Here is a 229,778-nt window from a genome sequence, read left to right on the forward strand (position 1 = left end):
CTCGAGAGCCGTATTCCAGTCGGGTTTTCAGGATTTCCCCAATGAATATGCATGAGATCTATTTGCATGCACTACTTTCAATGCATATTCATTGGGGAAATCCTGAAAACCCGACTGGAATACGGCTCTCGAGGACCGAAGTTCCCTACCCCTGCAATAAAGTAATCACTCACTAAAAGCTCATAATAGCTTGATTTCAACTGTTAGTGAATTAAATGCTCAGAGAAATGGAGGTGATAACAGGGGAAAAACCCCAACACTATCACCTCACCGCCCAATCATCGCATGTTCAAAAACTTGTTGTCAGTTGTGCAACTATTTGAGATATTTTTCGTTTGTGCTTTAAGGCTATACTTTTCACTCTTAGAAGCTTTATATTATAAATCAGAACAGCAAACTTATCTTATAGCTTGCAGGTTCCGACGTGACACGTTTCGTTCCTGCCTCAGGGAACCAACGGAATGTGTATTTTTTTAACGTATGGGCGAAATAGTCTCTAAAATGTAAGAATTTAAAAGATTAATGCTTTATTTATTTCTGAAACATCATTACTTTAAAAACTTTCACATACTAACTAGAAAGGATTGAAGGCTAATAAAAACGGCACTCACCAAAAGTTTAAGCGCTTCTAGCGTGTACATCAGCTCATTTACCAACTTCCTCCCATCGTGTCAACGGCTGCGCTGATGCCATGAGAGTATTTAAAGGCCCCATACGTCAATACGTAATGACGCAAGGGGATACCTGACTAACGGGAAACAGATTACTTATAACGTGAAAATAGTGCTGGTAAACCATATCACTAAATTATTAATCAAAAGCTGTAAAAATTCTCTCAGCAGTTTAGAGAGTCTTTTTGTCCTATTTTTGTCTAATTGACCAATCTAGGCAAGGCATAGAGCTTTGAGAGCCAGTGGAGTCTGTTCTGTTTTAAAAAAAAAAAAAAAAACCTCTGAGGCAGTGCCGATCTGAAGGGAGTCTTCTTTGTTGTTGCTGTTTTGTTTTTTCGGCACTTTGTATTATAACTAGGTCGCATATTGCGCAATGAGCACTTTTACCAGGAGAAAGTTCTTATTGTGCTCCAGATGTGAGGCATTCACGGTCGGCCTGTTCAAGCACTGTGCAGGCCACTGCAAAAGATAAACCTCGTCGGCATCGGGTGCCGGCGTCCAGGCTTCTCCTTTGCGAGTGCCTCGCTCACTGGCAGCTGACAGCAGGGAAGCCCGGGCTTCCCACACTACCCACGCAGGAATTTTCCCAGCCACCAACAGTCAGGGTAAAAAGAATTCCCTTACCACCAATGTTGCTGGGGATTCGCGTATCGCTACTGCCGGCTTGCCTGCTTTTTAGCGGCTGGGACAGTTCAGGCTTCCCAGACGCTACATGCCTTGAGGGATTGTTTTCGGTGGGAACATCTCTATTTTTGGCAGGAAGCACCTCCATTTTGTCTGTAGCCTCAGATAACCTTTCCCCTGTATTGGAAAGACAAGGGCAGAGTTCTAGTGGGTCCACTGCTGTGGCAGTGAGTCCCATTGGGCCGCCAGGGGGTTTGCCCCGTGATTTTCTTTTTGCCTTGTGCAAGACTTACTTTCAAGCGGCCGGGGTCCTGCTTCCGCCTCAGGGGAAGGGTGGTTTAGCTCCACGTCCACTCCGGTTCGGTCCCCATCAGTGCCAGTCGCATATCTCCCTCGTCCAACCGACCCTCTGCGTCAGGGGATCTGCTCTGTATCCTGCTCTTTTCCCATGCATCAGGATATTCGGGATATTGTCCTGGCACAGTGGAAGATGCCAGAGGTGCGCCCCATGGCTCACCTGTATCTCATCCCAGAGGAGGATAGGGATGCCTTGAAGTCACCAGTAGTGGACGCGGTGGTCTCAGCTATCGCCATTCGGCATATGATGCCCGTAGAGGGCAGCTCAGCCTTACAGGTTTCTGAGGAGTGTAAGTTGGAAGCCCTTCTTAAGCAGTATTTTGATGTCTCTGCCTTAGGGGTCCAGGTGGCCATATGTGGTGGTCTTGTTGCTCAGGCCATGTTTCGGTGGGTCGAGCATGTCCTTAACCGTGAGTCTGATGACTGGTCCTTGGGCGGATCAGGAGGTGGCGAAAATTAAGATGGCTACCTCTTATCTCTCGGATGCCTTGTATGACTTGTTGCAGACGTCGGCCAAGTCCATGTCTGGGGGTGGCCACGAGTTGTACATTGTGGCTTTGTGCTTGGGCGGCTAATGTGGCATCTAAGACTAAATTGACAAAATTTCCCTTTCGGGAGTCTTTTTTGTTTGGATAGGATTTGGACAAGTTGGTTCAGACTAGAGAATGACACGGGGAAAAATTTGTCCCCATCTCCACCCCATCCTCGTGAGCTCGTCCCCCACCCCCGTGAGCTCGGTCCCCGCCCCATCCCCACAAACCATCTGATCCCATCCACAAAATCCTTGAATAGTTTTTTTCTGAACTTATTTTATTAAAGTATAAAAAGAAACAATATTCTGTATAATTGTCTTTTTATAAATCAAAGTTCTGGCTGCCGAACTAGAGAAAGAGATCTTCAGCTGGCAGGGCTTTATTTATAAATGTTTATCATCAACACAACTAATATATTACTTTATTCTAAAGCAAAAAAAAAAAAAGAAAATCAATAGAAATTTTTTTTCTCTACCTTTGTTGTCTGGTTTCTGCTTTGCTCATTCAGTCCCTTCCATCCACTGTATGTCTTCTCTCTGCCTCTTCCATATGCTCTGTTACTGTGCCTCTTTCTTTCATCTCTCCTTCCACCACCACCACCACCCCCATTGGTCTGTTACCCATCTTCCCTCCGCTCTCCCATAGTCTGGCATCTCTGTCTTCTTCCCTTCCATCTTTCCTTCCCTCCCCCAGATGGTTTTTAGCATCTCTCTCCTCCTTTTCTCCCCTCAGATCTGGTATCTGTCTCCACAATCCAGCATGTGCCTTTTTTTCTTTATCCCCTTCTTCCATCCAGTTCTCTTCAGTGGCTGTTCCACTTTCTCTTCCCCATTTCCCTTCAGTGTCTTCTCCCCACTCTCTCAGTTCCCCATTTCCCTTCAGTGTCTGTTCCTCTCCACCTCCCTCCCTTCTCTCTCCATCCCTTCAGCGCCCTTCGCGCTGTCTAGGCAGTGCCTAACAATTCCTACCTCTGCCCACCTCCACCCCTTCTTACACACACACACACACAGACTCCATTTCACCAATCTATTCTCCCTTCTTTCCCCTTACCTTCATACCGATTTTTTATTTTCTTTCAACAAGCAGCCGGAGCCTTGAAGTTGCGTGCAGCTGCCAGAAAGTTCTCCTCTGACACAACCGGAAACAGGAAGTAGCGTCAGAGGAGAACTTTCCTGCAGCCACATGTGACTTCAAGGCTCTGGCTGCTTGTTGAAAGAAAATTAAAAATCGACATGAAAGTAAGGGGGAGGGAGGGAGAAAGATGCCCGGACGGCGGCGGTGATCATTAGGAAGGAGGGGGGGGGCTTCACGCAATCGGTGACTGCGCACGTTCCCTCCCTTAACTGCAGAGACAAGGCCATTCACCACTCCATGGGGTGGTGAATAGGCTTGTCCCCGTACCCGCGGCAACCACTTTTTTCCCCACCATTTTGCCGGGTTACCCGCGGCTAGCCACCACCATGTCATTCACTAGTTCAGACCTTGATGAACTCTAAAGTACCCTGCCTGCCTGAAGACTGTGCCCATCCAACTGCTTGGGATAGCACTGCTCGGGGGCATTTGCGTGAGTTCCACAGATATCGCCCTGATCGAGGGGCTGCTTCCTTCCTGGCCTCTGGGTTGTTCCGGGGTCGCTTCTTTCAGCGCATGCAGTCTTTTCGGGAGACCTGTCGGTGGGGGGGGGGGGAGACGGACATAATTCCTCTGCCACCCGGCCCGCCCAATGACTCCTTGCCGGCGCCTCCCTTGGTTCCAGTTATTTCAACAAGCTTGGCTGCATGGGCCGAGATTACGTCAGATCAGTGGGTCCTGGAGGTGATTCGGGATGATTATGCGCTGGAGTTTTCCCACTCTTTGCCAGATCACTTTCTCGCTTCTCCTTGTCAAGCGGCATGGAAGAAGCTAGCTTTTCGCCAGACGCTTCACAGATTGGTAGATCTCAAAGTGGTTATGCCCTTGCTTCCGTCAGAGAGGGGCACCAGCCGGTACTCCATTTACTTTGTGGTGCCCAAGAAATAGGGGACCTTCCGGCCCATCTTGGATCTGAAGGGGGTCAACAGGTCTCTGCGAATTCCGTCTTTTCACATGGAGACCCTACGATTGGTCATTCTGGCAGTTCAGCTGGGGGAATTTCTGACCTCTCTTGATCTAACGGAGGCCTACTTGCATATTCTGATTTGGGCTTCCCATCAGCGGTTCCAGTGCTTTACGATCTTTGGTTGGCACTATCAGTTTTGTGCACTTTCCTTTGTTCTGGCCATGGCTCCTCGGACGTTCACCAAGATCATGGTGGTCGTGGCAGCAGCCATGCGCAAGGAAGGCATTCTGGTTTACCCCTATCTGGTGACTGGTTGATCCACGCAAAGTTGTTTCAGGAGAGCGCCCATGTTACAGCTCGGGTTGTGGAGTTCCTGCAGTTGCTGGGATGGGTTGTCAACCTGTCCAAGAGCCGGTTGGCGCCATCTCAGCGCTTTTAGTACCTTGGGGGGGGGGGGTTTCAACACCAGCTTGGGGAAGGTTTTCCTGCCGGGAGCCCTTGTGGCCAAATTGCAGTCACAGATTCGCCTTTGATAACTTCCCGTTGTCCTTGGGCTCAGGGTTTTCTCCAGATTCTGGGATCGATGGCGGCTTCCCTGGATATGGTTTGGTGGGCCTGAGCTCACATGCACCTTCTTCAACAGTGGTCGCCCCAGATGCACAATCTGGACTCTTCCATTCCTCTTTGGGGATTGGTCACAGTCTCCATTGGTGGCTACAGCCTTCCAATTTGGTGCAGGGAATGAGTCTGGATCAGCCCCAGTGAACAGTTCTTATCACGGACTCTAGTCTCTGTGGTTGGGGAGCTCAGTGTCTCGGTCGCTCAACTCAGGGCAGTTGGTCTCCGGAGGAGGCATCTTGGTCGATCAATGTTCTGAAGACCAGAGCCATCCAGCTGGCTTTGTTAGCGTTCTGGTTCTCTCGGACAATGCCACGACGGTGGCCTATTTCAATCGTCTGGATGGAACCAAGAGTCATCTGGTGGCGCAGGAGGCGGCTCTGCTCATGGCCTGGGCAGTGACTCATCTTCTGGACATCTCGGCTTCTCACATAGCAGGAGTGGAAAATGTCCAGGCGAACTTCCTCAGTCGGCATGTGCTAGATCCCGGAGAGTGGTGTCTCCCTTTGAGTTGGTTGTGCAGGCTTGGAGTCAGCTGGTCATGGACTCGATGGCCACGAGTGTCAATGCCAAAGTGCCCTGGGTCTTCAGGCGTTTCAGGGATGTTCAGGCTGAGGGGTTGGATGCTCTGGTACAGCCATGGCTGACAGCGGGTCTCCTATACATGTTTCCCCCATGGCCAATAATGGGCAGAGTTCTTCGCATTATTTGGCACCCCAGTTGTGTGATTCTTGTGGCCCCGGATTGGCCCCAGCGCCAATGGTACACAGATCTGGTTCATCATCTCAAGTCAGATCCTCTTCCACTGTCCCATTCAAATGTTCGATCCGGGTCTCTTTTGTCTTACGGCTTGGCTCTTGAGCAGGAACACCGAGGTAAGAAAATTATTCAGATAAAGTGATCTCAACTCTCTTGATATCCCGGAGACTTTCCACTTCCAGGTCTTATGTGCGTGTGTGGCGTCTCTTTGTGGAGTGGTGTTCTGTGTGTGGAGTGATTCCTTTTCGCGCGCCTCTTTGCCTAACTTCTTGGAGTTCTTGCAGGATGGCCTTGGACAGGGGCCTGGCCTGGTCTCTGTGGGATCAGTTTGTGGCCTTGTCCACTTTTTGCGGGTTGCTGAAGGGTCGGCGTTTGACATCTCTGCCTGATGTGGTTCGCTTTTTCAAATAGCTTTGGCCTCCAGTATGGCATTCGGTGCCGTCTTGGGATCTCAATCCGGTCCTGTCCATGCTTGTGCGCCCTCCCTTTGAGCCCTTAGATTCTTGCTTGTTGAAGGACCTTACTCTTAAAGCGGTCTTTTTGGTAGTTATTAACTTCTGCGAGACGCATTTCTGAGCTGCAGGCTTTCTCTTGTAGGTCTCCCTTCCTGGAGTTTTCTAGGGAGCGGGTTGTGTTGCGGCCTGTTCCTTCTTTTCTGCCAAAGGTGGTTTTGCCTTTTCTAGTCCTCCCAGTGTTGGGCAGTCGGGAGGGCTCTTCGGAGCTGAAGCAGTTGCACAAGTTGGATGTCTGTCGAGTCTTTCACTCTTATGTTCAGCGGACCCAGGAGTTCTAGAAATCGGATCATCTCTTTGTCCTCTTAGCCGGTTCTTGTAAGGGGGATGGCGCTTCCAAGGCTACCATTGCGCATTGGATTAAGGAGACTATTGCTTCCACGTACCTTTTTCAGAGGAAGTCTGTGCCTGATTTTCTCAAGGCTCATTCCACTCAGGGTCAGGCAGCTTCTTTGGCTGAGTTTTCTCTAGTGCCTCCAGTGGATATCTGTAAAGCTGCGGTTTGGTCGTCTCTGCATTCATTTGTTCGCCATTACCGTGTGGATGTTCAGGCACGTCGGGACGCGGTGCTTGGTGAGCGTGTTCTGGTGTTGGCCCTTGGGTCCCACCCGTGATGTGTACTGCTTTGGTACGTCCCATCAGTGAAACCTGTACCGGTCTGGAGAGGTTGACAAAGAAGGAGAAATTAGGTTCTTACCTACTAATTTTCTTTCTTTTAGACATTCTAGACCCGGTACAGGACCCCACCCTGTCTGTTGTTGTTTGTTCTTGTAGGTGTTTTGCATGAAGATTTTGCTTTTTCTGCAGGTTCTAGCATTTTTCTAGGGCTGAGGAGATCAAAAAACAGTAATTGGGGTGTAGCTGGCAAGCTGTGGGGACATTTTGCTGTAGGGGGCCTATCCTACGCATTTTCCAACAGCATTCCTGTATATTAGTTGCTACTTCTTGTTACTGTTTGTTTAGCTTTTCTTAGTTCTGCTTGGCTATTCGGCAGACTGTTAGAGAGAGGGACAGCTATTAAGTACTATAACCTGCTGGTCATGATGAGCTATTACCCATCAGTGAAGCCTGTACCGATCTAGAGAGTCTAAAAGAAAGAAAAGTAACAGGTAAGAACCTAATTTCTCCATAAGATTCTAACATGTGTAGGAAGTAAAATTATCACTATGGGATGTCCTGGTGGTTTAGCAGCAGTAATAATTTACAGATTTGGGGTTCCTTCAAGAGAACATTTGATAATCAGGTTGAATTTCAGCCTTTGATTAGGAGCGGCATATCCATGAAAAATTATTAGTCATGCAGGCTTGGGAAAGCCTTTGCTTGTCCTTTAGAATGAGCTATAAAAATATATATTTACTTTTGGGGATTTGCTGGGTACTTGTGACCCAAACTGACCATTGGTCACAATGGACCTTTGTCTTGCCCAACTTGGCTTTTCTTATGTTTTTATAACACTGGCCAGAAATAGGTTATACAGTACTCCCCCAAAATTTGTGGGGGTTCCGTTCGCCTGTCAAAAGGCAGGGGAGGCAGGAGAGGGCAGCTGGAGCGCCGGCAGGTGAAGAAAATCACTCGTGGTCTGCTCCGACCACCCCTTCCTGTAGTAAAGTCGGGCTACCTGTAGTAAATTTACGGGGGAACACTATATTGAAAGGGTTATCTGAAGACCATCATTAGAATGACTGGAGAAGGTATATGTAAAAAATAAAAACATACCCTGGGTTGATTGGAAATGAAGATTCAAGATGTATTAACTCACTAGAGACCAGTTTTGACTGAATTGGAATCTCACAGGAGGAAAAACTGCTAGGTCCCTAAAAAAGGTATATGCTGTATGCCTGTAGAGAGACTGTGTATATAAAATAATTCCCAGTCCTTGGGAATTATCAAAGAGAGACTCAGGAAGCAACTTCTGACTATAATATGCAAGATGCTTTTAAGACTACTGGATTCACCCACTGGATTGCTGTGTGTACTGCTTCTTTGCCTAGCTCTGCATCTGTGAATCGGTATGATAAGTAAAGCTGTGTATCATTTGTTCAGTTTAAGCAGCCTGTATCATTTTTGTTGTTGTGGAGTCTGTAGGCTGTTTCTTGTCCTGATTTTTTTTTTTTTTTTTGGGGGGGGGGGGCAATGATGTCTAAATTGCACCATCTTCAGCAGGGCAAAACTGGGATTGAGGCCTGCACATACAGTACTTGTAGATTGGAAACAAGCAGTTGAGGACAGAGCATTTGCCATTATAGGAGTAGTCTGTACAGATTTTCCAGGGGAAAACAGCAAAACACATTCTGGTACTGTATTTGGCCTCCATTGCCTGCTTCATCTATTTTAATTTTTACCATTTGGTCAGTGTATTCAGTTGTATACACTGAATCTACTAGCAAAAAAATTACAGGAAATTTTATTTTATAAGGTTTTGAGCTGGGCAGGGACTCTAGCTGTTAGCTGTGTGGATTTCAGAGGGAATTTTGTGCTACTGAAGACCCCATCATCTACTGAAAACCCATCATCCCAGTCAAGTTCCAAGCCTTACAGAAGAAAAGACACACTGAATCATAAACCCTAATTTTATGTAATTCAGGTTAACAGATTGAAGCTATTAAGATCCTTTTGATTCTTCTTTTTTTTTCTAAGAGATTAGTGCTCAGTTTGAAAGTTTCTCCACTTCTATCTCCACCATAATAAATGTCAGTAAATTAGGGTGGTATTTTTGCTGAAGAATGGGAGGAAGGTTGAGTATAACTGGAATTAAAATTAGACAAATTTCTGGAAAATAGTAGTGTGAACATCTCTTTAATTCTGGGTATGAGCAAAAATTTTCCATTAGGATCCACCAGATATTTTTCAGTGATCTGGATTGGCCACTATCATACTGGATGCTGATCCCTGTGGATCCCAGCATACCACTTGTTACATTCTTTTGCTCAGTGTTCTGATCCACACTACATCAGAACCCAATGTAGATAGGGACCTGAATGTGAGAGGTACTGGCAAATACTGTAAGAAGTAATAGTATGGTGGCCATGTTAGTCTACTCTTCAAGGTAAAAGGTTGAAATAAAACAAAAACAAAGGAAAAAAATACTTTTAAAAAAATTGAACTTAATGTAGTTTATGATAAGTTTTTGAAGGTCACCTCTTTGTCTCCAACTACCACTGAAATGTTTTCATGTTTCCAGCATTTGTTTATTTCTGATTGAGGAAGGAAGGGTTACCTTCAAAAACTTATCATAAACTACATTAAGTTCAAATTTTTAAAAGTATTTTTTTCCTTTGTTTTTGTTTTATTTCTACGTTACCTGTAACAAGAAAAAATGCAATAGGACAAAAAAGAGGTGCATGAGAATAAAATCCCTCAAATTGAGATCAGCATTTCTTTACAGGGAGCAGACTTAGCTTCAGAGCATGAGGAATAATGGTCCTAACACTGCCATTTTATTTGCCTCTGAGAATTCACATCTATGCTTCCAGAATCCAGACCCAGGGATTCTCAACTCAGTCCTTGGGACACACCAAGCTGGTCTAGTTTTCAAGATATCTTCAATGAATATACATGAGATAAATTTACATACACTATCTTCATTGTATGCAAATCTGAAAACCTGACTGACTGGGTATGTTCTGAGGACTGGGTTGAGAATCCCTGATCCAGACTAAGGGGTCTTTTTTTGCTAAATGTGGTAAGTTTTTGTACTTACTGTGCTTTAACAGCAAAAACAAACATATAGTAAATGCAAAGCTGTATGGTGTTTGGGATGTGACCAGCATATCACCTGCAGTGAATGCACAGATATGTTCCTTACCATGCTTCAAGTGCATCCATGCTAATTGGCAACCATGTAGTTTCCTTTTGAGAAAGAAGTAAGTGTCTCCTATAACTGCATAAATGACAGTATGCAGTAAGTGCTGTGGGCTAATTGTGATGCGAAGTCCATGTCCAGTCTCTATCTATTTCCTACCCCAACACAGCATACAGTAAATGTGTGAATTAGCATGCATTAACTGTCATGCCAGCACAGTAAAATATCACACTCTTGCACTAAGTGTGTGCTGATTCACACATTAATTGCTTAGCGCACTTTACTAAACATACCCCTAAATTTCACTGTGAATATAACAACTGTGATACCAAATTGTTTTAGTAAGCACACATATATTGTATTTCTTTTTTTTATATATATATTTTATACGCTTACCTTTTGATAGCCTAACTAAATGGAGAGCTCCTGTTTTGGGGGTTTTTTTAATTTACAATTTAATTCAAAACAGACTATTGGGTTGAAAGGAAAAAATGAGTTATGAAAAGCAGTAAGTAGGAGGTTGATCTGTAATCTTTTAAAATGCAATAATGGAATCTGAGACCAAATATCAACTAATGAAAACTGCCATAGATAGTTTCAAGACCTAAAAAACAAATTATGGCTTTGCCCTGAAATATGCTTCTCTTTAAACTACTCTCAAATAATGTCAAATATATATATATTTTTTCTTAATGATGTAATACAATATTTACATTTAATTTGCAGACAAAATACCTTTTTTGAAATGCTACTGTCTAGAGAAAATTTGTCCATTTCAAAGGAATATGTTTAAAGAACATAGGGTATTATATATTAACTTGAATGTCAGAGCTGCAGTCTTTCCTAGTGTCTCTGTTCTGACCAATCCAAAGAACTTGTTTGCTTTTTCTGTTCATGGAAGTTGATTGCCTGTCATGATACCAGCCTTAGGCCCCCTTTTATCAAGGCACGTTAGGGTTTTTTATCGCCAACCACTGTGGTAAAAGCTCTGACGCTCATAACAGCAGCTGGCAAAAAAAAAAAAAAAACCCTAATGCTTCTTGATAAAAGGGAGTCTTATTATGGGAAAAATCACAACAGCGGAAATGATTCAAAATGTTCTTTGGGGAGAAAATATTTTATAGCCATCTTTTCTCTGAATCTTTGTGTGTGTGAGGGGGGGGGGAGGTTCCTGGCTGGTATTTGACGGATAATGCTTTTCCTTCAGCTAGAAATTAATATTGTAAGCTGGACTGTTGTTAACATTGAAGGCCATGTTCCTCAGCTGCTTGATGTCTGCTGGTTAGAGCCAGTCATGAAAACTGGTCACTAGAAAGACTACCAGCTATCATTAAACTTCAAGGAAGTTTTGGGAGCCCATGATAACACTTTGTGTTGGGGTGACAGATGGATATGTCATTTGGCATCCAACTGATGGCACACTAGAGTTATTTAGCAATAAGCTGTTTTTATACAAGCCAGACACACACTTAAATCAGAAAATGCTAAACCCTTTTTTTAATAATGAAGATAAATGTTGACTTTCTCCTGTATGTGGCTGAAATTCTATTTATGCATAAGTCACAGATCATTCCTGACAGTCACAATTTATACGTGGTATGTAGTTTATACAGCTGATAAAGTTTCAAGAACTGTCATAAAATTTTAGAATTGGGACAAGAAATGTAAAATTGCTGGAGATGTGCTTTGAGTTTACTGAATCTTTTATCTAGACTTTACCATTTCAGTGCTTGTTTAAATAGTTATGCATGCCAAATGTCTCTCATTGATTTGTAAGATACATTTTATGACTTGAAACCTTTTTTGTACAACACAATCCAATAAATGGTTTGCATTTTATATGAGCTTTCTTGTGTCTATTCCTCTGGAGTCATGCTTAGACGTGAAGGTACTTCAGGGTCTTGTTAGTAAGGCACAGTGCCGATCCCCAGGGGCGCAATAAGACCCAACAAGTATAATAAAATAGGTCTCCTTTGCACTAGTAGCAGATAAATCTGGAGCAGGGATGCCCACACTTTCTTGGCTTGCGAGCTACTTTTAAAATGACCAAGTCAAAATGATCTACCAGCAATAAAATTTTAAGCACACTGTACGAAGAGAAAATGTTAATTATCATTTATATTCAGAGTTTTTTTCAAAGAGGTCAAGGTTGATGGCTTTAAAATATGCAATGTCATCTCAGTAACAACTATACAAAAATAGACAAATATACCCCCTTCCCTTTTACTAAACCGCGATAGCGCTTTTTAGCACAGGGAGCTGCACTGAATGCCCTGCGCTGCTCCTGATGCTCATAGGCTCCCTGCATTAAAAACTGCTATCGCGGTTTAGTAAAAGGGGGCCATAATGCAAAATATAGACAGCAGATATAAATTTTTCCTACCTTTGCTGTCTGGTTATTTCATGAGTCTCTGGTTGCACTTCCTTATTCTGATTATAAATCCAGTATTCCATTCTGCCTCTAGACTTCATTCCATCTCTCTCTGTCCCTCCATGAGTCCAACTTTTTCTTCCTCTCTCCCTGCCCCGTCTTTCTCTCTCTCTCCCTGCCCCCTCCCCTTTATTTCTTTTTTTAATTTTTATTTTAACAAATTTGATTGAATTTTCACAATGGCAAATACACCAGATAGCTAAATCCCTACCCCAAAATATAAACAGTCATACTGGTACTCTTCAATATAAGGCAATACTATCCAACCCAAAATTACCCCCCCCCCCTTTCTTTTTCTTTATTCCTGCTCCCCTTTTTCTTTCTCTCCCTGTCCCCCTTTCTTTCTGTTTGTCTTTCTCCCTGCCCCCCACAAGCCACCGCCGCTGATTTCTCCCTACATCTCCAAGGCCAGGCGCATACAAACGCCGGGCTCACAGCCTCCTCCTCCCCCCCCCCCCCCATGTCAATTCTGATGGAGAGGAAGTTCCGGGCCAGCCAGGCAGCGATTGGCTGGCTCGGAACTTCCTCTCTGGCATCAGAATTGACGTCGGGGGAGGGAAGGCTGTGGGCTTGGCGCTTGTACGCGTCTGGCCAGCATCGGGGAAGCAGGGAGAACAGATCCAAAAGCAATGTGAGTCTTATCGCAGAGCCAGGGATGGGTTCCGCGATTGACTTGCGTTGCCTTTGCGATCTACTGGTTGATCGCGATCGACCTTTTGGGCATCCCTGATCTAGTGGGTTCTGCCCATCTACCAGCAAGTGGAGATGGAGTTCTGAATTAAACTCTCCTATTGGATGGAAAGCCTCCTGGTCAATCAGTGCACTCTATCTCCAGCAGGCAGATGGATGTATTCCTACTAACTCCTGGTCTCTGAAGGCTAGATTCTCAAAAATTTGCATTAAAAACAGACGAGTCGCTGTCACAGCTGTTATAGTAGCAATTTTTTTAAAAGTGAGTCATTCTCCAAAAAAATATCATGCAAATGAGGTTGACGGAGAGTAGCAAAGATTCGCTAAATTTGTTTGTGCTCATTGCTGGTGATAGTGAAGGGCACATGCGCAAAATAAATGCAAAAAAACAAACCAACAACAAATTAAGCCGCCAAAGTCAAGCAATTTTCCACCTGACAGCGGGAGAAATGCCCACTCTCTCCTGCCAAGCAACACTCCTGGTAGCAGAAGAGATGCCCACTCTCTCTCACTGCCTAACAACACACACCCCAACAACCCCTCTGCAATGGGAGAGATACCAATTCTCTCCCACCACCACGCAACCCTGGTGCCTCCGACAACCCCCGCCCTCTCCTCCCTTACCTTACTCGGATGGCTGGCTGAAGAGATGCCTACTTCCTCTGGCCAGAATGCCCGCCTCTTCAAAATGGTGGGCCTCCGGGCTGAGTGGCCCAGGTTGTTTAAGGTCCCTCCTATGGGTGGGGCCTTAGACATCTGGGCCAATCAGATCCTTAGGCTCCTCCCTGGATGCACCAGGGAGGGGAAGACTCGCCTTTTTGAAGAGGCTGGCCATAGGGAGTAGATATCCATCCGGCCAGGTTAGGAGTAGAGGGCAGGGGTCATCGGAGGCATGGGGAGGGGGTTGCATGGCAGTGGGAGAGTGGGCATCTACGGGTGGGGGGGAAGGCGTTTCTTGGTAGCAGGAGAGAGTGGGCATCTCTCCTGCCAATTGTCAATTTGTTTTTTATTGTTATTTTAATTTGAATGTTGAGGGGGCGATCTGAGCTGTCAAACCTTAATTTCCTGTCAGTGCGTGAGCCAATCAGTGCTCAGGTACTGTTGAGAAAGTAAAGCAACAACAGCTCAGACCTGTCAGTAAATTTGGGCTGCAAATGCGGCACAACGAGTTTAGAAAATCACTCAGCAATTATAAAGAATTGCTCGGAGTGATCATTTTAATATTAATGACCTTGTACTACATTTGCACGGCAATATCAGAGACTACTAGAAACTTGGAAAAGGCTTTGGTAAGCTGTTTTGATAATCCACCACTAATACTTTGTGATGAGCAATACTAACTGACCAGGAGGCTATTCAATACAAGAGTTCAGTATTCATTACCTGTTGGTAGATGGACAGAACCCAGTAGTCTCTGGATTCATCTGTGTCTAAAGAAAAGAAAATTATCACGTGAGAATTTTTTTGCTTAATGCAAGGTGGCTCGCTTCTGCTACTAGGTGCAACCATTTTGTCAGAGCAGGCCCTGGTGTCAAAAAAAAGCCTTGTGTCCTATAATAAATTCATTCTGACCAACTTGGCATGGTAAAGGTGGAATAACATGTTTCAGGTAGCTTATAACACAGTTGGCACAAAAGCAAATTACAAAACTCCAAACTGAACTTTACATTCTAAAACAGCACAGCTTGCTTGATCTCTACTTAAGCAGAACATGCAAAATGCTCTTCTTATTCTAAAGTGTTTTTATTCATAAAAACATACAATGCTGATAAATCAGAACCTGTTTGTGCACCCAATCTGTCTCTGACTCTACTATTGTACAGTCACAAATTCTGCTGTCTTAGGTTTTGTTTCTGCCACTGGTATCCCTTTTCCAACTGAGACTTGCTGCCTCTACTGAAAAAAATGTTCTCATAAACCTTTTGGAATATTCTAGTGGTCTCCCTTGTGCTTGTCTATCCTTATTTAATAGGAAATGCTGTAGTTTGATACCCTGCCCTTTCTATATCATTCTTTCTTCTAAACTAGACTAACTGTTTAGATTTTATGTTCTTAGGTTTCCACAGTTGGGATCATGCTTGTTGTAGTTTTCAGGGTCTCGCCACATCTGCTCAGGTAGAACTGATGTTTCAGCCATCATGTTATGGCTTTCTTTAGGTAATGCAGTGAGGTTTGCAGTTTCTTAAAAGATACTGGGTCCTCAAACTCGCATGGTTGGGTTTGAGGTGAATGAGGCAGGAAAGTCCATTAGTCACCAGTTTGAGTTTTTGATGGTAAGAATCAGTTCTCTTTCTCATATCATAAAATAATTTCTGGTAAGTCCCAATCAGGTTTGAAGACTCACTTTAGATAAAGACAAACTGCAGCCCTTACAGCATACCCTGCCAGCAAGATGGCTGAAACATTGGTTCTGCCCAGCTGCAGTGTGACCCATTGTTTTGGCAAATCAGGGACTTCCATAGACTCCTCCCTAAGGAAGTCCCTGATTGGCAGAGGTGCCCCAGCCCCTCCAAAGAGAGGCGCCTCAGCCAATCAGTGCCTTAGGCCTCTCCCCGTGCATCAGATGATGAGCTGGGGCGGGGCCTAAGGCTGCTATTGGGCGGCAACAGAGTAGAAGCAGGAGGAGTTTCCTCATGCTCCTGAAGATTTTGGAGTGGCGTAGGAGCAGGAGGAGGGTCTGGGCACCCCTCCTGCTCCCAACTATTTTAAAGATACGTGGGTGGGCTGGGCCCGTCTCGTCCAGGGGTGGGCTGGGCCGGTCGGCGGGGGGGAGGGCGAGGGCCGTGCTGCATGCATGCTTTTTTTTTAAAAAAAATGCTGATGGCAGGAGGGAGTTGGTATCCCTCCTGCATTTTTTTCCCGGGGGCAGAGCAGGGCAAGCAGGCAGGAGAGATCGGGGCCTTGGGGGGGGGGGATGTTGGGCAGATCTCTCTTGCCTGATCCCGGATCTCCTGTTTTCTGCCATTCTCCGCAGTGCAGGCCCGCTTTAAAACCACGGGCTTGCACTGCAGGGAATGGTGGCGGAGAGCAGGAGAGTCCAGGAGCAGGCAAGAGATCTGGGCTGGGCTGAGCCCTGATGGCAGTGAGAGGAGGCTGCTTTTCCTGTCACTAATGTCAGGGTGTGCGCATGAGCGGGAATCGCTCTGGCCGTGGTTAGGGGGGCGTGTTAACGATCGTCTCCATTTGCATGCAGGCCTTTACTGAATTGGTCAGCCAGCATGCAAACGGAAACTGATCGCACACGGTTTGGAGGTTTAGTGAATCCTGGCCTTTGTTCTCCCTGGACAGGGATCTTACAGCCACACAAGAAGGTGACGGAGCCGACCCGGCAGTCAAAAAGCTGCAAAGCTAAAGAGCTTTGCGCATGTGCCAGCCCTCCCGCCCTAGAGTATCCCCCCCCCCCCCCGGCCCCTATATAAGCCCACCCCCAACCGGCAAACCCAGTTTTAAAAGTTTCCGCGAATCCGACTCGGTAGTCTGAACGGTGTCAGCCGTTTTTATTTCGCTTCAACTTTTAATTTCCTACAAACTTTTCTTCAACATTTTTTACTATCTGAAAAACTCCAGACCTGGATTCGGGCGCTGCTCCACGTGCGCCTTGAAGATGTCGGCGACGGACCCGCACGCCTCCTGGGTGTCCGTTGCCTGGGTCCCCTCCACCGGAGGTTTTCCTGCGCTCCCTGCGCGAAGTTACACAGGCGCTCGATCGAAATTCGAGCGCCTCAACCAAAGGAAGCAAAACTCCCTAACGCGGCCTCCACTCTCCCCTCCGCCTGTTTGCAAGGGGCATCGGAGCCGCAGGGACTGCCTCACACCCTACCGCGGCCTCCGCTCTCCCCTCCGCCTGCTTGCAAGGGGCATCGGAGCCGCAGGGACTGCCTCCCACGGTGCCGAAGCTGGGAGTCACACACCAGCTCAGGCACCGACGTCTCCTGCGTGTGTCACGTTGAGCCCGATGACATCACACGCAGGGACGCTGCCTATTGGCTCTCTTCCTCCCCCGCTGCCTATTGGCTCAGTGGCTGCTCCCACTGACCAATCCCAGCCGGATCGCTCCCTCTTGGTCCCGCCCTCGCCACCGAATGAAGCCAGCCGTCAGCACCGAGCTAAAGAGCCTGCAGCACAGCCTTCTGCCTCCCCAGACTGGCATAGGCTATCTGCTTCAGCCAGCCCACCCAAACTGCAGAGGAAATATAAGCAAGGAAGAGCTGTAGCTCCCTGTTTAAGCTGCTGCCTCTGCGCTTAGGGGTTATGAGATCAAATCCCAGCCTTATTTCCTCCTCCTCCTCGGACTCTCCTCCTGCCTTGTCTGCTGCTACGGCTCCAGCCCAGGATGTGCTTCCTCCCCAGCTTCTCAACTTTTCCAGCAGGTCCAGCTCTTGCAACAACTACCTCTTCTATTGCGGCGGAGCTGGAATCCTACTATGCTTCCTCCTTGCGCTCTCCCTCGCCTGATCCGCAGACGGACCCCCTGCTCTCTTCTCTGGCTCATGTGGACACTCCATCTGAGCGGGATAGGGCATCACCCCCGGAAGACACCTCCTACCCACAAGCTGGCGTCTTCTTTACAATTGACCACACGGCCCAGCCGGACCCCCGGGAACAGAGACTTCAGGTCCTTAAGTATCTTCATATCCCTAAAGAAGTGGTCTCTTTGCCCCTTCATGCTACTCTGGCTGATTCTCAGACAGCAATCTGGAACAATCCCTACTCGTCCCGGGTCACGACACGCAGTTTGGAACATAACTACATAATCCAGGATGTGACGGGGTTGGGCATCTCAACTCCCTCACCAATCCCTGGTGGTCCGCTCTGCCTTGCGGATATTCAAATCCTACAAATACTTTGCACCGACTCAACCGGTCCGCGAGCTGTGCATCACGGACTCCATGGGTTAACGAGCTTACCAAAACTCCATGCTGTCTGGGCGAATTACCATCCATCAGACCTTCTACACCCAATGCCTCTATTCTAACATGGAGGGTATGAGAAACCTGGTTGAGACCTTACCGGTGCCCACGCAGGAGGTTTTTAATGCCGTCCTCTCCAACTTCGAAGAATGCTCCAAGAACCTTATCCGAGCAGCCGACGATGCCTTTGATACCGCCATGCGGGGAACAGGCTACAGGTATTTCCACCCGCAGTCTGGCAGGATTGCAATGCTCTGAACTGGGGGTGGACATTCATGCGAAGGTGGCGGATGCTCCTTGTCTCGGAGACAGCTTGTTCGGAGACAAGGTTTAGGATCTGAATGAGGGGCTTAAAGAGGATTGCACACTGGATGCTCTGAAGGAAGTTACCGCAAAACAGACAGTTTGCTCCATATCCACAGAAGCTGTTTCGGCCCTTTCGGCACCGATCCTCCAACAGAGCCCCGCGAGACCGTCGCTCTCCTAAACCTGCTCAACTGCGGCCCAGAAGCCCCAACCCTCTTTTTGACAACCCTCTCCTTCCCGCTGTTCCGGTGGGGGGGTCGGTTGAGGTTTTTTTTCCAGACCTGGCGAGCTATAACCACAGACACCTGGGTCTTGCGCATCATTCAACATGGATACCGCCTTTGTTTCTTGGCTCCTCCACCTTGGTGCCCCCCTTCCCAACAGTCTCTTTGACCATCTCACCTGCTTCCTTTGCAACAGGAGCTGTCTCGGTTGCTGGATATTCGGGCCGTAAAGCCGGTTCCCGAACACCAGCGGGGCCAGGGATTCTGTTCCCGATACTTCCTCATTCCGAAGGAGACGGGAGGCGTCCGTCCGATTTGGACCTGCGGAACCTAAACACCTTCATGAAGGAGGGGTTCCTCATGCTCTCGATCTCCGCCATTGCTCCGCTGCTCCAGGTCGACGCTGGGCTCACGTCCATCAACCTTCAGGATGCCTATCTCCAATTCATCCCTCACAGACTGTATCTCCGGTTTGGGTTCCAGAACCTTCCCTACCAATACACAGTTCTCCCTGTTGGCCTGGTCAGTGCCAAGGGTCTTTTCCAAACGCGTCATCCCCATTGTGGCGCACCTGCGCAAACAAGGATCTTTTAGCTATGACGCCCTGCCTCACACGCCAGGCTTTGAGCCAAACCATCACCCTACTTCTACAGTTGGGTTTTCTTCTCAATTTTCCAAAGTCTCATCTCCTCCTATCTCAATCCCTTCAATTCATCGGGACGACTTTTCAGACTCAGCAGGCTATGGTTTTCCTCCCGCCACTGCGAGCACAAGTCATCCAACAACTGATGTCCCCCTGGTACCCAGGGCTCTGGGCCACAGCCAGGGACGTTCTCACCTTGCTAGGACACATGGCGGTCACAGTGCAAGTGCTGCAGTTTGCTCGCTTAAAGAGGAGACCTATCCATTGGGTTCTCAAAACCCATTGGAACCAGTTCCTTCACCCTCTTTCCACACAACTACTATTAACGCCCCAGGTGCTTCAGGACTTGCAACGGTGGTTTCACGTGGATCCCCTCTCTCACGGGCTTCCGCTTCATCCTCCTCAGCCCACTGTCACCATCATCACAGATGCCTCCAAGAAAGGCGGGGGCACTCATCTCCTCTCTTGGTCCACGCAGGGCACCTGGTCCCCCGCCTTAGCCGCTGCAGCGTCAACTTCCTGGAACGGCATACCACCCATCTTGCTCTGCAGGTGTTCCAACACCACTTGCACAGTCAGATCCTCTGTATCCGCACCGACAACCAGGTTGCCATGTTCTATGTGAACAAACAGGGGGGATGAGCTCCTCTCGCCTATCCCGCAACGTAGTCTCCATTTGGAACCTCGCTCTCCAGCTCCACTCCACCCTGCAGGCGGTCTACCTTCCGGACACGGACAACCAGCTCGCAGACAGCCTCTCAGTCCTCACGAATGGTCGCTTCAGAGCACAGTTACACAACAATTTTTCGCAAACTGGGGCACTCCTCACGTCGACTTCTTTGCCTTCCAGACGAACGCCAAATGTCCCAGAAATTGCTCCAGGTACGGAGAACCAACCTGTCTGGCAGACGATGCGTTCCTCCTCCACTGGTCTCAGCATCTCCTTTATGTGTTTCCTCCGATTCCGCTGATTGGGGAAGCCCTTCAAAAGGCCATCGCAGACACAGTATTGGCCGCGACAAGCCTGGTTCCCCGTCCTCCTCAACCGGGCGTCTCAGGCTCCTTGGATTCTCCAGCAGTTCCCGGATCTTCTAACTCTACACGACGGTCAATTGCTTCACCCCAATCTTCCGTCTCTCAAATTGACAGCCTGGCTCCTGCTCCCACGCTGACTGGGGACTCTTCCTTCCCTCCGGAGGTTCTACACATCCTTCTTACCTCCAGAGCTCCTGCGACTCAACGCTCCTACTCCGCCAAGCGGACCCGTTTCCAGCGCTGGTGCTCCACCCATCGTGTTCACCCCAGCACCTCGCCCTTGGCTCAGGTCCTCCGCTACCTTACCTCTCTGCAGGTCTGCGGATTATCCTACACCTCCATTCGCCTTTATCTGGTGGCCATCTCAGTGTACCACGACCCCGTGGACGCGGTCTCCTTGGCACGCCATCCTGTGGTCAAGCGCTTCTTCAAGGGACTTCTTCGTCTGCATCCTCCCCTCCGACCTCCGGTGCCGGTCTGGGATCTCAACCTCGTGCTGCAGGCTCTCATGGCTCCCCCATTTGAACCTCTCTCTATTGTACCACTCATATTACTTACCTGGAAGACTCTATTCCTGGTAGCTATTACCTCGGCTCGCCGACTTGGAGAACTCCATGCCTTGGTATCCTATAGTCCCTATACCCAATTTCTTCATGACAAAGTGCTGTTACGGACTCATCCTAAATTCCTGCCCAGGGTGGTCTCGGCTTTCCATTTGAACCAATCCATTGTGCTGCCTACTTTTCATCCACCCCCTCACCCTTCGCCGGAGGCCGAACGACTCCACACACTGGACTGTGCCAGAGCTCTCCGCATCTATTTGGACAGAACTGCGACTCCTCAGCGCCCGTCTCAGTTGTTCCTCTCCATCCGTCCGACTTCCTCTCCTAGACCGGTTTCGAAGTTGACATTATCCTCTTGGATTACCCAGCTCATTGCGTACTGCTACGCCTCCGCCCCTGGGCCTGCTCTTCATGAGATCCCTCCGCACGTCACGGCTCATGACCTCCGAGCTATGGCTACCACCTGGGCTAACCTCCGCCTCACGCCTCTCCAAGAGATCTGTCGAGCGGCTACCTGGTCCAGGATTCACACCCTTGCCAAGCACTACTGCCTTGACGTGGAATCCGGCTCAAATGCATCACTGGGTTCTACGGTCCTGCAAGCGGCTTTATGAGGCGTCAACTTCCCTCCTCCTCTCCATCTCAGGTAACAGATCTTTATTATTATTATAATAGCATGTGGTTATTCTGTTACCTTCAGCTCGGGAGGCACCTTCTTGTGTGGCTGTAAGATCCCTGTCCAGGGAGAAATAGAAGTTGCTTACCTGTAACAGTAGTTCTCCTTGGACAGATGGATCTTACAGCCACACAATCCCACCCAGCCTCCCCTATTGTTGCCGCCAGCTTTACACCTAACTGGGTTTGCCGGTTGGGGGTGGGCTTATATAGGGGCCAGGGGGGGGATACTCTAGGGCGGGAGGGCTGGCACATGCGCAAAGCTCTTTAGCTTTGCAGCTTTTTGACTGCCGGGTCGGCTCCGTCACGGGGACGTCACCTTCTTGTGTGGCTGTAAGATCCATCTGTCCAAGGAGAACTACCGTTACAGGTAAGCAACTTCTATTTCTCACATCTCTGGTACTTCCTTTCTACGTGCCCACTGGTCACTGTAGAGAGAGCTCACATTTTCAAACATCCTATCAACTGTCACTTTCTGTACTTACAATTTTCCTTGCCCCTGCTTATTTCTCCCACTACTCTTTCCCTCCTGTAAGTGCCCCCAGTCTTATTTACTTTCTCCCATATATAGTTTATCTACATGCACAATCCTTCCTTCAGGTGCATATCTTTCAGTTATATTCTTATGTCCTTCAATTAGTTATTCTGTACAGTAGTCGCTGAAACAGTGGAATGTACAATGTGTTCCCATAGAGTTGCCTGTGCTGTAAGAATGTCATCTCCCCTCCTTTCTATTTTTCAATCAGTTCATTAATTCTTTCTCCTCTCTCTCCCCCCTATTGTTTCTGTATGTATTTGCAACTTGCAATAATTAACACCAGAATATACAAAAATTGTTAGCAAAAATAATAGTATAAAAACTATATTATAAAAGTTCTCTTTCCACACTTCTCACAAAGTTCCCACCCTACACCCATACACAGTTACATCTCTCCATCTCCTGCCCCACGTGCTTATTAAAGGTCCATGGCTGAGGGGAGTGCCTTGAGGCCCTGGGTCTCCTTTAGGTTCAAAAATTTTCCAAAGTTGCAATGGTTAATGCTGGATGGGGGAGAGGCAGAGAAGAAATAGGAGTGGTGATGTCTATGTTAAAGAGCTGCGGCTCTAGGGCTTGGAGAGAGGTTGCATACAGTGAAAGATTAGAGAAGCTGGGCCTGTTCTCCCTTGAAGAGAGGAGACATGATCGAAACATTAAAGATAATGAAGGGAATAGACTTAGTGGATAAAGACAGGTCGTTCACCCTCTCCAAGGTAGAGAGAACGAGAGGGCACTCTCTGAAGTTAAAAGGGGATAGATTCCTTACGAACGTAAGGAAATTCTAATTCACCCAGAGAGTGGTGGAGAACTGGGATGCTCTCCCAGAGTCTGTTATAAGGGAAAACACGCTCCAGGGATTCAAGACAAGATTGGACAAGTTTTTGCTGAACTAGAACGAACGCAGGTAGGGCTGGTCTTGGTTAGGGCACAGATCTTTGACCTGGAGGTCGCCGCCACTGGTCTGACCCAGCAGCGGCAATTCTTATGGCCTGAAAATCCGGACTGACCCAGAATTATAGACTTGTACAGTTGTGCTTGTAATGTTTTGTATGTCCTAATGATTCCACAATGTTTTTTTGACCAAGTGCTGGGTAAGTCCGTCATGTCTCAATTTTTTTAAATTCTTTTGATCTCAAATTCCTGACTTGTACTCCGGTTAAATACGTTCCTATTGCTGAAAACTGGCATATTCCACCTCCTATCATGACCCCTCCTTTAGCAGGAACGGAGCTGGCCAAACTGCGCTTGCACAAACACGACACACGTGCTGGCTCCGAAGTTTTTCCATTGAACCACAGCATCCAAGATTCTTTGGTGCGGAAGTGCGTCAAGCGTTGGCATCTGCTTCCGCCATTAAAGCGTGAAAGTGTCGCAGTTGCGTGACTTTGGAAAACTGCACGTTATTGTAGTGGGGGAAGGAGAAGAGAGTGGCGTGCAGGAAAGAGTGTCATCTTTTGTCTTTCCTTAAGCCTGCTGCTGTGGATCTACAGTTATGGACGGTTTTGGCTCGGACTTCTCGGGGAAGGTGGATACGGGTAGCATTATGGAGCAGGTGAAGGTACAAATAGCGGTGGCTAATGCTCAGGAGCTGTTGCAGGTGAGTGGCAGATACTATCCCCATAATCTCTGGCCCACCTTATCGTTTTTTACTGCTCCTATGGAGATTATTGTACTCAAAATGCCTCATACATTTGTTGCCTGGCGAGAAATGGTTTATGTTTGCTGTGCATTTTTTTGAGAGTGTGGTTTATAGTATTATATTTTTCTCATTTGGCTTGTGTGGTTTTGGTGAGGAATTAATGATTGCCCTCTCTCTTTCTCTCTCATATTTTTGGCAACATAAGACAAAAGAGAGAGAAATAGAAATATGATAGCAAATAAATGCCAAATGACCCATCCACTATCTAAGAGGTCCCAAGTGCCTGTCCCGTGATTATTCCTCTTCATCTTTTGCTCTCATTCAGGAGCTTCCTCTCTTATGAAAGAGACTTGCCTCACATGCCGCAGTAGGCATTTAAACATCTTTATCATATCTCCCTTTTCCTCCAAAGTAGCCGTATTGAGATCTTTAAGTCTGTCCCATATGCTACAAAGACCATTGGCCATTTTAGTGACCTTCCCCTGAACTGACTCCATTCTGTGTATATCTTTCCCGATATTCGCTGGGGTTGAAAAAACACGAATACATTTTTTGGCAGGAGAGGGCAGCCGGAGTGCCGGCGAGGGAAGGAAATCGCACGCGGTATGCTCCGACCACCTCTTCCTATACTAAAGTCGGGCCTCGCCAATCGGGAGCTGCGTATCAAAGCAGCTCCTGATTGGTGAGGCCTGACTTTAGTACTAGAAGAGGTGGTTGGAGCATACCATGAGTGAGTTCCTTCACTCTCCGGCTCTCAGGCTGCCCTCTCCTGCCCGGTCATTCGTGGTCAGAAAATACCGCGAATGACCGCGGACTGTGAATTCGCGGGGGTGCACTGTACCACCTTTTTCCTAGTGGCCATACCTCTCCCTATGCACCCTAGCATCCTTCTAGCTTTCACCACCTTTTTAACCTGTTTGACCACCTTGAGATCATTGCATACAATCACAACCAAGTAGCACTCTTCTTTTGTGCACAAAGGTTTTTCACTCCCTAAACTGTACTGTTCCCTCAGGTTTTTGCAGCCCACCTTGCATTTCTTAGCATTAAATCTTAGCTGCCAAATTTTAGATCATTCTTAAAGTTTCGCTAGGTCCTTCCTTGTGTTGTTCACACTATCAGGGGTGTCTACTCTATTGCAGATTTTGGTATTATCCAAAAAAGAGACAACTCTTACCTGACAACCCTTTAGCAATACTGCATACAAATAATCATTTTTTAAAAACAGGCACAAGAACCGAACCTTGAGGCACACCACTGGTAACATCCGTTTCCTTAGAGCGATCTCCATTGACCACTACCGCCTTCCACTCAACCAGTTACTGACCCAGTCTGTCACTTTGGGATTCCATACTAACATAGAAACATAGAAGATGACGGCAGAAAAGGGCTACAGCCCATCAAGTCTGCCCACTCTGCTTACCCACCCCCTGTCTATGCCCTAATGACCCAATTTCCTTATCTTGACTCTCGTAGGGATCCCACATGGGTATCCCATTTATTCTTAAAGTCTGGCACGCTGTCTGCCTCGATCATTTGCACTGGAAGCTTGTTCCAATGATCAACCACTCTCTCTGTGAAGAAATACTTTCTGGTGTCGCCATGAAATTTTCCGCCCCTGAGTTTGAGCAGGTGCCCTCTTGTGGCCGAGGATCCCTTGAGAAAGAAAATATCATCTTCCACTTCGACACGTCCCGTGAGGTACTTAAATGTTTCGATCATGTCTCCCCTCTCCCTACGTTCCTCGAGAATGTAGAGCTGCAATTTGTTCAGTCTCTCTTCGTACGAGAGACCCTTGAGCCCCAAGATCATCCTGGTGGCCGTCCGTTGAACCGATTCAATTCTGCGCACATCTTTACTGTAATGTGGCCTCCAGAATTGCACACAGTACTCCAGATGAGGTCTCACCATGGCCCTGTACAACGGCATTATGACTTCAGGCTTTTGGCTGACGAAACTTCTATTGATACAACCCAATATCTGCCTTGCCTTAGATGAAGCCTTCTCCACTTGATTGGCAGTTTTCATGTCTGCACTGATGATTACTCCTAAATCTCGTTCTGCTGAAGTCCTAGTTAAAGTTTCTCCATTCAAGAAGTACGTTCTGCATGGATTTCCGCTTCCGAGTTGCATGACCTTACATTTCTTAGCATTGAAGCCTAGCTGCCAGGTTGAGGACCAACTTTCCAATGTAAGCAGGTCCTGCGCCATATAATTCTGTAAACTGCATTCACTTACTATATTACATAGTTTGGTGTCATCGGCGAATAGTGTTATTTTACCTTGAAGCCCTTGAGTCAGATCCCCTATGAATATGTTGAAAAGGAGTGGACCCAGGATCGAGCCCTGCGGCACTCCACTGGTCACCTCCGATGTTTTAGAGAGGGTACCATTAACCACCACCCTCTGAAGTCTGCCACTCAGCCAATCATTGACCCATGTAGTTAGTGTCTCTCCTAACCCCATCGATTCCATCTTGCTTAGCAGCCTGCGGTGTGGGACACTGTCAAAAGCTTTACTGAAGTCCAGGTACACGACGTCCAAAGACTCTCCCAAGTCCAACTTTCTTGTTATCCAGTCAAAGAAGCTGATGAGATTGGATTGGCAGGACCTACCCTTGGTGAATCCATGCTGACTGGGATCCCGAAGATTCCCTTCATTCAAGATCGTGTCCAATTTGCTTTTAATTAGTGTTTCCATGAGTTTGCACACTATTGATGTGAGACTCACCGGTCTATAATTCGCAGCCTCTGCCCTGCAACCCATTTTATGCAGAGGAACGACATTAGCTAATTTCCAGTCCAGGGGAACTTTCCCCTTACTTAGGGAGAGATTGAATAGCTCAGCCAACGGTTTCGCCAGGACATCGCTCAATTCTCTGAGCACTCTTGGGTGCAAATTGTCTGGTCCCATGGCTTTGATCACCTTGAGACTTGCCAGTTCACTGTAAACTTCACCTGGTGTGAACTCAAAATTCTGAAACGGGTCTTCTGTGCTTTGTGTTGCCTTCAACTGCGGACCGTGTCCCGGTGCCTCACAGGTGAAAACTGAGCAGAAGTATTCATTCAGTAGTTCGGCTTTATCGGAATCTGCTTCCACGTAACTTCCGTCTCGTCTTCTAAGGCGTACTATCCCGCCTGTGTTCCTTTTTCTGTCACTAATATACCTGAAGAAGGATTTGTCCCCCTTTTTAATGTTTTTTGCCAGAATTTCTTCCACTCGAAGTTTTGCCTCCCTAACTGCCATTTTGACCGCTGTAGACCTGGTCCTATATTCTACTTTTGCCTCTCTTTTCTCCGTGCGCTTGTAGGAGAGAAACACTTTTTTCTTCTCCTTAATGAGGTGCGAGATCTCCGCGGTGAACCATTGGGGTTTATTGTTTCTTTGTCGTTTATTTACTGATTTTATGAAGCGGCTAGTTGCTTCATGTATGGTTGATTTCAGTGTTAACCACTTAGCTTCTACATCATAGGTCTCCGCTTGGTCCTGCAGCGTCTGATGGACGAAATCTCCCATGCGTGCGAAGTCTGTGTCCCGGAAATTGAGTACTTTTGTTTTCGTGTTTGATCTAGGGAAGCCTTTCCTAAGGTTGAACCATACTATGTTGTGGTCGCTGGAGGCTAGCGTATCTCCTACTGAGACCTCTGAAACGCTTTCCCCGTTGGTGAGTACCAGGTCGAGGATCGCCTGGGCCCTAGTGGGCTCCGTTACCATTTGTTTGAGACATGCTCCCTTTATGGAGGTTAAGAGCCTCCTGCTACCGCTGGTTGTCGCTGAAAATGAGTTCCAGTCTGTATCAGACATATTGAAGTCCCCTAGCAGTACAGCTTCTCCTCGTAGAGTGATATTCTCTATGTCTTCAATTAATTCTGCGTCCATGTCTTCCAGTTGTCTTGGGGGTCTGTAAACCACACCTAGATACAGGCATTTTTCTCTGTCTCTTGCCAGGTTTACCCAGAGGGACTCTCCGGTGTACTTGACATCTGTGATCCTGGTGGTTTTGATGTCCTCTTTAATGTATAGAGCTACCCCCCTCCTAACCTGCCCTCTCTGTCCTGACGAAGTAGATTGTAGCCCGGTATAGCCATATCCCACCCATGTGAGTCCGTGAACCAAGTTTCAGATATTGCCACCACATCTAGGTCGGCATTCCTTATTTCAGCCTCCAATTCTAGAAGTTTGTTACCTAAACTGTGTGCATTTACATACATGGCCCTCCGTATCTTGTGTTTGCTAAGTCCCTGTGAGGCGTATCCTACCCGAGTCGGTGTGACTCCCAAAGAACTGTTTGCAATGTGGGTACTTACCTTGGACATGTAAGCGGAGTTTCGACTCACCTCATCAGGATAATTCCTTTCTGCACTAATATGTGAATGGGTACCCTCCTCCGACTTACCTAGTTTAAAGCCCTGTGAAGCAGACGGGCTAGTCGGTGTCTGAAGACGTTCTTACCCCTACTGGTCAGATGGAGTCCGTCTGGTCCCTGAAGTCCTTGTAGCACTTCCCCATGGTTTAGGAATCCGAAGTTCATATCCCGGCACCATCCCTGTAGCCACTCGTTCGTCCTCAGGATACGTTCATCTCTGGATCTTCCCTTGCCTCTAACTGGGAGGATCGATGAGAAAACCACCTGCACTCCTGTCTGCTTCAGCCTCTCACCCAGTGCTCCAAAGTCTCTGGTGATGGTCTCCGGTGTGTTCCTGGCAGTGTCGTTGGTTCCTATGTGGACAAGAAGCATAGGAAAGTGGTCTCGGGGCGTGAGTAGTCTATCCAGACTGGCGGTGACATCTCGTATCCTGGCTCCAGGCAGACAACAGACCTCCCTAGATTGCATATCCGGTCTGCAAATTGGTCCCTCGGTGCCCCTCAGCATGGAATCCCCGATGACTATTACTCTGCGCTTCTTTGGGGGGAGCCGGTCAGTTGTCCCTGGAGATGGAGCTGTATGTTGGGCCTGCTCCTGTTCCTGCTCCTGTTCCTCATCGGCAGTTCCTTCCTGAAGAATCTGGAATCTGTTCCGCAGGGCGAGTTGAGGGGTTGATGTATAGCTGCCCTGTTTGTAAGAAGAAGGAGAAGATGAAGAGATTGAAAAAGGGGGGGGGGGGAGGTCTCCTATGTTTGCCCGTGGAGGAGGTCACCAGCTGCCAGGAGTCAGTGCCGCTAGCCATTTCCTGTATCCCAATTGTTGGTTTCAAAGCTGATGATTTGGGTGTCTCGAGGATGGACTTGTCATGGGCCTGCTCGATGATTTGGGACAGCTCCTGGACGACTCCATCGATGTAGGCCTCGTCTTCTCGGATGCTTCTCAGGCGTATCACCTCCTCCCTGAGGCTCCTTAGTTCCTGCATGAGATCTCCATCCAGCTGCGCAGCCTCCTCTGTCTGTGTAGAGTCTGTAGTATAGCGCTGGTGGATGGTCTCGGTCTGCACAGAGACCTCTGTCCACCGTCTTGGGTCTTCCTCCTTCTGCACGCAGTCCGTGGTCGCTTCCTGGATCCCCATAGCGACTGGAATACTGGTCTTGATTGTAGACTTCGCGCTTCTTGTCCTCCCTGCCATTGCTGAGTTGTAATTGAGGTCTGCCTGTCAGTAAGGAAGAGAATTAGGAAAATTAGAAAAATCTGTCTGTGAGCAGGTGTGAGATTTTGAAAGTTAGGATGTCTGAGAGTTGGAAGATTGGGGTATCTAGTGCTTGAAAGATAAGGGTGTCTGAGAGACTGAGAGTTTGAGATGTCTGAGAGGGTTGCTGTCTGTGAGTTAGTATGAGAGCCTGTACGATTAGGGTGAAGGGATAGTGTGTTTGAGAGGTCCGCTTGTTGCCCTAAGATATCATTGTCTTATGTAGTTTGGCTCTTCTTAAGGCTCTTCGCAAAGGCGCTCTCGCTAAGGCGAACGCCTTTGCCGCGCGCCGAACGGCTGTGCGCCGTTGGCTCGTCCCCTTTTATGGGGGGAGTTTGGCTGGTGATGTCAGGGGTGGGCGGGGTTAGCTCTCGCCTCTTCCCCTGCTAGCACTGCCTTCTCTGCTCCTCTCTCTGCTTCTTCCTGCTAGCACACTCTCCGCTCACTGTTCTGCCATGTGCTCAGAACTCTGCTACCATGTGCTCAGGACTAGGCACAGCTCCTACAGTCTCCCTTCGGCTGGCCTTGCACTGTGAACTCTCTGCTGTTGGCTTGTCCCCTTTTATGGGGGGAGTTTGGCTGGTGATGTCAGGGGTGGGCGGAGTCATTCGTGGTATTTTCCGACCGCGAATGAGAGGGCAGCCAGAATGCCGGTGAGTGAAGGAAATCACTCGCGGTATGCTCCGACCTTCTCTTCCTGCACTAAAGTCGGGCCTCACCAATCAGGAACTGCATGTCAAAGCAGCTCCTGATTGGTGAGGCCCGACTTTAGTGCAGGAAGAGGCGATCGGAGCACACCGCGAGTGATTTCCTTCACTCGCCGGCATTCTGGCTGCCCTCTCCTGTCTCCCCCGCTAAAAATTGTAGTTTTTCAACATTCGTGGTGGTTGCTGGAACAACCCCCGTGAGTATCAGGGGAGTGCTGTATGTTCCATTTATTGGGGAGTGGTTTCTTAGCTTCTTTGAAGCCAGTGTTAGCATTTTGCTTTACTGTTGTTTGAATTATTATTATTTCTACAATTCTATGCAGATTACAAATTATTCAGGTACTCTAGCATTTTTCCCTAACTGTCCCGGTGGGCTCACACTCTGTCTAATGTACCTGGGACAATGGGGATTAAGTGACTTGCCCAGGGTCACAAGGAGAATTGCAGGATTTGAACCCATAACCTCAGGATACTGAGGCTATAGCTTTAACCACTGCACCACACACTCTTGAGCAGAACATTTGGTTTGAGCCTGTTGCTACAGGTGCCTCTATTTTAGGGATCTCAAAGTCCCTCCTCGAAGGCCGCAATCCAGTCGGGTTTTCAGGATTTCCCCAATGAATATGCATGAGATCTATTAGCATAAAGTGAAAACAGTACATGCAAATAGATCTCATGCATATTCATTGTAGACCCTAAACACTAAAAAGCTATTAGTTAATCTCTTCATAACATATATTATTTAATGTTCACAAACAATTTATTAATTTCTTTCAAAAATCATCATATAACATAACTTAAATCCTACATTCACAAATCTAGAGCCCACCCAGTTCCACTCTTTAAAAAAACCCATAAAAATCCATGAAATGTTCACCCATTGCTAGAAAATACTAGCAATGAATAATGCCAATGTCCAAACTGGCATTCAAAATATTCAATTCATCAGTAGTCTACTGTTGGTGGAGGAGAATGGGTGATCCTGGTTTGGACGTTCCAACCGTATAAACTGTTATATCATGATACTGTATGATACATCTTTGAGTATAGTACACTGATTTGGAGTTGTTCTCAATACGCTCCTGAAGATGCCTGGTGGCGAAACATGTGACTCATGTCGAGCTGAATGAAAAGATCTAGTGTGAACTGACGATTATAGAAGATATCTGGATAAGTGCAATTGAACATGAAACGTATTTAACAGTGACTACTATGGAATTGAACATTTTGGATGCCAATTTGGACATTGGCATTAATTATTAATTGTTAATATTTTCTGGCAATGGGTGAACATTTCATGGATTTGTATGGGGGTTTTTTAAATAGTGGAACTGGGTGGACTCTAGATTTGTGAATGTAGGATTTAAGTTATGTTATGATTTTTGAAAGAAATTAATAAATTTTTTGTGAACATTAAATAATGTATGTTATGAAGAGATGAACTAATAGCTTGTTAGTGTTTAGGGTCTATAGCACAGGTGTCAGTCGGTCCTCAAGGGCCACAATCCAGTCGGGTTTTCAGGATTTCCCCAATGAATATGTATTGAAAGCAGTGCATGCAAATAGATCTCAGGCATATTCATTGGGGAAATCCTGAAAACCCGACTGGATTCCGGCCCTCGAGGAGGGACTTTGACACCCCTGGTCTATAGTATTGTATTGAAGCTATTATTAGCATAATTATAAGCCTTGTTGAGATTTGAATTGGATGCATATTCATTGGGGAAATCCTGAAAACCCAACTGGATTGCGGCCCTCGAGGAGGGACTTTGACACCCCTGCTGTAGAGGGTGCTAAACTGATCAGTGAAGTACTATAAAGGCCCAGTGAAAAATCCAGAGTGCATTCCTTCTACAACCATGTGACTAAAGAGAAATAGCCCTACTGTCTAGAATATCTCACCTATCTACTGGAAAAGAACTTACCAGGGTAAGTACATAATCTCTTTTTTAAAAAGCAAATATTGGTGAAAGTCATCAAACCTGGCTTGAAGCTAGAGGGAAAAAGAGCAGAAAATGGGTCGTGTTCTGCTGTAAAAATGTTCCCGTTCAGCTACAGGAGTGCTGCTCTGCTGACAGCAGCAATGTCTTGTCCTCCACAGAATGAATTTCCTTCTGGGTTAGAACTAAAGGCAACAGCCCTCCCAGAGTGAGTGGTGTCACACAAGTCCATGACATCATGAAGACACACTTGACGTTGGCAGTGGAATAACAAGAGTTCATTTGTGTCTCACTAGAGAATGACGGACAAGTGTTTCCGGAAGTGCATTGGAAAGCCTGGAGGCTCACTGGATAACTCCGAGCAGGTAGCTTGACATTTTCCTTAATTCTGTGTATTTTAAGAAGATCTGTGTGTAATGTGGAGATTTTGGTGATGCCTGTCGTTAGTTTTTAAGGGCAGATGCAGAATTTTATCCATTTCCTTTGTTTTCCTGTGCCAAAGCTAGACCAAGCTGTAGCATCAGAAATTGTATTAAAACCTCACACCTTCCTTCTCCACCTATCCCTGTGCAAACAACTCAGCTGGGCTGATAGCAATGTGCTTTGGAATGTAATCAGAGGCCCATCATATCCAGCCACCTTCTGGTTTAGTAGTTTTCTTCACATTTATATTTAGTTATTTAGCCTTTCGCTCTTTGAATAACTAGTGTGGATAGTCAAAGCTGAAAATTGGAGGGGTCTAAAAAAGGTAGATCCAAGGGATTCTGGGGTTAGAATTGGGTTTTCCCACCTCCAAAACACCTTTTCAGATTTTTTTTGTTGTTTTTCAGGAACGCTGCCAGCAGCCGATTTTGGCGCAATTTTACTGATGGCAGCTATCTTGACTGACAGCTGCTATCTTGGATTTATAACGATCTTTTTTGTAAAAGCTTTTTTTGCTGCCTCAAAACCCCTCATTTTGCCCAGAGATCATCTGTAATGGATTCCCCAGACCAATCTGCCCCTGTTTCATGCCTTGTAAACCGTGCCGAGCTCCACATCTGTGGAGAAGATGCGGTATATAAACTTAAAGTTTAGTTTAGTTTTTTTGTGGAGCTTTGATAGTAGATGAACGGCCGTGTTCCACAGGGTGCAGGAGGAAGGTTTGGGAGCTTTGGGCTCATCCTCCTTAGAGTCCTTCATGGCCGGAGAACCCCAAAAAGCCTGGTCTTCAGGGGAAAAGATCCCATTTCAGAAGCTGCACACAACAAGGGTGCAAAACACAAGTGCATAGAGGTGGCATAGATCTTAACTAGCCCAGTTAGGGGCCCAGTTAGAGCCCTTGGGCCTCCTGTCCAGGGGTTTTCAAACTGTCTTTTGTGGAAAGCTTATTTCCAGTGCAATAGGTGAGACATTCTAGACAGTAGAGTTATTTCCCCATAGCCGTGTGCTGCTCCAGAAGGAATTCACCCTGGAATTTTCACTCTGCCTCTGTTGTACTTCACTGGGCTCTCTAGCTCCAGCTTCAGTTCTTTCCTTGTGCACGCGTGCCTGCAGGAATGTTTGTTCTGCTCTTCCCATTATTATTTTTAATTTGATGTAATTTTATTCCTTTTAAGGATAATTTTGGTGCGTGGAGCAAATTTGAAGCTCTGACTGCTTGAGAATTCACAGACTTCAGTTTGTAGCTGACAGGCCGATCCCACTGGTTACCTATTAGCCAGTCTATATAGTTTTCTTTGGAGCTCAGGGCAGTCCCTGGCGTGGTCTCACCTACTGTTAAGCAGGGGTCGAGCGCAGGCTATTAGGCGCCCTTAGGAGGCTCAGCAGTATCTCGCAGGGTACTGGCAGCATCTTCGTGCCTCTGCCCGTACCAGTGCATATCCAGTGGTCCGCAGGGGTGGAGATGTAGTCAAACATAGGAGTCTGACTGGCAGCCCAAAGATCAGCTTTACAGAACCATACCCAGCATTGTAGCAGTGAATTTTCTCATTCAGCTACTTTGAGAGAGCTGAAAGCAGGCTACAGTGAGTATACAGGCTCATTGACAGGAATTCAGGGGAGGTTGGAAAAGTGGGGTTTTGAGTGTTTTTGAATGTTCCCCCTCCTGAAAAATCCTAAAATCGTTGTTTTTAGAGTTTGAGAAGTGTGGAAAAATGTCACGATTTTGGCACAAAAATTTTTATGACGGCCACCTTGGATTTTTAGCAATCTTCTTTTTTTCTTTTTTCCTTAAGCTCCCTGCTTCTTCAAAATTGCAAATTTTGCCTAGAACCCTGCTGAGATGAAGTTCTTGGGCTCTCCTCATGTGGAAGTTTGCCAGGTTTGCACAAATTTAGAGTTCTTAGAGCGTTCTTGCACCACGTGGCGCAGCTGGGGGCAGGACCACAGTGTCCAGCTCAGCTTTTTCCTTGTTGAAACAGGTGACCAAATGCTCAGCTAGCCTGGTGGGGCGGCGCGTAATTATATCCGTCAGGCTGAGGACCCTTCACAACCTAACAAATGCAAATTTTAGTTACTTTAAGGTTACTCTAAGCCCCAGGAGTGAACATTTTTTTCTCAATTTAGGAAACTTTGGCGGTCTGAATCTCAGAACCAGTTTTCCCCCGGCACAGTCCCAATCTGCCTCCACGGCATCTCTCAGTAGCATAACTCCTTTGGACACATCCTCGATTCAGCCTGCCACTGTGCTTGCACTGCCTGACCCTGATTCGGGTGAGCCTGATGCAGATGACTTGCTGGCTGAGCCCTTATTTGCAGGTGCAGTGCAGGTGCAGTGATGGGAGGTCAAGGACTGTGTGCTGGATCTGTGGATTCCTCTAGGGGTTTTAGAGCCTGGGGATGCTATCACAATCCTGCGCTTGTTTAAGTCTGCAGCTTTGCGGGACCTTATTTCTGAATCATTCAATTTGGTCACTCAGCTGGTTCTGTCCACTTCTTCCTCTTGGCTTTGTGGTATATGCTTGCAATTTGCTCCCTTCCCCTGGCACCCTGATATAAGTGTTCTGGTCTCGAAGCAGTTTGACTCTCCGGAAGGCGCTCTGAAAATTGCTAGAGCTATGTCAAGCTAGTATCCTCTGGCAGCTTTTGGGTCAGTCCAGGGTGGATTCTCTGCTGGCGCTGGTGACTAAAAGCATCTCTCTCCTCAAGACCGCCATGTGGATGTGGTCCTCAGGAAACTTTGACGCAGCTGCTTCGGCGATGTTTTTTGTCACATGCACTTGTCTTTCTCAAATGCACACACTGGAGAGTGAGGCGGTGGTTCACCCTCAACTTTTTTTGGTGGGGACGGATAATATGTTGGATGCATTATATGACCTTATGCGAGTTTGGTAGAGGTGTCGGCATATTCCATTCAGACAATGGACTGGTAATTCCACTTCCAAGGCTACTTGGGCTAGACTGCCTTTTCAGTTATTGTTTGGCAAAGGTCTGGACAACCTCATGGATTCTGGGATGGACCATCGCCCTAAGATTCTGCCTGTTAGCAGACCCAGACTCTCCTGGGCTTCTGGTCGTTCTAATTTCATGGCTTACAGTGATCCCGTTCATATTCAAGTAACACGTTGCAGATATTTTCACATGGCCACCGATGACTATATAATGGCTACAGGCATTCCCAGCCTTCCACCTCCAGTTCTATGCCTCCTGCTGAAGAGGCACAGTAGCGCCAGGCCAAGGGATGCTCCTCTTCAGATAGGGGGTCAGCTCTGTCTTTCTTACCGCTTAGATGCGCATTATGTCCAACAAAATGGGTCTCTTAGGTCAGGCTACAAGCTGGAATTTGGCCACCCTCTGTCAAATTGGTTTGTGGACTCTCCTATAAATCGCCCGGTCAAAGTGCTTAAGGTTCAAGCCATCGTTAAGCACTGGCATTCAAGCTACAGAGCCGATGCCACCCAGCTAGTCGTATAACCTCATTAATTTTACAAGTTTGTAGGTATAGCAGTGTGGCAAGGAAGAACACTTTTTCTCAGTCCCCCCCCCCCCCCCCAAAAAAAAATATACAGAACATCATAGAGTAGTGGCTGTCCACTATTTTAAGAGGTATCATGAATAGTGTCACCTTTGGTAGTGGTGTACTGGTTACCTAAACTGGTGCATTGTTGTACTTTGAGCAGGGCTGTGGAGTCGGTAGATAAATGTTCCGACTCAAACTCCTCAGTTTTTTGTACTTCAGACTCCGACTCCAGGTACCCGAAATTTCCTCAGACTCCGACTCCTCGACTCTGACTCTACAGCACTAGTTAATTTTCAGATAGTTAAAATGGAATGTCAAGTTGAGAGAAATGAGCATTTTCGACACCACCTTCTTTTTGCTTTTAATCAAGATTCTAAGGCCGCAGAAGCTGCTCGCAACATTTGTGCTGTGTATATAGTGGGTGCTATAGCTGAAAGAATAGCTCGTGATTGGTATGCCAAGTTCAAAAATGGAGTCGGTAGATAAATGTTCCGACTCAGACTCCTCAGTTTTTTGTACTTCTGACTCCGACTCCAGGTACCCAAAATTTCCTCCGACTCCGACTCCACAGCCCTGACTTTGAGTGGCAAATTTAAACAGTGGCCTGATCAAAGTACAAAGGAGTTGGTACTGAAAAGGATAATTTATAGTTTTCTGTTGAATCAAATCATAATCTTCCTTTAAAATAATCTTTGTATTTGTTATAAGAGGGCTGTGCAAGATTCAAAAGCAACCTTAAACACAGACTGGTCCAATTTTAGTTCTTGACTGCAAGCAGACCAGGTTTTCAGGATGTCCCCAATGACTATGCATGAGGGAGAGCTGTATTCAAAGCTTCTCTTACATAGAAATTAGGGATATTCTGAAAACCTGGCCTTTATGCCAACCTCGAGGACTGATTTAAACAAAGCTTGCTTTAATGCAATATATATTTACAAGGCCCTTTCTTAGCAACAGCAGCAGATGAATCCAGAGACCAATGGGATAGCCCACATCTACCAGCAGGCGGAGATAGAGAAACTGATTAACAGGTGGTCATATTGGCTGGCACTCCTCCTATATTGTCAGTATGCTCTATCTCCCAGCAGGTGATGATGCTATTCATCTAGCTCCTGGATTCTGGCTGTGACTGGAAACTCGTTTTCTCCTGTTGAGATTTTCTCTTCAGTGAGACAGGGGTGTCCGGTTGAACGGTGCCAGCTTTAGGGGTTACAACTGGGCCCCTCCAGGTCCCTGCCTCACCCTCCCTCCTATGATAGAGGGTCTATCTGGGTCTCTATTTTTTCTTCTCTCCCTGAAAAAAAAAAACCCAAGAGACCGCATTTCCTTTCCATGATTGAGCACTCTCAGTGGTGCTCAACCAGTTCCTGCCGGCGTCTAACAGCCCTGTGAGCCGGGTTGTGAGTATACCTTTTTACATTGCAATTGTGAGTTATATTTTCTTGTTGTTGGTGTTATGTTTGGTGCTTCGGGGGTCACGGTGGCTGTGCGGTCGCGTGGTTCACCTGATATTTAATTTCTTTCTCAACTGCTATGTTGCAGTTTGTGGAGACTATTTTATTTTTGGATATGTTTAAGTGGAGAGCCCCTGAGTTATAGTTTGGGCCCGGTTGAATGAGCCGGTGCCTTCCCGCGCGCGGGAGACGCAAGCTTGTTTTCAGGTGGGGGGAGTCCTCGCATTTGCGGCCTGTTTCACTGAGGCTGCCCTTCGCACAGTCCATGACTGTCTTTTTCAATTGTAGCGTTACAGGGTCTTCGGCCGGGGTGTCCCATCATTTGCCTTCCCTGGGCCGCATTGAACTGCAAACACAGACAAAAAAAAAAAATTCTTCAATGAGAGGTTACCCTTTTAGGGCAGTTGTATTTGGAGCTCAGGCTGCCGCAGATTTCTCGTAATCGTGCTTACGTTGCAGGCCTAGTCTGTTGTTAGGAGAGTTTCTTTCTTCTATTCAGCACTTCCAACTCTCCTCCAGCTCGTTATGTGCGGAAAGGGAGATATGGCAGTATCAGGTTCTGGGCCTTTGAATTTTTTCTCCTGTTTCAGTTTCTTTCTGGGTGTCACTGTGTATTGCGTATCCCACAGTGACGCTGGTGTGAGATCCCTTTCCAGGGTGGCTGTAACTTGGGACAGTAGTTTCTGCTCTCCCGGAACTGGGGGTGGTTATTCCATTTGCATCATGGTACCCAAGAAGAGGGAATTGGTCAGCCTGGCGATGGATTTCATTTGGGTCACTTAGTTCTCAGAGTTTAGCATTTCATAGGAACCCGTGAGATTCTTTGTATGTATTCTCATGTGACCACCTCTCAGCAGTTTCTTCGCTTAGTTGTTCTCGAGCGACGCTTTCTGTTTAAGCAGACATCATTTGGCCTAGTTGCGGTGCCACTAACATTTTAGTGGATGTTGGTGGTAATGATAGCATTTGGTCGTATAGAGGGGCTTTATTCCTTGGACTGCTGGTTGATTCGGCCATCTTCCAGCTAGGTCATTTGACGAACGCACTTGGGTGATTTCTTTTCTTCGTTCTTTGGATATGCAGGTTCAAACTTCCACGGAGTTCTCTTGTTCTTTGCCACATATTGGACTATCGGGATGTTGTTAGTCACGTATGAGAGGAGTGTGTTTCTTCCCAGGGACTGGGGTAACAAGTTACACTCTCAGGTTCCCCTCCTTCTTCTTCAGTCACCAAGTGCATGTGTGTGGGCTTCTGTACAGGTCCTAGAATATATGGTGGTGCCTCCACTGGGAACTTCAGTTTGCTTTCACGTGATCACACTGCAGCAGTCACTTTTGTTCCGGTGGTTCATGATATCTCACAGGCTCATCAGGATGTCTTGTCGGCCCCTCAAGCCTCGCTCAATGTAATTTGTCACCTCAACAAGATTGATCTTTTCAAGGCATGCCTTGGTCTTTGCTGGACTGGCGCATAGTCGCCCACCATCCCAGGCTGTTGGGTTGAGGGGCTCGGTGCCTTCCATCCTCAGTGCAAGGAGTCTGGTGTTACCAGGTGACTCAGTCCTTGTTCATTCTTCTAGGCTGCTACATGGTCTGGCAGCCATTTCCTGAGTTTCAGGGGTTCAGGAGTTTCGGACCTTTCTTCCGGCATGGCGCTACATGTTTTTAGGGAAGTGTTCTTGCAGTGCTGTTTCCCCACGGACGGGACGGTATGTGATGTGCTCGGTTGGGCGAGTACAGTTCTAGTCTCCTTCCATGGGGAACTCTCGTCTTCCTCTTCTGTCTACGCGTCATTTTACAGGACAGGAAAAGGGTTTGGATAGCCTTTCTCACCACACTATATGAGCAGGGACCGTCTTTTGTACGTTAAACTGTACAGCGCAGAGCTCGTCTTTTGGCGCTTTGCAAGAACGTATAGTAGTAGGACTAAAATCTTCTCCATCCTGGAATTTGGGAGCTATTCACTCAAGTGTTCCTGTTCTTTGTTGAAGGGTGAGTTCTCCTTGAGCTAGACCTCATGGCCTCGTCTCGAAATTCCCAGTTTTCTAGTTCCTTCTGCGGATGCGGGAAGTGGCAGTCAGAGGGGGTAGCAGCTGGCTTCTTCCTCACCTCTGATTTCTCTTTTTTGGGTGTTTTCCCCTGGCAGTTGCTTGGTCGGGTTTGGTTTCTCAAGCTCACTTTCGGGGCACTGTAATCTGAGAATCTCCAGATGGGCTGCGCCCTCCTTGCTGTGCGGATCTGCTGTGTCTTTCAGCAGCCACTCTGTTGTGATTCCTGGTACTTCCAGATTTGCTCACCTGGGGTACGCTCAACATAGTTATTTGTACTACTTTGGTGTTCGGCCTGGGCTTTTGATATGTCATGGGTGACGTCTATGGGTTGTACGAAGCAGGTCCTTTCTTCTCTACTCCAGGCGTTGCAGACATCTTCTTTACCTGTGACTTATGCTACAGTTTGGAGGCTTTTCCTTTCTTGGGTGTTTCTCTGCCTTGGCACTCTGCCTGGCTTTTAGGTTTTCTGTTCTTTCCTTTTTGGCAGAGTTCTTTTTTGACACAAGTGTCTTGCCAAGGGCTTAGCGTTCAATTCCCTTCAGCTTCCAGTGCCATTTTTAGCTTGTTGCAAGGGCTAGGTGTCTTGCTCTTCACTTGCTTCTCAGCTTCATGTAGTTCTGTTCCTAACTGGAGTACGGTTTCTTCGTACACCTCTTAGACAGCTCTGTCCGGAGTACAGTCTTAACGGTACTTCTTCGCAGTTTCCCGAAGGCTTCCTTTCATCCTTTTCTTTTGAGACTCTAAAAGGCCGTTGAACATGGAGTTGCTTGTGGCCGTGGCTTCAGCTCGGCGGTTTTCTGAGTTGCAGGCCATGTTCGGCGGGGGTTCCTCTTTCTGATTTCCGATATCTGGGGGGTCAATTCGGACGGTACCACATTTTCTTTCTAAGGAGGTGTCATCCTTTCTTTTCTGCCACTCTCACTTTCCCTTCCTTCCTGTGAGGAGAAATGGGCTGAAGTGCCTTTATTCGCTGCTTTTTTTTTTTTGGCAGTGCGTTGCGTTCTCCGCGATCTAGGTTTCAAATGACTTTTTGTTGTTTAGATTCCTTTTTTTCTTCAAGGGGCGCCCCGAACGTATGGCAGCGTCCAGAGCCTCCATTGCTCGATGGGTCTGGGAGGACGTCCTTTACGCTTGCTTGATGGCAGGGTTGCGGTTGGCGGAAGCCCTTCCTGACCATTCCGCCAGAGCGATGGCTTCTTCTTGGACTCAGCCCAGAGCTTTTTTCTTTGGAGGAGTTTTGTCTCACGGCTACATGGTCTTCCAAGAGTGCTTTCTCTCCACTTTACTGGTTGGATGTGGGGGCGCATGCGGTGGATGCGTTTCGTGCTTCGGTTGTTGCGGAGGCAGCATTTGCTTCCCACCCAGATTGAGGATTGCTTTGCTACATCCCATTGGTCTCTGGATTCATCTGCTGCTGTTGCTAAGGAAGGAAAAATTATGTTCTTATCTGTTAATTTTCTTTCCTTTAGGCGCAGTAGATGAATCCACACTTTCTGGATGTTGTCTGTTTTTCCTTTTGCACCTTTCGAAGTTTGTTATTATTGATGGTTGTATTCTGTATTATTGCCTTTTGAGATTTGTTATGGGAAAGAAGTTTTTTACATGCTATTCCTTTTGATAGTTCCGGATGCTTGGGCAAGAAGCTATACTGACAATACAGGAGGAGTGCCAGCCAGTAGGACCACCTGTTAATCAGTTTCTCTATCTCCGCCTGCTGGTAGATGTGGGTTATCCCATTGGTCTCTGGATTTATCTGCTGCGTCTAAAGGAAAGAAAATTAACAGGTAAGAACATAATTTTTCCATGTCTATAGCATTATGGCATGCAAAGTCCACGCTAAAATATAATAAACTTGAAAAAATGTAGTAGTTGAATTCTTGTAACTAGTAAAACTGACGTACTTCACTGCCTTTTAGAGAATGACACGGGGACAAATTTTGTTCCCGCAGGAACTCAGTTTCGCTGTCCCTGCCCCTGCCCCTTTCCTGTAAACTCTGCCTTAACCGCACAAGCCTTGAACACTTATGATTTTAAAGCGTTTGAGGCTTGTGCAGATGAGGACAGAGTTTGCAGGAATGGGGCAGGGATGGGGAAATATTTGTTCCCGTGTCATTCTCTACTGCCTTTACAAAGTCTAGTGAACGAGCTGAGCTTTCTCTAGACATGCGATCATAACACTTTTTATAAATTAACATCTGAGTGATTTCTCTCAAAATAAAATTGATGTGGCTGAGGGTGACAATGAATTGAAAGAAGTATCTCAATCTTAGCACTCAATTTACCAGTTTTGATCATATTTGTACCTGTGCAGATGACTTTAACTTTCACTAACAGAATTAAGTAAGTAGTTATGAGTTGTTTGATCTTAAGGGGAAAAGCATGTTTTTGGGAAGGGACAGCTTTGACCATGCAACATAGTCAACTATCTCTGTAAGAAGACCCTGTACTATGTGGGCTACTCGGAACACCAAATGTGCTTGCTCCATGTGATAGAGGGGATGGGGGAGTAAGTTTCTTGTGACTGGGGTTATAGCCTTACATCTTGTTTTCTCTCCCCATGTTTCCTGCAGAAATGCATAGCTATGTGCATGGATAGGTACATGGATGCATGGAACACAGTCTCACGTGCTTACAACTCAAGACTTCAGAAGGAGAGAGCTAAAATGTGATGCTGGGTATTGGATCTTCATGAAAGGACACATACAAACCAGACCTTCGTGGCCTGAGTACGGGCAGATTATGTAAAGAGGACTCCTATGACTGGAACAAGATGATATCAAGTTTCTGTATTTCTAAGATCTTGTACCCCACAATAATAAAGATCTTGTTTTTATATTGCAGCCTGAACGCTTTTAATAATGTGACTGCAGTGAATAAGCTTTTCAAGCAGGAATGTAGCACAGGACTTCCTAAGTCTAAGCTGGTGACCCTACAGACAGTTTTTGGGATATGTGTATGGAAGGTGTTGCTCTCAAATTCATGTATTCAGATATATATCCTGAAAACCTGACCAATAAGAGATCACTAGAACTGGAATGGGAAGCCTTAGTTTAGTAAGAGATCCAGAACAAATATGGTTTCTAGATGGAGACACCTGCTCTTTAGATTGTTCCCCTAGGGGATTATCTGTATTTAACACAACTCTTACAGAAACACCTACTAGTCAACTAAAATAAATGCTGAACCATGCTCCAGAAAGAGCTGCTTCAGGGCCGAGAATAAAGAAAACAGCTGAGAGCGTCATAGAAGATAGGCACGGTCCCACAAAACTGCTGAGATGAAAAGGATCTAGGGATTATAAGACAGTACACTTCTCCCTCCATATTCACGGTTTCAGCATTCGCTGTTTCGATTATTCACGGTTTTTAGATTGCTAGCTCCTCCCCCCAAATTACATCAGATTGCATAGAGAAATCACTGATTCCATGCATTTACAGAGAAAATCACTTTCTTCACCGTGTTTTGCTTCTTCAGTAACAGGCCAGGTCTCCCACCATGTTGTTTGCGGTTTCACCATATTCACAATAGTTTTTAATAGAAAACAGCGAATAGCATATGAAAAAGTTATTTGTGGTTCTGTTAAACCCCCATCACAGCGAATATGGAGGGAGAAGTGGGAGAAGAGGGACCTTAGAAAATCGGAAAGAGTATGGCGAAAATCCGATTCCCAGGAACACAGAGATGCCTGGAGACTCAAACTAAAAATCTATAAAAACCTGACCAAAGAAAAACATAAAAAATTCTATTCACACAAAATTGGTGACTTTACAAATAACAGTAGCAATCTCTTTAAGCTAGTTAATGACCTATACTACATCGAGACACTCACCAACAACCACGAAGATTCTACATTAACCGCAAACACCTTAGCTGATTTCTTCATCTCCAAGACCCAAAAACTAAGATCTACTTTACCTGCCTCGAGTAATCCCCTTGAGCTTTTCCCCATTCTTACTGATACCAGCATATACAAACCAGACCAAGGGTCCAGAGCAGATCTATACTGGAACCAATTCAATATACTGGACTGGGAAACCTTCAATAAATTCTACAACAAATATTCTAACTCCCTCTGCAAACTAGATACCTGCCCTCCAAATGTCATGAAAACTGCACTCATCCATTTCAAAGCCAACATGCTATCCTGGGTGAACTTTCTACTTTCCTCAGGATACTTTCCACCTGAGCAAGGCCATATTATGTTAACCCCAATCATAAAAAACACAAAAGAACCCCCAAACGCCCCTTTTAATTACAGACCTATCGCTAGCATTCCTCTATTCACCAAAATAGCTGAAGGGATAGTAAATGCTGAACTCACCGCATATCTAGATAAATTCAACATACTATGTGACAATCAATCGGGCTTTCGAACAGACCACAGCACTGAAACCATTATTGCAGCCTTAATCGACTACTTGCACACCCTCTTTAGCCTGGGCTCCAGCGCCTTGATCCTTCAACTCGATCTGAGCAGTGCGTTCGACCTAGTAGACCATAACATTCTCCTAGAATGCCTGACCCACATTGGCATCTCCGACCAGGTCTTCAGCTGGTTTCATGGATTCCTACGAAACAGATCCTACAGAGTTCGCAAAAACGATTCCTCCTCACCTAGCTGGGTTAACTCCTGCGGGGTGCCGCAGGGCTCCCCCCTGTCCCCCACACTATTTAATATCTACCTCGCCTCCCTGGGTAACCTCTTTCAAAACCTCAAACTCAAATCCTTCATCTATGCAGATGACATCACAATAGTCATCCCACTCACCACCTTCTCCCCAGATCTACTAGCCTACATCACAAGCATACTTAATCAGATAGAACTCTGGATGCAATCCTACAGATTAAAACTTAACCCGGACAAAACAAAATTCTTCCTAGCCTCCCCCAATGAAAAAATCAAAGTCTCCACAATCCAAGTGAAAGGCTTGGTCTTCCCCCTCGAACAAACATTAAAAATACTGGGAGTCACTCTAGACAAACATCTATCCCTAGAAAATCACACCGATCTTACTGTCAAGAAATGCTTCTCGGTGCTCTGGAAACTGCGCACCATAAAAAAATACTTTGACGACTCCTCTTTCCGCCTTCTGGTACAGTCCTCTGTCCTGAGCGTACTAGACTATTGCAATGTCATTTATCTGAGCTCCACAAAGAAAACCCTTAGGAGACTAAAATTGATCCAGAATACTGCCGTCCGCCTCATATTCGGCCTGAACAAATGGGACCACATCACACCTTTCTACCACCAACTGCATTGGCTCCCTTTCGAATCCAGAGTCCTATTCAAATTTGCCTGCTTCTGTTACAAAACTGTTTTTGGCCTATTACCTAGATACCTCAATCACCATTTCACTCTGAACCTCACCAACAAGAAATCCCGCAGAATACAGCTGTTTGTCTTCCCATCCCTAAAATTATGTCATTTCAAAAGATTTCTCGACAAAACCTTTGCTTACCAGGCGGCCAAGCTGAACCCTTGGCTTGCCCAAATGATACTCGAGGCCCCCTCTTACCTTAGCTTCAGAAAACTTCTCAAAACGCACCTTTTCCGTGAACAGGCCTTTTAATCCCCCTTGCCCCCTATTTTCTCCCCTTTCCCTCTCTACCCCGCCCCTTCGGCTTTCCCTCTCTCCCCCCTCCCCCGATTTTATCTCTCTCTCGCTATATCATATCTTACAACCCTTCCTTCTGTATTACCGTTACCTCTACCTAATCTCTTCAAAGAGTTCCCCCGCCCCCCACTTCTTTGCCTGTATCTTTGTCAAAATTTTGTAAATCCGTGTATTATCACGGACCTTAATTAATGGATGTGAACCGCCTAGAACTTTACGGGTATGGCGGTATACAAGAATAAATTATTATTATTATTATTATTAATTGTGAATCAGTAAGAAATATAGCATTACAGAGGAAATAGACATCATAATAGAAACACTTTACATATTTTAGAATACATTAACAGGATTTTCACCTATCTGCTTACTATTAAGTGAGGCCTTTCTGGAGTATCGGCTGTGCCTTGGGTGCCACTCCTTCATAAGCAGGTGAAGAACTTGAAAATACTGAAAAATAAGAGTCTTTGATAGTGACATTTGTTGGAGAAATGGCTCCCTGCTGACAGATCAAGAGAAGGAGGAGAAGCACTTGGCGCATAACTAGAATAAGAGAGTAGGAAATGAAGCGAGACGTAGTTTTCCAGGGCAGAGGAGAGTTCTGCAGGCACCTAGCAAGGATGTAGGGAGAAGGTTCATAATAGAAACTAACTGCTCTTGGCAAAATGAGGCAAAGGAGGAGATGGTTTTCCATTAGTATTGAGCAATAGAGCTAACGGAGATAGATGATTATAGAAGTATGGAAAAGGTGGTAAGTTAATGATTGGCATTTAATAACTGCTTTCCACATGCCATGGGAACTTTAGCAAACTTTTTGTATTTTGATGTTGGTATAGTGAAGAATAATGTAAAATTGGCTAACACACTTGATCCTTGGGGAGAAAAGTCTAAGGAGATGGGGCAAATCTACAGATTAATAAATAATGGACATCAGTATGAGCCCTTCATAAGTGAATGAACGTAAACCTCTGGCTCAGGCAATATCTCAAGAGGTGACCAGCACCAGACCGCAGTCTAAATGAGAATAGCCTCATACATATAGTCCATGTGTATCTAAGAATGCATACTGCATTCCACGGCCTCCCAAAGCTAAATAGACTTTTTTACACCAAGGAAAAGGGGTTAAATGGGCAACACATACATACTTTCCCTAAAAACACACCTTGTATCTCTCTCATCTGCACTTTACACATAAACACTGTTATACAGTGGTGCCTCGCATAACGGCCGCCTCGCACAGCGAACGCTGCGCACAACGAACTTCTTGTCTTGATTCGTACAACGGACTTCGTTTCACACAACGAAATCGCCCGAGCTGCATCGCAAACCTCCCCCCGCCGCCACCGCATATTGTTAAACCTCCCCCCGCCGCCACCGCATATTGTTAAACCTCCCCCCGCCGCCACCGCATATTTTTAAACCTCCCCCCGCCGCCACCGCATATTGTTAAACCTCCCCCCGCCGCCACCGCATATTTTTAAACCTCCCCCCACCGCCTGGGCCTGCGCTGATCTCTGAATGGCTGCAGTCAGCTCTCGCGGGACTCACAAGAACTAACTGCAGCCATTCGGAGATCGGCATGGGCCCACACAGGCGTGCAGAGGAATTGCTCCTGATCTCTGCGCTTCTGGCCTTTACGCCACTGGCTGGGAAAGATGGGAGGAATTAAAAAAGGTACTGGGGAGTATGTGGGGGGTGATTATAATACACAGCAAGGATCAACAAAACCCCTGTCTCCCCTCCCCTTCACATATATCCCCTCTATATCATGCTAACAGCTCTAACGAGATAAATTTATCTTTTTTTATGTCATCTTAGCATATTTTATGCTACAGAACGAATTATTTTTTTTTACATGTATTGTTATGGGAAAACGCGTTTCACATAATGAACTTTTCGCATAACAAACTTGCTCCTGGAACGAATTAAGTTCGTTGTGTGAGGCACCACTGTATTATATTTTTTTATATGCATATTTATAATATTTATTACATTTATCATATTCATTGCTGCATGTATTAGAAAAAAAATTTTTCACAAGGTGTGTTTTTAGGGAAAGTATGTATGTGTTGCCCATTTAACCCCTTTTCCTTGGTGTAAAAAAGTCTATTTAGCTTTGGGAGGCTGTGGAATGCAGTATGCATTCTTAGATACACATGGACTATATGATGTATGAGGCTATTCTCATTTAGACTGCGGTCTGGTGCTGGTCACCTCTTGAGATATTGCCTGAGCCAGAGGTTTACATTCATTCACTTATGAAGGGCTCATACTGATGTCCATTATTTATTAATCTGTAGATTTGTCCCATCTCCTTAGACTTTTCTCCCCAAGGATCAGGTGTGTTAGCCAATTTTGCATTATTCTTATTACTTTTTGGATATTATTGGCTATTATCCATTTAGGGTTTTTTACTTGTGCTGTTTTGGTATAGTGAAGAGACATTTTATTACAAGCCCTAGACAGAACAGGACCAAGAGGTTGCTTTCTAAAGGAACTACTGTATTTCTCCAAAAATAAGATAATGTCTTATATTAATTTTAGGCTGCAAAAACGTACTAGGTCTTATTTTCAGGGTATGTACATGATCATCTCTCCTTCACCTCAATTCTTCCTCTTTCCTTTCTCTCTCCCATATGTCCAGCATTTACCATCCCTCGTGCGGCAGGACCCATTGCCCAGCTTCTATCCTTCCCTCACTCCCATCCCTTGTGCGGCAGGACCCTTAAGCGAGCACCCCCGCCCCCCCCCTGAGCACCCGCCACTACGCAGCTGAACCCCCTCCCATCCGAATCCCGCCAACCCTGAGCAAGCCCTACAAACCTCCCTAAGTAGCATCAGGCCGGCAGCACTCTAAACAGACTGCTTTGGCCTTGTCTGCCCGTGAATTCACTCTGTCCGTGAATTCACTGTAGATACTCGGGATGAAAGATGCCATACTTTAAAAACTTAAGCAGAGCAATTTAAACTTAATACGGTTGGAGACAGGCAACCCATGCAAATTGTATAAAACTGGGGTTATATGATCATTTCATTGTGGACCAGGCAATAGTCTAGCAGCTATATTTTGAATCGGCTGTCGATGATATAAATTGACCTTGCTCGATCCCAGAAACAAAATATTACAATAATCTAAACGACTATTAATAAATGCATGAATCAGTTTAGTAAGATTTTCCGTAGTCAAAACTGGCTTTAATTGCCACAATACAAAGATGGAAAAAAAAAAAAAATCACCATGCTTTTACAATGTGACTGATTTGAAATTTGTAGCTTAGATCTGAATCACAATTCACTCCCACTGTTGTGATTTTGGAAAGAAGTGGTAGCAACTTGCCATAAGTCTCTGCTGAGGACTACCACATTGCTGAGGACTTGTCAGTATTTAAAATAAGGTAAATCTCAGCAAGCCAGACACATAAGTGATTTAACGTTAAGATCGGAGATTGGTAATTCCTGATTTTTGCCAATAAACACAAGTAATTGAATTATCATCTGTAAAGATATGAAATGTAATACCCTAAGTTTTAAGCAGTTTTGCTAGGGATACTAAGTATTGATCCCTGAGGAATGCCTGTACTAACAGACCTTTTAACTGAAAGCTCACTCTTCCAAAATACAGAACATGATCGCTTGATAGAATAAGAAACAAACCATTCTTCAAGTCTCTGCAGCAGTTTTAAATGTGAGACAGTATCAAAGGCTACCATCAAATCAAGTTGTGTCCACAAAGCATCCAGACCTGACTTAGCTTTGCACAATATTTCGTCGTCAGATATTATAACAGTGATTTAGTGTTATGATGCTATCAGTGATGTGTTAGAAATGGGTCTAAAACTGGTATAGTCAGCATAATCAGACTTCTTGCAAATAGGAGTAATGATGGCTTCCTTCAAACAGTATGGAATGATTCCTAAACTTATGAAGGGAGCCACAACCTTATTTGAGGAAGGAATAAATATCAAGCTGAGCAGATGAGAAATTTAGTGCACTCATAATCTGCTTCACTTCAGTAGTTGAAACAAGCTTAAACTGATACCACAAATGATCAGTTTCAACAGTTCATTCCTGACGGTCAACATCATTTCCAGACATAAGACTCGTATCATTGGAGGTCTTAAAATGATCATAATGCAAGGAAGAAACTTTATCTTCAAAATATTCCAAAAAGCCTGATGCAGTCAGGGTATTACCCATGCCTACTGATTTCGTTGAATAATTAGACAAGTGAACAATTTTGAATAAGTGAAGATGATTATTTCCAACATCTAATAACTTTTTATTTATATATTCTTTCTTTTCAAAAGCTCTGCATAATAAAATTTACTTTGGGTACTACACCTAGAGCGCAGGTCCTCAGTTGGACTTTTTCTCCATCTGTGCTCCAGGTAGCGCAACTGCTTATGCAAGAAGGCAAACTCAAATGAAACCATTTGTTTGTGACTTGTCAGTGACAGTGATCCACTTTTGGTCCAGGATACTGTCACCTATATCTGACAAGACCCTGCCTGGACCATTCACAAACACTGACACTAAGATGGAATAGTAGACTCTATAATACTAGTAATATCTGTAATAGACAAGTTTTCCTTTAATCTAGTGACCTTGATTGAAACAGGCTTACCCATATTCTTGATTGGACAAGAACAAATAAAATAGTGATCAGGCCGGCTAACTGGAACCACGTCATCTACTTTCCAGCACTGAGATATAGAATTAGAAACAAAAATCAAATCAAAGACATTCCCATACACATGTGTTGGAACTGTCACCAACTGCCTAAATCCTAGATAAGGGATAGGGACTTGTATACTACCTTTTGTAGTTACACAACCACATTCAAAGCATTTTCCCTATCTGTCCCAGTGGGCTCACAATCTATCTAATGTACCTGGGGTAGTGGAGAATTAAGTGACTTGCCCAGGGTCATAAGCAGCATGGGGTTTTAACCCTCAATCTCGAGGTGCTGAGACTGTAAATCTAACTACTGCACCACACTCTCCTCCATAGTATCCAAAAATAAACACTAATTTCCTACAAAGTTAAAATCACCTAAAACTACTAAATCTGAAAAATTAGTGGCACCCAGTGTAAAATAATATCTGTTCTAGTGAATAGGCACATCATTTCTGAACCTTTGGATAGTCAATCTATTCCTGTGAGAATTTGTGTGGCGTCATTAGAACTTTTTGTCCATCTCTCTGGTCTATGTTCCAATTCCTCAGTTTGTCTCTCTATAAGCGAGAATATCTCTTCTGCTCATGTTTATTTTTCCTTTATTTTGGGGGTTTTCTCTCCGATTTTGAGGCTTTTTGGTGCTGAAGAGGCTCCCAGTTCTGGGACATCTTTGGCTGTGGAAGAATTCAGACTCTGAGGTCAGAAGTCTGTAGCCAAGGGACAGCCTGCTTGTTAGTGCGGGCCAGCCAAGTAGGTGCCCTAACAGTTTGGGAGCTTAGGGACCATTCCCTTGGGAGCAAGGCTTGCCACAATTTTTGTCTGCAAAGGGCTTGAGAGCAGACTCTGGCTTTGGTGGTTTTCTCCAGGATTGGGGCTGATTATATTTCTCCCCCTGACTCCGCACGTGAGGTCTGGGGGGCTGAGGTATCAGACCATTCATGGGGTCTGAGAGACAGTCCGAAGAAACAGGAAGTCCGGTTTACAGGCTTGTTTGAGGCAGAAGTTCTCCCACTAAGCTAACTGCAGCTTCACAAACAGCTCCCTGCACCTCCATGGCACAGCTGACAGAATTGAAATCAGGAGTGGTATGTAAAAGTGTTTTTTTTTGGAGGGGGGGTTCTGGGGCAAGAACCAGTTTCCCCTACCCTTAAAATAGCTAAAATTTGACCCCCTAGTGTAGCTCCCACAGGCAATTTTTGGTGCTGAAATTGCTGCCACGGTAGCCATCTTAGATTTCCTGATTTGGAAATGAAAGCCTCTATCTGCCTGAAAAGACCTCAACTTAGCTCAAAATCAGGTGGGGATGGACTCAGGCCAGGATGCTTCAGATTCATGCCAGATTTTCGCTAGATGGCAGCCCGAGGATCAGGCCAGGATGCTTCAGATTCATGCCAAATTTGCACTGGATGGCAGCCCGAGGATCATTTGTGTTCCATATGCCCCGCTGCGCATGAGGGGGGGGGGAGCAGCTGACTTAGCCCCCTCTAGTTCCCCTGGGGTGTTGGTTCCCAGATGACTCAAGTTTCTGGTCAAAAAGCCTGGTTAGAGCAGGGAAAATGCAGCAAAGTGCAGTCGTGCACCTGCTGCAAAACCCCATGAAGGGGCACTGGAGCAACCACAGGGGCTCTCTGGGCATCTTGGAAAGAGTTTTCCTCCAGAATTCATTAATATGATGTATAAAGCATATTTGATTAATAGTAGCTTCATGGAACCCCTGGGAAACGCAGTGATGCTGGTGCCGGGGGTCTCTCCCCCTAAGAGTGCGAGTCCATCCCAACAAAGCCATGCACAACAGAAGGGGGTCCAGTCATATGAGGACTAGGAAGATTCAGTAAATATGCCTTTATTCTTCCAGTATGTATCATGGCCTTGGGGACCAGATTCTGATCAGGTGGAGGCCCTGGATCTTGGAGAGGACCCGATGCTATGCGGGCTGTTTAAGCCCTCAGCGCTTTTGGAGATAATTATGGAGTCTCTCCAAGAATTAAAGACACACTCCACAAATCTTAGCTACCCAGTGCTCACTCATGAGTAGCACTAAGGTTCAGCCACATGCTTTCTCTTTCATCAGGACATTACTAAAATGTTAAAGTCTCGGAAGGCCACTTTGGGTAGCCAAGTCCCTGGTGAAAGTTTATCCAATGGATGCAGCCTTTAACCAGCTTTTTACTGCTCCAAAGGTGAATTCCCTGATGGTGCAGGTTACTAAGCATGCCTCTCTCCCCAGTGAAGGTGGAGTAATATTGAAAGATGTCCAAGACTACAGGCTGGATTTTATTCTGAAGACAATTAAAGCTATGGCCTTGGAGTTAAAGGCAATGGCATCCTAAATTGTACATCTATTTATTTATTCAATTTTCTATACCGCTCTCCCAGGGGAGCTCAGAACAGAAATGTGTCAGTTTTGCACTATTTGCCTATTTTTCTATAGTTGTTACTGAGGTAACATTGCATATTGTAAAATCATCTGCTTTGACCTCTTTGAAACCGTCCCCCCCCCCTCCCCCCAATATAAATGATAAGATTTTTTCTGTGTACAGTGTGCTTTATGTTTATTTTTAATTTTGTACTTACCATTATGTGTTAATTAGATTATATTGTGTGCATACGAAAAATGGATGGAAGAAATTGTATTACAATTAGTACTATTATTATGGGGGTGGGATCAGAAGTGGAGCTTGGGCGGGTCTGGGGCAGAGCTTAGGTGGGAGTACTTGGTTGATATTTGTTAGACTTAGGGGGTACTTGGCTTGAAGAAGTTGAGAAACACTGCTCTAATGCTTCAATAGGCACTACCAACCCTTATCAAGGGTATGACAAATAGGATGTAGATAAAGGCTTTAGCAAGTAGAATCAAGTCACATTTATTTATGGGAAACAGTCTAAAATGTCACAGTATTAGCAAAAAGGAAATCCAGAGCATGGTTCGCTCTTCCCTATGGGAAACTTTTCCCTGCTTGCGGCAAACTTGCTTCACCCTGTTCTTTCTACAGCATGAGCTGCATTGTCATTCTATAGAAGGTTCCAGCAACACCATTGCTCCTCTTCCTATCCACCATTGTTGCCTCCCTGAGGTGGAAGTGAAGCCTCATAGCCGTAGATTTTGTCCAATCCAGCTTCTGATTGCTGTGATCCTGGTATAGACTCCTGGGAAGTAAGGCCGGGCACAACCATATCCCCAGCTGGTGATCCCTGCTAGAAACCACCTCCCTGAGGGTTCCCTGCAGGCCAGTGGCCCACCAGCATCCCCCTGAGAGATAATCAGAAGAACAGAGTCAGCATGGATACATACTAAACACAAGGGCTTTCAAACAGTGAACTATCTAAACTGAGCCACTGGGGCATATAGTAAGTGAGGAGACAGGCTGAAATGTCATGAGTGTCTGCAATAAGTTTAAGGCTGAAATTAGTAATAAAGGGGCAAGACATCACAAGTATTAATAAGACAGAATGCAGTGAGGCATAACAATGTTCGTTCTAGTTGTCAAGTCCAGGTGCTAGTTCTCTGTGCTTGGCCTTTAAGAGTGGCTTTTTTATTTAAAAGGCAAACTTTAGTGTTACATACTTATAACAATCCTATGATAGATACATGAGCCCCTTATTCTACAATCCCTTTCCCAAGGCGGTAAAACTTGTGAATTTCTGGGTATGCGGTGTGTTGTATAATAGGATCTTTTTATAATTAGGCTTTTTTCCTTGCTGCCAAAAAAAATAAAAAAATACTTGTGTGCTGTCAAAGATGCTGTTGAACTGTTTGTATGTTTTAATTATAATTGTGGTAATTTTATTTGGATGTTTATTACTGATATTATTTTAACTGACTTTGAGCATCAGTTGGAGAGCTTTAAAATAGTCACATAAATAAAACTTAAGACAGCAATGCAAGACAGGGCCATGGTGACAGAATGGAGCATAGTAAGGAGAAATATAGGGTTTTCTAAACTGACCAATCAGCTGAGGGTGCTTCAATGATTGGCTGTAATGGTGTGTAAGTATGACTTACTGAGCAGCTGTCAGCTCCTCCTTGCAGAACTCCTGCACAGAGCATTCTGCTGCTGATCTGCACTGGGTACATCTTCTTGCAGGTCTGATTGCCAATGATACTGACTCCAGCTTTCTGCAGCTGTTTGGATGTGGATCCTGCAGGGAGATATGAGAGGCCCGAGGTGAGAGGGGATTTAGAAGGGATTTTTTAAATACCTGTTATAATGTACTTTATTATTTAGATATTTATGTGATGATATAGTTTTAGATGGGAAGAGGGGCTGGTCTTTTATCAGCCTCCTAATTCTTGTAGACTGTTCGCAGGTACTCCACCATGCAAATAAAATACAGATTGGGCATCAGCAAGGTTGAGGTAATAAGAATGTCTTTACAGTACAGCAAGGATCACCAAGGATAGAGTTAATTTGAACTGTGTCCCCCAGGTCTTGGAACAGGATACCTCCTATGTTCCTATTCCTTGCACTTATATCAATATTAGGTCGATTAGGAACAAGGCACATCTAGTCAGAGACTGGCTTGAGAAAAACCAACCTGGATGCGTAATTCTGGCAGAGATCAAGCTATTCTCAGAAGAAGATCCATTAATTAAAGAACTTTGTCCACCAGGCTATAAGTTGTCTATACTATAGGAAGACCAAATGAAGAGAAGGGGGAGGTGCAATTATTTTAAAAAATTTCTGTAAACTGGTTGTTTCAGATTTCATATATTTCTCTTGAGCTGAAAATTTTAGTATGTCAGCTTTGAGACTCTACATTGAGGGAATCTCTAAATTGCTTTGTGTTATATGTACCCTCTGGAAGTTGCTTACAGCCAAAGGCATTTTCTGATATTGTTTTCAAAATCTTTGTTTTAGCTCCATATAACTTATTACACAGGTCAACACATCATTTTCATCAGAGTTAATGTTGGGTGGGTTTTGTAGTATTTTTCATGCCGATTTCAAATCTGTGCTTAATTTTTCACTAGCACATCACATTTTTGTAATGTGGCTTATTATATATAATTATAAATGTTAATTGGGTGATATATCATGCGTTTACAGGAAAAACGTATGAGGGTTAACACTGTTCTTTGTTTTTTTATGCTACAAACTGTTTAATATCAGTCTTTATCATGCCAAGACATTGTACTAATCATCCAGATAGTTTCTATTATATCTGTGGTTCATTCACGATGAAAGCACAACGTTGCCCAATTACTGTAGATCTGAAGAAGGTATACAAATTGTACTTTGGCTGTCCACTGGGTGACCAGGATAAGTCTTGGGCTCCACATATCATCTGTACCAGTTGTTCCAATGGACTTCGTGACTGGCTCAATCGACAAAAGGCAGTGATGTCATTTGCAATCCCAATGATATGAAGGGAACCGCAAGACCATATTAAAGATTGCTATTTTTGCTTTGTGAACACAAGTGGATTCTCAGCTAAAACTAGGCACAAAATTATATATCCTACTCTGGATTCTGCTATTAGGCCTGTTCCTCATGATGACTCACTGCCTGTCCCTTTACCTCCACAAGATGGACTTGCTTCTGTGGAACATGATGAGGAATGTGATGATGATGCAACAGCTGGTCACAATCCATTATCTGATCCTGATTATGTGAATGATGAAGATTCAGAACTAGAGACCTTTACACAAGCTGAGCTCAATGATCTTATTCGTGATCTAAATCTTTCAAAAGAAAAAGCAGAACTTCTTGCTTCAAGGCTTGAGCAAAAGCACTTGCTTGCAAACAATGCTAATATAACTCATTACAGAAAAAGGAATCATAACTTAGCAACATTCTTCACTGTAAATGGCTCATTGTGCTTTTGTCATGACATCAACAGGCTCTTCAACAGTTTGTCACAAGTGCATTGTCCAGATGAATAATGTCTCTTCATTGATTCTTCACAGAGAAGCATGAAGGCAGTGTTACTGCACAATAGAAATTCCAAACCAAGTATACCAATTGCCCATTCTGCTCATCTAAAGGAGTCTTATGAGAATATGAAGAATTTACTAGAAGCAATCAGTTATAAAACACACCAGTGGAACATCTGTGGTAATCTGAAGGTCATTGGCATGCTAATGGGATTGCAAGGAGGATTCACTAAATACTGCTGTTTTCTGTGCTTGTGGGATAGCAGATCTACAGCTGAACATTATGTCAAGCGTGTATGGCAGTTGAGGGATGCCTGTAACCCAGGGACAAGCAGAGTGAAATTTAGGCCATTGGTGGATCCTCATAAAATATTTCTTTCATCTCTTCATATCATGCTGGGGTTGATGAAGAACCTGGTAAAGGCCATTGGTAAAGCAAACTCGCCAGGTTTTCATTATCTACTATAATAAAACGCTAAGCGCACATGCGCACTCTTACCTGCGTGATCCCTGATCCGTGATCAGTAGGTCCGTGGCCGGCAGGAGTGCACATGCGCGCATACAACGGTCCCTGCGGTCTTGCTGGTTCCCTTACCAATTCATGCCCAGCATTGCTCCCCCTCACTCACTGTAAGGAAGTTCTTCAGCGCACCCCGATGCACCCGAACCCCCATTGACCCTCCCACCGCGAGACAACCAAAAACCTCCCGACTCCAGCAGCGTCCGCAGCACTGTAAACACGCTGCTTCGCGGCCTTCTACTGCCTTGATTTCCTCTGTTGCGTCCCTGAAACGCAGCAGAGGAAATCACGGGCAATAGAAGGCCACAAAGCAGCATATTTAGAGTGCTGTGGACGCTGCTGGAGTCGGGAGGTTTATATGTCATCTCGTGGGAGGGTCAGATGAGAGGGCCAGTGGGGTCGGCTGCACGGCGGTGCTAGTGGAAGGGGGAACAACGGTTCTACTGCACAGGGGGATGGGAGGGAGGGAGAGTTAGAAAAATGCTGGGTTCTACTGTACAGGGGAGATAGGGGGGGTAGAAATGGAAAGATGCTGCTCAAGGGTTCTACTACAAAGGGGGATGGGAGGGAGGGAGGCAGGAAGGCTGTCTTTGGGGGGGTGGGGGTGGGACAAATTCTGGAAGGTAGTGAGGGGGACATAGGAAGAAGGCACTGGGGGCACTAAGGACATAGGAAGGGGAACTGAGGGCACTAAGGACATAGGAGTTAGTGAAGGCATTAAGGACACGGGAAGGAGGCACTGGGGGTACTAAGGCTGTAGGAAGGGGTAGGAAGGGGTACTAAGGACATGGGAAGGAGGCACTGGGGCACTAAGGACAAAGGAGGGGGCACTAAGGACATAGGAAAGGGCATCTAGCACCCGTTAATGTAATGAGCTAAAACACTAGTCTTGTTAAGAAATTTCAAAAAATCAGCACTGCAAAACTAAAGGAAGGGATATTTATAGGCCCACAGATCAAGTCCGTTATACAGGATGAAGATTTTAAGCAATCACTCTCGGCAGCTGAGCTTGAAGCTTGGGAGGCATTCAAGTGGTTAGTGGAAAACTTTCTGGGCAATCATAAGTCTCCTTTATACAAGGAAGGAGTTCAGAATCTCCTTGACTCATATCAGAAACTTGGCTGTCACATGTCAATAAAAATACACTTTTTGCACTCACATCTTGACTTTTTTCCGACAAATCTTGGTATGGTGAGTGACAAGCAAGGAGAATGTTTTCACCAGGACATTCAGTTAATGGAGCGTTGCTACAAAGGTTTCTGGAATGAGAGTATAATGGCCAACTACTGCCGGATGTTGTGCAGTGACAATCCAGACACAACTCACAAAAAGAAATCATACTCTAAGCATTTTTGAAGAAATATTGGTTGCTAAGTGATGCAGTCCAGTATAATTATGCTATGCTGTGTGCTTATTTGACTTTGGACCGAAGATACTGCAACATTTCTTTAAGTTGATGCTGCAATTCTTAAAATCCTATATGCTATAAACTAACATTAGTTATACTTTAAAAGTTTACATGACTAAAAAAACAAAACAAAACTAATAACCGATCTGAAATCAGCATGAAAAACTGATTTAGAAAAATATGCTGTGTTGTCATATGGATTCCGAAAAACATTTTTTATTGCCTTATGTTATGGAGGGATATTAGCTCTGCATATAGTACTTGCAAGATCTTATATTTCTCTATCAGCTTAGCCATCTTAATAGCCTATTCTTCCTTCCTTTCTAATCCCATCCTTGGTATCCTCCAGGCTTGTGCTGACCCTTTATGTCTAGTTGGCAAACATGATAGAAACCTTCAAGATGATGAAGGGCATAGAAAAAATAGACAGGGACAGATTTTTCAAATTAAGGGGATCAACAAGTACAAGGGGGCACTCAGAGAAATTGAAAGGGGAGAAGTTTAGAACAAACGCCAGGAAGTTCTTTTTCACATAGAGGGTGGTGGATACATGGAACGCGCTACCGGAGGATGTGATAAACAGGAGCATGCTACAGGGGTTCAAAGAAGCTTTGGATAGGTACTTGGAAGACAAAGGGATTGAGGGGTACAGATAAGAGTAGAGGTAGATTATAGGGATGGGATTAGAGGTAAGTTATAAAATTAATCAGGGATCACTGTTCAGGCACTAGGCCTGATGGGCCGCCGCGGGAGCGGACCGCTGAGCAAGATGGACCTCTGGTCTGACTCAGCGGGGGCAACTTCTTATGTTCTTATCCCTTCCCGCAATGCTGCCTCTTTACCTCCTTCCTTTGTGGACCCCCAGCCTGTAATGAAGCACTTGGTCCCTTCAAAGAAAATATGAGTTGGGTCTGGGAGACAGATGGGTTTGATGGCAGTGCTATAGGTGAGTGGTGCCAGCAGTTCCAGAAGAGCCACATCATTATCCAAGGTGTAACCATTGTAAAATGGGTGTCTGTGGATGCGATAGATCTTCTCCACTCGTCCCTCAATGCCATTCAGGAATGGGGTCCCCATGTACGCCGACCACATCTTTGGATCACTGTAACTGAAATATGGAATAAGAGCCATATTTACAATGCTAATTCACTGCCAAGTTTTTGACTGAGCCAGGAGCAGAGTGAAAAGAAATAAAAAACCACAACACTGTGTTCTTCTTTCCCACCCATAAACAACAATGTAACAAACTGAGGTGGAATGTTACTAGTCATGATCCTGGGCCTCCAAGTATGGATGCTTATCTTGTGTGTTCTTTCAGTACGTGCTGTGACAGTGGACATGTTATACAAACTAAGATGGCCCCAGGATTTTCTGAAGGAGATGTTTGATGGACTGAAGCCCATAGTAAGCCTCACTTTGGTATGACAAATGTAGTGGAATTACTTCAACATGTCACAGATACAGTGGAGGCTAGATTATAAGGTAGCCTTATGCAATGACAGTACCATGTTTGTGAGGCTAGCCGAAGTCTTGCAAGAAGTTTACATATTATCACAGGAGCAAGCTGTCATTGAAAAATTAAATAATAATAATTTATTTTCTTGTATGTCACCCCACCCCACCAGTTCTAGGAGGTTCACAACAAAAGAACTGATACTGGAGGGGTGGTAGTACTTAACACAGAATTCTGACAGCATACTTCAACTATCCTTGAAGAGCCCTCTGGTCAAGAGCATGCTGTGGATCGATACAACCACCATCATTAGTACCAGTCTGTCTGAACACTAGTGGGAAGGTGACACTAATTTTCTGTGTAGTGCTTCCTTATAGGCCAGGCAGGGGCATAATACCAAGCCAACTCAGTAGTAGCTTTCTACTCAAGGATACTGACATTCATCAAGAGAAATTTTATCTAGAGTGCAAAAGTTAGAGCCCCCTTAGAGAGGTTCTAAATCAGGGATAGACCACAACCCAGTCAGATTTTCAAGATTTCCATAATGACTATGAATTAGATTGATATGCATATAGTGCTTCTATTGTATGCAAATAGATCTCATGCATAGTCAGTATGGCAATCTCGAAAACCCTACTGGGTGTGATCCTCAAGGACTGCACTTGTCTCCCTGTGATCTAGATCAGTGTTTCTCAACTTGATCCTGAAGTACCCCTTGCCAGTCAGGTTTTCAGGATATCCACAATGAATATGTATAAACTTGGTTGCCTACATTGCCTCCTTTATATGTAAATTTCTTTCATGCATATTCATTGTGGATACTCCAGGATTGGTACTCCAGGATCGAGCTGAGAAACACTGATCTAGATTAGGGGTAGGCAATTCTGATCTTTTAGAGCCACAGGCAGGTCAGGTTTCCAGGATATCCACAATAAATATGCATGAGATAGATTTGCATCTCAAGTAGGCAGTGCATGCAAATCCATCTCATATATATTCATTTTGGATATCCTGAAAACCTGACCTGCCTATGGCTCTTGAGGACCAGAATTGCCTACCTCTGATCTAGATCAAACCTCTAAGTACAGCCAGGCCAATAAACTAGTGTTGATTGCCCCTCTTCCTTCCCTCAATTGTGATGATCACACAGCTGTGTGCTGGCAGGGGAGAATGTAAGCTGAGAAGCCTGGCTTCCTGAGAGAACATTAAAAGCTGTGCTGGGAAAGAAGAAATGCTACAACAATAGTAAAAAGATGCAAATTATTACCGTATATACTCTAATATAAGTTGATCTAAATATAAGTCGAGACCCCCTTCCCCCCCCCCAAAAGGAGGTAAAATGGTTGACTCGAACATAAGTCAGGTGGCTTAATATTCAAGTGTCCTGCCCTGTCAGTCTCTGCACCCAGCCCCCTTCCTTCCTCCCCTCTTCTGTCAGGCTCTGCACCCAGCACCCTTCCTTCCTCCCCTCCCCTGTCAGGCTCTGCACCCAGCACTCTTCCTTCCTTTCCCTGTCAGGCTCTTCACTCTACCTCCCAGGCTCTGCCATCTGTACCCCCCCCCCCCTCTCTCCCTGCCCTATCTTCATACCTCTGCCGATCCCTGGTGGAGGTGCAGCAGGCAGGAACAAGCTTTCCAAACTCCTGTCCCGCTGCTAACCGGCTGCACAATCCAATTTCTTCATCTGAACTGCACGAGCAGCAGCGCGATATGGCGCTGCTTCTCGGCGCTGAGCAGCTTTCTTACTGGCTCCCGCCAATTCTCGCAGGAGTTTGGAAAGCTTGCTCCTGCTCACTGCACCTCCACTAGGGATCAGCAGAGGACCTGCTGCACCTCCACCAGGGAGCGGCAGAGGCATGATAGGTCAGGGCGGAAGAGGGGGCAGAGCCTGGCAGCCTTAAAATATTCTGGGAAGGGGGATTGACCTGAATATAAACCGGGATCCCCAGTTTTGGGCCAATTTTATGGCCCAAAAATCCTGGTTTATATTTGAGTATATACGGTATTCATAATGTTAGAGATCATACCTACTGTGCTATTAACAAAAATACAGTAGACTGGAATTCATACAACCAAAACCCTCAAGAATACAGAAAAAAATAAAGAAATACTGTAATACTTTAAATAAATTTCCATAAGAAATTGATTTTATTTTCACTTATAAGTGTAAACTTGGCACACCACACCTGAGTACACCCATGCTTTACCTACCATATGTCCAAAAATTTGTCTGGAACAGTTTATGGTATGGCATAGTATGAAGTATAGTATTAATTAGGCCTATTTTTAATAGCAACTCTCAAGCAATCAGAAACTACATTTATCTGGCATCTACCAATCCCCATGGGTGCCAGTTAACTGACAGTCTACTGTGTTTGTGCATATTAATGAAACATTACATATCTAACTTACATATCAAAGCAATGAGCTGCTGAGAGCAGCCACTTATCCGCTATCAGGACTGCCCCACACTTGTGCTCTTTCCGTCGCAGCCACAGACTGACCTGCCATGGCCACTCTCCACGGGATGCTCCAGTTCCACCCACAATTTTGTTAAAGCCAAGGGTAGGGCCAGTGCCACAATCTGAAAGAGAGAGTAATTGCAGGGTAATCTGTGGTCAACCATACCACTATTTAATGGCACTTTCCTCTGGTACAGTGGTTCTTCTGAAGACACACCTACCTACCATAACAGCTTCCCAGCCAGGCCTCCCATAAAGTTTTCTTTTCTATATCTAATAATAACATAATAATAGCAGTTTATATACCGCAGGACCGTGAAGTTCTATGCGGTTTACAATGATTAAAAATGCTACAAATTGAGAAGAACTTACAAAGTTAGTGATTAGTGGCTATATAATAGCCACTAATACCTGTCAGGCTGCTAGTGTTAATGGACACCTTTCCATTGAATATATTGCAGATTTGAATTGAGTGAGGAAGAAGAAGAGTAATCAGGGCTGTAGATATCAAAATGAAATCTCCACTTATACTGCAACTACCCACCTCAGCCCTGCCTATTTTTCCTGCTGGGACATCTACTCATACGATATATAGTGTAGCTTGTTTTCCCCAAGTGGTGGCAGTGGGAGGGAGGGAGGATGTCTGGGGGATAAAACTGCCCTTATTAATGGGCATGCTTACTAAACTGCATTAAGCAGTTAACATGGGCTAAAACCTCACTGCGTGCTAAAAATCCCTAGTAAATAAAATTGGCCTATCTGGTAAAAATTTCCCACTAATTGCTTAGCACTGGTTAGGGCTGGAATGAGATGAGCTATGGTAGAGATGGGTCATGACAGAAACAAAAAAAGAACTGCAGGAAATGTACAAGGTACAGGAATTTTATTCAAAATAATAAAATAAAAATCAATAAAAAGTTTTATACCAAAAAATAAATCCTTGATATTAAATGGTGCAGACCTGACATGGTTCGGGTTTCAAAAAACACTACTTCCCCAGGGGTCCTGTCGGGAAATGTAATAGGTCATGATGTGAGATTTGGTGGGTGTAAAAGATGGTGCTACACCAATAGTGATAAGATGTTGTGACATCAATGGTGTGAAAGAACACTGTAGTGAGAAAACCCAAACTGGTGGAATAAATTTGTACTGGTAAAGAGTGTGTTTGACTATAATAGGGTGTTAGTGAAAATGAAAATTGAAAGAGTGTTATTGAAGATGAAAAATATTTATTAATTATAAGACTAAGAAAATTAACTGAGACATGAAGAACGGCAAAAAGAACATATTGAATCACTGTGCAACAAATTTAAACTTTTTTCTAGGGCAAGAAGAAAATGAGGTTTACTTTATAGAATTTGACCTCCTGTGTATGAAAATAGCCTCAGTTTTCTCCTATCACGTATAGTTTTTGAGGAAATCACAAATATTTATAGCATGAGAAGTCATAATGTAACGCTTTGCACCGATTTAAGAGTTCCTATAAATATTATTTTCTAGAATCGTTTTGCTGTTGAAGTGCGTTTATAAATGAGATTAGGAGCATCTCTATTTAATGTCCAACAATAGTCAGCCAGTATTGTTGAGTTCCATCTGCCCTGATATTGTTTCTCCATTGTAGCAATGTCCTGGTGAAACTTTTCCACGTGCTTATCACTAATACTACCAAGATTATCGGGGGGAAAATCCAGATGCGAGTGGAGAAAATGAATTTTTAGTGACATTGCATTTGAGATCACAGAATACTTTAAGCATCATCTCCACCATTTGGACATAGTCTGGTGCCTTCTTATTTCCCAGAAAATTCTCGATTACATTCTTCAATGCTATCCATGCACTTTTCTCACTTTAGCTTAAAAATCAAATTTGAGGCAAACTGTTTTAATATTTCAGAGATTGTTATAACATTTACTACAAGCATTAGAAAATATAGCGAAAATGTTATTATAATGCTCTTTTGCCAAAACTCAGAGAGTTATACCAAAAAATTAAGATCAGTTTTGAATTCAGTAACCCCAAATCACTATAAAACACCCTCAGTACAATTCATGCCCCCAAACCTCTGTTGCACAGTGTATTTAGTGATATTTAGTGCCGTGATGTGAGTTTATAATGTAATTGTGAGCCATGCATTTTAAAGAAATACTGAGAAAAAATTTGGAGAAATAGCGTGTACCAGTGGCGTACCTAGGGTATGTGGCACCCGGGGCCCATCATTTTTTGACACCCCCCCCCCTCATGTAAATTTTTTTTTTTTTTTTTTTTGCAATAACCATGAAATGGAATAAATGGTCAGAATAGAAACAGGCAGTGAAAATTTTCTTTTTTTTTTTTTTTTTTTCCCCAAAGTATTTTTATTGAGAATGGCAAAAGGTCCAGACAAGCAACCATGGTCTGTACAGAAACTTATACATTATCAAAAAGAACACAGAATGAGAGTAACAGCAACAACAAGCATGAACAAGCCTCTCCCAAGAGAAAATTGCCAATGAGAGGCATAGCAATACACAACAAAAGGCCAAAACTTGGGGCAAGCAAACAAATCCCACCCCAGAACCCACAAGAATAATAAGCCGGACTAGACCCTCAGCCATATTTTATAATGAAAAAAACCCCCACAAGCAACAACACCCAGACCGCTCACCAGACACACCAATCCGCACAACAAGCACCCAAGAAACACCCAGCCACCACCCAGACAAAACTACCAGACACACCTACCCCACCAAGCCCAGACCCAACCCCCCCTCCCCAGAGAGTGCAAGCGCAAAGTGGACCGTGAAAAGGGCAGCTGCAGAAGTGGAAAGCCCCAGATAAGTAGGTTAGCTAAAGAAAGCCCACAGATAGAAGAAATCAGGATAACAGAAGTTCCAACAAATGCTCCCACAGAAAATTTTCTTTTATTGAACCTCATTTATGTAACCATTATTCCAAACATAACATAACATAAATTATGTCTGAATTGTCATGACATCAGAAGTACATATGGAGTAGTTGCAGGTGATGCTTGGGACAGTTCTGATTATGTTAGTTTGGTTTTATGTGTTTTTTTAATAGAAGGGTTTTTATTTCTTTTTTTAAGGTTTTGTAGTTTGTGGTCGAGGTCAATAGGTTGTAGAGTTGGGGGTCAAGTGTTGCAGCTCGAATGGCTAGGAGGTTGTCGAACAGTTTTTTTCTTTTGACGTTTTTGGTTGGAGGGTGTGTGAATGGTGCGTGAGTTCTCCTATGTCTGTTTGAAGTGGATTGAATTATTTAGCTGAAGAAATTAGTTAACCCCCCCCCCCCCCCCCATTCCACACACATTAATTCTCTTCCATTTTTGTTCCCATTATAAAAAAACACTGATAAGTTCCCAGGAAAAAAATACATTAAAATAAGAAGTGAAAACAAAGGCCCCTACAGATGAGAACATAACATAAGAATAGCCTAACTGGGTCACACCAATGGTCCATCATGCCCAGTAGCCCATTCTCATGGTAGCCAATAGTGCTGCCCGATTCAGAGAAAAATATTTCATTCGATCCGATTCACCCTGTTGAATCGATTTTTCGATTAGATTCACTGTTAATGACACCGCTTTTTAAGTTTAAACAAAGTATAACAATAAATTTCACAACAACAATAAATTTCACAAAGTACTTAAAAAAAAAAAATCACATTTTTCCATTAAAGCAGTTCTGGAGACATTTGCTTGAACAGTCTTTTTTCCCAGTCCATAAGCAAGCAATATGAAAAAGATTTCCTTAATTATCTACTCAAACATTTTTGCTATTTACTTTCATTGTACCTATACTATTATTCAGTAGAAAAAATGGACTTAACTGTGCAGGAAATGAATCTCCTCATACACCCACCATATAGTGCAAAAATGTGCAAAGGTCTGTTTTTTTCTTTCGATCACTACATAGCCTAATGCCACACAAGCAGCGCTGTTACAAACATATTCTGAAGGTCAATGCTAAGGTTGACAAAGTTTCCTTCCTTGGACCAGAAGGAGATACTGACAAACCACTGGAAGAGATTCTAAAACAACTACCCAGAAATAACACCCAAAGACCCACTCAGTGTGTGAACCAGTTGAGTGGAGTGGACTAACTGGGGGTGGAAATGGGCCCAGAGTTTGCTCAGCAGAATTTCCCAGACTACCTCTTCCTCTCAACACACTGACATGCTACCACCACCACCAACACTAGGAACACCTCACCGAGTATGCCAGCAATGCTTATAAACTTTATAAAACACATTATTATATTTTCTTATAAAGCATATATTTTAACTGAACTCAGCCTTGCCATTCACAAAAATAGAAAAGTTCCCATTTCAAGCTGTCTCATGTACACTTTTCAAATCTAACATATTGTAATCACAAAACAGAAAATAAAATTATTTTTTCTACCTTTTGTTCTCTGATCAATATTCAAATCTTGTTGGTCCCAGGCTCTTGTTGTCTTGCTTGCCAGGGTCTCCTTTCTCCGTGCTAACCATCCGTCTGCCATCTCTGTTCTCCCCTTCCGTTTCCCTTCCCTCTCCCGGAGATCTGGCATCTTTCCTTTTTTTTGTCTCCATCCACAGATTCACCTTTTCTCAACTCCCCACCACCCCAGGATCCACCATCTCTCCCTTTCTGTTCCCAACTATCCTCCTATCCAGTATCTCTATCCCCCCTCCACACCATCCCCTGTTTCCAAGTTCTCTCCCTTTCTGTTCCTTCCCTCCCTAAATCCCATTATGCACCATCTCTCTCCCACTCCTCTGTTTTTAGACCCATTATTTCTAACCCCCAAAGTCTGGCATATGCATGTATCTTTGAACCCCCCCTTCCCTCTCTCCCTCTGTGTACTTTTACACCAGGACCCCCCTCCCCCGAAGGTCTGTCCCCCCTCCGAAGGGCTACACCCCACCCCTGAAGACCTGCACCCCCCGAAGGACTTTACCTCCCACCCGAAGGTCTGTCCCCCTCTGAAGGCCTAAACCCCACCCCTGAAGGACTGCACCCCCCCCCCCGAAGGCCTGCACTCCCTTGAAGGTCTGCACCCCCCGAAGGCCTGTCCCCCCCTTGAAGGCCTGTCCCCCCCCCTTGTAGGCCTGTCCCCCCTTTAAGGCCTGCCTGCCTGCCTTTCCCCCCCTTGAAGGCCTGCCCCCCCCTTGAAGGCCTGCACCCCCCTTGAAGGGCCTGCACCCCCCCTTGAAGGCCTGCACCCCCCCTTGAAGGCCTGTCCCCCCCCTTGTAGGCCTGTCCCCCCCCCTTGTAGGCCTGTCCCCCCCCCTTGTAGGCCTGTCCCCCCCTTGAAGGCCTGCCTGCCTTTCCCCCCTTGAAGGCCTGCACCCCCCTTGAAGGCCTGCACCCCCCCTTGAAGGCCTGCACCCCCCCTTGAAGGCCTGCCTGCCTTTCCCCCCTTGAAGGCCTGCACCCCCTTGAAGGTCTGCACCCCCCCAAAGGCCTACACCCCCCCCCCCGAAGGTCTGCACCCCCCTGAAGGCCTGCCTCCCCCCCTTGAAGGCCTGCACCCCTTGAATGTCTGCACCCCCCCCCCCGAAGGCCTGTCCCCCCTTGAAGGCCTGTCCCACCCCCTTGTAGGCCTGTCCCCCCTTTAAGGCCTGCCTGCCTGCCTTTCCCCCCCTTGAAGGCCTGTCTCCCCCTTGAAGGCCTGCACCCCCCTTGAAGGCCTGCCTGCCTTTCCCCCCTTGAAGGTCTGCACCCCCCCGAAGGCCTGTCCCCCCCTTGAAGGCCTGTCCCACCCCCTTGTAGGCCTGTCCCCCCTTTCAGGCCTGCCTGCCTGCCTCTCCCCCCCTTGAAGGCCTGTCTCCCCCTTGAAGGCCTGCACCCCCCCTTGAAGGCCTGCACCCCCCCCTTGAAGGCCTGCACCCCCCCTTGAAGGCCTGTCCCCCCCCTTGTAGGCCTGTCCCCCCCCCTTGTAGGCCTGTCCCCCCCCCCCTTGTAGGCCTGTCCCCCCCTTGAAGGCCTGCCTGCCTTTCCCCCCTTGAAGGCCTGCACCCCCTTGAAGGTCTGCACCCCCCCAAAGGCCTACACCCCCCCCCGAAGGTCTGCACCCCCCTGAAGGCCTGCCTGCCCCCCTTGAAGGTCCGCACCCCCCCAAAGGCCTACACCCCCCCCCGAAGGTCTGCACCCCCCTGAAGGCCTGCCTGCCCCCCTTGAAGGCCTGCACCCCTTGAATGTCTGCCCCCCCCCCCCGAAGGCCTGTCCCCCCTTGAAGGCCTGCCTGCCTGCCTGTCACCCCCTCCCCCTTGAAAGCCTGCTTGCCTGCCCGCCCGCCCCACCCTGAAGGCCTGATGCCCCGACCCACCCGAAGGACCGCTCGCCCCCCTGGCCTCCCCGCACCACCTATGAACAGCCGCAGCAGGATCGCGAAGTCAGCGTCGGGTACCAGCCCTAAGGGGGTGTTCCCGGCCTTGCCGTTCAGTCCCCCGCCACCCCCGAAGGACCGCTCGCCCCCCTGGCCTCCCCGCACCACCTATGAACAGCCGCAGCAGGATCGCGAAGTCAGCGTCAGCGATCCCTGCTGCTTCCTGCGCCACGGTCCCGCCCCTCCTCTGACGTCAGAGGAGGGGCGGGATCGCGTCGTAGGAAGCAGCGCAGGGATGCTGACGCTGACTTCGCGATCCTGCTGCGGCTGTTCATAGGTGGTGCGGGGAGGCCAGGGGGGCGAGCGGTCCTTCGGGGGTGGCGGGGGACTGAACGGCAAGGCCGGGAACACCCCCTTAGGGCTGGTACCCGGGGCGGCCCGCCCCCCCGCCCCCCCCCTAGGTACGCCACTGGCGTGTACATACTATGATGTTCAGTACATTTATATTCAAGAACCATATGGATAAAAGCAATTGAACAAAAAGTTCTAAAAGCAAGCATAATTAAAACAAAAAATAAACCCAAGATACATATTTATAAATGGAAATTGCTTAAAATATACTAAGTTTAACAACTGAGTATATAATAACTGAACCAACAGCAATAAGAGAAACAAGCATGTGCTGAAAGGGCCACTGGCAATAAGAGACTACGGGCACTTACTGATCCTGTAACAATGATCGCAAAATCAGTTTTACTGGTTTTGTGATTGTTCCCCAACCCGATTCATTAAACAGCTTCCCAATCAATCTCCGATCCGATCCACCCATGTTAATGAGGGGAAATGGCATGCAAAAGTAGGAAGCAATCGATTCACTATGCAGAAGAAAAAACACCGATTGGATTTGCCGATCTGAAAAGAAGAGACTGCTGAGGACCAGTTGCTTACTATCCTTGCCGACTCTCCTGCCCTTTTCCGCCCTGAAATATCAGTATCGAGGTTACAACCCCATATAAAACAACCATCAAAATCCTCTATAATAAACCCTAAGCGCGCATGCGCACTTAGGATGGCGTGTTCCCTGCGACCGTGGTCTCTGGGTCCGTGCCAAATTCTATTTTTGAACACGGAGGCAGGGAACACGCCAGCGACTCCCCCCTCCTGCCCTCATTCACCGCCAGATAAACCGCTGCCGCTGCTGATTCGGAATGGGGTGGGCACAGGCGCCCCTGCTGGCATCTCCTCTCTCTCGCCTGCTCACCCGCCTGCAGCGTTTAACTTCTTAGAAAAGTGCTGCCGCTGGCCTCGCCATCTTCTCTCCACTGTGGCCCACCCTCTGACAACTTCCTGTTTCTGCTAGGGTTGGCCGCAGTGGACAGAAGACGCCGAGGCCAGCAACAGTGCAGCGCAGCGCTTTTCTTTGGAAGTTAAACATGGTAGGGCTACTGCAAGACGGGGGAGCAGGCAAGGGGTGGGTGCAGGGAAGGCGGGGAATGCTACTGCTGCACAGGGAAGGGAGGAAATGCTGCTGCTGCACAGGGAAGGTGGGGAATGCTGCTGCTGCTGTACAGAGAAGTGGAGGGAATGCTGCTGCTGCACAGGGAAGGGGGGAATGCTGCTGATGCTACACAGGGAAGGGGGGGAGAGGGAAAGGGGGCCAGGGAGCAATCTTGGTTTGCTTTTGGGGGGAGACAGAAGGGGGCCATGGAGAGAGACAGAAAGCCAGGCAGGCAGCGCATGAGAATGAAAAGACACACAGAAAGACAGCAGGCAGGGAGCGAGACAGAAAGAAATAAAGACAGACAGACAAAGGGGGCCAGGGAGAGAGACAAACAGAAAGAAAGACAGACAGCGGGAGGGAGAGAGATAGAAAGAAAGAAAGAAAGATAAGACAGCGGGAGGGGGAGAGATAGAAAGAAAGGAAGAAAGAGACAGGGACAGGGAGAGACACAGAAAGAAAGAAAGACAGACAGACATATATTCTAGCACCCATTAATATAATGGGCTTAAACACTAGTTAAAAATAAAACTGTTAAATATCTTTACATATGCATAAGAATTATTTTTTTATATATTCAGTAAAAAGTGCATTGCAAGCCCGTGCTTTTAACCAGCGGTTTTAACCTGCAGGCTTAAAGCATGTTCTGTTCAATAATCTGGCTACACAAAATAATTCACTACGTCGTTCACAAATCATTTATTTTTAAAAATGTCAAACTCATAGGACCAGCAAAACTGCAGCCACCCCTCCCCCTTTCTTTTGAGCTCACTTGTACTTTGCCGCCAATGACGTGTGGGAATAAACCCCGCCCACTAACTACGTAGTAAGGGCGAAGAGCTAGTGCATGCGTAAATTGCATCAATAAACACCAAGGATACGCTGCACATGCATTTCGATCACTTGCAGCGATCAGTGGGATCGCTATAGGGCATGTGTCCGAACAGATCATTTGTATATAGAATCTGTAGTGAATCGGTCGCTCGGCAAAACTTGGCCAAGAATCGCCTAACAATGATCCAGATCGGTAAGTTTAGTGAATCTAGGCCAAAGACATGATTTTCAAATAATAATATATGTGATGTCTCTATGAAATTTTCAAGAGAGATGTGAAGTACCATTAATTAGAGAGCAATAGTATGGGAATAATTTTGAATGGTTGCGCTGCAAAGGTTAAAATACAAAAATAGACAAACCAAGTTAAAGAACTCGTGACAAGATTGCCCTGAAGACACAAGAAACGCAGAAAAAGATATCAAAATGCTAAAAAATGCATAACCAATATGCATGGAAAAATTGCCTTGAACACACAAGAAATGCAGACAAAGATATCGAAACGCAGAAAAAGATATCAAATTGCTAAAGAATACATAACCAATATGCATGGAAAAATAAAAGCACAGAAGCTTATCCGCATGATGGGGTAAAAATGATAAAACTAAAACATAAACATTAAACCGTCCATTGGGATGACATGAATAGCGATCATAAAAACTGATAAATGTAAAAAGGTAATGCAAAAGACGCTTACATGCCGGCGAAGTGAAAAAGAAAAGAAAAACTGAAACTTAGAAATGACAAGCGGGTAAACTTGAAACTAGAAAGCCACTGGACGGCCAAATGATGAAGGGGAAACTAAGGCATAAAACAATAAAATGTCCTGCAGATTGATGGGGGAAAAACATGACGGTCCAATCTATTGCATTAAGAGGTCAGACTGCTTGCTGCGAAAAATAAAAACGCTGGCGATCATGAATGTCCAAAAATAGCATGATATGGTCACACTAAGATGGGGCATGGACAGCACGTGCTAACTCAAGGCTGGTGATAGTGCCTTCTCAAGGGGTGTTATGTATAGCTGTAGCCTGTTGGGCCGCCCTGTAAGCGGACTGCTGGGCACAATGGACCTCAGGTCTGACCCAGCAGAGGCATTGCTTATGTTCTTATGTTCTAGAGTCAGCAGCAGTAACCACAGCTCCATAGGTAAACAGGAAATATACCTGATCCCCCTAGCATTATCCCTTCTCCCTCCCCCCCTCCCCCCCACAAAAAAAAGCAGAGATGCAGCCAACCCTCCCTCCACATACTGGGTGAGTCCCTAGTGTCTGAGAATCACTCCTGCCCTTTGCCCCTAATTGCTACTTCCCTGTTCTGCTGTGGGTTCAAAATGAAACCAACTGATCTCCTAATGGTAGTCTCATGGAAGTACTGCTAGGGAGTCAATCTGTGTCAAATAAAGAGTAAAGGCTCGGTTTCTTTTCCTTGATTCTCCTAAGAATATTTCATTTGCTTAATGATAGATCCACAAGACTACCTGCTAGGGGGTCAGTGGGCACTATTTTAAACCTGGTGCCTGAAGGGGTAGAAACAACTAGGAACAAATGACAGGAGCCATTCCCAATCACTGTCACCAAGGCTTGACCGGTTCAATATTCACTCTATAACCTCATAAGAAAGAATCAAACTAAATAGATATCAGAAGCTCATATAAGTTGTAAACCACTATGCCTTGCTGGATCTTCAGATTGCTGATAAGAGTATATAACTCTGAATTTCAGCTCAGCTCTTCATTGGTCCATATTGATTTGATCTATTGTTTAACTTATGTTTGTAATTTTCAACTTAGTTTAACTTTACTTATATTCATTGTTCATATTCAAGAAATTTTCTTTAAACCTTTATTTGACATTGTTGCTCAGAAGCAACATATGTTTTCTATGGCTCTTATGGAAGATCTGCATTAGAGAATGACATAGGGAAAAATTTGTCCCCGTCTCCGCCCTGTCCCCGCAAACTCGGTCCCTGTCCACGCCCCATCCCTGTGAGCTTGGTCCACATCTTTGCCCCGTCCTCGTGAGCTTGGTCCTCATCTCCGCAAACCATCTAATCCAATCTGCACAAGCCTCAAATACTTTTATACTGAACTTATTTTATTAAAGTATAAAAAGAAACAACATTCTGTACAATTGTCATTTTAGAAATCAGAGTTCTGGCTGCTGAACTAGAGGAAGAGATCTTCAGCTGGCAGGTCTTTGTTTATAAACGTTTATCAACACATCTACAATACTACTTTATCCTAAAGCAAAAAAGAAAAGAAATATACATTTTTTTTCCACATTTGTTGTCTGGTTTCTACTTTCCTCATTTTCTCGTCATTCTCTTCCTTCCATCCACTGTCTGCCTTCTCTCTGCCTCTTCCATATAGCATCTCTTCTATTTCTATGCCTCTACCAGAAACTGTCTGCCTTTCCCTGCCATCTCTCCCTCCCTTCCCCTCATTGGTCTGGCACCCATCTTCTTCCCTCCGCACCCTCCATGGTTTGTCAACTCTGTCTTCTTCCCTTCCTTCTCTCACTCCTTCCCCTAGGTGGTTTTTAGCTTCTCTCTCCTCCTTTCCTCCCTTCAGATCTGGTATCTGTCTCCTCCCCCTCCCCAAATGCTCTGGTATCTCTCTCTCTTCTCTCTATTTCCTTTTCTTTTCTGCTCTTCCTTCTCATTTTGTTTTCTACCTCTTGTCTACTTTCTTACCTTCCAGTCCTCAAATTCCCTTTATATTGTGTTTACCTATAGCTTGCCACCTCTTTCCCTCACCCCTTCCAGTATCTCATTAAATTTATCCTCTTTCCCCAATCCAGCATATACTCTTTTTCTTTATCCACACCTTCCATCCAGTATGTGCACTCTCTCTTCTCTCCACTTCCTTCCAGAGTCTGCTCCCCTCTCTATCCTCTCCCAGCCAATGTCTGTTCCCCTATCTCTCTCCTCCCATCCAGTGTCTACTCTCCTTTCTCACCTCCCCACTTCCTTCTAGCATTTGTTCCCTCTCTCTCCACTTTAAGCGCCTGTTCCCCTCTCTCACTCTCCCCTTCCAACCAGCATCTGCTCCCCTCTCTCCCCTCCCCACTTCCATCCATCGTCTGTTCCTCAGTCTCTCTCCATGTCCCTACAGCATCTGTTATACTTCCCCCATCTTCCTCCACTTCCCTTCAGCACCACTCAACCTCTTCCCCTCTCTTCCCCTCACCTTCGTGAGCACGTTTCAAAGTTTTCTCTTTCTGAGGTGTCCGGATGTGGCAACTTTTTCATAACTCCTGCGTGACTGCCCCAAAGCTTCTCCTCAGACGCAAGCCGCCCAGGTGTAAACAGGAAGTGCGTCAGAGGAGAAGCTTTGGGACAGTCGCACAGGACTTGTAAGAATGGTTCCCATGTCTGGACACCTCAGAAAGAGAAAATTCTGACGAGCACCCGCAAAGGTGAGGGGAAGAGAGGGAGGTGACTAGATGAGGGGAAGAAATGCCCAGATTTTTTTTTTGCTACCGGTGGGTGCAGTCGTGAGGAAGGCTGCTGACTAGGAGGGGTGGGAAGGGAAGCAATGCGGAAGCTACTTTACCACGGGGACAAGGCCATTCACTGCTCCATGGGGCAGTGACCATGGTGACCAGTTTCTTTTCCTCCCTGTTTCGGCATGTGGTGCCTGCCTACTTCAGCACAGGATTTCAGCTAGAATCAAAGGGAGAAGACATCTGCCTCACAGATTCATTGGACGAACCTGGTCATCTGGTTGCCAGTCGGACTGAATCTCAACCCCCGGAAAAGTGCACCATGAAAGGGGGGAAGACCATGCAGCTGACACACTGTTAGTCTTGACCAAACCAGGAAGGAACCTACACAGCCTGTGCTCAAGCTCCTGACTGAATCACAGATGTGAGCAGCTACACAAGGGACGGCCCCTGAGCACTGAAAAAATACATGCAGGCTGGCTAGCTAGGTATCCCTGAGGGGCTGATCCTGCTAGCAGCAGACTTCCGCTGTGCAAGTCTGCATCTTCTCCTAGGCAGAGGTTCCACCAAGTGGGAACCTCTGGCACTGAGCCTCCAAAGATCACTCAGCAAAAATACCCGCATGTGCAGACACCCTCTAGATGTGGCCCCAAGCTCAAGCAGAGCTGGTGCCTTTTCTGCCACCTCCAGCCATCCAGCGCCAAACAAGGCTTCAGCAGCTCTTAACAGGAGCTCTTGCTCCCAGACCATCACTATCCATAGAGGAACCGCAATTGATGTGGCTCCCACCCAGGGGTGACCCCCATTGCCCACCCAAAAGTAAAATAAAAATTTAGGTTGGACTCAGAAAGAGTCCAAAACCCAGACAAACGGCTGGGTTTTAGAAAACCATCCAGGCACTCAGACAGTCCTCTAAAAGAGGACATGTCTGGGTAAATAAGGACATATGGTAACCCTAAGCGTTCCAAGCCTCAGTCTGCTGTACCAGCTGCCTCACTGGGCATTCCAAGCCTCATTCTGGTGCTCTAAGCCTTATTCAAAGCCTCATTCTAGAGTCACCAGGGATTTTGACTACACTCCCACAGGAATCTCATGGGAACTTCTTCCATCCCTGCAGGATTTCCACAATCCACCTTCCTGTGCATTTTGACATGTTGTCTTTTTGTTTAAACCAGTCATGAGTTGTGCCAGACACACTACACAGTACACTTACCACACTTGCGCTCATCAGAGCCGGTGCTGCAGTCCTGGACTCCATCACACTCTGGGTTCAATTTACTAATGCACACTTTATTGGAACATTTATAAGTAAGGCTAGTACAAGGCACTGTGAAAGAAAGAAGACAAAGCTAGTGAGAGTATTACGCATTAACCCATTTATCACTACAGATACTGTAGCTACAACAGAGTGAGCAAGGTTCACCTTTATCTAAGAGCTGTAACACCCCCTCGGTGATAATGACTCCTTTTTATGGAGAGTAATTTTTCTGTTATGGAGAGTAATTTTTCTGTTATTTGAGTTGTTTTCCTCCATGCCTCAGTTTTTGAATTTTTGTTATATCTAATAGATGTACATAGGGCAAAATTTTAGCTCATGTTATTTTGCCCTTTTTCCCAAAAATGTGACTTTTTAAAACATCTGACTAAAATGGCCACTGCAGCCTCTCTGCGGCAACTGGATTTAGAGGTTCCGCAAACTGCCTCGACACAGTGCTCACTGCTGAGCAGCTCCAAGACCCTTTGCATCCTGAGATCACTATGATGCTGATTGAGCATTGGGAAATACCAGAGGGGCCCTTGCGAGGTGCTAGGGCAATGTCTAAGCTGTATCCTGTGGCTCCCGATTTCCAGCAACTGTTTATGGCACTTTTGGTGGATACCTTGGTGGCTCAGGTTCCAAACCATACTTCACATCCCAGCTGGAGTCGCAGCATACCGCTGATGATATCAGATAGCGAATCATTGACTTGATTACAGTAGGGGGTGAGGGAGGACATTATGAAAAGAGATTAAATTTCAGAGAACAACGCTGGATTTTTATCTTAAATACGGTTACACCAACGGGGTTAAACATGGAGATTGAGTGGATGTCACTGCTCTAGCTTCTGATTGGCTGTCATCAAGTTAGTTTCAGCTGGAGGGATATTTAAATAATCAATCAGATGCCACGGCCATCTTTTGACACAAAGAGACAAGTCAGGATGGTGCGTGGCAAGAATGAAGAGTAAGATTATGTTAAGTAAATAAATAAGGATTCTAACAATATTAGGTGGAGACTTCATCTATCTGTTTGTTTTGTTACTGCAGGGGGCCATTCTTGACAAAGCCAAGTGACGAAACATGTTGAATGAACCCTTCCCAACGCAGACAAGAAAGCTTAAAATCAGGTAAAGCTTTGGATTCTCAGGGTAAAGCTTTGGATTCTTGCCCAGAAATAGCTAAGAAGAAAAAATTAAAAAATTTAAATTGAATCAGGTTGGGCAGACTACTATGTTACTATCGAAAATAAAAAGCCGTCATTCTAGCGGCTATAAAGCTAAGTGATTTAAAACACTATTATTGATACTTATTTGGATGTGAAAGTTTTTACTAAACAATATTATGAGCAGTAAGCACTTTTCAAAAAGTAAAAAAGCAGATTAGATAATGATATATATGCCACATAAGTTTCTCATGCAGCCTTTTAAACAATTATTGGCTGGTAGGTAGCCTGTCTGATAAATCTGCAAAAATTGAGCTGAAGCACATATACTGCCGTATGTATATATTTGTGAGATTGTGGGGCAGTTATAAAAACAAGGGTGTTTGAGGCTACATTAGTTTATACTTGTTTTATAAACTATGCACACACATTGGAACTGTGGTCTTACTCCATTGAAAACTATGCCCTTGGGAATTAATTCATCCCATCTGTGTGTATTTGTTCAAAAACTTTAAAAGAATCATTTTCCAACATACAGATAGCCGTACTAGGTCAGATCAATGGTCCATCTAGGCCAGTTTCCTGCTTCAAACAGTAGCAATCCAGGTCACAGTACTTGGAAGAACCACATATGGAGAAATTAGGTTCTTACCTGCTAATTTACTTTCTTTTAGCTTCTCCAGATCGGTAGAGGTTAATCTTACAAGTGGGTATATATCTCATCATGACCAGCAGGTAGAGAATGAAACAAAATTGTGGAATAATACATAAGAGGTATCTTCTCCTATTCCTATCAGACTGCCAAATAGCCAAGCAGAACTAAGAACTGGAAACAGAAATAAACAATACTCCGAACAGGAGTAAGAACTAACATACCCAAATGCTGTTGGAAAATGCAGAGGAGTGATACCAGAAAGAAAAAGTCCCCACAGCTCACCAGCTAAGCCAACCGAGCCCAGCCACTGTTCTTCTCCCTGGCCCTAGAAAAATACTAGAACCTGCAGCAAAAAACAAAAACTGCCCACGCAACATCCATAACACGACAATAGACAGGGTAGGGACCTCTACTGGTCTGGAGAAGCTAAAAGAAAGTAAATTAGCAGGTAAGAATCTAATTTCTCCTTCTTTAGCACTCTCCAGACCGGTAGAGGTTAATATTACAAGTGGGATGTACCAAAGCAGTCCCCATAATGGGTTGGACCTCCGAAGGGCTGACACCAGACCATGCTTACCGAACACCGTGTCCCAACGCGCCTGAACGTCTACCCGGTAGGGTCTGACAAAGGAATGCAAGGAAGACCAAACCACAGCCTTACAAAAGTCCATTGGAGGCACTAGCAAAGACTCAGCCCAAGAAGCTGCCTGACCCCCTAGTGGAATGAGCCTTGACAAATTTTGGAACAGGCTTCTTATTCAGAAGATAAGCGGAAGCAATAGTCTCCTTGATCCAGCGCGCAATAGTAGCCTTAGAAGTGCCATCACCCTGATGAGGACTCACGAAAAGGACAAAGAGATTTCCTGTTCTCCTGGGTCCTCCGCATATAAGAGCAAAGAACCTGACTGACATCTAACTTGCTTCTGCTCAGAAGATCCCTCCCAACTACCCAACACCAGGAAGACCACTGCCTGATTGACATGAAAAGGAGAAACTACCTTAGGCAGAAAGGAAGGAGCAGGCCTCAAGACAACCCGCTCCCAAGAAAACTCCAAGAAGGTCCTTCAAAGAGCAGTCACCCAACGGTACAAAAGGAGGGTGCACTAGCACTGAAAGAACCAGATTCAGATCCCAAGATGGAACAGAGGGTTGTACGGGAGGCTTGAGCAATTTGGCCGCCCGCAAGAAGCAAATCACATCAGGAATGGCAGTCAAACATTGACCTTTCAACAAACCACGAAAGACTGACAAGGCCACAAGCTGAACCTGGAGAGAAGATTAAGCCAGTCCCCTATCCAGGCCATCCTGCAAGAACTCTAATATGTTAGACAGGGAAGCACGAAAAGAGACCACTCCACGTGCAGCACACCACTCCTCAAATAGATGCCAAACCTTCACATAAGCCCAAGAGGTAGAAAGCCTCTGGGACCCCAAGAGAGTAGAGATCACCTTATCTGAATATCCCTTCTTGCCTAGGCAACCTCTTTCAAGATCCAAGCCGTAAGACAGAAGGGACCTGGATCGAACATTAGAATGGAACCCAGCATCAGAAGGTCATCCAAGAGAAGCATAGGAAGAGGATATGCCACCAGATGCCTCACCAGATCCACGTACCATGGATGTCGAGGCCAATCTGGAGCCACTAGAACCATGAGACCCAGATGGCGAATGATGCGGAAAAGAACTCTGCCCACTAATGGCCATGGAGGGAACACATACAATAGCCCTTCCATTGGCCATGGTTGAACCAGAGTATCCAGACCCTCGGCCTGACAGTCTCTGCGATGACTGAAGAAGCGGGGCTGTTTGGCGTTGACACTCGTGGCCATCAGGTCCATCAGGGGCTGACCCCAAGACTGCACTATCAACTGAAAGGCCAGAGGACTTTGTGACATTTCCATCCCTAGAGATGAACATGTCAGGGTTAAATCCTGTACAAAATCCATTCCCCAAGGCAGGACCCACTGATCGGCCGTGATCTCGGCCTACTTGGGAAAAAATTTGCACAGCTGGGCACCCACCAGAACCGACAAAGAGTGATTGTGCAGGACGGGCAGCGGAGAGATTCCCAGCCCCCCAATGGGCCCCCCGAAAGGACTGCTTGTGCTGATAAAACCGACCCCGGGAAAACCCCGAAGTCTGGAAAGAAGCAGCCCCATGCCCAGGGCGATATTTGCAGAACTCCTACAGATGCCTTTGGGCAGTGCCACCCCGAGATGCTGGGCAGGCATGGTCCTCAAGCAGGCGGGGTACCTTAGAGTCTTTCAGAGTCTGAACCAACTTATCTAAATCCTCTCCAAACAAAAAAGACCCCCGAAAGGGAAATTTGGTAAGCTTAGTTATGGACGTGGCTTCCACTGACCAAGTGCAAAGCCACAAGGTCCATCGCGCAACCACTCCAAAAGCCATATACTTAGCCAACGTTCGCACCAAGTCATAGAGAGCATCTGAGAGGAATGAGGCAGCCATCTCAATCTTTGCCACCTCCTGATCCACTAAGGACCAGTCATCAGACTCATGATCCAGGACACGTTCGCCCCACTGAAATACGGCGGAAGCCACCAACCCCCCACAAATAGCCGCCTGGACCCCCATGGCAGAGACATCAAAATTCTGCTTAAGAATGGTCTCCAACTTACGCTCCTCAGAGTCCCTTAAGGCAGAACCGCCCTCAACAAGTATGGTATGCCACTTATAAATCACTGAGACCACTGCGTCCACCACTGGCGACTTTAAAGTAGCCCTATCCCCCTCCGTGATGGGATACAAATGAGCCATGGCGCGCGCTAACCGAAAAGGCACCTCCGGCGTATTCCACTGCGCCAGTACATTATCCCGAATATCCTGATGCATAGGAAAAGAGCGGGAAACCATACGGATCCCCCTAAGAAGAGGGTCCCCTACATGCAGGGTCTCCGGTGGTGCTTCTTCAAAATGCAGCACCAATGAGACCTGCTAAATCAGGTCTGGTAGCTCATCCCTCTGAAAAAGGCTCACCATGGACGCCTCTTAGCCAGAAGGCGGGAAACCCGATGCCCCGCTGCCAGCGGCCGTTCCTTCGAGAGGATCCTGGAATTTCTCAAAAGGGTCCAGATCCTCATCCAGGCCGACACGCTCCTCTGATCACCAATCCGCAACACAAGCCACCCACGGGTACTTGGACGAGGGAGGAAGAAAAGGGGATGCCAAAGGAGAAGAGGGAGGCAAAGCCACAGGGGGTGCGGAAGAAAACCCCCCGAACCCCCCCCAGGTGCACGTGGAACCCCCCAACCACCAGAAAATAGGCTCTGCACAAAGAAAAAATGAAATCAGTGGAAAACCCCCCAGGGGTCCCATGGGACTCCCTGCCACAGCAGGGGACCCAGCTGAAACCTTCCCCTGTTTTTCCAATACAGGGGGAAGGTCACCTGAGGTTGCAGACAAAATGAAGGGGCCTGTCTGTTAAAATGGCAAAGTTCCCATCAAAAAATAACCCCTCCAGGGCCTGTAGTGTGGCTGGGAAGCCTGAACTGACACAGCCACTAAAGCAGGCAAGCCGGCATCAGCTGTTAACAAAAATAGCTGAGAGGGAATCCCTCCGGGGGCGGTGGAGGAAGACCGGGCTTCCCCACTGCTCTCTGCTGACTCACGAGGCACTAAGGCTGGGGAGCCCTGGAAGCCTGCAGCCTCTGCCGATAGAGCTCCATGACTGTACCGGCTAGGACAGCTGTTTTCAGGCCGGCCATGAGTGCCTCACATCTGGCCCAAATTGTGCACCACTTCCCCTGAGAAGTGCTCAATTGATCCATATGCGACTTAGCTAGAAGAAAAGTGCCGGTTAATCAAAAAAATACAGTAATTTACAGCATAGTTGAAGGGAAAGTAACCCTTCAGACCGGCACTACCCCAGGATTTTTTTTTTTTTTTTTAACAGAACAGACTCCACAGGTTTTCAAAGCAATATGCCTTGCTTGAATTAGGGGCAAGGCTTACTGCTGAAGCTCCTCTAAAAAAATGTGAGGAGGTGGAGGAAAAGGGGGGAGGGACTCAGCATGGGTTTGACACCCCCGAGGTCGGACGGACCTCCAAACAGGGCTCACCCAAGCTCAATCCAGCCAAAAAATGAGGACTAGAAACCCTAAACAAATTCCAACAGCCCTACCAAGGGAGATGGGTACAGCTCACTCACACCTGCTGGAGACTGAAAGAAGACTGATAGGAATAGGGGAAGGTACCTCTTATATACTATTCCACATTTTTGTTTCAGTCTCCACCTGCTGATCATGATGAGATATATACCCGGTTGTAAGATTAACCTCTACTGGTCTGGAGAGTGCTAAAGAAAAAACATTTATTGCCACAGAAAATGTTTTATAAAATTACCCCCATACTGTGCACTTTCTGGAACTGATAATATAGGCTATGCTAGGGGGGAACATACACACATCCTGAGCTTTAATTTTGTGGGAAATGAGTGAAGCAACTAGTCCTCTGTTGGAAGGCATTGTTAATAAAACTGCAGCCCTAGAGGTGTCCTTTCTTAGTACATTACCTGTTGGCTGTGTGAACTTTACTGGATCAGTAGTATGAGAGAAGATTGTGGTTCTTGTAGTGGTTTTCGTAGGAGGTGTGGTTCTGGTTGTGCTTCTGGTGGTAGTAGACGTGGTTCGTGTTGTTCTAGTTGTGCTTCTCGTAATGGTAGATATGGTTTGGGTTGTTGGCATTGAAGATCTGCTAGTTGTAGGTTTGCTCATAGTTGTACCTGCTGCTGTGCTGGCTGTAGGTAAAGATTTAAGGATTGGCAGCAGGCTCTCTGTGCTCCTTGAGATAGGTGAGATAGTGTCTAGGATCCAGTCTTTGAGTTTAGTTACTCTAGAATACACACCGGGCTTCTTGGCCTGAGCACAGCCAATGCCCCAGCTTACAATGCCAGCCAGAAAAAAGACTCCAGGTGTCTCCTCACATGCCAAGGGTCCACCGGAATCACCCTGAAAGCACAGCAAAATGTCAGTCCTTTGCAAGGCAATCATTTCTCAAAGAAAACATAAATGAATATGTCTACAACTCATAAGTGGAAATGAGCAAGTGGGAAGTTTATCTAGAAGTGCATGATAAGTGAGAAAGACCAGGGGCTTACATGCCATCAGGAATTCATCTACATAGAAACATAGAAACATAGAAGATGACGGCAGAAAAGAGCTACAGCCCATCAAGTCTGCCCACTCTGCTTACCCACCCCCTGTCTATGCCCTAATGACCCAATTTCCTTATCTTGACCCTCGTAGGGATCCCACATGGGTATCCCATTTATTCTTAAAGTCTGGCACGCTGTCTGCCTCGATCACCTGCACTGGAAGCTTGTTCCAATGATCAACCACTCTCTCTGTGAAGAAATACTTTCTGGTGTCGCCATGAAATTTTCCGCCCCTGAGTTTGAGCGGGTGCCCTCTTGTGGCCGAGGGTCCCTTGAGAAAGAAAATATCATCTTCCACTTCGACACGTCCCGTGAGGTACTTAAATGTTTCGATCATGTCTCCCCTCTTCCTACGTTCCTCAAGAGTGTAGAGCTGCAATTTGTTCAGTCTCTCTTCGTACGAGAGACCCTTGAGCCCCGAGATCATCCTGGTGGCCGTCCGTTAAACCGATTCAATTCTGCGCACATCTTTACTGTAATGTGGCCTCCAGAATTGCACACAGTACTCCAGATGAGGTCTCACCATGGCCCTGTACAACGGCATTATGACTTCAGGCTTTCGGCTGACGAAACTTCTATTGATACAACCCAATATCTGCCTTGCCTTAGATGAAGCCTTCTCCACTTGATTGGCAGTTTTCATGTCTGCACTGATGATTACTCCTAAATCTCGTTCTGCTGAAGTCCTAGTTAAAGTTTCTCCGTTCAAGAAGTACGTCCTGCATGGATTTCCGCTTCCGAGGTGCATGACCTTACATTTCTTAGCATTGAAGCCTAGCTGCCAGGTTTGAGGACCAACTTTCCAATGTAAGCAGGTCCTGCGCCATATAATTCTGTAAACTGCATTCACTTACTATATTACATAGTTTTGGCGTCATCGGCGAATAGTGTTATTTTACCTTGAAGCCCTTGAGTCAGATCCCCTATGAATATGTTGAAAAGGAGTGGACCCAGGACCGAGCCCTGCGGCACTCCACTGGTCACCTCCGATGTTTTAGAGAGGGTACCATTAACCACCACCCTCTGAAGTCTGCCACTCAGCCAATCATTGACCCATGCAGTTAGTGTCTCTCCTAACCCCATCGATTCCATCTTGCTTAGCAGCCTGCGGTGTGGGACACTGTCAAAAGCTTTCCTGAAGTCCAGGTACACGACGTCCAAAAGACTCTCCCAAGTCCAACTTTCTTGTTATCCAGTCAAAGAAGCTGATGAGATTGGATTGGCAGGACCTACCCTTGGTGAATCCATGCTGACTGGGATCCCGAAGATTCCCTTCATTCAAGATCATGTCCAATTTGCTTTTAATTAGTGTTTCCATGAGTTTGCACACTATTGATGTGAGACTCACCGGTCTATAATTCGCAGCCTCTGCCCTGCAACCCTTTTTATGCAGAGGAACGACATTAGCTAATTTCCAGTCCAGGGGAACTTTCCCCTTACTTAGGGAGAGATTGAATAGCTCAGCCAACGGTTTTCGCCAGGACATCGCTCAATTCTCTGAGCATTCTTGGGTGCAAATTGTCTGGTCCCATGGCTTTGATCACCTTGAGTCTTGCCAGTTCACTGTAAACTTCACCTGGTGTGAACTCAAAATTCTGAAACGGGTCTTCTGTGCTTTGTGTTGCCTTCAACTGGGGACCGTGTCCCGGTGCCTCACAGGTGAAGACTGAGCAGAAGTATTCATTCAGTAGTTCGGCTTTATCGGAATCTGCTTCCACGTAACTTCCGTCCGGTCTTCTAAGGCGTACTATCCCGCCTGTGTTCCTTTTTCTGTCACTAATATACCTGAAGAAGGATTTGTCCCCCTTTTTAATGTTTTTTGCCAGAATTTCTTCCACTCGAAGTTTTGCCTCCGTAACTGCCATTTTGACCGCTGTAGACCTGGTCCTATATTCTACTTTTGCCTCTTTTTTCTCCGTGCGCTTGTAGGAGAGAAACGCTTTTTTCTTCTCCTTAATGAGGTGCGAGATTTCCGCGGTGAACCATTGGGGTTTATTGTTTCTTTGTCGTTTATTTACTGATTTTATGAAGCGGTTAGTTGCTTCATGTATGGTTGATTTCAGTGTTAACCACTTAGCTTCTACATCATCGGTCTCCGCTTGGTCCTGCAGCGTCTGATGGACGAAATCTCCCATGCGTGCGAAGTCTGTTTCCCGGAAATTGAGTACCTTTGTTTTCGTGTTTGATCTAGGGAAGCCTTTCCTAAGGTTGAACCATACTATATTGTGGTCGCTGGAGGCTAGCGTATCTCCTACTGAGACCTCTGAAACGCTTTCCCCGTTGGTGAGTACCAGGTCGAGGATCGCCTGGGCCCTAGTGGGCTCCGTTACCATTTGTTTGAGACGTGCTCCCTTTATGGAGGTTAAGAGCCTCCTGCTACCGCTGGTTGTCGCTGAAAATGAGTTCTAGTCTGCATCAGGCATATTGAAGTCCCCTAGCAGTACAGCTTCTCCTCGTAGAGTGATATTCTTTATGTCTTCAATTAATTCTGCGTCCATGTCTTCCAGTTGTCTTGGGGGTCTGTAAACCACACCTAGATACAGGCATTTTTCTCTGCCTCTTGCCAGGTTTACCCAGAGGGACTCCCCGGTGTACTTGACATCTGTGATCCTGGTGGTTTTGATGTCCTCTTTAATGTATAGAGCTACCCCCCCTCCTAACCTGCCCTCTCTGTCCTGACGAAGTAGATTGTAGCCCGGTATAGCCATATCCCACCCATGTGAGTCCGTGAACCAAGTTTCAGATATTGCCACCACATCTAGGTCGGCATTCGTTATTTCAGCCTCCAATTCTAGAATTTTGTTACCTAAACTGTGTGCATTGACTAGTGTTATGGTGTAAGGGTAGGAAGAGAGCAGGAGGTTACAGGTATATGAAAGTTTGAAAATGTATTTCATTCTGTGTTGAAGCAGTATTTTACTTTTGTTAAACCGCATAGATCAGAAAGGGTAATGCGGTATACAAATGTTATGTTATGCATAGATGTGTGAGAGATGAACAAAGTCCAGGAGGTTACTGGGACAGGTATTTCTCCATTCTTACATAATCTGGCTTACCTGACACGAATCTATCTTCCCATCTAAGAATCCGGCACATATCATGCGATCAGTAATGGAGAAGTTATAGAGGACACTGCACATTTTCTGATCAATGATTCCCACAGCAGCTTTCTGTAGGGTTTCAGGCTTGCTGGCTGCAGCAAAAGGAATTTCAACACTAGAAACATTATCCAAATAATACCTAATAGAATGAGTCCAAAGAATGAAACAGCGGGTATGTGAAACAGCATCGCATTTGCCAGTGCTGAAGGTCGTCTGCATGTGATCAGTACATTACCGGAAGTCAGTAAGTAGTGACTGGGTGGTAAGAACAGGAAGCTGAGAACTAGAGAAGCCAAGGTTCAAATTCCTTACATCCCACCGACTTTCCTTGTGACCATGGGCAGGTCATTTCACCTTCCATCACCTAAAGTACAAAACTGAGGTAGGGAACTGCCTACCATACCTGTGTATAACACATTTTGCACTCAAGCTTGGAAAGAACATAAGAATTGCCATGCTGGCACAGACCGAAGGTCCATTAAGTCCAGCATCCTGTTTCCAACAATGGCCAACCCAGGTTCCAAGTACCTAGCTACTGTAGATCCCAGGTAGTAAAACAGATTTTATGCTGCTTATCTTCGGAATAAGCAGTGGATTTTCCCCAAGCCATCTCAATAATTACCTATATTAGCCAAACCTTTTTTAAACCCTGCTAAGCTGATTTCACCACATTCTGCAGCAACGAATTCCAGAGTTTATCTACACATTGTGTGAAGAAATATTTTCTTCAGTTTGTTTTAAATCTAGTACTTAGTAGCTTCATCGCATGCCCCATAGTCCTACCTTGTTTACCCAAAAATAAGCCCTACCCCCAAAATAAGCCCTAGTTGAAACGCTTCTCCTTGCCCCCTTTCTATCTCTCCCTCCCATCCTGTCAGACTACTTAAGCCGCTCAGTGCAGGAAGTTCAGCAAGTCTCGCAAATAGCGCGTTTACTACCTTCCTGTTGCTGCCATTCTGCTCCCTGTTAGCTTGAGTGGCACAGTGTGAGAAGTTTGGGCAGGTCTTGCGGTTTAGAATTTCGTGACACCTGCCTGAACTTCTCGTACCGCGCTACTCAAGCTAACAGGGAGAGGAATGGCAGCAACAGGAAGGTAATAAACACGATATGAGCAAGGTCAAGAGAGTAAGTACCGCAGTAAAAACTTGAAGAGAAGATGAGAATGAGACAGGGTGGCTGGAGGGAGGGGGAGATATGTGTGTGAGAGACAGTGAAGACTGGAGAGCAATATAAGAGACTGATAGGCCGATTAAAGCGGAGATGTGTCAGTGAGAGAGACGCACGCAAAAAGACACACTGGAACGAGATTATAAGAAAGCGAAACAGGGTGACTGGAGGAGGATGTGAGAGAGAGATTGGGTGAAGACATGAGGTAATATATGAGAGAAATAGAGACACTGGGTTGAATGCTGGAAGGGGACATGGGTGTGAGAGGTAGTGGAGATCACAAATGGGTCCTGGTTCACCTAAAATTGCGGGTACCTTGCAATGGCTGCTGAAATACCGTGTTTCCCCAAAAATAAGACCTAGTGTGTTTTGTGGGCCCCAAAATTAATATAAGACAGCGTTTCATTTTCGGGGAAACACAGTAGTAGTTTTGGAAAGAGTAAATAAGCAATTCACATCTACCCTTTCCACTCCACTCAGTATTTTATAGACATCTATTATAGCACCTTTGAACCGTCTCTTCTCCAAGTTGAAGAGCTCTAGCTGCTTTAGCCTTTCCTCAATGTTCCATAGCTGGAATGACACTAGGTAGCACCAGATGTGCTCCACCTTCAGTTACCTACTGAACACTGAACAGGATTCAGCAGTAATTTATTTTAAAAATGTAAAACCTCTCTTACTGCATATTTTGAAGGGAATTTTCAAACTTGCCTGCTTTTCTGCAAAGCCCAAAGCTATCTTTTTATCTGTGCTCTTTGCACCAGTTTTCAAAGAGAAAGTAGACATGTACTCTGAACCTTACAGATATTACAAAGTACACATGGGCATCTGTCCCTAAACTTTCTGTGGGCACTTTTTACATTGAAAATGTCAATCCATGCATGTTACTTGCTCAATGAACACAGGTAAAATGTTTTCCTTCCTTAAATCAACTATGAAAATCACTTTTTAAATGACACTGAATGGAGTACTAAAATCTAGATAAACACAAATCCCTCTTGATGTATCTTGTCATTAGCATTTACTGCAAGTAATTCACCATTTAATTAAATCTTTTTTGGATTTCTAGCCTGGCTTTCCCCAAATGGTGCTTGATACAGCTTTAATCATTATTAGAATCCATGTACAATAAGTCACTGTCCCCATGAGCTTATGATCTGTCAGGGGTGAACAGATAAAGCAATTTGCTTGAGGTCAAAAGGAGTATCAGTGGGGGGGCTAATGGGATTTGAACTCTGCTTCTCAGTCCATTGGCAGCAACATAGTTAGAAAAATAATCCAAAATTCAGACCTGTAATTATAGTAGCCTTTCATTTAAAGCTGAGCTTCTATGGGTCCCTAACACAAGTGGGCACATACCTAACATCAGAATCTCTTTTGGGAAATATGAACTCCCCCCTCAAATCACAAGTCAGGAACCTTGGAATACAGCTAGATTCAACTCTTATGCTAATCCCCCAAATCCAAGCAATCTTAAGAGTGTGTGATTTGTAAGAAAATGAATATGTGTAAGTGAGGACTGGCTGAATGCATCACCAGAGGCTCCCCTCAACCCTGATAGTCACCTGTGCAATGTGTCACATGTGAGCATCATCTGTCAAGTGTGTCATAGTACAAAAAAGGATGAGAACTATTGATTTAAATATATAACACTTCCTTTCCAGAGGACAGGATTTGTCATGAAGAAGCAAAACGCATGTATACTGCAGTCAGACCAGACAAAATAGTTAAGAGAGGTTCTGGCTGTTCTACAGATGATTATTTTCAATAGATTTTATGAGACTTTGTATGCAGGATGGGCTGCTAAAATAAAAGTATTAATTTTATGAATAAAAGTGTGATTTTAAACTCATTTTATAATAAGGACTCATTAAGAAAGTAGGCGATTTGCTCATTTCAACCAGGCTGTTTAATTCTGGTGCTCAGATCATCAGCCTTTTGTCATAGAATCAATGCATAAAAGAGGGTTGAGCCCTCTCCCACGTCTCTCCCTGCCCCTCACCATTGCCCTCTTTGATATTGCCCCATCCTGAGATCATACACTTCCAGCCAGTGGGGAGCTTCTGCAGTGTGGAGGGCAGACAGACAGGCTGAATATATCTATTAAAGCTAAGAGGCCGCTGGAGCTCCAGGACAGCTGCATCAAAATCTAAGGTCATAGGGTTGTAGCTGGGGTGCCGCACCAGCCTTTTGATCCCGACCTTCACCACCCCAGCATCTGTTCCACTCAATGAAGCTGTGCCTGCATAGGCAATGATGTATTCTTCCTTAGTACTGGAAAGGAAGAATAGAAGTGTGTCACTGACAAAATGTATACATGTATATCCAGCAATTGTTCAAAATTCTATAAAGGGGCTCCCAGATTTAGGTGCCTATCATGGGAGCCAATTTTTCAAAATGAGTTGGGGTGCTAAACCCAATGGAAATTATACCTCCCTGGACAAATCAGAGTTTGTTCAATATTGTGGATGCACAAGCACCCACAGAGCTGGCTCCTATTGTGTCTATTCTATAGAGCAGGGTTGTCCAATGTCGGTCCTTGAGGGCCGCAATCCAGTCGGGTTTTTAGGATTTCCCCAATGAATATGCATGAGATCTATTAGCATATATAGAGATCTCATGCATATTTATTGGGGAAATCCTGAAAACCCGACTGGATTGCGGCCCTCGAGGACCGACATTGGAGACTCCTGCTATAGAGGAAAGTAAACACCTACTTTCTTTTGGAGTATTAGCACAACTGAGTGCATTTGTGCCTAAATGCCAGACTCTGCCCACCTGTAAGAAATGCCCTGTTGAAGATATGTGTATTTACAAATAGTTCACAGCTGGATTTTTGGCATATATGTGCTGGTTTTCTAGTCATTTAAGTGCATATTTGCCATATACATGTTAAAAGTAAGTGCATATAGTATATGTTTTTCTCCAAGATTAAGCAGGCAATATATTCTCACATATAGGGTGGCATCATCCACAAAACCTGGCACAGACATGTGCCAAAGTGTACTGTCACTTTAAAACAGCACTGTCCATACAGCGCATGTGCCTTCCCACCCACTTCGGCTTGCAGGACCTTCAGTTCTTTGTTTTCCACAAAGCAAAGAAGTTGTGATTGCAAACACTCCTGTGTGTGGTAATTCTTTTTACTTTAGGTGCCTACCCATACCATTTTTTCTTCATGTTTTTTCATTTTATTATATTTAATATAATTTTCTCTTCATTTTCATGTTTTTTTCTTTTTTTGGGCCTTTAGGCGACTTCCCACCTCCAACGCAGCTAAGATTGTTGACTCCTTTATGGGTACAGTTCTATTTGACCTCCCCTAAAATTGAGTACTTTGATTTAGCGTCGGTGGTCTTCCCATTGATGTCTCCAATGTCCAATGGATTCAAGAAGTGTTCTCGATGTAACAGGACCATTTCAGTTCCTCACAATTGGCGTGTGCAGTGTCTTGTTTCTGAGCATCGGGACGTTTCTTGAACTCTCTGTGGTCACATCCAAAAGAGAGCTCTAAATGCTCATCAAATTCAATTTTGGGTCTACCTCTACCATGTCTACAGACCCATTACCAGCCTAAGTGCCTCTCCATTGCCGTTGACCCAGTGTGCACCTCTCAACCACCAGTTCTTTCTAGAGGCAGTTCCTTTCTTTTGCGCGTCAAAGCTCAGAGGACCTCTGGAAAAAATCTAAGAAGCGTCAGCACTCACCTTCTAGATGAACTTCCATCTCCTCACCATCTTCAACTTCTCAGAAGCATCCATGCTCGAAGCACTCTCCATCAATGCAGATGCTTTCTCTGACTGGGCGTCCTCCTTCATCTACAGTAAGTCCCTGATGCTCCAGCATCAACCTAAGCCAACTTTATCTTTGACTACAGGACCAGGTTAAAGTCCTATTGCAGCAGGAATTGGCATCTTTGCTATACTCCCAGGCACTGCTTCCCTCGAAGCAACACACCTCAGCTTCAGCCTGACATAATAAGGCCAGATGCTACTTTGCAACCTTCACATTCTTGATGTCGATTTTCATCACAATGTCGTGATTCAACACCTCGATGTCAATCTACATCCAAACGTTGAGCTTTCATGTCTCAACGTCGAGCTTCTCCCCAATGCCAATCACCTCATGCCTATTCATCCAGGCATACTTTCTGAGCCTCCTCTCGACACCTCTATCGAGGCACTTCTCCTTCACAGTCTCAATGCTTTTCACAATGCTCCCCTCAACATCATATTAAGGACATTGACTCAGATCTCTCCTCCACTTCATATTAAGGACATTGACTCAGATTTTTCTTCCACTCATCTGAGATCAACATTTCTGCTGAGGAGTCTTGTGGAATCCCGTCAGATCCTTCACTTCCTTTTCCTAGGAGAAGATCTCTGCCTGACCTCTTTTACAGAATTCATCAGGCAGATAGGCCTAGCTCTTCCCATTCATATGGAATCTGAGCAGAAGCCTCAAGCGAGCCTGGAATATGATAAATTTCCCAAGGACTGTGTAAAGCCTCCTCTACACAACATAATGAAGGAAGCTCTTTTTAAAAACTGTGAAAATCCTCTCACAGTCCCAATAGCTCCTAGAAAATTAGACATACTATAATCTAATCTAATACAAGATTTATGAATCGCATTAATACCATTTAGTTCAAGGCAAGTTACAGCTAAGAAACCATATACATTCTATGGGAATATTATGATATCCTATTTTAACTCCCCTGATGGAGTTTACACTGTATCATTTTAAAAAGGTCTCAACATCGTATGAAACTTTAGATAATTCACTAAAGTTCTTAATTGTACTGGTAAATCATTCCAAATTGAAATTGCTGCATTTACAAAATAGGAATTAAATTGACGTTTATACCTTATTCTTTTTAATTGAGGAAAATGAAGCAAAAGAGAACCATTCAACCTATTGGAAGAATAATGTAGCTGAGAAAAAAATTAGCACTAGATCATCAGGAGCTTCTGCATGTAGAATAGGGTGAACAACACAACTAGTTTTAAACTCAATGTGTCTCTTGATAGGTAAATAATGAAGTCTTTTATATGCAGCAGAAACTCTGTCAAATCTCTTCAGTCCATAAATCAATCAATTGGCTGTATTTTGAATTAATTATAAATTTTTTTAACTACTACTATTACTATTTATCATTTCTATAGTGCTGAAATGCATACACAGCGTTGTACATTTACCCCATCTTTTACGAAACTGCGATAGCAGTTTCTAATGCAGAGAGCCGTGCTGAATGGCCCGCGTTGCTCCTGACCCTCATAGGAACTCAATGAGCATCGGGAGCAGAGCAGCTCCCCGTGCTAGAAACTACTTAATATTCAATAGACGGTCCCTGCTCAGAAAAGCTTACAATCTAATTTGGCAGGACATCTCAGGGTTGGGGAGTTTCTAGCAGAAGGAATGATATGATGGGTAAAGGTATCTGACAGTGAGTAGGAGTTAAGAGTTGAAAGCAGCTTCAAAAAAGTGGGCTTTTAGTTTGGATACGAATACTGCATTAGAAGCAGTGTAGTGTAATTCATTACTTGCATCTTCATCTTCATTTTTGTTATCATCATCATGCTGGCCAACTACAAAGAAGGCTTTCACAAAGTTGGAATCATTTTTCATTTGATGGTAAACTCTGAATATCTTTGAGAATAATGGAAGAGCATCAAATGTGTAGGAACCCTTCAGTCTTGGAGCCAGAAAAACAGGCTTCCTCTCTGAAACTATCAATTCAAAGAGACAGTCACCTCAATATAAAAATTTTCTTTGGGATGACTAGCAGTCTATTATGGTAGAGACATATATGTCCGTTCACCAAGATTACTAGCTTCAGCTTCAGCTCCACTTCAAAGTGACCTACCTCATCATTATTCTATTTGGCTGGTATCTTGACCTTTCACTCTCAACTCTAAGGATTGTCAAGCAGCTTCTGATTTTACTATTCTGAGGCTTATCCCAGAGGATCCCAGACAGATGAACTCATTGGATCTGTAGCCTATAATATTACTAGGCTGAACTCTGCAGTGGTTACAGCTACAGCCTTGGCATCCTGAGGTTGTGGGTTTAAATCCTGCACTGCTCCTTGTAACCCTTGGCAAGTCACTTAATCCCCATTATCCCAGGTACATTAGATAAAGTGGGAGCCCACTGGGACAGTTAGGGAAAAATGCTTGAGTACCTGAATAATTTGTAATCCACATAGAATTGTAGGATATGCAGAATATAAATTATTTTTTTTAAAAAATAATAATAAATAAATCTTAAACAAAGAAATAAATACAGTTCAGTAGATCTCAAGAAATTTCTTCTTTCACAGAATTCACACTCAACCAGCACCTCCTAAGATTAGGGCAAACTGGGAGTGTATTTTCACGTACTCTCTGTGAAATGGTAATACTGTACTTTAAAGCTTGGCAACACCAAGTTACTTAGAAGCAAGCAAATACAAGGCTCCGAGGTAAGTAGATTCAAAGGTAAAAACTGGAAGGGTAGCAGTACTTTTCCTATGGCCATGTGCAGCTCTAAAATGGAGACTGCTATTTCCACATGCACACAAGAGAATTAGCCAGGAGAAAGGGGGGCTCAGCCTCATATGTACTCCTAAACTCATATGTATTCCTAAAACTCTAGAAATTTTATCAGCTGGAAAGAAATATCATTCTGTATGGGAATAGCAGAGGGAACTACAGATCACAAAATCAAAGAAGGCTTCAATCTACTCCTGCCTTTGATAAACCACAGCTACACCAGTCCTTAGTGGTAGACATAGTCTTGAAATGTGCTCACAGCTCACATTCTTATGCCAGTACTCCTCCTGACAGATATGGCAGATAAGTATTTCAATCATCCATGCTTACTAACCGCATATGAAATTATAATTTTTATGACTTTTTACCTAAATTCTTTAATTCAGCGACTGCCAAACTTCCGACAAATACCTTCCTTCAGACCAACAGGAAACTTTCCAACACCTCATGAAAGACTTTTTAGAAACTAGAAAATACATGGTGAGATCTGTCTTTAATGCTTTTGACATCTTGTCTAGAACATCAGCAGTTTCTATTGCTATGCACAGGCAGGCATGGCTCCATGTTTCCAACCTAGAGACCAATGTCCAATACCATCTGTCAAACGTCCCGAGTACAGGAGATGACATTTTTGGGGATCGCATAAAAGAAGCTACTGAAAAGATAAAGAAGCATACTGATTACACAACACTGTCCAAAGTACAATCTGCTCCAACCACACAGCAGCCAAGGAAATATTCTGCTCCTTATAGAAGAGAACCTTATTACCCATTCAGGAGTCGTTTTTCTCAGCCTGCCTCCTCATCATGCCCCTCTACTCATCAACAGAAACAAAAAAAAACAGCAAACGTCTCTTCCATCAAAATCTCAGTAGACTTCTTGACTTTCTCACAGAGAGCACTGCCAAAGTCTCTTTTTCTCTTCCAAAAGAGTTGCCAGTGGGAGATTTGATCCACAATTTCTATAGATGCTGGACCCAGATAACATCAGACAACTCTGATTGTCAAGCAGCTTCTGATTTTACTGTTCTGAGGCTTATCCCTGAGGATCCCAGACATATGAACTCATTGAATCTGTAGCCTATAATATTATCAGGCTTAACTTTGTGATTCCATAATCAAGCTTTCTTTAATAAAACTTAAAACAAATAAATAAATACAGTTCAGTAAATCTTAAGAAATTTCTTCTTTCATAAAATTCACACTCAACAAGCATCTCCTAAGATTAGGGCAAGCCGTAAGTGTATTTTCACATTCGCTCTATGAAATGATAATACTGTACTTTAAAACTTAACAACACCAAGTTACTTAGAAACAAGCAGATACAAAGCTAGTCACTCCATGGCAAGCAGATTCAAAGGTAAAAATCAGAAGGGAACATGATAGGCCCTACACCTTTTCAAAACACCTCCAACCCATCCCCCCACAAAGAGTCTACTTTCAACTCACTCCAGAAATCTCTGTTTCACCAGTAACTCTCAGCACTTCTTCACCTCAGTGCAATACAACCAGTTCCACCACAGGAGAATGGCAAAGGGTTCTACTCCAAATATTTCTTATTTCCAAAAAAGACCATAGATCTGAGTCAAATATTAGACCTCCATGCTCAGTCCCAACAAATTTTTAGAGAAGGATAAGTTTTCCATGGTTTCTCTGGGAACTCTGTTACCCTTACTGGAAAAGAACAATTGGCTTTGCTCTCTAAGTTTAAAAGAAGTCTACACTCACATTTCAATGTATTCTCTCTTTAAAAGCCATTTTCCCTCCATCCTTATGGATTTCACCAGCCTCATGACAGTTATATTTAATCCTCTTCCTAGAGCAGGGGTGTCCAATGTCGGTCCTTGAGGGCCGCAATCCAGTCGGGTTTTCAGGATTTCCCCAATGAATATGCATTGAAAGCAGTGCATGCAAATAGATCTCATGCATATTCATTGGGGAAATCCTGAAAACCCGACTGGATTGTGGCCCTCGAGGACCGACATTGGACACCCCTGTCCTAGAGGTATGAGCCTGGCAGCTTAGAAGTTCCATATGTGAGAATATACTGCCTGCTTATCCTCGAAGAAAGCATAATTACTCACCTGTAGCAGGTGTTCTCCAAGGACATCAGGCAGATATTCTCACAACCTACACACCTCCCCTAGCTGGCTTTGTAGCTTTTGGAAGGAACTGAAGGTCCCACGAGCTGATGTCGGGTGGGAAGGTGCACGTGTGGTATGGACAGTGATAGTTTTAAAGTGACAGAACACTTTGGTACGTATCCATGCCAGGCTCCATGGACAACATTACCCCTTATGTGAGAATATCTACCTGCTGTCCTCGGAGAAACCTGCTACAGATGAGTAACTATGCTATTGCTTTGGTTATACACACAGAAAGGCAATATATCAAATCTATGACCTTTTACCCTTGATTTCTTTAACGCTTTCTTTATAGAATTATCCCCTTAAATCCAGATTTTCTGATGTTTCTCAATTATAAGAGATAATTGTCTGAATGTAAATTCAAGAACATATAAGGAGTGGCTCAGTGGTTAAAGCAATATGCAAAGAATAAGGGAAACTAGAGTTCAAAAATCTCAATTCCCGTTAGACTATAAATTATTTTCTCTAGCTATGCCAATAATGCTACAAACTGCCATTTTGAGAATCATTTGGTAAAGCAGGTAAAAAAAGGCAGCTGAGCATCCATTTATACCCCCCCAACCACACACCAAAAAAAGTATACAACAAGGTTGAACTTATAAGCAAGGAATACATTTAACAAGGTATAAATTTGCATGTCATCTTCACACCCAGGGTTATTTTATAAGGTGTTTTTAGTTCTAAGGCTCTACAGCAGGGGTATCAAAGTCCCTCCTTGAGGGCCGCAATCCAGTTGGGTTTTCAGGATTTCCCCAATGAATATGCATGAGATCTATTAGCATACCATGAAAGCAGTGCATGCAAATCTCATGCATATTCATTGGGGAAATCCTGAAAACCTGACTGAATTGCGGCCCTCGAGGAGGGACTTTGCCACCCTGCTCTACAGGAAGATAGTACTGTATATAATGGTTCTACATCCAAGGCAAGTGTCACTATCAAAGATCCAAGTTACTCAGTTCCAGACTGAATCTTTTCATATGGTCCTGGATTTCTGACCACCTCATTCTTAAGACCCCATTATGAGACTCGCAGAACTGATTCAATGAGCAGAAGCATTGTGTCACACAATGTTTACTGTTCCATGTCTTCAATTTTGCCAAGTCGTGTCATACTATGTTCCCCATGCTTTGAAATACTATGCTTACCATACTATTTCTCACTATGCCATGATTGTCATATTATGTTTTACCATGTTTGATTAACTATGTTTTGCCATCCCTGTCAGACATTGTTTGCCATGCTATCTACTACCTCGCTATGCCTGAGAGTGTGGCGCAGGGGTTGGAGCTGCAGCCTTGGCACCCTGAGGTTGGGGGTTCTTGTGACCTTGGACAGGTCATTTGGTCCTCTAATGCCCCGGGTATGCTGCTGGGACAGTCAGGGAAAATGCTTTAATACCTGAATAAATTCATGTAAACTATTCTGAGCTCCCATGGGAGAACAGTTTTAGGAAATTGAATAAATAAATACTACAAATCCCACACTGCTTTGGGATTTAAGTTCAAAAGTAAGAATGGCCAAAAGGTTAACTTGGCATTTCTGCACTACCGCTATATCCATGGGTACTTTTTAATCCTAGGTAGGGAGATTCTAACATTCATAGCTATAGATAATAGAGCATGAGTTGTGAAAGGGTAAAACAGCTGCAGTTTTCCAAGAGAATGTGGCCTTTGCTACTTTTCACCATGGGCATTTCACTCTGTTGGCACTAGCTTGCAGAGGAAGTCTACAGCCACTTGCATACTCCTCCAGCATTCTCCAGGCAAACTCCCTAATCCACCCATTCCAACCCTCTCCCCTCCCCACTCCAGGTGCCCCACTCTCACTTCTCCCCACCTCCATAGTTCCTGTACACCTCCATCTCCAGATATTGAACCTTCCCAAACTCTTTCCTCACTCCAAAACTATTAACCGTCCTCAACACCATGTCACTAGCACTTTGAATTCATCATCTCACCTTCCTTTTTGTCTTCTACCTTCTTCTCAGCCTAAAGCTTCAACATTTTCTTCCTCTCATTAAACCATACCCACTTTTTCTGTGTGCAACTTCTGTGGCTTCAGTGGCAGTGTAACCCCCCCCCCCCCCCCAATGCATCACCTACTCTCATCTGTATTATCCTGCTCCTTTTTTTGCTCTCTGCCAGGGATATCAGTTTCAATCCTGGTCCTCCTAATCATTCACCTTACTCATGCAGGTCACATTACAATGTCTCCAATCTCTTTTTTGTTCCTCTTCTCACTAATGTGCCCTATGGAATGCCCACTCTGTCTCCAAAAAGCTTGCCTACATCCATGACCTCTTATCTCTCGATCCCTCCACCTGCTTGCAATAACTGAGACTTGGCTCTGCTTCAGCCACCATCCTGTGTCATGGAGGTTACCTTTTCTCCCATACACCTCACCCAGTTGGTCACAGGGGAGGTGTTGGGCAGTTATTCTCACCCTGTTGTTGATTTCAACACCTTCTTTCTCCTCAGTCTCACTACTTTTCTTCTTTCCATGTAGCGATCATTTATCGTCCCCCTGATAAGTCCTCTTCCTTTCTCATTGACTTTGACTCCTGGCTTTCCTTCTTTCTTGAACCTTCATCTCCTTCCTTCATTTATGGTGACTTTAACATTCATGCTAATGACCCCTCCGACTCTTATGCTTCTAGGCTTCTAGCCTTAACATCCTAATTCAATCTTCAGCCATGCTCCACCCTCCCTAAGCACCAGAATGGCCACTGCCTTGATCTTGCTTTCTCCAACTCTACCATCACAAACTTCTCCACCACAGTTCTTCTCCTCTCTGACCATCATCTGATAACTTTCACAATTCATCACCCTTCCCCCAGACCCAGCCAATCACCGATACATTCTCTCTCCACCATTGTCTCGTACCTCCTCTCAACCACTATGCTATACAAGGCTGTCTCCTCCTATAATACCATTCTCTCCTCTATTCTAGATACCCTCTCTTCCCCCACTCCATGTTCTGTAAGGCAGGCCAAATCCCAGCCTCTAAAATCCACTATTTACGTTCTTATGCCAGGTATGCTGAACGTCTTTGGCTCAAATCCTGCACTCATGCTGACTTCATGCATTTCAAATTCCTTCTGACCACTTTCAAGTCTGCCCTTTCACTTGCCAAACAAAATTACTACACCCATTTGACTTACTCTTTCAGCTCCAACCCTTGCTATCTCTTTGCCACACTGAACTCCCTACTTAAAGTGTCCTCGCCTCCAACCCCTCCATCACTTTCCCCAGACTATGGCTGAGTACTTATAGTGAATCAAAAAGCAATGGGAACAAGTTGCTAATTCCTAAGACCAAACGTTATAAAGACTTGTTCAATGAATTGTTTCAAGTCTATAATTGAACTCTCAGATGCCTGCTCTGGTGAATCATCAAAGATTTCTATCCAGAAATGCAGGAGGAGGTATCGTTCATGCGAGTTCGTTATAAATAAACTAGTGCCATTTTGCCTCTTCAACAGAGTCTAGCTGCACCATTTGACCCCTGAGGAAGCCAGAAATGGTGAAACGGGTCCCCGTAGGGTTTTGATATCGACACTTGCAAGCAATTACTAACTACTAATAATGACAAGATAAGTGCGATTTTTCTATTTTTATTTATTGAAAGTTTTGTTCAGCAAATATTTTTGCACTAGTTTATTTATACGAACTCGATGAATCGATACCATCCTCCTGCATTCTCAGTACTGTCTCTCCTACTGTCCACTCTTTCCACATTCATCACAATCCTCAATCTATCTTTCCACTACAACTGTCCCTGATGTCTTCATATAAACTCTAATTACACCACTACTCAAAAAAAACTTTCACTGGATCCTACCTGCCCTTCCAACTATCACCCCATCTCCCTCCTCCTCTTCTTATCCAAGTTATTTGAATGTGTTGTTCACCGCCATTGCTTTGACTTTCTGTCATCCCTAGCTATTCTTGATCCACTCCAATCAGGCTTTTGCCCCCAGCACTCTATGGAAACTGCCCCATGCTAAAGTCTCCAATGTCCTCTTCCTGACCATATCCAAAGGCCTCTATTCTATCCTCATCCTTCTCGAACTATCAGCTACTTCTGACACTGTAGATCACCACCTTCTCTTTGATACCCTGTCCTCACTTGGATTTTTGGGCTCTTTTCTTTTTTGGTTCTCTTCTTATCTCTCACACTACACCTTTAGTGAATGCAGTGGTGGATCCTCCTCCACTGCTATCACACTATCAGTCAGCATATCCAGGGCTCTGTCCTGGGACCTCTTCTTTTCTCCAACTGTACTCATTATCTTGGTGCTCTGATCTCCTCCTATGGTTTTCAATATCACCTCTATGCTGACGACTCCTAGATCTACCTTTCTACACCAGAAATCTCTACAGGAGTCCAGGCCCAAGTCTCAGCCTACCTGTCCAACATTGCTGCCTGATGTCCCACCACCACTTAAAACTGAATATGACCAAGACTAAAGCTACTTATCCTGCAACCTAAACCTACCTCTCCTCCCCACCGCCCCCCCCCAATCTCTGTCTCAGTGGATAACACTCTTATCCTCTCTGTCTTGTCAGCTCGCAACCTCGAGGTCAACTTTGAATCCTCTCTCTATTTCTCTGCACAAATCCAACAAACCACCAAAACCTGTAATTTCTTTCTTTACAATATCATCAAAATCCAACCTTTCTTCTCTAAGCACACTATAAAAACTCTTATACACACCCTTATCACCTCTCACCTAGACTACTGCAACTTGCTTCTCACAAGTCTTCCAAGTAACCATCTCTCTCCCCTTCAATCCATTCAAAATTTTGCCACATGACCAGAGTTGCCATGACCACATCACCGTTCTCCTCAAGTCACTTCATTGGCATCCCCATCCATTTCTGCATACAGTTCAAACTCCTTTTATTGACTTACAAGTGCATTCACTCTACTAACTCCTCGATATCTCTCCTCACTTATCTCTTTCTATATTTCTTACCAAGGTAACTCCATTCATTGGGCAAATCTCTCTTATCTGAACCCTTCTCCTCTACTGCCAGCTCCAGACTATATTCCTTCTCTCCTTGCTGTACCTGCCTGAGCCAGTATGTCAAGCTCCATTCCTGGCAGTATTCAAATACAAGCTAAAAGCCCACCTTTTCAAGTTTGCTTTTTAACTCCTACCCCCACTCACATTGTATAGAAACTCCCTAACCCCCATATTTGTCCTGTTTGTTTGATTAGATTGTAAGATTTACTATCTCTTGAATGTTTTAATGCACAGTGCTGCATATGTCTAGCAGTGCTATAGAAATGATAAGTAGTAGTAGCTTTTAAGTACTTCTAATAGCAATTCAATTTTTACAGTGGTGACTCCCCAGAGCACTATCTACTGGCCTAGTCAAAGCAGAATTGGATACCCTCTGCCAGAAGCTGTGGCCTGCCCTTTTAGCTACAGGGAACACTGGCTACAAATATTAGCTGTGAACCTTTGTCGGCTCCCACTACAAATTCTACAGAAGGCGGGTGGGGGGGGAGGCGGGGAGAATAGTTCTTTTCAAGGGTGGAAAATAAATAGGAACCACAGATGTTTTAAAAAGAGAAAAATGAATTATCTAAAAACATATAAAGTAAGAAAGTGAAGAGCTCAGGTGCTTACAGATTGAAACAGTGAGCAGCAGACACCAGCCAGCGGTCCCCAATGATTGTGGCTCCACAGAAGTGCCGGGAACCATCCTTCAGACTGATCTGCCAGGGGACCTCCTCTCTGGAAGCATCCAAACCCCCTACAATCTTGTTGGGTTTGGCCAGCCCAGGTCTGTTACCACATTCTGAAAGACAAGATGAACCTTCTTTAGTCACATATTTCATATTACTCTGATAATGGTACTCTTGTTTTCAGTGACTTCCAGCTGCCAGTCCCTAGCAGCATTCAGATAAAGTGTCAGCTGTTCCTGAAAAACTTTGTACCCACATGGCCAATCCTTAAAGGGAGTACTGATTGTATGCAACTGTGGTGGCACTTTTCTATTTGAAGCAGTTCAGTTCACTGATCTTTTTCTGAGGAGGGTCTACTCACTTTCCTCTCTCAAACTGTAATAAGATGTAAGCCCCTAAACCACATAAAGTCCTGTTTAAGGTTATTCTTGTGAATGTTGAGACTCCTTTCAGACCTAATTGCTCCTTACTTACTTTAATTCTCCATCCTGAGCCAAGCCAGAGTTAAAATCCCACCAATGTACTTTTTTGACCTTGGGGAAATAAACTCGCCCTCATACTTAGACTACAAACCCTTTGAGAACAGCAAAATACTCATATCTTAGCACTACCAATGAAGAGATGCAAGCTAAATCTAGATAAATATATTAAAATAAACTGTCTTAAGAAGATTAGATATCCATTTAAATTAGGATGGTTGTTTTTGCAGTCCTACTTAAATCAAGTTATCCAGATAACTGGATATCTAGATTCTGAATACTGATTCAATTACCATTGCTCCCTAGAAAGCCTCCTGGTCCTCCCCCTAAATACATGCACCTTTGGCAGAATTTGGCATGAATTTCAAAAAATAATAATAAATTTGAAGTTAACCACATAAGTCTTAATATATAAATCCTTTTGAGTGTCAACTTTCTCATTTCTTACAATATTAATATAAAATAGTTATTGAATAAAGTTTTTTTTAGTCTTAGTTTATTTTAAGGCATTTTATAAAGTGAACAGAGAACAATAGCAAACAAATCTGAGAAGTGAATAAATCATAAGCAAACTATTACATCAGTTTTGAGAGAAAGACTTTAGGGTATGACCACTTCTTATTAAATTTAATAAAAGAGGTTCATTTTTTTTTAGTGATGTAGTATTAAAATCTATATAATAAACACAATTTTGTTCCACCATCTATCATAAGTAACATGTGAGAGATCCTTCCATGAGGCACATATAATCTTCAAAGCTGATATAAGTAGTGAGTCTAACAGATCAGTCTTATTATCAGATAATGCAGTGGCGTACCAAGGGGGGGGGCGGGAGGGGCGGTCCGCCCCGGGTACCAAGCCCTGAGGGGGTGCTCCGGTCCGGTTCCCCCCCCCTGCGCCGGGTGTCGCGTCTGGAAACAGCCTGCAGCAAGATCGCGATGCCAGAGATCTTTGCCTGCTTCGACTGTTCCCTCCGCCACGGTCCTGCCCCTCCTCTGATGTCAGAGGAGGGGCGGGACCGCGGCGGAGGAAACAACCGAAGCAGGCAAAGATCTCTGGCATCGCGCGATCTTGTTGCAGGCTGTTTCCCCCCAGGGCAGTAGCGTACCAAGGGGGGCGAGTGGGAGGTCCATCCCGGGTGCCGCCTTAGGGGGGGGGGTGCACAGCTGGCCCGGTCCCTATCGCGCTCCTACCCTCCCAGCGAAAGCAGCATCGGCGCCATTATCGAAAAAGGTAATGGGCGCCAGGCCTTGGAGCACCAAGGCAGACCGCTTCTCCCCCTCCCAGCCGAAACCCCGCTGACCATCCTATCTCTCCTCCCCCAAGTGAACCTTTCCGACCCTCCCAGCGAAAGCAGCAAACCTCCCTCCAGTAGCGTCGGCTTTATCCTCCCTCTGCCGCATCACTGATGACGTCATCAGTAACGCGGCAGAGGGAGGAGAAAGCCGCGAAGGAGGTTTGCTGCTCTCGCTAGGAAGGTCGGAAAGGTTCACGGGGGGGGGGGGGAGATAGGAGGGTCAGCGGGGGTTCGGCTGGGAGGGGGGAGAAGCGGACTGCCTCGGTGCTCCATTACCTTCTTCGGGCAGCAGCAGCGTTTACAATTCGCTGCTGTTGCCGGCTTCAGGCCTTGTTCTCTGCCTGGTCCTGCCTACTTCCAGTTTTCATGAAGACAGGACCCGACAGAGAGGAAGGCCTGAAGTGGGCAACAGCAGTGAATTGTGAATGCTGCTGCTGCCCGATGAAGTTCAGGACATCAGGACATCGGGGAAGGAGCAGGAAGAAATCGGCTGCTGGCTTGGGGGTGAGGGTAGGGAAAGAATCGTGGAAGTGGGAGAAATCGGCACGATGGCTTTGTGCGGGCTAGGGGAGAGAGAAAGAAAGGAAAAAAATAAAGAGGGGGGGCCTAGGGGAGAGAGAAAAGAAAGGCAGAAAGAAAGAGGGGACCAAGGGGAGAGAAAGAAAGGCAGAAATAAAGAGGGGATCAAGGGGGAGAGAAAGAAAGCAGAAAGAAAGAGGAGGGCCAGGGGAGAGAGAAAGAAAGGCAGAAAGAAAGAGGGGGACCAAGGGGAGAGAAAGAAAGGCAGAAATAAAGAGGGGGGCCAGGAGGAGAGAGAAAGAGAAGGCAGAAATAAAGAGGGGAGCCAGGGGGAGAGAGAAAGAAGAAGGACCAGAAGAAGGACCAGAGACTCATGAAATCACCAGACAAAAAAGTAGGAAAAATGATTTTATTTTCAACTTATGTGATCAAAATGTGTCCGTTTTGAAATTTATATCTGCTGTCTATATTTTGCACTATGGCCCCCTTTTACTAAACCGCAATAGAGTTTTTTTAGCGCAGGGAGCCTATGAGCGTCGAGAGCAGCGTGGGGCATTCAGCGCAGCTCCTACGCTAAAAACCGCTATCGCAGTTTAGTAAAAAGGGAGGGGGAATATTTGTCTATTTTTGTATAGTTGTTACTGAGGTGACATTGCATAAAGTCATCCTGCCTTGACCTCTTTGAAAACCCGCGGAATATAAATGATAATTAACATTTTCTCTGCGTACAGCGTGCTTTGTGTTTTTAAAATTTTCTTGTTGGTAGATCATTTTGACTTGGCCACAAAGGTAAGGGGGAGGGAGGGAGGGGAACTGCTGAAAGACATCTAGTAATCCTTGCAGGCTTGACTGCAGGAATTATTTTTGTAAAATCATGTTTTGTTATGTGACTGGCATTATCTAGACTTTAATTTCTATGAATGAATAGAATGAAAATGATATAAAATTACTTGCTTGTTTTTATGTGCGTGCGCTGAAGGAAAGTGGAGAGAGAGTGGGCTGAGGATGCTGAAGGGAAATGGGGAAGAGAGTGGGGAGAAGACGCTGATTTATAAATTGACAATTGTACAGAATATTGTTTCTTTTTATACTTTAATATAAACAATTCAAGGCTTGTGTGGATGGAATCAGGTGGTTTGCGGGGGATGGGGGACCGAGCTTACGGGGATTAGGTCCAATAAAATGGTATTTTTTTATTTCTCATTATTTGTTTTATTTTTATTTGTTAATTTATAATAGTGGTGATTGTTATGTATCAGGTTTTTCAAATTTACATCTACTGTCTTTATATTTTGCACTGTATTAGAGGACATGTGTTACTGTTTTTTGTGGTGTTTGCATTGTATCCAGGGTCTGGTTTTCTTGGGGGATCAGTTAACTTTTGTCTACATATTTCTATTTTTAGTTTGTGATTATTCATTTTGGGCGAGGGTGTATCTCTGTTCTGTGTGTTCTGAAAAAGAACATAGTTTTCAGTTGGCATTGACTACAGGACCAATTGACTGTGCGGGATCTGGCTTGTTTAGTTTTACAATGTATGTGTTGGTGTTCTAGTGCTCACTGCAATGTTTAAGATGCAGCCTTTCCTAGGTATCACTACTTGTGGTGCGATTATGTAGATTGGTACTAAAAATCATATTTTTCATATAGATGGGGGGGGGTGTCAAAAAATGATGGGCCCCGGGTGCCACATACCCTAGGTACGGCCACTGAGATAATGTTGACTCAATGCAGTTGCTTTTCAGAATAATCACTTTCTACGAAAAACACTCAGTAATATTAAAGATCTTACAAATCAAAGATCAAACTTATGACCAGAATTTAGAAATAACTGAACATTCGTAAATGTCTAATAGTACCAATGCTTTGTCCACAAGTCCAGCAATATTTGAATAATGAAGGATTATTAACATAAGATTTTAATGAAGTCCAGAAGGATATATGATGGAGAAAATACATAGATTTGGATTACAGAAGTGGATTTGGAAGATTTTTATATGGAGTAGCTGTATAGTATACCAATAAGAATCAGATAGAGAGAAATCCAAGTCTTCTTCCCATGATTTAAGGAGATTTATCATAATATCAGAGGGTAAAGATTTAAAAAAATTATAAAAGTGAGATGCAGCATGACCATTCATATGAATTTTGATACAAAATCTTCTCAAATCAGGGGTAATATGTAAATTATTAAATGAGATAGAACTTTTATGAAGGATTAGAGGGAGAGGCATTGGACAGAATTCACTCAATATCCTGTCTTAATATGAAAGCTTTATAATATAACAACAAGTCAGGGAAATTAACACCTCTATGACATTTCAGATGTTTCTGCTTGGACTTGGGAATCCTAGGTGATTTATCATTCCATAGAAAGTTGGATAATAATTTTTAAAAAATTGAGGAGGAAATATATTGAATAAAGTTTTGTTTTCCACTGTTGAAATGCTAGAGCAGTGGTTCCCAACCCTGTCCTGGAGGACCACTTGGCCAGTCGGGTTTTCAGGATAGCCCTAATGAATATGCATGGAGCAGATTTGCATGTCTGACACCTCCATTATATGCAGATCTCTGTCATGCATATTCATTAGGGCTATCCTGAAAACCTGACTGGCCTGATGGTCCTCCAGGACAGGGTTGAGAACCACTGTGCTAGAGGAACTCTGGATCTCTTGCCAATTTTCCAGTTTTGCTATTATATTAAACACAATATATAGCAGAGCTTTGGTCCTTGTAGTAATGCAAGATTTTCTGAACTTGTCTTTGGAACCCCATAGCCAAATGAGGTTTTCAGGAAGCCCAGTATATTCATATTTTTCTCAAGCATATTTATTGCAGACATCCTGAAATCCTATGTGACTATGGGATCCCCAGGACAGGTTTAGGAAGCCCTATAACAATTGAGCAGAGTTTCTTTTACTTGGCCCAGCAAGGCCTCTTGCAATCCTACAGCTTCCAGGTTCCCATAGGTACCAGACTTGCTGAGAATAAGTCTTGGTTGAATAAGCCTTAGTTTAATGAGGAGAGTGTGACATAGTGGTTAGAGCTACAGCCTCAGCACCCTGAAGTTGTGGGTTAAAATTACACACTGCTCCTTGTGACCCTGAGCAAGTCACTTAATCCTCCACTGCCCCAGGAACATTAGCTAGATTGCGAGCTCACAGGGACAGAAAGGGAAAATGCTTGAAGTACCTGTATATAAACAGCTTTGAGTGTGATTGTAAAACTACAAAAAAAAAGGTGGTATACTAATCTCTCTCTCCCCCTCCCCCCCACCCACCCTTATTGTGGATACTATGAAATGACAAGTTCACAAGTCCCTGTGGCTCATGCTGTATACTATAATGCAGGATACCTGAGTTTGTGTGCATATAGTTTTTCATGGGCACTATGAAGTATATAGAGTATCTGTCCAAGCCTGATTCCTCAGTTGGTACAAGCTCTACGGTATGAATATCTTAAGAGTCATTTCACCATTGCTCAGACTTTGGCTGCTTTCTCTGGCTGACTGGCTGGAGAGTCCACATACATGTCCAGCAGAGGACAAAAGAATCTGAGCTTCTATCCCCGTTGAATAATGTCCAGTACCCAAAAGTCTGAGCAAATCTGTGCCCAAGCCTCCCAATAATCAGACAGCCACTGTCCTATCTGTGGAGGTATGGCTACAGACCTAGCATCATTGGGACTTCTTGGAGGCTGCTGTGGCACGAGAACCAGAGGGTTGAGATTGCCTGAAGCTTCCAAACCTCTGTTGAGAACCCTGAGCTGATCTCTGGGCAGAGAACCATCCTGAGTACTGACGAAACCACCGAGAGCCACAAAATTACCACAACCTGACCCCCTCGGGGCATGTGGTCTACAGTCTGTAAGGATTAAGAGCGACAATCTATCACATTGGCCGTGTCTCTTACCAAAGAGCATTTGGCTTTTGAAGGGACGTCTGCTCAAGATGGCTTTAGAAGTCAAATCTCCTGTCCATTGCCTGTTCTACGGGTGGAGAGAGAATAAGCAGAAACTTTGCTCATACCCCTGAATGTGTCATAAAGAACATTTGCTACTCAATCCACCCCTGACATTAACTGGGGTGTTGTCATCCATCACAGGAATCCGACATAATCTAGAATGGCTGGTGAATACAACAAAGGAGGCTGCTGCTGCCACCTTTAGTTCCAAATTCATGGCCTCAAATTGCCTTTTGAGAGCTAAATCTATCCTGCAATCCTGCAAATCCTTTAAAATCACTCCACCTTTACTAGGCAGAGAAATATGTTTGGTAACTTAAGCAATCAACGAATCCACCTTAGGCAGTACAAAGCTGCTGAAACTCTGGAGCCATCAGGTATAGCTTTGTCATAGTCCAGGCAAACCACAAGGGGCCTCCCAGTGCTCCATAACCAGCATTATAATGTGTGGATGCAAAGGAATAAAATTTGGTCTGATCCTTAGAGCTGCTCATGACAGAATACTGTACAGCTGAGGTATGTGGGGGTTCTAGCTTTAATTCCCACAGTGAGTCTGTAATAAACTCCAGCAAAGCCACTGGCTTAAAAAAAGCAGTGTACCGCCAGGTCTTCCCTCTAGTCAAGGACTACCACCATCTTTTGACTACTGGCCTCCACCTGAAACCCTGAATCTTCCAAGATTGAAGATACACTCTGGGGCAGTAAGGCATTGACTCAAACCCCCAACGCGGTTCCAAGCATGAGAACAGGTTGACGGGGGGGGAGGCAGGGCTGGAGGTTGAAGCTGGGGCGGAACAGGGTAGGGCTTCAGCGGAACAGGGAAGGACTGGGTGGACTTGGGAGGGCCTGGGGGCGGGACCATGGGTCCGGATTCTACAATAGTAAAATTTGGGAACCCTAAATATAAACATTCAAAAAAATCAGGGAAGGGTTTTATTTTTGAGGTGGTGGACCCTAAACCAAGCCCCTGCAACCTCCAAAACAACAATTTTCAGCCACCTCCCTCCCTCCCCACCGCTTCTCCCATAGATTATAATAGCCTGTACTCAGCTGTTCCGTGCTGCTGCTTTGCCTGTTTCAGCTCACACTGCAGCTGGATAATGGAGAAGACTCCTGCCTCTGACAAGCATGTATAAGTGTCTAAAAGCTGTAATCTTTGGGCTGCCAGTGGGACTGAAGCCAGTCTGAGACCTCAGATCCCCACAGCTCCATATGCATTGAAAGGAGGAGGGAAACACAGCTGACACCCACTAAAACTTTCAGGACCACTATGGTGCTAAATAGCCCGCACTCAAACTCTGGAACAACCAGGACTAAGTCTCACTACTAGAGGAATGGTCCCCAAACACCACAGTTATTAAATGCAGGCTGTCTACACAGGTTCCCTGTAAAAGGGTTGCCCTGCTAGCTACTGTGTTGTCCTGTGTCTTCTCCTAGGCAGGGCTGCTGGGAACCTTTTGAATACCAAAAAGGCTCCAAATCCAGATAACCCCCCCCCAAAAAAAAAAATAAAGTACACTCAGAGCAGAGCAGAAAGACATCTTTCAACTCACATGTAAAAGAAAAAACTGGAGCTATAGCACAGCCCTGAGAGGAAGGAAGGAGGCGGAGCTGAAAAAGGTAGATAACATCTTCTATACAACTCGCAGTTAGAGGAGAATAACCCACTAGTCAGAACTCATGTGCCTTTTACACTAGAAGCTGAGCTATAAGTGTGGGTGGAGAAAAAGAGAGGAGAGGCTAGGCTACAGTAGCATAAGAAGGGAGATGGAGGGAAGACACTGGATATGTTGGAATCTTGTGTGAGAGAACATAGGGGTTGTCAAGGAGATAAATGAGAAGAGGGTGGTAGAAGTGTAATGGGGAGTAGGCAAAATAGAACGGACTAGAAGGCCAGAGAATGAGTGAAATAGAGCTAGAGGGTGAGAGGAGATGATATAAAGTTGATATGTGAAATATAGAGTAGGTGGAGGACTGAAGAGTGAGAGGGTAAAATTTGAATGGGTAGATAGAAAAAAGAGAGAGAAGAAATATATCAAAGATGGATGTAGTGAGGAAAAGGAAGAAGATAGGAGCAAAGTGGAGAAAGGACAAATAGCCAGCATCCACTGGAAAGAGAGCAGACAAGAAAGCAGAAGAGAGAAACTGAGAGCAACATGCTTGGGAAAATTAAATGACCAGGTCACAAAGGTGGAAAAAAAGTATTTTATTTTGAATTTATTAACAGGAATTTGTTAGCTTTGGGAAATGTGTAATACCTACAGTACTAAATCAAAATATTGGTGCTAGTGGGAAATCAATATTCAATACTCAAATTTACTCCACTATTTAAATTTAGAGAACCCACTCTCAACGGAAGAAAAAGCCTCAGGTTTTCTTTAGGTAAGGCATGAATGCTCAAACCTCCTCCACCAACATCGGCCAAAAAAACTTCCGGAGAGGCACATTCTCCCCAGAAGTTTTTTTGGTCGATGATGTTGGTGGAGGAGGTTTGAGCATTCATGCCTTACCTAAAGAAAACCTGAGGCTTTTTCTTCCGTTGAGAGTGGGTTCTCTAAATTTAAATAGTGGAATAATACCTACAGTATGTATTTGTATTTTGTTCAGTATGAGGAAATGTATTTCTCTTTTAATTTCTCCCATATTGTGGTACCTGCCTTGTTTGACTTTTTGGGTGTCAGTTCAATTATCATCTTCATATTTATGTTTCTAATTTGTGATCCCTTATTCTATATTTGGTGATAGTTTGCGTGTGTTTTGTGTGTGACTGAGATGTGGTATTCTACACAGAAACTACATGTAAACAGAACTTTGTAGCAGTCCCACTTGTTCTGTTTTACCAGTAGTAAATGTATTGACATTTTAGAGCCTTGTGTAAAATTTGTAGCACTGCCTATTCTTAAATAGGGTTCATGTTGTTAGTATCTCAGGATTTAGTACTATAATTTGTCCTAATTCAATTTGCTACATCTATGACAAGTTATTTTTCCAAGTTTTTTTGTATTATTTCACAGTGTGCCTGGTAGTAGGGAGATTTGTTGCTATTACTCAGATGAAATGAGAATCAGAAATTTTTTTCCTATGGTAACTTCTATAGAGAAAATATGCTAGTTATGATCTACACCTGTTGTTAGGGGGGAGATAAGGTATTTGTGGATACTGTACCAAACCAAAAGTCCATGAGGATCATGTATGAAGTGTGTCACATATGTGAGCATCATCCATCAGGTATGTCCCGACTGAAAAAAGGTTAAGAACCATTGAATTAATGGGACAGTGTGCTCTTTTTTTAAATGAATGCACACTCTTGACAACAGTTGGTTCGCAATAAAAAAAATAAGGAAAAATTCCTAGGTGTGAATACCAGAGAGAGAGGGCATTCAACTGCCATTACTGAAGCATAGCCAGACACCCAATTTTGGGTGGGCCTGGACCCCAGATGGGTGAACAGAAGAACATTGCCCCAGAGGTGATCCCATCTCTCCCTCTCTCACTTGAGGGATCCCATCTCTCAAGCCCCATCCCCACCACTGATGCTGCATACCTTTAGAAAAGCCGATCTTCACTGTCAGCGAGCAAAGTAACTGATACACACTTCTTGCATTGGCCCAACAGCCTTCCTTATGACTTCAGAAAACTTCTCAAAACACACCTCTTCCGCGAACAAGACCCTTAGTCCTTACTCCCCGCATACACTCCAACCCCCCCCCCACCCCCACCTCCCTCTCCCCCCCCCTCTTCTGGTTTCCCACTCCCTCCATTTTATCTTCTAACCCAACTATGATAAACCTGTGCCTCCTTCCGCGCTACCTGCAATTCTGATAAAATTTTTGTAAATCCGGGTCCAGACCGGATCCTAATGTAACGAATGTAAACCGCCTAGAACTTTGGGTATGGCGGGATATAAGAACCTAATAATAATAATAATAATAATAACTTTCTATTTCCGCTGTGGGGGCCGACACAAGCAATGTGTATCACACTACTCATTGCAGGTACATGGAAGGAAAGGTTGCAGGAGCTTTTAGCTAATGGGACTTAGGGATCCCCATAAGCTATATCGTAAATGTGCTGCAACTGATTTAAAATGGAAAAAAATATGAGTGATAAATAAAAATTTAATAAAATACATAGGGTCCGATATTCAGACTGCAGGAGTTAGCCAGGTTGACTCCAATAGTCGGTGCTGAGCCCAGCTATTCATTCCAGGCCATTTCCAGTGATCAGCACTGAATATCTGGCCTATTTTTAGTCGCTATAAACTTTGCTAGATAAATCAATATTAAGTGTTGGCCGGCTAAGTTTATAGCAGCCAAAAATAGACTAGCTATTTAAGCATCCAAATTTAGCTGCTGCACTTAGCTGGCCAGCCCTTTAAATTCTGCAGACAGACGAATAAGTTGCATGACATAACTAGCTAGCCACTAAGGCCCAGATTCACAAACAAGTCGCCTTACATTAGGCACTGGCAGGCGCCTAGATCGCACCTACAGGTGCTTAACATAGGTGATTTAATTAAAACCCAATTAAACCCTCATTAAATAATATAGCTGTTGCTATGCGACCAGCGCCTAGGTCCCTGGTGGTTAGCAGTGTATAGTAATGCCGAAGCCCAGAAGTGGACATGTTTAGGGACAGGGTTAGATTTCGGCATCACTATGTGCATACTGATCGCAATTCTGACAGGACCCTAGGTGCCAGAAATTTAGGCCTGTTAAGTCCTGGCCTAAATTTCTGGCACCTAGGGTCCATGCTCATTGCAATTCTGGAAGCGGTACTTGTCTGTGGTTGACATGTGGTAGGGGTCCATTTTGTAGGCGCCTGCCGTGGCAGGAACCACTTCCAGAATCAGCACCTAAGTGCTAATATGCAGCAGCCATCTCACACTGAATATTAGTACTTGGCTAGCTAAGTACTATTTAACTGGTCAGGAGCTGTTTCTGTCTGGTTAAATAGCACTGAATAATGGGTTAATAGTCATCATTTAGTTTTATTGAATATTTTGCCATATCTTCGTGCACAGTACTCAAAACTCACTACTTTCTGTGAAAACAGAGCAGCACTTTCTTGTATTCTGCCTCATCCCAGGGTCTTATCAGACTTCACCAGATTAAATAATTTCATGTTATCTTCACCCTCAATCTCCATCTGTCCTTTTTGTCCTAATCCCTATCACTGCATGCTGAGAGCAGGGTCACCATATAGCAATGTCATCAAAATCAGTGTGATTCAGACCTATTTGTCGATGGCCTCACAAGCTTTCATTTTGTTAAGTAAATCAAAGCTACAATATGCAGTGGGATAACCCCATTGTAATCTTTTGTGTTTTTGTATTGTCTAGACTATTTTGTGTCCTGGGTTCAGACCTCAGAGGCAGTGGGAAGAAAGATAATAAGAAAAGAGCCAGATGGTGCAGGAATAGGCTTTTGCAAATATAGAGTATAAATTACATTTAGAGTTGCTTCTGTGTGTGTATGTCTATGTCCTGCCTGAATGATAGCAGAGCAGAGAGAGCCTGTGCCCTGGCCTGAATGAATGGTGGGTGTATAGGTGTGAAAAGACAGAGAGGAAGGAGCAAGAAAAAATAAGCAAGTGAGAGATCAAGGTGCTGCAGCCTGTCTTTATAGACTTGAGTTTGTTCTAAAAATAGTATCTTCCAGTAGCTTCCTTTGTCACAATTTGGTATCTGTTTGAAACAATGGCTCTGGATTGACAAGAAGCACCTGTCCTTATCACATCTGTTGAAGTTCCAGGGCTTTGCAATGATATTCCCCAGTACTATTCAAACTGTTAATCTCAAGTACTGGACTTTTAGGAGTAATTTAGTGGCATTCTAAGGTCTTCTGTTAGACTGAATGGGCAGGAGCCATTCAGTCTATCTGCCCTAACATTCCCAGGGTCAGATTTGTTTAATATCCCAGAATCCTTTGCTTGCACTCTAGACCTGCCAACACACAACTAAATAATCAGTGTGATAGTACCTTGAGGCTTGGAGATGCTGACTGGTCTGCTGCTTGTTTTAATCAGTGAGGTACTAATGACAGGTTTGCTAGTGAAGATGCTGGGTGACTGTGTAGGTATGCTGGTAGAGCTTGGACTTTGAGTCCTTGTGGTTCCTTTGCTGGTTCTGGTAGTGTCCATTGCTGGATAGGTCACCACTGCAAGTGTGGCTGAAGATGAGATGACATCCAGAATCCAGTTTCTGACTTTTGTTACTCGGACATAGACCCCTGGCCTTCTTGCTTCAGCACATCCAATGCCCCAGCTGACAATGCCAGTGAGGAAGAACCTGCCTGAAGGCTCTTCACAGACCAATGGGCCCCCTGAGTCCCCCTGTCAAAACAAAGGAAGACTTATGAGGCTGATCTAAACAATGCTGGAAGACAGACCTCAGAAGTAGCAGGCGTTTCCATTTGTGAAAAAGAATTGGAGCTAATATGTTTTAAGAAGAATCAAATTACTGTGAGGTGTGAATGAAAGATTAGGTTCTTACCTGGATAATCTTCTTTCTGTTAAACCTCTCAGGGGTCCGTACATTTGGTGATCAATATGTGCCTGCAAACTAGACTTACAAAAGTGTGAATACTTACAATTCTGAGCACCTTCCACATACAGGCGAAGGCAATTTTCCCCTTCCAGTTATGTCCCAAAGCAATCAAGCTCCAATAGAACAGAATACAAAGAAGGAGGGAAATGGGGAATGTCCCAACATACATAACACAATTATGTTCTGCTCTGTAACTTAAAACAATAATTAGAACAACAATGAACAGGATTTTTTTTTTTTTTCAAAAACAACCTCAGGGAACCAAGCTGCTGTGTGCAACTAACACTAACAATAAGGGAGCCAGAGGCTGAAGAATATACATAAGAACATAAGAACATAAGAACATAAGAACTGCCATCTCCGGATCAGACCTTTGGTCCATGCCAGGTGTACCCTGGCGTAATTTATAGTCCATCATATCTTTATATGCCTCTCTTAAGGAGATATGCATCTAGTTTGCTCTTGAAGCCTAGGACGGTCGATTCCGCAATAATCTCCTCTGGGAGGGCATTCCAGGCGTCAACCACTCTCTGAGTGAAGCAGAACTTCCTGACATTAGTCCTGAACCTGTCCCCCCTTAGCTTCATTTCATGTCCTCTAGTCCGTGTCAAATTGGACAATGTAAATAATCTTCTCTGCTCTATTTTGTCGATTCCTTTCAGTATTTTGAAGGTCTCGATCATATCCCCACGCAGTCTCCTTTTCTCTAGGGAGAACAATCCTAGTGTTATAAGTCTATCCTCGTATTCCAGTTTCTCCATACCCTTCACCAGTTTTGTTGCTCGTCTCTGCACCCTCTCCAGCAGTTTTATATCCTTCTTTAGGTAGGGAGACCAATGTTGGACGCAGTATTCCAAGTGTGGTCTGACCATTGCCCTATAAAGCAGCATTATAACTTTCTCCGATCTACTCGAGATTCCTTTCTTTATCATGCCCAACATTCTATTTGCCTTCTTTGCCGCTGCCGCGCATTGTGCCGACGGCTTCAGGGTCCTATCTATCAGTACACCCAGGTCCTTTTCTTGTTCACTCTTCCCCAGAGTTGCACCTGACATTGTATACTCGTATTCCTTATTCTTATTGCCTAAATGCATTACCTTGCATTTCTCCACATTGAACTTCATCTGCCATTTCTCCGCCCATGTTTCTAACCAACACAAGTCGCTCTGGAGTTCCTCTCTATCCTCCTGCGATCTGATTGCCCGGCATAGTTTTGTATCATCTGCAAACTTGATGATCTCACTGGTTGTTCCTTCCTCCAGGTCATTGATATAAATATTAAAAAGGATCGGCCCAAGTACCGAGCCCTGTGGTACACCACTAGTCACTTTCTCCCAGTCGGAGAACTTCCCATTTATGCCCACTCTCTGCTTTCGGTTTTCCAGCCATTTGCCTATCCACCTTTGTATATCCCCCTCTATGCCATGGCTTTGTAGTTTCCTGAGAAGTCTTTCATGTGGAACTTTGTCGAACGCTTTCTGGAAGTCCAAGTATATTATGTCCACCGGCTTCCCACTATCAATTTGCTCGTTCACAGTCTCAAAAAATTGGAGTAAATTCGTCAAACATGATTTCCCTTTCCTGAATCCATGTTGACTGGGTTTCATCAAGTCGTGTGCGTCCAAGTGCCAGACTATGCTATTCTTGATCAGTGCTTCAACCATCTTGCCGGGGACAGACGTAAGACTCACAGGCCTATAGTTGCCCGGTTCCCCTCTCGATCCTTTTTTAAAAATTGGCGTGACGTTCGCTATCCTCCAGTCGTCCGGTATCTGTCCAGTTCTGATTGTCAGGTTTGCAAGTTTTTGCAATAACTCTCCGATTTCAACCTTCAATTCCTTTAAGACTCTCGGGTGAATTCCATCCGGTCCAGGGGATTTGTCACTTTTAAGTTTGTCGATCTGATAGTATATCTGGTCTAAGTCCACTTCAACTGTGGTGAGGCTGTCTTCTATTTCTCCTGCAAACACTTTCTCCGCTTCAGGTATTGTTGAGGTGTCCTCCTTCGTAAAGACGGACGCAAAGAAGGAATTTAGTTTGTCTGCGATTTGTTTATCTTCCTTGATGTACCCTTTTCTTCCCTGGTCGTCCAGGGGTCCCACTGCCTCTTTTGCAGGTTTTTTCCCTTTCACGTATCTAAAGAAGGGCTTGAAGTTTTTGGCCTCCTGGGCTATTTTTTCCTCATACTCCTGTTTGGCATCCCTCACCGCCTTGTGACATTTCTTCTGATCATCTTTATGTTTGTTCCAGGCTTCGGTTGTCTTTATGCATTTCCATTTTTTGAAAGAGTCCTTCTTTTCTTTTATGGCTTCCTTCACCTGTATGGTAAGCCATGCCGGTTCTCTTTTGCTCTTTGTTCTCCGATCTTTGGAAATCCTCGGAATGTAGAGTTCTTGTGCTTCTGTGATAGTATTTTTCAGTAGGGACCATGCCTGATCTACCGTTTCAAGTTTGTCCACCATCTTCTCGAGTCGTTTTTTCTACCATGGCTCTCATGCGATCGTATTTACCCTTTTTAAAGTTTAAGGTGGTGGTTAAGGTTTTGGCATGTTTCCCTTTCCCGATGTCAAGTTTAAAGTTGATTACATTGTGATCACTCGTTCCCAGTGGAACCACGACTTCCACTTCTGTTATCGGTCCCGTGAGGCCATTTAGGACCAAATCCAAGGTGGCATTGCCTCTTGTCGGCTCTTTTACCATTTGTTCCAGGATGCAATCCCCTAGCACCTCCAGGAACTTGGCCTCCTTGCCGCAGTTGGAGGTTGCTAGTTTCCAGTCTATCCCTGGGAAATTGAAGTCTCCCAATATAATTACATTTCCTGTCTTGCATTCTTGTTTGATTTCCTCCATCATTTCTGAGTCAGTTTCCTCCGCCTGTGTATTGCTATTTTTCTAAGGGTAATGCTATATCCCACTTTCCCTTCCCCTCACCAGCTCCCTGACTGGGAAAATTAATAGCATACACAGATGACTGAAAGCATAATATAGGTTTATTCATACAATTTTATAATAATGAAATCATGCAGTAAGGAATCAATAATTTGTTACCATATATTGCATCATCACCCTGATATCGGAGGACCAGCGACTATCAGAGGCAGCGCATTCATTTCATATCAGCATCACACGGCTCGTCAGCAGTGGAGAAGTCCCGAGAAGTCCCGATTCCACTGAGTTCTGCCTGTCTTTTTATGCTCAAATTATGGTCAGGATCCGGTTTTGCATACGTGTTCAATCATGAACATGTCACAAACAAGTTAGGCACTTTTTTGCTCAAATTATTATGGTCAGGATCCGGTTTTGTCTATGTGTTCAATCATGAACATATCACAGAAAAGTTCACTAACCATGTATGCACATCCTGTCTTTCCCCCCCCTTCTCTCGATTGAATCATCCATATCCTGTCTTGCCAGGTGCAAGTTATCTTTCTGAACTCTAGTTCCCCTTTTAAAAAAAGAAAGTTGTTATTTGGTATTAGGATCCTTTTTTTTGCATGGCAGATGGTTTCTTAAACAGCCATTGTTACAAACAAAAAAAACCTCTCAGACTACAGGTATGTCCCATACGTATCACAGCCTGTCCTGGGGGACGATAGTAAAGGCCAATTTTCGTATCTGCGCCATATTGACCAGGAATTTTGATCCAGAGTGACTCAAGCTTCTCTTTCATTTCTGTTGTAACCATTTCAACAGAATCTATTCCCTCCTTAACATATAGAGCAATACCTCCACCTTTCTGCCCTACTCGATCTCTTCTATACAGTTTGTATCCTTGTAGTACTGTGTCCCATTTGTTTTCTTCATTCCACCATGTTTCTGTTATGCCAATGATATCCAATATGTCATGTCTTGCTATTGTCTCTAGTTCCCCCATTTTGTTACCTAGACTTCTAGCATTCGTATACATACATCTAAGTTCCCTTCGTGTTACCTTTTTGGACCTTCTACTCTTGGCCGTCCCTATAGTTTCAATTACGGTATCCTTTACTGCTCCTGTGTTATCACCCTTGTTTGCTGTGTGGTCGTCCCCTCCTGTGTCTGAGTTGTCCCTTCCTGCTTTTTCTCCCTTATTGGCTGTGAGGTCGTCTTCTCTTGTGTAGGAGTAGTAGTCCTTGGCTTCTTCGTCGGGGCATCCTGCTATCCGTGCCATCGACCGGTGGTCGACTGTCGGCTTTCCCCTATCTTTCAGTTTAAAGCCTTCTCGATTGCCTTCTTCATGTTGCCTGCCAAAACTCTTGCTCCTTCCTTGTTGAGGTGTAGTCCGTCCCTTCACATATATAAGATTTCTTCACATATAGCCAGCTGACCCACAGGAGGAGCTCCAAGCCTGGAATTTAGAAACATCTGAGGCAGAAAAGCAGGCGAACGTATATACTGAGGGCAGGCCGTACGGATTCCTGAGAGGATTAACAGAAAGAAGATTATCCAGGTAAGAACCTAATCTTTTATTCTGTTAAGTCTACTCAGGAGTCCATACATATGGTGACGTACTAAAGTAATGGCTGACATCTAGGGAGGGACAGAAGAGCCTGCCCAGAAGACTGAGGACCCAAAAGCAGTGTCCGCATGAGCCACCACGTCCATTCTGTAAAATCTGGAAAAAGTATGCAGAGCAAACCAAGTAGCTGCTCTGTAAATCTCTGTGGGAGGAACTGCATGAGACTCCGCCCAAGAAGACTCAATGATGCCTAGTGGAATGCACCTTGAAAGAGACCAGTTGCTGTTTACCACAGGCAATGTATGCTGAAGAGATGGCCATGGAAATCTATCTAGCTATAGAGTCCTTGGATGCTGGCCTGCCATGCCAGAACTGGCTGGTTAGCAGAAACAGATGGTCAGAAAGGCAAAAGTCATCGGTCTAAGTACTGGAGCAAAACTCTCCGCACATCAAGCTTTCTCATAATTCTATCCTACTTGTCTGAGCCTGTAGCTTGAAAAGCAGGCAGACGAACCTCCTGGTTAACAAGGAAATCAGACACAACCTTTGAAAGAAAGGAGGGAACAGCCTGGAAAATGACACCTGCTTTTGTAATTCTAAGGAAGGACTCCCTACAGGAGAAAGCTTGCAGCTCCCAGTTACACCATGCCAAAACAATAGCCACGAGAAACACAGATGTGATTGTGAGATCCAAAAGGGAAGCATCTCCGAGTGGTTCATATGGGGCCTTAGCAAGGCCCTTTAGGATAATGTTAAGATTCCAAGGGAAAGGATGTTGCAGTGTCAGCCTAAGCTGGAGCATACCACTCGGGAATCTTGTCACATTTGGATGAGTCGTCATTGAAACCTTGCAATTTAGTGATCAAAATGTGTCAATTTTGAGAATTTATATCTGCTGTCTCTATTTTGCACTATATTTGTCTATTTTTCTATAGTTGTTACTGAGGTGACATTGCATATTTTAAAGTCATCTGCCTTGACATCTTTGAAACCCCCCCGAATATAAATGATAATTAACATTTTCTCTGCGTACAGTGTGCTTTGTGTTTTTTAATTTTGTGGTTACCATTATGTATTAATAAGATTATATTGTGTGTATATGAAAAATGGATAGAAGAAATTGCATTACAATTAATATTATTATTATGGCGGTGGAGTCAGGGGCGGAGTTTGGATGGATCTGGGGCGGAGCTTTTGGGGCCCCCCCCAAACAAAAAAGCATTCTGCTGCCTATGGATGGGGCTAAACCCGAAGCTCCCACCCCTCCCTCGTATGTGTCACAGCACACGGTACACGGACTCTCCTCCGCCGAACAACCTGCACAATTTTTGCAAGTAATGATGTCCTCATACTCTGAGGAGTCCATCCCAGTCTATTAAAATCAAAATCGAGGGGTTTTGAGGCAGCAAGAGGCTTTTGAAAAAAAGATCACTCAATTGTAATCCAAGATGGCCACCACCAATAAAATCGTGACAAAAACAGCTCGTGGAGACTAAAATGAAAATTCTAAATCTGTGAAAAAGGAGTTTAGGCGATGGGAAAACTAAACCTTCAAATTTAAGATTTTCAGACCCACCCCAATTTTCCCTTAGGAAATAATGGGACTGTACTCACAGTTCTGTGGAGCTGCCTGCCTGTCAGCTATTTCAGTGCAGCTGGAGAGAAGGAAAGGACTTTCTGTCTGAGATGCTTCCATATCCAACTCCAAACCATGAAATCTTCGGGCTGCCAGTTGGACAGATCCCGACCGTGACCTACATCACACAGAACCTCGCAGCATGAAGGGGGTGGACAAACTGTGCAGTCAGTGCCCTGATACCCCGAGGGTTCTTACACAGGGTGCCTACTGCCTGTGCTTAAGCCACCGAGAAATTCAGAGGGCGAGCTGGCTCCCACTGAAGTCACACAGCAGACTGGCTCAGCAGAACCTGCATCCTTTCCCAGGTAAAGGATCCCCAAGAATAGGGTCTCAGAGCACCAAAGCCTCAGAAAAATACAAACTTAAGGCCGAAAAGCAAAGGAAAACTAAGCACAGCAGATCAGAACACCTCTGAACAGTTCACTTGCAAAAGAAAAACTAGAAGGGAACACTGTGATCTGCCTCTATGTGGGAGGTGCTCAAAAATATAAGTATTCACAGTTCTGCAAGTCCAATTCGCAGGAACAGATTGATCACCATACATACGGACTCCTGAGTGGATGTAACAGAATGACAATTCTAAGACTTCAGTGCAACCAAGGTTTGATTAAAAAAAAAAGGGGGGGGGGGGACCAAAAGAAATTCTTCTTCTAATGATAATCCATCTCATTGCAATCTACTACTGGGTCTGTCAGATGACATCAACATTGTGTGCCTGCATCTCCCGTTTGTCTGTGGAAAACCTAAGATTTTCAAATAAAGGAAGCAAGGGCTAATGAGATCTTATCTGAAGTAGTGTTCGCCCACCATCATCACTCCTCCACACTGCTTTCCCTCAGGTCACTGCCTGCGCTATCAATTTCATTTTATTTGGCTTGCCATTCAGTGTGGACCAGGTAGTCACTATCTTACGCTTATCTTTACTTTTCTTGTTCTTGTTCTTTCTGAATCCTGCTCTCTTGCTCCTATTCTGCTTGTTTTTCCCTTAAGATATTGTAAACCTTTCCTGCCCTTTTTGACCTCTTGTGTCTAGTTTGGCTAATTTGTTTGTGTACATTTCCCTTGTTATGTTTTTTTATTTTAAATATTGCCCACTGTTTTTATTTATTGTAAACCGCTTTGATTTAACTTTTTTTTTGTTTTGTTAAAAATGGCGGTATATCAAATAAAATAACCGTAACTGTTACTGTAAAAGCATCCCTTTCACTGCCCACTTTCAGGCACAGTTGCCTCCTTTGCTTAAAGCACATTTCCCAAGGTTTCGGGCTTACTTGACATGAATCAATTTTGCCTTCCAGGTAGCCAGCACACACCATCCTCTCAGTCACTGCATTATTATATAGGCCTCTGCACAACATCTGGTCCAGCAATGCCACTGTGGCCTTCTGTAAAACCTCTGGTTTCACCACTGAGGAAATTAAAAAAAAAAAAATGATGTCAGGAAGCATCTTCATTAGGCAGTATGATATACATAAAATAAAGGTGCTGATTCTGAGTAAGCCAAAAGCCCAGAGAAGTAGGAGGAAACTCTTCTGTCTGCTCTTCTTAAGACATATCAATTCCTGCAGCTTTAATGCAGATTGAGCTTCACTGGTACTGCATTAACCTGGATAGGTCATATACAATAACCAGTCGAACCAAGAACCGTTGAATTATTGCACAGCTATATAATACCATATATGGAGTAACATAGAAAAGTGTGACTAGCAAGAAAGGTATTTCATTAAAGATAACGCTGAAAATATCCAAGCCTGAGGATAAGGAAACAGTAAGGTAGCAAGTCTACTAGATCCAACATGGAAGACAGAAGAAAAGCAGATCATATGATAAAACTTGGTCATTATTCAATGTACTCCCAGGATACAGATAAAGTATCCAGTGTGACCACAGGGTCACATGGTGCTATTGGCTGTGCCAGGGGCAAGAAAACTTAAATAATAAACATAAATACTTATGATAAAACCAAAGAACACATAAAAGGAGGTACTCCGGTGCTATAATTGTGATAATTAAAATGTCAATCTGTCCATTGTAAGTTCCTGGGTAACTAACCCAACCTCTTGTAATGTAATTTGACCTTGAACTGAATAAGTAAAGGCAGAATAGAAAACCTGATTAATTTAACAAAACATAACATAGATAAGATCGTGGTATATAAATATTAATACAAAAAATAATTGGTAAATTATATCTTAGTTAAATCATCATCGGAAAGCACGTTGAACTCCAGAAACAATCAAAAGAACACTCCAAAAATGAGTGAGATTGAATTAAATAAAAGGTTTCAGTACGGGCTCAATGTTCCCTCCGAATAACCAAAAGCCCCAGGCAGATATTCATGAGTGACTAGCACTTAGACACACATCTAAATAAATCCTGCCCCGTACATCATGTAACCCTAAACAGTAAATATAAAGTGCAAACGTGCATCCGGTGTGGAAACCAAGAAAAAATACAAAAATGTTTTTAAAAAACACCAAAACACAATAAAGGTGAAAAAAGGAAACCGAAATATCAATGAAAAAAGAAAAATATCAAAAACTAGCTGATGCCCCGGCGTTGCACGGGTATTTAATTATAGCAATAACACTGTAAATGGATTCAAATAAAGATACTTTATAGTGGTGAATGAAATTATTGTTTTACAGCTTAATAAAAAGTACAATATTCAAATTATAATGTGAAATATTTGACAAAATGAATACAATACAACTAACGCAAAACGTGATTATAAACAACATTTTTAGTTTCACCTCCAGGAGCAAGAACATATAAATTGTTGGGTGAACCCACCCTTGAGCAAGCAACATAGAGTTGTGGGCCGAGAGACCCCCAGAACATATCACCCCAGGTAGTGAGGGATCTGCATACCAAGTTTCGTTCAAATCGGTCAAGCCGTTTTTGAATTACTGTGAGAATGGCAGCTTTTTACATTTTTTCCATTGACATGAATGGGTGATATCTGATTTTCTGTTTGTAGCTCCGCCCACATGTGCAGGTGGGCCACAAGACCCCCAGAACATATCAGCCCAGGTAGTGAGGGACCTGCATACAAAGTTTCGTTCAAATCGGTCAAGCCGTTTTTGAATTACTGTGAGAATGGCAGCTTTTTACATTTTTTCCATTGACATTAATGGGTGAAATATGATTTTCTGTTTGTAGCTCCGCCCACATGTGCAGGTGGGCCGCGAGACCCCCAGAACATATCACCCCAGGTAGTGAGGGATCTGCATACCAAGTTTCGTTCAAATCGGTCAAGCCGGTTTTGAATTACTGTGAGAATGGCAGCTTTTTACATTTTTTCCATTGACATGAATGGGTGAAATCTGATTTTATGTTTGTAGCTCCGCCCAGCGAGACCCCCAGAACATATCACCCCAGGTAGTGAGGGATCTGTATACCAAGTAACGTTCAAATCGGTCAAGCCGTTTTTGCGTGATCGCGGCACATACACACACACATACATACACACATACATACCTCCGATTTTATATACAGTATATAGATATCAAAAACATCCCCACATTCAAAACCACAAAAATGCAAAAATCCCAAAAGTCATATGAAAATTATGTCAATAGTCCATATAAAATTTCATTTAAAAGTCCATTTCAAAATACCAAAATACATATCCAATAGTGAATAAATAGCTGATAGAAAGATAAATCGTGTCTCCATTCAATGAATAACAAATGAATAGGTGAATCGTATCTCCGTTCACATAGTTCAAATAAATAAATAACTTAGCTCATTCGTATGCAAACTGTATCTCCACTTGACAGGTCCTGTTTCGATATTCTTCGTCAGGAGGGAGAAGTCAGAACATCAGTAAATTCTCTAATCCAAAAAGCCAGAGATGCGATATCATTATGCAGTAAATCTCTCTCCATGTACAGTGGCTCAATCACATTGAGCTGCTGGAGAGTACATAGAGAGTACATGGAGAGAGATTTACTGCATAATGATATCGCATCTCTGGCTTTTTGGATTAGAGAATTTACTGATGTTCTGACTTCTCCCTCCTGACTAAGAATATCGAAACAGGACCTGTCGAGTGGAGATACAGTTTGCATACGAATGAGCTAAGTTATTTATTTATTTGAACTATGTGAACGGAGATACGATTCACCTATTCATTTGTTATTCATTGAATGGAGACACAATTTATCTTTCTATCAGCTATTTATTCACTATTGGATATATATTTTGGTATTTTGAAATGGACTTTTAAATGAACTTTTATAAGGACTATTGACATCATTTTCATATGACTTTCGGGATTTTTGTGGTTTTGAATATGGGGATGTTTTTGATATTTTTGATATTTTTCTTTTTTCATTGATATTTCGGTTTCCTTTTTTCACCTTTATTGTGTTTTGGGGTTTTTTTTGAAACATTTTTGTATTTTTTCTTGGTTTCCACACCGGATGCACGTTTGCACTTTATATTTACTGTTTAGGGTTACATGATGTACGGGGCAGGATTTATTTAGATGTGTGTCTAAGTGCTAGTCACTCATGAATATCTGCCTGGGGCTTTTGATTATTCGGAGGGAACATTGAGCCTGTACTGAAACCTTTTATTTAATTCAATCTCACTCATTTTTGGAGTGTTCTTTTGATTGTTTCTGTAGTGCAACGTGCTTTCCGATGGTGATTTAACTAAGATATAATTTACCAATTATATTTTGTATTATATATTTTGTATATAAATATTAAAACATGCAATCACACTTAAAAGAGAATTGCTTACCCAGCTGGTGAGCAACACTCAAACTTCACCAAAACTGAAAAAAAACCTGATAAAAGAGGCTCTGAGTTATAAGATAGTAACCTAAAAAAAGGTTTTCTCATTAAAAAATTACCGGTAACCATATATATGCTAGAAGAGTGATAAAACAATCAATTAATACAAATGAAGCATAAAAATCAAATGAAATTCACTTACTTACTCGTATAATTAGTTCTAATAGTAAAAGAAAGTGAAAACAGGTACTAAAATCAGAACTGGTACATTTTAATTATGACAATACTTCTTTTTATGTTTTGTTTGGTTTTATCCTAAGTGTTTATGTTTATTATTTCACTTGTCTTGCCCCTGACATAGCCAATTCCGGCAAACCATGGTCACATCGGGCACTTTTATCAGCATCTGGAAGTACACTGAATAAACACTGTTTCTTCATATGATCTGCTTTTCTTCTGTCTTCCAGCCGGGAAGGGGTAAAACGCGGACCTGACGGACCTGGCAGATCTAAAACCGCACGTCCTTAAAAATCTGAGGTCCGTGCCACTTGTAGTTAGTTTCTGGCTCTGACAGACCTCGATGACAATTTAGCGCTGTCGGATCCGTCTCAGCATAGGGAGGGAAAAGCATTAGGATCCGTCAGCGCTAAAATGTCATCGAGGTCTGTCAGAGCCGTGGACCTCAGATTTTTTAATTTACTGGGGCTGCAGAAAACCGGTCTAAAGGATTCATTTTAGAGCCGCTCCAGCACTAGTCTCTGGCTCTGACAGACCTCGATGACATTTAAGCGCTGACGGATCCTAATGCTTTTCCCTCCCTATGCTGAGACGGATCCGTCAGTGCTAAATTGTCATCAATGTCTATCAGAGCCAGAAACTAACTACAAGTGGCATGGACCTCAGATTTTTAAGGATGTGCGGTTTTAGATCCGCCAGGTTCGTGAGGTCAAGCGTTTTACCCCTTCCCCTTCCAACCTGAGGCAATGCAACCCCCTCCCACCCTCAGTCTAACAACTACAGCACTCTTCCAGCCTAGCCCCCAACTTGAGAAGTCACAGTTCCATGTCAGATTGAAAAGCCAGAACAGTGTCTGCCCTTTAACCCCAGTCTGGTTCCTATATTGAAGGCTTTGCTTACAGTTGTCCTCCCTGAGGTAGCCCCATCCTGAGATGATACACTTCTTGCCCACGGGGAAAGTGTGCGTGGCCGAAGGAAGGCAAATAGGCCGAAGGTACTTGTTAAATGTGAGGGGGCTTTCCAGCTGCAATACAGCCACGTCATAGTCTGCTGTGTCCACATTATACGATGGGTGCTTAATTATTTCCTTGATGTTGGCTCTCACCGTGCTGCTGTCAGTGCCGCTGAGGGCAGTAGTGCCCAGATATGCCACCCATACAGCAGGATCTAAAAAACTAGAAAAGCACATTGCAGATCAGAAGCATTTCCAAAACAACAGCAACAATAACAAAAACCCTACACTATTCCTTAGGTGTCATTGCAGGACGAGAACTAAGGGCACCTTCCCAGGAGCCTGTGGACACTACCTCCATGGCTTCATTTGTTCTGGCTGGGTCTAGAACTTCAGTCCTTGAGAGCCACAATCAAGTCGACTTTTCAGGATTTCTCCAATGAATGTGCTTGCAATATATTTGTATGCACTGTCTCAATAGTATGCAAATTTATCTCATGCATATTCATTGGGTAAATTCTGAAAACCTGACCTGGGGTGGGTCAAAGCTGGACACCCCTGGTCTAGAATCAAACTCTGGTCTATTGATTCGCAATGAATAGCTCCAAAATTAAGCCTTCACTGGCTTTCTCTATAGTAAGTTAGTAAGACTGGTAGGAGGTTTGATGATTTGGATTTATCTCACAGCTTTCTCAGCAGTAGCACAAGGTAAGACACATTCAGGTACAGTATGCATTTTCCTGTCCTAGAGGGCTTTCAAAGTCAGTTTTTCAATCTGAAGGAGTGAAGAGTTAAGTGACTTGCCCAAAATCACAAAGAGGGTTTGAAGTTGAACCCTGACTTCCCTCATTCTCATCCCCCTGCTCTAATCATTAAGCTACTCTTTCACTTACAGTGCCTCTTACGCCTTATGAAGAATACTTCAAGCCTAAGACTTCCCTCCTTCAGCTTGGATCTCCTCTCCCCATTCCATTCAAGAGATACAAAAGGTGCCCCATCCGACACCAACCTTATTAGACATGGCAGCAGATATTAACTGAACGTTCCATTTTCAGCTTCCCTTTCTCCCTTTACCCAAGAATTCTATTACAGTTTTCATTTTCTTTCTTTCATAAAATTTAAATTCTGCTATTTCCACAACCATGATCAATGGCAAACCTAAAATAACTTAACATCCAATCAATAACCATCACCAACTTCTAGGAGGCTGCTCCACAAAACAACACAATCACCAACTTTTATGAGGCCAGGCCATAGCTCCACCACCCCCTCCATGAAGAAAATTCCCTTATTGGTACTATTTATGGAATTGTATTTGGTGCTCTATGAGGAAAATGAACTGAATTGTACCCAGAAACAGTTAAGTATTCTTGAAAGAGGGAGATGTGAAAGCAGAGGCAAATTAAAACCTGAAAGATAGACATAGTTGCCAGAAAGCAAAATGGGATGATACATCAGAAATTTCAGGAGGACATTTATTCCACAAGAAGCAACCCAGTGGTTTCATATAAGATGGGGATAGCATGAAATTGACAAGGAAATGGGTAGGTGAGCAGCAGGAGATGAGGGAGCAGAGATATGGAATATGGAGAACAGATGATAGAATTTAGAAGACAAGTCTTGAAGATAGATCTAACAAAAATGTAGCAAAAAGGTATAAAAATATTCCCAACTTGTTTTCAATGCCACTAGTTTGATCGGAAAACTTACCATGGGGCACTAGAAATCCTATCTATACATATTATATCCTGTGAACTCCAGAAGGAAGCTCTCTTTGGCACAATGCAAATACACGTACTAAGGGCACCTGCTAGCACAAAATATGAGACACTGAGATCATACTCATCATACCAGGCTTAGAAATGAGGAACATTCCTATCATGCTAAGTGCAAAACTAACTCATTTGGAGATACTGCCCCAGAAGAATTCATGTGCCCTGACTCTTGCAAAAATTGGAAGGAAGCAGAGAAGCAGCAATAGCTCAACTGCTACCCTTGGGATGTGATTTGAAGAAGGGCCATCCCAAGGGCTGTGGTCATAGGTGCCAGCTCTGTGGGTGCTAGAGCACCCTCAATATTTTTTTCCAGCATAGCCCAGAAATCTTCCCGATGTTAAAGCAACACAAGAAAGCACATAGGCTATGCCTCTGCAAATACTGCTCCCACCTCCCCTGCAACTAGAGAATGACATGGGGACAAATTTTTCCCAATCCCTGCGGGAACTCATTTTCCCATCCCGTCCCGGCGAGCTCTTTTCCTGTCCCTGCCCCATTCCTGCAAGCTCTGTCCTCATCTGCACAAGCCTCAAACACTTTAAAATCATAAGTGTCCGAAGCTTGTGCAGTTAAGGAAGAGCTTACAGGAATGGGACAGGAAGAGTGATAAAACTTGCGGGGACGGGACAGGGAAATTGAGTTCCTGCAGGGACAGGGAAAAATTTGAATCCCGTGTCATTCGCTATCTGCAACTTATTGGTCAGATATTCCTTAACAAGCCAATAAGCTGCAAAAGAGGTAGGACCAGAAGCTTAGGACACTGTTCTTCAACCGCCAGTCCATGGACCGGTGCCGGTCCGCGGACTGGTGCCGGTCCGCAGAAAATTCCTGCCGGTCTGTGCAGGGCCAGCAAGATCGACAGCTGCAATTTCCTGCCGGTCCGCGCAGGGACGGCAAGATCGACGAGCTGCAGGGCCGGCGAGATCATGGGGAGCCTCCACTCCCCTCCCAGCAGCTGTCGGTACTTACCAGCGCAGCAATTCAGGAAGGCAGCCTTGGGACTTTTGCTGAGTCGCAGCCGCCTCTGATGATGCAACTTCCTCTTTCCTCAGAGGCGGCGTGACCCATGAAAGGACCCAAGGCTGCCTTAGTGAACCGCTGCACTGGCAAGTACGGAGAGCTGCTGGGAGAGGAGAAAGCCACTGTTGGAGGCTGGCAAGCTGCTGGGCAAGGGGAAAAAAAGGGACAGCTCATACTGGACCTGGAGAGAAGGAAAAGGAGAGATGCTGCTGGGAGGGGAGGAAGGAAAGGAGTCTGGGAAGCTGCTAGACAAGGAAAAAAAAAGGGTCAGCTGCTACTGGACCTGGAGAGAGGGAGGAGAGATGCTGCTGGGAGGGGAGGAGGGAAAGGAGTCTGGGAAGCTGCTGGACAAGGGAAAAAAAGGGACAGCTGCTACTGGACCTGGAGAGAGGGAGAAGGAGAGATGCTGCTGGGAGGGGAGGAGGGAAAGGAGTCTGGGAAGCTGCTGGACAAGGGAAAAAAGGGACAGCTGCTACTGGACCTAGAGGGAAGGAGAAGGAGAGATGCTGCTGGGAGGGGAGGAGGGAAAGGGAAGGGAAGAGAGTTACTGCTGGACAGGGGGAGGAGAGAAGGGAGAAGGAAAAAAAGGAAGGAAACAGCTGGCAGGGAGATTAGAGGAGGGGAAGGAGAGAGACGGAATGAGAAAGTAGAGAGATTGATGATGGGAAGGGGGTCAGCAGAGAAATAGAGAGGGACAAAAATGCTGGGTCTGGTGTAGGAGAGATAAAAATAAAGAGAGCAGTGAAGCTGGAATGAATTATGTAAAAAGGAGAGAGAGGGCACAGGCTGGAAGGGGAGGGGGCATAGAAAGAATACAGATACCATATGGAAGGGGGAGAGGGTAGACAGTGGATGGAAGGGGCAGATGCTGGATTGAAGAGACAGAGAGGGCAGACGCTGGAAGGAAGAGAGTGAAAAGAAGATTGAAAGCAGAAACCAGAGACGACAAAAGGTAGAAAAAAATAATTTTATTTCTATTTTGTGATTAGAATATATCAGATTTGAAATATATATCCTGCTAGAGCTGGTGTTAGACATAACTGGGGACTGCAAAACCCAGGCAGTGCTTCTTTAGCTTCCAGCTGGCTTAGGGCTCTCTCTGACCAGGAGGCAGTTGCTCTTGTTGTACTTCCCTAACACTATCCCTGCTATGTGTGACTGCAGTATTCTGTTAGCATGATATTTCTGTGTATCATTCTGTAATAATTTGGTTTATTCAGTTTTCTTGATAGTAGAGGGGATATATGTGAAAGGGAGAGGAGACAGGGGTTTTGTTGATCCTTGCTCTGAATTATTTGTATTTATAAAATGACAATTGTACAGAACATTGTTTCTTTTTATACTTTAATAAAATACAGTCAATATAAAATCATAACTGAGGCTTGTGCGGATGGGATCAGATGGTTTGTGAGGACGGAGCTTGCGGAGATGGGGCAGAAACAAAGTTTTTAAATTTCAGTCCTAGTAGTTTGCCAGTCCACAAAATAATTTTTTTTTTCCGCCAGTCCACAGGTGTAAATAAATTGAAGAACACTAGCTTAGGAGGCACCATTTGACAGACATTTCCTAGCCAGCCAATAGGCCACAAGGGAAAGCAGGATATTCTAATATTGGTGTATTCTAATCTACTGGTCCTGCCTCCCCCTGCAGCTTATTGGCTAGCTAAGGAATGTCTAACTAATAGGCTAATAGCAGGAAGCAGAAGAGAGCAGCAGTGTAGGCAGTGTTGCCAAGTTCAAGGTTTTCTTGTCCAATAGGGCTGCTTTCAAAAGTTGGTTGCAAGAAATCGAGCAGTTGTGAGTTGTGGATTTTTGGACTGGTTTCTGATTTTGTTTATAATGTCGGTAAATCCTCTGTAAGGAGGATACAGCTATTTTACAAGGAGTCTTTTACTCACCATAGGTTAGCAGACATCTGGGAAAACATGGACATGTCCTCTTTTTTGGGTGCCTAGACAGTTTTTCAAAAATGGTGAAGTCTGTCCAAGTTTATCCAGCTCTTCCGATGGTTCATAGTCATTTGTGCACGAGACATCAGCGCGCCGACATTGCAGCGCCGACAATTCAGCGCAAGACACCAGTGCGCTGGCAAAAAACTTACTTTTAAAGAGCTCCGACGTGGGGTGTGAGTGGAGAACCCCCATCTTCGCGCTGCCGTTGAGGGGGTTTTGGGGGGTTGGAACCCTCCATTATAGAGTAAACTTAACTTTTTCCTGATTTTTTCAGAAAAAGTTAAGTTTTCTCTATAATGTGGGGGATTGCAACCCCCCCCCAACGGCAGTGTGAAGAGTATGAAGTAAAGTGGGGGTTTCCCCACACACACCCCGTCTGAGCTTTTTAAAAGTAATTTTTTTGCCAGCGCGCAGGTGTCTTGCGCCAAATTGTTGTCGTTGCAATGTCGGCGTGCTGATGTCTCACGCGCTTTTGTCCCATCACCCTTCCGACTCCCCCACCTACCTCTTACTCAGGCCAGCCGCTGTAATTAAATCTTCAGGCAGCTGGCAGCAGCAAAGAGTAAGCCTGCTGCCGCCAGCCTGCACCGGAAGCCGCTTCTCTGTAGCGATTTCCTGTTCCTGCATAAGCGAGACTTGCAGAGAGGTGGCTTCCGGGGCAGGCTGGAGGCAGCAGGCTTACTCATGGCTGCTGCCTGCTGCCCATAGATTAAATTACAGTGGCTGGCCCAGAGAAGAGATAGGTGGGGAAGTCAGGTGCTAGAGAGCAGTGTCAGTTGGAAGTTACATCGGAAAGAGGGACTCAACAGCAAGAAGGTTCCCCTTTACTTTGAATGTTTCTTTGCTTTTAAAAATTGTAGTTCTTCCCTTTCTTTCCTTTTGTTTCTTGTAAGTCAGTATCAATATTAGGGCCTGTTTTACAAAGCCGCGCTAGCAGTTGCTATGCGGTAACGGCCCCGAAGCCCATAGAGATCTAAAGGGCTTCGGGGCTGTTGCCGTGTGGCTTTGTAAAACAAGCCCTTAGTATTGTTTATATGTTTTCTTTGTAAATTACTATTTTAATATTTTTAATGTAAATCGTTTAGAAATTATATAAGCGTTTGATCAAATTTTTAATAAAACTTGGAAACTTGGACTTAAGTTTATCAACGGGAGAAGAGGGAGGGTTGGGGAGGGGGTTGCGGAGGTGGATTGTATTGTTGGGGTGGCTTTCTGAAGAACCAACACGGGGTTACCTCTCGGTGTGCTCTTGTTCACGGGGATTGAGGGTAAGGTGTTGGGTGATGTTCGAGAGTGGGTATCGGGTTTATTGCTGTTGGGTTGGGAGATGCATTTTGTGCAATTTCGGTTAGAAGACAGTTGTACGGTATTATTGCTGTATTTTCCATTCATGATAGAGCTGATATCCAATTTTTGCTGTTTTGTATTTTCTTTTATAACATTCAATAAAAATGTATTTTTTTTTTAAATAAATAAGGTTCCGGTTGGAGCAGCCCTGCATGCAGGAAGCTTCTAAGTCAGTGGTAGGTCTGTCCCAGGAGGCACGAAGGGGTCGACCTAGGAGAGTCACAGGTTTGTTGTTTTGGGATTTTTTTGCCGCTGGCAATCGGGAGGTAGGCAGGGTGCGAGAATGGGGGCTGTTGGACCTGCGAGAGGGAGGGAGGTGGGCTGCTGCACTTGCGATGGGGGGGGAGCTGCTGCTGTACCCACAATCGCGAAAGGGGGCTGCTGGATGCATAATCATGAGGAAGGCTGCTGACCGGGAGGGGTGGGAAGGGAGGCAACTCGTGGCAGATAGGGAGAGTGTGGCGCAGTGGTTAAAGCGACAGCCTCAGCACCCTGGGGTTGTGGGTTCAAACCCACGCTGCTCCTTGTGACCCTGGGCAAGTCACTTAATCCACCCCATTGCCCAGGTACATTAGAAAGATTGTGAGCCCACTGGGACAGACAGGGAAAAATGCTTGAGTATCTGAATAAACCCATGTAAAACGTTCTGAGCTCTCCTGGGAGAACAGTATAGAAAATTGAATAAATAAATAAGATACTTTACTGTGGGGACAAGGCCATTCATTGCTCCATGACGCCCCGTACCCGCAGCAAACAATATTTTTCCCCCTGTTCCTGTGGGTTACCTACGGCTAGCCGCAGGTCACAATCACCATGTCATTCTCTAATGAGGACCTCCTCCAAAGATGGCCAGAACTCCCCACCACCAAGCGCAGCAGTTGCTGGCAGCATCCCTGAGCCACTGAGGTGCCAGCATCTGTGATTCAGGGATGCTACTGCTGCCTGCCAAGTTTGTCAAAAGGAACCACTAGCCACCTTCACAGGAAGTACTCAGCTAACATAGCTTGGGGGTCCTCATCAGCTGGAGTATTTATATTTTATATTTACATTAGAGGCTCTAGCAGAGACCCGTTTACAAAATATGTATTCTTCCCAATTAATATTTCCAAATTAATAAAGTGTCTTTGCTTATTTATAAACGAGTCTCTACCAGAGCCTTTAATTCAGTAGCATAATTCAATGAAATAACTACTTCTGAAGTTTATAGGGACTGGTAGGGACGAATTCAATTACTTGCGGGAATGGGCAGGGATTGATTTGATTCCAGCAGGGTCAGGTGATTTCTGTTCCCACGTAACTCTCTAATCTCAGAAGAAACCAAAAAAGTAGCAGAACAAAATAAACAAGCAAAATTATCTGAAGAAAGAGAAAAAGTATCACATATGAATTGAGTGTTTCAACGTCAAGTTTAGCAAACCAAAGAGCAATATCTCAAGGATTTTTGTCAGAAAATTGAATCGAACATGTAAACAGAAAAACAGATTAGCATATCAGAATATTAAGAGATTGCAGCAGAAATTCCAACCCTGATTGGGGATGCATAAAGTCACCAATAGAATGGCATCATGATCCAGAAAGCATTAAAAAGAAATGGAAAGAATATACAGAAAATTTGTACAAAAAAGGCAATGAGGATAATATTGGGGAAATTGAACTGGAAACTGACACTGAAGAAGAACCAGATATTTTAAAAGAAGAATTCATGACAGCAATTAAAAGCTTTATTGAAAAACAAATCACCTGATATCAACTGTATTCCATTTGAATTAATCAAAGGTTCAGAAGGTGCTTTCATAGCCCTCACAGATCTGGAAGGAAAAACATGGCCAACCGATTGGAGAAGATCACAGCTCACACCTATACTGAAGAAAGGGGATGCCAAGGACTATACAATTACAGAACAATTGCATTAATTCCACACGCCAGCAAAATATTGCTGAAAATAATACAAAGAAGGCTACAATCATACATTGAGCAACAACTTCCCAAAGTTCAGGCCAGTTTCAGAAAAGGTCGGGGAACAAAAGACATTATTGCCAATGTTAGATGGATATTGAAGAAGAGCAAAGAATACCAAAAGCCCCTATACTTTTACTTCATTGACTATAGCAAAGCTTTTGACAGTGTGGAACACAATAAGCTATGGAGAACTGTAGCTCAAATGGGAATACCTGAACACATAAAGAGCCGCTAAGAAAATCAAGAAGCTGCAGTGAGAACTGAATATGGCAGCACTGATTGGTTTCCAATAAAACATGGTGTCAGGCAAGGATGCATCTTGTCACCTTACCTGTTCAACCTTTATGGCAAAGCTATCTTCAGATAAACAAATTTTAAGAAGAAAGCATCGGTTTCAAAGTTGGTGTTCGAAATATAAACAACCTGTGCTATGCAGATGATACAATGCTCATCACCAGCAGCAAAGAAGAAATGCTGGATCTACTGAGAAAAGTCAAAGTTGAAAGTTATAATATAGGATTAGAACTGAACATAAGACGAAGATTATGAACACAGATGACGATTTTGAGTTTCAAGGTGATAGAATAGAAGTTGTAAAGGATTAAAATTTTCTGGGCTCTTCCGTAAACAAAGAAGCAATTAGAAAGGCAGAAATACTCAGCTGAATAGCACTTGGTCAATTTTCAATGAAGGCTCTCGACAAAGTATTTATTCAAAGGCAAAGAAATAACACTCCAAACAAAGATCAGATTTGCACATGCACTAATTTTCTCAGTGGTCAATTATGGATGCGAAAGCTGGATACTATGGAAACAAGACAGAAAGAAGATTGATTCATTTGAGCTTTGGTGCTGGAGAAGGATTTTATTTGTGCCATGGACTGCCAGAACTAACAAATCAATTCTGGAAGAGATAAACTGGCTATGTCACTAGAAGCCCAAATGATGAAGTTAAGAGACTCTTATTTTGGTCACACTGTCAGAAGAGAAAGAGAGATCACTGGAGAAAGACAATATGTTTGGGAAGATAGAAGGAACCAGGCGAAGAGGGCGACCTGCAATCAAATGGTTGGACACGTTGAAAACAACCATGGGGATGACACTGGAGGACCTGACTGGACTAGCATAAAATCAATCTTTTTAGATCTGTAATTCTTAATAAAGTTGCTAGGACTAGAACACAAGTCGATGGCACCTAACAAGCTAACTGCTTTCACCACATTCTCTGATAAGAGTAAAATAATTTTTATATGAAAAGTTTTTGTAGGCTCCATAAACCAGGTGATCAATCAAGGCCCATGTTCCCACTTCACAGAAGGGTCAAATTTAGCCACTGGCAGTATCCAATTTGTTCTGGCAGCAATAGAGCAGAAATATGGCAGCAAGTACCTCAAGCCCAAGGCAGAGAGAGACCCAAAGACATCACTGCTCTATTGCTGTACTGCAGATTGGATAACACAGCAGCAACAAGAAAGTTCCCCTAAATGCTGGTGCAGAGATGGCAAAGTTTGATCACTGATAAGCCCAGACCCCAAAACGGTCACTGACAGGTGACAAAACCTGTGGCTTATTATACATTTCTGAGACCATTTACTTGTTGCTTCTGATTCCCAAAAGGTTTAATGGGCCAGCAACATGCCTCAAGACCCATCTGAATCAGCCTGGATGCCTGATCTTCTGCTTGTTTGAATTTGTAAACAGCAAGCTTCCATTTAATACAAAATGGGGCAATCTCTCTTGGTCCTCTAGGAATATGGGGATACACCGACTAAAATTCTTCAGTCTTATGCACCAAAAAAAATGATTAGCCCTCCCTAGAAAAACTATGTTTTGTGCTTACTCATTGAAACAGTGTGCCGCAGATACCAGCCATCGCTCATTGAAGATGGCCGCCCCGCAGAAATGTTCATCATTTTCCCTCAGGCTGACTTGCCAGGGGAACTCCCCTCTGGAAGCATCTGAGCCACCCACAATGCGATTCCCTTTCTTCATTGCAGGCCTGTCACCACAGTCTGAAAGAGAAAGAGAAAATTGTTAAGCTTCCAGGACCTCAAAAACTAGAGCACTATTTCAACTCTAAATTCTTCATTGCCTATTAATTTCTTCAGAGCCTACAGTATTTACAGTTCACAAGTTCAGCTGGAATCTCCATCAGCATTTCCATCTCCTGTGCTCTCTGCAGTGCTAGTGTCTCCTCTGGCTTTACCAACCCTTTCACCCTCTCCAGTTTTCCAGAATCTTTCTGGTATTTTCAGCCCCTGCTCTCTCTGCATTTTAGTAGTCTCCCCTGGCATTTCTACTGAACTCTCTGCATTTTGCTGGAGTCTCCCTGGAATTTTCAGCTCATTTGTTCTCAGCACTTTGCAGGAATCTCCCAGCATTTCCAGCTCCTGCATTTTGCTAGAGTCTGTCCCATATCACAACTGAAAGACAGTTTAACACAGGATGATTATCCATGAAAATCAGCATATCTCTTGCAGAATACTTAGAAATGTGTCAGTGCACCGAAGGCTGCTAGAGAGTAGATAATAATGGCTTTATTTATATCTCGTCATACCTTTTCAGTTCAACACGGTGTACAACAAGGAATGCTGTCAGGACAGCCAGCTAACATCAATAAGATTTGAGGAGGAGTAGATAGACAGTTATGTGACAGGGGGATATAGGGTAGGAGGAAGGAGCAAGTGAAATGAGGTAGGTGTGGAGCATAATTGAAGGATCAGATAAATTTGCTGATTAGGTGGGTTTTTAATGATTTTCTGAATGAATGGTATGTTAGTGAGTTCAGGATTAGGTCGCTTAAGGTATTTCAGATCCCTGCTTGAAAGGAGAGTGTCCTGTTGAGGAATCTTTTGAAATTGCATCCTTTGGGAGAAGGAAATGTGAACAGTAATGTTCTGCGAGAGAGGTGGAGTTTGTCCTGTAGGGTGAGGTGTTTCAGGAGGTAGGTGGATGTTGTGCCGAAGAGAGTCTTGAAGCAGAGTCAAATAAATTTGAAGATTATTCTGGCCTCGATAGGTAGCCAGTAGTGCTGCCTGATTCACCGATTCACTTTGGGTGAATCGATTCGAATCGATTTGATTTTTTAAAAATCAGCCTGGCCGATTTGGTGACCAACCCTCCTCCCCGTGCCTTCCTAAAGCAGGAGCAGCAGCGCTGCTTCTTGCTGGCCTGCCACTCCTGCTTTAGAGGGGGAGGGGGAGGGGGGAGGGTCAGTCGGGAAGAGCTGCAGAAATCATGGTTCTACCTTGTTCCATGGTTTGGCGCTCTTTGCAGCATCCTCCGGCTTCCCCCTAGCCTCCTGCTCTTACCGCAGCCTGCAGAGAAGATCGCCAGTGCTCTACACAATCCTTGCAGGCTACCACCATCCTCAGAAGAACGTTCTCTCTGACGCGGTCCCACCCCTCCTCTGATGTCAGGGGCAAGATCGTGTCAGAGGGAACGTACTTCTGAGGATGGTGGTAGCCTGCAAGGATTGCATAGAGCAACGGCAATCCTCTCTGCAGGCTGTGGTATGAGCAGGAGGCCTGGGGGAAAGCTAGAGGAACTGCAAAGAAGGGGGGGAACATGCATGCCTTCGGGGGTGGGTGGGCCAGGCCTTCGGGGGGGACAGGCCTTTGGGTGAGGGGGGCCCTGGTCTAGAAATACACGGAGGAAGGGAAGGGAGAAGGGGTACTGCTGGACAGGGGGAGCAGGGAAGGGGTAATGCTGGACAAGGGAAGCAGGGAAGGGAGAAGGGGTACTGCTGGACAAGGGAGATCAGGGAAGGGAGAAGGGGTATTGCTGAACAGGGGGAGCAGGGAAGTGAGAAGGGGTATTGCTGGACAGGGAGAGCAGGGAAGGGAGAAGGGGTACTGCTGGACAAGGGAGAGCAGGGAAGGGAGAAGGGTACTGCTGGATAAGGGGGAGGTAAAAGGAAGGGAGAAGAGGTGCTGCTGGACCTGGCAGAAAGGGAGGGAAAGGAAAGGTGCTACACACTGGAGGGGAGGGTGAAATGGTGCATGGGGAGAGAGCATTTTTGGGTTGGGGGCTGGGATGGAGGGTTGCCACTTGAGGGAAGAGGCAAGGACAGAGAGAGAAAGCGTGCAGGAGGCAGAAAGTATTGGACTCATGGAGAGGGCGAGATGGATGGGGAGGCAGAAAGAATGAAAGGAGAAATGTTACACTGGGGAAGGAGGGAGAGAAGCTGGATGAAAGTATAGTTAAGAAAAGGAGAGATTGTGGATCTGGGGATGGTGGGGTCCATCACTGCAGCTGTGTGGAAGGAGATGAAAAAAGGGAAGATGTCAGACCTCCGAGGGAGAGAAGGGAAATGGAAGGGGAGGACAGAGATGGAAGATAGATGGTTAGCACAGAGAAAGAAGAAAGAAGGAGACCCTGGCAAGCGAGTTATCAGAAGACAACCAGAGCCTGGAACCAACAATATTTGAATAATGACCAGACAATAACAGGTAGAAAAAATAATTTTATTTTCTGTTTTGTGATTACAATATGTCAGATTTGAAATGTGTATCCTGCCAGAGCTGGTGTTAGACCGCAAACATGAGCTATGATTTAACAGAGAGAGGAAAAGTCTTTTTTGTTTGTTTATTTTGTTTACACCATAGCACCAATGTGGGTAGGAGAGGGCAAAGGGGGTAAAGAGGCTATAAAAGGGGTTTAGAGGCTATAAAATAAACCTGCCAGTATGTTTGAAAAAAAAACATCCACTTGGGCAGGAAAATCGATTCAATAGGCTGAATCAAAAAACCGATTCAATAGGCTGAATCAAATCGAATCAATTTTTTTTCCTGAATTGGGCAGCAATAGTAGCCAATGAAGTTTCTTGTTGTATGGGGTGATGTGGTCAGACTTTTTCAAGCCAAAGATTAGTCGAACGGCTGTGTTCTGGATAAGTCTCAGTTTCTTGATGGTTTTTTTTGTGAGATCCTAGGCAGACTATGTTGCAGTAGTCCAGTGAGTTTAGGACCAGAGACTGGACCAACATTCTGATTGACATAAAATCAAAGTATGGTTTTAGCGTGCATAGTTTCCATAGTAATTGGAAGCATTTTTTTAATTAGGATGTTGATGTGGGCTTCGAGTGTCAGTTGCTGATCTAGGGTGACTCCTAGGATTTTGATGGTAGGGTTAATTGGAAAGTTTCTTCCATTTAAGTTGATAGTTGATTCGATTGGCTTGTTTGTTGGGGAGGCCAGAAATATCTTGGTCTTTTCCGGGTTGCCTTTAGTTTGGAGTTAGTTGACCATTGTTCTACTTGGTTGATGATAGATAGATGAAGTGTCTGGTTTCGGTTGACAGAGTAGAGATGGGGAGGATGATTGTGATGTCATCAGCGTAGATGTATGATTGATGGTTCAGTTTGGATAGGTCTTGGTCTGGGGAGGACATATAAAGATTAAATAGGGTGGGGGATAGAGGGGAGCAGGTTTGCTCGCTGATGACATGGTAGGATTGGTGTTTTAAGAAGCCTTTAAACTAGTTGGTTACGTGGCCCGAGATACCTATGGCATCTAGACGGCTGAGTAGGATGTTGTGGTCCAGCAGATCTAAGATGATGCTAAGGTCAAATTGGAGTATTAGTGAGTGTTTCCCTGGGCTGAGTAGTTGTGCGATGTGATCTAAGATGGAGGCTAAGCCTGTTTCGGTGCTGTGGTGTGAGCGGAATCCTGACTGGTATTCGTGAAGTATTGAGAATTTATCTAGGTAGTTCGTAAGGGCAGCGTTGATCAGACCTTCCATCAGTTTTGTGAAGAAGGGGATGTTGGCTACAGGTCTATAGTTGGATGTTGTTGAAATGGGGTCTTTGTGGTTCTTTACAACGGGTGAGATGAGGATGTGGCCAAGGTTGGTTGGGAATTTTCCGTTTGCCATTAGATGAAATATCCAGTCAAAGAGCATGGTCTGAATAAGTGGGGGGCTGCTCTCATGATGGTGGGTGGGCAGTTGGCTAGGCGGCAGAAGGTTTTGGCATATTTATTATAGAGCTTGAGAAATAGGAACCAGTTTGGGGTTTCAAAGTAGTTCCAGTTCATGTCTACTGGGGTTGAGTCAGAGTGTGTAGGTGTGTTGTGTGTGTGGGGGGGGGCGGGGGGGCTGGATGGTAGATTTTGGAAGGAGGTTCTGAGGTTGAGAATTTTTGACTTGAAGTTCTCAGCAGTTGGTAATTGTGTGGAGGGGCATCTTTTGTGGTGATCAATTTCAAGTAGTGAGTTGATTAATCTGAAAGTTCTTGGCTATTGGTTGTGGGGGATCCTATTTTGTTGGAGTAGAAGGTACGTCATTTTTCCTTGATGATTTTTGTACTCGTGGATTTTGGATCTCCAAATTGCTTTATCCTCTTCCTTCTTTGTTTTGTTCCAGATTCTTTCAAGTTGTTGTGCTTTTCTTTTAAGTCGATTAAGTGATGCAATTTCTTTAGTGGAGCAATTTTGTCTAGGATCTGATTGCTGAGGGTGATCCAGTTGGTGTTGAAATCTATTTCTGTGTTTGGGCTGAATAGTAGATTGAAGTGGGGCCAGAATTTTGTAGGATTAAGGGAGGGTCTGAAGGTGATTGTTGGGCCATCTTTTCAATGTTTTGTAGGTGTGTGAGGGTTTGGGTTGCTCCTTAGTATTTGAAAGTTAGCCCTCAGGTGGTCTGACCAGATGCACTCTGGTCAGGATCCCTGCTTTTACCTACCACAGTTTGCTTCATCTGACCCATCTAGGCAGTCTGTGGTGCTGTCACACTCAGGGTTCTCCTTGTTTACACATTGGCCACTGTGACATGCAAAGCTCTTCCCTGGACAGCTACCTGTGCAGACAAGAATGATCCAATGAGCCAGTGCCATTTCACTTTCAATTCAATCACTACAAACATGTATGTACAAAACCTGTCAGTATACCCAGACTACCTATAGAGACTACTTTTTATATGTTTTTGACCCAAGAGCATTCTTTGGCTTCTCTGGGTAACCAATTCCATTTAAAATTTGCTTTAGGTGGGCTATAGCACCATGAGCCTCGGCTCACAGCTATCCAGGGATTTTCCACTTGTTTTATATCAAGATGAAGATTTAATCGATGCTTGATATATTGCCCATTGATTTTCTGAGCAGTTTACATATATCTATAAAATACAGAAAATAAAATAAAGTAGAAATTACTATATTCACCAAAGGAACAGAATAAAGAAAAGATTAATTTGTACCTGCCAGCTGGATAACCTGAGACTGCCAACAATAAACAGCAGAACCCAGAAGAACAAAGATGATATAGATACATTCATGGGCCTATAACCCAAATGCATCCTGGAATAAAAATGTCTTCCGATCAATTTTAAATTTCTAAAAAAAACTAACAGATTCTAGTCATAGATGGTCAATGTGGTACCAGTTCTGAGCCTAGAGCCACGCAGCAAGGCTCCTTCTGGGGAAGGTGTGGCTCACTAGTAGAGCTTCTGCCTCTGCACCCAGAGGTTGCGAGATCAAATCCCAGTACTGCTCCTTGTGACCCTGGGCAAGTCACTTAATCCTCCAGTGCCCACCACTTTGAATGTCAGCTTTGAAATGCCAAAGCCACAAAAAGGTGGTATACAAGTCCCCATTCCCTTTCCTTCTGGAACCTTGCAATCATGGGCAATAAGTATGGGCTGCTAGGTGGACCATGTCTAGAATACCCTTCCAACATGGACTGTGAGCTCTGCCTCTCTGGCTTCCCCAGGCCCAGCATAACATTAAGGCAACAGAAGATCTAAGCTGGGAATTGAACGCAAGTCATTCCACATGCCTCTTATCCACCAAGTCACCTCCTTTGGGACCATTTAAAAAAACAATTGGGAATCAGAATGGAATGCAACACAATCTTTCATTATTTTGTCATCAGTTAAAATTTCCTATGTTTTTCTTGTAAGAAGGAGAAAACATGACCAGATGAGTAATGCCATGTTGTAATGAGTCAACATACTGGTATACAGACAAACCAATTACAGCTCGAGGACCCTAGTACATCCCCTCTTAGCATGCACTACATATCTGTAAAACAGGCTTGTCCAATTTACAGCTGCCAAGTGCTTTTAATTTCATCCTCAGAAACTCTGTAGGATTCCTACTTCCCTCGTATCTGCAACCTTGAGCAACATGGTGCCAGAAGTTTGGGTTGGTCTTCCAGTTTCAAGCCTCATGAGACCAACCAGAACTTCTGGCTCTGCATGGTTCAAGCTTGCAGATAGCCAAGTAGCACAGAGAAGCAGGAATCCATCTGAGCTTCAGCTGCTGGAGCCAAGTGAGGGAGACACAACAAGTGATGAATGGATCAAAGTCCTCTCAATGACCCAGCAGAACTGCTTCTAGCCTGGTTCCAGGTATGAAGGGTGCTGCAGGAGCAAAGGGACCCGTCTGGATATAGTAGAAGTGACAGCTACTGCTTATCAGTGTCTCATATGATGCCAACCAACTAGGAAATGTATTGTGAGAGAGTGGGTCATAGGTGAGGATGATTTGAGGCATTAAATTTAGGAGAAGAAAGTAGAGATTGCTACTTTGGATGTCATCCATAGAAGCAAGTTCCATATACATATATGTGTGTGCACTTGTATGTTCTCAAATTTCCAATATATTCTCTTTTACCTGCCCATATATAATTTCAAGTTTTATCTATGAAAAACTTTATCTATGGTCTGTATTTTTATTATTCTTTATATACTGCCTAACTGCCAAGGCAACCCAGCAGTGTACAATTGTTAAAAACAACGATAAAATTAATTCAAATTGAAAAGGAATCCCATTCATGATAGGAAAGCCCATACAGGACCCACCCCACAATAGTCACACACTTAGACCCAAAGAACTCTGTTCAAAGAATTCTCTGCCTAAACTCTCCAGCGCTCAATGCCCCTCATATGCTAATCCTCCCATAGAGGGGCCACAAATGCTACCCCCCCCCCAATAAAAAAAAAAATATATATATAGGCCTTTAATCATTTACTAAAGCGGGGCAATGATTTCTCTGCTCACAGACCCCCCTGGCAAACTATCCCACAGCCCAGGGGCCACAGCAAAAAAAACCCCAAAAAGCTCCTTTGTGTGTGGCCTCTAATCAAGTGGCACAAACTGAGGGAACCTGAAGCATCATCACTGAACTAGATCGCAATACCCACTTTGATACATAAAAACTAATCAAATCTCTCAACATCAGTGGCTGCCAAGTATACATTATCTTATGCATTATTATCAAAATCCGATTCTATAGAAATCAGACAACCAATGGTGTCTAATATAAAGAGGGGAGGGGTAATATGTTCAAAGTGACCTACCCCATGCAACATATAAAGAGCTGTATTTTGCAATGTCTGCAACTTCTTAACATCTTTCCCAGAAAGCCTGAAGAGCACTGAATTTGCATATTCTGAGTCATAAACAAAACATGCGTTAACATTAAAAATGATGGCACATCAATCAACCCAAGCACCGTACGCAGTCTCTACAATATAACATAACCTGATCTAACCATATTATCCACACGGCAGAAAGGGTTAACATTTCATCAAGTAGCATGCCCAAGTATTTAAAAGAAGATACGACAGGTAGCAACTGTCCAAATAGATGCACTGCCAGACTGGGCATATCCCAATCATTGTGTATCCAACAACCCAATGTCTTCTCTATACTAAGTAACATGTGGTATGATGACAGCCATTTTTCAACCTTGGACAGGCAGGCCTGCAGTGAGGACAAATCAATATTGATCCTATGAGCCCGCCAAATCAGCAGCAGATCGTTCAAGTAGACCAACGAATATACGAATACATTAAACAAAACAGGTGACAGCGGGGATCCCTGAGGGACTCCCACATCTCTGAACCTGAGCAGAGAATGTCTGTTGCTCACATTTTACTGAGTATATTCGCTGATCCAGAAAGCTTGTAAACTACTGTAATACTTTTCATCCAATCCACAGTAATGTAATGTCACCTGTGAAGATGTAGAACTTCAAAAACCAGACCTGCTCTCTATTCTCCAGACACCTGAAGGGTTTCAGGCTAACTGAGCCCCTTATACCAAATGTTTGTTTGGAAGTTGTAAACAGAGTGTTAAAGTGGGAACTCGTGTGGAAGGTTTTATCTGAGTTCACTAGGGTTCAACACCATCAAATGCACCAATGTGCTTGGCATACATTACCCACTCACATCATTTTAAAACACTCTGTGGGCTAATCTAAAAATCTGTAATTCATAGTGCAAAAGGTTTTTTAAAACTGCTTTTTTTCTTTTTCTCTTTAAACTATAAGTAAATGCAAAAATTGTTATCAATCGCCCAAAACCCTGATGTCTATATAGTGTGAAGATGTTTCATATGAATCCATTTCATTTTGGCTTTAATGAGAAGATACTAGTTCTATTCATGGAAAAAGAATGGGGATTTCCATGTTTAACCATGTGCCACATTTTCCTCAGAAATGGGTCTAGGATCTCTGTGAGTTAATACCAATTTTTATCTGATCTAATCTTTGATTTTTTTATACTGATTCATCCCAACAGGGGGGGCTTGACTCGGTTAATAAAATATGAATAAAATTATATAGAAGATTAGAACAGAAACTATGGGCTCCTTTTACTAAGCTGTGGTAGCGTTGTTCAGCCAGCTGCCGTAAATGAGGCATGAATCTGGAGAGTCCATCTAATAGGTTTTCTTGCCAAATCGAAGCTTGAGAATGAAGTTTCAAGTTTAATTAAATTTTTATATATCGACCATCGATATGCACCTGGCCGGTTTACAAAGCTAAAAAAAAATGTTAAAATACATTTTAAAAGAGGGGTAGAAGAAGAAAATGTGATCATTAAATAGACAGATTACAAATAAGAACATGAGTTTGAGGGTAAAGAGGGAGGAAAGTTAATAATGTGCTTCCAGTGGACGTAATAGGGCAGAGTACGGTACTGGGGTTTAAGAAAGGATTGGACAATTTCCTGCTGGAAAAGGGGATAGAAGGGTATAAATAGAGGATTACTGCACAGGTCCTGGACCTGTTGGGCCACCGCGTGAGCGGACTGCTGGGCACGATGGACCTCAGGTCTGACCCAGCGGAGGCATTGCTTATGTTCTTATGTTCTTATTAGCGCACGCTAACCCCCGTGCTACGCGGAAAAACTATCGCCAGTTCTTTGGAGGCATTAGCACAGCTTAGTAAAAGGAGCCCTACATCTTTTAGACCAGAATTTTATCTTTTATGATTGATTATTTGAAAAAGAAGGATCATTAGTAAATTTCTGTAATAAATATGTTTTCAGTACTTTACAAAAAGTGGGTAGATGAGAGAGAACTCTAATTATAGAAGGAAGGTCGTTCCAAACTTTTACAAATAAAAAAGAGAATGATCGACAAAAATTGGCCATAGTTTTTATTCCTTTAACAGTGGGAAAGCCAAGTTTATATTTCTGAGAGCTCCTGGAATTAGAGATTTCTTGTGAATTAAATGAGACATGATCCAAAGGAGACAAAATACCATATAGGATTTTGAAAATTAGAGTTGCACATTTAAATTGGATCCTCCAGTAAGCAGGAAGCCAGTGAAGGGATCTCAGTAAAGGTGTGATATGGTCATATTTATGTTTACCGTATATCAGTTTAGCTGCCATATTCTGGATAAGTTGTAGCCTCCTCAAATTACATTTACTTAAACAAGCATAAAGCGAGAAGCCATAGACCAACTGAGATAAACTAATGGCCTGAACCAAAACTGCAAAATATTGCTGAAAAAAAAGATGACGTACTCTTCTATGCATCTTTAAACTGAAAAAGCATTTTTTAGTAACATGATTAATTGGATTAGATAATGAGAATGAAGAATCCAAAATAAAACTCTGATATAAAAGGCTCCTTTCACTAAGCTGCGCTAGCGGTTTTAGCACGCGCTTAACGTGCGCTAAATTGCCGCACGAGCTAGACGCTAATGCCACCATTGAGCTGGTGTTAGTTTTTGGTGCATAGCGCGGGGTTAGCGCATGCGGCAAAGTAAAGCATGCTAAAAACACTAGCGCACCTTAGTAAAAGGAACCCTAAATGTTTGGCTCAAGGAAGTTATATCATATTGTGCAACTGAATCGAAGAAAAACCCGAAAAGTAGGGAGCTGACAAAACTATGAGAAAAAGAATCTCCCAAGCCCCAAACGGAGTCCCGTTGGACGTTTGGTGACTTGCTGACTGCTTACCAGAGAAGCTAAGTATCTTCTTTTGGCTTCAATAGATTGAATCTGGACACTTGTATCTTTTGCCCCCCTGGTTCAGGGGAAGAGACTGCTCGCAGTGCACGTTTTTGATTAGTTTGCACCACAGCACTTTTGTGTTATTTAGCACCAAATTCACAGAGAGCCCTAGGATGTTTCACAGTTGACACCTTCTAGGTGCAAATCAGTGGCAGCCGTTTCCTCCGGAGGTCGGGGGTTGGTTGTGTGACTGAGGGCTCTCTTTATAAATTATCCTTTATTTATTTAGGATTATCTCTAGCGAGTAATTGTTCTACTCCAACTGTTCTTGTGGGCAGTCTCTTTCCCTGAACACAGTTTCCTTCTTGGGGCTTGGGAGATTCTTTTTCTCATATCATATTGTGCAACATAAGCTGGATGGTTGGATTTAAAGAAAGATTTGCAAGTGCTCCATACGAGATAAGTGTTTTTTTAATACAAAGCACTATTTGTGATGTTTTCATTTGAAAATCCACTATGGGTGTAATCTTTTTCGCAGCTTACAAATAAGATCTGCGATAGATTGATGTTAGAAAAATGATTGATTTTTATTAGTATACGGGACTATCAAAGCATACGAAAAAAGTAAAAAAGATAAGATTGTTAGTTTATGTACACAATCAAGTGAATCAGAAGGTTTTTTTAAGGATCAGTGAACGATACCCCTATCCACAAGTAAGCCTATAGAGATTGTAATGATCTTTGGTGTGGATTTCTGAGATATTTTTTCCTTTGTTTAAGAATGTTTTGTTATACTGTAAACTTTTTTGAGTAACTGGGATTTTGGTTTATATACATTTCCACTTATTTGAGGATAATTTCCAGGGGCTTCTGCCCAGGAGGGAAGGGTTAGGACATATGTTATAGTGGGAGATTTGATCATTAGGCACGTAGATAGCTGGGTAGCTGGTGGACATGATGTAAACTTTAAAAATATCATCATCTTTTTTCGTATCAGGCAGCATTATGGGGTAAAGATTTGGAAAAATTGCTTTTGCTTACTAATACTTATGAGGAACTTAGAAGACACCTAAAAACATTTGTTCTTGAAGCACTTAGGTAGCTGATTTGCAAAATCTTATACAATAATTGACCTTTAAAGTTTTTAGTTACTAGTTTTTAACTTTGTAAGTTTTACTCAATTTGTAGTATTTTTAACTATTGTAAACCGCATAGAACTTTACGGTCCTGCGGTATATAAACTTTTATTATTATTATTATTACTTGCCTGCCTGGTGCAAAGGTGGTAGACCTCATGTGTCATCTAGATAAGATTTTAGACAATGCTGGGGAGGAACCTGCTTTGTACATGTGGGTACCAATAATATAGGAAAATACGGTAGGGAGGTTCTGGAAGCCAATTTTAGACTTTTAGGTAGGAAGTTAAAATCCAGAACCTCCAGGGTACCATTTTCAGAAGTGCTCCCTGTTCCATGTAAATGACCCAAGAGACAGGCAGAGGTCCGGAGTCTCAATGCGTGGTTGAGGCAATGGTACAGGGAGGAAGATTTTAAATTTATAAGGAACTGGGTGACAGAGGAGCCTATTCTACAAAGATGGGTTCCATTTTAACCAAGGTGGAACCAGGCTGCTGGTGTCAACATTTAAAAAAGTGATAGAGTAGCTTTTAAAATGGAAACTGGGGAAAGGCCAACAGTCGCTCAAAAGAGCATGGTTCAGGACAAAGTATCTTTAAAATATATAATCAAAAAAGGGAAGACAGAGCATCCTGATGGAGAGATTGCAATACAGGCCACAGTAGACTAGGTTTCCTTAAATACAGAGCAGGCTGATTTTAAAGATTGCAAATTATCCATGCCAACTGCTCAGCAAATTGTAAATAGATATGACAAACATTGTTTGAAATGTCTGTGTGTAAATGTCAGAAGCCTAAGAAACAAGATGGGAGAGTTAGAATATATTGCTGTAAATGAGAACCTAGATATAATAGGCATCTTTGAGACCTGGTAGAAGGAAGACAACCAATGGGACACTGTCATACAAGGGTACAAGCTATATCGTATTGATATGGTGGATTGAATTGGTGGAGGCATAGAGTTATATGTTAAGGAGGGCCTTGAATCGAATAGACTGAAAATTCTACAGGAGCAGAAACACACCTTGAAATCCTTATAGATAGAAATTCCATGTGTAAGGGGGAAAAGGATATTGATAGGAGTGTACTACCGTCTGCCTGACCAAGATGAATGGACAGATACACTCTTGGGGGATGAACCCCCAGCATCAGCAGAGCCACGATTCCTGAGGGTTCCATACAGCACTTGTTAACCATGTAAGCTTCAAACATCATATTGATTAATTCAGGGGGAAACCCCTAACCAGGAAGTCCAGATGGCCGCTGTGGACACTCACAAGCTCCTTTCTGGGGTTTTACAGTCGCGTCATGGCTGCATTTCGCCTGGGATGCACTTGCGCTGCTCCCCAGTTCAAATCTGGACTTTTTCCCTAGCCCTTGGGCACCAACCTCTCCTGAGGGAACAGAGGAGGTTAAGCCAGTGGCTCCTGCCCCCACTCCCTCACATGCCACACGGCACGTGAAACACAGACAATCCTCAGATGGCCATCCACTACAAACTTGGTATGAATCCAAGGTATCCTTGCCTGAGGAGTCTATCACACCTGTTATTAAGCAAAATCGAGGTGTTTCAAGGCAGACAGAAGCTTTTATTTTCAAATAGGGAAATCCAAGATGGCTGCTGCAGCAGTGATTTTACACCAAAGATAGCCTGTGGGAGCTACACTGGCAATTAAAGCTTAGCAATTTTAGTATATTAGAGGTGGGGGAACTTAACTCTACCCCAGAACCTAAAAAATTGATTTTAAAGCCTCCCTCCCCTGATAGTAGTAGTAGTAGTAGTAGATTTTGGTTTCCAGGCTGTTAGCCTGTTACTTCTGCCTCAACAAACCTGGAATCCGGACTGCTTGTGTGTTCTGATTGCCTGTCGGGCTCAACAAACTGGCCAGAGACCTCAACCCTCACTGGATTATGTACACACAAATGAGGGGAGGAAAGCAGTCGGCCCTGATCCTAGAAAAACTGTCACGGAGCCACTCAGCCTGTGCTCAAGCCCACTATGGACAAACCTGGGGCGAGTCTTGCTCCCAAGGGAACAGTCTCTGAGCCCCCAAACTGTTAGTGTAGGCTGTCCAAGTGGGTTCATTGCAAAGCAGTCTGCCTCTTGGATGCAGACCCTCAACCTCAGAGTCTGTACTCTGCCGCAGCCAGAGCTGTCCCAAAAGAGAGATCTTCTGCTGCATCGAAAAGCCTTGCAAAAAAGGTTAACAAAAAAGACAATATTTAAATGAGAAGAAACACGAGCAGAAAAGATAAGCTCCTACCATCTCACTTGTAGAGAGACAATTGAGGAATTGGAGGACAGCCCAGATGGATGGGAGGTGGAGCAAAGAATACTAATGAAGCTCTCTATAAGAATTCTCACAAGAAGAGATTGACTACCCACATGTTCAGAAATGGAGTGTCTGTCACACTAGAAATATATATCTGCTTGTACTTTTAACAAAATGCACAAATACGTACTCATTTTCTTGGATTGTCATAAGCAAAAATTATCCATACAGCACTCCTCACCATATGTATTTTATTGTCTATCTATATAGCACGTACAGCCTGAGCAGTGAGCACCACAAACACAACTCATCCACCCTGTGTTGTACAGGGTCTCACGGCATACATAGTGCATGGATTGATATGTGTGGGATATAAAAGGCACTGATTGGTCAATATGCTCTTTAGAACATGTGTGCCACATGCTGGCAGCCTATATGTGGTATATGCATTGCATGTAGTACACTGGTATATACTTTCTCTTATGCTTCTGTGGGCGGTGTCATGATTGTTGCAGTTGTCCGGGTCTTACCATATCTGAGTAGGTAGCACTACATTTTAGCCATCATGCTGTGGCTTTCTTCAGGAAGTGAATAAAGCCACAGCATGATGGATGAAACGTTGGTTCTACCTACTCAGATGCAGCGAGACCCGAACAACTGCAACTTTTACTGTTGGGGCTTGCAACAAACTGTCAGCAAGAAATGCCTTGCAGAGGTTCTCTGAATATTCAGGGGCCATGAATGGCAGTAGGTATTTTGTACCCACAGAGACCTAAGAGCCCTGTTCTCCCACCAACTCCTGGTCTCGCTTCTTTGAAGCATGGGTAGAGACACCCAAAGAGAGGAAAGGGAATTTTCAGCCCCCAGTTTTACCCAAGTAGCTACTTATTTATCTGGGTAAAAATGTTTCAAAATTATCCTTTGTGAGCACCATCTCCTCTCTGCATATTACACACATATATTTCTCTCTCGGTTTTGCCAGTTGATGAAGCTGCCATCTTTAGGCCAAAAGGAGCCATGGTTCTGACCCTGCAACACTCCAACCATTCACAGTGCTCAACACTTCTCTGAATCTTCTTTTGAAATGAGAGGAAATAGAAAATGTAGATAGAGGAAAGCAGTGAAATCCTCTCACCTGATTTCAGCCCTTTAGTACAGGATAGTCCACGGGTATCTACAGAAAAAGAAAAAGCTCGCTTTAACAGAGAACTGGAAAACTAATCAATGGAAATCACTGTGCGATCCAAGGATGCCCTATGTGATGTCAGGAGAAAGTAACAGAGATCCTGCTACACACAGATCTTGAACACCAATGTGGTATCTATCAAAGAAAATAAGGGGCAATATAGCACATATAACAATTTGATAACTTTAAGTAGCATGTAAAGAAAGATTAGGTTCTTACCTTGATAATATTCTTTCTTGTAAGATGTATCTAGTGATCCTGAGTGCTAGGGTTTTGCATCTGAACCCACACGTTGCTTGCAGAATGCTGTCAATCATCTTTTGAACTCCATCTCCTTTTCATGGAGCTGCTCCTGCCCCCTCAGCTTGTACAAAAGCAATCAAGTAGCACTGTAATGGCAGACATAACTGGAAGGAGGGAAATGGGGAAACATCCCAGACAATGCAGTTCTATTCTCTGTAACCAACATATCCATTAACGTTATAACATTCAAGTAACTGATCAAAACAGATACAAAAACTGTGTGCAACCAACACTAATCTTATATAGAGCTCGTCGTTACTTGCATGTTCCTGCTATCAAGCAGAGACTTAGACCAGACTTTACTTTCTTGAGTATTTTCCTTTTTATTTTATCCTCTCAGTTTATCTGAGAGACAGAGAATTCTCCAAATTCAGACTGATCTTAAGGCAGAAGGCAGGTGAAGACCACTGACAGGGCGGAACTTCAGAACCATTAAACATATCTACAATAAGAAAATTATCAAGGTAAGAACCTAATTATTCATTCTAGTGCAATGTGTCTAGTGGTCCTGCATGCTAGGGACATACCAAAGCAGTCCCCGGAGTCTAGGGCAGGCCCACTGATCCTGCCTTCAAAATGGATGACCTGAAAGCAGCGTTTTTCCTGGCTGCTAAACCTACTCTATAGAACCTGGTAAAGGTATGAGGGGTGACCAAATAGCTGCTCTACAGATTTCTTCAGGTGACCTCCGCTCATGAGATAGTGACTTCTCTAGTGAAATGCACTTTCAATTTGATTGGTGACTGCTTACTCCAGTCCACATACATGAAAAAAATAGTCATTTTAATCCATCTGGAAATTGAAACTTTAGATACCAGTCTCCCTTTCTTGGCATGACTGATCAAAATAAAAAGGTGACTCTGAGGTATCGGAGAAGCACTCACTTGACATCCAGCAAATGCAATGCTTTATTCTTTTTCTTAATCACCATAGGGTGAAAAGCAGGCAAACGGACTTCCTGATTAACATGGAAGGCTGAGACTACTTTCAATAAGAAGGATGAAACCGTGTGCAAGCAGAACCCTTCTTCCGTAAACTTAAGGAACAGTTCCCTGCAGGTCAGAGCTTGTAATTCAGAAACTTGTCTCACCAACCTAATCACCACCAAAAACATTGACTGTAAGATCCAGAAGGGAAGCCTCCCATAAGGGCTCATGAGGAGCTCTACTGTGACCTTGTAATACAGTGTTAAGATTCCAGGAAGGGAAAAGGAGATGTACTGAAGGGCACAACCGAAGAGCCCCTTTAATGAACCAAGTGACATGTGGTGAGAGGCCAAAGAATCTCTTTCTCCCTAAGCCTGGAAACAGGAAGGCCTGCTATCTGCACTTTCAGCGATCCAACCGACAGACCCTTCTGAAGTCCCTCTTGCAAAAGTCCAGGACTACCAAAATTGGAGCTCATAAGGGCTCTACATCATCCATAACACAATAATGCTGAAAGGATTTCCAGGCCTTGGAATAGGCTGCTACCGTTGATGGTTTCTTAGCTCTAAGGAGAGTTGAAACAATCATGTCTGAGTAACCCTTGCTTGTCAGGGCCGCCCGCTCAAAAGAGTTCTGGATTCTCGATAGGAACTGGTCTCTGAGTGAGAAGATCCACTTGGACCAGAAGTCTGAGACCTTTGTTCTTCTGGAAGCAAATAGATTCACATACCAAGGTCTGTGGGGTCAATCGGGTGCCTCTAGGACTACCAACCCTATATGACTCACTCTAGCATGGGCCATGAAGGAAACATGCACAAGAGCCCTTTCTTCAGCCACAGTTGGACTAACACATCAACCCCTCGCTTCTAGGCATAAGAACATAAGAATAGCCCAGTAGTCCATTCTCACGTTGGCCAATCCAGGTCACTAGTACCTGTAAAAGCAATCTGCATTTCAGTTTACAGCTGAGGCCATCAGATCCATCCATGGATGCCCCACCACCGAACTATAGAGGTGAACACCGGGGGGGATAGAGATCATTCCCCCGGGTCGAGAGCCAGCTTACTGAGATAATGTCAGCCTGCACATTTTCCTCTCCCAAAAGAGGAGTTGAGCTTCTAGGTGTAACAGTTCACTTCTGGTGCTTCCTTGCTTGTTGACAAAGGCTACCACTGCCATATTGTCCGAGAAGACTGCATTGCCTTCCAGAGACTTCTCCAGTGCCTGAAGCGCTAGTCGAATGGCTCTGAGTTCTAGTCAATTTATGGACCACTTTTGCTCAGCCAGTGTCCAACAAACCTGAACTGGGTTTCTGTTGCAATATCACTCCCCCCCCCCTTTAAAGGTTGCAATCAGTCGTTAGAATCTCCCAGGAGGAAATTTGGAGAAGTATGCCTCTTGAGGGGGCAGCCAGCTGCAACTACCACCACAGACTGCTCTTCGATTCTGGTAACCAGGGAAGCGGTTGCTGAAGCAAGTCCATCTGGGAAGACCATCGAGAGAGAAGATTCTTGGAGAGGCCTCATGTGTGCTCTTGCCCAAGGGACCACGTCTATGGCTGCTGCCATCGGCCCCAAGTCCTGCAGATAATGCCATGCCGTAGGAGTCGGACTCTGTAACGGGTCAGAAATCTGCTTCTGGAGCTTCAGACCTGACCCAAGGCTGTGTCGAACAAAACTCCCAGGTACTCCAGGCTCTGGGTTGGCTCCAGCTGGCTCTTCTTGAAGCTGGAGGAGTTGGACCACTCTCAAAGCTGCCAGTTCACTTTACTCCTTGGACAGAGCTCTAATTAGCTAATCATCCAAATATGGGTGTATCTGGATCCCTGCCTTGCAGAGGTGTGCTGCCATCACCACTATCACTCTGAAAAAAGTGTGAGGTACCACTGAGAGGCCAAAGGGGAGCATTGAGAACTGGAAATGCTGCTCCAACACATAAAACCACAAGTACCTCTGGTGGGTCGCAAAAATAAGAATGAGGAGATAGACTTCCATCAAATTAAGGGATGCAAGAAACTCCACGATACCATTGCTGCTATGACCAACCAAATGGTCTCCATGCGGAAATGCAGCACTTTCAGTGTATCATTGTTTGACTTGAGGTCCTGAATTGGCTTCCAATCATCTGAGCCTTTCTTTGGTACAATGAAGTATACTGAGTATCTGCCTGAGCCCGATTCTTCATCCAGTACCAGTATGGCACAAAGATCCAGTACCATTTGCACCATTGCCCAGACTCTGAGGGCTCTCTCCAGCTGGCCTGCTGGAAAATCTGCAAAGAGATCTGGAAGAAGGGCACAAAACTCAATAGCCTGCCCACTATCTGTGGGGAGATGGGGGAGCTTGGCCTCTGTCCTGTGTCCTTGTGCTTTCTTAGAGGTTGGAGAGGAATGAAAGTCAGAGGCTTGCTGTCTACTACCTCACTGAATCTCTGCCTTGACCTCTGAAAGGACCTCTGCGTTGCTTGGCCTCTTGCATAAGGACGGAATCTTCAAGAGCCTCGAAAATTCCCGCACCCCGAGTTGTCTGAGGTCTGCTGTCCAGCAAGGCCTTAGAGCAACGATCCATAACACTAGCCAAACATGTCATAAGAACATAAGCAATGCCTCCGCTAGGGAGACAGAATTCCTGGAGGCTACCCAAGATTGCTTCATGGAGCAGCTTGTTAGAGAACCGACCCTTGCCAAATAGCATCTGCCCTTGAAAAGGAAGCCTGCTCTGAGTGGCTTTAGAGGATGAATCTCCAGCCCACTGTCTGATCCAGAGCATCTTCTGGGCAGAGATAGCTTAGGCTGATTCCTTGCTCATAACTCTGATATCATACAGAGCGTCTGCTATACAGCTCTCCCTCCATATTCACAGTTTTATTACTCGCAATTTTGGTTATTCGCAATTTTTACCATGCTGGCTCCTCCCCCACAATGACATCATCCCAGCATTTTCTTCAATGTGCAGCATTGCCGAGTGGGCACTTTTCCCCAAGAAGTTTCACTTGCAGTATGTCTTTCTTACCTTGTTGCTAAGGACAACGAACCACAGTTTACCCTTCTCTCCCTCCTAGCTCCTGCACTCAACAATGACCAGAAGGGAGAATGTGGAACCAAAAGAACCCTGTCAGCCAATGCCGCTGCTTCCGGCTCACAAGTTATTATTATTATTATTACTGTTATCACTCCAATGGTTGCAGACTATGAACCACAGTTTACCCTCCTCTACTGCCTAGCTCCTGCACTCAACAACGACCGGAAGGAAGAATGTGGAACCAAAAGAACCCTGTCAGCTGCCACCGCTTCCAACTGTAGATATCTTTTGAAAAGCCGCAAGGAGACAGAGGAGCTTGTGCTTCGAACCTGATCATAAGGAATAAAGCTTGGAGGATGCACTGTTGCCTTTAAATTATTCACAGTTTTTCTGTATTCACGGGTCTGCATCTCCCCTAACCACAGTGAATACAGCGGGAGAAGTGTATAATCCAGCCCAGATAAGAGAATTTGGAGATCTTTGTCGACCTCTGAGGCCAGGACTCAAGACAGACGGGTGTAGCAAGCACCTGTCACAAAGGAAGCCATAGCTGCTACCTTAATCCCTATGGCTAAAGTTTCAAATTGTCTCTTGAGGACAATGCCCACTTTACGTCCTGAGTGTCCTTTAACATCACATCTCCTTCACTAGGCAAGGAGGTTCATTTGGTGACCTGTGCCATCAGTGAATCCACCTTTGGCTGAACAAATAGCTGCTGGAAATCCGGAGCCATCAGGTAAAGCTTGGCCACAGTCTTAGCCACTCACAGGGACCTTACTGGTGACTCCCAGTGGTCCATGACCAGCTTTGTGATGTCTGAACATGAGGAAAGAATACAATTGGAGCAACTGAGCCACTCATAATTGAGCACTATGACGAAGAGGCTGGAGAAACTTCAAGCTTCAATTCTCGTAGTGAGGTAGAAATAATGTCTGAGAGCGCAGAAGTTATGAACAGCTGGTGCACCATGGTGTCTTTCCCTGATCCAAGGCCACTACTACTTCTTGATCACTGAGAACTAGACTCTTCTTCTTTACCCAGAGAGTGGTAGAAAACTGGAACATTCTTCCGGAGGCTGTTATAGGGGAAAACACCCTTCAGGGATTCAAGACAAAGTTAGACAAGTTCCTGCTGAACTAGAATGTACGCAGGTAGGGCTAGTCTCAGTTAGGGCAGTGGACTTTGACCTAAGGGCTGCCGCATGAGCGAACTACTGGGCACGATGGATCACTGGTCTGACCCAGCAGCGGCAATTCTTATGTTCTACCAGAGAAACTGCATCCTGGGATAATAGTGATATGGAATCAGACTTTCCATTCTCCCAGTCTATTTCAGACTGAACCTCCTGGTTCAGCTCTGTGTCCTCGTCTGGTCGGGGTACATGCGGAGGGGAGATCACCTGTGCCACAGCCTCCGTCTTGCTGAACGCAGATGCTGAGGACCCTCAGCAGTTCAAACAGGCATTCCACATAAGGCAGCTGCCAGAATGCTGATATACACGATACCTGAAAAGGCTTCTTTAGACATAATACATCTGCTGAGACATTATGGAATGAAAAATTAGGTTCTTACCTTGCTAATCTTCTTTCTAAGACATAGGATTCTATACCATAGCTGTTGCTACCCACTACTCGCAAATCTGCAGAAAGGTGTCACTCAAAATTTTGAACTCCTCCGCTTCTGCGGTTGAGAACAGCTTCTTCTTCAGTTAGTACCAAAGCAATCAAACTACATTGAAAACAGAAGAAAAAAGAAGGAGGGGCAACAGGGAACTTCCCCAGCAACAAACCATATTCTGTTCTGCTCTGTAACTTATGAGAAAGGAACAATGAGTAACAACAATCAACACTGAATAACAAATTTAGCACATGAGTAGCTAGGAACCAACCTGCTAAATGCAACTAGTAGGAGCTATAACCCCCCTCCCCTCCCCTCCCCACCACCACCAAAGGAGAAAGGGAATAGGAGCCCTCATGTTCCTGTTTTGTCTCTGCTAAATATTAGAAACAGGAGAAGAGGTCATGAGATGGACACCAGCAATGTCTGAGGCAGAAATTAGGTGAATCAGAGGTCTGTACAGGGCAGGCCCTACAGAATCCTATATCTTATAACAGAAAGAAGATTAGCAAGGTAAGAATCTAATCTTTCATATCTAACATACCAAAGTCCGTTGCTGAGGAAACGTACGATATAGCACTCATGGAACCAGTATAACTAAGGGGAAATACCTTGATAAAACCCCCTGGGCAAAATATAGCCTATGTTGGATGAAGATCCCCTGCTATGCTTCATAAAAGAGATGAGTATCTAATATAATATAGAGTCAATGAAAATTGAATTAAATTAAAAGTATGAAAAATTAAAAAATAGACCGATGAAGATTCTGGTGCTAGTGAATCTGTGAATGAAATCTACACACACTTTGCACCGCTGAGGTCTTTAAACGGGCTAACTGAAAATATCTAAGGTTGTGGGTGGTCTTTTGATATCTGATAAGAAAACCTTAGAAAATATATTATATTATATGCCTTATCTACCTGTGCATACAAAAGCAGTGCCAGAAGACTAGGGAGGGACAGATGAGCCTACCTGCAGTACCAAGGACCCAAAAGTGGCATACTTTCAAGCCTCGTATAGGTATGGAGATTAGACCAAGTAGCTGCTCTACAAATTTCATCAAGTGAAACAGCCCAGGACTCCACCCAGGAAGCAACCACACTTCTAGCTGAATGTGCGGTGATTAAGATAGGGATTGTTTACCACAGGCAATGTAGGAAGAAGAAATTGCCATGCAAATTCATCTGGCAATCAAAGCCTTGAAAGCTAGCTTGCCTCATCTTGATTGGCTGATCAGAACAAAAAGGTGGTCAGATAGCTGGGAGTCAGTCCTCTCCAGGTAGTGAAATAGGTCTCTATGCACATCCAGACTCCACAAGATTCTGTCCTGTTTCGCTGAACCCATAAGGTGAAAGATGGGTAAACGAATCTCCTGATTGACATGGAAGGCAGAAATCCAGGGAAATCCAGACACCTGGTAACCCTATTCCTTCAGGCTGTGAAAGGGAAAAGGAAATAGGATGGGACTAGACATAGAGCCTTTTTCCACAGCTCTTGTAGCTCAGCCTCCTTCCTGTGACTAGAGCAACCTTCCCATTGGCTGGAGCCTACCACATCCTCTGCAGTGGAAGGAGGGGAGCATGGAAAGCTGTAGTGGGCTAAACTCTAAAAAATATCCACACCCTAAGTTTCAAGTTTCAAGTTTCAAGTTTATTAAAAATTTTGATTAAACGCTAAGTCATATTTCAAAGCGATGTACAAAGATATTTAAAATATAATTTCAAAAACAAAAGAGAAAGACAACAATACAAACATTACCCTGCAATAATGCTAGGTTATGTTACATTCAACAATACAAGAGAAACCAGGGAAAAGGGGAATGAACTACAATATAATAAAAAAGAGGGGGAAAGGCAAAAACAAAAGGGGAGGAGTTGAATTAAAAATTAAGAAGATAAAAACCGAGAATGACTAAAAAAGAAGATTAATTAATCGAATGCATCTTTAAACAAGAATGTTTTTAAGTTTGTTTTAAATTTATCAACATTAATCTCTTCTCTTAAGTAGATTGGTAACGAGTTCCAGATTTGTGGAGCAGTAACTGAAAAGATGAATTGTCTTCTTGTATTGATGATTTTAAGTGAAGGAATTGTTAATAAGTGTTGTTCATTTGACCGTAAACTTCTTGTTGAAGAATAAGGATTAAAGATTTGAATATAAATGCAGGTGATTTAAAGAGCATTGCTTTTAAAAGTAAGAAGACAGAGTTTATAAGTTATTCTATGGGATACAGGTAACCAATGAGCATCTATGAGAAGTGGTGTTACATGGTCAAATTTTTTCTTTTTTGTTATGAGTTTAATGGAAGTATTTTGTATGATTTGGAGTCTTTTTATTTCATTTTGTGCAATCCCTTTAAATAGAGCATTGCAGTAATCAATTTTTGAAATTATTAAGGAGTGAATTAAAATATTTAATGATTTGGAGCAAAGATATTGTGAGAGAGAACGAATTTGACGTAATCTATAGAAACAAGATTTGACAACGCTACTGATGTGCTCATGAAAAGTTAATTTGTTATCAAGTATTACTCCAAGAATTTTTATGTTTTTGACTAATTGCAAAGGTGTATTTTTTATAGAAATGGGAGCAGCCAGTTTAGGAAAGTCTTTCCATGGGAAGAGTAATGTTTTTGTCTTTTCAATGTTAAGGGCTAGTTTATTAGTTTCTAGCCATTGATGGATTTGATCTAGTTTGTTATTAATTGCTGCGATTTCAAGAGTATTATTATGATCCAATGGGTGTAAAAGTTGGATGTCATCCGCATATGCATATACATGAAAACCAATAGATTGGCAAACTACCATCAGAGGAGCAAGAAAAATGTTAAAGAGTAGCGGAGAGAGAATTGAACCTTGGGGAATACCATAGGATGTTGATGAAGTATTAGAATTTGAGTTGTTAATTGAAACAAACGATGTTCGATCTGTAAAATAAGATTCAAACCAAGAAAGAACTTGGTCGGTGATGCCTACTGATCGAAGTCTGTCAAGAAGAAGAGGGTGGTCTATGGTATCGAAGGCAGCCGAAAGGTCTATAGAGATTAATAAAACCGATTTGTGATGATCTAGGAAGTAATGAATTGAAGAAGTCATTCCAATCAGTGAATGTTCAGTATTATGGTATTGTCGGAACCCAGTTTGGTTTGGATGTAGAACATTTGTGTTTTCTATGAATTCAGAAATTTGATTGAAAACAATCTTTTCTGTTAATTTAGCCATAAATGGGAGATTTGCTATCGGTCTATAATTTGTAATCTTTTCAGAGCTAGTCTTATGATCCTTGATAATGGGACAAATCACAGAAGATTTCCATGATTTGGGAATATTACTTTGTGTTAAACTTTCATGTATTATTTTTAACATATAAGGACCAAAAATTTCAAAATGTTTCTTTAGAATAAATGGAGGAATGTGGTCTGATTTTGAGTTTTTAATATTTACAGATTTTAATATGGCTTCTAATTCTTTTAGACCTGGAAGCTTGAAGTGAGAACAGGTGGAGTAGGATAAGTTAGAGGAAAGATGATCATTTTCAATTTTGAGACAAATAATTTACATCTTTTAAGAATCCTGAAAATATCCAGACAGTTTGTAATCCTGAATCCTAAATTCTAAGCCCCTCTAAAATTTAGGGCCTGAGGCACATGCCTAGTTTACCTATGCCTAAGGTTACCAGATTTACTCTTAAAAAAAAAAAAGAGGACACATGGCTCCACCCCCACTCAAGTCTCGTGTCTCCTTCCCCGAGCTCCAGGCTACATCTTAAAGTCCTCCACACATACGTGGATGTCAACGTGATGATATCACGCTCATGTGCGCATGCGTGTGATATCATCACATCAACATTCACACATGTGCAGAGGCCCTTCAAAAGCAGCTCCAAGCTCGGAGACTTCCAAAACCCAGACAAACTGCTGACAAATATCTTCCTACTTGGGATCATGACACCAATAATGCTTCACGACATTCATTCCTACCAGAACACCTGGCTTTGGTCACATATGCAAAACACAGATAAATCCTATGCAAATACAGAACCACAAACAAAATGTCCTAATATACACAAACAAACCCTAAGATGCCAGATTCTGCATGCAGTACAATACAACACCAGAGAAATAGAAAGAAATGCTTTTCTTCTTGAACAGTGCAAAATATAGACAACAGATTTAAATTCTGAAAACTGACACATTTCAATCACTAAGTTGAAAATAAAATAATTTTCCCTACCTTTATTGTCTGGTGATTTTATTTTTCTACTCATCTTTTCCCAGTCTCTGATTGCACTTCATTCTATTTGTGCTCTTAACTCTTTCCAGGGCCTTCTTATCCATTTGCAGTTTTTCTCTCCTTCACTTTCTGCCCTACATCTGTCTTTGGCATTAACTTTTAACATTCAACTTTCTTCCATTTTCCTGCTTCCTCCTCTAATCTATCTACTTTTCCATATCTTCCCTTCCCATCTATACATGCACAGTATCTCCTCCCTCTCTCTGCCCTTCTCCATTCTCCATGTGTGGCATCTCCTCCCTCTTTCTTCTCCACTATTCCCATCTATCCATAAACAGCATTTCTTTCAGCTTTCTCCCCTTCCCCACCTCTCCCATCCCTGTACACCATGTCCTCCCTCTCTCCCCTTCCCCTCCATCCCTGTGTACCATCTCCTCCCTTTCTTTCCCTTTTCTATGGTCTGACATCTGTCTTCCCCCTTTACCCCTCCTATGGTCTGGGATCTTCATCCTCTCCTTCCCACAATCTGGCACCTCTGTCCCCTCCTTCTTTTCACTCCTCCCCCTTTATGGTATGGCATCTCTCTGTCTTTCCCTTCCCCCTCCTCCTACCTCAGTCAGGAATTTCTCCCTTCTCCTTCCTTTCCTTAGTCTAGCATCTTTCTCTTCCCCCATCCCATTCCCTATCCAGTGGTCTGACATCTCTCGCCTTTCCTTCCCCCCTTCCCGTGGTCTGGCCTGTCTGGCCCTTCCCTTTCTTCTTCTGGAGGTCTGGCATCTTTACTTCCCTTCTCTTCCCTCCCCATCCCCGCGGTCCAACATCTCTCTTACCCTCCCCATGTAATTTCCCCCACCCCTGCGTGAGATCCAGTGCTTGCTTACCATTCTTCCCAGCAGCACTACTGTAACTCTTCAGGCCGACATCAGCATATGTGAAGTAAACATGCTGAAAGGACACATTTGAAAGGACACATATATCTTATAAGTCTTCTGTCTCTGTCTGTGCTGGGGGGGCTCAAACACAGACAGTGTATTTATTCTGCTGATGTTCTAAGACAAGGCCATTTAATCTTGTTAATGAAGTTAGCTGCTTGAGACAATGGAGGTTCGACCCCATTGTCCCTATGTACCGGTTGAGAGAGATAAGGGAAGCTTTAGCACCTTTAGATTTAGACAATGAAGCACATATCCTGCTCACCCACCCACCCTCCTTTCTTGTCCAACCCCCTTTTCTTGTGTTGGTTACCACTGACCCTTGTAAAAAAAAAAAAAAAAAAAGTATAAAAACTGGATGCAAGCTAATAAAGAACAGGCAATTCCTTTAGGACACTATCTGCGTATCCTTCCTTCCTAAGGAGAATGCCTCCAGATATCTGAACAATCGACAGGGTGTGTGCAGGGCGGTTTCGGGGTTCAATTTGGGGGCTCTTGTCCAGGATGGACTGGATGGACATCACCAGTACTTTGTGAGTATTTCTGAATTTTTTTCTGTTCTTTAATACTCACTTGTATTGGCGTCCTGTTCCAACCCTTTATTTATTACATAAGGTTTTTTGGAAGCCTATTTCTATTGCGCGGAGTTTTTGGGAAACTCCCGCCACAGCTGCTGTTCTTTCGGGAAGAACGAGATTAAGTAAAGGCTTTTGGGAAGTCTATTTGTATTGCGGAGTTATTAAGTAAAGGCTTTTGGGAAGTCTATTTGTATTGTGGAGTTTTCGGGAAGCTCCCGCCACGAAAATAAGCAGCTGCCGTTCTTTCGGGAAGAACAATATTATTTATAGAAACGCCTGCCCACTCTATCGCCTGTGTCTTTGCATGTGCTTTTCTCTTCTATCGCTTTAGAGATACGATTTTATAGAGTATAAGATTATATTGTGTATTATTAATGTACCTCGCTTATAAGGTAAGGTAAGCGAAAATTTCTGCATTGTTATATTGTTTTTGTTATGGCCATAAAGACACTTAGGATTCTCCCCCTCCTAGACAGATGAGACTTGTAAAGCTTATGTTGTCCATGTGTGTGACACTGGATATTATCTTATTAACCCCTGAGTAGATAATATGGCTGGTTGGACTGAAGGACTTCGTAGTTCGAGTCCGTTTCCCCGAGATGGGGCAAATGATAAGTTCTATATGGATATGATAAAGGGTTTGTGTTTGGAGGATCATGAAGCATGGCCATACTATTTAGGGGACCCGCACTGGGACAAAAAATATATGAAAAGGGGAGGCATTAACTGGCTTACACATGCTCCTTATTTGTCAGCCACTGCCAAACACAAAACTTCCAAACTGTCCATTCTCTCACCTGCTCAATTACATGCAGCAGAAAAATATATCTGTGCTGCTAGTCCTCCTCCATATCATTTACAAGTTCCATCACCCAGTGCTCCTCTTAAACTTTATCCCTCCTTATCTAAGGAAGATATGCACCTTATTATAGATGGCATTGTCAGACACAGTTCCCCCTGGGACTGGTCTAAAGTTCCTAGTGTCAGCATTTTAGAGCCTGCTACTGTCACTGCTACAGCTTATAAACTTAACACTAAAGCAGGAAATGCAGTTATGTGGAATGAATTGCAGACAGCTTGATAGGTGTTTTAAATTTAGATCTTCCCTTCCCATTGTAGTAGCTTGCAAACAGAAATCCAGTGAAACTGTTGTGGATTTCTGGAAGAGGTTTAATGAAACCTGGACCCAAGAGGCAGGTCTTAGTGCCCATGCAAATATGGATTCCCTACTTATTCAGACTTTCCTTTCTAACCTTCGTTCTCCCTTGCAAATTCTGGTCAAACAAATGATTTCAGAATGGCCCACTAGTTCTCGTGCTGAATTTCAGAATAAATTAATGGAAAAGAAGCCACTGGTTGCTTTGAGATCTCTAAGCCTCGGGAAATCCTGCATTATCAGTGCCAGCTACCCACCTGGGGACCGCATCTGTCCGCTCCTCGCGGAAGAGGGGGTCGCGGATTTCGCAGGGGGTGGGCCCCTGCTTCCGGTCAAGGTGGTAATAATCCATCCCAAAGTACTGGATGTTTCAATTGTGGGGACCCTGGTCACTGGCTTAATCAATGTCCACATCCCAGACCCCCCGCTTTGCCAGTTCAGTCCGCCCTATCTGCCACTCCTCCTCATTTTCCCATCTCTTGGCACAATCCCCCAACTTCCCAATGAAGGGACCCAGAGGTTTATACCCCAGCATTCAATTTGGTCTCTGCCTCTGCCAAGGATTCCCCCTTGATATCTCTTATTGTCCAGGGGAGTCCAGTGCCTTTCCTTGTAGATTCGGGTGCCACTTGTAGCACCATCAGTGAGGATTACTATTAGGGTCCGCGCATGAATGCTGAACCTTCCATGGGAATTAATGGGGTTTTGACTACACCCCTGTCTGAAGCCCATCCAGATACAGGTTTCACTCTATTCCAGCACTCCTTTCTTATTATTCCCCATTGCCCTGTCAGCCTTCTTGGTCGTGATCTTTTCTTCCCTCTTCTCATCCAGCTCACTACAGATGATACAGGAGGTTTGCATGTCCTTTCCTCCGTCATTCCCATTCGCCCTCCATCCACCCTTTAGGCTCTATTTCATGCACCCCCTATCGTGCTTCTCTGAAATCACTCACTCCCGTTTTCATTAAGCAGTACCCAATCTCCCGGGAAAAGGAGAGAGTCATGATTCCACTGATTGCTTCTTTTCTTTCCTCCGGTATTATTAAAACCACCATCTCTTCCTACAATACGCCCATCAATCCTGTTGTCAAACTGATGGCACCCCCCGTTTCGTCTGAGACCTTAGGACTGTTAATGCTTTGGTAATTCCCATTGCACCCATTGTCCCTGATGTTTCTTCCCTCCTCTTTTCCATTCCACCTGCAGCCAATGTTTAGAGCCCTGGCTGCATGTGCTACTCCTCTGACCCTTGGTCACCCCACTACCCTTCACACTTCTCACGATGTCCAAGCCCTCCTTCGCAACATTCAAACCCAGCATATGTCTGCTCAGCGCCTTAGTGGTTATGAGGTTATCCTTCTTTCTAATCCTAATCTCACTATCAGATATTCTGCCCCAACTTCCCTCCATTTAAATGGGCTTCTGGGTCTCAAGGGTGAACAGGATTCCCTTCCTCTCTTTTTTCTCAGCTTCAGTCCTTTGTTACCCCCTCTGAACTTGATGCCTGGCATCTGGCAGGTGCCCAAAGCCACCCTTCAGACTGACTTTGGTGCAAAGAGGGGAAACCCTGTATACCAGCTGCTAGCTCTCCCTTATTCATTGCCCAATATCATGGCATTGGTCTCCGCAGTGCTCGCTCGACACTTCAACTTCTTGCCAGTGACTTTTTCATTCTTGACCTTCGCTCCCTGATACAGACATATATAGCTCGACACCTTACTTACCCCACTTCTCCTTTTACACACTTACAGATTGACTTTACTCATATTCCTCATGCCACCGGGACTCGCCAGGATTACGCCCTTGTTATTGTTGACATGTTCTCCCGATGGCCTGAAGTTTTTTCCCACTACAAATGAAACTGCTCAGACTGTGGTGAACATTTTACTTCGTGAAATCATCCCTAGGTGGGGATGTCCCACACACATCAACTCAGATAATGGTCCTGCTTTCACTGCCAGAGTATGCACAGATTTAGCTATCGCACTCCGCATTGAGTGGAAATTTCATCTCCCATCTCACCCACAGAGTTCTGGTATTGTCGAACGCATGAACAGGACTATTAAAGACAAAATCAGAAAAGCCACAGCTGGCACGTTTGTGAATTGGAAAAAATTCCTTCCTATTGTTTTAGCTGAAATTAGGATGTTGCCAATTTAAAATGCTTTTTCTTTTTCTTAGCAGCAGTTCGGATATATACATAGCCATCCCAGACCAGTTTTAGCACAAAGATATTTCTAATGTATTCCAAGGATCCTCTTTATCACTGCAGAGATAGAGATGATCCAAAGAGACATTAGCTTTATGCCTTTTTCCGAATATGAGATGGTTATGATATGCATTATTTGTATTACTCATGTGTTCATCTTTATTTTGGTTTTCTATAACAATGTGTTTATTTGCAGAGTTAAATTCAGCCCTGCACACTTGACAGATGGAAAAATAGCTTAACGCCTAAAACTTTGTGCTTTATGTTTTGTCTGTGCCATGTGGTCTGTGTTTTGTCTACTTGTTTTAGTTTAGTGGGTACCACAGGATACATAACATTGGCTATTTCTAGAGCTCTTTTACCACTTTTTACTAGCCTAATTGCGTAATGTTCTTTTTACTTATAGCTTTCATATTCTAAATGTAGCTTAGTTAGGGGTTATATGTTTAAGAAAAGGTTATACAGTGTTTATTCTATGGTGCTCACTAGATATGAACCATTCAGTATACATTTCCGAATACATTCAGTACATAATTATGGTCTCTCTGAAGTGCCATAATAGTTATATGCAGCACACAAAAACATCTTTTTAGAATGTCCGATTAAGAACCTTAAGTAACTGAATTTTGTCTCTCTTTTGCCATAACTATACCAAGTAAATGCATTAATATTGTCACATGTTGCCACATTCAGTACAGGCAACCTGGTCTCTCTCTCTACTCTCTCTCTCTCTCTCTCTACATTCAGTACAGGCAACATGGTTTCTCTCTCGTTTTCTATCTCTTATTTGGATTACACTGGAGTACAGCTGCTGTATGATATCTGGAATCTTTTCAAGCCGGTGTATCCCTCCCTGTATGCACAGACATCATTTAATCCCAAGGGTGAATACCACCAGTTTCCAGTGACTAACAGATCCTGTGCAGACATCATTTCATCCCAAGTGTGCATCTCACCAGTTTAAAGAGACTGTCGGTTCCTGCTGGAATAATTCATCTTCCTGCACCTTGAATGTAAAGACTTCTCTACCTTCTCACACATGCTGTACACAATGTTTCCTGTTCACTGTTTCCTGTTCATTGGATCTACGGATTCATGATAGCCACCTTCCTATGAACTCTGCTGTACAGTTCAACCTATTTACTGAACAATAGAACCTACTGCACACCTCTGGTAACTAATGATTCTATGGACATTCCAGACTTTATTTCATATGCTGTGCATCCACTACCTCTTGGTATGGGGAACGAGACATTTCAAAAGCTGCTGAACTTTACTGAACTCCATGCATACATTTTACAACTTAAGAAAACCTCCAAAGAAGTGAATCATACTATCACTTTTGAAAATGGGCAGATTGCACAAACTGTAGAAAATTTGCTTTGAGATGCTCATGTCTCAAGTTTGGGAACTTTTCTTTGAGTATTCGCCCACTGCAAACCACGTATTTAATGTTTTAATTCACCCTATCATTATCTTAATTATTCTACAAATTTTGCTATGTATTGTTATGATTCTCCTTTGCTGTAAAGTGAAACACATGTACATTTCTTTATCCCACAACGTTCCCTCTAGCTTTTAAGACAGTTATACATATATTTCCAGTATCTTCTCTGACACTTGCTAATTTGGTTTTAATTTGGCATGGCCTATTTCATTGCATACCAGGATCAGACATAATATATTATCTCATATCCCATACTTGCATACTCTCTCATGACATCTTGGTACCTTTATGCCTGAACTTCCTGAGAAAGTTTCCTGAAACATAGAAACATAGAAATTGACGGCAGATAAGGGCCACGGCCCATCCAGTCTGCCCACCCTAATGACCCTCCCCTGCCTTTACTTTGCGAATAGATCCCACGTGTCGATCCCATTTGGCCTTAAAATCAGGCACGCTGCTGGCCTCAATCACCTGAAGTGGAAGACCATTCCAGCGATCAACCACCCTTTCAGTGAAAAAGAATTTCCTGGTGTCACCACGCAGTTTCCCGCCTCTGATTTTCCACGGATGTCCTCTTGTTGCCGTGGGACCTTTGAAAAAGAAGATATCCTCCTCTGCATCGATGCGGCCCGTGAGATACTTGAACGTCTCGATCATGTCTCCCCTCTCTCTGTGCTCCTCGAGCGAGTATAGCTGTAATTTATCTAACCGTTCTTCGTACGGGAGATCCTTCAGTCCCGAGACCATCCGGGTGGCCATTCTCTGGACCGACTCCAGCCTCAGCACATCCTTACGGTAATGCGGCCTCCAGAATTGCACACAGTATTCCAGGTGGGGTCTCACCATGGATCTATACAGAGGCATAATGACTTCAGGCTTACGGCTGACGAAACCCCTGCGTATGCAACCTATGATTTGTCTTGCCTTGGAAGAAGCTTGCTCCACTTGATTGGCAGCCTTCATGTCCTCACTGACGATCACCCCTAAGTCCCGTTCTGCTACCGTTCTTGTTAGGATCTCGCCATTAAGGGTATAAGTCCTGCATGGATTTTGGGTACCCAGGTGCATAACTTTGCATTTTTTGGCATTGAAGCTGAGCTGCCATGTCTTAGACCAGGTCTCTAGTAAGAGTAGATCGTGCATCATATTGTCGGGCATTGAATTTTTTTCTATTGTACTTTTGCCCACTACATTGCTTAGTTTGGCGTCATCCCTTATGCACCGTTCATTCGCTCAATGACGGGTAAGATATAGCATACTGACTGTACAACCTAAGACAGAGGTTTGAACTCATAATGGGAACTGTTTATCTTCATAGCTTGGAGATTCTGCAGGACAGAGGATGTGCTGCTATAATGTTGGAGGTAAGCGAGGCATCTGCAAAATGCAGACTGGCTGTTTATAGAAGGGTACCACAAGCTTGCCTTCATTTCAAAGAATAAAAATAAAAATAAACAAAGTATGGGAGATGTCAGCATAACTATTGCTAGCAAACAGCATTTTCAGGTGGCATAACTAATGTCAGCAAAGGCCTATGGGAAATTATATCAATCTGACTCTGGAATGTAGATGCAGATAGACCCTGAGTGCTTATTCACAGAAAGCATCTAGAAAGACGGGTTTCAAATAGCCCTGATTAAATCATAATTGCAGATCAACTTATAGCTAAAAGGTGTTAATATGTTGATGTCTGATGCTTGGGATGGACAGCTTGGGATGTACAGTGGGTCCAGGTGCACAGATAACTAAGATTAATCAGAAACTATTGTCAGAGGCATACTGGAAATTACATTCGACTGCAGCCTATTCTTTTTTCTGTCTAGCACAAGTTTACTATGTTTATTCTGTATTTTAGAATAAGTTTCAAAACTATAAAAGCCCCCTCGCACTCTATCTGAAGCTTGGGACATCGCCCTCCCCACCCCCCTGTTTTTCTCTCTTTCTTTGTGTGTTCTCTCTCATTCACAAGAACACAGAAGCAGTCTCTGTACAGCTCCTAAAACCCCTCCTCAAGAGACATATCTAGAATATCTCTCCCTCCACGCTCATGCTGTGCATTTATGACGTCATTTTCATGATGTAAGAGGGGATTGAAAGGACACATTTGAAAGGACACATATATCTTATAAGTCTTCTGTCTCTGTCTGTGCTGGAGGGGCTCAAACACAGACAGTGTTTGTGTTTATTCTGCTGATGTTCTGAGACAAGGCCATTTAATCTTGTTAATGAAGTTAGCTGCTTGAGACAATGGAGGTTCGACCCCCCCCCCTCCCCCACTGCTATGTACTGGTTGAGAGAGATAAGGGAAGCTTTAGTACCTTTAGATTTAGACAATGAAGCACATATCCTGCTCACCCACCCACCCCCCTTTCTTGTCCAACCCCCTTTTCTTGTGTTGGTTACCACTGACCCTTGTAAAAAAAAAAGGTATAAAAACTGGATGTAAGCTAATAAAGAACAGGCAATTCCTTTAGGACAGTCTGCGTATCCTTCCTTCCTAAGGGGAATGCCTCCAGATTCTGAACAAGCGACAGGGTGTGTGCAGGGCAGTTTCGGAACCAAGAAACGGACCCTGTTCATTTCACATGCTGCCTTCAGTGACCCAGAAGCTTTCTCTCTGCTACTGCTTCCTGTCTCCTCATAGGTGGGAAGCAGTAGCAGAAAGAAAGCTTCAGGGTCACTGAAGGCAGTGTGTTTACTTCACACACACTGCCATTGGCCTGAAGAGTTACAGCAGCGCTGCTGGGAAAAATGGTGAGCAAGCACGAATCGCACCAGGGTGGGTAGGTGGAGGAGAGGGGAAGAGACTTCAGATAGGTGCGCAAGCTGCTGTAGGGTTACCAGATGTCCAGTTTCCCTGGACAAAAGTAGCAAAATAAAAAACCTGCTCAGACTTCCAACAGAGTCCTCTAAAAGAGGACATGTCCGTGAAACCCGGACTTCTGGTAAATCTACCTATGCCTTAATCCAGCTCTAGCCAGTAAGGGGCACTCCACCTACCCATGAGAGAAGCAGACAAGATGTTCCCATGGTGTGCAAGAGGGATGCTGTTTCCCTTCAGGGCTATGCTCAGGCCTTGACGAAGGGTAACTTCAACGAGGGCAGGCCTCCAGGATAACCAGGATCGATGCAATCGCAAACGACACCATACCATAACACTACCATTTCCATTCCTACCCACAAAAAAGGAGACATACATCAGGCATACATCAGCAAAGTGGCCATCACATAAGAAACTATTTCAAATGATATTAAAGAAACTTCCAGAAGGATTAAATAGATAAGAAATAAAACAAAAAGGGGCATCAATAATAGGAGCAAAAGGTCATGTGTATGAGGGGGGCATGACAATATTACTAATAAAACCAACAGATAGAACCTACTACTGCTAGTCATTTCTACAGCACTGCTAGATGTATATAATGCCGTACACATTATATGCAGGTACTTTCTTTGTCCCTAATGCAATGGCGAGTTAGGTGACTTGTCCAAGTTCATAAGGAGCTGCAGTGGGAATTGAACCCAGTTCCCCAGGATCATAGTTTGCTACACTAACCATTAGCTACTCCACTTCACATGGAGGCGAACCAAGGAGGAAGAGAACAGAGAAAGACTCAGAGAGGAAGGTAAGCTAGAACAGAGAGCTCTTAGAGAGTGGAGAAGGAAGTGTTCAATATACAGTGTCATAGTTCTGGAATTATTCATCACATAAGAACACATGAAAGGATAAATTGCAGGTGTTTTTAAGGACATATAATGGTGAGCTTACTGTAGAGCACCAACTTAGCTCTCTGAATTTCCAACTTTTCAGTACTCAACCACCCTTAAGGAGAGATTGCCTGATGCCTAAGGCCCCTCCCATAGGGAGGGAGTAGGCATTTCTCCGGCTAGCTTTTGTGAACAAGGTAGGGGGGCAGGGAGCATCAGGGAGCACAACAGCGGTGGCGAGAGGGAGTGTGCATGCCTCCTGTTGCTGGGGGGGGGTGGCGCACGTATGTGTCAGGGGGTTGCTTGACAGCGGTGATGGGAGAGAGTGGGCATCCCTCCCACTGCTGGGGGGTGTCAGGGGGGTTGCTTGATGGCGGTGGCAGGAAGGAGTTGGGCATCCCTCCTTTCAGTGGGAGGGGCAAAATTTTCTGGCAGGTCTGAGCTGTCAAGCCTTACTTTCCTGTCAATGCCTGAGCTAATCAGTGCTCAGGCACTGACCAGAAAATAATGCTACAACAGCTCAGACCTGCCAGAAAATTTTGCCCGTAAATGTAGGACAGTGAGATTAGAGAATCACCTGGCAATAATAGAGAATCACCCGGAGTGCTCTTTTAAATATTAATGACCTTGTTGTAATACATTTGCATGGCAGGGTTGGAGTCTGCCAGGAAGCTCGGAAAAGACCACAATGAGCCTTTTTGAAAATTGGCCAGTAGAATACTTCCATGCTAAACTGGCTGGAACTGGTTTAGCGATCATCATTAAAGGCACAGTGGGTTTTGAGAAACTTCCCCTATGATAGTGTCCTGTTTCATCTGTTTGTGGAAGTGGGTGTGTGCTGGGCACTCCTGTAGATCTAATAACATATCTACCCAAACACTCCTCCAAATCATCTCAGCCTCTGACCATCTGAAATCTCAGCAGTATTTCCAGTTTATGGGCAGTATGAAACAGGAGCACTGCTAAGCTTTGATAACAGAATAGAACCTTTCACCCTCTCCCTATTAATAGTAGGGAGAATGATATAGGGTGAGTGAAGGGATACGTGTAGTTTTCCTTAGGCTGTGTTTGAAGCTGTAAATCCAGACCTTGTTTGATTTCCTTCTCTTGTTGAAATACTGCAAGGCCATTTTATGTTTGAGAAGATGTGTGTTCTTATCTTGTTGTGAAGTGAATTCAATTGTTTTCATAAGCTGTATTTGCAAGAAGCTTTAGATAAAGAAAAAGGCTCTGCTGACCAAAGCACCTTTAAACTTTGGCCTTTAGATAGTAAGATGCTTGTTATTTCTTTAAAGTTTTATGTGACCTGTGTCCATATATGGTTTGTATTTACGTCACATGCTGACACATGCTGACGACACTGATTCATGTAAAATGATATAAAAAGAGTTACAGAACATTCAATAAATGACATGTTTGGGAGATAGTTTGTTGTCTCTAAGATATTGTCCCCAGATGCATCTGACTTGTGAATGACAGAGAGTGTGGGGCAGTAATTGGGACCTAATCTTTTCAGTGAGATTACTACTACTTATCAATTATATAGCGCTGAAAGGCGTAAGCAGCAATGTACATTTTGACATTTAATGATCAAGAAGTTGGCTTAGGGAAAGCTGGGGATAAAACTGTGACTAACAGGACTTAAGCAGCACAACTAGTTATAGAAACCACTCACCAGAAGTACAGAATGGAGCTATTGACATAGTTGCCCTCCAGACTTGAATGCTTGAAGCTAGAGTTAATCTACAATTAAAAAAAAAAAATCCTCAGATTAAGGCCTGGACAAGATGACACAGCTACAAACACTCTTCATACAGAGATATTTATCAAGCACCCAAAGATCATCAACCTACCCAGCTCTAAATATTAACTGACTCATAACTCTACCTCTTATATCATGTGAAATTATCCTGCTAAACAGAAGACAGGTGTAGCTAGCGCAGCTGGATTTTAAAAAAGGTTTGGAGAAATTCTTAGGGAAAAGTACATAAATCATGGATTCCCAAACCTGCTTCTGGAGGTACTCCAGAAAATCAGGTTTTCAGGTATTCACGATGAATATTCATGAGAGATATTTGCATGTACTGCCTCTACTGCATGCAAATCTCTCTCATGAATATTCAATGTGGATATCCTAAAAACCCTGATTGGCTGGGGTGCTTCTGGGACCAGGTTTGGGAATTACTGCCATAAACCATTATTAAGGAAGACCTGAGGATAAGTAGCATGGATTATTGCTACTTTGGGGGGATCCTGACAAGTAGTTGCAACTTGGATTGGAAACAGGATACTTGGCTAGGTGGACCTTTGATTTCAACCAATAGGACAATTCTTATGTTCTTATGACCATTTTACTAGTAAGTCATCAGTGGGGTAGGTAGGAAGATCCTTGAAAAATAAATACGAGGGCAAATCAGAAATTAAAGGAATTTGTTAAAATAAGCGATAATCAGAAGAGTTAGCAAAATGTAAGATAAGTACTCGTACATTGCCTGTTGGATAATTTGTCCATGCACAGTGTAGTGCTCGGCCTTTAATCATGTGGCAGCCATGAGGTCAGAAATATGGATGCTCCATTGTAAGATTGCACCATTGAAGAACAATGTGAACTAGTGTGCTTTCTTTAGGCAGAGGAAGTGAAACCTTTGGAAATTCACCATTGGATATTGACTCAGTATGGACAGCACCATGAATCAACAAAAGGTTTGAGTGGGTAAAAAAGTTTAAAGTGGGAAGAAAAGGTGTAACCGACGAAGGTTGTTCTGGTCACCCATCAACATCGTGCACACAAGAGCACATTGACAGGACAGAAGCATTGATTAGAGAAGACCGATGGATGGTGTCTCAATTGGCTGCAAATTTGGACATCAGCTATGGATCTGCATTTGCCATAATGCATGATGACTTGGGATAAAGGTAAGTCTGCACGCCACAGATTCCCAAACAGCTTACTGATCTGCACAAGCAACGGCATGTGGAGGTTGCGACCAAGTTCCTGAGATGGTATGAAGAAGATCTTAGTATTCTGGAGAGAATTGTCTCCAGCAACAAGACATGAGTGCATCACTGCAACCAGGAGAACAAAAGACAAAGCATGATGAAGTAAAGGAAGTGGTGCTCACTTGGCTTCAGAAGCAACCAAAAAATTTCTTCTCTGCAGGAATACAGAAGCTACTTGTGTTGCCTCGCATGGGGACTATGTGGAAAAGGGATACGTTCAATTGCTTCTATTAAAGCCGTTAAATGTATTTTGCCTTTACTTTTTTTTTAATTTACCCTTATATATGAGTTTCCAAGACTGTAAAGCATATAGCAATCTAAAATGAGTCATATACTCACTCTAAAACAGAAAAGAGGGCACTGGCCAATAATACCCTACATGGAGTTCAAAGTTTGTGGTGAAGCTATGGTCCTGCAGCCTTATGAAGACATAAATGGACAAGAAATATCCAGTGTAAAAGATGTGATTAGTATGAGATTTCAACTAAACATGGTTTCCTAGATATATACTGGATGGACCATTCGAGTCTTTATCTGCTGTCATCTACTATGTTACTATGTTTTAGCCCGTTACATTCGTTACAGTAATGGGTGCTAGAATAGCCCCACCTATACCCTGACCCTGACTCTGACCTCACCCATGCCCCACCTCTATCATGTCCGGACCCTGCCTCCTACTGATCCCAGTCCAACCACCTCACCTTTCACCATTTCCTTTGTACCCTTTTGGCCCTCCTGACAGGGTCTTTTTTTTTTTTTAATTAAGTATTTTCAACATTATTACATCCATTCAAACATAATAAGATATGGATTACAAAGAAATTATATACTATCCAAAAACCAAATTTACCCCTTGAGGCAAAAAATCCATCTAGCCCACAAATCCTCCTGACAGGGTCTTTACTTACCTGAGGCAGCAGCAGCAGTCCTGACGTATCAACCTTTCCTCCCTCAGTGCCCCAAAGCAGCAGTGGTCCTACCATTTCCATCTTTCCCTTTCCCCCTTTCACACCCTCTACCATCACTCTCTGACCTTGTTTCACCTCTTTTGCCATCCTTCCCTTTCCTGTCCCCCTCTGTCCTTCCCCAAGACCATCTCTCTCTCCTGCCCCCTCCACACTCCCTGAAGTCTATCTCTCCCTATCCCCTACCATCTCTCCTGGTCCCCCTAGTAGCCCCTCTGTCCTTCTCATCCATCTGTCTCTGTCTCTCTCTCCTCACTTCCTGCCTCTGCGGAGCACTCGCAGCTCCTCCTCGTCCTCCTCCAGCCAGACTTCAGCCATCTGCCACAGCGGCCTTCAGCCACTGACAGCCGCCGCTGACAGCCGCCGCGGCTGACATCCGCCTTGGGGGATTCTCGCGCATGCGCACTCCTACCTGCGGTGCCCTACAGCACACGGAAAATGGGAGCATGCAGGTGGGAGTGTGCATGCGCGCTTAGGGCTTTATTATATTAGATAGATACCAGTACAAAAAGACTAATCTACCCGTCCAGTCTGCCCAGTCATTCTGGTCCACACTGCCAAGGAAGTAGGCCAGCTGCCAATCGCAGATTTCAGATTTGTAAATGTTTGCTACTACCTTTAACAAGTCTGCTCTATCCATCCTATAGCTGAGGGAACACAACACTTACTATCCCAAAGTTTAAATCTAGCCCTTTACCTGAGACTTCACAAAGAGACTGGCTCATCTCACATATTTCTCAGTCTCCTGCCCTCTTCTAAACCCTCAGCTTCACACTAATCTGCAAGTCTTCACCACTGGTAGATTCTTAGGCAACTATCAAAGCCCAGAAGTTGCCCTTAGGGCACTGGCTAAATTCCATTCCTAGGGAATATGAGGATCACATCCTTGAGGACAGCTAGTACCAAAGCAGTGGAGGATGCTGTGATGAAGATGATTGCTTCTACAATTAACACATACCAATCTGTGTAGAGCACTGGTTAAAGTTCTGTAGTACTCAGAGGTACTATTTTGCAAGCTGCTCTCATACTGAATGCCTTTTATTTCCACTGTGTGTTCAACCACCAGGTCTTGTGTTGATAGAAACGCTGCAAAGGAAAAGCAAAATGTGCTTCAGTAACTTACATAAAATGGCAACCAACTCTGGGGTCAGCATTTCTATTCCTTCTGCTGCCTAGGTTCTCCTCCCTCCACAATTCAGTATCTCTCTCTTCCTCCTTAGCTCCATTGGTCCAGTATCTCTCTCTCTCTCTCTCTCTCTCTCTCTTCCTTCTGCTCTCCTGAACCCCCCCCCCCCCAGTCCAAGATCTATCCCCCTTTCTTCCCCTTAGGCTTCCTAATTCATTCTCTCTCTTTCCTGTCTCTTCAGGGGTCTGGTATTTGTGCCCACCATAGTTTGGCATTTGTCTTCTTCCTTCCCTTTCTTGCTCCATTGGTCCAGCATCTATCTCTCTGAAGGTCTGGCATCGCTCACTCCTTCCTACAGTAGATTCAACTTCTTTTCCTTCCCCCCCCCCCCCACTGCAGGTCTGGCATGTCTCCCTTTCCTCCCCTCTGCCTTGGGTTCTCTCTCTTCCCTCTCCCACTCAATGTAGGTATAGCATCTCTCCCTCACTCTTGGACTAGCATATCTTCCTGTGCCTCCTTCAGATTTATGTGAGGTCACCAGCAATGGAAGCACTAAAGAGAGGCCTCCTCTGGCCAGCCCCAATACCTTCCCTCTGCTGCATTTTGTATCCTCTGCTGAGGGAAAGCCCTGGGGCTGGTTGGAGAAAACCTGTCTTCAGTGCTACTGCTGCTGATTATTTGTAAATTTGCTTGATGGGGAGAGGTGGCACAGGGAGAGATGCCAGAACCAGCTGGTGGGGAGGAGGAAGAAAGAGAGATACAAGATCACAGGGGTGGACAGCAGGGTGTTAGGTGCCCAGTACCAATGGTAGCTATGTTCTTGATGCTCATCTTAAAATCTTCTGTGTACTGCTCTGCATTGCAGTAGAATATCCAACAACCTTATTACCATTTATTTTAATATGCTATGTACCAATGTCTACCATGCTAACTTAACGTCTACCCTGCTAACTTCTGTACTGAACACCTCTGCTGTGTGCCCAGTAGCCTCCAGTAACTACACACCTGTGCCTACATAAGCTTTATGCATTACTTCCAGAGTTCTTGGCTTAGACGTTGTGTCAAATAAACCCTTTAATGATTTTGTAGCCCTCTAAGCTGGGATAATTTTACTGTTGTGGTAACACTATGTAACAACATTTTTTTTGTTGTTCTTGGGTAATAAGTGTTCTTTCTTAATTGCCTATGCCATAAAAGTATAGAAAATGGTTATCATTCCCCTCAAAATTTGCTTTCGTGACCAGGACACTGATATTTTGAAATTTACCTTTTTTGCAGAACATTCCAGATTGTTTCCAAGTTGAGTAAACTTAGGGACCAAAACTGACAGTAGACGCCTGCTGCACTAATTTTGGCCATAGGCCTTAGTAAGAGGATTCCTTAGAGTAACCTCTAGAATTTTCTAGAACTTTCCTACAATATAAATAGTAGTACAGTACAATAACTATAGAGATCTTTAGCCTACCAGCTGAGTTCAGTTCCAACTGCCTAAGGGGTAACATATCTGCATTGTTTTTGATGACATCCAGAGGTTGCAAACATCTGGCAGATGCATTTTGCTATGTATGTAGCCAATTTATCAAGACAAGAAGGAAAAAGTATACCATAGAAGCATCTGCAAAGATGTATGATGTCTATAAAGCATATTTCGGCATGCCTGTCTGCATGCCAAAAAACTCTGGAAGGTAAGGCAATTTTGTTTCTCACTAGATGGTGGAAGTTTGTGCTATAAAATTTTGTAGAATATTTAATTTTTTTTAATATTTAAATTTAAAAATTTTCAATATTATTTAAAAATACAGTATATCATATATGAAATATGTTGCGAGATTCTCATACAGATTAGTCATAGGTGAAATAAATTTATTGTTTTCATTACCACAATTTCATTTTCTTCTTCTACTGGAAAAGAGAGCCATGAGGTTTGCTAAACCAAGAATTTGGCAGGAACCCACTAACCACTCAACTGCTCTTTCTGCATGGTGACCCTTCTAAATGTTGAACTGGCAAGCATGCATCTGCAATCACATATCTGGACATGCCTTCATCCATCGCCCCAGTGTCACATTTAATAAAACATAAGCATTGACTTGAGCTCCCCATACCCACTTCCCCAGAGAGAGAGCAGCAAGACAGAGAGTGAAGGAGACATTGTAGATCTAGATTACAATATCAGTTGTGCAGCTATTCAAGCTAAAAAGACTTTAACAATTTGATCAGAGATCTTGGTCTCATCAAGTCTAGTGCTGAGCTTTTGACATCTAGGCTCATGCAGTTAGAAACATAGAAACATAGAATATGACGGCAGAAAAGGGCCTACGGCCCAACAAGTCTGCCCACTCAAATAACCCTCCCCTCTAAGTTCCTCTTTGAAGTGAGCCCACGTGTTGATCCCATTTGATCTTAAAATCAGTCACGTTACTGGCCTCAACTACCTGAAGTGGAAGATTATTCCAACGGTCGACCACTCTTTCGGTGAAGAAGTACTTCCTGGTGTCACAATGGAATCTCCCGCCCCTGATTTTCAGCGGATGCCCCCTTGTCGCCGTAGGGCCTGTAAGGAAGAAGATATCTTCTTCCATCTCAATGCGGCCAGTAACGTATTTGAACGTCTCTATCATGTCACCCCTCTCTCTGCGTTCCTCGAGAGAGTAAAGGTGCAACATACCTAGTCGTTCTTCATAAGGGACATCTTTGAGCCCTGAGACCATCTTGGTGGCCAATCGTTGAACCGATTCCATTCTTAGCACATCCTTCCAATTGTGTGGCCTCCAAAACTTTACACAGTTGGATGAAAGTTGGATGAAAGTGTGCAAATTGGAGGGGAGAGGGGAGGTGTTTGTGCTTCTCTGCCTGGGAAATCTACTGTTCTTGGTGCTGCCTGGCTGTGATAAAGGGCTGAGAAGGAGTAGATGCACCATACCCACTGGCCCGGAGCTGTCCTTTCATGCAAGCCTCGCTGCTGGTGCTGGTGGCAGCAGCAACAGCGAGGGGCTGGAGCTTCACTGACTGTGCTGCTGAAGGGTGAAGGGAAAGGGGAGGGGGAGGGGGACATGCTGATGAGGGGCCAGTACAACCTGGTGGAGGATGGAGGGGATGCACGACTTCTGCTGCACAATGAAGAAGCTTTCCAGCATGGCATCTGCTTCCACCATTGGCAGTTTGGATGTACCGAGGCCAAACAGTCATGTAGAGATTATGGAAGTCCTCAGGAGGATTAGGTATGAGTTCAAAGCAAAGAACATCAAGAAAAAGAAAGTGAGCATAATTGTATTGGTAGATGGTATGAAAGCTATTTTACTGAAAAAGTAAAAGATGAAAGAATGGACATAGGATGAGAGCAAGATGTTGGTAATGTACGATCCTGTCTATAGAATATTTTATGTATCTCATGATTCACAAGACCTTAAAATTTCAAGTTATATTGTAAGGGATGGTGCGAGCAATATATTCAGATGCAATGTGTTCAAATCTAAAAAGAAGTGTCAAGCCATGTGGATTGTCTGGACAGTAAGGCAGGCCTTTGAGGTGTGCCATAAGATGAATTTGCAGCATGCTCAACAGAATGCTGATTGACAAACAGATCGTGCCCATGATAAGTTTTTGAAAGAGCAGTACCTGGAAGTCCGTTAACTTATGGGAGCTGAAAAGGATGATACTGAAGCGGTGAATCAGTGGAGTCTGCCAGCTTGAGAAAAGGAATGATGAGTTACTGTCCAGCAGGTCTGAGCTGGTCATCCATAAATCTGTACAGCTATTAAAAGAACAAAATGCACTGGCATGGAGCAATGAGCAGCCCATTCACCTACCAATGCCTTCCGACATAAAAGAACAAATGATAACCATACATGTATAGAACCAGAGAAGAAAAGTGAGTATAATCAATCAGTAAATTAAACATGAAGACTTGTATATATACGCATAAGAACTATGCATTCTTTAGACCTGGAGCATGCAGCTTAAAAGCTGCCATAACAAGCAAGCACAAGCAGCGCTTTAGGAAATTTGGTTCCTGCCAGCAGATTGTTGCCGATTAATAAAACTCTCAAGTTTGGTAGGATCAGTGAAAGTAAGTGTTGTTATAACACATGCAGATTGTGAAAAATTGCAGGTGGACCTTAAGAAATTGGAAGACTGGGCGTCCAAGTGGCAGATGAAATTTAATGTGGACAAATGAAAAGTGATGCACATTGGGAAAAATAACCTGAATCACAGTTACCGAATGCTAGGGTCCACCTTGGGGGTTAGCGCCCAAGAAAAGGATCTGGATATCATTGTAGACAATACAATGAAATCTTCCGCCCAATGTGTGGCGGCGGCCAAAAAAAGCAAACAGGATGCTGGGAATTATTTAAAAGGAGATGGTTAACAAGGCTAAGAATGTCATAATGCCCCTGTATCGCTCCTTGGTGCAACCTCATTTGGAGTATTGCATTCAATTCTGGTCTCCTTATCTCAAGAAAGATATAGTGGCACTAGAAAAGGTTCAAAGAAGAGCGACCAAGATGGTAAAGGGGATGGAACTCCTCTCGTATGAGGAAAGACTAAAACGGTTAGGGCTCTTCAGCTTGGAAAAGAGACGGCTGAGGGGAGATATGATTGAAGTATACAAAATCCTGAGTGGAGTAGAACGGGTACAAGTGGATCGATTTTTCGCTGGAACAAAAATTACAAAGACTAGGGGACACTCGATGAAGTTACAGGGAAATACTTTTAAAACCAATAGGAGGAAATTTATTTTCACTCAAAGAATAGTTAAGCTCTGGAACGCAATGCCAGAGGATGTGGTAAGAGTGGATAGCATAGCTGATTTTAAGAAAGGTTTGGACAAGTTCTTGGAGGAAAAGTCCATAGTTTGTTATTGAGAAAGACATGGGGGAAGCCACTGCTTGCCCTGTATTGGTAGCATGGAATATTGCTACATCTTAGGTTTTTGCCAGGTACTAGTGACCTGGATTGACCACCGTGAGTACGGGCTACTGGGCTTGATGGACCATTGGTCTGACCCAGTAAGGCTATTCTTATGTTCTTATGTTGTGTAGAATAACTTTGAAGTTAGCAGAGTAGAATAATCCATACTTGGCCCCAAGTTGTTTGAGTTGAGGTCTAAGCGCTATAAATTGTTTACGCAATTGTGCCGTTTGAAGTGCAAAGTCTTGAACAATTATAATTTTATTTCCATTCCATTGAAAAGGTGCAGGACGTTTAGCAAGATGTAAGATTTCCATAATTTGTTGGAAGCGTAGACCTGTAAATACGATAGGTCAAGGGCCACACATGTTTTCATGCCTGTGAGCAGGGATTCTGTGGGCCTGTTCTACCTCGAAGGGGTGGTTAAATTAAATGTTGAGTAGTTTAGGGATGAGGTCTTCAACAAACGCTGGAATTCCACTGATCCTCAAGTTATTTCTCTTGCTGCAGTTGTTGGCTTCCTCAATTTCATTTTGTAGCATTTCCAGTGTGTCTTGATCTTGGCACCATCTTCAGCACAAGACAGGCGATTCTCCATTTGAGAAGTGCACAGGATTGCAAATGCACAGGATTGAATTTGATTTGAAAGATTTGTTATTTCCCTTTGGAGTGCGTTAATATCAGACACACTATCTTGTATCATCGATTTGACTGTTGAGAGTTCCGCCAAAATTGGGTCCAATATGTCCTGGTTTTCACGTGCTGGCGCCATTTTCATCAGGGTAGGAGCATCCTATTTCAGTTTCTTTCCTGAACTGCTCATTGAGCAAGGAAAGTCATTTCTACATTGTTTGTTGGTACTCACTCTGATGTAATAGCAAGTCGCAGCTTTCAAGCGCAGGTTATAATGCAGATTGTGATGTTAAGCTGGTTGCAATATTAAAGTAGTAATCGGGAGGAGAGGAGAGATAGAATTTTGCTGCCATCTCTCAGCGATCCAGGCTCCGCCCCCTCATAACAGACATTTTCTATACTTTTTAAGTATGAGCAATTAGGAAATTACACTTACTGCCCAGGAACAAAAATTGAATTACTTAGTGTAATCGGCTGTCATCTGGCCTGAGCTCTTCACACAAACTTCTCCTCAGTCCGCCATGCAAACAGACAATTAATCAGCATCTATGCCCAAATGACTCACTTGTTAGGATGCCCAATAAGACACTAATTGTGATACTGGTGAAGAGGAGGAAAGTGGCTGTACTCTTACAGCACACGGGGTGCAGGAGTTTCACCTTCTGGATGTCCACTGCCAGCTCCTTATCAATGTGCTTTTGTTCCATGCTCCAAAACCAATTTTGCAGGTGACCTGCAATGTTAAAGAAAAGAGAAGCGGGTTATTGAAGGTAAACAGACCAGAAAGAGGTGAGGAGGGAAAGGAGAGGCACAGTTCAGCTCTAAAGATTTGAATAATTAAATCCGGAAAGAGGCAGGTTTGAGGATTCTTTCTGGAAATGCTATGTATGGGGTTTAAGCAGGGCTGGCCCAACCATTAGGTAAGACTTTGTGATCACCCCGCCTTCCCAAGGCAGCAAAAAGCAAAACAATAGCTCCTGACAGACACAGAAACTGAAAGGACATCAGGGCAAACTTTAACCTGCATTTTTATAGGATGTTTGTGTGAGGATCATGATTGTTAAGTTTAATTTGAAAATCTTTCAGTGGTGGTGGGGGAGAGGTGTGGATTGCAGGCTAGCTAGAGACCTGAAAGTTAATTGAAGGGGATGTATGGTTGAAGGATTATTTAGGCTTCAACTGCTCTTGCACCAGCTCTGGGTTTAGGTAGTGGAAATGCAGGGGTTGCTGTAAAGGCCTACATTCTCAAAAAGTCATGTTAAAAATTGACAGGCTGCTGTAATAGCTGAGATTGGCGGAGAGTAGCGAAGATTCACTAAATTTACATGTGCCCATCGCTGGTAATAGGAATGGGCACATGCACAGAATAAACACACACACCAAAAAAATACCCAACAACAAATCGAGCTGCTGAAGTCAAGCAATCCTCCACCCGACAGCGGGAGAGATGCCCACTCTCTCCTGTTACAAAGCAACACCCCCACCCCCCTAACATCCCCTCAGCAGTGGGAGAGATGCCCACTCTCTCCCACCGTAAACAACACCCCTCTGGCAGTGAGAGAGATGCCCACTCTCCCACCACCAGGCAACACAGCCCAACACCCCCTCGGCAGTGGGAGAGATGCCTACTTTCTCCCGCTGCCACACAACCCCCCCCCCCCCCGTGCCTCTGATGACCCTGCCCTCTCCCCCCTTAACTTACTTAGCCGGTGGAATGGCTGCTCCCTATAGTACTACCAGATAGCACAGTTACTTACCATAACAGGTATTATCCAGGGACAGCAGGCAGATATTCTCACTGATGGGTGACGTCACGATGGAGCCCCAGTACAGACCACTTTAAAAGTGCATCACCACTTTAAGTCTTTAGAAATTTTGCGATAGCCCACACCGCACATGCACGAGTGCCTTCCCGCCTGACGTAGGTGCATAGTCCCTCATTTAAGATAAGCCAGTTAAGAAGCCAACCCAGGGAGGTGGGTGGGATGTGAGACTATCTGCCTGTTGTCCCTGGATAACACCTCTTATGGTAAGTGTGCTTTTTCCCAGGACAAGCAGGCAGCATATTCTCATTGATGGGTGATCTCCAAGCTAACAAGAACGGGATGGTGAGCGTGTTGGCCTTTAGGAAAATAAATTTTGTAATACAGATTGGCCGAAGTGCCCATCCCGTCTGGAGAAAAACTCCAGACAATAGTGAGAAGTGAATCTATGAACTGAGGACCAGGTGGCAGCTTTACAGATTTCCTCAATGAGAGTAGATCTAAGGAAAGCAACAGAAGCTGCCATTGCTCTAATTTTGTGGGCTGTGACACGACTCTCCAGTGACAGTCCAGTCTGAGCATAACAGAATGAGATACAGGCAGCCACCCAGTTAGAAATGGTTCCCAACTTGTTAAGATCAAAGGAGACAAAGAGTTGGGGGAGAAGTACGATGAGGCTTTGTCCTGTCGATGTAATAGGCCAAAGCACGTTTACAGTCCAGAGTGTGCAAAGCGGTTTCTCCAGTGTGAGAATGAAGCTTAGGAAAAAACACTGGCAGAACATTCGACTGATTGAGATGAAACTCCATGACAACTGTTGGTAGAAACTTAGGATGTGTGCATAGAACCACTTTATCATGGTGAAAAACTGTGAAGGGTGGATCTGCCACCAATGCTTGTAACTCACTGACCCTCCTGGCAGAGGTGAGAGCAATAAGGAAGACAACTTTCCAGGTGAGAAACTTGAGATGAGTTGTGGCCATTGGTTCAAATGGTGGCTTCATCAAACTGGAAAGAACCACATTAAGGTCCCAGACGACAGGCGGAAGCTTGAGAGGTGGTTTAACATTGAAAAGTCCTTTCATAAATCTGGAGACCAGAGGATGAGCAGTGAGAGATTTTCCCTCAACTGGTATGTGAAAAGCTGTAATAGCACTGAGATGGGCTCTGACAGATGAAGATTTGAGTCCAGAGACAAACAGATGAAGTAGATAATCCAACACCAAATCTACTGATAAGGAAGTTGGACCGTGGTGATGAAGAAGACACCAGGAAGAAAACCTAGCCCACTTTTGTTGATAACATTGTTGGGTGGCTGGTTTCCTGGAGGCATCAAGAATATGTCGAACCAGCTGAGAGATATGTAAGTCAGATGGATACAACCCGAGAGAAATCAAGCTGTCTGGTGCAATGATTGCAGGTTAGGATGTAGAAGTGATTCCTGATGCTGAGTAAGCAGAGTAGGAAAAACTGGAAGAGGTATGGGCTCCCTGGAACTGAGCTGAAGTAGAAGGGAGAACCAATGTTGCCTGGGCCACCGAGGAACAATGAAAATCATGGTGGCCGCCTCTCATTTGAGTTTGAACAGAGTCCTCAACATGAGAGAAATTGGAAGGAATGCATAGAGAAACAGACCTGTCCAATCCAGAAGAAAGGCATCAGCTTCCAGACAGAGAGGAGAGTATAGTCTGGAGCAACTGGTGATTGTGGGGAGCCCCAAACAAGTCCACTTGTGGAGTGCCCCATTGAGCAAAGATGGACTACAGAGCTGCAGAGTTGAGTCCATTCATGAGGCTGAAGAATTCTGCTGAGGTTGTCTGCTAGGGAATTCTTCTCCCTTTGAATGTAGACAGCCTTTAAAAATAGGTTGTAAGCTGTTGCCCAAGTCCAGATTTTCTGGGCCTCCTGACACAACAGGACTCAGAAAAGGCCCAACTGTTAAATGAATACTTCTGCTCTGTCTTCACCCGAGAAGCGCCGGGGCATGGACCTCAGCTACAGACAAGGGCTGACTCAGTAGACCCATTTAGCGATTTCAAATTCACGCCCAACAGTGTCTACGTGGAGCTGTCAAAGCTCAAGGTTTACAAGGCAATGGAACCGGACAACCTGCACCCCAGGATGCTCAGGGAGTTAAGTGATGTCTTGGCGGAGCCGCTGTCAGCACTCTTCAACCTCTCCCTTAGTTCAGGTAGTGTCCCGTTGGACTGGAAGAAGGCTAACGTCATTCCACTCCACAAGAAAGGCTCCAAGACAGAAGCGGCAAACTACAGACCAGTGAGTCTCACATCAATAGTGAGCAAACTAATGGAAACTCTTATCAAGCACCAATTAGATACGATCCTGAATGAAGAGAACCTACGGGATCCCCGTCAACATTGATTTACTAAGGGGAGATCCTGCCAATCCAACCTGATCAGCTTCTTTGACTGGGTGACGGGGAAGTTAGATGTTGGAGAGTCCCTGGACATCGTATACCTGGACTTTAGCAAGGCATTCGATAGCGTACCTCATCGCAGGTTGCTAAGCAAGATGAGTTCCATAGGATTGGGCGACACATTGACGAAGTGGGTTGGGAACTGGCTTGGAGGTAGGGTTCAAAGGGTGATGGTTAACGGCACCCCCTCTGCAATGGCGGAGGTGATCAGCGGGGTGCCCCAGGGCTCTGTCTTAGGCCCGATACTATTCAATATCTTTATAAGGGACTTGGCAGAAGGGCTCCAAGGTAAGATAACATTATTTGCCGATGACGCCAAACTAAGCAATGTAGTGGGCAAAAGTACAATAGAAAAAAATTCAATGCCCGACAATATGATGCACGATCTACTCTTACTAGAGACCTGGTCTAAGACATGGCAGCTCAGCTTCAATGCCAAAAAATGCAAAGTTATGCACCTGGGTACCCAAAATCCATGCAGGACTTATACCCTTAATGGCGAGATCCTAATAAGAACGGTAGCAGAACGGGACATAGGGGTGATCGTCAGTGAGGACATGAAGGCTGCCAATCAAGTGGAGCAAGCTTCTTCCAAGGCAAGACAAATCATAGGTTGCATACGCAGGGGTTTCGTCAGCCATAAGCCTGAAGTCACTATGCCTCTGTATAGATCCATGGTGAGACCCCACCTGGAATACTGTGTGCAATTCTGGAGGCCGCATTACCGTAAGGATGTGCTGAGGCTGGAGTCGGTCCAGAGAATGGCCACCCGGATGGTCTCGGGACTGAAGGATCTCCCGTACGAAGAACGGTTAGATAAATTACAGCTATACTCGCTCGAGGAGCGCAGAGAGAGGGGAGACATGATCGAGACGTTCAAGTATCTCACGGGCCGCATCGATGCAGAGGAGAATATTTTCTTTTTCAAGGGTCCCACGGCAACAAGAGGACATCCGTGGAAAATCAGAGGCGGGAAACTGCGTGGTGACACCAGGAAATTCTTTTTCACCGAAAGGGTGGTTGATCGCTGGAATAGTCTTCCACTTCAGGTGATTGAGGCCAGCAGCGTGCCTGATTTTAAGGCCAAATGGGATCGACACTTGGGATCTATTCGCAAAGTAAAGGCAGGGATGGGTCATTAGGGTGGGCAGACTGGACGGGCCATGGCCCTTATCTGCCGTCAATTTCTATGTTTCTATGTTTCTTGCTTGTTTATGTAGTACATTGCTTCTTGATTGTGCGAAGGAGGAGAACTTGAGGGCAGAGGAGATGATGGAAGGCCTTGAGGGCATAATACTTTGCTCTGAGCTCCAGGAAATTGATTTGAAATTTCCGTTCTCTGGCGGTCCAGAGACATTGGGTCTGAAGATCGTCCATATGTGCACCCCAAGCATAAGGGGATGCATCCGTCGTGATTACCTTGTGATGATGTTACTATGTTACTATGTTACTATGATGGGGTAAGTGAAAAAGGAGACCTCTGGATAGATTGGAGGAGGTCATCCACCGTGAAGCGACTGCAGAATAGATGATGTTACAGATATATGCTGTGAGAGACGATCCGCCGCTTGAGACGACTGAGACGCAAGGGTCCACTGAGGAGTGCGAAGGTGTAGTCATGCCAGTGGTGTCACATGTACAGTGTAAATCATGTGGCCCAGAAGAACCATCATGTGTCTTGCAGAAATGGATTAAAGAGGAAGCAGTTGCTGACAAAGGCGGATGAGAGCCTGAAGTCGATCCAGAGGGAGAAACGCTCTCATGAAAGTGATGCCTAGGATAGCTCCAGTGAACTGAAGACGTTGAGTCAGAAAGAGATATGATTTGGGAAGATGACTTTGAATCCTAGAACCTGAAGAAAAGAGTGGTTGCTTGAACCACTTCCTGAGATGAAACAGCCTTGATAAACCAGTCGTCCAGGTAAGGAAACACTTGAAGGCCGTGCAATCTGAGAGATGCAGCCACTACAATCAGGCACTTTATGAAAACTCTGGGAGAAGACGCCAGATCAAAGGGAAGGAACTTGTACTGGTAGTGACATTGATGTATCTGAAAATGAAGATATTTCCTGGAAGCCGGATGAACTGGAATATGTGTGTAGACTTCCTTGAGATCCAGGGAGCATAGCCAATCGTTCTGATTGAGAAGAGGATAAAGAAGGGCAAGGGAGAGCATCCAAAATTTCTCCTTGACTAGAAATTTGTTGAGAGCTCTGAGATCTAGAATGGGTCTCAGTCCTCCCGTCTTCTTTGCAACTAAGAAGTAACGGGAGTAGAATCCCTAATTCTGCTGAGATAGAGGAACTTGCTCGATGGCATTCAGCAGGAGAAGGGATTGAACCTCCTGGAGAAGAAGAGAGGACTGTGCAGGATCCAAAGCAGACTCTCTTGGAGGATGGTCTGGAGGCAGGGTGTGAAAATGGAGAGTGTAACCCTGACGAATGATGGTTAAGACCCAAAGATCTGATGTTATGAGTCCCAGTGAGCGATGAAAAATTGGAGACGCCCTCCGATGGGCTGAGGCAAAGACTGTAAGATGCTGACAGTGGCTATGCCCTGAAGAAACACATCAAAAAGGCTGTGTAGGTTTTTGGGGAGCAACCTGTGTTTTTTGTTATTAATGAGGTTGCTGTTTCTGCCTTCTAGATTGAGAATGAGCAGGAGCTGCAGGCTTAGAAACATAGAAACATAGAAATAGATGGCAGATAAGGGCCACGGCCCACCAAGTCTGCCCACCCCAATAACCCTCCCCTACCTTTCTCTGTGAAGAGATCCCACGTGGCGATCCCATTTTGACTTAAAATCAGGCATGCTCCTGGCCTCGACCACCTGCAGTGGAAGATTATTCCAGTGATCAACCACCCTCTCGGTGAAGAAGTATTTCCTGGTGTCACCCGCCCCTGATTTTCCACGGATGCCCTCTTGTTGCCGTGGGGCCTTTGAAAAAGAAGATATCCTCCTCCACCTCTATACGGCCCGTGAGATATTTGAACGTCTCGATCATGTCCCCCCTCTCTCTGCGTTCCTCAAGTGAGTATAGCTGCAATTTTTTCAGCCTTTCCTCATACGGGAGATCCTTGAGCCCCGAGACCATCCGGGTGGCCATACGCTGGACCGACTCAAGTCTCAGCACATCTTTGCGGTAATGCGGCCTCCAAAATTGTACACAGTACTCCAGATGGGGTCTCACCATGGATCTGTACAATGGCATAATGACTTTGGGCTTCCGGCTGACGAAACCCCTACGTATACAACCTATGATTTGTCTAGCCTTAGATGAAGCTTTCTCCACTTGCTTGGCAGTCTTCATGTCCTCACTGATGATCACCCCTAAGTCACATTCTGCTACAGTCCTTTGTAGGATTTTACCATTAAAGATGTACGTCTTGTATGGATTTTGGCTGCCCAGGTGCATGACTTTACATTTTTCGGTATTGAAACTGAGTTGCCAGGTCCTGGACCAGTGCTCCAGTAGGAGTAGGTCGTGCACCATACTGTCAGGCATTGAGTTTCCGTCTGGCCCTGTGCTTTGGTCTGACGTGTTCCCTGCCTACTACATTGCATAGTTTGGCGTCATCGGCGAATAGCGCTATTTTACCTTGAAGTCCCTCAGCCAAGTCCCTTATGAAGATGTTGAATAGGATCGGGCCCAAGACCGAGCCCTGCGGCACTCCACTGATCACCTCTGTCTTTTCGGAGGGGGTGCCGTTCACCATCACCCTCTGAAGCCTACCTCCAAGTCAGTCCCTAACCCATGCTGTCAATGTGTCTCCTAATCCTATAGAGCTCATCTTGTTCAACAACCTGCGGTGTGGCACGCTATCGAATGCTTTGCTGAAATCCAAGTTTAAGATGTCTATGGACTCCCCAACATCTAGCTTCCCTGTCACCCAGTCAAAGAAGCTGATTAGGTTAGATTGGCAGGACCTCCCCTTAGTAAATCCATGTTGACGCGTATCTCGTAGATTCTCCTCGTCTAAGATCGTATCCAATTGGCGTTTGATTAGAGTTTCCATTAGCTTGCTCACTATTGATGTGAGACTCACTGGTCTGTAGTTAGCAGCCTCCGTCCTGCATCCTTTTTTGTGGAGTGGAATGACGTTAGCCGTCGGGACTTTACCTGTACTAAGGGAGAGATTGAAGAGCGCGGATAGCGGTTCCGCCAAGACGTCACTTAATTCCCTGAGTACCCTGGGGTGTAGGTTGTCTGGCCCCATTGCTTTGTTAACCTTGAGATTAGATAGTTCAAAGTGGACAGTGCTGGGTGTAAACTCGAAATTTCGAAATGGGTCTGCAGAGCTATCCCTTGTCTGCAGCTGAGGGCCGGATCCCGGCGCCTCACGGGTGAAGACTGAGCAGAAGTATTCATTTAATAGTTCAGCCTTTTCAGAGTCCGATTCTACATAGTTCCCGTCTGGTTTCTTAAGGCGTACTATCCCGCCTGTGTTTCTGTTTCTGTCACTAATATACCTGAAGAGGAGTTTATTGCCCTTCTTGTTGTTTTTCGCTAGATTCTCCTCCATTCTAAATTTGGCCTCTTTGACCTTTGTTTTGACTGCTCTTGACTTGGCCAGATAGTCTTCCCTAGAGTCCTGCTTCCCTGATTGTTTATAAGATATGAACGCTCTTTTCTTTTCTTTTATGAGGTCTGAGATCTCTGCAGAGAACCACTGTGGCTTATTGTTTCTTCGCCGTTTACTTACCATTTTAATAAAGTGGTTGGTTGCTTCTTGTATGGTAGCTTTTAGAGTTGACCACAATACTTCTACATTATATGTTTCTGCTCGGTTATGCAGCGCCTGATGGATGAAATCCCCCATGCCCTCGTAGTTGGCGTCCTTGAAGCTGAGGACCTTGGTTAATGTGTTAGATTTTGTGAAACCTTTCCTGAGATTGAACCATACCATGTTGTGGTCACTGGAGGCCAACCTGTCGCCCACCAAGACCTCTGTGACACTTTCTCCATTGGTAAGTATCAGGTCCAGTATTGCCCGATCCCTTGTTGGCTCCAATACCAGTTGCCTGAGTCGTGCTCCCTGAATAGAGTTTAATAGTCTTCTGCTGCTGTTGGACGCAGAGGAAAGTGTGGTCCAGTCCACATCAGGCATATTGAAGTCACCTAACAATACAGTGTCCCCATGCAAGGTGATATTCTCTATTTCCTCGATTAATTCCATATCCAGGTCATCCTGCTGTCTTGGTGGTCTGTATACTACACCAAGATACAGGCATTTGTCCTTCCCCCTAGCCAGATTCACCCAAAGGGATTCCCCTGTGTACCTGACATTTGCAATTCTGGTGACTTTAATGTCATCTTTGGTATATAGTGCTACCCCTCCTCCCAATTTGCCCTTCCTGTCTCGGCGAAGCAAGTTGTAACCCGGTATGACTATGTCCCAGCCATGGGAGTCCGTGAGCCAGGTCCCGGATATCGCCACCACATCTAGGTTGGCGTTCCTCATTTCCGTCTCTAATTCCAGGATTTTATTTCCCAAGCTGTGAGCTTAGCTTTATTTCCCAAGCTGTGAGCTTAGCAGCAAACCATCGCTAGTAAGAAGAAACCGGTCTGAAAGGACGAGAAGGTGGAGGCTTCTTTTTAGGCTTGACCAGAATGTCCCATCTGGTCTCATGAGCAGAGAACTTCTGTGTAGCCATGTCCATGGAGGGACCATAAAGCTCATCTCCAAGACACGGAGCATTTGCAAGCCTATCTTGATGGTTCACATCAAGTTCAGACACACGGAGCCAGGCCAGACGTTTCATGGCTACGGACATGGCTGCAACATGAGAGGTAAGTTCAAATGTATCGTAAGTAGAACGTACCATATATTTCCTCAGCTGAAACAGATCAGAAATATGATGCTGAAAAGCAGGAAGTTTGCGCTCTGGGATGTATTTCTGAAAAGTTGAAATCTGTTTAATCAAGTACTTGAGGTAAAATGAAAAATGAAAATTGTAGTTGCTAGAGTGGTTGGCCAACATGGCATTTTGATAAAGGCGTTTGCCAAACAGATCCATGGCTTTACCCTCTCTGCCCGGGGGCACAGATGCAAAACACTAGCCCCCGAAGACTTCTTTAAGATAGACGCCACCAGGAGAGACTCATGTGGAAGTTGTGGTTTGTCAAACCCAGGAACAGGAACCACTCTGTACAGTGAATCCAGCTTGCGAGGAGCCACAGAAATTGAAAGTGGTGTTTCCAGATTTTTTAAAAAGTTTCCTGTAAAATGTCATGAAGGGGAAGCTTGAACAGTTCATTAGGCGGTTTATCATAATCCAAAGCCTCCAAAAACTGTTTAGATTGTTTTGAGTCAGCTTCTAGTGGAATGGATAAAGTTTCTGACATTTGACAAAGAAACCTGGAAAAGATGGCTTTTCAAACAACACAGGAGTCTTTTGAGAGGTGAATCATCACCAGAAGAATCTTCATCCTCAGACAGAAGAGGATCCTGTTCAGAGTTTCCCCATAAGTCTGAATCCTGAACAGACTGTCCTCGATGTCGAAGACTCAGTGTCGAAGGCTCAATATGCTTTAGCTTTTGCAATACCTTTTGGGACTTCACCGGAATCGTCTCTGGTGATGTCTGTGTCAAGGATGACTGGTGCCGGCGAGTTGAAGTTTCCGATTCCAGTGTGGGAAGCTTCCGCACCAATGGAGTCTCAGCTGAAGGTGCAACTGGTGTCTTGGGCTCAGAAAGGACTGGCACCGGGAGAGTCTGTGTTGACGTGGGAACAATTTGGGTCATCACCAGTATTTGGAAATGCTCAATTTGTTGCTTGAGGGTAAGCACCAGTACTGCTGGCTTTTTTGCCTTCAGTGCAGCTCTACGCTCTGGCGATGAGGAGGCCGATGACAAGGCACTCACCGATATCAGAGTAGAGCGATTTTTGGGCTTCTTCGAGGTCAGCAGGACTTGGATCACTGCTACTGTGATCTGAGGCCCAGATGGATTGGAGGAAGGCTTCTTAGTCGGCTTACCCACAGAAGGCTGCGACACCAAAATTGTTTCTGTCAGTGTTGATTTGGACAGCACCGTCAACGTCGGTAGCGATGTTGAGACCCCTTCTATCGCAACGCCGAAGAGAAATCGCTGTTGAATGAGGTGGTTCTTCAAGTTCTTTTTTGTAGAGAAGAACAGTAGGAATAGGTCTCCAGATGGTGCTCAGGCTCCAAACAGGCTCCAGCGATGCGAGTCAGTCACGAAAATGGGGCGAGGACAACTTCCACACTTTTTAAAATCCATCTGCGGGAGGGACATCGAAAGAAAAATGGCCCCGGCAAGATAAAACTTGAAATTTTTTTTTTTTACACAAGGCAAAAGAAATACAAAACACGTCTTCTTAGATCCGCGGAAACTAAGAAACTGGGCAGGAAGGCACTCGCGCATGCGCGGTGCGGGCTATCACGAACTTTCTAAAGACTTAAAGTGGCAATGCACTTTTAAAGTGGTCCGTACCGGTGCTGTGTCGGTGACGTCACCCATCAGTGAGAATATGCTACTCTCCTGCCATTTTTTCAGTTTGGGTGGGGAGAGCATCGGCAGCTATGGGGGGGGGCTTTTTTTCATTTTTTTTATGGGACAGATATTTTGCATGTGTAATACACGCAAAATATCTGTGTCATTGGAAAAAAAATTGAAAATCCCCCCAGAAAGACAGTGAATCGCACACAACACAGCAAGGTAAAAAGACATAGTCAGGAGTTGGCAGTAGAGGAGAAGAATCCTGACAAGAGAGACTTACCCGATGAACAGAGTTCCTCTCGGTGTTTTCTTTAAAAAATGTGATGTTCCCTGTAAGGATAATATAGACATGATTTATCCTGACTTAACTAAAGAAACTCAGAAACGGAGGAAGAACTTTCTCTTGCTGAGACCTCCAATTGGGGGCCTTGCTGGGACACTTGGGAGCTCCAATTGGGGATACTCTTTTTTATAGTTTCCTTGCAAGTGAATAATTACACCAGATAGACTGGGAACCCACTGGGACAGATAGGGAAAATGCTTGAGTACCTGATTTGTAACCCATTCTGAGCTCTTCTGGGAGGACGGGCTAAAAAATCAAATACATATAGCATAAATCTGTTAAGTATATATTTTTTGAGCTGTCCCAGCTTTCCACATTTATTAGTGCTAGAAGAGTTATTACTAGCTCGCCAGATAGAGCAGATGCCAAATAGTTTGCATTTTCAACAGCTGCTTGTTGGCTTAGTATAATTTATATATGATATTTCATTAAATAATTCACCCCATTGAAATGGTTGTGGACTTGATTGTTTGGTGTGTACTTCCTTTTTTTTTTACACTTTTTCTTCTTGATTTCTATAGAAGTCTTTAATGCTTGGAAAAATCTTTAGATGTATAAATAAAATAAAAATAACAGCATCTGCGCACCAGGAAAACTAGCGCTGGTGTGGAAGAGTGGCCTAGAGGTAAGAGCACTGGGCTGAGAATCAGAGAAACTCATTGCTGTTCTTTGTGATTCTGGGCAAGTCACCTCAGGTTCAAACTTGGATTGAAAGTCTTCTGGGGACAGTGACCTCTTCAATGTAATTCACCTTGAGCTACTACTGAAAAGGTGTAAGTTACATCTAAATAAATAATAATAAATTTAAGTGCAATAATTTACAAGGACACCAATTTGCAAAACTTACGATATTTTGTAAGTTTCTAAATGTCAGTCCTGCCTCCTTTTCCCCCAAATTTCTTTATTGGTTTTAAAGAATTATAAATTCACATATGGCAAAATAAGATAATATAAACAAAAATGAAAACAGTTAACTAATACAGACCCCACCTTTGCCCCTCCCCTGCCCTCCCCTGTGAATGCTCCCCTAACAATTACATGCTATGTCATTGAGCACATAATTAGAGAATAGCATTTTGGCAAACTACTGCCATTAATATGCGTACATGTGCACTTATCCGCATGAATGCCAGTATTCTACAAATTTAATTATACAAAAAGTGCTTAAATTTAGCTACCCTATTATGCATATGCCTTAAAGACCAATGATGAATACAGCACCCCAGTAAGAGCACGAAAAAATATTTGAGGTTACAGGGAGGAAGACTTAGGAGCAATGTTAAGAAATTTTTCTTCACGGAGAGGTGGTAGATGCCTAGAATGCCCTCCCAAGGGAAGTGGTGGAGAGGAAAATGGTGATGGAATTCAAATGGGATAAAAACAGAGGATCTCTAATTAGAAAATGAAGGATGTAGAGTAAAGAACTAAGACTGGTATTGGACAGACCTGCATGGTCTGTGTTCCATATATGGTGATTCGGTGTAGGATGAGCTGGAGTGGGCATCAATGTGAACTCCACTAATACGGAATAGGAGGATGTTACTGGCCAGACTGTTAAAGATTGAAGGGGAGTTTATATACCTGCGATTATAATTGGTTAGCCATCTTCCTGGAGAAAAAGTCATAAGAACATAAGCATTGCCATACTGAGATAGATCGAAGTTCCATCAGGCCCAATATCCTGTTTCCAACAGTGGCCAATCCAGGTCACAAGTACCTGGCAAGATCCCAAAAGAGTAAAACAGATTTTATACTGCTTATTCTAGAAATATGCAGTGGATTTTTCGAAGTTAATCTTAATAATGGCTTATGGACCTTTTTTAAACCCCTCTAAACTAACTGCTTTTTACCACATTCTCTGGCAATGAGTTCCAAAGTTTAATTACATGTGGAGTGAAAAAAATATTTTCTCTTGTTTTAAATTTACTACTTAGTAGTGTCATTGCGTGCCCCCTAGTCCTAGTATTTTTGGAAAGATTGAACAAGCGATTCAAATCTACTTTTTCCACTTCACTTAGTTCTTTTGAAAAGGGCCCTCCAAATGTTTTTTGAGATGCAGCAACCAGAATTGCACAGTATTCGAGGTGCAGTCGCACAATGGAGCAATACAAAGGCATTATATAATATTTATTTTTGTTTTCTATTTCTTTCCTAACAATTCCTAACATTCTATTTGCTTTTTGAGCTACTGCTGATACTGAGCAGAGGGTTTCAATGTATCATCAATGATTGGGATAGAAACTCGCACTGGCTACTGTTTAGATACAACAAGAACTGTTGCAGAACGGGACCTAGGAGTAATCATTAGTGAAGATATGAAGACTGCCAATCAAGTGGAGAAAGCATCATCCAAGGCTAGACAAATGCTGGGTTGCATCCATAGAAGTTTTGTCAGCCGAAAGCCCGAATTTGTAATGCCGTTGTACAGGTCAATAGTGAGACCTCATCTGGAATATTGTGTTCAATTTTGGAGGCCACATTATCAGAAGGATGTGCTGAGAATGGAGTCGGTTCAGCGAATGGCCACTAGGATGGTCTCAGGACTTAAGGATCTCCCATATGAAGAACGTCTAGGTAAGTTGCAGCTATACTCTCTTGAGGAACGCAGAGAGAGGGGAGACATGATAGAGACATTCAAATATGTTACTGGCCGTATTGAGGTAGAAGAAGACATCTTTTTCCTTACAGGTCCTACGGCATCAAGAGGGCATCCGTTAAAAATCAAGGGTGAGAAATTTCATGGTGACACTAGGAAATATTTCTTCACCAAAAGGGTAGTTGATCGTTGGAATGATCTTCCACTTCAGGTAATTGAGGCCAGCAACGTGCTCGATTTTAAGAAAAAATGGGATAAGCATGTGGGTTCACTTTGAGGAAGTGCTTAGGGGGCAGGGTTCTTAGAGTGGGCAGACTTGTTGGGCCGATGGCCCTTTTCTGCCATCATATTCTATGTTTCTATGATTAAGTTTAAGGTATATTGTCTAGTATATAAGGCTTTATATGGTAATGCTCCAGAACAATTAACTAGAGAATGACACAGTGGATGTTACCCGCGAGTAGCCGCGGTTAACCCACCAAAACAGTGGAGGGGGAAAGGTGCTCACCGGGGGTATGGAGACAAGGCCATCCACCGCCCCGTGGAGCGGTGAATGGCCTTGTCCCCGCAGTTAAGGGAGGGAACGCGAGTGGTCACCAATCACGTGCAGCCCTCCTCCTTCCTTCCTACCTACCCACCCGAATCTATCTATCTCCCTCCCTCCCCCTTCCCTTTGCGGCGTGTTTTAAGGCTTCAGTCTTGTTGAAAGCCGCCGGAGTGTTCGTGCAATCGTGTGTGGGTGAGCGGAAGCTTCTCCTCTAACTCAACTTCCGGTTGTGTCAGAGGAGAAGCTTCTGCCCACACACGCACACGACTGCACGAACACTCCAGCGGCTTTCAACAAGACTAAAATCTTAAAATGCGCCGCAAAGGTAAGGGGGAGGGAGGGAGATGCACGCACTACGTGAGAGATACCGAAGGGCAGTGAGGTGCCGAGAGGGAAGGGTGGATGCTGCGGGGACGGGGCGGTGAAGGGGATGGCGGGGATGGGGTGGTGAAGGGGACGGCGGGGATGGGGTGGTGAAGGGTCTGTTGGTCCGGTAACGGGGCAGTGATGGGGACAGATTTTTTCCCCATGTCATTCTCTACAATTAATATCTCTTTTATGTGTTCCAGCTAATTTTTCCCCTCCTTTATAAAGCCACACTAACATTTTTGGCGCCAGCACGGCGGTAACAGCTCTATGAGCATCTAAGCTGTTACCGTGGTGGCCGGCACTAAAAACGCTAGCACGGCTTTGTAAAGGAGGGGGTTTATTAGTACACAGAGTAACTGTAGTATTAAACTTCAGTTTCCAACTGTTTTTAGAGTAATTAGGAAGAGTCAACTTGTATGATCATTTTCTTATCAGGTTGTTCAGAAATAAGAAATAAGAAACCTAAATTTGTATATCATTTTTCATCAAGTTTTAAAGACCTATTTTTTATAAATGTTATTCTTGACATTTTAACTCTTTCTATAATAATTTATATGTGCTCCCTTTAATGTAGGGTTTTCTTGCAATCCGCTTTCAATCTGAATTGGAATATAAGATTACTGATCAGATACCTAGATCCTTTTCCTGGGCCAAGAGGTTTTCCATACAGAAGTGCTTGTAGAAACTATCAAAAGTGTAAGAGAGATGTCACAATCTTAATTTTACACAATTTACTGAAAGTCTGAGTCAATACCATTTCAGTATCACTGCCTAGAGACTCTTCTGCCACATGGTATGCTATGGTAGTATATCACATTTTCATAAATATGGTCTTATATTCTGTGTCAGAATTCTGACTGACACTAGCACTGACACTATTTCTTTGCTTTAGAACATCTGCAGCACTAAATTTGACTCCCAGTGCATTCTGGGATATGCTACGAGTGGCCTAAGATTCCAATAGACCATATCCCTTAGGCCCTCCCAGGGGCACTATTCAGACAGCCAATTAACAGTGGCAAAACGCTTTTTATTTGTGGTGTCAACTGTTTTGAAACTAGTCCTCACAATATATAACTGACAGGGAAGTGTTCGTAGGTGTAGTAGTTTAATCACAATATGAACTCCCCTTCAAATCACAAATCAGGCACCTAGGATGTACCGTGTAGGGCAGAGGCTGCCATTTTGGAAATGACAGCTTGGAGGCAGGATCGAGTAGTTATTGCTCTTGCCTCATTCAAAGTACTGGTGTCTTGAAACAATTCTTTTCTACAGGACAGGGACAACTGGGCTAAGGGGGTGGGCCAAATGGTCCTTATCTGTTAACTTCTGATTATAAGTTCTTATTATGAATCTTCAGTGTTGTTGCTCATTAGTAAATATCGCAACCTGAAACCTTATAAAAGAAAAATATCCAGATAAAGTTTATCCACCTAATGAATTACAAGCCATACTCTCATCTTTTTTCTTTACAAACAACTACAGCACAACATTCTGTAACCCATGGAGGAAACCTCGCCCCTTGCTCCCTGATTCCCCATGAGGTGCCCTGCAAGAGGCCAGCTTTAATTTTAGAGTCAATGATTTTGATTACACCAGCACTCAGCCCTATATCAACCATCTTTTCTGCCTGCATTTTTATTAATACAATCATGCTCCCACAGGGGATTACAATGGAAAATATTAGAACACTGGATGCTGTGAACACACAAAGGGGCTTGTGCAAAATTGTGATTCTGGGACTATAATTATTCCACGCTATCACTAATCCTTTTCTCAGGACAAGGGAACCATCAGGCACACAAAGCTGCTTTCTCTCTATGGCCTCCAAGGAGCTCATTCAGATGACATACCCTAACCGATTTAGAAAGACATGTTCTGCTCATAATCCTATGTAACATTTTTTAAAATAGTCACTCTATAGAATGATTAAAGTAATCTATATATGATTCTTATCCACTCTGAATTGAACTCTGCTCAGAGACATGAAGTCAGTTACCACCGCCTCACCACCCAATCATTACAGTGTTCAATATGGGTACAAAACCGTTGCTATTTGTTATTACTTAAGCTGCTACTTATACTATACTATACTATAAGAGCTTAAGAATATCTTTCAAATATAAGAGACTTAGCTTTATCAATGTCTCTGGATATGAATCTGGAGTACTGTGTCCAATATTGGTCGCCGTACCTCAAAAAGGACATGGCGGTACTTGAGGGAGTCCAGAGAATAGCAACTAAACTGATAAGAGGTATGGAAAACCTCTCATATACTGACAGACTGAAAAAGCTGGGGCTGTTCTCCCTGGAAAAGCGGAGACTTAGAGGAGACATGATAGAAACCTTCAAGATCCTGAAGGGTATAGAAAAAGTAGACAGGGACAGATTTTTCAGATTACGGGGAACCACAAGTACAAGGGGGCACTCGGAAAAATTAAAAGGAGACAGGTTTAAAACAAATGCCAGAAAGTTCTTTTTCACCCAGAGGGTGGTGGACACATGGAACGCGCTTCCGGAGGCTGTGATAGGCCGGAGCACGTTACAAGGCTTCAAAGAAGGTTTGGATAGGTTCCTAGAGGATAAAGGAATTGAAGGGTACAGATAAGAGTAGCGGTAGGTTATAGGGATAGTCTGGGACCATTGCTCAGGCAATGGGCCTGATGGACCGCCGCGGGAGCGGAACGCTGGGCGAGATGGACCTCTGGTCTGCCTCAGCGGAGGCAACTTCTTATGTTCTTATGTTCTTATAGAGTGACTATTTTCAAAATTGTATTAATCACTTTTAGTCACTCAACATATAAGTAATGTTGAATTCATTGGCCCCCTAGCGATTTTTGACTGAGTCATAATCATATGTAAAGCAGAAAACCCTGAAACTTTTACTCACCTGAGAATTTGGAATGGGATTTGCAGTAGTACTACAAAAAGAGCCTGAAAAAAAGAAGGTCATAAAATTACACGATGCAGAATGGCTGATAGCAACAGACAGTTCATGGCTCTTGTTAAACTAAGAGCTCCTTTTACTAAGCTCTGCTAGCGTTTTTAGCGCACGCTGCCCCCCACACTATGCGCCAAAAACTAACGCCAGCTCAATGCTGGCATTAGCGTCTAGCCTAAGTTTGTATCTGAGGTAATGCAGGTTTAAATGATTTGCTCGAGATCACAAGAAGTGGAAGTGGCCAGTGGCATAGTGAGGGTAGGAAGTGCAAGGGGCGGTGGTATCCTTCCACTCGTTCTGTGCCCCCTCCTTCCCCGCCCCCCCCCATTGCCACTCTCACACCCTCCCTTCTCCCCATACCTGTATAAATCTTCATCAGCGTGAGCAGCTTCTCTGGCCTGCTGCTCACACCAGCATAGGCTTTCCCTCTGACATCACTTCCTTTCCTTGCAATCCAGAAGTGATTTCAGAGGGCAGCCAGGTCGGCGTGAGCAGCAGACTGGAAAAGTTGCTCTTGTTGGTGAAAATTTAAAGAGGTGAGGGTAGAGGGTGGAGTGGGAAAGGGAGGGCACGAGTTTGGCGGGGGTAGTGGGGTGGAGAGGTGCTGGTGCCCCCCTCTACTATGCATTTGAACGCTGACTTCCTTGGTTCTCAGTCCACTGATTAGGCTCCCCTCCATTCCCAGATATCCTAGTGATAAGCCACTAGGTCTGTCTGCAGTATTGCTGGTTGCTCACAGAGCATGATATATCTCTGTGCTTCAGAGACACGGATCTTCTCTTACCAGAGCTTACTAAAGATCTACTGTGCAGAGGAGGGCAAAATAGTAGTGAGAATAATGGATTGCAAACCAGGAGATCTGGATTCAAGTCCTGCTTCTGTCATTTTCTGTGACCTTGGGTGAGTCACTGCCTTTTAAAATCTTCCTGGGACAGAAATTGGATGGACTGTACAAGTCTTTATTTTCTATCATCTATTATGCTACTATGTTTTATTACATGTAAGTAATTTGCTGTTAATGTATTGTAAAGCTCCCAGTTTTGCTTAGGCTGCAATTTGAAGACTTGGGTCTCTTTTAGGACAATGTAGGCAGGGACTGGTGTTAAACATGCTGGAGCCCAGGGTAGATATTAAGGAGGAGGCCCCTGATTCCCTCTCCTCAATCTCTTCACCAGCCATAACTACCACACATAAAACAACTTTAAATGACTTCTTCACACACAAAATACAGACAGATCTTTACCAAATACAGATTAAGGGATCACAATTAGAAAAAGAAATGGAACTGGGAACCCCAAGAAATTAAACTCAGCAAGTTTTAAAACACTGGATAAATAAAAATAGATATACACTTCTTTTTGTAGTAAACCCACAGGGGATTCGGGCCCAGGTCCCCCCCCCCCTCAAATGGCTGGTAGGATCCCGAAGCCCTGCCAGTTGAAGACCACTTCTGGTCTGGCAGCCAGAAATCTCCAAGCTCTGCATCTAATGGCAGTGTCCCTGAGCTGCCACCAGCTGCAGATCTTGGAAAATTCTGACCGCTGGACTGGAGGAAGAGGTCTGTAGCTGGCAGGGCTTTGGGATTTCCACCTGCTTAGGTATTTATATTTTGCATTTGGGTAAGGGGCAGGGGGAATAGTGGGGAGAAAATTTGGTGACCACCCATTTTGGGCTATAGGCTACTGCCCACCCTCCCTCCCCATAAGCTATCTCGCAAGTCACTAAACACAATAAAAAGATCTGTGATGCACATATCCCAAAGTTACATATTCACAACAAGGCCCCTATACAGAAAAATACAACTATAAGCAACAACAAATTGAAAATATGTAGACAAAAATTAAACCTCAATAAGCCAGAATCAGCACTCTATACTTTCAAGTTTCAAGTTTATTAGGATTTTATATACCGCCTATCAAGGTTATCTAAGCGGTTTTACAATCAGGTACTCAAGCATTTTCCCTCTCTGTCCCGGTGGGCTCACAATCTAGCTAACATACCTGGGGCTATGGAGGACTGAGTGACTTGCCCAGGGTCACAAGGAGCAGCGCGGGGTTTGAACCCACAACCCCAGGGTGCTGAGGCTGTAGATCCAACCACTGCGCCACACAGTGTAAATTTACTGTAAAACTGCATTTTCTGTTCATGAAATTAAAAATAAAATTCTTTTTTCTGCCTCTTTTGTCTGGCCATTTTATTCATTTTTATCCCAGTTTCCAGTTTGTTTTCTTTGATCTTTTCTTAATTTTCTTTCCAGGGTCTTCAGCCCATCTGCCACTTCTCTCCATTCCTGTCTTCTTCACTTCCTCTCCTACTTCCATCTCTGACTTTAACCTTTTCCTTTCAGGTTCCTTCCATTTATTTTTCTACATCTCTTTCTGTTTCTACTTATAGTTTTTCATTTCTCTCATCCTATTATTCTCCAGTTTTGTTTTGTTTTGCTAGCTCTCTTCTCTCTCCCCCTTCTAGAATCTTCTTTTTCCCCCCCTTTAATTTCATTCTTTTGACCAGTATCTCCTCTCTTGCCACCCCTCCATCCAGCATATCATGTCCTTTCTTTCTTCCAACACCTCAACTTTCTCTCCACCTCCATCTAAGATTTCCCCATCACCTTACTTCCCTCTCATATGCAACATTCCTTTGTGTTCCTCTCTCCCCCTTCTGTGTCAGAATCACCCCTATCTGCCTATTCCTCCAATGTACAGAACTCCCTTTGTCTTCTTACTGCCTGCACCCCATGTCCAGCATCTCCCATCTGTCTTCCTACTCATACCTGTCTCTTTTCTTTCTTCATCCTAAAATCCCCATATCTAGCATCTTTCCATATCCCTTCCTTCTTCCTTATCTGATCCTGCAGCTCCTTTCTTCCCCTTTCCTAAGTCAGCCAGTCCACCATATTCTCCCATCCCATTCCAGTACCTCCTCTCTCTTCCCCATCTTAATCTAACATCTTCCTCCTATCACCCTACTCCCTCTATGATCACTATCTCCCCTCCACCCCTATGTAGGCATAATCCCTTTCTTTCCATCCCCTATTAAGCTTCTCATATTCCCCTCCATCTAGCATTTTCCCCTTGTCTTGCTACTCTCCATCCACCTTGTCCAGCATATCCCCTCTGTCATCATACTCCACTCTCTTATGTACAGTATTTCCCATGTCACTCTGCTCCTTGCAAGGTCCAGCATTTGTCTTTGTGTCCTTATTCTTCCCACTCCCACCCAGTCCAGTAACTGCCCTCCCCCAAGCTGATCCATCATCTCCCTTCTGACTGTCATACCAATCCCCCCGTATCTACCCCCCCTTCCCATTACAAGCATATCATATTTTCCCCTCTACCTACAACCCAGAATCTCTATTTTCTTTCCTTGGATGGCTGGCCCTGATCCATATCCCTTGGCTAGCTGGCCCCGATCCACATAAACTAAACTAAGCCTTAAGCTTATATACCGCATCTTCTCTAAAGAGATAGAGCTCAGCACGATTTACAAGAGTTTTAGAGAAAGGAAAATATAATAAGAATTAGTGATTATATAGAGAGCAGCGGAATTTACTTTTCTGAGAATAGCCACGTTTTCAGATGTTTTCGAAATAATTGGAAGGAACCCAGGTTATGCAGCTGAACAGGAAAATTATTCCAAAGCTCAGTGATTTTAAAGTAAAGTGATTTCCCTAATTTTCCAGTATAGATAACATTTTTTAATGAGGGGAAAGATAATTTAAGCTTTTGGATAGATCCAGTAATATCAGGTCTCCTTTTATCCTTTCAGCACTTGACTGCTTTCAGCCCTGCCTTTGCCCCTGGTCCCGCTATACTGGATGTCAGTAACGCAGACAGAAGTCACTGGACCTCCCCCTCTTGCCTGCATCACTATAGGTTCTGCCAGTCTCTATCCTGCCTCTCAAAACAGGAAGTGACTTCAGGATCGAGACCGGCAGAGCCTATAGCAATGCAGGCAAGAGGGGAAGCCCTGCGGCTTATGTCTTCATTATTGTATCCAGTTTCGCAGGACCAGGACAGAAGGCAGGGCTGATGGCAGCTGAGTGAGATGCCTGGACTGTGGGGGGGGGGCCCTGAAGCTGTGGGTCCCAGGGCCCCCTAACACTGGCCCAGTATGTTGAACAGAGGTTACTAGCCCCTCAAGTTTTCTGGTGTTTAATTTTATCAGCTTCCATTTCAGTACATTTATTCAGCTTGAAAAGTGCACATTGCAATGAAGAGTGAGAAAAGTAGGAGTCATGGGAACTAGAATGACGATAACATTAATGGAAATAAGCCCTTCTTTTTAGGTTCATTTTTGGCCAGCAACTTCTCATTGTGATTACAGGACAAACATCCACTTAGGACAGAGGAATTGATGACAGGCAAATCTATTGCTGGTTTACAAGGAAACTATCCCAGCTCAACAATCAGGAACTTTGATTGTGCATGGAGGTAGCTCTGTGTCTCTGTGCCAACTCTCTTCCTGGCCATCAAAGGTTATAGGACAAAATTGGGTAGGCCTGATGGCACACACTGACAGCAGAAACACTCAAGCTTTTGTGTGCACTTTGAAATAAATGTTTGTCTCCTGGCAACATCAGTCAGTGATGACTGAAGGTGGCCACAACCATTAATGGCCAGGAAATAATCTTTTGGCTGAAACTTAGGTGGGAAAGCCCAAACTTTCTCATGTTTCTTTGGTTGCACTATTACAAAAACCTGAGAAATATACAGAGTGGTCCATATACCATGTATAGACAGACACAAACGTACTGCCTATTGTGAGGAGGGAAAATTCCTCTGTTCACTGAATCTTTCAAAAATTTCAAGGTGCAGGATGCTTCTCTGCCTTTGATGTCATAGCAACAGAAAAACTGTCTGTACATTATATAGATTCCTCCCACTAAAAGCAGAAACAATAGAGTTAACATGTCAGCAGATTGGTACATGCTTAAAACTTATAGAGAATTTGAATTTCCCACCAGAGTCTATTCCACCTATTACTAAGGCTTATTTTCTACCAACTGTTATTGGAAAGAAAAGCTCTTCTGAAAATGCTTAAAAATATCAAAATGTTATTACCAAAGGTCAATTTCAAGATTTAAGAGGGATTTTGGAAGATTCCGTCTCTGAAGTTAACGAGTGAAGTACTTTTATAGTGAACTTCGTTTTTGAACAAGATCTTACATCTGTTATGAGAATTTACTTTAAAAAAGAAGCAATCCCATTTTGTGGTCAGAGAATATGGATATAGCCAGAAGTGTTATAACTTGTAATGATTTAATAAATTTATTTTTAAAAAAAATGTACAAAGAATGATGCCATGGGGTATTCCCCTTATTATTTTATGTTTGGCCGAGAAGCTAGTCTACCTGTGGATGTATGTTATGGGGATCACACCAGATGGACACTCTTCAGTAAACCTTCTCAAATACATCCAGAATCTCAATCAGCAACTCAATGCTATACTGTATATCAAGCAGATCAGAAAACAGCTGACAAACAAAATACAGGAGTAAACTCTGCTATAATGCCCGAGTCAAAGACCAAGAGCTACAAGCTGGGGACTCTCCTCCTTGCACTACTACTGAAAAAAAAAGGCCTGTCATTTACTTCCTGGGTCAGAGCAACAGATACATAATCTGCTAATTACATGGAGCAAGAGACACACTGATTGTGAGTACTGGGGAGGGTTAGGTGGACACACAAGCGAGCCGTCGCAGAGGGAAGGCCCAGATGCTGCTGATGGCCTCAATCCACACACCGGCCCCGCGCACCGCCTGGAGGCTGGGTGGAACAGTAGCCTGCTGCCAACACCACCGCAGTCGGGGCGCCCACTGCTATACACCTGGCAGGAAATTTAACCGTGTTGATTTCGCCGGCCTTGCGCAGACCAGCAGGAATTTTCTGCAGACCGGCACTGGTCCGCATACTGGCGGTTGAAGAACACTGATCTAAGGAACTGCTTCTTTGTGGAAAGGCACGACAAGGTTCACAAGATTAACCTTGAAATGTGTGGACTAGCCTCCCAGTGGAGATGAAGAATGATATCTGGATGGGACAAGCACATAAGATCTTTAAGGGAAAGGGACGGATGGTAGATGATAAGGTTTGGCAGACTGGATAGGCCATATGGTCTTTATCTGCTGTCAATTTCTATGTTTCTATATATGTGAGCTAATAAGGGAAGCCACTGAATGATGAGTAAGATGAGTGAAATAGTGTCATCTAATGCTAAAGCTTTTACTTTGTAATCTATTTTTATTGTTTTTCCACTCTCCATGAAAGCATTTTGATAATACTATAGACGAGTAAGGGATAGCCAAGATAGCAGGTGAAGGCTCCATTCTGTCCAGGGAGGAGGAATAAAGTAGGTGACCAGAACCTTTCAAAATTTATACTTTAGCAAGAGAGGGAGGGAGAGTGTGTGTAAGGGACAGACAGAGAATGGGTCACCCAAGTTTTAAGCTGGTTTTCCCTAACTCACTTTAATTGCAAATGAACCCTCTGTACAAAAAGATGAATAGAAATGGGGAGAGAATGCAGTAGCTTCTAAAGGTTACCTTAATCAGCAATCTCTCAGCCTGGAGAATTTTACCTTCTGTTCAGAGAGGACAAGGAAGATTTTGCTACTTGTGACCCAAATCCATGTGAATGAGAGGGCGTACACTAACTCTGCCTATTCAGACAGCTAGGGGAACAATTTCAGTCCTCCTATAATGCAAAATCTTATCTCTGTTACAGAGAAATCAAAAATGTTTTAATGCTCATTTCCAGGAAATTAACTTTTCCCTCTCACCCAGCAAATTGCTCAGCTACCTGTTTCTGTATAGGGTCTCCTCTCTTCTTAAAATCAGCTTTACTAGTTTTTTTCTAGCAAACTTAATATCATTTTCCCTTAAATCAGGCTAAGAACAGTCCGGATTAAATATTATGCAACACCAACCTGTAATGAAAAGCAAATTCCAAGCTGGAAAAAACACTATCCTCTATTTAAAAAAAAAAATTATAATAAAATCCCTTGCCTCTTTCCAGCCACAAGGCAGAGTCTTCTCTCCTCTCTGAGCAAATCAAACATAGCCCAAAAGCAAGCTCTGGTTCCTGAAAGCATCTAGGGAGGAGAAATATGAGAGCTTTGATTCTGGCACTGACAGATGTAGGCCAGGTCTCATTGAAGTCAACAGTGAAAAATGATTGGGGGTGTCAAACACAGTACAAATTACCCCTCCCTGGACACTTGAAGGAATTTACTCAATATTGGGGGGGGGGGGGGAAGAGGGGGTGCTCAGCGCTCACAAAACTGGCTTCATATCAGGGCTCATGTTTGCTTCCAGCCTCTTTCAAACAGAATCCAAAGAGTCTCACACAGACACAGATCCATCTTATTTTGCTTTGACGTATTCGAAACTTAGAAAATGAAGATCATAAAGCCCACATCTTTGGCCCTTCCTGAGCGAACGTCAACAGCAGCTGGATCCCGTACTCATTTATAATTTTTTTTTTTATAAACCACTGACCCACTTCAAAAAGAATAGCCCAAAGCAGTGTACAATATAAAACAGACAAAATAGAAGGTAGGGATGAGCAGTCCAAAAATGTTCATTTTTGTTTAGTTTCCCATGTCATTTGCAAGAATTTGGCTCCTTTTACGAAGCCGCATCAGCGATTTAACGCGGGTAATAGCGCGTGCTAATTTGCCGGCCGCGCTAGCCGCTACCGCCTCCTCTTGAGCAGGCGGTAGTTTTTCGGCTAGAGTGGGGGTTAGCGCCCGCTAAAAAGTTGCATGCGATAAAGCTGCTAACGCGGCTTCGTGAAAGGAGCCCTTTGTTTTCATTTGGGGATTTTTGCTTTGTTTTCCTTTCAGGGAAAATGGCAGAAAGAGTGCACACTGTTTCTAACAAAGGGGGGAAAATATATATAGTTTTTTTACCGACCTTTAAAGTCATATATGATATCAAACAAGGAAAATGTTGAATTTTGAGCCTGATGTTCAGAGCGATTTACACAGGCAAGAGAGGCTCTGACCCGCTTAAATTGCCAATCGGCAGTCAAATGCCAATATTCAGCAGCACTAAGTCAGGTAGTGTTGCTGAACATTGGCTCTGATTCACCCCCAAAAAGTGGGGAAGAGCAAGGTTTTATGCAGGAACCAGCAATATTCTAAATGGCTAAGTCTTAATAAAAATATTATAATTTATAGCTAAATAAACATATGATCAAGAAACTGTTTTTATTTTACTTTTGTGATTATGATAAACATACCGAGGGCCTCAAACTAGTACCTGATGGGCCGCATGTCACCCCCAGGCCGTGAGTTTGAGACCACTGTTATAGATGGCCTGAATGGAGAGAGAGTGTATGATGCTGACAAGCTGCGAGAGGGAGGGGAGAGTGGCAGGCCCCTAGTTTTTGATTTGTCCACATTACCTGCCCTTCCTCGACATTTAGATACAGGCTGGCCATACACTACTTGATGCATTTTGTTTTTCTTTGCTGGGCGAGGGGAAATCTGTTGTGAGTCCAGCAGCCCCAATCATTTTCAAAAGTTGGCTCCTATGAATCTTGCTATAAGCACCACATAAATCGCCAAGCTTCCGATTGCCAGAAAAAAACATATGGATGGCCGGGTTCTGGCCCCAGAGCCATAGGTTGGACAAGCCTGCTGTACAAATTGCCTTAGAGTCTGTGTCACGTTTACTGGTTTCAACAAGCACAAGAGATCCTTCAAACAGCTAAAATGCAAAAAACAGATTATTTAGAATGGAAATCGCATAATTTTTGCACCTGACTTTGCTAAAGAAACTGCTAAAAATGAAAGTACGAAAAAGATCATGAAGGGCATAGATAGAGTAGAGAGGGACAGATTCTTCAAACTTTCAAATAATAAAAGAACAAGAGGGCATTCGGAAAAGTTGAAAGGGGACAGATTCAAAACGAATGCTAGGAAGTTCTTCTTTACCCAGCGTGTGGTGGACACCTGGAATGTGCTTCGAGAGGGCGTAATAGAGCAGAGTACGGTACTGGGGTTCAAGAAAGGATTAGACAATTTCCTGCTGGAAAAAGGGATAGAGGGGGTATAGATAAAGGATTACTGCACAGGTCCTGGACCTGTTGGGCCACTGCGTGAGCGGACTGCTGGGCACGATGGACCTCAGGTCTGACCCAGTGGAGGCATTGCTTATGTTCTTATGTTCTTAATATTCAGCTAGAGCTTGTATAAGATAAGAGGGTGAATTTATTGGGCTAGGACCTGAATAAGTATTTTTTGTTGTTTAAATACCCCCCCTAACCCTCGATTTCCATTAACTTCATGTAGTATCGCGAGCTGCTATGAGAGGTCGCAGCAGCCATTTTGAAAGACCACCACAAGGGAGCAGGAGCAAGTGGACTGCGCTCCTGCTGCTGAAGACTCCCGTAGAACCACCAGGTATGTAGGTAGGCCATGGGGGGGGGGGGGGGAATCAAGCTATAATAATTATTAGAAACTCCAAAAAGTTTGATCACGTCACTCCCCTCCTAAAAACGCTCATTGGCTTCCAATATCGTACACAATAACATATAAACTTGCTCTCTTAACCTTCAAAATTAGATCATCAAAATTACCTGTTTTTCTTGATAAACTGCTTATACCAGGGGTGTCCAACCTTTTGGCTTCACTGGGCTGCAATGGCCGAAAAAAATGTTTCTGGGGCCACACAAACTTTCAAACGCTGCAGCAAGACACAGGAGGGAGCCGGCAAGATGGTAAACACCCAGGGGCAACAGAGGAAAACACTGCATCGCCCTCAACCGGGGCCGCACAAAATACTACATGGACACCCCTGGCTTATACCATACTGCTCACTAAAGGCTCTTAGATCAAACGAGCAAACACATTCTCTCCATTCCATCGTTTGAAGATGATTAATTCGAGACACACTACGATTTTCTCAATCAAAGCCTCCCAGCTCTGGAACTCCCTACCTATTTACATCAGGCAGGAAACCGTACTAAATAGATTTAAAGGCTCCCTCAAATGTTTTCTCTTCAAGGATGCATTTGAAAGCTATGATTAGGGTGTTAGTAACGCTCAGCTTACTTTCCTAACTATCAGAGCTTCTTAACTTTTATTTTCCTCGTTTTTACTGAACCCTCCTTTTGTTCATCCCTTAAATGTCTCCTCAACTATAAAATTGTAGTTCATCCCTCTTTTGCAACTTGTCTCTAGTTAGTCTAGTTGTTGTGAATGTCCAGACATGTACATTTTTTTACATGTCCCCTATTTTAATCAATGTATATCGCTTAGATCTATCTGCATATTGTAATTCGCTGATTGTCCAGCTCTCTTCGTTGTGAACCACCTAGAAGTCGCACGATTGTGGCGGTATAGAAGAATAAAGTTGTTATTATTATTATTATTATAAGCGTTTAATCAAATTTTAAATAAAAGTTGAAACTTGAAGGGCTCGGGAAGAGTATCTAAACAGCAAAACATGTGGGCCCTTGCCCGATACTCAGTCAGGGCTCGCTTGTAGGCCAAGCTGCTTAAGCTTGGGTGGCCAGGCTGCCCAGACCTAACCCCCAGTATTCAGTACTGGTGCCAGGACATGGACCAGAAATCAGTATTGAAAGCTATATAAGCTGGCGACAGAATTTTAAAAATGCTGACCACTACCAACTGAATATTTTTTTTGGGGGGGTTCAAACTAATGAATAACCCTTATAAAAAGTAAGCAAAACTCATTCATATCAATGCCATATCATACATAGTGCACAATCTAAAAAGGAAGAGTCAAGGTGTACGCTTCTTCCAAAACTTTTATATACATTTTCATATATTTTTATACATATTTCTGTATGTGTGTTTTATTACATGTTTTTTTATTTCTCTTTTATTTGTTTTAGATTTTTGATACAAGCAGTTGGCATCCTGAGTCAGGCAGCTTGTTCCAGAAAGACAGTTTGAAGTTTTTAAAAAAATTTGATTGATCACTTATCATTACTTCTAGATCAGTGTTTTTCAACCTTTTTACACCCGTGGACCGGCAGAAATAAAAGAATTATTTTGTGGCCGGCACACTACTAGGACTAAAATTTAAAAACCCCGTTTCCACCCCATCTCTGCGAGCTCGGTCACCTCAGTAACTATAGAAAAATAGACAAATATAGTGCAAAATATAGACAGCAGATATAAATTCTCAAAACTGACACATTTTGATCACTAAATTGAAAATAAAATCATTTTTCCTACCTTTGCTGTCTGGTGATTTCATGAGTCTCTGGTTGCGTTTCCTTCTGTCTGTGTATCCTTTCATTTCTTTCTTTCTGCACTCAGGCCCAACAATTATCCCTTTCTATTCCCTCCCTCTTTCCTTCCCACGTCTTTAGTGCCCCCAGTGCTTCCTTCCCAAGTCCTTAGTGCCCCTTCCTATGTCTTTAGTGCCTCCAGTGCCTCCTTCCCATGTCCTTAGTGCCCCTTCCTGTCTTTAGTGCCCCCAGTGCCTCCTTCCTATATCCTTCTCACTGCCTTCCACACTTTGTCCCATCCCCACCCCCAAAGCCAGCTTGTCTGCCTGTCTACCTCTCTCCCTCCCTCCCTGACCAAAGCCAGCCTTCTTGCCTGACTACCTCCTTCCCGGCAATAAAAAGCCTCCCTCCTTCCTTTCCCCTGCTCTTACCGCCCTGCTGCTGCTGCTGCTACTGCTAAACCTGACAGGAAATCTTTCCGACGTCAATTCTGACATCAGAGAGGACGTTCTGGGCCAGCCAGGCAGCGATTAGCTGGCCCAGAATGTCCTCTCCGACGTCAGAATTGACGTCGGAAAGAAGATTTCCTGTCGGGTTTAGCAGCAGCAGCAGCAGCAGCAATCTTGCTGGCCCTCCGCGGACCGGCAGAAATTTCCTGCAGACCGGCACTGGTCCGTGGACCGGCGGTTGAAGAACAGTGTTCTAGATGATGTACAGTAGGAAAAGTAAATGTAAAAGGTTAAAACAGAAGGAGGGGGAAAGCAGCAAGGCTGAAGGGATGAAGTCAGGAGTTGGCACTAGAGGAGAAGGGAACAGAAGAGAGACTTACCCGATGAACGGAGTTCCTGGGGCAGAGTACAGGGAGAGATACGAGAGGAGAGATACTGAGGAACTGCAGAGTGAATACATTTGTAATCAGCAAGAGGAGTTTGAACTGTATGTGGAAGCGAACAGGGAGCCAATAAAGCGACTTAAGGAGAGGGGTAACGTGAGCATAATGACACTGGTGGAAAATGAGGCACACAGCAGAATTCTGAACAGTTTGAAGGGGAGAGAGTTGGCTTTGCAGAAGACCTGTGATTCAGGAGAGAAGTGACGAGAGCATGGATGAGGATCTTGGAAGCATGCTCAGAAAGGAAAGTCAAGATTTTAGTGGCGTTGTATAGAAATAAGTGACAGAGGGAAGGCACAAAGTGAGAGGGGAGGAAAGATGCTGCACATGTGGGAGAGAGAAAGGAAAGAGGAAGAATTGGGATGGAGGAGAGGAAGGGAGAAATTATCATTGTACATGAAAAAAATAAGACCTACCCCGAAAATAAGACCTAGTGCATTTGTTGGGCCCAAAATTAATATAAGACACAGTCTTATTTTCGGGGAAACACGGTAGTACATCTTCCAGATTCACCAGGATTTCTTTCAGTTCCTCCATATCATCACCCTTGAAAACCATTTCCGGTCCAGGTAGATTTCTTACATCTTCTTCCATAAAGAGCGAAGCAAAGAATTCATTCAGTCTCTCAACTATGGCCTTATACTTCCTGAGTGCCAACTGTTCTATGGATTCCCTCACAGGTTTTCTGCTTCTGATTTACCTTAAAAAAAATGGTTTAGAGTTTTTGCCTCTTTGGCAATTTTCTCTTCATATTCTTTCTTAGCTTTTTTTTTTTTTTTTAAATCAGTGCTATACTCATGTTACCCTCTCCTTAAATGACTTTACTGGCTCCCTATCCACTTTTGCATATAGTTAAAAATCATATTACTAACCTACAAGTGTGTTCATTCTGCTACCCCTCAATATCTCTCCCTCCTTAAACACATCCCAGAGAACTCCATTCCTCATATCAGCTACTCTTAGTTGTACCCTTCTCCTCCACTGCCAATGCCAGACTTCATTTCTTTCATCTAGCTGCCCCATATGCCTGGCATAAACTACCTGAGTTTATCTGCCACACCCCTTACCCTACCTTGTTAAAAAAAAACAGACTGAAAATCCACCTTTTTGATGTAGCCTTCAAACCATAACCCTACTCCCCACTGCCCTAGCCAGCAGATTAACCATTCCCCTTAATTGTATCCATGGCATCCTATTTATCTGTCTTGTCTGTTTAGATTGTAAGATCCTTTGAGCAAGAACTGTCTCCTTCGTGACTCTGTACAGCGCTGCAAACATCTGGTAGCGCTATAGAAATCATTAATAGTAGTAGGGTAAGAGTGGTGCTATGATGGCAGTGCAGGTGACAGGATGCAGTCAGACAGGATGGGAAGGGTTGAATGAGCGGGAGAAAATATTGGAGCCATAGAGCTGTGAAGAAGGTGGGTGATAGACGAGATGGTGAGGTGGTGAATTTAAAAAGTGGGCAATGTGGACTTGAGGAATGTAGTGGTATGGGGGTGGAGGGGAAGATTGGGTAAGGTCAGTAATAAGAGAAATATAATGGAGCCATGGAGAGGGAAACAATATCTGTAGTGAGGTGGATTTAGGTCAGTGGTCTCAAACTCAAACCCTTTGCAGGGCCACATTTTGGATTTGTAGGTACTTGGAGGGCCTCAGAAAAAATTGTTAATGTCTTATTAAAGAAATGACAATTTTGCATGAGGTAAAAACTCTTTATAGTTTATAAATCTTTCCTTTTGGCTAAGTCTTAATAATAATAATGTAATTTATAGCTAAAGAGACATATGATCAAGAAACTGTTTTATTTTACTTTTGTGATTATGATAAAATACCCAGGGCCTCAAAATAGTACCTGGCGGGCCACATGTGGCCCCTGGGCTGCGAGTTTGAGACCACTGATTTAGGTGGATCAGAAGTCTGCTGATGAATTGTAACCTCCCTTCTTGTCAAATGGGGGGCTGAGAACCAAGGAAGTCAGGAATGAAATCCCACTGATGTGATGCTCATTGTGAGATCTTGGACAGTAAATTAAGCTCCATTGCCTCAGGAACAAACTGTAAACCTTGGGGACAGGGAAATACTTGCTGTATCTGAATGTGGTTTGCCTTGTACTATTACTGAGAAGGCATTAGTTCTCCCTGAAAAAAAAGTACTGCCACTTCCATGGACATCTATACCCCAAACGCAAGACTCTACTCTTGTGCATTTGAATATGGTGGCCAAGTGTACTCCTTCCTATTTCCCTCAAGCCTCTCCATATCCATTTCCACCCCCCCCCCCCTCTGCTGCTGAGGGTGACCAGTACCAGCACAGTCAGGAACAGTAACTGATTCAGACACTCCCTAGAAACAGAGGTGTCTTCCAAGTTTTCACAGCATGTGATAGTGAGGCAGTGTGAATTCAAAATTTCTGGGTATTGCTTTCCCCCATCACATGGTGTTTTTCTGCTGCTGTAAAAATAAAAATAAAAAGAGAAAGAAATGAGGGCCAGCTGTGCCCCCTCCCCCCTTCACACCTGTCCTTCCCACCACAACACCCCACGGCTTTAAGAAAAGTGCATTATCTATCTTAACAATATGTATTAAAAAGCATTGCAAAAAAAAAAAAAAAAAAAGTCCAAAGGCAAGAAACAAAAGAATCTCATTGCTATTTTAATATAACCTGTTCACTTACCCATTACCAGAAAGGAATGATAGGGATCTCACTACAGCCATTTCAGCAGTAAAGCAGTGCTTTACCTACAGAAATAGGCTCTTTGAAAGTTGCTTCCCTCTATGTGGCTAAAGTTATGCATGTAATTTCACCTGCAAGCTGAAGAGACAAGGTTCGAAAAGGGTCTGCAATATTCAGCTGGCAAGAATTATACCCTCATAAAAAGGAGGTGCTGAAAGCTGCACAGATTCCTCACTCAGTACCTCTATTATACAATTTTAAAGGGAAAGATTTTTATTTGAACATTGTCTCAGAGTCTATGGCAGTGGTTTGCAACCTGGTCCTCAGGGCACACCTAGTCAGTCATGTGTTCAGTATACCCACAATGAATATATATGAGACAGATATGTATATAAAAGAGGCAATGCATGCAAATTTATCTCATGTATATTCTTTGTGTTTATCCTGAAACCTAATTGACTAGGTGTACCCTGAAAACTGGGTTGAGAACCACCGGTCTATGGGTAAAAAGTGCCTGTGGATTTTGCATTCGGCAAACAGTTCAGAAATTGTCCTTAATAACAGTTTCTGATATCAGTACATTTATGTGACACTATCAGTAACATATCACAAATCTCAGTTAAAAGCCACAAAATTATACAACAAATACAACAGAAAGCTCATTAATGTTAACAATTTCTTCCATGCTGTGAATAAACAGTGGTTCTTCTGTAAGCATCAGCGGTGTCTGGTAATTTTAATACTGCAAAGACATTAGACAAATTCCTTAGCCACTATCACATAGCAACAGAAATAGCCCAAAAAGAGGGAGATGATACAAATCTATGCCTAGGGAGTGTGTGATAGAATGGAGCAGCTGCGAGTCTGGCATGTACCACAGTATACATGGAGGGAGAGTGCAATACAATGCATGCCAGGGAAGTGTTTGTCAGAAGAGAGGAGATGCTGAGGAAGTATGTGATGCAAGGAAGTTGATGCTGAGAGTCTGATGTGTACCAAAGTATGTGCCGGGAGAGAGTGCGACACAGTGTGTACCATGGGACAGAAGGGAGAAGATGCAGAGAATGTGGCATGTAACACAGTGTGTGCCAGGGAACAGTGCAACAAAGATGCTGCCAGTCTGGTCACGCAATGTAGCAGCTACACCTCACCATTTATTGAATGCAAATCTATGAGCCCTGATATTCCAGAACATTTCCTCCTATACAAGCTGTCTGCAAGCCAAACAGAAAACAAATCCCATAGTCCAGCCATGAGGAACGCTTCTCGGTCTATAAGCTACATAAACTTTTAGTTCTTACTTGCCCTGGACTCTGGCTGCTGCGTCTCTGTCAGGTATCTGCTCCTCCTAAACTGAGAGCTGCGGCCCCAGTTTCCCTCATTCACCTGTGGCAGATACATTCCTGGGAAAGTAGGAGGAGTTTGAATGCTTCACAACACAGCTTTAAAGGTGCAGGAGGCCTGAGGAACTGCCCCCGACTGCCCCCAGAAGGTCAGCTAGTGCTCATTCAGAGACAGGAAAACAGGCTTTGGTAAGGTGAAAAATTCACCTTACCAAAGGTGACCTGCAGCGCCATCTTCTCCAGTAAAATCTGTTGTTCAGATTTATTCACAAGGAAAGGAGTTAAATATATGGAACAAGCATATTGCCTGTATCACACAGGCCAGAATGAGACTGCAGCTATCCACCATGCTGTTAGTACATCTGTGGGAATAAATATGACCATCACTATGTATTCTTTATGTTGGAAAAAGGGATTGTGTTTATCTATTTGAGGGAAGGAGGGAAAGAATAATTAAATTCTAGGCAGTATTTATTGGAAAAACATATTTTTAAATCCTTTCTGAGATCTTTAAAAGAAATCAGATGCCTACCTTCTAACAGTAAAGAATTCTCAATTTTTGGACCCTGTCCTGCAGTGGTCTTTTTCTTAGTAGAACATGTCTTAGATGAAGGATTTGTAGAGGCACACGTCAATTTCAGATCATAAATTCTGTTTAGGAAGGTATAGACTAACATATGATACCAAACTAGGTGCATCCAAACAATTAAGAATTTTAAATATCATAATCATCAATTTAAATGACCCTTGAATTCATTGGAAGCCAATGTAACACACATATAAATGGGGAAGATTGGTCCATCCTTTTTATTCCATGGATTATCTTAGTTGCTGTGCTTTGAAGAACCTGAAGTCTGAGGCCTGAGAGAGTCGATGGTTCGGGAACCGGTATACCCAGAGGATACCGTACAGGAAGATAGAGGGGAAGACTCACCGGATCGCAGGCAAAACAGACGGAAAGGGACACAAGAGGGAAGGGCATGCAAGAAGGGAACAGGCTGCAAACCCAAGTGTATGTACAGGAATGCAAGGAGCCTTAGAAATAAGATGGGTGAATTAGATGCTGTAGCACAAAAGGATAACGTTGATATCATCGGCATCACGGAAACATGGTGGACTGAGGAAAATGTCTGGGACACAGTGCTACTGGGATACAAACTATACCGCAGAGACAGAGTGACTCAAAAAGGAGGAGGCATTGCCATATATATCAAAGAGGGAATTGAATCTACTGGAGAGAACATGCCACAACAGATAGATAAGTTAGAGTCTCTATGGGTCAAAATTCCAGGAACAAATGGCCTGGAAACGAGAATCAGCTTCTACTACTGACCCCCAGGGCAGTCTGAGGAAATTTATGGAGAAATGACGGATAAAATTAAATGCAACTGCAAGGGAGGCAACGCAGTTATCAAGGGTGACTTCAACTATCCGGGGATAGACTGGAACATAGGCACCTCCAGCTACTAGAGAGACCAAGTTCTTAGATGCTGTAGGTGATTGCTTCCTGGAACAACTTGTCAAGGAAAATACAAGAAGAAACTCAATTCTGGACTTAATTCTAAATGGACTGCGAGAACCGGCACATGGTGTAGAAGTAGAAGGGACACTGGGAAACAGCGATCACAATATGATCCGCTTCAACCTGGACTCAGGGGTGAAACATTAGTCCAGCACCAAGGCCACAGCACTGAACTTCCGAAAAGGGAATTACGAAGGGATGAGATGCATAGTGGGGAAGAAGATTAAGAAGAGATTGAACACTGTAAAAACGCTAGAGCAAGCTTGGTCCCTTTTTAAGGATACGGTCACCGAGGCGCAAAATCTATATATACCACGTATCAACAAGGGATCAAAGAAGAAAAAGAACAAAGAACCGGCGTGGCTCATTGTAGAGTAAAGGAAGAGATCAGAGACAAAAAAAACTTCATTTAAGGAATGGAAAAGGTCAAAAACTGACAAAAACAGGAATAAGCACAAACAACATCAACGTAGTTGCCATAAGACGGTAAAAGGGCAAAAGAAACTACGAGGTAAAAATAGCCAACGAGGTGAAAAACTTCAAGCCGTTCTTTCGATATATTAAGGGGAAACGACCTGCGAAGGAAGCAGTGGGGCCGTTGGATGACCAAGGAATAAAGGGAGTGTGCTAAAGGAGGACATAGCAATCATTGACAGACTGAACACATTTTTTTGCGTCTGTATTTACTGAAGAGAATATACACAGCATACCAGAACCCATCAAGCTATATGCTGGAAGCGAATATGGGAAACTGACAGGGTTAACGGTCAGTCTAGAAGAGGTATGCAGGCAGATTGATAGGCTTAAGAGCGATAAATCCCCGGGACCGGATGGTATCCATCCGAGGGTCATAAAGGATCTGAAAGGGACTATAGCTGAACTGCTTCAGCTAATAGCCAATCTGTCGATCAAATCGCGGAAGATTCTGGAGGACTGGAATGTGGCGAATGTTATGTCAATCTTCAAAAAAGGTTCAAGGGGAGATCCAGGAACTACAGACCGGTGAGTCTGACATCGGTACCGGGAAAGATGGTAGAGGTGTTAATAAAGGACCGCATCATTGATCACTTTGATGGACACGGTCTGATGAAGACCAGCCAGCACGCTTTCAGCAAAGGCAGATCTTGTTTGACATACTTGCTGCACTTATTCGAGGGAGTAAACAAGTAGATAGACAAGGGCGACCCGGTCGACATTGTATATCTGGATTTTCAGAAGGCGTTTGACAAGGTTCCACATGAACGACTACTTTGGAAAATTGTGAGCCATGGAATCGAGGGTGAAATACTCACGTGGATTAAAAGCTGGCTGGAGCATAGGAAACAGAGAGTGGGGGTAAATGAACAATACTCGGACTGGAAGAGCATCACCAGTGGGGTGCCTGGACCCGTGCTCCTCAAAATCTTTATAAACGATCTGGACATAGGTATGATGTGTGAGGTGATTAAATTTGCGGACGATACGAAGTTATTCAGAGTAGTGAAGACGCAGGGAGATTGCGAAGATCTGCAACGTGACATAATCAGGCTCGAGGAATGGGCATCAACATGGCAGATGAGGATCAGCGTGGATAAGTGTAAAGTGATGCATGTCGGTAACAAAATCTCATGCACAGGATGTCCGGGACGGTACTTGGAGAGACCTCCCAGGAAAGAGACTTGGGAGTTCTGATCAATAAGTCGATAAAGCCGTCCACGCAATGTGGGTTGGTGGCAAAAAGGGCAAACAGAATGCTAGGAATGATAAAGAAGGGGATCACGAACAGATCAGAGAAGGTTATCATGCCGCTGTACCGGGCCATGGTGCGCCCTCACCTGGAGTACTGCGTCCAGCATTGGGCACCGTACATGAAGAAGTACACGGTACTACTCGAAAGGGTCCAGAAAAGAGCGACTAAGATGTTTAAGGGGCTGGAGGAGTTGCTGTACAGCAAAAGATTAGAGAAACTGGCCTCTTCTCCCTCGAGCAGAGGAGATTGAGAGTGGACATGATTGAAACATTCAAGGTACTGTAGATAAGTTACTTAGTAGATAAGGACAGGTTATTCACCCTCTCCAAGGTAGGGAGAACAAGAGGGCACTCTCTAAAATTGAAAGGGGATAGATTTCGTACAAACATAAAGAAGTTCTTCTTCACCCAGAGAGTGGTAGAAAACTGGAACGCTCTTCCAGAGTCTGTCATAGGGGAAAACACCCTTTAGGGATCAAGACAAAGTTAGACAGGTTCCTGCTGAACCAAAACGTACGCAGGTAGGGCTAGTCTTAATTAGGGCACTGGTCTTTGACCAGAGGACCACCACCTGAGCGGACTGCTTGGCACGATGGACCACTGGTCTGACCCAGCAGTGGCAATTCTTATGTTCTTATAAATGGCGTCCTGAGTGTAGGCAGCCAATAACAGTTTAACCAGCTAATTGGGATGCACGTTTTCTAAAAAAAACAAAAACCTACATTGGAAGTGCCTCCAGGAGCCTATGGAGACACACAAGCCCACCTAAGCTCACCTAAGGTTAGGCATGGGCATGGCTTGGCCCAGAAGTAGCCTTAGGCAGGAGGGATGCCCAATCCCTCCTGCTGATATCCCCCCATCCCCAATGATCATGGCAGGAGGGATTGCCAGTCCCTCCTGCCCACACTCCTTGATAATTCACCCCCCCCCCCCACCCAGGACCCCTCTTAACCCCCCTTCTAACTGATTTTGTTGGCTGGATGGATGGATGGCTTGTGCTTGCATCCGGCCAGCAGGCCCACCTTTGAAGGAATTGCGGGCCTGCCCCTTCCCGGTGCATCTTGTGATGCACTGGGGAAGGACTTATGCGCCTGATTGGCCCAGGTGATTAAGGCCTCTCCTGTACCTGAGCTAAGAGGGAAACCTCACCACAAAAACACTGTCTGGGGGCAGTGTACCTTTTGTCCAATTCCATATTCCATCCATCTCTCCTGCCATTGTTATTGTGAAGGCTAAAGGGTCTGGATTAGATATATGTCTCTTGTGGTCCAAGCAATATGGTTTTATATATTTTATGCAGATATTTCCTCTGTCCCTAGTAGACTCACAATCTATTTTGTACCTGGGACAATGGAGAGTTACAGTAAGTGACTTGCCCAGAGCAGTGGCGTACTAAGGGGGGGGGGGGAGGTCCGCCCCGGGTGCAGCCCGTCCCGGGTGCAGCCTTAGGGGAGGTGCACAGCCGGCCAGGTCCGGAAAACTCTACCGGGCCGATCAGCCTGCTTCTCCCCGACGTCAATTCTGCTGTTGGAGAGGAAGTTTGGGCCAGCCAATCGCTGCCTAGCTGGGCAGAACTTCCTCTCCAACGGCAGAATTGACGTCGGGGAGAGGAATGCTGGTCGGCCCGACGCAGGGATGACGAGCTTGGGGTGGCGGCGTCTTTAGAAGGGCAAACAAATGTGTCACTGAAAAAAAAAAAGGAGGTCAGAACTGGGTCACTGAAGGCAGCATATTTACTTCATTCATGCTGCCGTTGGCCCGAAGAGTTGCAGCAGTGCTGCTGGGAAGAACAATGAGCAAGCACCGGATCCTGCCGGGGGGGGGGGGGGAGGAATAGCATGGGGAGGGTAAGAGAGTTGCTGGAACGCGGGGATGGGGAGAAAAGATGCCAGACATCCAAGGGAGTTTCCAATAGACAGGGACAATGTAACAAAAGGAGTCAGAAAAATGGCTGAGCTATAATTAAGAGACTGACTCAAGTCAATTAAACCAACATATGAGAAGGACCCGTTGTACTGTAACGTAGCTCAGAGATTTGTAACTCTGAAGAGGGGGAGGTTACCCCCTCTTGGGTTAAGAGTTTTTCATCCAATCATAGCATGATATTTAGTAAAAACGGGTCCAACTCTTGAAGGTAAAAATTAATTAGTAACTGTATTCAACACTTAAAACGATACTGCTTTCAAAACAACTTTTGAAGAGTGCAAAAAAAGTAATTGCATTCAGGTTGTACTGGAAGTGTAAGAATGTACTTAGCTTGTGTGCAAAAATACAACTTCTCAGGGTCCCGACGCGGCCCCGTTTCGGCGTCTGCTTCAGGAGACCCCGCCAACCGAGAGTTAGATATTTTCAAAAAAGACACACCATGTATGAGTTCTTTAACTGTATTCACTTCAGAAGACAATACCATTATACCTACTGATTGGGAGCATTTAGAAAACCTACAGAAACGCACTGTGCGTGCTGAACTGCATGCAGCCACACTAGCTGAATATTGCAGATTAAAGAGAATCCCTCGTGGTCTCCGTATGAGGACAGAACCTAGGCTGTTCTTAGACAACACGGCATTCCTAGAAAAATGGAATGCGATTCTTAATAAGTGTTCATTAGATCTTATGCTCTTAATTATAGAGACCACTAAAATAGAATTAGATACCTATCAGGAGGAATTTCAACAGGCTAAGACCACTCTTCAACATAGTGTTAACACGGATGAATACACTAAATCTCTACAGGAGATTAATTCTAAAATTGAGGCGTTTAAGGAAGATTTAAGGAAGACTAAAATTAAAAAACTACGCCGGGATGAGATGGACTATACTAAAGGTTTTGTTTATGCATGGATGGACAAAGCTCGTAACATTAAACGCTTGAAACGTCCTACATACACACATACGTCATCTGACTCTTCAGAAGATGATCAGAAAACGCGGCAGGGACCTGTTCAAAATCAATCCCATAATGTCCATTTTCAGGGGGGTTCCAAACCACCCAACAAAAGACCGGCGAGGTCCAAACTCACAAAAGCGCAGCCTTAACATCTAACATTTTCAATCTTTCACACCGCTCTCTTTCTCCTGTAGAGGTATCAGTATTAAATAAGGGACTTTCTTTTGTCCCTACAAGTCATTATTATGCTTTTGATACTAGAGTGGCTCTGTTCAAATTCATTAGGTCCTGTAAACTTAAAAAGTTTTTTCATACGGATGAAGTTATTACAGAACAACCGTATGATCACACTCATACTTTACATGTCAAATCTACTTGGTGCCCTCCAGGCACAGTTGACCCACATATCCAATCTTTTGAAGACTTGATTCTGCAGGACATTGACCGTTTAGAGAAAGACCCTCCCCCTACCCGGTTTAATTTATCTAGACAACAACATCTAGCAGTATCATCGTTAGCTACTGACACAAGTATTGTGATTCATCCTGCTGACAAGGGAGGGGGTGTGGTTATTCAAGATACTCATGATTATGTTATGGAAGCATATCGCCAGCTCAGCGATTCTACATATTACGAGCTTTTGCAGCAGGACCCTACACAATCCATACTAGACATCATTTCTCATCTTTTGGTACAAGCTTTGGAAATGGGAGTTATTACAGAAAGGGAGTTCAAATTTTTGAGTTGTCCACATCCACGGATACCTGTTATTTATTTTGTTCCAAAAGTGCATAAATCTTTGTCTAACCCTCCCGGAAGACCAATTGTATCCGGCATTGGATCTCTTCTTGAACTCTTGTCAGCTTTTGCAGATTTTTTTTCTAAAAGACAGGGTTCCATTGGCTCCTTCTTATGTTTTGGACTCTACCAGCATCATCCAGTTTTTGTCATCATTTCAGAACATACCTAAGGACGCCATTTTACTTACCTTTGACATTACTGCTTTGTATACCAACATCCCACAGCGTGAAGCTATTGAAGTCATTCGAGCAGAATTACAACCTCAAGAATTATCTGCAACCAGAATCCAGTTTTTGCTAGATGTAGCACAGGTGGCACTTAGCATGAACTATTTTCAATTTGACCAGCACTTTTACAAACAGATTAAAGGCACTGCTATGGGGTCAAAAATGGCCCCTTCCATAGCGTGCCTGTATGTGTCTCAATTTGAACAACACTTTTTATATCCATCTGAGTTTTGGCAGTTCTTTTTGTTCTGGAAAAGATATATTGACGATGTCTTTGCTGTATGGATTGGTACAGTGCCTGACCTGATGGCATTTTTTGACTGGCTTAACAGCTGTGATTCCAACCTCCAGTTCACCATGACTAAGGATTGTCATCAGGTTTCTTTTTTGGATATCAATATCATTTTGCATCAAGGGTGTTTTCAGACATCTATATACCGAAAGCCCACTGACAGGAACAATTTACTTCAATATGATAGTTTCCATCCTAAACATTTAAGGAACAACATACCTACTGGACAATTCTTACGTCTTAGGAGACTATGTTCCACGGTGGAAGAATATGTGCACAGGGCAGAGGAAGTTAGGCACAGATTCTTATTAAAAGGATATCCACCAGCAGTACTCAAGAAAGCCTACAAGAGAGGCTTATATGCCAATCGGACTTTGCTATTACAGTCACAAGCCAAACCTGAATCTCGCTCACTGGTGTGTGTTATACCATATTCTATTCATGCTTTCCAAATCAAGAAAATCATTAAAGAACATTGGCCTATCATGCAGTACCATGAAGCTTTTCACGATGTCCCTAGGTTTGCTTTCTCCAAATCTTTGAATCTTAAACAGAAACTCACTCACTCTCAGTTCCTAAGTCAGCCATCTCAACAATCTCCACAGGGGCAACATTCTCCATGTGGCCGCTGTAAAACATGCCGATATAGTGTCACAATTCAATAAATGTCACTTACGCCTCACCTGAAGTACACGCAGCACAGTACGAATTGTAATTCTCATCACGTAGTGTATGCCATATCATGCCCATGCCATCTCGTTTATGTAGGGTGCACCACCCGTAACCTGAAACTCCGTATTGGGGAGCATATGAGTCGCATTCGGACAGGGGTGCAGGAAGCCCCCCCTGGTTCAGCATTGGCAACAAGCTAATCATGCCGTGGAAGATCTTACATTTACAGTGTTGGACTGCATTTTTAGCCCCAGGGGTGGTGACATTGCCCGCATGTTGTGGAGGAGAGAACAAAAATGGATCTTGAACTTAAATTCCCTCCACCCGAATGGCCTTAATAATGAAATCGAATGGGCAGCATTTCTTTGATTTTGTTTGGCGTTACAGCTTCCCATCTGTAGCAGTAGTAATACATTGTTTCATGCTTCTGTAATGTGAATGAATGATGTCATCACGTTCCCACGCTCGGCTGTTCCCCTCCCCCTCTGGTTTAAAAGTCAGAGCGGGTGCCGGCGTTCTCCGTTGAACGGAACTTTTCAATTTTTGACCGGTATGTATTTTCATTGTGTCTCTCTTCCTTGTCAGCTGTTAATACTTTAAAATTAGAGAATGACACGGTGACAAAATTCATCACCGTTCCCGTCCCCGCGGATAACCGCGGGAAATAATCCAATGTCATTTTCTAGTGTCTATTTCAACCTTAGTCCTTCTACACCAGCATTCTTCAAAGCAAAGCTTGTGGGTCAGTGGTTGTGCCCAATTATACTCTGATTCTTTCCTCTCTCCTTAAAGAATGACATGAAGATGGTTTCCCGCGGTTATCCGCGGGGACGGGAACGGTGATGAATTTTGTCACCGTGTCATTCTCTATTTAAAATCTTACACAGGAACAGCAGTTTTTTGAGTTTCAGTGCTTGTATCTGGTGCATTTCACTTTTCTTTTGTTGTTGCATTTCAGATTACAGTTAAAGAACTCATACATGGTGTATCTTTTTTGAAAATATCTAACTCTCGGTTGGCGGGGTCTCCTGAAGCAGACGCTGAAACGGGGCCGCGTCGGGACCCTGAGAAGTTGTATTTTTGCACACAAGCTAAGTACATTCTTACACTTCCAGTACAACCTGAATGCAATTACTTTTTTTGCACTCTTCAAAAGTTGTTTTGAAAGCAGTATCGTTTTAAGTGTTGAATACAGTTACTAATTAATTTTTACCTTCAAGAGTTGGACCCGTTTTTACTAAATATCATGCTATGATTGGATGAAAAACTCTTAACCCAAGAGGGGGTAACCTCCCCCTCTTCAGAGTTACAAATCTCTGAGCTACGTTACAGTACAACGGGTCCTTCTCATATGTTGGTTTAATTGACTTGAGTCAGTCTCTTAATTATAGCATAGACATCCAAGGGAAGCAAGGGAAGGGGCTGATAGAGATGACAGACCACAGGAGGGAAGAAGGAAAGGAGAAAGATGTCAGACCACTGAAGGGAGGAAGGAAAGGGGGGAAGAAAGATTGGATGCACAGTCAGAAGAAGAAAGTGCAACCAGAGACTCATGAAATCACCAGACAACAAGGTAGAAAAAATGATTTTATTTTAAATTTAGTGATCAAAATGTGTCTGAATTTATATCTGCTTTCTTTATTTTGCACTATGGCCCCTCTTTTACTAAAGCACAATAGCGGTTTTTAGCGCAGGGAGCTAAAAACTGCTATTGTGCTTTAGTAAAAAGGGAGAGGGGTATTTGTCTATTTTTGTATGGTTGTTACTGAGGTGACAGTGCATAGAGTCATCTGCCTTGACCTCTTTGAAAAAACCCCAGAATAGGAATGATAATTAACATTTTCTCAGCGTACAGTGTGCTTTGTGGTTTTTTTTTTTTATTTTATTGTTGATAGATCATTTTGACTTGGTCATTTTAAATGTAGCTCGCAAGCCCAAAAAGTGTGGGCACCTCTGAGCTAGAGCATTGAAGTTGCGTGTTTCTGCCGTAAAGGTCATCTCTGATGCAACCGGAAGTTGCATCAGAGACAACCTTTACAGCAGCCATATGCAACTACAATGCTCTGGCTGCTGTAAGAAGGCAGTTTAGATATCGCCGGCCACAGGACAGGGAGGTTTGTCGGACCGGGCCTGTTGTCCGGGCTGGGGTGGGGGTGGGGGGGAGAAAGCGCCATGAAGGTAAGGGGCAGGGAGGGAGAAAGGAAGAAAAGGTGGGGTGGAGAGGAAAACAGGGTAAAACAGAGGGGGGAGAAGGACGCTGAAAGCACATGGGGAAGACAGAGGGGGGAGAAGTACGCTGAAAGCACATGGGGAAGATAGAGTGGGAAGAAAATGCTGAATGGAAATGGGGAACAGAGAGTTGGGAGAAGATGCTTAAGGGAAATGAGGAACAAAGAGTGGGGAGAAGATGCTGCAGGAAAATGGGGAAGAGATAGTGGGGAGAAGACGCTGAAGGGAAATGGGGAAGAGAGAGTTGGGAGAAGATGCTGGCAGGGAAGAAGACAGAGATGCCAGACTATGGGAGGAGCGGAGGGAAGAAGATGGATGCCAGACCAATTTGGAAGGAGGGAGAAAGGAAGAGGCACAGTAACAGAGCAAATGGAAGATGCAGAGAGAAGAGGGACAGTGGATGGAAAGAAGAGAGTAACAAGAAGATGAGGAAAGCAGAAACCAGAGAAGACAAAGGTAGAACAAAAATTTTCTATTTATTTATTGCTTTAGGAGACCTGTGTCACTGTTTCTGTGGTGTTGCATTGTATGCAGAGTCCAGCTTCTTGCTGGTTCAATTTAACCTTTGTCTATGTATTTCTATTTTATCCCCCCTTTTACAAAACTGTGGAGCGTTTTTTAGCGCTAGCCGTGGTGATAGCAGCTCTGATGCTCAGAATTCTATGAGCGTCAGAGCTGTTACCACCGTGGTTAAAATCCACACTACAGTTTTGTAAAAGGGGGAGGGGTAAGTCTGTGATGACATTCCATACTAGGCGAAGGTGTTTTCTGTGTTCTGTGTGTTCGAAAGACATAGTTTTCTGTTAGGATTGACTGCAGGATTGATCTGTACTAGTCTGGCTTTAGTTTTACAATGGGTGTATTGCTGTTGTACTTCTCACTGCAGTATGTAAGATGCTGCCTTTTCCTAGGTACTCATGTGTGACATGTGGCATGTTTTTCGTACAGATGGAGGGGCTCCAGGTGTCACACATGCTAGGTACCCCACTGGCCCAGAGTCACAAGTTGCTGCACTGAGAATCATACCCAGTGCAATGAGTTGATACGCTGGAGAACTGGGTTTGATTCCCACTGCAGCTCCATGTGACTCTGAGCAAGTCACATAACCTTTCATTGCCCCAGGTACATAACTTAGAGCTCCTTTTACTAAACAGCGGTAGAGATTTCTACTGTGGGCTAGCGAGTTAAATGCTCTGAAACTGTGACAGGGCGAAGTTCCCTGTCACTGGCATTCCTTTAGAGGGAGCCTATGCACTGGAGCAGTGAGAGAGCCTAGCTAATTTGCATAAGAGCTGCAAGTGCTACTGGGAGCACTGAGTGAATTGTGGTGCTGAAAAGAACAGCTCCCAGCATAGACAGCTCAGAAGGCAAGAAGATCTTTTGGGAGCTGGGTGACCCTTAGGAAGAGGAATGCTAGTCTCTGGTCTAATTCATGGTAAGCCCTGAAGGTCCCTGCTGACTGCAGCTGCTAGGAGGTCCAGTGCAGTGGAGTAAAGTGGCCAGGCTGACCAATCCTGATGGGGGGACCTGGTGCAGTGGAGACTGGAAGCCTGGTGGTGGGACAGGCTTGATGATTGTCAGTGGATCCGGTGAAGAAGAATCCAGTTGGTGAGGACCCAAGTGACCAGGGAGTGAGGTACTGGCAGTGGCCCCACAAGAGGCAGATGAAGGAGCTGGAAGATTTCAAGGCTGAGGGGGAAGGACTGACAGTGCACCGGTGGAGGAGCTGGCTAGAATGGTGGTGACAGGCGGAGAGACCGGTAATGGCACCAGTAGCGGTCAGTGGATCCCTAGGAAAGAGCCTGGTAGACCCTGGAAGACACTTCTATATGGATCGGCCAGCCCAATCAGTGTTTCTTTGTTGGTTTAGTGAATCACTGTCTTCCTACCCAGATCAACAAAACTACCCAAAAAGCATTCTTCACAATGCGCAACTTAAGAAAAATAAGGAAATTCTTTGACAAAGAACACTACAGGATAATTGTACAATCCCTGGTACTAGGTCTCGTGGACTACTGCAATATCCTTTATCTCCCATGCCCCACAAACATGATCAAAAAACTTCAAACCGTTCAGAACACAGCCCTTAGACTAATTTACTCACTCGGAAAATTTGACCACATCACCAATGCCTACCTAGACTCACACTGGCTACCGATTCGAGCCAGAATTCAATTCAAACTATACTGTCTACTCTTCAAAGTAATTAACGGTACTGCACCCACCTACCTAAATGACCGCCTAAACCGTAACCTTCCAACCAGAACAAGAAGAACACTGACATCATTCACATACCCACCACTCAAGGGTACTCACCGCAAAAAGCTTTATGATAGCCTCCTGGCAACACATGCTGCAAAACTCGAACCTTCCATCACCAAATTGTTAACCACAACATCAGACCTCAAGACATTCCGTAAAGAAATCAAAACACTGCTGTTCAAAAAATATATACAATCTACCTAACCTCCCTCACCCCTTCCCCCAAGAAACCAAAACACTGCCGTCCAAAACATCTTCCGATGTTATTAAGTCTTTACTATCATTCTGTCATTAAGTCTCAATCCTCAAACTGTATTCTCTATTGTCATGTACCATCCTGGAAATGTCCAGTTCTCTTCTTATGTAATCCGCTTTGAACCGCAAGGTACAAGCGGAATAAAAATCACTAATGTAATGTAATGTTATGCATGCATTTCCCCTCATTTGCATGTGCGGATCGGATCGGGTGTGGTGTGGACAGGATTGGCCAGGTTAGTGAATCGGGTCAGGGTTGCAAACTGGTCGGAACACGATCAGTGGGCTTAGTGAATCTAGCCCTAAATGTCTATGTTCTTGTCATGCTGTGGTCCCACCCCAAACACAGGCAGGGCTGTTGCAAGCTATGTGCAGGCAGTGTGGCCACGCAAGGGAGGTGGAGGCTCCAAAATTGTGTCCTGTCCATTGCTTTCCCTGCTTGGTTGCAATGCAGTGGGAGAAATAGTTCTAAGGGGTGTGTTGCACGGGTCATGTTTCCAGATTGGAACGGTCCTGCACCCAGTCCGTAAATCCTTGCCATTTACATGTACTTGGGTCTAATATGTGCATATCCCAGGCTTTGTAAAATGGGAATGTAGATGTTTATACTAGATAAACATTTACATATCAGTTTATGCACTTGTTAAACCTGAAAAGTAGGGTTACCATATGGCTCCAGAAAAGGAGGATGGATTGAAACATCCAGGTTTTACTTCCATTGAAAGCAATGGAAGTAAAACCTAGATGCTTCAATCCCTTATGGTAATCCTTTGACTAGGGCTTCTAAAATGACTGCCTTTGGGTGAAATAAGCCCACAAAGATACATTTGTAGAACAAAAAAAAAAGATAATATTGTGGAATTAAGTAGCATAATTGGGATCTAATCCCTGGCTGATTTTGCATGGACATAATTGAATACAACTATCAGGGACATCACCCATGTTTAATGCATCCCTAAAGCCATGACTGCTAACAATCTCAGATGGTGGGACAGGACAGGGAGCTGCATCAGCTTGTACTTGTTTTCCAAATCTTTAGACAAGTTACAATTATTTCCCTGCCCAAGAGGACTTAATCTAAGGTCACAGAGTCAATAAGAGAACAAAATTTGAATCTTGACTCTCCTTGGTTCTTAGGCCACTACTGTAAATACTAGGCTGTTCCTCCACCTTCTGCTTGCCACATTGGAGGACACTGAGCAGGGTGAACCCAAGGCTGGCCAAGGACAAAAACTAAAGCATTGGCCCATTTAATGCCAAGCACCTTGAATCTGTTTCAGTGACATCATTCAGATTCACCAAGGAGTCTCCGTGCAGTAGTGCTGCCCGATTCACGATTCGAACCGGTTCACCGATTCAGATCAGGTGAATCGGTTCATTCTTAAGAAAAACCAGACTCACCGATTCAGCCCTGAGACCCGTTCAGGCCCGCCAGAGTCGTTCCCATCTAATGTAACTTCCTGTTTTGCGAAACCGGAAGTTACATCAGAAGAAACGAAAGGACTTGGAAGCACTGAGCAGACCTCTTGCAGATCGGCGTCAGCAGCAGCAAAGGGTGTTTTGGGCTGTCTCTCTCCTTCATGCATTTCTCCTCTCTTCCTCGCGATTCCACATCCTGTAAGTAGGGGGGCTGGGAAAGCTGAGAATCGGC

At 44.1% G+C, this 229,778-nt stretch overlaps 2 protein-coding genes across 2 annotated transcripts; one reads left to right on the plus strand and one right to left on the minus strand.

Annotated features, from left to right (window-relative positions):
- Nucleotides 1–23,257: 23,257 nt before the first annotated feature.
- On the plus strand, nucleotides 23,258–42,117 carry TIMM13 (translocase of inner mitochondrial membrane 13). The gene is made up of 3 exons (XM_033957224.1): nucleotides 23,258–23,526; nucleotides 32,130–32,198; nucleotides 41,848–42,117. Exons 1-3 carry the CDS (start codon nucleotides 23,422–23,424, stop codon nucleotides 41,944–41,946), a joined length of 273 nt encoding a protein of 90 aa, XP_033813115.1. The 5' UTR covers nucleotides 23,258–23,421; the 3' UTR covers nucleotides 41,947–42,117.
- Nucleotides 42,118–52,417: 10,300 nt separating this feature from the next.
- Nucleotides 52,418–215,302, minus strand: TMPRSS9 (transmembrane serine protease 9). Its single transcript, XM_033956023.1, has 22 exons — nucleotides 215,209–215,302; nucleotides 199,082–199,125; nucleotides 192,617–192,666; nucleotides 181,240–181,407; nucleotides 174,963–175,090; nucleotides 171,715–171,782; nucleotides 169,332–169,504; nucleotides 149,859–149,897; nucleotides 139,814–139,927; nucleotides 134,973–135,144; nucleotides 125,030–125,304; nucleotides 120,419–120,555; nucleotides 112,505–112,856; nucleotides 100,208–100,379; nucleotides 87,891–88,162; nucleotides 84,677–84,813; nucleotides 80,979–81,414; nucleotides 74,584–74,697; nucleotides 61,238–61,409; nucleotides 58,215–58,480; nucleotides 53,573–53,709; nucleotides 52,418–52,819 (listed from the first exon to the last, which is right to left on the minus strand). The coding sequence occupies exons 4-22, from the start codon at nucleotides 181,379–181,381 to the stop codon at nucleotides 52,658–52,660; spliced, it is 3,468 nt and encodes a 1,155-aa protein (XP_033811914.1). The 5' UTR covers nucleotides 181,382–181,407; nucleotides 192,617–192,666; nucleotides 199,082–199,125; nucleotides 215,209–215,302; the 3' UTR covers nucleotides 52,418–52,657.
- Nucleotides 215,303–229,778: the final 14,476 nt, after the last annotated feature.

The sequence above is a fragment of the Geotrypetes seraphini genome, chromosome 8, assembly GCF_902459505.1.
Source record: "Geotrypetes seraphini chromosome 8, aGeoSer1.1, whole genome shotgun sequence".
Taxonomy (NCBI): Eukaryota; Metazoa; Chordata; class Amphibia; order Gymnophiona; family Dermophiidae; genus Geotrypetes; species Geotrypetes seraphini.

Excerpts from the sequence above, each read along its gene's own strand:
- TIMM13 (XM_033957224.1), top strand. The coding sequence starts at position 23,422 with ATGGACGGTTTTGGCTCGGACTTCTCGGGGAAGGTGGATACGGGTAGC. Across the intron at positions 23,527-32,129 it reads ATGCTCAGGAGCTGTTGCAG|AGAATGACGGACAAGTGTTT; the intron begins GTGAGTGGCAGA and ends GTGTCTCACTAG. Across the intron at positions 32,199-41,847 it reads CACTGGATAACTCCGAGCAG|AAATGCATAGCTATGTGCAT; the intron begins GTAGCTTGACAT and ends TGTTTCCTGCAG.
- TMPRSS9 (XM_033956023.1), bottom strand. The coding sequence starts at position 181,381 with ATGGAACAAAAGCACATTGATAAGGAGCTGGCAGTGGACATCCAGAAG. Across the intron at positions 120,556-125,029 it reads CTACCTCAGGGAGGACAACT|TGGTGAAACCAGAGGTTTTA; the intron begins GTAAGCAAAGCC and ends TAATTTCCTCAG. Across the intron at positions 84,814-87,890 it reads CAATATCAAAGAGGGCAATG|CCAGCAAGCCTGAAACCCTA; the intron begins GTGAGGGGCAGG and ends CTTTTGCTGCAG.